Source organism: Chiloscyllium plagiosum, unplaced genomic scaffold (assembly GCF_037043375.1).
Source record: "Chiloscyllium plagiosum isolate Xiang-an unplaced genomic scaffold, Cpla_swu_hap1 HiC_scaffold_5, whole genome shotgun sequence".
Lineage (NCBI taxonomy): Eukaryota > Metazoa > Chordata > Chondrichthyes > Orectolobiformes > Hemiscylliidae > Chiloscyllium > Chiloscyllium plagiosum.
In genome coordinates this window covers 78,789,879-78,998,295 of record NW_028270143.1, presented here as the reverse complement: position 1 = coordinate 78,998,295, position 208,417 = coordinate 78,789,879, and the positions used below count along the sequence as shown (strand labels likewise).

The 208,417-nt window shown below is 42.0% G+C and overlaps 1 protein-coding gene and 1 long non-coding RNA gene across 4 annotated transcripts; one reads left to right on the top strand and one right to left on the bottom strand.

Moving 5' to 3' along the window:
* Nucleotides 1-54,486: 54,486 nt before the first annotated feature.
* LOC122549992 (uncharacterized) lies at nt 54,487-69,492 on the bottom strand. 2 transcript variants are annotated; one of them, XR_006311719.2, is made up of 3 exons: nt 69,269-69,492; nt 56,104-56,172; nt 54,487-55,429 (listed from the first exon to the last, which is right to left on the bottom strand). It is a non-coding gene; the product is annotated as an uncharacterized LOC122549992 (long non-coding RNA). The 2 variants fall into 2 exon arrangements; XR_015757117.1 differs by lacking the exon at nt 69,269-69,492 and adding an exon at nt 58,489-58,743.
* A 457-nt stretch (nt 69,493-69,949) lies between these two features.
* abcb4 (ATP binding cassette subfamily B member 4) lies at nt 69,950-199,654 on the top strand. 2 transcript variants are annotated; one of them, XM_087987334.1, is made up of 28 exons: nt 69,950-70,137; nt 74,637-74,733; nt 75,403-75,454; nt 88,237-88,387; nt 99,931-99,997; nt 103,295-103,486; nt 118,058-118,229; nt 127,944-128,068; nt 130,544-130,715; nt 133,348-133,461; nt 136,273-136,383; nt 141,026-141,151; nt 144,764-144,967; nt 145,617-145,787; nt 151,498-151,659; nt 151,942-152,097; nt 154,339-154,485; nt 167,520-167,624; nt 168,581-168,658; nt 172,909-172,992; nt 174,227-174,343; nt 179,473-179,573; nt 180,325-180,465; nt 184,758-184,914; nt 185,803-186,000; nt 189,331-189,537; nt 193,091-193,237; nt 198,153-199,654. In XM_087987334.1, the coding sequence occupies exons 2-28, from the start codon at nt 74,645-74,647 to the stop codon at nt 198,351-198,353; spliced, it is 3,747 nt and encodes a 1,248-aa protein (XP_087843460.1). In that variant the 5' UTR covers nt 69,950-70,137; nt 74,637-74,644; the 3' UTR covers nt 198,354-199,654. The 2 variants fall into 2 exon arrangements, with proteins under 2 accessions (XP_087843460.1, XP_043546264.2); XM_043690329.2 differs by having other exon boundaries at nt 174,140-174,343.
* The last annotated feature ends 8,763 nt before the right edge of the window (nt 199,655-208,417 follow it).

Below are 208,417 nucleotides of genomic sequence, written 5' to 3'. Positions count from 1 at the left end.
TCTGCAGAGAACAATAACCGAACCTGTTCAGTACTGCTTTTTTTTAGCTGTTTATTTATAAATCACTGTCGGCCTATATCTTGTGAATAGGCTGCATCTCACGTCTTCTGACGTGAATTAGTTGTCTGGTGTCAAACTGATTAGGTTGCACTTAGCACTCAACACCTCGTAAGTCGTGTCCTATCGGGACTCCATCTGCTTACCATGAGCATCTGCTCCAGCTTGTCCTGATTTCATCTGAAAGTGATGATTGAGTGCTGAATGCTCTTTGTTTTGACTTGAAGATTATTTCCTTACACCTAAGTGTAATGCAAGGAATTAGCCCGAAAGCATCGGTCCTCATTTTCACCTCGAAGTTAGATTATTAACCAAAGCAGAGTTCGAGAAAAGCTCAGAATTGTAGGGCTGAGCGAGTTTGTAGGAATGAGCAAAACAAAACCCTCAGATACCAAAAAAAATCAGACACGAAATCAGCTGACATTCAAGCATTTCTTAAGGCTTTGATTCAGCTAACTCACAATTTTTCAATGAAAAAAAAGAAAACGCACCACATTGTCATTCCTGGTCGTGAAACAGAAACTGCTGGAAATGCTCAGCAGATCTGGCAGCATCCGAGGAGAGAGAGAAGATTTCTATCTAGTATGACTTTTCAGACAGGGATAACTATGCTGCCAGACCTGCTGATCCAGCAGTTCAGATTCACCATAAGAAAAAAAAATACAGGCATAGATTGTTGGAGCCCTTGAGCCTGCTCCACCATTCAATAGGATCAGGGCTGATCCGATATTCCACACGTCCACTTTCTTGCCTTTTCCCTGTTAACCCTCGATTCCCCTACCTGTAAATAATCTATCTATCTCAGCCTTAAATATGCACAAGGACTCTGCGAGGGGCTCCAAAGGCTCAAACCGTTGGAGAATATATAGGACTCTGCCACTCATCTCATTCTGAAGTTGCACCCCTTTATTCAGAGACTGTGTTCCCTGATGAGGGGAAACAACCTCTCAGCATTTACACTGTCAAGTCCCTTTATAATCCTACATGTTTTAATGAGATCACCTCTCATTCTTGTAAACTCCTGTGAGTAGAATCTCAACCTGTTTAACTTTTACTCATAAGACAATCCCTCCATTCCAGGGATCATCCGAGCAAACTTCTCTGAAATGCTTCAAATGAAATGATATCTTTGCTGAAGTAAGGGGACCAAAACTGCTCACAGTACTCCAGCTGTGGTCACACCAGCATTTTGTACATTTGCCGTAAGGATTCCATACTCTTATACTTACATAGAGTCATAGAGATGTACAGCATGGAAACAGACCCTTCGGTCCAACCCGTCCATGCCGACCAGATATCCCAACCCAATCTAGTCCCACCTGCCAGCACCTGGCCCATATCCTTCCAAACCCTTCCAATTCATATACACATCCAAATGCCTCTTAAATGTTGCAATTGTACCAGCCTCCACCACATCATCTGGCAGCTCATTCCATACACGTACTACCCTCTGCGTGAAAAAGTTGTCCCTAAGGTCTCTTTTATATCTTTCCCCTCTCACCCTAAACCTATGCCCTCTAGTTCTGGACTCCCCGACCCCAGGGAAAAGACTTTGCCTATTTACCCTATCCATGCCCCTCATAATTTTGTAAACCACTATAAGCTCACCCCTCAGCCTCCGACGCTCCAGGGAAAACAGCCCCAGCCTGTTCAGCCTCTCCCTGTAGCTCAGATTGTCCAACTCTGACAACATCCTTGAAAATCTTTTCTGAGCCCTTTCAAGTTTCACAACGTCTTTCCGATAGGAAGGAGACCAGAATTGCACACAATATTCCAACAGTGGCCTAACCAATGTCCTGTACAGCCGCAACATGACCTCCCAGCTCCTGTACTCAATACTCTGACCAATAAAGGAAAGCATACCAAACGCCTTCTTCACTATCCTATCTACCTGCAACTCCACTTTCAAGGATCTATGAAGCTGCACTCCAAGGTCTCTTTGTTCAGCAGCAATCCCTAGGACCTTACCATTCATCTGCAAACTTGCTAACTGTACCTCTTATGCTCGCATCCAAATCATTTATGTAAACAACAAAAAGTAAAGGGCCCAGCACCAATCCTTGAGGCACTCCACTGGTCACAGGTCCCCAGTCTGAAAAACAACCCTCCACCACCAACCTCTGTCTTCTACCTTTGAGCCAGTTCTGTATCCAAATGGCTAGTTCTCCCTGTATTCCATGAGATCTAACCTTGTTAATCAGTCTCCCATGGGGAACCTTGTCGAACTCCTTACTGAAGTCCATATAGATCACATCTACTGCTCTGCCCTCATCAATCTTCTTTGTTACTTCTTCAAAAAACTCAATCAAGTTTGTGGGACATGATTTCCCATGCACAAAACCATGTTGACTATCCCGAATCAGTCCTTGCCTTTCCAAATACATGTACATCCTAACCCTCAGGATTCCCTCCAACAACTTGCCCAGCACCAAGGTCAGGCTTACCAGGGTCTATAGTTCCCTGGCCTGTCTTTACCGCCCTTCTTAAACAGTGGTACCACGTTTGCCAACCTCCAGTCTTCCTGCACCTCACATGTGACTATCGATGATACAAATATCTCAGCAAGAGGCCCAGCAATCACTTCCAACAGAGTTCTCAGGTACATCTGATCAGGTCCTGGGGATTTAGCCACTTTTAACTGTTTCAAGATATCCAGCAATCCCTCCTCTGTAATCTGGACATTTTGCAAGATGTCACCATTTATTTCCCTACATTCTATATCTTCCATATCCGTTTCCGCAGTAAAACCTGATGCAAAATATTCATTTAGTACCTCCGCTATTTTCTGTGGCTCCTATTTTCTGTGCTGATCTTTGAAGGGCCCTATTCTCTCCCTAGTTACCTTTTGTCATTAATATATTTGTAAAAACTCTTTGGATTCTCCTTAATTCTATTTGCCAAAGCTATCTCATGTCCCCATTTTGCCCTCCTGATTTCTCTCTTAAGTATACTCCTACTTCCTTTATACTCTTCTAAGGATTCACTCGATCTATCCTGCCTATACCTGACATATGCTTCCTTCTTCTTAACCAAACCCTCAATTTCTTTAGTCATCCAGCATTCCCTATACCTACCAGCCTTCCCTTTCACCCTGACAGGAATATACTTTCTCTGGATTCTTATTATCTCATTTCTGAAGGCTTCCCATTTTCCAGCCATCCCTTTACCTGCGTATGTCTGCCTCCAATCAGGTTTCGAAAGTTCTTGTCTAATACCATCAAAATTGGCCTTTCTCCAATTTAGAACTTCAACTTTTAGATCTGGTCAGTCCTTTTCCATTACTATTTTAAAACAAATAGAATTATGGTCACTGGCCCCAAAGTGCTCCCTCACTGACACCTCAGTCACCTGTCCTGCCTTATTTCCCAAGAGTAGGTCACGTTTTGCACCTTCTGTAGTAGGTACATCCACTTACTGAATCAGAAAATTGTCTTGTACACATTTAAGAAATTCCTCTCCATCTAAACCTTTAACACTATGGCAGTCCCAGTCGATGTTTGGAAAGTTAAAATCCCCTACCATAACGACCCTATTATTCTTACAGATAGCTGAGATCTCCTTACAAATTTGTTTCTCAATTTCCCTCTAACTATTGGGGGGTCTTTAATACAATCCCAATAAGGCGATCATCCCCTTCTTATTTCTCAGATACACCAAATAACTTCCCTGGATGTATTTATGGGAATATCTTCCCTCAGCACAGCTGTAATGCTATCCCTTATCAAAAATGCCACTCCCCTTCCTCTCTTGCCTCCCTTCCTATCCTTCCTGTAGCATTTGTATCCTGGAACATTAAGCTGCCAGTCCTGCCCATCCCTGAGCCAAGTTTCCGTAATTGCTATGATATCCCAGTCCCATATTCCTGACCATGCCCTGCGTTCATCTGCCTTCCTTGTTAGGCCCCTTGCATTGAAATAAATGCAGTTTAATTTATTAGTCCTACCTTGTCCCTGCCTGCCCTGACTGTTTGACTCACTTCTGTTCTCAGCTGTACCCGTCTCAGATCGATCTCTTTCCTCACTATCTCCCTGGGTCCCATCCCCCCACCTTACTAGTTTAAATCCTCCCAAGCACTGCTAGCAAATCTCCCTGCCAGTATATTAGTCCCCTTCCAATTTAGGTGCAATCCGTCCTTCTTGTACAGGTCACTTCTACCCCAAAAGAGATTCCAATGATCCAAAAATGTGAATCCTTCTCCCATACACCAGCTCCTCAGCCATGCATTCATCTTCTGTATCCTCCTATTCCTGCCCTCACTAGCTCGTAGCACTGGAAGTAATCCAGATATTACTGCCTTTGAGGACCTCCTTTTTAAATTTCTGCCTAACTCTCTGTAATCTCCCTTCAGAATCTCAACCTTTTCCCTTCCTTCAATCCCTTTAAATAAGGGTCAACATTTCATTAGCTTCCTAGTTTGCCTGATGCACCCAGATGCTAGCTTTCTGTCCTTCATTTACAAGTACCCCTAAATTCCTTTGTGTTGCAGCTTTCTGCATCTACGCTTTTAAGCTTCTAGAATATTTCACTTTTATAATTTCTGGTGTTGTCTACTCCATCAATTCTCTCTAGAGCCCATGGGCGTTGAGGGGGAGGGGTAACGCCAGAAAGGGAAGATGCTAAATTTGAATGGAGGGGGTCGAGAAGGTTAGCAGAATGTGTGAATGAACATTGGTAGGATAGAATCCAGGTTGTAGGGTTTTGGATGAGCTTAGGTTTATGATGGATGAAAGCTCAACTTGAAGTTAAGGTTCATTGTTCAGTCCCCTCAATCTTATCCTTGATATTGAATTAAGAGCAGGACTGGAGAGTTGAAGTATTTGCTTTTGGTGTCTTTTTTTTGCATTATTACCAAAAAAGTATTTTAATTTGTTCACGGGGCATGGGCATCAGCATCTGTTGTTCATCTGCATTGGCCCTTGAGAAGAAGATGGGCTGCCTCATAAATGATTGCAGTCCATGTGATGTAGGAACTCCCATAATGCTGTTAGGAAGGAAGTTCCAAGATTTCCATCCAGTGACACTGAAGGAACAGTAATTTATTGTGAAGTCAGGATGGTGTATGACTTGGAGGCTAACCTGTTGTCATAGATCTGTTGCTCTTGTACTCTCATATGGTAGTGGTTGTGGGTTTAGAAGGTGCTGTCTGAGGAATCTTGGTGAGATGCTACAGTATGTCTTGGAAATGGAACACACTGCTACTACTGGGTATCACTGATGAAACCAGTGCATACTGAGGGTGGTGTCAAACAGGCTGCTTTGTCCTGGATGGGTCAAGCTTCTTGAGTGTTGTTGATGATGGAAGGAAAGTCATTCATGAAACAATTGAAGATGGTTGGTCCTAAGACCCTACCTTCATGGAGGTCTTAGGATTGAAATGATTGACCTTCATGACCTTCCTTCATTAGCTATGACTCCAAGTGGTTGAGTGTTGCCCAAGATTTCCATTGACTCCAGTTTTGTTTGTGCTCCTTGATGTGAGGACAGTTACTCTCAACTCACCTCTGGAGTTCACCTCTTTTCCTGACATTGAAGTTGTATAGTATATACAAAAGACTTGTACGTGTTATAAACAAAATTTTGTCTTGTTTATGAGTTTCAGAGTTTTATAGTAAAAGGTACACTTTAGTATACTTCAAACAAAATGTTAAAAATGGATAATCTGCACCATAATAGTAAGAAACAGATCACATAAATATTGCCTTACACAAGAAACTATCATCAGGCACCAATAATTTGGAGAAGCTTTTGTCTGCAACTCCTTTTTCAATACAGCATAATCTTCTCCTAATCAATCAATAATGGTAGGATAGAACATCAAAGAGATTGAAAGAGCAAAGAAATTATCATCACCAGTCACAGTTTCTGTTAGTGAATGTACTTGCATTCATTATAGAAAAGAATTACTTAGCAATTGTTATCAACTTGACAATTTCCCAGAGAACGGCTGCTGGATGACTGCATGTTATGAGAGATTAGGCAAGGTGTAGGACGGACGAATGAGATTGAGAAATAAAGAAGCTAGACGAAGAAGTGAGTGAAAAAAAGAGTAAGGCAGAGTACTAAAGTGGAAGGAACTAAAATAAGCTGATTTAAATTAAGAAGCCAGAGAAAATGAGAAGAGATAAAGCATGAAAACTGAGCTTTAAAGGTACACTATGTAATAAATATGTCTAAAAACTCGCTATAGGAAATAACGGGAGGCCTGGAAAAAACGCATGACAAGTCATTCAGACTCTATCATCTATTGTACAGATCAGGGTCACTCTCAAGGAAGGAAAATGCAGCCTGATTTTTTTTAAACCACCATTTAGATAGGCTGTCAGATCAGATACAATTTATGTTTACTTATTCCATCAATTTAATTGAGAAGACATGTTTTCACTGTGTCAGCATTTATCTCATCATCATCTATTATAGAAGCATCATTTTAAGATGCTGGTAAATGTATATAGAGCAGGAACAGGCCAATAAAAGCCACAAAAGAGAATGGGCATATTGTTTCTTTCCCATCTTCAGGGGTTTATGAGCCTAAAGAGAGAGCTAAGAAGAGCCAGGAGGGGACATAAGAAGTCTTTGGCCGGTAGGATCAAAGAAACCCTTAAGGCCTTCTATAGTTTTGTCAGGAATAAAAGAATAATGAGAGTAAGATTAGGGCCAATCAAGGGCAGTAGTGGGAAGTTATACATGAAGTCCGAGGAGATAGGAGAGGCGTTAAATGAATATTTTTTTGTCAGTATTCATACTAGAAAATGACAATGTTGTCGAAGAGAATACTGAGGTACAGGCTATTAGATTAGATGGGACTGAAGTCCATAAGGAGGAAGTGTTAGCAATCCTGGAACGTGTGAAAATAAGTAAGTCCCCTGGGCTAGATGGGATTTACCTTAGGATTCTCCTGAAAACTGGGGAGGAGATTGCAGAGTCTTTGGCTTTGATCTTTATGTCATCATTATCTACACGAATAGTGCTAGAAGACGAGACGATAGCAAATGTTGTACCCTTTTCAAGAAGGGGAGTAGAGACAACCCTGGTAATTATAAACCAGTGAGCCTTACTTCACTATTGAAAAGGATTATAAGAGATAGGATTTGTAATCATCTAGAAAGGAATAATTTGATTAGGGATAATCAACACGGTTTTGTGAAGGGTAGGTCAAGCTCACAAACCTTATTGACTTCTTTGAGAACGTGACCAAAAAGGTGGATGAGGGTAAAGTGCATGATGTTGTGTATATGAATTTCAGTAAGGCGTTTGATAAGATTACCCACAAAATGCAGAGGCATGGGATTGAGGGTGATATACCGGTTAAGGTCAGAAATTGGCTAGTTGTAAGAAGACAGAGTTGGTGGTTGATGGGAAATGTTCATCCTGGAGTTCAGTTACTAGTGGTGTACTGCAAGGATCTGTTTTGAGGCCACTGCTGTTTGTCATTTTTATACATGACCTGGATGAGGGCATAGAAGAATGGGTTAGTAAATTTGCAGACGGTACTAAGGTCGGTGGAAGGATGTTGCAGAGTACAAAGGGACATAGATAAGCCGCAGACCTGGGCTGAGAGGTGGCAAACGGAGTTTAATGTGGAAAAGTGTGAGGTGATTCACTTTGGAAGGAGTAACAGGAATACAGAGTATTGGGTTAATGGTATGTGGGCGGTAGTGTGGAGGAGCAGAGAGATCTCAGTGTCCATGTGCATAGATCCCTGACAGTTACCAACCCTGACAGGGTTGTTAAGCAGGTTTTACAGTGTGTTAGCTTTTATTGGTAGATGGATTGAGTTTTGGAGCCATAAGGTCATGTTGCAGCTATACAAAACTCTGGTGCCATCACATTTGGAGTACTGCATACAGTTCTGGTCACCGCATTATCAGAAGGATATGGAAGCATTGGAAAGGACGCAGAGAATGTTGCCTGGTGTGGAGGGAAGATCTGATGAGGAAAGGCTGAGGGACTTGAGGTTGTTTTTGTTAGAGAGAAGAAGGTTAAGAGGTGACTTAATAGATTAGATTACATTACAGTGTGGAAACAGGCCCTTCGGCCCAACAAGTCCACACCGACCCGCCGAAGCGTAACCCACCCATACCCCTACATTTACCCCTTACCTAACACTACGGTCAATTTAGCATGGCCAATTCACCTGACCTGCACATCTTTGGACTGTGGGAGGAAACCGGAGCACCCGGAGGAAACCCACGCAGACACGGGGAGAACGTGCAAACTCCACACAGTCAGTCGCCTGAGGCGGGAATTGAACCCGGGTCTCTGGTGCTGTGAGGCAGTAGTGCTAACCACTGTGCCACCGTGGTACATAGAAGCATACAAGATGATCAGAGGATTAGATAGGATGGACAGTGACAGCCTTTTTTCCTCGGACGGTGATGGCTAGCATGAGAGGACATAGCTTTAAATTGAGGGGTAATAGATATAGGACTGATGTCAGAGGCAGGTTCTTTACTCAGAGAGTAATAAGGGTGTGGAACATCCTGCCTGCAACAATAGTGGACTCGCCAACTTTAAGGGCATTTAATTGGTCATTAGATTACCATACGGATTTTAATGGAATAGTGTAGGTTAGATGGGCTTCAGATTGGTTTCACAGGTCAGTACAACATCAAGGGCAGAAGGGCCTGTACTGTGCTGTAATGCTGTCTGTTCTATATTGCCAGCTAAGGTAATCATTAGTAATCATGGGTAGCACGAACATAAGAAATAGGAGCAAGACTGGCCTTTCAGGCTCTCAAGCCTGCCCTACTACTCAGCAAGATCATGGCTATTCTGTCATGGGCTTTAACTCCTCATTAATGCCAGCTCAACTCAGTTGTTAACTCTCTGATATTTCAAAAATCTTCCTGGCTCCTCTTTAAATACTTGCAGTGATCGTGTCTCCACAATTCTCTGGGATAAAGAAATCCAAACATTACTACCCTCCAGGAGAAGAAGTTCCTTTAAACGAGTGTCTCTTATTATGTAATCATGGCCCCCAGTCTGAGAATTCCCCAGTAATAGAAACATCTTTTCAACATTTACCTTGTCAAGCCCCTTCAGGATCTGGTATATTTCAATCAGATTTCCCCTTATTCTTCTAAACTCCAATGAAGAAAATCTCAACCTGTTTAGCTATTTACGACCAATAAGTCTGTTCATTATAGGAATCAGCCTAGATAATCTCTTCTGAATTGCTTAAATACCAGCTCATCCTTTCTTATATACAGGGACTGTATTTAAAAATTGTACACAGTACTCCAGTGTGGCCTCACCAACACCGTGCACAGTTACAGCAAGACTTCCCTCTTTTTAAAACTCCAAATGACAAGCAATAAAGGCCAGATCACAGCTTGATACAGCAACGGCTCTGCCCAGGACTGGAAGAAACTCCAGAAAGTTGTGTGCAGAACCCAGACCATCACGAAAACTAACACCCCCATCCATGGGCTTCATCTACACTTCTTGTTGCCAACACCATCACAGACCTCTCCCACTCTGACAATACTCTCTTCCAACCTCTTCCGTCAGGCAGAAGATATAGAAGCTTGAACACATGTAACAAAGGTTTAAGAACAGCTTCTTCACCATTTTTAATAGAGTGCTGAATGGACCTCTCTAATTTCAGATCTACTGTTGATCTTGCTTTTGTGCACTTCATGTGCAGCCTTAACCTTGCATGCCTCACTCTATCTAAACACCCTATGATCCATATGTCTTTGTATGGTCATGATCTGCCTGTATTGGTTGCAAAACAAAACTTTTCACTGGACTCAGGTACATGTGAAAACAATAAATCAAATCAAATGAAATTATCTTCTTAATCACTGCTATACCTACATGCTAACGTATTGTGTATATGAAACCCAAAACCACTCAGATTCTTTTGTGCTGTACTTTTTTGGAGCCTTTCTCCATTTAAATAATACTCTACCTTTTGAATTCTCCTACCAAAGTGCATGAACTCTCACTTTTCTATATCAAACTCCATCTGCCAAAGTTTTGTCCATTCACTCAAACTATCCCTTGCAGATTCCTTCTGACCTCATCACAACATGCCCTCCCAACTATTTTTGTACCATCAGCAAATCTGGATACATTATACTTTGTCCACTGATCCAGAACATCAATATAGACATTAACTAAAAGAGGCCCTAGACCCATTAAGTCTGACTCTTGTTCCTCTGTGTGGTGAATTTTTTGCTAATATATTAACTGCCCAACTGTAAGCTCCTAAACTGTGCAATAACCTTTTATGTGGCACCTTATTGAATACCTTCTAAATCTAAAAGCCCCAATCTACTGATTCTCCTTTATCAACTCGACTTGTTACATCCTCGAAGATACTAACAAATTTGAGAAACATGATCTCCCTTTCCCAAATCCACATTCACTGTTTGATTGCATTCATCTTTCCTAAATGTCCTGCTCTTTCTTCATTAATAATGAAGATCAGCATTTTCCCAGCAAGATATTAGGCTAACTGATCTATAGTTTCCTGATTTATGTCCCTCTTTCTTCTCATTTGCAGTTTACCAATATATTATAACACACCCTGAATCCACCAAGTTCTGCAATATTTTGACCGATGCCTCCATTATCAATGCAACCACTTTGTTTTAGCACCTTCATCTATCACTGGATGCAGGCCATCACATCCTGGTGATTTCTTAACCTTGAGTCCCATTAGTTTGCCAATTATTTAATCCCTCATGATACAGGCTGTTACAAAATCTTACCGCACATTAGTTTCTTGTTTATCTTTTTATCTTTGGGATGTTTATGGTGTCCTACACTATGAAGATTGATGTAAAATATTAGTTTAAATTATCAGCCATTTCCACGTTCCCAGTTATCAGTTCTAAAGTTGTATCCAAAGTTTCATTGGTACAGGAAAATAGGCAAGAATATATGAGGTGGGGTAGTTTTGTTAATGAAGAGAATGCAGTGGTGAGGTATGATATAGATTCAATTGATCCTGGCATGGGATCGCACAGTAATAGAAATTGCTGGCAAAACAGAAGAGATTATCTGAACCACGGCAGCAGGTACAATGCAGTCTTTTGGGAATTTCTGTCTTTGCTGAGGAGAACAGTATCTATTTCCCGAACTAAATTATCCCCTATTACCACGACATTTCTCTTTGCTTGTTCTACTTGAATGGCACTGAGTGATGAAATGCCAGTGTTGGACTGAGGTGTACAAAGTTAAAAAAAATCACACAACACCAGGTTATAGTCCAACAGGTTTATTTGGAAGCACTAACTATCAGAGTGCTGCTCCTTCATCAGGTGGTTGTGGAGAATAAGATTGTAAGCCACAGAATTTATAGCAAACGTTTACAGTGTGATGTAAAACTGAAATTATATATTGAGAAAGAGCTGGATTGTTTGTTAAATCTCTCATCTTTTAGAATGACCACATTGGTTTCAATTCTCTCATATGTAAATCGCAAAATTTTACAAGTGGATTTTAACAATTGGTATCAGAACGGACACTTGGAAGTGCTCAGGCATGCCCTCATAATAACGGGGTATGATGCTCAACTCATCGACCGCCACACTCCTCCCAGTCTGCTTCACTGTAATGCTGACTCACTGCACACTCATAGATAGAACATAGAACAATACAGCACAGAACAGGTCCTTCGGCCCACGATGTTGTGCCGAACATTTGTCCTAGCTTAAGCACCTATCCATGTACCTATCCAATTGCCGCTTAAAGGTCACCAATGATTCTGACTCTGCCACTCCCACAGGCAGCGCATTCCATGCCCCCACCACTCTCTGGGTAAAGAACCGACCCCTGACATCCCCCCTATACCTTCCACCCTTCACCTTAAATTTATGTCCCCTTGTAACACTCTGTTGTACCCGGGGAAAAAGTCTCTGACTGTCTACTCTATCTATTCTCCTGATCATCTTATAAACCTCTATCAAGTCACCCCTTATCCTTCGCCGTTCCAATGAGAAAAAGCCTATCACTCTCAACCTATCCTCGTACGACCTATTCTCCATTCCAGGCAACATCCTGGTAAATCTCCTGTGCACCCTCTCCAAAGCTTCCACATCTTTCATAAAGTGAGGCGACCAGAACTGCTCACAGTACTCCAAATGTGGCCTTACCAAGGTCCTGTACAGCTGCAACATCACCTCACGACTCTTGAATTCAATCCCTCTGCTAATGAATGCTAATACACCATAGGCCTTCTTACAAGCTCTATCCACCTGAGTAGCAACTTTCAAAGAGCTATGAACATAGACCCCAAGATCCCTCTGCTCCTCCACCTTACTAAGAACCCTACCGTTAACCCTGTATTCCGCATTCTTATTTGTCCTTCCAAAATGCACAACCTCACACTTGACAGGGTTGAACTCCATCTGCCACTCCTCAGCCCAGCTCTGCATTATATCGAAGTCCCTTTGCAGCCGACAACAGCCCTCCTCACTATTCACAACTCCACCAATCTTCGTATCATCTGCAAATTTACTGACCCACCCTTCGACTCCCTCTCCCAAGTCATTAATAAAAATTACAAACAGCAGAGGACCCAGAACTGATCCCTGCGGAACTCCACTTGTAACTGGGCTCCAGGCTGAATATTAACCATCTACCACCACTCTCTGACTTCGACCGGTTAGCCAGTTCTCTATCCAACTGGCCAAATTTCCCACTATCCCATGCCTCCTGACTTTCTGCATCGGCCTACCATGGGGAACCTTATCAAATGCCTTACTAAAATCCATGTACACTACATCCACTGCTCTACCCTCATCCACATACTTAGTCACCTCCTCAAAGAATTCAATAAGACTTATAAGGCACGACCTACCCCTCACAATTCCGTGCTGGCTGTCCCTAATCATGCAGTGTCTTTCCAGATACTCATAAATCCTATCCCTCAGTACCCTTTCCATTACTTTGCCTAACACCGAAGTAAGACTAACTGGCCTGTAATTCCCAGGTTTATCCCTATTCCCTTTTTTGAACAGGGGCACAACATTCGCCACTCTCCAGTCCCCTGGTACCACCTCCGTTGACAGTGAAGATGAAAAGATCATTGCCAACAGCTCTGCAATTTCCTCTCTTGCTTCCCACATAATCCTAGGATATATCCCCTCAGGCCTCGTCCGCTTCACTGTAATGCTCACTCACTGTACACTCCTCCCAGTCCCCTTCACAGCGATGCTGACTCACTGCACACTCCTCCCAGTCCACTTCACTGTAATATTGACTCACTGCACACTCCTCCCAGTCCACATCACAGCGATGCTGACTCACTGCACACTCCTCCCAGTCCCCTTCACAGCGATGTTGACCTACTGCACACTCCTCCCATTCCACTTCACTGTAATGCTGACTCACTGCACACTCCTCCCAGTCCACATCACAGCGATGCTGACTCACTGCACACTCCTCCCAGTCCACTTCACAGCAATGCTGGCTCACTGCACACTCCTCCCAGTCCATTTCACTGCGATGCTGACTCACTGCACACTCCTCCTCATCCGCCTCACAGTGATGCTGATTCACTGCACACTGCTCCCAGTCCACATCACAGCGATGCTGACTCACTGCATGCTCCTCCCAGGCGACATCACTGTATTGCTGACTCACTGTACACTCCTCCCAGTCCACTTCACAGCGATGCTGGCTCACTGCACACTCCTCCCAGTCCATTTCACTGCGATGCTGACTCACTGCACACTCCTCCTCGTCCGCTTCACAGTGATGCTGATTCACTGCACACTCCTCCCAGTCCATATCACAGCGATGCTGACTCACTGCATGCTCCTCCCAGGCCACATCACTATATTGCTGACTCACTGCACACTCCTCCCAGTCTGCTTCACAGCGATGATGTCTCACTGTACCCTCGTCCCGTTCTTTTTTTTATTATTTCAAAAATATACTTTATTCTTAAAATTATTTTGATATCAATACAATTGGTGATACTATACATACATATACATTCCATTTCTTATATACAGAGATCGGAATGAATCATTTGTACATACATGTCTGTACTTTGACTATCCAAGTAATTTGCTGAGACTTCAGCGGAGCCCACGTACTGCATGGGCCCCCTGTTCTTAGGCAGGCAGATGTTACATGGTGATCTTTCCCCACCGCGCCTTGGCGGCAGCTGTGCAAGCTTCAGCGTGGCCCTCAACACGTAGTCCTGGACCTTGGAATGTGCCAGTCTGCAACACTCAGTCGGGGTCAGCTCCTTCAGCCGGAAGATCAACAGGTTTGGGACCGCCCAGAGAGCGTCCTTCACCGAGTTGATGGTCCTCCACTCACAGTTGATGTTTGTCTCGGTGTGCATCCCGGGGAACAGGCCGTAGAGCACAGAGTCCCGCGTCACAGCGCTGCTCGGGACGAACCTCGACAAACACCACTGCATTCCTCTCCAGACGTCTTCTCCATAGGCACATTCCAGAAGGAGGTTTGTGACGGTCTTGTCCCTCCACAGCTGCTTCGAGGGCAGCGCACGGTGCGGGAGAGAGTCTGGGTGTACATAAAGGATCTCACAGGCAGAGCCCTTCTCACCACCAGCCAAGCCATGTCTTGGTGCTTGTTGGAAAGTTCTGGCAATGAGGCATTCTGCTTTGACAGTCTGCTCAGGGAACAGCTCGATAGGATCCGCCCTCTCCTTTTCCCGAAGGGTCTCAAGGACACTGTGTGCTGACCACTTCCTGATGGACTTGTGGTCAAAGATGTTTTTCTTCATAAATTTCTCTACGAAGGACAGGTGATACGGAACGGTCCAACTACTCGGAGCGTTCCGTAGCAGCGAGGCCATGCCCATGCTTCGCACACCGGGGACAGTTAGAGCCTCAATATGTAGTGACACTTTGTGTTTGCGTACCGGGGATCCACATACAGGTTGATGCAGCCACACACAAAGGTCGCCATCAGGGTGAGAGAGGCATTGGGTGTATTTTTTCCCCCATTGCCCAGAGCTTTGTACATCGTGTCCCTTCGGACCCTGGCCATCTTTGATCTCCATATAAAATGGAAGATGGCCCGGGTGACTGCAGCGGCACAGGTTCTGGGAATAGACAAGACCTGTGCCACATATAACAGCAATGTCAGTGCCTCACACCTGATGACCAGATTTTTACCCGCGACGGAGAGTGACCGTAGCTTCCATCTGCCCAGTTTCTGCCTCACTTTCTTGATACGCTCCCCCCAAGACTTGACGCATGTCCTAGCCTCTTCAAACCAAATACCCAATACCTTCAGGTGGTCGGTCCTGACGGTGAAAGGCATCGAGGATTGGTCGGCCTAGTTCCCGAAGAGCATGGCCTCGCTCTTGCCTCGGTTTACCTTGGCCCCCAAGGCCCGTTCGAACTGGTCACATCTGCACATGAGTCTGTGCACGGAAAGCGGATCAGAGCAGAAAACAGCGACATCATCCATGTACAGGGAGGCCATAACCTGCAGGCCCCCGCTGCCAGGAATAGTCACCCCTCTCCGACTCACATCCTTCCTGATGGACTCGTCAAATGGCTCTATGTAGCACACACACAAGGCAGGAGAGAGAGGGCAGCCCTGCCTGACTCCAGATCTGACTGGGAAGCTATCTGATTCCCACCCATTGATTGATACTGCACTGACAATGTTGGTGTAGATCAGTCTGATCCAATTACAGATTCCCTCCCCAAAGCCTATTTTGGAGAGAACATCTCTCATATACCTGTGTGATATCCTGTCAAAGGCTGTCCTCTGGTCCATGCTGATCAGGCAGGTGTCCAACCCTCTGTCCTGCACGTAGGTGATCGTATCCCTGAGGAGTGCGAGACTCTCAGTGATCTTCCTGCACAGGTTTGGTCAGGGTGGATCGTCGATCCCAGAGCAGACCTGACCCAGTTGGCGATGACCTTTGAGAAGATTTTGTAATCCGCATTCAATAGTGAAATTGGTCTCCAATATCTGATTTCCTCCCTCTTCCCCCTACCGCTTGTAGATGAGGGTGATGATGCCTTTCCTCATGGATTCACTCATGGTACCTGCCTGAAGCATACTGACATACACCTCCAGCAGGTCCCGGCCAATCAAGTCCCACAGAGCAGAATAGAGCTCGACTGGTAAGCCGTCGCTTCCGGGAGTTTTATTCTTTACGAAGGACTCGAGGGCCTTGGTCAGCTCGCCCAGAGATAGCGGCTGGTCCAGCCTCTCCCATGTTCTGTCGTCTAAGACCTCCGTGATAGAGGAGAGGAACGACTGGGAGGCCGTGCTGTCGGTTGGCTTCGCACCATACAGACTGGCATAGAAGGATTTACTGATCCTCATGATGTCAGCCTGAGATGACGTTATCGAGCCATCTTCTTCCTTCAGGCTGCTGAGCACGGAGCTCTCTTTGTGCACCTTCTGGAAGAAGAAACGTGATCATGTCTTGTCCTGCTCCACCGAGCGGACCCTGGACTGGAAGATTATCTTGGAGGCAAAGAGCGAGGCTTGCTGGCCCTTCACCTCCTTGAGGTCCTCCGTGACATCGACCCCCATCGTCTGCAGCAGGAGCAGGTTCTGCATACTTTCCTGGAGCTGGGACAGTTTTCCCCGCCTCTCTCTCGCCTCCTGAACACCTTTGAGGATGAAGAACCTCTTGATGTTCCCTTTTACTGTTTCCCACCAGTCCGCTGGGGACTCAAAGAGGAGCTTCACGGTTCTCCAACCTGCGTAGTTCCTCTTGAGCTCCTCAATGTTTCCCGGGGTCAACAGCTTTGTGTTCAGCTTCCACGTTCTCTTACCAGCTCACTGCTCGTCCTGTAGGTGACAGTCGGCCAGCAGGAGGCAGTGGTCAGAGAAGAACACCGGCTTGATGTTGGTGGATCTGACCGAGAGCGTTCGGGACACAAACAGGTAATCTATCCTTGAGCGTATAGACCCATCTGCTTGTGACCAGGTGTATCTACACTGTGCTCTGTCTGCAGGTGTGCTGAAGACGTCGTGCAGCTTGGCATCTTTGACCGTTTCCATCAGGACTCTGGACGTGGCATCCAGTTTACTGTGCCCCCCCGCCAGATCGTCCACCTGCATCAATGATACAGTTGAAGTCTCCGGCCAGAATGACCAGCCTGGACGTAGCCAGCAACAGTTAAAGCTGCTTTAGGATGTCCAACCATTCACTCTTACCCACTGGGGCGTACACATTAATCAGTCTCAGGGGAGCATTCCTGTACATGACGTCAGTGATGAGGAGGCGCCCACCCACCACCTCCTTAACCTCGGAGATGGTGAAGTTGCCTCCTCGCAACAGGATACCCAGGTGGGGGGGCGCGGCTATCATTGCCCCCCAAACAAACTGACGGCCCATGGGCCCACGAGCTCAACCATCTCCTGTAACTGCTGAGGTGCGGTATCCCACACTCCTGCAGAAACAGGACGTCGGCTTTAACATTGCCCAGGAAGGCCATCATAGAAACACATCGCGTAGCCGATTTGATGCTACGCACATTGATGCTGGCAATTCTCATCCCCATTTTAACAGTTAACGAGGTTACAAGTGTCCATTTGCTGCTGGTCTTGCCTCTCTGGGGTAGCTGTGTGCATCCCTGTGGTGACGGCAAACTGCTGGACCTTCCCAGGGCTGAGGTAGCTGTCCGGCTCCACGCCTGGGCTAGTTCCCTGCTCTGGTGTCTTCGGGTTAGGCCCAGGGTCCACACAGTCCAGTTCTCTGTCTGACAGCGGGGCTGTCACAGGCCCGCTGCTCCCAGTTACCTGGAACTGTGGGCCAGTGGGTACCTCTTGGTTCTCACCGGGTGGGGGGTGATCTTTACCCGTCCCCTCAAAGGGATTGTCTTTTCCTGTTTGGGTGGTGCTGCCCCCCTTTTTCCCCACGGCGCTCTGTCTCTTCCTCTGGTGATGACCCTCCTTACGCCCGTCCTCACCATCCGAAGAGCTGCCTGTGTCCTCCTCGTGCAGGTGTCATTTCCCCCTTTGCTGGGTGGCTTTGGGGGCCTGCTGAGGTTTCCTCTTCCTGCTTTTGACAGTAATTCATTCCTCTGCCTCCTTTGTTCCCTCCTCTTCCATTTCCTCCCTCTGACTTGAAGGAGCTTGGATCGGCTGCTGCACCTCCCCGCTGTCTGCCGTCTGCTCCGCTCCAGCCTGCCCTTCCTTCCGGCTGCCTCCAGACACCATTCCCATGCTGGTTTGAGGTACCCTGCTGGTCTTAAGCGGTCCACGGCTCGTGTTGCCACCTCCGGCCATCTGCAAAAGTGGCGGCCCCTCATCTTGGGCAGGCCTTGTACATGTGGCCCACCTCTCCGCACAGATTACAGTTCTTGGCCTCTTTAGATTCCTTGCTCGGGTGGCCTTCCTGCTTGCAGTTTTGACAGACGGTCACCTTACAATCCACTGCCATGTGGCCTGACATCCCGCAGGTTCGGCACACTCTCGGCTGCCCTGCGTATGTCAGGTAACCTCTGCTTCCTCCAATTGCAAAGCTGGACGGTGGGTGAGGATGTTCACACTGGCATCAACCCTCAGGGTTACCCTGACCTGCCACTTGCTGGTCCAGATCCCGAAAGGATCAACCACATCAGTGCTTTCTCCCTCGACCTGGACGTATCTTCTCAGGAAGGTCAGGACATTCGCTGCTGGGACGTGGGGGTTGTACATATGGATTGTTACAACCCGACTCCTCTGCGTGGAAAGCACATGCAATGGGACCGCCGACAAGATGGAGAACAGAGGCTCCCCTTCCTTCTCCTTGAAGACCTTCAGGAGCTGCTCGCAATTCTTCACGCTCCTGAAGGTCACGTCAAAATAGCCTGCCGCAGGGAAATCCTGCAGGCAGTACACATCTGCTGCGTCAAACCTGCAGCACTCCATCAAAATCTTCTTGACAAATACTGTCCAATCGACTGGTGTATGCTCCTCCACCTTCTTCACAGTCACCCTGACTGTGTTGCGAATGCCCTGGCCTGGGATGCGAGCGGCTGCTGAGGCCATAGCTCTAGGTTAGCTGGTCCCTGAATTGGCGTTAGGCCGAAGCCAGCATAAAGATCCACCAAGAGCAGGTCAGCACAACCAAACGATCCTCCAACGTTCAGTCACGATCCAGCGATGATCTCCACTAGCTCTGATGACTCGAAGCTCCACTCTTGATCCTGGTATCTCCCTTGCACACATCTGAACAGGCTCTTCCTTAGAGAATCACCTGATAAACTCATCCCATTCTGCTTCATTGTGATGCTGACTCACTGCACACTTCTCCCAGTTCACTTCACAGCAATACTGACTCACTGCACACTCCTCCCAGACTGCTTCACAATAATGAAGGTTCCTCCTTACCCATTAAATACTAACCACCTCATTAAATGAAATAAAAAGTCAGTAATAACTTAAAATTCAGGTAAAAATTGTCAGAAAACTGCAGTTTTCAGCACAGGGAAACTGTACATCTGGGAATACATTTTCATTTGTAGCTCTGTACCACAATGAAAACAAAGGCTTTCTGATTTCATACAAGATGAACAGAATATCAACGCCTAATCTCTGCTTCATTTTCACATAAAATACATTTCAAACAGTGGCTGATGATTGAGCATAGGAAACCCTCAACTGGTGAAGGAGAGTGTATCTTTTAACTGTGAAGCTGAAAGAAGAGTGTACCTCTAACTGTGCCCTTGAGTTCACTGAAGTTTAGTCACATTAAATTCTGGAAAATGAAATGCCAACAAAATGGATAGTGGATGCATATACAGCAAACTATCAAGTTCACAATGCAGTGACACTGTTAGGACAGTACTTTGTTACTCTGTCACTTAGATTTGTCACTTTGCATCTGTATTTGTGTATTTTCTTTCTTTAAGATTACGAGATGATAATCAAAATGTACTTGCTGCATGAAACATCTTTCTTACCTAATCTTAACCTGAAGCTGTCACAATTTTGTACATGACTGTTCAAGATGATTGACAGATTAAAGTTTGGATACCAGTCATGCATACATGACTCATTGGTTAATTAAACAAAAATTAGTTGAATTAGAAGTTAACATTCTCAGGCTGTGTCATATTGTCGGTGATCTCAATATCATTGTAAAGTCTGTGTAAAAGAGGTGGGTAATGCATTTCTGCACAAAAAAGTAGAAGAGATTACAGAATTTAAAAAAAATCTTTACAATTTAATATCAACAGAAAACAACTAAGTATGTCACTTAGTTCTGAGACATTTCTCAGAAGTTTAAGCCAGCTAGTCCAGATGCAGCTACCTTCACAATGTGCCTGGAAACAGAGATTTTGGAATGTATACCACATGATTAGGTGAGATACATTCATCTGATATCCTAAACAGCTGACATTATCATCCCAGAAAAATAAAACAACGCACAACTGAGCCCATGATGCCAAATCCATGGAATCAATTGGAATCACAACTAGCCGTAAGCCTATCCGGAACAGGCGAACATGTAATGATATATAGCTGGAGTAGATGGAATTTGAATTCAGGCCTTCCAGCCTCCACACTCTATTCATATATTCAATAAAGTCACTATTGTGTCACTAACTTGTGTAATCATCAATTAATCTTACCAAGTTATATAAATATCAGAATCAAACCTTCACCTATCAATAATAATCAGCAATCTTATCACCACTGAATTACTGTAGAAAACTGTACAGCTTTTATAATTTTATTATCCTTTTCAACAGTTAAGTCTATCCAATAAATAATCAAACATTTAACATTTAAATGCTGGAAATTATGACCACAGGTTGATAATGATATGTCATATCCAATTTCATGGTCTGGCTTCTTTGATCATTTTGTTGGAAAGGATTAATTCATTTATCTAATTTCTTTGCCTATATTTTAAATAATACTGACCAATGCTAGTAACATACTGATCTAAGACAGCACAATTACAACAGCGTTGAATCAATGTATTCATATCTTGCATATCATTTTCTAGGCCTCACACATACCACTTCCTATTCCTATGCACAAATAGTGGTGCTTTTATGATTATATTTGATAATGTTACTTATGAGCTATCTGAAATTATACAAAATAAGACTTTTAAATTAGCCTGGTCACCATAATGTATTTCCACTGTTTTGACTATGTAATTAAAATATTATATTTTTGAAACAGGACTAATCTATCTGTAAAAATGGACACAGAATCCTCTACAGCAGTTTACAGAATGTGACTGTCGTGACAGTTGAAAAGACAACAGAATAATGTGTTATCTCAACATTAACAGACTTTAGGATTTGATAAACACTTGGACAGCATAACGGGTACTTCTGAAAATATAAAAATTCAAAGATTCAGAGAAAATACAGGAGAGTGAAATTCCAGCAGAATGGATTTTGATTTGTGGAACAATGATTCATGACAATTAACATAGCAGCCAGGGGGAAGGAGAAAAGTAACCAAAAGAGAAAATGCTGGAAAATCTCAGCAGGTCTGGCAGCATCTGTAAGGAGAGAAAAGAGCTGATGTTTCGAGTCTAACTGACCCTTTGTCAGCTTTGACAGAGGGTCAGTTAGACTCGAAATATCAGCTCTTTTCTCTCCTTACAGATGCTGCCAGACGTGCTGAGATTTTCCAGCATTTTCTCTTTTGGTTTCAGATTTCAGCATTCGCAGTAATTTGCTTTTATTTAGGAAGGAGAAAAGTAACCCATCTGCAAGATCACTGTACTGAACCAGGCTAATGAGAGTCACATCCTGCTGTGCTGCCTCCAAGAAACTGTCCTGTTCATTCCACCTGTGGAAGAAAATTCCAACTATTCAACCACAGGAACCATCTGCTACAAACAAGTGAGGAGGTGGTGAGATGGCTCCCCTCAGTTCAGCCCTCTCAACTGGACACAACAAGGCGTTAGGTTTTCTTGTTTAAGGCTGTACCCTTCCTGTATTAGAAGTAGAATTAGCTATTTGTATTGTGAGCAATTGTTCTGTGTGGTTTTGATACGGTTACTTGGCCCTCACATACACATATAAATTTAAAGGGGATTGTGTCCTGTACTTAGGAGGATAAACAATATAGATTTTGGCACCCTTTGGTTTTAACCTGAGGCTGAAATTGGTTGACTGGTTTCTGAGATGCACTCAGATGTAGTAAATATTGCAGAAAGTTATTGACTGCCTGATGTTTCCTCTGTGGAAACTGGGTGCCAGTTTCTATGAGATCTTGAATTGGAAACAGCAGCTTCCCTTTCAGCAATCTGCCAAAAGTCTCACCACCTTCTTTGAAATACTGGTTTCCACCTTCATTTGGAGAAGATTCATTTTTGACACTGTGGTTGTCGCAAACAGACCCAACATCTAGAAAGTCTTCCAGTGATAATGGTAAGTTAAAATGGACTATTTTGTAGAGAGCTGCCTTTTGTACCACCCCTCCCCCAATAAGTGAAATGTTGTTCTCTCATCTCCAGTTTGAGGTGGCTTTGCTTTTTAAGCATCCTCAGTGCAACTTGCAACAATTCCATCCCCTAGCATGATTTAAAAAAGTCATACTGTCAAAAATGAGGATTAAAGCCTCAAGACACATACAGTTGCTGAACTCTGACTTAGATGTTTCATCCTTTCACCTTTGAAAAAGAATCGTTAAGCAAGTAACAGGCCTGAAATTATAACAGCCTGATCTTATGCTTTTCTTATTATTTTTGTCTATATGCAATCATAATCTTTGTACTATTATTTTAATCAAGAACTATTATTTTCCCTCAGTAAACTTCTTTGCAATAATTATGTAATGAACTAACGTTGGTCTTGTTTAAGATCAAACATTTGCTGCTGATTAATTTTAAATTAGAATCCTCAAATGTAAATGAGCTTTCCAGTTCACAGACCACTCTCTGGACATGTATCAGGGTATGTGATACAAGTAAAGAATAGTTAAGAAAATGTAAACTACAATTTGCACTTAGCAAAGCAGACCAGCAAGAGTACAACAATCCTAAGATCTGAGGTGTACCAAATTTGAACAGCAGCCTGGCCTAATAGCACTGGAATTTTAGAACCAAAATACAAAGTAGCTCACAAAGGCGTCAAATGTTTAAAGAAATTAATCAATTTGGAAAAGACCTGTAACAATAGCTGAGAACATAGAGGCTAAACAATAGCTATAAAAAATGTAACTGGAAAAATTTTCAAAAGTCCAAGACTCAAAGGTCAAGACCAAGTTTGTTTTTTAAACATCTCGTAAAATGTAACAGGATGTTCAAAAATGTGAAAATAACTTCCTGTCAAATTATACCTGAGATAAAATGACGGGTTTTCTGTCTTAATTGTTGCATCTAAATTACACTTATTTCTGGAGGGATAAAACTGAAAAATAGGCAAGATTTGCTATAGCTGAATTAACTCTTAGTTCGACTACCCTTTTGCCATGTTTCACAAAATAAGTTTATAGAGGCACCAGAGAGCCATGGAAACTAATGTTTGTAGCTAGTATCTTCATTTACATATTGCTCCTTGGAGAGATCAATAGCAATGGGCTTCACTGAGTGCACACTGCAAGGTTAAGCAATGACATTGCTGGGACATTAGGAATATGGTGCAATTGGAGTCGAAGCAAATTGGGAGTAGTACTTTAGAGATGTCAAGGAGAGACAGTGGAGAACGATGGGTTGGTTATGTTAAATGTTAAAGTGAGATCAAGAAAGGATAAGTGGTGCAGTTACAGGACATGGGTTTTAATCAGTAACTTTGACAAGGGTCAATACTTGTGGGAAATGTAAAAACTAGGTCAAAATAAATTGATTATTAGCTATTCAAGCTGATGCAGTAAAGGATCACATGGCTAATCCTAACAATTTAATGGAAAGGCACATTAGAAAAGATTGAATAACATGGGCCATAGAGATGTATGCCTCTTAAATGTTGCAATTGTACCAGCCTCCACCAAATCCTCCGGCCTTTATCTTTTCTGAGACAAAAAGGGATGTCTAAGAGTCTGTGGTGGAATTTAAGTGGAGAGATAACTGGGGCCAGAACCTGGTACCAATGGGCTCCTGTAATACTGATACAGCATCATGATATTAAGAGAGAAGCAAACATTTCTTCTGCATACCTCTATCCTATAATCCAAATGAAATCTAGGGGAGGGGAGCATATATCTGCGTTAACCTGGGAATTTCACCAGAAATGCTAAAGTTGGCCCTCTAGTACATGACTTGTTTTGTTTTAAATGTCAAAGATGATGTTCTTGGTTGCACCAATTAATTCTGGCATAGTTTGTACCCATCTCTTACATTTGAATACACATGATGTCAGCTACCATGATTGGAACAGCCCAACTTAGCTACATTACTTAAGCTTAATAACCAAGAGATATCTTGGTACTGCATTTGGGAGATATTTGGCAATAACGTGCAAGCTATGAGATAAGTGCTTTCATTTCTCTGCATCACTTGCAGTAACACCTGATGCAGTATTACATTAAAAACAAATAAACCAATGCACAAATCTCCTAGCAACTATCAAACACTTTATCATCATATTTATGTTTATACATGCTGTAGAAGCACAACATTATAGCCACAAATTTTCTCTAAGTGATTGGATGTATTGTGAGCCAAAGGCATCCTGTTCAGTAAATCCTGCACAATGATCTCATAGATGAAGTCAATAAATAACATGCTAAAATTTGCAGACCTATTTCAGTGATGCTGTGAATGCTACTGAACATTGAAAGCTGGTGCAATGTATACACTGTCTGCGTGCTTTCAAAAGGAAGCAAAAGCACTTCTTGGTTGGGGATGAGATTATATCTGGAAGGATGTGAGAGGAGATATTCCTGGCTTTGTGGCTCATTTGTTTGTTGGTGCCCAAGGGAGCAGCAACCATTATAAGGTGGCAAATGAACCTGCTGCACCAATTACCTCTGGTTTGATGCATGGCACAGCTGGGTTGCAAAATGTTAGTTGCGGTTCCCTAGCAACACTTCAGTAGACATCTTGCACTGCTCTTGTTAGACACATGCTGGATGCTCTCAGAGAAAGTTGTCCCCTCAATTTGATAAATTTTGTCATTTGCCTAAAGATTATCTGTGATGAAATTGGGAGAATCTTTCCAGTCCTGCAGGATGTGTTTCAAGACAGGACTGGGATGAATTTTGGAGGCAGGCCCAACAGGTTCCTTCCAAAAGTGGGCCATCCCAGACATTGACTACAGTGAACTTTTTATTAACTGGTACTGATGGGAGCAGAAGTGTGCCAACTAATCAAATATTCCAGATAATCAAGAAGTCCACATAATCAATGTGAAATTACACACTAAGTAATAGATACATAATGCAGGGAGCATATACATCACTGTTAAACTTCATTTACAACATAAATCATTGAAATAATAACGTAACTTTGCTTTAAATAAAACTTAGCAGTAGAGAACCTTCTCACTCAGAACTTCAACTGACTATTTGGACATCATAGAGAACACAGTATTCAGAGTCAAAGAGATGTACAGCACAGAAACAGAATTTTCAACAATCCAACTCATCCATGCCAACCAGATATTCCAACCCAATCCAGTCCCACCTGCCAGCACCCAGTCCATATCCCTCTTAAGCCCATTCTATTCATATACTCATCCAAATGCATTTTAAATGTTGCAATTGTACTAGCCTCCACCATACGTGTACCACCCTCTGGGTGAAAACATTGCCCCTTAGGTCTCTTTTATATCTTTCCCCTCTCACCCAAAACCTATGCCCTCTAGTTCTGGACTCCCCAACCCCAGGGAAAAGACTTGTCTATTTGTTGTGGTTCTGTTCGCTGAGCTGGGAATTTGTGTTGTAGACATTTCATCCCCTGTCTAGGTGACATCCTCAGTACTTGGGAACCTCCTGTGAAGCGCTTCTGTGATGTTTCCTCTGGCATTTATAGTGGTTTGTCTCTGCTGCTTCCGGTTGTCAGTTCCAGCTGTGCGCTGCAGTGGCTGGTATATTGGGTCCAGGTCGATGTGTTTGTTGATAGAATCTGCTAGCCACGAAATGACACGACCAGATATCCTTAGTGGCCACATACGCAGATGACAAGCAACATGAGTTCGACTGGGCCAACACTACTATTATAGGACAAGCCAAACAGAGAACAGCCAGGGAATTCCTAGAGGCATGGCACTCATCCACAGATTCAATCAATAAGCACATTGACCTGGACCCAGTATACCGACCACTGCAATGGACAGCTGGAACTGACAACCGGAAGCGACAGAGACAAACCACTATAAATGCCGGAGGAAACATCACAGAAGCGCTTCACAGGAGGCTCCCAAGCACTGAGGATGTCACCTAGATAGGGGATGAAACGTCTGCAACACAAATTCCCAGCTCAGCGAACAGAACCACAACAACGAGCACCCGAGCTACAAATCTTCTCACAAACTTTGAACCTTGTCTATTTATCCTAACCATGCCCCTCATGATTTTATACACCTCTATAAAGTCACCCGTCAGCCTCCGACACGCTGAGAAAACAGCCCTAGCCTATTCAGCCTCTCCCGATAGCTCAAATCCTCCAACTCTGACAACATCCTTGTAAATATTTTTTGAACCCTTTCAAGTTTCACAACATCTTTCCGATAGGAAGGAGACCAGAATTGCATGCAATATTACAAAAGTGACCTAACCAATGTCCTGTACACAGCAACAAGACCTCCCAACTCCTGTACTCAATACTCTGACCAATAAAAGAAAGAATACCAAATGCCTTCTTCACTATCCTATCTACCTGTGACTCTACTTTCAAGGAGCTATGAACCTGCACTCCAAGGTCTCTTTGTTCTGCAACACTCCCTAGGACCTTACCATTAAGTGTATAAGTCCTGCTGAGATTTGCTTTCCCAAAATGCAGCACCTTGCATTTATCTGAATTAAACTCCATCTGCCACTCCTCAGCCCATTAGTCCATCTGATCAAGATCCCATTGTAAACTGAGGTAACCTTCTTTGCTGTTTTCGACACCTCCAATTTTGGTGTCGTCTGCAAACTTACTAACTGTACCTCTTATGCTCACATCCAAATCATTTATGTAAATGACAAAAAGCAGTGGAAGCAGCATGGGTCCTTGTGGCACTCTACTGGTCACGGGCCTCCAGTCTGAAAAACAACCCTCCACCGCTACTCCCTGTCTTCTACCTTTGAGCCAGATCTGTATCCAAACAGCTAGTTCTCCCTGTATTCCATGAGATCTAAACTTGCTAACCAGTCTCCTATGGGGAATTTGTTAAGCCTTACTGAAGTCCATATAGATTACATCCACCACTCTGTCCTCATCAATCCTCTTTGTTACTTCTTCAAAGATCTCAATCAAGTTTGTGAGACATAATTTCCCACACACAAAGCCATGTTGACTATCCCTGATCAATCCTTGCCTTTCCAAATACCTTTTCATGTCACCGTGGGCGGCACGGTGGCAGAGTGGTTAGCACTGCTGCCTCACAGCGCTGGAGACCTGGGTTCAATTACCGCCTCAGGCGACTGACTGTGTGGAGTTTGCACGTTCTCCCTGTGTCTGCATGGGTTTCCTCCAGGTACTCCCATTTCCTCCCACAGTCCAAAAGATGTGCAGGTCAGGTGAATTGGCCATGCTAAATTGCCCGTAGTGTTAGGTAAGGGGTAAATGTAGGTGTATGGGTGGGTTGCGCTTTGGCGGGTCGGTGTGGACTTGTTGGGCCGAAGGGCCTGTTTCCACACTGTAATGTAATCTAATCAAATACATGTACACCCTGTCCCTCAGGATTCCCTCCATCAACTTGCCCAACACCGACGTCAGGCTCACTGGTCTATAGTTCCCTGGCTTGTCCTTACCACCTTTCTTAAACAGTGGCACCATGTTAGCCAACCTTCAGTCTTCCGACACCTCACCTGTGACTATTAATGATACAAATATCTCAGTAAGAGGCCCAGCAATCACTTCCCTAGCTTCCCACAGAGTTCTCGGGTACAACTGATCAGGTTCTGGGGATTTATCCACCTTTATGCGTTTCAAGACATCCAACACTTCCTCCTCTGTGTTATGGACATTTTTCAAGATGTCACCATCTATTTCCTTTCATTCTATATCTTCTACGTCCTTTTCCATAGTAAACACTGAAGCAAAATATTCATTTAGTATCTCCCCCATCTCCTGCGGCTCCACACAAAGGCTGCCTTGCTGATCTTTAAGGGGCCCTATTATCTCCCTAGTTACCCTTTTGTCCTTAATATATTTGTAAAAACCCTTTGGATTCTCCTTAACTCTATTTGCTAAAGCTACCTCATGTCCCCTTTTTGCCCTCCTGATTTCCCTTTTAAGTATATTCCTACTGCCTTTATACTCTTCTAAGGATTCACTTGATCTATCCTGTCTATAGCTGACGTATGCTTCCTTCTATTTCTTAACCAACCCCTCAATTTCTTTAGTCATCCAGCATTTCCTATACCTACCAGCTTTTCCTTTCACCCTAACGGGAATATACTATCACTGGATTCTCATTATCTCATTTCTCAAGGCTTCCCATTTTCCAGCCATCCCTTTACATCTGCTCCCAATCAGCTTGAAAGTTCTTGCCTGTTTAGCCTTCCTCCAATTTAGAACTTCAACTTTTAGATCTGATCTGTCCTTTTCCATAACTATTTTTGAACTAACAATATTTTGGTCGCTGGCCTCAAAGTGCTACCCCACTGACCCCTCAATCACCTGCCCTGCCTTATTTCCCAAGAGTAGGTCAAGTTTAGCACCTTCTCTAGTAGGTACATCCACATACTGAATCAGAAAATTGTCTTGTACACATTTAACAAACTCCTCTCCATCTAAACCCTTAACACTATGGCAGTCTCAGTCTATGTTTGGAAAGTTAAAATTCCCTTCCATAACCACCCTATTATTCTTACAGATAGCTGAGATCTCCTTACAAATTTGTTTCTCAATTTCCTATTAGGGGGTCTATAATACAATCCCAAAAAGGTGATTATCCCCTTCTTATTTCTCAGTTCCACCCAAAAAATTGATTCAAAAGTGATTCAACTGTTGATGTTTTGTATGGCCATTTGTTTGAACAACAAACATTGAGGTAAATAAATTTTGAAGAAAGTTATAATAATTGAACAGAATAATACAGCAAACTTTGCAGTATTTGAGGTGTATAATGTTTGCCAGTTTATCAAGAGTGCCAGTTTAGAAGGTGCCAGTTAAAACAAAGTTTGCTGTACCTGTTGCTGCTAGGTGAGTTGACTATTTGCATTATTAACTGCCCAAATCTGAGCTGACTGGATATGCTGCCAGGCTCTTTCCAGCATTTTCAACTAACTGTGGGCCATACCCTACAACTTGCTACTGTCTGCTGTGAGAGCCATGCATCTTCCAATGATCCTCCCCTCTTCGCTAGCTCATAGCTGTGTTTGTCAACTATCCAGAGGAGGAGACTGCCTGCAATTCTGGTGACCTTGCAGCAATTTGTTTTGTTAGTATTCTGGCTCTTATGAAGGTACCTCAAAATGGGGGTGGCCTCATTTATTTCCCCTCCGATTGATTGGGATTGCAGTCTCATGGACTCATCCGACATCCTTCACTGGATGGCAGACTGTGAAGTGATTTCTTAATTGGTCACCTCTGAGGCGATCTCCCAGGTGGATACCCTGATACAGTAGGAGTCGGGACCCAGAAATGATCCCCATTCACTCTTAAATATCACGAGCAGACCATTCTGCCCTTGAAAGCTGACTGAATGAATTGTACTGATCAGTTGAATCTTTCAAACTTCTAGTAATTCCCATCCCTTTGTTTCTGAGAAAGAAGAATTACCTCCTCATTTTCCAAGAAGTTGATTGTTGGTTGCCTCCTTGAACATTCCTTATAGTAATCTTGTTTTGAAGATGGTATTAGACAAGAATTTCCAGGAATTTGATTCACAATGAACAAAGGAGAAGTTTCTAAGTCAAGATAGTGTGTGACTTAAAGGGGAATTTGGAGGTTTCAGAGTGGCTTCGGTCCAAGACAGATGCCAGTGCTGGATTCAAGGTCAGTGCCTAAAGCACTGAACACATACATCAATTATGGGCAATTGCCACATATAAGCTAACATCCAACCGTTTCCTAAGAAATAGTTGGGCTTCTTCCATAAAATGGAGATCAAGGTCTGCTGAAGGAAACAAATATGCAAGGAAATGCTTCCTGATACTTTTTAACTCATTGTTCAGACCAACTGAAATTATATTGATTGAGATGTTTTATTTGATGATAATGGCAGAAGTGCAACATGGTGAGTCCCCCACTCAGTTACCCCAAATGTAACCATTCACACTGTCCCATTCCTATTTACTTAAATAGGAATGGGACACTGGTGATGGAGACTGGAGCTACTTTGTTGTTTCCTCAGGGCATTGATGCATTTATATAGCACCTTTAATATAGTAATACATTCCAATATATTTTACAGAAAAATGATCAGATAAAAATTGATATCAATTGTTGCCAAAGAAGGAAATATTAAGATAGGTGACTGAAAGTTTGATCATCTTGGTGGATTTTGCAGAGTTTTAAAGGGGAAGAGGGAGGCAGAAAGGCAAAGGTGCATATAGAGGGAATGCCAGAGCTTTGGGTCTAGATTAAAACAGTGACTATATTTCCAAAAGTAGTTAATTATCTGTATAATACTTTGGGAAATTTGGAGATCCTGAAAGGCATCATATCAATGCAAGCTCCTTTTTCTTTACAGACAGATGAAGACATAGCCATCAATGATAGATGAAGGAATTGTGGGATACATGAGAAATCAGAATTGAAGGAACACAAAGTTCTCAAAGGGGTGTGTGGTGCAGTATGTTGTAGAAATTGGAGAGATTTAAAGAACATAGAATAAAGATTACACTCTTGTAATATGCTGATCAGAGTGTCATCACTGTAATTGAAGCAACATCTCATGATTTTGCTGTCTTTTGCACAGCCTTGTGATAAGATGTAGCCACTGTAGGATATGTTCCAATGAAGTGTGTGCTTTCTTTACTTTAGCAGACTCCAAATAAATATTCTGTATTAGACAATAATATCAAGAATATGTATGAAAATGAGGTGTGGTTGGGGATTGGGAGTCAATGTTGATTCAGCAAACACAAGGTTGATTTGGACTTGGTGCAAGTCAAGAGACAATAGTGACAGTTTGCATGAGATTAAGTTTGTGATGGTGGAAGTTGAAAGGCCAGCTAAGAGAGCAATTGGAATAAGCCATGTTAGAGGTAGCAAATAGCAGCTCAGAAGCCGATGAGCTGAGGGAACCTCCACACATGTTCCATGGATAACACATCTGCAGAGTTCCAGAAGCAGCTTAGAGAGCAGTCCTCTGGTCCTCTGGTACTAGGGTGACTTTTTCTAATGGATAAGTCACAGTTAAATCAATCTCTCCTCCCTGGAGAGGTTTATAAAATCATGAAGGGCATGGATACAGTGAATAGACAAGGTCTTTTCCCTGGGTTGGGGTAGTCCAGAGGGCATAGGTTTAGGGTGAGAGGGGAATGATTTAAATGGGACTTAAATGGCAACTTCTTTACACAGAGGGTGGTGCGTCTATGGAATGAGCTGCCAGAGGAAGTGGTGGAGGTTGGTACAATTACAGCATTTAAAAGGCAACAGGATGGGGATATGAATAGGAAGGGATATGGGCCAAATGCTTGCAAATGGGACTAGATTAATTTAGGATATGTGATTGGCCTAGACGAGTTGCAGCAAAGGGTCTTTTTCTGTGCTGTACATCTCTATGACTCTAAGACAGTCCTGCCCTCCTGGTATCAGCCAGTTGGATCTCCACTGCACTGCATCTGTGGAAAATATATCCTGTCTTAGATAGGGAGACTAAAATGCCACTCAATACTCCAGGTGTAGTCTCACCAAGGCCCTGTATAACTACAGAACGACATCCCTACTTCTGAACTAAATCCTCTTGAATGAAAGCCATTAAACCGTTTATGAACAATTATGCTGTCTGTTTACTTTCATTTTCTGGTGTGCAAGGACACCAAAGGCCCTTTGCAAATCTTCATTTCCCAACATATTACTAATAAAATAAAACTCTTCTGTTTTTCACACTGAAGTATATTTTACATTTCACCACATCGTATTGTGTCTGCATACACTCAACTCGTCAAAATCACCCTGAAGCCTCCTTGCTTCCTCATTCCCTGCAACTCACAATCCATCTGATTTTGTGTTGTCAGCAAATTTTGAAATATTGCACTTGGTTCCACCATCCACATTATTTATATTCATTGTGAAAAGCTGGGGCTCCAGCACTGATCTTTGCAATGCATCACTAGACACCACCTGCCACCCAGAAAAAGACCTAGTGAGAATCAGACTCTATTATCACGTGTTCTCAGAAATGCATGAGTGCAGTGAAAAGCTCCTGGCACCATCTTAGGTACAAAGATAGCTGGGTTCAAAATGTTAGATACAAAGTAGAAAAGTAAAGAAACAAATTTAAAGGTTAAACATTACAGTCCTTTTTAGTACAAAGTAGAAAAATAAACAAACAAACTTAAAATTTCAACAGTTTTTCTTAAATGCTAAGCCCTGCTGGTTTCGCACTCCCTACTCGATTTCATCTGCTTTGGCCTACTCTCTGGGAGACCGCGAGCTGCCCACTCTCACTGCCTGTTCTCACTGCCACAGATGCCGGGGAGCTCCCCTACCACCATATTGGGCTCACTCTTCCCACATTGGGTTTAATTTCTGACTATCAAAGTTGTGATATTAGCCCCTAGCCTCACTGTTGCCTCCACCACCAAGCTCTCTCCAGAAGGTAAGTAGAAAAAAAACAAACTTAAAAAAAAGAAAAACGTGAAAAGAAGAAGGAATAGAAAAAAAGAAAAGCAATTGGAGAGGACCAGCCTGTTCTGCAGCCAACTTTCTTACAATTTTCATTTTCTAGTCTGCCAATGACTTCTGACTCCATGCCAGTGTGTTACATCCAATCTTGAAACTTTATTGCTGGAACAGCACAGCAGGTCAGGCAGCATCCAGGGAACAGGAGATTCGACGTTTCGGGCACAGGCCCTTCTTCAGGAATGAGCAGAGAGTGTTCAGCAGGAGAAGATAAAAGGTAGGGAGGAGGGACTTGGAGGAGGGGCGTTGGAAATGTGATAGGTGGAAAGAGGTCAAGGTGAGGGTGATAGGTCGGAGTAGGATGGAGGCAGAGAGGTCAAGAAGAAGACTGCAGGTCAGGAAGGCGGTGCCGGGCTGGAGGGATCCGGCTGAGACAAGGTGGGGGGAGGGGGGATGAAGAAACTGGTGAAGTCCAAGTTCATCCCTTGCGGTTGGAGGGTTCCCAGTCGGAAGATAAGACGCTCCTCCTCCGACCGTCGGGTTGTTGTGGTTTGGCGGTGGATGAGTCCAATGACCTGCATATCCTCGGTGGAGTGGGAGGGGGAGTTGAAATGCTGTGCTACAGGTTGGTTGGGTTGGTTCGTCCGGGTGGCCCAGAGGTGCTCTCTGAATCGCTCCGCAAGTAGGCGGCCTGTTTCCCCAATATAGAGGAGGCCACACCGGCTGCAGCGGATGCAGTAGATGATGTGGGTGGAGGTGCAGGTGAATCTGTGGCGGATATGGAAGTTTCCTTTGGGGCCTTGGAGAGAAGTGAGGGGGGAGGTGTGGGCGCAAGTGTTGCACCTCCTGCGGTTGCAAGGGAAGGTGCCGGGAGTGGAGGTTGTGGATCTGACAAGGGAGTCGCGGAGGGAGTGGTCTCTACGGAAAGCTGATAGGGGAGGGGAGGGAAATATATCCTTGGTGCTGGGGTCTGTTTGGAGGTGGCGGAAGTGACGGCGGATGATGCGCTGTACATGGAGATTGGTGGGGTGGTAGGTGAGGACCAGTGGGGTTCTGTCCTGGTGGCGGTTGGAGGGGCGGGGCTCAAGGGCGGAGGAGCGGGAAGTGGAGGAGATGCGGTGGAGGGCACCGTCGACCACGTCGGGGGGGAAATTGCGGTCCTTGAAGAAGGAGGCCATCTGTGTTGTACGTATTTTGAACTGGTCCTCCTGGGAGCAGATGCGGCAGAGACGAAGGAATTGGGAGAATGGGATGGCGTTTTTACAGGGGGCAGGATGGGAGGAGGTGTAGTCCAGGTAGCTGTGGGAGTCGGTTGGTTTGTAGTAGATGTCCGTGTTGATTCGGTCGCCTGAGATAGAAACAGAAAGGTCTAGGAAGGGGAGGGAGGAGTCCGAGACTGTCCAGGTGAATTTGAGGTCGGGGTGGAAGGTGTTAGTGTAGTGGATGAACTGTTCAACCTCCTCGTGGGAGCACGAGGTAGCGCCGATACAGTCATCAATGTAGCGAAGGAAAAGATGGGGGGTGGGGCCAGTGTAGTTGCGGAAGATGGATTGTTCCACATACCCTACGAAGAGGCAGGCATAGCTGGGGCCCATGCGGGTGCCCATGGCTACTCCTTTTGTTTGGAGAAAGTGGGAGGATTGGAAAGAAAAGTTGTTCAGGGTGAGGACCAGTTCGGTCAGTCGAAGGAGGGTGTCGGTGGAAGGGTACTGGGTGGTACGGCAGGAAAGGAAGAAGCGGAGTGCTTTGAGTCCTTCGTGATGGGGGATGGAGGTGTACAGGGACTGGATGTCCATGGTGAAGATGAGGCGTCCTACCACCAAAAGCAGGATGCAATCACAGGCTATAACCTTGCCTGTCTTATATTTCAGTTTTCATAAGTGGATGTAAAATTCAGCATTTTTGTTGCTAAAAGTTCTCTCAAAAGACCAAATAAATTGTTTGCCTGCATCAATTTCAATGTGTAAATCTGTGAATCTACTGGAGAAGGTTGTGTTTAATCTCCATGTACAGCGCATCATCCGCCGTCACTTCCGCCACCTCCAAACAGACCCCAGCACCAAGGATATATTTCCCTCCCCTCCCCTATCAGCTTTCCGTAGAGACCACTCCCTCCGCGACTCCCTTGTCAGATCCACACCCCCCACCGACCCAACCTCCACTCCCGGCACCTTCCCTTGCAACCGCAGGAGGTGCAACACTTGCGCCCACACCTCCCCCCTCACTTCTCTCCAAGGCCCCAAAGGAAACTTCCATATCCGCCACAGATTCACCTGCACCTCCACCCACATCATCTACTGCATCCGCTGCAGCCGGTGTGGCCTCCTCTATATTGGGGAAACAGGCCGCCTACTTGCGGAGCGATTCAGAGAGCACCTCTGGGCCACCCGGACGAACCAACCCAACCAACCTGTAGCACAGCATTTCAACTCCCCCTCCCACTCCACCGAGGATATGCAGGTCATTGGACTCATCCACCGCCAAACCACAACAACCCGACGGTCGGAGGAGGAGCGTCTTATCTTCCGACTGGGAACCCTCCAACCGCAAGGGATGAACTTGGACTTCACCAGTTTCTTCATCCCCCCTCCCCCCACCTTGTCTCAGCCGGATCCCTCCAGCCCGGCACCGCCTTCCTGACCTGCAGTCTTCTTCTTGACCTCTCCGCCTCCATCCTACTCCGACCTATCACCCTCACCTTGACCTCTTTCCACCTATCACATTTCCAACGCCCCTCCTCCAAGTCCCTCCTCCCTCCCTTTTATCTTCTCCTGCTGAACACTCTCTGCTCATTCCTGAAGAAGGGCCTGTGCCCGAAACGTCGAATCTCCTGTTCCCTGGATGCTGCCTGACCTGCTGTGCTGTTCCAGCAATAAAGTTTCAACTTTGATCTCCAGCATCTGCAGACCTCACTTTCTCCTCGAAGGTTACATCCAATCCCATATGCTTGGATTTTATCCACTTGCCTCTTTATCTGGGAGGTTATTAAAAGAGGTCTGGATCTAAGTACACAAACTCCACTGGTTCTCTTTTATTTATTAGATATCCTGAAGAAAGGTCAGTGGTTTAGTTAACCATAATTTCCCTTTTAATTATGCAGACTCTGTCTAATCCAGTAAATGCCATTCCAAGTGTTCCATTATCAATTTTTTATAATAAACTCAAGCGTTTCCCCCCTTTAACGACATTAGGCTGACTGGTCTGTTAGTCCCTGTTTTATTCTCTCTCTCCATTTTTAAATAGTGGGTTTACATTAACCACTTTCGAATCGGTGGAAACTGCTCAGAAGGCAGAAACCCAGTAGGTCTATCAGTGTCTGCAGAGAGGGAAACAGAGTTAATGTTTCAAGTTCAGTAGGACTCTTTGTCAGAACTTGACTGACTTGATTGATACTCAGTTGCAGCAGATGAGAGCTGGATGCTGCAGACTACCACAGAATATAAAATAGGTCACAATGTCAGCCTTTCATTTAAATCATGGGAGTGAACTGCAGCCTCTCTTTGTTTTATTTGTGTTTGTTTTTGCTGACTGTAAATAAAAGCTCATCTTTGGAAGGTCTGAATACTTGCTTGTGTGTGATACTCCCCTAACTGCATAGTGATAAGGTACTGGTCTGCAGTGGGTATTGGGCACAGAGTAGTGGTCACTTAGAGAGGATGGCAGAATGGGATGCAAGCAGCTAAATTGTGTGGCCTGATGCTTAGGCATTGAATGGGGCAAGAAAGTGGAGTTGCATGTGCCAGGAAGTGCCAACCATGTGCCATGAGCAATACGTGTCAGGGGCTGCTGAGCCATTTCATTGGCAGTGAAGGGCACCTCCTGTATACCAATGCTTGTCAGGGTATTAGGATGGAGTTTAAAGATGGCACTGTTGCTTGGGATACTCATCTATTCTGGGATATCCAGTGAGCGGCAAGTTCCTCCGGGCAAGGTAAGATAATAGAATCAGGCTATCATCTAATATAACATGGGGGTATGATAGGTAGTTAATGAGGAGAGTTCAGGATGATACAGCAAAAAATCTTACTGATCTTCATGGAGGGGAAGCCTCCTTGAAACTCAATGAAATTGACATGGCCAAAACACTGTGCGATTCAACTGTACTTTCCGGATTTAAAAGTTACCTGCGTCGTGTTCATGACTGAAAATAACAGCACTCCAAGTTCAAAACACTCTTAAATACACATCTTCTAGTAGATAACTGAGGGATTATGGAAAATTTGGCCTACCAATTGAAATTGAAGACAGTCAACTCTATTGCTGTGGATCTGGGGTCATACATACCTCACTAGGTTTCCATCTCTCACAGTAACTATTATAACTGAGACTACAGTTCAATTTCATTAATTGAACTCAAATTTATGAGCTGTTCTGGTTGGATTTGAACACGTGACCCAAAGATTCTAGTCGAGCCTTCCAGAATTACAGACTCAGTGACATTGCCACTTTACCACTATTGCCCCCTTGTGGCTCATTCCTTGAATGGTTAGACTAGCTGTTCAGAGCAGCAAAAGCAACTCTTCAATGAGTATTTTCTCATGGAAGTTAAATTATCCTTACTACTTCTCCTGTCCATAACAGAGGTGGTGCTTTTTAAGTTCTTCCTTTTTTAAATAGTGGTATGGGACTGTACTTCCCCAAACTCTGTGTGTGATGTCCGACTTAAAACGATCCACAGCAAATTGGGTTAACTCCAGGAAGGGTAAGAGAGTTAGGCAGCTAGTGCAGGAGTCTTTGGTGGATATACCCATTTCACACAGGTATGTTGTTTTGGAAAATGTAGAGGGTGATGGATTCTCAGGGGAACGTAACATGAACAGCCAAGAGAAAAAGCAGAATGGTGTGTTGTTTCCCTGGTGCCAGGATCAAGGATGTCTCAGAGAGGGTGCTGGGGGAGAGGGGCCAGCAGGAGGTCATTGTCAACATTGAAACCAACGACATTGGAAGGGAAAAGGTTGAGATTCTGAAGGGAGATTACAGAGAGTTAGGCAGGAATTTAAAAAGGAGGTCCTCAAGGGTAGTAATATCTGGATTACTCCCAGTGCTATGAGCTAGTGAGGGCAGGAATAGGAGGATACAGAAGATGAATGCATGGCTGAGGAGCTGGTATATGGGAGAAGGATTCACATTTTTGGATCATTGGAATCTCTTTTGGGGTAGAAGTACAAAAGGGATGGATTGCACCTAAATTGGAAGGGGACTAATATACTGGCAGGGAGATTTGCTAGAACTGCTTGGGAGGATTTAAACTAGTAAGGTGGGGGGGTGGGACCCAGGGAGATAGTGAGGAAAGATATCGATCTGAGATGGATGCAGCTGAGAACAGAAGTGAGGCAAACAGTCAGGGCAGGCAGGGACAAGGTAGGACTAATAAATTAAACTGCATTTATTTCAATGCAAGGGGCCTAACAGGGAAGGCAGATGAACTCAAGGAATGGTTAGGGACATGGGACCGGGATAACAGCAATTACAGAAACATGGCTCAGGGATGGGCAGGACTGGCAGCTTAATGTTCCAGGATACAAATGCTACAGGAAGGAGAGAAAGGGAGGCAAGAGAGGAGGGGGAGTGGCATTTTTGATAAGGGATAGGATTACAGCCGTGCTGAGGGAGGATATTCCCAGAAATACATCCAGGGAAGTTATTTGGGTGGAACTGAGAAATAAGAAGGGGATAATCACCTTATTGGGATTGTATTATAGACCCCCCCAATAGTCAGAGGGAAATTGAGAAACAAACTTGTAAGGAGATCTCAGCTATCTGGAAGAATAATAGGGTAGTTATGGTAGGGGATTTTAATTTTCCAAACATGGACTGGGACTGCCATAGTGTTAAAGGTTTAGATGGAGGGGAATTTCTTAAGTGTGTACAAGACAATTTTCTGATTCAGTATGTGGATGTACCTACTAGAGAAGGTGCAAAATGTGACCTACTCTTGGGAAATAAGGCAGGGCAGGTGACTGAGGTGTCAGTGGGGGAGCACTTTGGGGCCAGTGACCATAATTCTATTCGCTTTAAAATGGTGATGGAAAAGGACAGAACAGATCTAAAAGTTGAAGTTCTAAATTAGAGGAAGGCCAATTTTGACGGTATTAGGCAAGAACTTTCAAAAGCTGATTGGAGGCAGATGTTTGCATGTAAAGGGACGTCAGAAATGAGATAACAAGAATCCAGAGAAAGTATATTCCTGTCAGGGTGACAGGGAAGGATGGCAGATAAAGGGAATGCTGGATGACTAAAGAAATTGAGGGTTTGGTTAAGAAAAAGAAGGAAGCGTATGTCAGGTATAGACAGGATAGATCGAGTGAATCCTTAGAAGAGTATAAAGAAAGTAGGAGTATACTTAAGAGGGAAATCAGGAGGGCAAAATGGGGACATGAGATAGCTTTGGCAAATAGAATTAAGGAGAATCCAAAGGGTTTTTACAAATATATTAAGGGCAAAAGGGTAACTAGGGAGAGAATAGGGCCCCTCAAAGATCAGCAACGCGGCCTTTGTGTGGAGCCACAAAAAATAGGGGATGTACTCAATTAATATTTTGCATCAGTATTTACTGTGGAAAAGGATATGGAAGATACAGACTGTAGGGAAACAGATGGTGACATCTTGCAAAATGTCCAGATTACAGAGGAGGAAGTGCTGGATGTCTTGAAACGGTTAAAGGCGGATAATCCCCAGGACCTGATCAGGTGTACCCGAGAACTCTGGGAAGCTAGAGAAGTGATTGCTGGGCCTCTTGCTGAGATATTTGTATCATCGATAGTCACAGGTGAGGTGCCGGAAGACTGGAGGTTGGCTAACGTGTTGCCATTGTTTAAGAAGGGCGGTAAAGACAAGCCAGAGAACTATAGACCAGTGAGCCTGACCTCGATGGTGGGCACGTTGTTGGAGGGAATCCTGAGGGACAGGATGTACATGTATTTGGAAAGGCAAGGACTGATTAGGGATAGTCAACATGGCTTTGTGTGTGGGAAATCATGTCTTGCAAACTTGATTGAGTTGTTTGAAGAAGTAACAACAAGGATTGATGAGGGCAGAGCAGTAGATGTGATCTATATGGACTTCAGTAAGGCATTCAACATTGTTCCCCACGGGAGACTGATTAGCAAGGTTAGAGCTCATGGAATACAGGGAGAACTAGCCATTTGGATACAGAACTGGCTCAAAGGTAGAAGACAGAGGGTGATGGTACTGGGTTGTTTTTCAGACTGGAGGCCTGTGACCAGTGGAGTGTCACAAGGATCGGTGCTGGGTCCTCTACTTTTTGTCATTTACATAAATGATTTGGATGCGAGCATAAGAGGTACAGTTAGTAAGTTTGCAGATGACACCAAAATTGGAGGTGTAGTGGACAGCGAAGAAAATTACCTCAGATTACAACAGGATCTTGACCAGATGGGCCAATGGACCAAGAAGTGGCAGATGGAGTTTAATTCAAATAAATGCGAGGTGCTGCATTTTGGGAAAGCAAATCTTAGCAGGCCTTATACACTTAATTGTAAGGTCCTAGGGAGTGTTGCTGAACAAAGAGACCTTGGAGTGTAGGTTCATAGCTCCTTGAAAGTGGAGTTGCAGGTAGATAGGATAGTGAAGAAGCTGTTTGGTATGCTTTCCTTTATTGGTCAGAGCATTGAGTACAGGGGTTGGGAGGTCATGTTGTGGCTGTACAGGACATTGGTTAGGCCACTGTTGAAATATTGTGTGCAATTCTGGTCTCCTTCCTATCGGAAAGATGTTGTGAAACTTGAAAGGGTTCAGTAAAGATTTCCAAGGATGTTGCCAGGGTTGGTGGATTTGAGCTACAGGGAGAGACTGAACATGCTGGGGCTATTTTCCCTGGATGTTCAAGGCTGAGGAGTGACCTTATAGAGGTTTACAAAATTATGAGGGACATGGATAGGATAAATAGACAAAGTCTTTTCCCTGGGGTCAGGGAGTCCAGAACTAGAGGCCATAAGTTTAGGGTGAGAGGTGAAGATATAAAAGAGACCTAAGGGGCAACATTTTCATGCAGAGGGTGGTACGTGTATGGAATGAGCTGCCAGAGGATGTGGTGGAGGCTGGTACAATTGCAACATTTAAGAGGCATTTGGATGGGTATATGAATTGGAAGGGTTTGGAGAGATATGGGAAGGGTGCTGGCAGGTGGGACTAGATTGGGTTGGGATATCTGGTTGGCATGGACAGGTTGGACCGAAGGGTCTGCTTCCATGCTGTACATCTCTATTACTCTAAATTCTTTAGGGTTAAAACAAAGCAGGGCTTCTTAAAATTTATTCACAGGATGTGGATTTTGCCTGCCAGGCTAGTATTTATTGCTCATCTGAAACCACCCCAGAGCACAGCTGAAACAACACCCTGGGGGGTGGGGGTAACGTTGACCAGAAACTCAACTGGAGTTATTAATTCGTGGGATATGGGTGTTGCTAGCTGGTCAGCATTTATTGCCCATTCCTATTTGCCTTTGAAGTGATAGTGCGCTGCCTTCCTGAACCTCTGCAGTCCACCTGCTGTGGGTTGACCCACATTGCCAATTAGGAGGAAATTCCAGGATTATGACCCAGTGACAGTGAAGGAACGGTGCTATATTCCCAAGTCGGGATGGGGAGTGGTGGTGAAGAAACTTGAATGTGGCTGTATTCCCACATATCTGCTCCCCTTGTCCTTCTAGATGGAAGTAGTCATGGGTTTGGAAGGTGCTGTCTGAGCATCTTTGGTGAACTTCTGCAAGTGCATCTTGTAGATAGTACACATTGCTGCTACTGAGCTTCAGTGATGGAGGGAGTGGGTGTGGTACGAATCAAGCGTTTAGTCCTGGATGGTATCAAGCTTTTTGAGTGTTGTTGGGCCTGCATTCATCCAGGCAAGTGGGGAGTATTCCATCACATTCCTGACGTGTGCCTTGTAGATGGTGGAGAGTCAAGAAGTGAGTTACTTGCAACAGCATTCCTAGCCTTTGAACTGCTCTTGTCACCACTATGTTTACGTGGTGAGTCCAGTTGAGTTTCTGGTCAATGTTACCGCCCCCCCACCCAGCGGGATTCAGTTATAGTAATACCTTTAATGTCAAGGGTATTAGATTAGATTGTCTTTTATCGGTAATGGTCATAGCCTGATATTTGTGTGGCACAAATCTTACTTGCCACTTGTCAACCCAAGCCTGAATGTTTTCCAGATTTTGTTCAATTTGAGCATGGACTGCTTCAGTATCTGAGGATTTGTGAATGGTGCTGAACATTCTGCAATCAATCACTGCAGAACATCCTCACTTCTGACCTTATGATGGAGGGAAGGTCATTGATGAAACTGCTAAACATGTTTGGGCCAAGGACACTACCCTGAGGAACTCTTGCAGTGACATCCTGGAGCTCAGACGACTGACCTCCAACAACCATGACCATCTTCCTATGTGTCAGGTATGACTCCAACCACTGAAGAATTTGTCCTGATACTCATTGATTCCAGCTGAAAATGTGTTGCTGGAAAAGCGCAGCAGGTCAGGCAGCATCCAAGGAACAGGAGAATCGACGTTTTGGGCATAAGCCCTTCCCTACCTTTTATCTTAGCCTGCTGGGCACACTTTCCTCAAATCCGACCAACTCATTGATTCCAGTTTTGCTCGGGCTTCTTGATGCCACACTCAGTTGAATGCAGCCTTGATGTCAAGTCACTCTTACCTCACCTCTGGAATTCAGCTCTTTTGTCCATTTTTGAACCACGGCCGTAATGAGGTAAGGAGTTGAGTGGCCCAGGCTCGGAGTTGATGATTGAGATTAGACTGATGGGATGGTAATTGGCTGGGTTGGATTTGTCCTGCTTTTTATATACAGGACACACCTGGGCAATCTTCCACATTGTTGGGTAGATGCCAGTGTTGAAATGGTACTGGAACAGCTAGGCTAGAGGAGCGGCAAGTTCTGGAGCACAAGTCTTCAGCACAATTGCCGGAATGTTGTCAGGGCTAGAGCCTTTGCAGTATCCAGTGTCTCCAACTGTTTATTGATATCACATGATATTGCTTCAGCCTTATCTTTGCCTTTACCCACATGGAGTCACGTTATAGGCAAGCACAGGTAAGGATGGCAGATTTCCTTCCCTAAAGGACATTAGTGAACCAGATGGATGTTTCCTATGATTAACAAGAGTTTCATGATCATCATTAGATTTTTAATCCCAGACTTTTATTGAATTCAAATTCCACCACCTGCCACGATAGGATTTGAACTCTAGTTCCCAGAACATTACCTGGGTGTCTGTATTAAAAGCTAGTGATGATAATAATAATGATAATCAATAACATATTATTACATTCAAAAGCTCTAAGGGTATAATGGTTTGCAACAAACATTCATACATGTGCTTTCAAGAAAGAGAGGACAAGAGAAATTACACATGTAAATTATTGTGTCAAATTTCTCAGCATTGGAGAGGAAGACTTTGAATTGTTTTTAGTATCAGAGATTGGGTAATTCCCATGTCACTAAATAAATGTAGGTCTGCATTTTGGGAAGGCAAACCAGGGCAGGACTTAGACAGTTAAATTGTAAGCTCCTGGGGAGTGTTGCCAAACAAAGCAACCTTGGAGTACAGGTCCATAGCTCCTTGAAAGTGGAGTCCCACGTAGACAGGGTGATGAAGCAGGCATTTGGCAGAACATTGAGTATAGGAGTTGGGATGACATATTGCAACTGTACAGGATATTGCTGAGTCCACTTTTAGAATACTGCATATAATTCTGGCCGTCCTGCTATAGGAAGAATGTTGTTAAACCTGAGAGAGGGTGCAGAAAAGATTTACAAGGATGTTCCCAGGGTTAGAGAGTTTGAGCTATAGGGAGAGGCAGAATAAGCTGGGGCATTTTTCCCTGGACCGTCAAAGGCTGGAGGGGGGGATCTTATAGAAGTTTATAAAAGCAGATGGGGCATTGATAAGATTTATAACCATGGTCTTTCTCCTAGGATGGGGAAGCCAAAACTGGAGGGAAATGGTTTAAGGTGAGAGGGGAAAGAATTAAAAGGGACCTGAGGGGTACCTTTTTCACACAGAGGGTGGTGCTTGTATGGAATGAGCTGCCGGAGGCTGGTGCAATTGCAGCATTTAAAAGGCATCTGGATGGGTGTGTGAATAGGAAGGGTTTAGAGGGATATGGGCCAAATGCTGGAAAATGGGACTAGTTCAGATTGGGATGTCTGGTCAGCATGGACAAATTGGACCAAAGGGTTTAGATTACTTACAATGTGGAAACAGGCACTTCGGCCCAACAAGTCCATACCAACCTGCCAAAGCGCGGCCCACACAGACCCATTCCCCTACATTTATCCCTTCACCCAACACTACGGGCAATTTAGCATGGCCAATTCACCTAACCTGCACATTTTTGGAGTGTGGGAGGAAACCGGAGCACCCGGAGGAAACTCACACAGACACGGGGAGAATGTGCAAACTCCACACAGAGAGTCGCCTGAGACAGGAATTGAACCCGAGTCTCTGACACTGTGAGGCAGCAGTGCTAACCACTGTGCCACCATGCTGCCCACTGTTTCTATGACTCTAAAGCACTAGGTCTGCTTGATTTCAGGAAGAGGCATGGGGTCCTGGAAGGACAATTCTTCTGCAGCTTACTACAGGTTTGCCTTGTGGTTTACACATAGGGCAAACTCCCTTTCAAGTGGCTCAGTTTGTCCTATGATGTCTGAAGGGTGCCAGCTGGGATATCTCTGAGACCTGTTCAAGGAGATGTGCACCATTCTTCCTGGCCTGTAGTGGCCTCTTAATTTCAGCGAGAATCCACTGGACTCCAGGCATTCTGTTTACAGGCTTGGGGGAGACGTTATTCAATCTCATTTCTACCTATTCAGCTCTCCCTTCTTTATGAACCCACTCATTTTGGGAGTCAGCCCAAGCTCATGGGTGATTGGGATGAATTCTTGTCCATCAGCAGCGACTACAGCTTCTCTAGCTGGGAGGATTCCCTGTCCCTCATTCTCTTTTTGGGCAGGGAGCATGGTTAGGTTATTGCTACATTTTTCCAGCTACACACTTTCTGGGACTGTAGATTGAAAGAAGCAAAAATGACCCTTAGTAGAGTGATACACTCTTCTTGTCAGATGTGGGAGTTTAGGGAGAGTTTACGGGTTACTGAGGATTATATCTGCAATAAATGCTGTTGGTTGCGAAACCTATCAGATCGAATGGATCAGTTGGAGAGGCAGTTAGAGGCAATGAGGAATTTACAAGAGCAAGAGGATGTGATGGTTGGCAGTTATAGGAAAGGGGAATGTCTTGGGTACAGTCACAGAGATGGGTTAACTCCAAGAAAGGTAAGAAAGGTAGGCAGCTAGTGCAGGAGTCTTCTGTGGCTATTCCCATTTCAAACAAGTATGCTGTTTCGGAAAATGTAGGGGGTGATGGACATTCAGGGGTATGTAGCACGAACAGCAAAGTTTCTGGTATTGAGACTGGCTCTAATGTAATGAGAGGTATGTTGGGTTCCAAGCGATCGATTGTGTCAGGGCCTCTCTAGTCTGAGGTACAGACAGATGTTTCTGTGGCCAGCAGCGAAAAATCAGAATGGTGTGTTGTTTCCCTGGTGCCAGGATCAAGGATGTCTCAGAGAGGGTGCAGAATGTTCTCAAGGGGGAGAGGGGCCAGCAGGAGGTCATTGTCCACATTGGAACCAACGACATTGGAAGGGAAAAGGTTGAGATTCTGAAGGGAGGTTACAGACAGTTAGGCAGAAATTTAAAAAGGAGGTCTTTGAGATTAGTAATATCTGGATTACTCCCGGTGCTACGAGCTAGTGAGAGCAGATGAATGCATGGCTGAGGAGCTGGTGTAGGGGAGAAGGATTCACATTTTTGGATCATTGGAAGCTGTTTTGGGGTAGAAGTGACCTGTACAAGAAGGACAGATTGCACCTAAATTGGAAGGGAACTAATATACTGGCAGGGAAATTTGCTAGAGCTGCTCGGGAGGATTTAAACTAGTAAGGTAGGGGGGGTGGGACCCAGGGAGATAGGAAAGATTTCAATCTGAGACTGGTACAGTTGAGAACAAAGGCGAGTCAAACAGTCAGGGCAGGCAGGGACAAAGCAGAGAACAAAGTAGGACTAATAAATTAAACTGCATTTATTTCAATGCAAGAGGCCTAACAGGGAAGGCAGATGAACTCAGGGAATGGTTAGGAACATCGAACTGGGATAACATAGCAATTACAGAAGCGTAGCTCAGGGATGGGCGGGACTGACAGCTTAATGCTCCAGGGTACAAATGCTACAGGAAGGATAGAAAGGGAGGCAAGAGAGGAGGAGGGGGAGTGGTGTTTTTGATAAGGGATAGCATTACAGCTGTGCTGAGGGAGGATATTCCCAGAAATACATCCAGGGAAGTTATTTGGGTGGAACTGAAAAATAAGAAAGGGATGATCACCTAATTGGGATTGTATTATAGACCCCCCAATAGTCAGAGGGAAATTGAGAAACAAACTTGTAAGGGGATCTCAGCTGTCTGTAAGAATAATAGGGTGGTTATGGTAGGGGATTTTAATTTTTCAAACATAGACTGGGACTGCCATAGTGTTAAAGGTTTAGATGGAGAGGAATTTGTTAAGTGTGTACAAGACAATTTCTGATTCAGTATGTGGATGTACCTCCCAGAGAAGGTGCAAATCTTGACCTACTCTTGGGAAATGTTGGAGGATAGGTGACTGAGGTGTAAGTTGGAGAGCTCTTTGGGGCCAGCGACCATAATTCTATTTGTTTTAAAATAGTGATGGAAAAGGAAAGACCAGATCGAAAAGTTGAAGTTCTAAATTGGAGGAAGGCCAATTTTGACAGTATTAGGCAAGAATTTTCAAAAGCTGATTGGGCACAGATGTTCGCAGGTAAAGGGATGTCAGAAATGAGATAACAAGAATCCAGAGAAAGTATATTCCTGTTAGGGTGACAGGGGAGGTTGGTAGATAAAGGGAATGCTGGATGACTAAAGAAATTGAGGGTTTGGTTAAGAAAAAGAAGGAAGCATATGTAAGGTGTAGACAGGATAGATCGAGTGAATCCTTAGAAGAATATAAAGAAAGTAGGAGTATACTTAAGAGAGAAATCAGGAGGGCAAAACGGGGACATGAGATAGCTTTGGCAAATAGAGTTAAGCAGAATTCAAAGGGTTTTTACAAATATATTAAAGACAAAAGGGTAACTAGGGAGAGAATAGGGCCCCTCAAAAACCAGCAAGGAGGCCTTTGTGTGGAGCCACAGGAGATGAGGCAGATACTAAATGAGTATTTTGCATCAGTATTTACTGTGGAAAAAGACATGGAAGATACAGAATGTAGGGAAATAGATGGTGACAGCTTGAAAAATGTCTATATTACAGAGGAGGAAGTGCTGGATTTTTGAAATGCATAAACATGGATAAATCCCCAGGACCTGATCAGGTTTACCCTAGAACTCTGTGGAAAGCTTGGGAAGTAATTGCTGGGCCTCAATATCTTATTGAGATATTTGTATCATTGATAGTCACAGGTGAGGTGCCACAAGACTGGAGATTGGCTAACATGGTGCCACTGTTTAAGAAGAGTGGTAAGGACAAGCCAGGGAACTATAGACCAGTGAGCCTGACATTGGTGGCTGGCAAGTTGTTGGAGGGAATCCTGAGGGACAGGATGTACATGTATTTGGAAAGGCAAGGACTGATTAGGAATAGTCAACATGGCTTTGTACGTGGGAAATCATGTCTTGCAAACTTGATTGCATTTTTTGAAGAAGTAATGAAGAGGATTGATGAAGGCAGAGCAGTCGACGTGATCTATATGGACTTCAGTAAGGCATTCGACAAACTCCCCCTAGGAGACTGGTGAGCAAGGTTAGATCTCATGGAATACAGAGAGAACTAGCCATTTAGATACAGAACTGGCTCAAAGGTAGAAGACGGAGGGTGGTAGTGGAGAGTTGTTTTTCAGACTGGAGGCCCGTGACCAGTGGAGTGTCACAAGGATCGGTGGTGGGTCCTCTACTTTTTGTCATTACATAAATGATTTGGATGCGAGCATAAGAGGTACAGTTAATAATTTTGCATATGACACTAAAATTGGAGGTGTAGTGGACAGCGAAGAAAGTCACCTTAGATTACAATGGGAACTTGGTCAAATGGGCCAATGGGCTGAGAAGTGGCAGATGGAGTTTAATTCAGATAAATGTGAGCTGCTGCATTTTGGGAAAGCAAATTTTCACAGGACGTATACATTTAATGGTAAGGTCCTAGGGAGAGTTGCTGAACAAAGAGACCTTGGAGTGCAGGTTCATAGCTCCTTGAAAGTGGAATCACAGGTAGATAGGATAGTGAAGAAGGTGTTTGGTATGCTTTCCTGTATTGGTCAGAGTATTGAGTACAGGAGTTGGGGGGTCATGTTGCAACTGTACAGGACATTGGTTAGGCCACTGTTGGAATATTGTGTGCAATTCTGGTCTCCTTCCTTTCGGAAGGATGTTGTGAAACTTGAAAGGGTTCAGAAAATATTTACAAGCATGTTGCCAGAGTTGGAGGATTTGAGCTATAGGGAGAGGCTGAACAGGCTGGGGCTGTTTTCCCTGGAGCGTCGGAAGCTGAGGGGTGACCTTATAGAGGTTTACAAAATCACGAGGGGCATGGATAAGATAAATAGACAAAGTCTTTTCCCTGGGGTGGGGGAGTCCAGAACGAGAGGGCATAGGTTTAGGGTGAGAGAGGAAAGATATAAAAGAGCCCTAAGAGTAACCTTTTCACTCAGAGGGTGGTATGTGTATGGAATGAGTTGTCAGAGGAAGTGGTGGAGGCTGGTATAGTTGCAACATTTAAAAGGCATTTAGATGGGTATATGAATAGGAAGCGTCTGGAGGGATATGAGCCGGGTGCAGGCAGGTGGGACTAGATTGGGTTGGGATATCTGGTCGGCATGGACGAGTTGGACTGAAGGGTCTGTTTCTGTGCTGTACATCTATATGACTCTGTGACATGCTCATGTACTTTGTCAGAAGTGCACCATCATGTTACAGAGCGGGCACACCAGTCAAAATCAATTTGCCTTCACTTTTGTAGCTTTACTTGGCTCTGCATAGATTTTCTGTTGAGCATTCCTGAATTGTTGGTGATATGAATTGGTCCCTGAGCCATATGTACTAAGGATGGCAGCTTCTATCTGTTCACAATGATACTGTGGCTTTAAGAGGTATATTTTGTCCTGTTTTTTATGAAGTAAGGTTCAGATAGGGGTTCTGAGCAGTATGCTCAAAGCCAATAAAGTAAACAGCATTGACACCTTGTGGCTCTTTTTAAAGGTTGGAACAATAGAAGCAGCCTGCATGGGTGAGGTCAAGCTCCCACAGAACCAGGATTTTCATTTTAGCTTTCTGTAGTTGCTGGAGTCTTGAAGCTGGATGTGAAAACTCTCTTTCCTCTCTCAGTTACAACTAAAAGCTGGAGTTCTGTTCCTGCTGCTAGAATTGCCTGTGATAAAGGTGTATTTATGGGATATTACTATAGTGGAACAATTAATTAGAATTAGTTAATATATCTATTATTTTGTTAAGCAACTCCATAGTTACAGTTAAGTCACTTATTTTCTTTTTGTTTCAGCTGCATTTTAATTTTAATAGAAAAGTAAGGCGTGTTTTGCTTAACATAGCATAGTTTCACCAATTGAGTGAATGCAATACCTTACACTTCACTTTAACATAAGAATACATTAGGGTCCAGATGATCTTCCTAATATATTTTGAAAGGTTTTAGTCTGGTCCATAACAATCCATGGATATTTCTGAGACCAGCATAAAATAGACCTCATGGGTTCTCCCTGTCAGGTGCCCTTGTAATGTAAGGATCCACATTGCCTGTGGCTGTGTGACTGTCCTCCTACTTCCTGCAAAGTACCGAATGCGGATTCTATATCACCCTCTTCAAAATTAAACAAAGTGATTATTCTTTAGAACTTCGATTTTTTGTTCAGGTATTAGGTGTTGTTTTTGTACTAACTTCCACCTGTCAAGTTTATGTCTGAGCTTGTAACTCCAGTTACAATTTTCAGAGAGCTTTTTCACTCTCTCTCCATCCGTTTCTTTCTCTCGCTAAACTCTGACTGCATCCAGAGTCTTGCCAATTCTATGCTGGTTACATAGGGATGAATCAACTTTAAGAGTTAATTCCTCATCGACCTGATCCAAAAATTGGATTACGTTCAAGCTGTTCAGCCTGCAGTTTAATGAGATAAAAACGAGGACTGCAGATTCTGTTTTAACTTGCTGAGCAGTTTCTTGGTAATTCCTAAGTACTGCTCAGGGTGGCTAACATTTCAGTCGTTAAACTATCCCATATAAATGCCTTTGAATCAAAGTGCTATAACCTTAGAATAAGTGAATTTGCTGTAGTACTTTTGTCTTAGAAGATCATTTCAGTTACTGAATTTTTGCCTCTTTTCTTCCGAGCAGTTTCTTGCAGTATCTGATTCAGCCTTTTGTTTTTAATTTGGATTCTGCTCAGATTCTTGTGCACCCAGATCAAAATTTTGCCTGATTGACAATGTTAAGCCCTGGGTGTGGGGCCCCAATTTCTGTACCAAACAAGAGAGAGATGTGGATACTGTCTGCGATATGTAGAACCTCAAAGTGTTTGCAAACACTGGATGCCACCTAAGCAGAATGAGTGCCCCACTCACCCACAGCAGAGTATTCTCCAACACAGCAGTAAGGGAAGCACAACTGGACCATGGAAGAGATCATTTTAAAGGGTGACCTGAGAACTCCATTTTAAGCACTTCCCACTTCCTAACCACAGTCTGCTCTTGCCCTGTTGGCTGAATCTGTCATTAGCAGTCTTTGGCTTGGGTCTTCGTTTGCTAAATGTCTTGGAGAATATTGGCCAAGAGTATCTCAACAATAAAGCAGTCTGAGCTGACTGTCCTCCCTTTGCTGAGGGCAGAGGGCCACATCCTCAGCTTTAGACTTGCAAATACAATGTTGCCAATGCTACTCTTGTCTAGAAGCTCTCCTCTTGGCCATTGTGACATATATCAGCCTCTGCAATACCCCTACCATTGTCTATCTAAAACCACACATCCTCAACCAGCACTTCTTCAAACAGCCTGACCCACCCTGCACCTTTGTCCTACTTGCCTCAGAACTCATTGTTTGAAATGAACAAGGTGCAATGAACAAATTATATTGGGCCTTGGCAGCTCAACAGATATTAAATGAAGTTTAATGTCATGGAGTCCCGGGTGGGATACCTGTTGTCTATACATCACTTTTATCTGGCTCTGAAAACGACTGAAACTTTCAGTCTTTGATGAAAACGACGCTGCTGGGCTCACACAATCCAAATAGATCGCACTAGCACCACCTTGTGGTTAAAGACAAAGTGACACCACAATCCAGTCTTCATTCAAATGACCTTATCATCCTAATTTTATTAATTAATTTCCTGAAGAAGGGCTTATGCCCGAAACGTCGATTCTCCTGTTCCCTGGATGCTGCCTGACCTGCTGCGCTTTTCCAGCAACACATTTCCAGCTCTAATCTCCAGCATCTGCAGACCTCACTTTCTCCTCTAATTTTATTAACACTTTACTTCCACTTTGTTACATTATTTAAATTATTGGATTATTTCAGGGTGAAAGGTATACTATTGTAAAACATCATTTTTTTTGGATTATTCCTGAACACTGAAAAATGAATTCTTCAAAAGAAACAATTAGAAGCATATACATTACAAGAAGTGAAATGGATGTACCTGCACAGGTGCTCTGTCTACGTTGGCCTTTCCTACTCTGCATTACCCAACAGCTCCCCTCCATGCATTGGAATCATGTTCAGCCTTGGAACTGACATCTCACAGGAAGAACTTTTCTTTAACGTCTTCATTGGACTGAAATATTAGACATCAGTGCTGAAGACAGCAGAGAAGATATGAACCCCGGGGCGGGGGGAGACGAGTAAATGACTCTTTGTCAATCACATCACACAGTTAATCGTTTATTCTTTGATATGGCCTGGTCGGTAGACTCTGATCAGCCCAGAAGTATGACTACTCCTTGACCACCAAAAGAATCCGACCGCTTACAGAGTTTGCATAGGGTTCATATATATTGCTCATAGTCAGGCATGGAGCATGATTGCTCGGTAACAGCCAATCAAATTGCATAATGGCTTCAAGCATTCTGTTTTTGCCTATCACGATTTCTTGTAAACAACTGGTCTTAAGAATCGTATTTGTCCTGCCTTGTGGGGTTAACCTGTTACTGCTGTGTTTTATCAGATCTCCATCAGTCTGCGGTTTCTTGTTTCTGTCTGGTTCAGTGCAATCTAATTTATCAATGCAGAAGCCATTTTGTGCAGCTCCTTCAGTCATTTTGTCCTACCTCCCAGATGCCCACATCCTCATTCCTCCAATTTGATCGCATTGTGATCACTAAAAGGGAAGGCTAATCCAAATGAATGCCCTTCAAGGCATTCCACCCATCCACATCCTCTAGAGCGGCACCACCATCTTTGCCGCTCACCTGGTCACATTTATCATCGCCATCAACACATGCGGGTGAGCCATCAGATCGCAAAAAGAGCATCTTCTGGGGTGAGTCTATATCACTAAGGGAGCTCATAAGGTTAGCAATTAATCACTTAACAATAGCAATACCAACAAACAGACAGAGGAGAATGATTCCAACTTACATAGCTAAATTAATAAGCCAATTGTACCAAGAGCCTGATCCCCAGTTTCCCCAACTGGTCCCTTCAGTCATTCCATCAAGGAACACCTGGATCTCATCTTGTATCTTAGTAATATTGCCAATGCGATCAGGAATGGCCATAATGCATTTACCTTGGACAATTGTACAGATCTCACCTTCCCAAGCTAGTATATAGCCTAAGATGTACCAATTCTGCACAGAGGAAAGACTCGGATCTGACAATCCCAATTTAATCTGTTCCAGAGCCTCCTTGGTCTAATTTCCTAGAATGGTCAGGCCGCAGATGAGGTAATTGCAGTTCTTTTGACTTATTATCCCTGTCAATCCTCCCAAACTCAGGATTCCCCAGCCTATTAAGTGTCCTGTATTATCCCCCAGTCCCTTGGGATCCTTCCAGTTAGAGCAAAAGTCAGCTGAGACCGACCGCTGCGTCCTCTTCCAATGAAGGTTCCATCGACTTGTCCACTGGCCAGGACAAGTAATGCTTTGGGAACAAGGGCTCCAATAGCAACCTTATGGGGAATATCTTTGCCATCCAGAACAAGGAAGTTAGTAGCTTTACCTTGGCTGAAGAAATAATAGCTTTGTTTCGTGTATATGAGGGAGGGGTTTGTTAAAATAGATCACTGAAATGTTACAGCAGGGGTTCTGGTCAGGTCTACAGGAGTAAAGGACTGACATTTTGCAAGAGGTGTCGTTTGAGCACCTTAAGAAATGTGCAAAGTGGCTGTTGAGTGCTCAATGGTGGTCAATGGTCCTCAGCATTCTGTTCCCATTAGGCTCTCCCTTAGCTCTATTGCACGTGGTCTTGGCAACAGTACCAGATTTTGAAAAGAGAAAAGACCTATAAATGCAGTAGGGAAGCTGTGGTTCTGTTCGCCGAGCTGGACGTTTTTGTTGCAAACGTTTCGTCCCCTGTCTAGGTGACATCCTCAGTGCTTGGGAGCCTCCTGTGAAGCGCTTCTGTGGTGTTTCCTCTGGCATTTATAGTGGCCTGTCCCTGCTGCTTCTGGTTGTCAGTTTCAGCTGTCCGCTGTAGTGGCCGGTATATTGGGTCCAGGTCGATGTGTTTGTTGATGGAGTTTGTGGATGAGTGCCATGTTTCCAGGAATTCCCTGGCTGTTCTTTGTTTCGCTTGCCCTATAATGGTAGTGTTGTCCCAGTCAAATTCATGTTGCTTGTCATCTGCGTGTGTGGCTACTAAGGATAGCTGGTCATGTCGTTTCGTGGCTTTCGAGGAAGAGGAACACCTATACAAGGTATTTGCAAAAAACGGATATCCGCGCAATTTCATCAACAGATGCCTAAGGGAAAGACAACAGAACAAGGACATGCCGCAACCCAAAGGTCTAGCCACACTACCATACATCAAGAACATCTCTGAAATGACAGCCAGACTACTGCGACCACTAGGACTTATAACAGCACACAAACCAACAGCCACTCTCAGACAACAACTCACCAAAACGAAGGACCCGATACCCAGCATGAGCAAAACTAATGTAGTGTACAAAATCCCATGCAAGGACTGCACAAAACACTATATAGGACAAACAGGAAGACAGCTAACGAATCCACATCCACGAACATCAACTAGCCACGAAACGACACGACCAGCTATCCTTAGTAGCCACACATGCAGACGACAAGCAACATGAATTTGACTGGGACAACACTACCATTATAGGGCAAACAAAACAAAGAACAGTCAGGGAATTCCTAGAAGCATGGCACTCATCCACAAACTCCATCAACAAACACATAGACCTGGACCCAATATACCGGCCACTACAGCGGACAGCTGAAACTGACAACCGGAAGCGGCAGGGACAAGCCACTATAAATGCCGGAGGAAACACCACAGAAGCACTTCACAGGAGGCTCCCAAGCACTGAGGATGTCACCTAGACAGGGGACGAAACGTTTGCAACAAAAACTTCCAGCTCGGCGAACAGAACCACAGCAACGAGCACCTGAGCTACAAATCTTCTCACAAACTTTGAACGCAATAGGGAAGAGTTCCATTCCGGGTCTGTACGTGGAGATGGGTATACCTGTAGTTACTTATGCTGCATAGGGCCTGTTGTCTTCCAGCCAGTGGAATGCAAGCTGTTTGTACACCCGGGCAGGAGGTATAAGGCCCCATTGTCTTACACGATAAGTCTCAAGTAGGCAGGAGATATTATGTGGAAAATGAACAATTGCACACCCATAGCCAGTTCCATTAAGAAAAATTCTCATACAATCCTGCAGTTGAGTTAAAAGAAGTCCGCAAACAGGTGGCAGGAGGACTAATACGGTATTGGAAAGTGATATTGCTCTTCGGAGGATCGGCAGTAGAGCGTCTGCTGAACAGATTGGGGATGGGGTAAGTAAGTAATCTACTGATAGAGAGGAGCAACATAATACTGACTCTGGGGTGAAGAGAGTCCAGTGGGCCGATATAAATAAGTTGTTTGTGGATTGAGGAGTTTCCCCATCAGGCTTCTCTTTTCTCGAGTAGGCCCCTCCTGCAAAAAGGGATAGTGCTCCCAGCCTCCTTAAAACATTTACCATAGTAACGGGGTTGATCATTTCTATCCTCACTAGGCTTACGTCTGCAGGTAAAATCAAAAAGACAGGTTTGGTACGACATGGTAATTTCCACAGATTTTTACTGTCCAGATGGACCATACAGTCTTTCAGATGTAAAAGTCCATTGCAATAATCACTCTTTGTCATGCCCTACACGTCGAAGCAGTCTGGTCCGGTGCACTGGATGACATCTCCTTGGCATAGGTGGTGAATAGTCTTGAACTGTTCCAGATCACATTAATACTTAATGGCTTTCTCCATCAGGATGTCATATATGATCAAACAGGTCAGTAAGTAGGCGATCCCCCACACGTCTCTCCTTTTAGTTCAAGTATCTGTAATAAGAATAGCATTAAAACAGCAGCAAGATTCAACAACCCAAATGGACAGGATCCCCTCGGTTTCTTAAGATTCCAGTATTCTCTCCTGCTCTCCCCCCTTTTGATTGGTGTGGCCAATCAATTTACAATGGTGTAGGTGGACCCAAGCTGAGCAATCAGCGACTTTGATCACCTTAGGGGTGATAAGTAAAACCTGGAAGGGGCCATCCCAATGAGGTTGGAGACCCTTGCCAGTCCAGTTCTTGACGAGCACAAAAGAACCAGGCTGAAAGGGAGGGAACATCGCTGTAGGCCGCGTGCACCTGGGAGTGAAAAGCAGGCATAACTTTAGTTAGAGCAAGAACACAACTAATCATTTCTCCGGTCATGTGGTGGAAATGGACTGAGGAGGGAGCCGAATCCTTCTAAGGCATAGGGAGCAGGTGACCTTACAGAATCTCAGCTGGAGACAGTTGTGTCTTACCCGCAGGCATGGATCACATCTGGAATGAGGCCACAGGGAGCAGCATAATCCAGGAGAGGACAGTCTCAGCCATTACTTTGGCAAGTTTAGTCTTAAGAGTCTGGTTAAAATGTTTAACAAGGTCGGCAGCCTGAGGACGATAAGCACAATGCAGTTACCAATGAATAGAAAGCTGGGAACAGAGTTCTTCATTAATATAACTCACCTTTCCTTAAGCAAAATCTTCACCACAGCCTCAGCAGTAGTGTTAGTAGTAGGGTAGGCTTCAATCCACCTAGAAAAGACATCAACAATAACCAAAACGTATTCATAACATTGAGTTGCATAAATGCCAATGTAGCCCAGTTGGAGTATTTCAAAAAGGGCTGCCAGGTAAAGGGTTATCTTCCCCTGATCACAGGGAACGCCCTTGCTGGGGTTATGCTTCTGACAGATCAAGCAACGGTTACTAACCCTCTGAGCCAACAAACTGCAGACGGGGATGCCACCAGGTGGTCAGAAGTAAGTCACTAACCACTCTGGCACCACAATCAGTTGCGCAAAGAACATATTCAATAACCCATAGAACAAGATCATCAGACACTTAAATTTGACCCGCGGGAGTCATCCAGACTGTCCTCTCCTGCAGTGTCAGGGTCATATAAACAGCCCAACTTGGACCATAACAGCTTTTCAGTGTCAGGGGCATCCCCCTGAAAGTTTAATAATGTCTTGGATGGTTGGCATTAATTCATCCAAAGTTGACTGGTTCTTGTTGGAATTTGTAGGCTGCCTCATCATTCTGGACACAACATAAGATCCCCTTTAGATGCTGCTTTTGCTGCCGCATCTGCCAAATGGTTGCCAATGTCAACTGAACCTTTACCATTACTATGGGCAGTACATTTTAATAAATTTATCAGCTGTGGAATTTGCTCATGAGAACCTCTTGATGTGTCTTCGTTTTCCCTTTTTATTTTGTAACATTCTATTTTGCTCCTCCTCAATGTGAATTCCAATTTGCATCCTTCCACAATTCTGCTATTGAATGTTCTTTTGTCATGTGTTTACTCATTTGATTTGTAATGTCATCAAATCTATTACTATTATCTTCACTTTACTCATCCATTGGGTTCACCCTGTGCTCCTTGAACCCTGCTCCAACTTCACAGACAATTCCCTAATGTCTTCCATGTCAACTCATGTGCAACTCGGTCTCCTCCCAAAACCTCCTAACTCATCCACTCTCTCTATACTGCAAGACTACTATTCCAAAATCCAGTGTTGAGTGACTCAGAATTTCTTCAAATTAAACTTTGGAAATTTTAAGCCATCATCCACTGTCAGGCTGCAGTTTTTTATCTTGGTACTTGTTGGAGCTTAAACTGAAGTCCCAGCCTCACATCCTTTCTATCAGACTTGTTGCATCTTTCTCAGTAACTTGTCACAGAAACTGCTACGCATTACACCTTTGTCACTTGCAGACTTGACTGTTTTGATGCTTTCTATGATATGGTGTCACCTCAGTAGTGAGTCCTAGTTAACTATCAACAGTATCCCCACTGAGCTACACTGTCTATTAACTTAAATGGAATGATGGGACCTTCCATGTGGATTCATTTCCTCCTTTTTGAATTATTGATGTCCAATAATTAAGATCCACATATTCAAAGTCTCCCTCGTTAATTTAAGGCCAACCATTGAACTGCACAGTTCTTTAGTACTGTCATTACATTTACATTGAAATCTCTCAGAATGTAATCTTTTCTCATGTGCACATTCCTTTTGAGAATACCCCTTTCGGTCAATTTGATGCCCAATTTAGTAGCATTTTCATACCAAGAGACTAGTAAAGAATTATCTTTAAGTTCCTGACAATATTGATGCCAAAGTCCAATTAATTCTTTAGTTTTTGAGCCCATATCTTTTCTGCAAATTTACTGTTGGGCTGACTTTACCATATCTATATTCTTTTCATCTCCCAATGGCCAGTGTTCATCACCCAATTTGTTTTTTGGGTCACCAGACAACTGTCTAAAATTATGGACCTTTTCTGGATATGTATCACATAACGCCTGCAAAGGACAATCTTTCTCAAAGGTTGAAACTATATAATTTCCCATTATTTCTTATTTTCAAAACAACGTAAAAAAGAATATTTCAACATATACAACAAACACAATACAAAACACTCTTTAAAGCAAATTTAAATCTTTAAAATACAATTTTCAAATCCAATTTAAATGTCTAAATCACAATTTCTTTAATCAAGACAATTATTTTACATTTGGATCTCCAGAGAACAGGACACAAACATTCAAACACGAATAAACAAATGTGCATTCAAACCAGACTACAATGAGTTAAATTTTCTACAGGCTGAAAGGAAACAAACTGCTCTCTCACACAGACATACGATTTCTAGCTTTTTCCTCTTTCACTTTTTAATTCAGTGCAAGTTTTTAAATGTTGTTCCAATAGTCTGTAATGCAGGAAAATATACAACTGGAATTTAACTCTATCCCCAAACACAAGATTTTCTTCCCAAATTTACATTGATTCCCTTTTACTTCAGTTACGTACACATATCCTCGGGACCTCCAACTATTACCTTATATTTCTATTAGTCCAAGTAACTCAGTCCCTGCAAAGTTTTCTCTCGGTAATCTGCCTTTAATGGACAAAATTCACAACTTCTCAATCATTTCCTTTTTGACCAATTGATCATAGAGTCAGTGTCCCGTCAGCATCCCATTTCGGAATCTAAACCAGCGACCGGTGTCCCATCGGACTTCCGTTACCGAACCCGAACCACCTATTTTATATCGATATATCTTCAAACCAAACCTTCTGTCGCACAGATCAAAATCTCTTCTCATCTTTTAACAACTACAACTTTTTTTTTCTCCAAATGATACACTTGACTGTCCCTTTTGGACGTGTAAGGAAAGTCCCCCCAACTGCTTTTAAAAATCTTTTTACAACCAACTCTTTACCAAGACCAATCCTTTCCGGGCTGGGATGTGACGATGAACAGCGAGCGGTCAAGTCAGCCGCATCATGACTGAGAGGAAAACCACACAGAGAAAATACTCACCAAAAGGGAAAATGCTGGAAAATCTCAGCAGGTCTGGCAGCGTCTGTAAGGAGAGAACAGAGCTGACGTTTCGAGTCTAACTGACCCTTTGACAAAGCTGTAGTCAGGCATGGAGCTTTGACAAAGGGTCAGTTAGTCTCGAAAAGTCAGCTCTTTTCTCTCCTTGCAGACGCTGCCAGACCTGCTGAGATTTTCCAACATTTTTCTCTTTTGGTTTCAAATTCCAGCATCTGCAGTAATTTGCTTTAATCCAGAGAAAATACTCACGTCTGGCCAGCTGATCCCTCTACACTCAATAAATGGAGGACTCAAGGCTCTTACCCTGCTGTCCACAATCCGTCGTACCAAATCGAGTCATGCCACTACATGAAAATTTGAACCCCGGGAGGGGTGTCTCAGTTCAGCGATCGGTCAATAAACACACCTGTAAATGACTCTTTGTCAATCACACAAGCCATTTTGTCCTATCTTCCAGATGCCTACAGCGTCAGCAGCATACTGATTAGCGAGTTTTGAGAAGATTTATAGCTCGTGTTGAGGATCTGGATGTAGGTTTGCTCGCTGAGCTGGAAGGTTTGTTTTCAGACATTGGTGTGACGTATGGTGACGAAACGTCTGAAAATGAACATTCCAGCTCATCAAGCAAATCTACATCCAGCATATTGATTTTTTTTACAGCATGGAAACAGGCCCTTTGGCCCAACAAGTCCACACCAACCTTCGAAGAGCAACCCACCCAGACCTATTTTCCTCTAGCTAATGCAGCTAACACTACGGCCAATTCACCTGACCTGCACATCTTTCGACTGTGGGAGGAAACTAGAGCACCCAGAGAAAACCCACGCAGACACGGGGAGAATGTGCAAACACCACACAGACAGTCGCCCAAGGCTGGAATTGAGCCTGGGACCCTAGTGCTGTGAGGCAGCAATGCTAACCAGTGAGCCACTGAGCTAGAAGTGAAGTTTCATGATCCTTTCATTGTTATAGTTGAAGAGCTCTGGCAATGCATCCAAAATTTAATTTGAATAGTGAAATGAACTCTGTGCACAATGTAAGTATTTCCTTTCTTTAAAAAGGAGACTAAATCTGTACACAAAATCTTTGGTGAGGCCTTACCAATGCTGTGTAACTGAGACAGATTCAGAAAAATCTAGCAGCTCAAAACTATGTCATACTGTAGGCCACTAATAGCAGCAGAATTGAACTCAACCACAACCTGTAACCTCATGGCCCAGCATATTCTTCACACAAGTTGTAGCAAGACCTTAACGTAGATATGAGCATGCAGATTAGGTGCAAGCATAGGCAAATCAGTTGATAAGTTTCTAACCGATATGATTGTGGTCTCAAACCTACTTTCCTGACTAGGTGAAGTTTCCACTGTCTTACCAGACCATAGTGCTGCACTCTCAAAGCCGAGAGATGACTGGTGGTGGTTTAACCTGAAGGTCACCGTGCCTCAGGCTAAAGGGAGATATTGAGAAAGAGAATCCTTCATGAGAATGATGGCTGGTGTGGGTAATCAATCCACCATTGTCAGTGTCCTACATCACAAATTAGCCATCCAGCCAGCTGAGATAACACAACCTCTGTAAAAGTGAAACAAGATGCAATAATGGATCATGTAGTGGGTTTTATAACATTTTGGTGGTGGAGTTGCCGGTGTAGTTTGCCCTATTGACAAAATTCTATGCCCCTATTTATGGAGCCTAGAACACTAGAAGAAAGTGAAGACTGCAGATGCTGGAGATCAGAGTTGAGAGTGTGATGCTGGAAAAGCCCAGCCAGTCAGGCAGCATCCGAGAAGCAGGAGAATCGATGTTTCGGGCATAAGCCCTTCATCAGGAATGAGGCTTGTGGGTCGGGGCTGAGAGATAAATGGGGGGCTGGAGTTGGGGGAGGTAGCTGGGAATCTGGCAGTGCGAGGTTCACACTGAGGTTGGAGGTTGTGGATGGGAGACCTGGAGTGGGGCTGGAGTTCAAGGTGGGGCGGAGACAGTTGCTTGAGTGGGCATGGTTGTTGGGTCAGGAGTGATGTCACCAAAGGAAATGACACTCACAAAGGCGGTGGAAGTAGTGTTTATGGCTATGTTCATGGGGGCGGAAGTGAAGTCACGAGTGGCGAGGGCAATGTTACTATTGGTTGTGGGTGGCACGGTGGCACAGTGGTTAGCACTGCTGCCTCACAGCGCCAGAGACCCAGGTTCAATTCCCACCTCAGGTGACTCTCTGTGTGGAGTTTGCACATTCTCCCCGTCTCTGCGTGGGTTTCCTCCGGGTACTCCGGTTTCCTCCCACAATCCAAAAATGTGCAGGTTAGGTGAATTGGCCATGCTAAATTGCCCGTAGTGTTAGGTGAAGGGGTAAATGTAGGGGAATGGGTCTGGGTGGGTTGCACTTCAGCGGGTCAATGTGGATTTGTTGGGCCAAAGAGCCTGTTTCCACACTGTAAGTAATCTAATCTAATCTAAAAGGTACATGGCTGGTGATGTCACGAGCGACGGAAGTGATGTCAACGACAGAGCCTTCCAGTGAGATGGAATTGGCAGCCACGATGGCAACTGCGGGGGAAGTGACGTTCAAGGTAGGTATTATCTGTGTGCTGGTGATTTCAGCACCACCTGTGGATCCTGCGATGTTAGTCATCTCTGCAGTCGCAGAGGTGGTTCGGTGAATGGCAATCCATCCACAGCCTCCAATCTCATTGTCCGTGAACCCCGCACTGCCCAATTCTACCTCCTTCCTTAGATTCACAAACATGACTGCCCCGGTTGATCCATTGTCTCAGCCTGTGCCTGTCCCACCAAAGTCATCTCTTCCTATGTCAACTCCGTCCTCCCCCTTAGTCCAGGAACTGTCCACCTACGTTTGTGACACCACCCATGCTCTTCACCTCCTCCAAGATTTTCGTCTCCCTGGCCTCCAATGCCTCATCTTCACCATGGACACCCAGTCCCTGTACACATCCACCTGCCACGATAAAGGTCTCCAAGCCCTCTGTTTCTTCCTGTCATGCCGTCCCAACCAGTACCCTTCCACCGACATCCTCATCCGCCTGACTGAACTGGTCATCACCCTCAACAACTTCTCCTTCCAATCTTCCCACTTCCTCCAAACCAAAGGGGTAGCTATGGGCACCCACATGGGACCCAGTTATGCTTGCCTGTTTGTCAGATATGCAGAACAGTCCATCTTCTGCAGTTACACCGGCACTATCACCCACTTGCTCCTCCACTACATCGATAACTGTATCGGGGCAGCCTCATGCTCCCACAAGGAGGTTGAACTGTTCATCAACTTCACGAATACCTTCCACCCTGACCTCAAATTCACCTGGACCATCTCGGCAACCTCCCTCCCCTTTCCGGACCTCTACACCACCGTCTCTGGTGACCGACTAACGACAGACATATACTACAAGCCCACCAACTCCCACAGCTACCTAAAATATACCTCCTCCCACCCTACCTCCTGTAAAAATGCCATCTCTAATTCCCAATCCCTCCACCTCTGCCACACCTGTTCCCAGGATGACCAATTCCACCTCAGAAAGTTGCAGATGGCCTCCTTCTTCCACGATTGTGACTTCCCCTCCCACATGGTTGACAATGCCCTCCAACGTGTCTCCTCCACTTCACATACCACCGCCCTTGAATCCCACCAAGCAACAAGGACAGAACCCCCCGGTCTTCACCTTCCACCCCACCAACCTTCACATAGATCATCCTCCACCAACTCCAAATGGACCCCACCACCAAAAATATATTTCCCTCTCCACCCCTATGAGCATTATGAAAAGACCATTCCCTCTGCGACTCGCTCGTTAGGTCCACACTCCCCACCAGCCAACACCCTACTCATGGCACCTTTCCCTGCCACCGCAGGAAGTGCAAAACTTGTGCCCACATCTCTCCCCTCACCTCTGTCCAAGGCCCCGAGGGATCCTTCCACATCTGTCAGAAATTTACCTGTACCTCTCCAAATGTCATCTACTGCAACCGTTTCACCCGGTGTGGTCTCCTCTACATTGGGGAGACAGGACGCCTTCTTGCGGATCGTTTCAGAGAAAATCTCTGGGATACCTACACCCACCAACCCTACTGCCCTGTGGCTAAACACTTCAACTCCCTCTCCCACTCTGTCAAGGACATGAAGGTCCTGGGCCTCCTTCACCACCCAAACCATTACACCCTGGAAGAGGAACGCCTCAAATTCTGCCTTGGGACCGTGCAACCACACGGGATAAATGTGGATTTCAACAGCTTCCTCATTTCCCCTCCCCACATTATGCCAGTCCCAAGCCTCCAATCGGCACTCCTCCGCACCCATCCATCATTTCCCCCGCTGACCTATCACCTCCTCCCTCACCTTCATCCACCTATCACTTTCCCAGCTACCTCTCACCAACCCCACCCCAGCCCTTCCATTTACCTCTGAGCCTCGACCCACAAGCCTCATTCCGGATGAGGGGCTTATGCCCGATAAGTCAATTCTGCTGCTCCTCAGATGCTGCCTGATTGGCTGTGCTTTTATAGTACCACATTCTCGAGCCTAGAATACCATATGCTTCGTTGAAAGCTCACTCTACGTATCCTGCCTGCCACCCTTAATGACTTATGTACAAACACGGTCAGGTCTCTCTGCACCAGCATACTCTTTCAAAAAGTACCTTTTATTTTATATAGTCTTTCCATGTTCTTTTGAATGAAGTTCATCACCTCACAATCCCCACAATTAACTTCATCTGCCATCTATTCACCTATTTCTCCATGTCCTTTCAAAGTTTTGTATTGTTCTCCTTACAATTTCCTATTTCCCCAAGTTTGCACCAAGATCTAGATTATTTATGTCATGATCATGGAAAGCAAGGGTCCCAATACTGACCACTGGGGCACTCCGCAACAAACCAGTCAACAATAGACAATAAACAATAGGTGCAGGAGTAGGCCATTCTGCCCTTTGAGCCAGCACCACCATTCATTATGATCATGGCTGATCATCCTCAATCAGTATCCTGTTCCTGCCTTATCCCCATAACCCTTGACTCCACTATCCTTAAGAGCTCTATCCAACTCTTTCTTGAAAGTATCCAGAGACTTGGCCTCCACAGTCTTCTGGGGCACAGCATTCCAGACACCCACCACTCTCTGGGTGAAGAAGTGTCTCCTCAACTCTGTTCTAAATGACCTACCCCTTATTTTTAAACTGTGTCCTCTGGTTCGGGACTCACCCATCAGCGGAAACACGCTTCCTGCCTCCAGAGTGTCCAATCCTTTAATAATCTTATACGTCTCAATCAGATCCCCTCTCAGCCTTCTAAACTCAAGGGTAAACTCTCAGCCTTCTAAACTCAACAAAATGATCATTAACTATTAGTGACTGTTTCATATCCTTCAGTCAGCTTTGTATCCATGTTACAACTATTTATTTCCTTCTATGACCTATAACCTTCCTAAGTCTGTTGTGTGGTACAATATTGAACACCTTTTGGAAATCCATGTATACCATATCTTCGGTGTTGCCCACATCAACCCTCTGTTACATCTTCAAAACATTCAAACAAACTAGTTAGACACAATTTTCCATTAACCAATCCATGCAGCCTCTTTAGAATGAATCCACATTTTCCATGTAACTATCATCTTTCCTAAATAAAATGTTTCTAGACATTTTGTCACCTCCCAAGGAAAACTGACTGGTCTCTAATTACTGGACTGATCTTTCCAACCTTTTTTTGAATGAGGGTATAATGTTGACAAGTTTTTTTAAATAAATTTTTATTGATAACCTTTTAAAATCTTTTACAAAGCATTTATATACAAAGAAAAATACAACACCATCAAAACAGAAAAAAAGGCAGCAAAAGAAAGGCCATAACATAATGCCATTGTTAATAAACGACCTACTATTCTACCAGAACAAAATATCTACTTTACTTAAACTAAATTACAAACATTTTAAATAAATACTAACTTAAACTAAATTCAAATAACTTAAATTAAATAATATCTCACTACTTTATTCTATCTCACTCATCACATCTCCATTGATGCTCCCATCCCTGGGAGTATCACCTACAATACACGTATTCTTTATCCCCCTGTCTCCTCCTCCGGGGGCCGCACAGGCACCCATACTGATTCCCACGGTTATACCACGGCCCTGATTAATATTGCTGGTAAGTCAGCATCCATATAATTTAAAGAGGGCCGCCATGTCTTGTAAACCTGTTGTTTTGTGAGTCGTCTTGGGGGAGATGCTCCCTCACCAGCCTACGCCACCCCATAAGACCTGGTGGTTTTTCTGACGTCCAGTTCAACTGAATGTTCTTCCTTGCACAGTGGGTAAGAATATTACACAATCTCTTCCTGTGTTCCCCCAGAGAGGGCAAATTTGGCAACCCCTAAAGAAGAAATACCGGGATCCACGTTAATTTCAATCCCCGGGATGACCTTTAGCTCTTACTATAGCACTCCAGTATTCATGACCAGTAACAGTGTGTAAGAGTGCCTGTACTAATTTTACATTTGGGACAGGCTGATGATACTCCTCTCTTGAACTTAGCTAGCCTCACTGGCGCCATATGAGCCCTGAGCAGGATCTTCAATCGCATGGCCTGCGCTCTGTTACACACTGAGACTTTCCTTACATTCCCCCATATGTCTTCCCATACCTCCGATGAAATATCCTCTCCTAACTCTTGATTCCACATTTTACAGAGTCCTTCCATGTCCCCCAGGGCGCGATCTTTCTGTAAGTGATATAAAGTACTGAATGAAAGAGCACCCATATGTTCACAAGTCTATTCAGTATATAAGAAGTGTAAACACAATCTTATTGATAAAATATCAACATATCACAGGTAAAGAAAAAAAAGCTCAAATCTGACCATACCGTGTTGATTTTAGCCAAAAATACCTTTGATACAAAGAAAATCAGTACAATGGTATCACAGCCTGTCTCCCATCTGCTCTGTATACTGGCAGTGCTTTCTGTACCTTAAGCTCAGAACAGCACTTTAAGAGACAAAGGGGACCATGCATTCTTTTCAACTCACTATTATTCTATCCAGTTTCACAATAATTATCTTTATTCATCTATACGAAGTTGCCATAGTGGTAAAAGGAAAATCAAACTTCACATTAAAAACAATATTTATGACAGAAGAATATCTGTTGACACTGATAAAACACACTCAGTCTGCATATGCAAAATGTGCATGCACAGTACCCCTGCCAGTACTGCTGGTAATGCCACTCCATGCCCACCTACCCCTGCCAGTACTGCTGGTAATGCCACTCCATGCCCACCTACCCCTGCCAGTATTGCTGGTAATGCCACTCCATGCCCACCTACCCCTGCCAGTACTGCTGGTAATGCCACTCAATGCCAATTGCTCATATATACTGTGTTTAATTGAGTGATTGCTTTTTTTAAAACCGCCTGGGTGTTTCATAAAATGTTTATGCACAGACCTTTCCACATGTACAACATAAGCCTTTCGGGAGTCAGGTCACATAGCCTTATATACACACAGCAGAAACATCAACAGCTTGGGTCTCACAAACTTGGAGTCTTTTGAGCAAGTAACCAAAAAGATTGATGAGAGCAGAATGGTAGACGTTGTTTACATGGTCTTTAGTAAAACCTTTGACAAGGTTCCGTTTGGTAGACTAATTAGTAAAGTTGAAACTTTATTGCTAGAACAGCACAGCAGGTCAGGCAGCATCCAGGGAACAGGAGATTCGACGTTTCGGGCACAGGCCCTTCAATTAGTAAAGTTAGGTCACATGGGATTCAAGGTCAGTTTGGCAATTGGATACCAAATTGGCTTTACCATAAGAGACGGTGGTAGTGAAGGGTTGTTTTTTGGACTGTAGTACTGTGATCAGTGGTGTTCCTCAGTGATTGGCACTGGGCCCATTTTGTCATTTATATAAATGATTTAGTTAAGAATGTAGGAGGCACGGTTAGAAAGTTTGCAGATGACACCAAAACTGGTGGTATAATGAGCACTGAAGAAAGTCATAAAAGAAAACAATGAGATCTAGACTAATTGGGTCAATGGGCTCAGGAGTAGTAGGATGAAGATAAATTTGGATGAATGCAAAGTATTGCAATTTGGTAAGCCGGGCTGAGAATTAATGGTAAAGCCTGGGTGGGGATGTTATAGAACAGAGAGACCTAGGGGTTCAGCTACATCTTTGAAATTCATGTCACAGCTAGACAAGGTGGTTAAGAAGGTGTTTAGAATGCTTTTGGCATTGCTCAGATCTTTGAGGCTAGGAGTTGCAATGTCATGGTGAAGTTGTACAGGATGTTGGGGAGGCCTCTTCTGGAGTACCGTGGGTTCAGAAAAGATTACCAGAATGTTACCAGGAAATGGAAGGTTTGAGTTATAAAAATAGGTTGGGACGTTTTTAACCTGGAGAGGAGGTGATCGTTGGGTGACCTTATAGAGGTTTATAAAATCATATGGGGCATAGATAAGTTGAATAGCAAGAGTCTTCACCCTAGGATGTGAGATTTCAAAACCATGGGGCATATTTTTAATGTGAGAGCAGAGAGTTTTAAAAGAGCACACAAGGAGCATTTTTTTTTTACAGAGAGTATATGTGGAATGAACTGCCAGAGAAAGTGGTGGATGAAGTTCCAGTTACAACATTTAAATGACATTTGATAAGCACATGAATAGGAAAGGTTTGGTGGGATCTTGGTCAAACACAGGCAAGTAGGACTAGTTTAGTTTGAGAACATGGTCAGTGTGGACTGGTTGGACTGAAGAGTCTGTTTCCATACTGTATGACTGACTTCTGTTTATTTATCTAACCAATCTATTCAGGCATATTATTACATAAAATCATCAGGGGCGTGGATAGGATGAATAGACAAGGTTTATTCCACAGGGTGCGGGAGTCCAAAACTAGAGGGCATAGGTTTAAGATTTAAAAGGGATCGAAGGGCAACTTTTTCAAGCAAAGGGTGCTGCATTATATGGATTGAGCTGCCAGAGGAAGTGCTAGAGGCTGATACAATTACAACATTGAAAAGGAAAGGCTAAAGAGGGATATGGGAAATATGCTGGCAAACAGAATTAGATTTATTTAGAATAGCTGATTGGCACGGATGAGTTGGACGAGAGGGGCTGTTTCCATGCTATACATCTCTATGACTCTATATGGGAAGAACATTAGATCATGTGCTATGTTATCAATAGATCAATGAGAAACAGATTAGATGTGACAACCTCCTACCAGCTTTTGATCAATATTTCATAAGATAGATAAGTTGGGCACTGGCATGAACACACTTCAATAGCAGATACCAACTCCCAGAATAATATACACAGCTTGTTAGTGAAACTATCTGAAAAATATAGCTGTGGAAATTTACATCACAAGCTCATTTGCAAAAGAATTGTCATTAGAATCATGGATAAATCAGTCACTAAAGTTTTTCAAAACAGTTTTAGCTTTGGAACAAGCAGTGCAAATAACAATGGAAATAGCAGAGGCTATAGAGTTCAAGCATTGTACAGCAACACTTTGATGCAGTACGTACGACAGAGAAAATGGTTAACAACATACCTTAATTCTAAATTGAAGGAGGTGAAGGCTTAGTAGTATTATTACTGGAATATTAATCCAGAAACCCAAACAACGCTCTGTCGACTCAGGTTTGAACCCTGCCATGGCAGATGGTGGAATTTAAATTTAACAGTCTGGAAATAAGAGGCTAATAATAATCACTAATCCATTGTCGATTGTTGGAAAAACCCATTGGGTTCACTAACGTCCTTTAGGGAAGGAAACTGCCATCCTTAGCGGGTCTAGTCTACATATACCTCCAGACCAACAGGAATGTGGTTGACTATTAACTGCTCTCTGAGCAATTAGGAATCAGCAATAAATGTTGGCCTAGCCAGTGATGTCCTCATCCCATGAATGATTTTGAAAATCCTATAACATCTTCTACTATCTACAAACCCTTTACCTGTCCACCTCATCTTCTCTCTCTCTGGACTCCCTTCCCACCCCCATCATCAGCACAAATACCTCCCTTTCTTTGATACTATCAATTCCAAAGAAGGATTTGAAACATCAATACTGCTTTCTTCCATGGACACTGCCACACCTGCTGAGTTTCTCCAGCAATTTGTTTTGGTTCGTTTCCAATCTCCAGCATTTGCAGTTCCTTGTTTTCTATTATAGCATCCTTACCTACTGAACAACAAATCTAGCAGAAATAAATCGATGCATCTTAACTTTGCAATTTTCAATTGAAGACCTACCTGAACAGCTTTTTAGGGAGAGACAGAAAGAGCCATACATTTTTGCTCAAGCTTGGCAGTATCCGTGGAGAGAGAAGTTGAGTTAATATTTCTTGGAAACAGACCTCCAGCACTTAATTTGCTTCTAAATTTCAGATTTTCAGCAGCTGCAGTACTTTATGTTCAATCAACCTATTCGGAAGTGTTACTTTACACCTTTGGAACAGGTGAGCCTTGAAACCAGACCTGCAGAGTTTCCAGCCCTCGATTTCCCCTTTGTTTGGAAAGCCGCTTCCTCACAGATCACATTAATGTGTTCAATTAGCCATGGGTCCCCGTACTGGCCTATAGCCAGAAGCATCCATCCCCCAAGAGAAATGTCCTTATGTTTTTTAACCTGTGACACTACTCACCTGAAATTGTTTGTGTCCTGCACTTCTCAATAGTACAAGGTCCAATGTAAAATTCAGTGCCATATATGGTCGTAGACAGTTATCTATTAATAGGCAAACTGGTGGAATAAATGTTACAACAAACTAACAGCGCAGCTGCCAGACATTCACAGGACTGGTTACACTAATGCCAATAAGAGTCACTGGGGACGCTGTAACTCTGCCTCCAGGTTTTGCACAGAGAGGTGATTCGTGGAAGTGTTCTGTCAATCAGCACCACTCATCTGCAACAGGCAATATTGTAGGGATGTACCGCCAGTCATTCTTTGATTTTATCATCGCATAGTGGATCGGCAAAACCAATCAAAGTCCATTGTGCTTGAGGAACTCACCCATTTTGACTCTTGCAGTCATTGAGGACACTTTGGAGGGGATTTTTCCTTTAACCCCGTGGTAACGTTCCTCTACTCTGAGGCATCCCTCACCAGGAAAACGAGCGTAAGTTTCATTTCAATATTTCACAGGGTAAGCTAAAGGATATCATCTGTCTAATTGTTGTTGACTCATTATGCACAAGTTGCTGCATTTAAACACATTTTTTAAAAAAAGAAATCGGGGAGTTTGGTTGGAAATTGCAGCCTATTGGAGAATTATTGGGAATGGTTAACTAGGAATCTGGTTGGGAACGGTTGTTGCTCGCACAATAGACTTTATTTTTAAACACGATCTTGCTCTGGTAGACATTGAGTAGGATTGAAACATATGCTGGCTGTGCCTATGGCACTGCTCACCTGAAATTATTTCCCGTCTGCTCCGGGAAACTGCTCCAATCTCCTGGAGTACATGGTGCAGTGTAACATTGAGTGTGACACGGTGAAGTGGTGGGGGTGGGATGGAGCACACTGCGTTTGCTTGGAAGACTGCAGCTTCAGCAACATTCAAGTGCATTGTACACCATCATCCAGCCTCCTTTATCATCAGAACTTCCCAAAAAGCATTAAAACATTGCTTGGCTGGTGTGAGAGCCTTCAACCTCTGAGCAGCTACTAGGGACCTATCACACAGCTCCTTCTGGGATGTGCCTTTGCAGAGGAAGAGAAATGCAGTGGTTTTTATTGAGGTCTGTCTTGAGCAGCTCCATGCCGCTGTTCTCCATGATCTGCTTCTTGGGACACACGCTGAGACTAACATCAATTACACCAGGAGGATCAAGTTAAAAACCACACAACACCAGGTTATAGTCCAACAGGTTTATTTGGAAGCACGAGCTTTCGGAGCGCTGCTCCTTCAAGTGATTGTGGATGACCAGGAGGACCATCAACTTGGTGAATGACGCCCTTTGGTCTGCCTGAAACTTGTTGGTATTCTAGAACAAGGAGTTGACTCAGACCGAGTGTTGCAGACTGACACATTCCAATATCCAGGACTACTTGCTGAGAGACGTGCTAAAACTTGGGGCAGTGATCACCAAGGCACAGTGGGGACAGAACACAGTCAGAATATAGTCTTGTACATGTAAGAGATGCCTTTGAGCTCAGCTGATCTGGCAGCGTCTGTGGAGAGAAATCGGAGTTAATGTGAACTCTGAGGAAGGGTCACTGGACCCGAAACATTAACTCTGATTTCTCTTCACAGAGGCTGCCAGACCTGCTGAGTCATAGAGTCATAGAGATGTACAGCATGGAAACAGACCCTTCAGTCCAACTCGTCCATGCCGACCAGATATTCCAACCCAATCTAGTCCCATTTGCCAGCACTTAACCCGTATCCCTCTAAACCCTTCCTATTCACATATCCATCCAGATGCCTTTAAATTGTAATTGTACCAGCTTCCACCACTTCCTATGGCAGCTCATTTCATGCACAAACCACACTCTACATGAAAACGTTGCTCCTTAGTTCCGTTTTATATCTTTTCCCCCTTACCCTAAACCTATGCCCTCTAGTTCTGAACTCCACTTCCCCCCCACCTCCCCAACATTACATTTATAAATCCTGATTTGATTTGCTTTCTCAAAATGCAGTACCTTGATTTGTACAAATTAAACTCCATCTGCCACTCCTCAGCCCATTAGCCCATCTAATCAAGATCCTGTTGTCCTCTGAGGTAACCTTCTTCGCCGTCCACTACACCTCCAATTTTAGTGTCAGATGCAAACTTACTAACTGTACCTTCTACGCTCACAAGCAAATCATTTATATAAATGACAAAAAGTAATGACAATGCCAGCACCAATCATTGTGGCATACCACTGGTCATAGGCCTCCAGTCTAAAAAACAACCCTCCACAACCACCAAAGGTCTTCCACCTTTGAGCCAGTTCTGTAACCAAATGGCTAATTTTCCCTGTATTCCAGGAGATCTAACCTTGCTAATCAGTCTCCCATGAGGAACCTTGTAAAAACGTGTTACTGAAGTCCATATAAATCACGTCTGCTGCTTTGCCATGAATCCTCTTTGTTATTTCTTCAAAAAACTCAGTCAAGTTCATGAGACATGATTTCCCACGCATAAAGTTATGCTGACTATCCCTAATATGTCCTTGCCTTTCCAAATATATGTAAATCCTGTCTCTCACCAATGTCAGGCTCACCAGACTATAGTGACCTTGCTTTTCCTTACCACCTTTCTTAAATAATGGCACCATGGTAGCTAGTCTTCTGGCACCTCAGCTGTGACTATCAATGATACAAATATCTCAGCAAGGGGCCCAGCAATCACTTCTCTAGCTTCCCACAGAGTTCTAGGTACACCTGATGAAGTCCTGGGGATTTATCTACTTTTATGCACTTCAAGACATCCAGCACCTCTTCCTCTGTGATATGGACATTTTTCAAGATGGAGAAAGTGAGGACTGCAACTGCTGGAGATCAGAGTCGAGAGTGTGATGCTGGAAAAGCACAGCAGGAAAGGCAGCATTTGAGAAGCAGGAGATCGACGTTCTGGGTAAAAGCCCTTTATCAGGACTTTTTCAAGATATCCTGCTGAGCTTTTGCAGCAACTTCTGTTTTTATTTCTGATTTCCACAGTTCTTTTGGATTGTTTTTAAATGACTCCTTCATTTTGTTTGTTGGATAGAGTTAAACTTCAATATTCCTGATGAAGGGCTTATGCCCGAAACTTCGATTCTGCTGCTCCTCGGATGCTGCCTGACCTGCTGTGCTTTGCCAGTACCACACACTCGACTCTGATATTTGCTTGTTTCTTCATATGCTGTTGTGTAGAACCAAACTGCTTTAGGGACTATGAAGATAAATATATTTTATAAATTAAAGTATATTTTTAAAATAAAAATAATCATCCGTCCTGCTGGATCTGAACCCTGTCTGTCACCTTAAACAGTCACTCACTCCATCTCTGGGGCATCTGTGTTTACCTTCACAAGATACAAGGCCACAGCTTGCCAAGGCTTCACAATCTCTACCATTTAGTGGTTATTATGATCATCCTCCCCCGCCCCCCCACTTCCCCAAGCAGGCTGAAGAATTTCCTTGGAGAAGTAAAATAGAGAATCAACACAAGCCAATTCTAGTGAAACAAACGGGGATAATTACTTCTCAACATTTCACTAAAATGGCGGTGGAGTAGGGCTCCTGAGCCGGAGCTTGTCGCTCTGATTGTTTTTCTTTATTCTTGTCACGCGTTTATTCTTTCCTTTCTTCGGTTTTTCTCTCTACTTAACCTACTGGAGGCAGCTGCAGTGACAGCATGGGCTGGGGGCCCAGAGCGGGGACTTTGGCGATTGGCCATGGTTGGCGTGTCCGGGCAGAACTCTTGTCAGTCAGCGCCATCTTGGAAGTGGCTGGGAACCCGGAGCAGCAGCAGAGCGGGACTCTGGTGGCCTGTGATAATGTGGCTAGTGAACTCAGATACTGGTCAGAGGCGAGACGGCAGCACAGAGGCTTGGGGATCAAGAGATCAAACTTAGCAGGGGTCAAGATCAAACCAAGCATGGGAGAGAGATCGAGCCCTCGTGGGGCAATCCCAGCATGGAGCGACTGTAGGCCCATGGCTAAAGAAGGGCTGTAATTTGTAACTTTTAATTTTACTTCATATTTACTACTTTATACTGACAAGAACTGTAATGTTGAATGTTCAACTTAGTTTCCTACTCTTTACCTAAAGTTGTCCACCTTGGTACCCTGTACCTAAGATGGCGATGTTATAAACCTTTCACTGTACTCCTGTATCCCCATACTTGAGTAAATATGACAAAAAAACCCTAATTCTCATTCTAAATCAATGTGCAACTAGTTCTTTGTATGTTAAAATGCATTGTAAATGATATACAAATAAAAATGTGAGTTTTAGGCAGGGAGCCTCTCCCAAACTAATTGGCAAAGCCGGGCAATACAAGAGAACTTTTAGATATTGATTTTTTTTTTGTATTGTAAGTTTACATTTTAAATTTAGTTGTTGAATTCCTGCTTGTTCTGGTTATGTATGGTGTATGGGCCAAAATTTGTAAGATGAATACCTTTGATTAAAAAAAAGGGGCAGCACGGTGGCTCAGTGGTTAGTACTGCTGCCTCACAGCACCAGGGTCCCAGGTTCGATTCCAGCTTCAGGTGACTGTCTGTGTGGAGTTTGCACATTCTCCCTGTGTCTGCGTGGGTTTCCTCTGGGTGCTCCAGTTTCCTCCCACAGTCCAAAGATGTGCAGGTCAGGTGAATTGGCCATGCTAAATTTCCCCATAGTGTTAGGTACACTAGTCAGAAGGAAATGAGTCTGGGTGGGTTACTCGTCGGAGGGTTGGTGTGGACTGGTTGGGCCTAAGGGCCTGTTTTCCACACTGTAGAGAATCTAAAAAAAATAGTTAAATCCATTGTGGCTAGAAAGTAGAGGTGCACTCCAGATTTGCTAAGGAATAAGTGGATCTTATATATTGTTTTCCAAAGCCGTCTTCCAGTTTGCTTTTTAATTCTTTAATTGTACAGTAACATGTTTTAAGTTGTTTGAACCTCAAAGTCATGAGGAGGTTCCATTTCTACAACAGGTGAAGAGATGCCAAACCAATATCTAAAAGGAAGCACAGATGAGACTGACAAAAGTGAAGATGATGTTCCTACTGATGGAAAAGTTGAGAAAGACAGGTGAGGAACTCCACGTGAAAGATTAGGGCGATCTAATTCAAGCAATTATACTGTTATATCAATCCATGAATTATGCATTTTTATTTAATAAGGTTATTGCATGACAAAGTATTCAATTAACCAAATCACTATTGCATTGAATTTCTATCACAACATCTTTTCCATGAAAATTGTATTTGAGTCAAGCTGGACTTTGTAAATGTTCAGCTTACTTAAGTAGTGGCATGATAAGAATGATAGGCATGAATTCTGGTCTATGATTTAGTGATTCCATATGATCAGAACTCTCAATGTTTTTTGGTGTAAAATGACCTCAGTTATTTGTCCAATGTAACTTGTACTTTTACAAAATACTTTAGATGGATCTTTTGAAATAAGAAGCCAGCTTTATACATTGTCTGAAGCTTTTGATTGACTAATAAAATGAAATCTAATCTTATTTGTCATCAGTGTTGGAAATAATGGGAAAAAGTAAATAATTTAGAATAATGATGCCAATTTATAGTTATGAATTAAAAAGTGCTTTGATTTTTGTATTAAGTTGGTCTTCCTTTAATGCAAAACACGTGGTTGCTGCTAATTGTATAACAATTATACTAATATTTTTAGAAACAAAAAGCAGTAAAAGTTTTTCTCAAAATCTAATAATTGTAATTTGTTAATTTATAGTAAAACAAAAGAGAAGGAGAAAAAGCCTAAAATGGTCAGCCCACTGGCTTTGGTAAGAGACATTTCCATGATTTTCCAAACGCACTGTATTTTTAGGACCCAATGAAGTGCTAAATATTACTAAAAGGGCCAAAATGCAGTCTTCATGAAGTGTAAAACAGAATTGTACTTGAAAGAGTATGTACATGAAAATATTATCTCTTATGTGACCTTTTGAACAAGTATTATGTGGACAGTTACTTCACATCAGGTGGCTCTTCCATATTTGGGAAACCAAACCAATTGGGTAATTTATTCAGTTGTGATTCATATTTTGTCAACAACCATGACTTTTGAACTTCCTGTGAATTGTTCCTTCAACCCTTGCCTCTTTTTTTCACTGTAATCATCGCATTATTGTTTCTCTGTTATCAAAAGAAACTGCTATCAGGAACCTTCATCTATATGAGATGATAGATGTGCTGTAAATCCCTGGGCACTGGGATTTGAAAAAGAATCATTTTTATAGGATGAAGTCATCCCTGCAAGGCCAACATTTATTGCTCATCCCAGAGAACAGTTAAGCGTCAACCACATGACTGTGGGTGTGGAGTCACATGTAGGCCAGACCAGGTAAAGACAGCAGTTTCCTTCCCTAAAGGACATTAGTGAACCAGATGAGTTTTTTTTTCCTGGCAGTCAACAAACATGAGACTCTTTAATTTCAGATTTTTATTGAATTTAGGTTCCACAGTCTGCTATAGTGGGATTCCAACCTGGGTCCCTGGATTAATAGCCCAGTGATAATATCACTAGACCACTGCCACCCCCAATTTTTTATATGATGTACTTGGGCTGATGGCTGAAGAAACTAATCTGTTAGGGGCAGGTTCCACTGTAAGTGTGGTATTAAAAGTGAATATCAGTTGTTACTGTAGTTTATTGTTGCATGTTGCCAGGCTGCTGTAAACATTGATGGTAACTAATGGTCATGGTGACATTGCTGGCCTACAAGTGATGCTGCCATTTGTCTTGTTGACTAACGTCTCCCACATATGAAAATCAATGGGGGTTTGTTTGGCCTTTGTATTAGGCCTGTAAGCATGTTTGAAGTAAGAGCTGAGCAGCCTACCTGGCTTCTGGCTCTGGTTACCTTGAGTTATAATATGTCCTTGGAAGTGCACCTTCCTTTCATCCCGCCAACATTCCCAAGCCAATGAAGCTGCCTCCTCGTGATGAATGCTAGCATACTTGGGAGATCTGCCTTTGAGAAGACTGATCCGCATTCTTGGTTTTATCCTTCCTTGCAATGCCCCAAACATTGAAGATGAACATTCTTTTCTTGTTAGCTGTAAGTTGTCTATGCTTCACAGCCATACAAGAAGGTGCTGAGTACACAGGCCTTTTAAACCAAGGTATTGGACCTTGGTGCCTGACATAGTATGCACATTACCTCCTTCTTTAACAGCAGAAAAGATAGTACCAAAGAAAGTGAAGGAGATAAAGGGTATAAAGTGAAGGAGCTAAAGGGTATAAAGGGTATAAAGATGAAGGAGCGTCGCTCCGAAAGCTAGTGTGCTTCCAATTAAACCTGTTGGACTATAACCTGGTGTTGTGTGATTTTTAACTTTGTACACCCCAATCCAACACCGGCATCTCCGAATCATGACTAAAGGATATAGCTCTGTTTTACTCCATTCATCATCCTGAAATTGTCAGAAGTGGTGTCATCACAATGTACATTACAGTGTACTGTTTCCATGCAAGGAATGGATGTGACCACAGAGCATTACTGGGCAGTCAATTTACTCCTTTATCACCCCTTTCTCACTGCAATCATCCCAGTGTTGTTTCTTCATTAACATGTGAAACTGCAATAAAAATTCTTCAGCTCTTTAGATTGAGCACAGATTTCAAAAACATTTGTACTTAACTCTCTGTCTAATTCAGGTTTCAGAGCCTCGGTGGTAAGTTACATTTGACTGTTTTTCAAAGTTATTCAGAGTAATCTTTATTGTCGTCTTTCAGTCACTGGAACATTTCTTTCCAATAGTTTTGGCTGTGCTTTATTTTGTTGTATACTTTGCCTTCACTCTTTTGTAATTTAAAAATATATATAATTATCTCTTAGTAGATCCAACTACCAACATTCCTAATTGAGTTTTAAGATTAATTAATTAAAAGTTTCCTTCACAGAATAAAGTCTCCATCTTGTTTCCTGCAATTTGGACCACAGTCCTGTGTTTGACGTGGTAATACAGGATGCAGCATACATGCAGAATTTACTCCAAGTTTTAAAGTCCTTTGCAAATTAATACATCATCTATTTTGGCTTTTGAATTGTACTTTCATATATATGAATACTTTGACATAAGTTGCATTTTTCTATGGCATGGAATGATCTTTATACTTATTTGTTCAATAGCTTGCTTTCTATTGTTTTTGAATGTCATTCCCAAGAGACTTCACTTCTTCTTTTGGTAAACATGAACAATAAGTGTTAAGAGCCCCGAAGCATTTTATCCCTTGAATACTCCGGTGTAGCACTAATTGTACCACCAAAACTTTCTGTTTAAGCCAATTTCAAATGCTCAAGAATGTTTTAGTTTTTAAAATGTTTTGGAAATAGTATAATGTTGCAAAATCACCAAGTGTTATTTGCTTCAGTTCACATTGCAGTCAAACAAATTAGTCCACTGTTTTCATCTTTATTTATTCCCTTTCAACTTCACAAAATCCATTGGCTTTACTCATTTTTGGTATTAAATTTTAATTGCAAACCACAGAACAATTTACTTAAGTGAAAGCACTTAAGTGTCCAATATTTTCATATAAACAACAATCAGCTTTCAACAAGATAGTATTAAAGAGCTTCCCATTAAATTCTCAGATGTACTTCACTTACAAAAAGTGTATTGATGGGAAAAAAATTTCTAACCCTAGACATTTATGTATTACCACACTTATCACATTGAAAGGCACGTGACTTGAATATTTATACAAGACCAAAATCAAGGACGGTACGACTGAATGAATTCATGGGATCACCATTGACTTTGGCAAACTCAGGCAGAGATTCTGCCATGCCTCTGGTAGTCAACTTTTGCTATCTCATAATCACAAGCTCATTGAAACCAATGTGGAATTCATGCTGTCAATTTGGTTTGCCAGTGGCTGTCATTTTCCAGGTGTTGGATATTGTAAGATATCAAGATAACATTCAAGATGTCCGTTTAGCATTTTGTCGTACACAGTGTAGAAGACAGTCCAATTAGGGACATGACCACCATGTCTAGACCAAGACAATTAGATGTTTGATAGCCTAAGTTCCTGTTAAACGGAGGATATGGTTTTTGACAATTTTTCTAATGACATTGTATTGGAAAGGTATTTCTGCACTGAAATGCAGAACCTCCATGACAATAATCTCAGAATTACTATCTGAGCAATGGGAAGATTGGCATGGGGGAAATAAGAATTTAAAAAATTGTGCTGGACAAGCACAGCAGGTCAGGCAGCACCACTGAAGGGCTTATGCCCAAAATGTCAATTCTCCTGCTCCTCGGATGCTGCCTACATGTTATGCTTATCCAGCACCACACTTTTCAACTCTGATCTCTAGAATCTGCAATCCTCATTTTGTCAGAGGGGAAATAAGTAAAGGATTGATGTGGGAAGAATGAGTTTCAGCTCATGGGGCACAGCATCATTGCTTGGATAGAAAGGAGCTATTCTGGTTGGACAACCTTCACATAAACAAACAATGCTGGACTGAATCAAATAACTAGGGCTGTAACAAGCACTTTAAATTAATTGATGGGGTCAGGGAGAAGGCTCAGGTGGGAAAAGCAAAGCAAAAGGAATACGATGGCATTTCAGGACAAATGTTTTGATAATGGTATACAGAGTGAGATAAGAAGGGACAGTGATGTCAAGCATTAAAAAAAAGCAGCAAATGAATTAACCCAACAGATAGAGATGAATGGGTATGTTCTTATAGCCAATGTGGAGACATCGTAATAAGGAGATCTATGCTGGGAATAAAATATGTATGCGTAGGTGCCCTTTTGAAAGAACAGTTAGAGTTAATATATTAGCAAGAAATTATCGTGGATCTGGTGATATAGAATCAGAATGAGGGGAGGGAAGAAGACACTAGTACTAGAGTCTGTAGGTCCCTAACAGTAACTGTAGGATAAAGAATAAATCAGGAGATAATGAGGACAAAAAAAGAAGGCAGGTTGTTAATTGTTCATGATTTTAATCTTCATATAGATTGGGAAAATCAAATCCATGAGGAAGAATTCATTCATTGTCTGTATTCAGAAAAATTTCCTGGAACAGTATGTTGTGGATCCAAACAGAGATCTTGCCATTTTAGTGATTGACAATGAAGCAGGTTTAATAAATGATCTTGATCAAATTTCCATTTGGCTTCCTCTGTTTGGAGGAGAGCAAACCCAGTCTATCTAATCTTTCTTCACACTACATTTTTTCCTGGCAACATCCCCTGTAGTACAATTACATGTTTTCTATAATGAGGTGACCAGAATTGCCTGCAAATCTCAAGCTGTGACCTATCTAATGCCTTGCCCAGTTCCAACATAATATCACTGCTATTATATTCTAAACCTTGGTTAATGAAGGATACAATTCCTTATGCAGAACAAAAGATCCTGGAGGGAACAGTGTCCATAACATGGTAGCATTTAACATTCAGTTTATGTGAGTTGGAACCAACTGTGCTAAATTTAAATAAAGGTAATTATGGAAAGGATGAGGACAGAGTTGACTGGAGTGGACTGGGAAAAGAGCTGAGTGAACAATGACAGATATCAAAAAAAAATGTGATGGCTCACATCAAAGGTCTATCCCATTGCGAAGGAAGGATTTTAGTAGAGGATAAACCAACCATTTTAACTAAGGACTTTTAAAGACTGTATCAAAAATTGAGAAATATCATACAACGTGGAAATGATTAGTGGAAAATCTATGATTGGAAAGTTTTAAAAGCCAATTAAAGATGACTGAGAAAAAAGGGAGAAAGTAACCTGAGGACAATTTAGCAAGTAACATCAAAATGGATAGTCAGAGCTTCTATAATTATGTATAAAGAAAGAGCGAGTTAATAAGTCAACATAGGTGCGTAAGAGAACAAGTTTAGTAAAATAATAACAGGAAGCCAGGAAATAGTAGAAGAGTTGAACATATACTTTGCATCAGTCTCCATAGTCAAGGATACTAATGGCATTCTGAAAATAATAAATAATCAAGGGACTAAAATGATGAGGTGATGGAAGTAAACACAAAAAGTGCTAGAAAAATCAATGATGCTAAAGACCAATTAGTTCCCTAGACTTACTGGGTTGGATTCTAAGTGTTTAAAGGAAATAATTGTGAAGAGATAGTGGATACACTAGTAGTAATCTTCCAAAAATCCTCGAGTCTAGAAAAGTCACAGAGGATTGAAAAACTGCCAATCTTGCACTATTATTCAAAAAAAAGGAGGTAAACCAAAACCGCTAACTGTAGGACAGTTAGATTAATGTCTGTGGAGAGAAATCAGAGTCAAAGTTTCATGTCAAGTGACCCTTACTCAAATGCTGCCAGACTTGCCGAGATTTTCCAGCAATTTCAGTTTTTGTTTCTGACTTACAGCGTCTTCAGTTCTTTCGGTTTTTATTTAGGTTAACATCTGTCATTGGGAAGATGTTTGAGTCCATTATAAAAAATGTATAACCTCATAATACATTCAAGCAGCATCAGCATGGCTTCATGAAGGGGCAAATCATTCCTGACCAAATTTTTAGACTTCTATGAGGAGGTAACAAACAAGGTAAATAAGGAGGAACCAGGGATTCATGTATTTGGATTTCCAAAGGCATTTATGAAGGTACTACACATGAGGCTGCTTAATATGATAAGAGCCCATGGTATTGGGGTGGTTATACTAATATGGATTGAGGATTGGCTAACCAACAGAAAACAGAGACTTGGGAAAATAGAGGTATTTTCAGGATTTCAACCTGTCAGTAGAGGAGTGCCATGGGGTCAGTGCTGGGACCACAATTATGTGCTACTACCAAGTTTGCAGATGACTCAGATATAAGCAGGAATACAAGTAGTGAGAAAGATGCAAGGTATCTACAGAGTAATATAGAAAGATGAAGTGAGTTGGCAAAGACTTGACCGATAGAAAATGTAGAAAACTGCAAGATTTTGCACTTTAGCAAGAACAGTAGAGGTGCAGAGTATTATTTAAATGGAAAAAGAATGAAGAAAGCTGCATAACAACAGAGATTTGAAGGTCTTAGATGAATCACAAAAAAATTTGCATCCAAATTTGTCAGAAAAGAGGGATGGCATATGGAATGTTGGCCTATATTTCAAAGGGAATGTAGTATAACTTAAGGAGTCAAAGTGTGGTGCTGGAAAAGCACAACAGGTTAGGCAGCATCTGAGGAACAGGAGAGTCCTCATTTCGGGCATAAGCCTTTCATCGGGACTTGGAGTGGGGAGAGGGGGCTGAGAGATAAATGGGAGGGAGTGACACTGGGGCAAAGGTAGCTTGGAAGGTGATAGGTAGATACAGGTGGGGGGTGATGGTGATAGGTCGGAGGGGAAGGTGGAGCGGATAATGAAGATGAATAGGTAGGACAGTTCAAGAGGGCGGTGCAGAGTTGGAGGGTAGGATGTGGGATAAGGTGGGGGAGGGGAAATAAGGAAACTGATGAAATCAACATTGATGCCATGTGGTTTGTGGGTCCCAAGGCGGAAGATGAGGCGTGCTTCCTCCTGGCATCAGGTAGCTAGGACTTTGCAGTGGAGGAGGCCCAGGACTTGGCAGAATGGGAGATGGAGTTGAAATGGTCAGCCATAGGGTGGTGGGATTGTTTGGTGTGTGTATCCCCCAAGTCCCACCCTCACCCTCACCCTCCTATTTATCTCTTAGCCCCCTTACACTCCCCACCCACCCACATTCCTGATGAAGGACTTGTACTCAGATTGGCAACTCTCCTCCTCAGATGCTGCCTAACCTGCTGTGCTTTTCCAGCACCACACCTTTCGACTCTGATCTCCAGCACCTGCAGTCCTCACTTTCTCCTATAACTTGGGGAGGCCTTGCTAAAACTATGCAAGGCACCAATCAGACTACAGCTGCAATACCATGGACAGTTTTGTTTCTGTTATGTAAAGAAAGCCATTTGGAGACAGGCCAGAGAAGGTTTGTAGGTTGATTTCAGGCATGGAGAGACTTTCTTATGAGGAGAGGTTGAGTAGGTTGGTCTTGTACTCATTTGAGTTTGGAAGAATGAGAGGTGACCTTATTAAAATGTATAGAATTCTTTGCTGGCATGACAAGTGGAAAGGTTGTTTCCCGTTTTGGGAGAAACCAGAAAGCATAATCTCAGACTAAGGGCTCATTCATTTAAGACAGATGAGGAGGAATTTCTTATATGAGAGGGTAATGAATCTGTGGAATTCTTCACAGCAGATGTTTTCCGAGGCTGGGTTAGTAAGTATAATTAAGGCTGAGACAGATTTTTGATCAGTAGGGGGTATCAAAGATTATGGGGAAAAGGCAGCAGTGTGGAGTTGAGGGTTATCAGATCAGCCATGATTTCATTGAGTGCTGGAGTAGATATGATGGGATAAATTGAAATATTTCTTCTCCTGCATCATGTGGTCTCTGCTGTTTATGTCAGCAATCATTGGTGGTGTCAGTGAAATTGGTCAAGTTGCTGATTGTGATAAACATAGCATATCCATATGGAGGACTACAGCTAATTATACTAACTTTTGTTAGCAGACTAAGCCCTCATTCCTGCCACAATCTCAGCTTGAATTTGCCAAAAGCAGAGGTGATCTTGCCAATCTGGAGTTGCATTGCATAGATTATGATATTTGTCGAAAGAATAATCATGGATGAACATACTTTTATCATATCCTTGAGTAAAACATAATTTTTCATAGGCATGAGGAGTGACTTGATGATTGGACCACGATTTTAAGTTGATAATAAGGCTAAAAGACTCTGCCACCCAAGCAAAGTACTTGAATGTGCATGAGTAATGGATCACCATATGGCAAGACAGAAAGTGAACTGGACAATCCTAAAATTACTGTATTTACAGCTAATATTGCACTATTCCTATAGGGAGGTGCAATGGATTGGAAAACTGCAGGTGACTGTTGTTACTTCTAACCATCCTATGCATTTTCAGATCAGCCATGGTCTAATTGAATCACAGAACACACTTGTTGGACTGAACGGCCTATCTCTGTTCCTACATCTATGCTACAACATCAGCCAGAGTTTGTAGAATTGGTTACTTCTTGTAATGTGTGAAAATCAAACCAATTCTTAATCACTCTACATCATGCAAACTGTGACTTGCTATGATTGGCTGGTGGCACAGTGGTTAGCACTGCTGCCATACAGTGCCAGCGACCCGGGTTCAATTCCCCCCTCGGGCAAAATTCTCCCTGTGTCTGTGCGGGTTTCCTCTGGGTGCTCCAGTTTCCTCCCATAGTCCAACAATGTGCAGGGTAGGTGAATTGGCTATGCTAAATTACCCATAGTGTTAGGTGTAGGGGAATGGGTCTGGGTAGGTTGCTCTTCAGAGGGTCAGGTGCGGACTTGTTGGGCCTGTTTCTACACTGTAAGTAATCTAATCTAAACATTGAGGCATCATATAGCACTGCCAATTAGTGACTGATGCAACTCCCAGTGGAGAAATGAGCTATGTCTGCCAAAGCTTGATTATTTTGCCATGGAAATATTTGTGTTAGTGAAATAGGATGGCAAAGCTCTTTGACATCCTAGCTTTCTGCAGTTATTTTCATTTTCTTAAAATGTCAGTTTTGACAATTTGTCGGAATGCCTACTAGTGTATTTTTTTAAATCTGGAGTTAAAGAGATCGCTGCTATCAGCACAATTGTTAATTAAAGTCCAAATGCCAGCAAAAGCACATGTTATCGTGGCATCCAAAAAGGGCTGCATCTGTGAGCCTTTTAAAGTCAGTTCCAATTGAATGTCTGCTGTCATGAATCATTTCATTGATGTCTCCTGGGTCATTAACAACATTTTAGCAAAATGGCACCACATTTCCGCCTTTGCAGATATGTTTTGAATGGTGCTTCACATTTGCCCTCCAGCATCTGTTGACTATGTACCAAAACTTTTTATGACTGAATAATCTGTAAAATCTGCAAGTGTGGTGACAAGAAAAAGTAAACAGTAATGTGATGCATCAGTTTTGGCTATTTCTGAGCAAGACAAATAGTGGAACCTTACCCTTAAGTCATTTACTCTGATGATTTGTATGATTTTTAGCAAGCTAACCTTCAGCATTGCTCCAACAATTGGGAGACCTTAAGCTTTGGAGGTGGTATAGGCAATTTTCATTAGATTGATCCCAGGAATAAGAATGTTGTCCTATGATGGGAAGCTGAGTACAGTTGGTCTGTATCCTTGAGGGTTTAGGATAGTGAGAGGTTATCTCACTGAAACACAGATGATTCTGAAGAGGCTTGACAGAGTAGAAGTTGAGAAGTTATTTCCCAAGGTGGGGAATATATACCATGATGTGTACAGTATTAGGGGTTCAGGGCGATTTAAATTGGGTTGAGACAATGAAAAATCTCTTATTTAAAAGGAATCTTTGGAATTCTGTAACCTAGAAGGCTATGATACTACTTTATTAAATATAGCTAAGGCTGAGATAGATTCTTAGGTTCAGGGTGAATCAAGGAATAAGTGAATGGTTGGGAAAGTGGATTTGAGGCTGAAGATCAGCCATGTGTCACAAATATGTGCTTTATGTCAAATAAACATTGTGTTAAAAATCATCAGCTGGAAATCCAAATTAAATCTTTTAAAAATTGAGATTAAAGGTGTCATAGAGTCATAGAGATGTACAGCACAGAAACAGACCCTTCGGTCCAACCTGTCCATGCCGACCAGATATCCCAACCCAATCTAGTCCCACCTGCCAGCATCTGGCCCATATCCCTCCAAACCCTTCCAATTCATATACCCATCCAAATGCCTCTTAAATGTTGCAATTGTACCAGCCTCCACCACATTCTCTGGCAGCTTATTCCATACATGTACCACCCTCTGTGTGGAAAAAGTTGCCCCTCTCACCCTAAACCTATGCCCTCTAGTTCTGGACTCCCTGATCCCAGGGAAAAGACTTTGTCTATTTATCCTATCCATGCCCCTGATAATTTTGTAAACCTCTATAAGGTCACCCCTCAGCCCGATGCCCCAGCCTGTTCAACCTCTCCCTATAGATCAACTCCTCCAACTCTGGCAACATCCTTGTAAATCTTTTCTGAACCCTTTCAAGTTTCACAACATCCTTCCGATAGGAAGGAGACCAGAATTCCAACAGTGGCCTAATCAATGTCCTGTACAGCCACAACATGGCCTCCCAACTCCTGTACTCAATACTCTGACCAATAAAGGAAAGCATACCAAACACCTTCTTCATTATCCTATCTACCTGCAACTCCACTTTCAAGGAGCTATGAACCTGCACTCCAAGGTCTCTTTGTTCAACAACACTCCCTAGGACCTTACAATTAAGTGTCTAAGTCCTGCTAAGATTTGCTTTCCCAAAATGCAGCACTTCTCATTTATCTGAATTAAACTTCATCTGCTACTTCTCAGCCCCTTGGCCCATCTGGTCGAGATCCTGTTGTAATCTGAGGTAACCCTCTTCGCTGTCCACTACACCTCCAATTTTGGTGTCATCTGCAAACTTACTAACTGTACCTCTTACGCTCGCATCCAAATCATTTATGTAAATGACAAAAAGTAGAGGACCCAGCACTGATCCTTGTGGCACTCCACTGGTCACAGGCCTCCAATCTGAAAAACAACCCCCTACCACCATCTCTGTCTTCTACCTTTGAGCCAGTTCTGTATCCAAATGGCTAGTTCTCCCTGTATTCCATGAGATCTCACCTTGGTAATCAGTCTCCCATGGAGAACCTTGTTGAACGCCTTACTGAAGTCCATATAGATCACATCTACTGCTCTGCCCTCATCAATCTTCTTGTTATTTCTTCAAAAAACTCAATCAAGTTTGTGAGACATGATTTCCCACTCACAAAGCCATGTTTACTATTCCTAAATCATCCTTGCCTTTCCAAATACAGTCCTGTGCTTATAGGAAAGATGGTTACCCGATATTCATGACTGTAAGTTCCACATTCTGTTCCGTTGAGTTGGAGAAACCAAAGATCCATCAAAGACAATGATCAGAGGAAATGTGACTAAATCACTTGTCCTGGGTGCATTACCAAGCCATCAAGGCAGCTCACCACCTCTTTCTCCAGGGCAGTAAGCAATGGCAATAAATATTGGCCAGACCAATGAAATCTTCATCTTATGAATGAATAAAAACAAAGAATATCAGAGGTATTCAATTAGTGCAAAAGTAAAAACCAACCTAATTAATTAGGTATCCAAGAAGGGGTTACCTCAACATTAACTCTGTCATAGTTCACTGGGGCAATGTGCTAGAAATCAAGTCCCGCTATTCCCGGAGTTTTTACAAATATGAAAATTTGATTAAACCACTGAATTACTCAATTTTACCTAATTTCTAGTTCAGATTAAAAAATACGCGCACCAGATTTTTCATTAATAAGAAATTAAAAGCAGTTTGATTACAGTAAATTGTTAACCAAAGGCAAGAAAAAGAGATGAATGGCTTACGTATAACTGTGCAATGTAAACTTGCCCCTGTTTAAAATATTCTTGTACCCAGACAGACAAAGAGGTAAAAAAAAAACGTATAAGAGGTGGGGAAGAAAAACAAACTGTCAGAAGCACTAGTCTGGATCACTGAAAAGGAGCTTTTTTTCAGCTTTCTTTTGACTTATTCCAATTCTGAGCGAGGAGGAGAGCGACAGAGTATTGTGGGAGGCAGGCACAGTAGTAGAGATATAGTGAGTGTCAGGAATCAGAGAGAAGATAGTGATACTTGGGCAGAGAGGAGAAAGGTATTGACCTTCTTCCTACAGTACTGTGCATTCCTCGAGCTGGCTGAGACTACATTGACCTGGATGGCAACCTCAGACTCAGCTGGCTTGATCTGACACTGTGGCCTCTGGTCCGGGGGTCTAGTTTGTGCATTACCCCTTCAGCTGGACTTCCAAGTTCCTGCCTTTCAAACAGGGCAATAATTTCTCCCTGGATGCCATGTTGATGCCAAATGTTAGGAACTATTGGACTGGCAGTGCATCTGGAAAGGCACTATGATCTTTCACAGATGCCACGGTTGAATGGGAAGGCAGTGGCCCTTTGGATATCTGGTGACTGAGAAGTTGTTTAAGGAATTAAGTGTTGTGAGATGGAGATAGTGTCAGAGCTGAGGAACAGTAAGTAGTTACTGAGGTGTGGTTGGTAAGATTCCTGAAGAAGGGCTTATGCCTGAAACGTCGATTCTCCTGTTCCCTGGATGCTGCCTGACCTGCTGCGCTTTTCCAGCAACACATTTTCAGCCAAGATACAAATCTTACTGGGCAAGAATCCCTCCAAAAAACATGATGCAATTGCACCATCCAATAAAACACAAGATTCATCCCTACATTTCAGTAAAAAACTATAACATGGTTAGTAATCATTGAACATAGAACATAGAACATCGAAAGGTACAGCACAGAACAGGACCTTTGGACCACAATGATTTAAGCAAAAACATTCAAATAGTGAGAGGTGAAATTTGAGAAGCAGATTGCCTTAAACTTTGAATATGTACCTATTCAATAAGTAAAACAACAATGTAAATGTGCTACTGTAACTTTGCTTTGAAAAATAATAGCAACTTTTTTTTTAGTTTCGCTTTGCAAGTTGTGCAGACAAACTTCTAATGGTGCTTGGTAGTGTTGCTGCTTTAATTCACGGAGCTGGCATGCCTCTCATGGTCATCGTATTTGGACAAATGACGGACAGCTTTGTCAACCATGAAATTGCACAAAACCTGTCAGGTAAATGCTCAACTTTACTAAGAGTGATTACTTTTCCTGTTCACATGATGTAACTAGACAGCAACCTTTTTCTGTGCTCTACATGGAAGAGAAAATGACTGAGGTTTTACTGTAGTCCTAACAATGTACTGCTGCTGATGAGAGAGGTGCTGCTCGTCTCATTGAGATTTAATACATTATAATTTAACGTCAGTGTATACCTAGGACAAGTTTATTTCTCTAGATGTTCTATTATTCTGTGCAACTGGTAATTTATTTAAAATGTATTGGTGCAACTCCTTATTTTGACATGTACCAGAAGACATATAAATTTACATTATTTCATTTTTTACAGGATTTAAAGTCACTTGAGTTTTATTTTGCGGTTCTTTATACAACATAAATTTGTAAAATAGTTTTAGCTTTTTTTTAGATGACTGCAGGTTTTTTTTATACTAAGATTTCTAGTTACTATTGTTTTTGATGGTGCTAAAAATGCTCTGCCAAGTCTGGCATCACACTTAAGATTTTTCAAGTTCTTAAATTTAGTACTCTATGGTTTTGGCCAGCATGTATGCACAGTCAGCCCAATGCATTAATGAAACACTCATCCCACTGAGTGAAGTCCTACAAAATTCTGCCATGTAACTCAAAGTGGGGACAGCAGCTTGCTGACTGCTTTACCCACTTGTTGTGCAACTTCTTCGGAACAATATTCCTGCATGATCCATGATCACCATTCCTACTCAACACTTGGTCCACACAAGTTGGCATTGGCAAACCAGTGACCTCAACATGTCATCAAGCCTACTTTTGGATCAACTGTCACCCCTCCACTTCAGCCTTTTAACACTTTACTTTGGAGCTTGTGGATATCTTGGATTGATATGCTGCAGCCAAGTCACAGGGACACACTCACACCTCATACATCTGCACAGGCTACATTCTGTGGTTCTTAGCTTGCTTGCAGTGCTCGCTTGTTTCGCCATTACATAGAGGTTGCCAGCCTCTGCATATTACATGTTGCTTTTTTAGTGTGCACTCACTGACTTTTCATTTTCAAATATTTACAGATTTAAGGAGAAAGAAGCCATTAGTGAGACAGCACACCAACATTGCATGGTGCTACAGAGTGTTTTGTAGTGAAGCCTCTCAAGATATTCAGTAGGAATCCTGAGGAATCTCCTTTTGAACCTTCAGTTGTTGAGAAATATTTCAGTGTGTGTGTAGACTGCTAAGTCATAGTCCTGATTTCTGAGCCTGCTCCATGGCTGGCCTTATTAGCTTGAAAGACTCGGGCATCATTCCCCAGGGCCTTTGGGCCTAGGGGGTGTGGTGGTCGTGATCATGGTGGTCATGATCATGTCTTTGGAGGTTCCTTTGTGACACATCCAGCATGGCATTGATAACATTGGTGCACTTCTCCATCCTTCAGTCCAGCTTACCAAGTGCCTTTGTCAAAACTGCCGGCTGCTCCGATGGCAGTCTGTGCACATTGATGAAGTCATTAATGATCAAGAAAAGGGATTTTCTTGTGTCTGGTCTCTGGCAATCCTCTGAGTATCAGAGTCAACAGTGTGATGCTGGAAAAGCGCAGCAGGTCAGGTAGCACCTGAGGAGCAGGAGAAGCAATGACTCAGGCATAAGCCCCTCATCAGGAATGAGGCGTGTGGACCTGGGAGCTGAGAGATAAAAGGGAGGAGGATGGGGTTGAGGGGAAGGTAGCTGAGAATGCAATAGGAGAAGGTGATAGGTCGGAGAGGAGGGTGGCGGGGATAGATGGAAAGGACAATGGATAGGTCAAGAGGATGGTGCTGAGTTGGAGGCTTGGGACTGGGATAAGGTGGGGGGGGGGAGGAGAAATGAGGAAGCTGGTGAAACCTATGTTAATCCTGCATTGTTGCAGGCTCCCAAGGCAGAAGATGAGGCATTCTTCCTTCAGGCATTGGGTGATTAGGGTTTGGCAATGGAGAAGGCCCAGGACCTGCAGATCCTTGGTGGAGTGGGAGGGGGAGTTCAAGTGTTCAGCCACAGGGTGGTGGGGTTGGTTGGTACGGATGTCCCAGGGATGTATTCCGAAACTATCCACAAATTGGCATCCTATCTCCTCAATGTAGAAGAGATCGAAACGTCGATTCTCCTGCTCCTTGGATGCTGCCTGACCTGTTGTGCTTTTCCAGCAGCACACGCTCGACTCTGATCTCCAGCATCTGGAGTCCTCACTTTCTCCTAGTTGATTCCACTCTGAGTATCAGAGACGCAGGTATTTTATTTCCTCTCCCGGCTGCAGAGGCATACCAATGATGTGCTGACCAGATTGTGTACCAGAGTCTAATCTAGATAGAGGACCCAGCAAGGTGAAAGTCACTGAGTTGGTGGAGGGTGCAGGTGAAAGTCTTACTGGCGCATACTCTGGGGATGGGGTTGGGGTTTCACTGACTTCCTCCTCAGGTGAATTAACAGCATTATGACACAAAAGGTAGATTAGGAAAATATTGGTCAAGTTACAGTTAGTTGCTAACAGCCAGCAGAGTGCTTTTAAACTGTGGTGGAGCTGTCAGGGAACTATGTTCCATTGTTTCTGTATTCATAAATAGGTCTTTTCCATTCCACAAAATGGAAATTAAAGACATTTGCAAGGCAGCAGCTTCCAAACCAGAAGTCAACACATCCACAAGCTGATTGGAGTGCGTGGACCATCTGAGTGGCCACACAGCTGAGAGTGAACTGTGACAGTGTTCTCATCCACCAACATTGGCAACTCATTCCCCTGCTCCCAGGACTTAATTTGGGTTACATCAAGGAAGATAAATAACCTGTCATTTATCTTCCTAAATTATTAAGTTGCCTATAGAAGCATGTTAGGTACTATCTGCTTGTCCCAACAATATTAATAAGACTCAGTATTTAAATGTGTCTTAGACCACTCGGTTAAAGTGAAAACATCATGCATTTCACATTTAAAAACAGGTCTAAAGCAACGAAACTAAGTGTCATGAGTCTTTCTTTGTTCCTAGAATATGGGTATTATGGGAAGGCCAACATTTGTTGCCCATCCTAATTGCCTTGGGGAATATGTTTATGAATTTCTTGAACCATTGTTATCCATAAGGTGTAGCTACACCCACTGTACTGTTGGAGATTGGGGGATTGATTGGGAGGTGGGGACTAGATTCATTTAGCTCAGTTGGCTGGACAGTTGACTTGCCAAGCAGTGGGGGTTCAATCCTCACACTGTTTGAGGTTACCCTGAAGGACTCTCCTTCTGAACCTCTCCCCTTGTCAGAGGTATGGTGGCCCTCAGGTTAAATTACCACGAGTTGTCTTTCTAATCGTAGAGTAGCCCTGAGGAAGTGGTGGATGTGGGTTCAGTTACAATGTTTAAAAGACCTTTGGATGGATACATGAATAGGAAAGATTTGAAGGGGTATGGGCCAGGAGCAGGCAGGTGGGACTAGTTTAGTTTGGAATTATGTTTGGCATTGATTGGTTGGACTGAAGGATCTGTTTTTATGCTGCATGACTATGACTGTGATGACTTGACTTGATTGGGATAGAGATTTGGCCCAGCCATGATGGAAAAATTATAATATACTTCCAAATTGGGAATGACTTGCTGGTGGAGAAGGTTACTTGTCCCTACTGGCCTTGTACTTCATGTTGCCTGGGACTTAGTGCATATGTAGATAGGTGCTTCATTATCTGTGCTGAACATTACAGTCACCAGTGCATTTCTGCAGATCTAACCTTCTGCTGTTGGGAAGATCATTAATGAATCTGCTAAAGATGACTGCAAGCTGATTACTGTCCTGAAGAACTGCTATGACAGCCTAGCGTTAGGATGATTGACAGCTAGAGTTGAGAATCACCTTTTTTATGATAATAACCAACATCGTGTGCACACTGCAACCTTGTTAATTCCTTTCAATATTTTTACAATATCACATACAGTGGAGAGGAAGGCAACCGTTGTATCAGGTGATTCAACTTAGATGTGACCATAACCAACATAGCTGTCATTACGTGACCTGTATTGTGTGCAGACGTGACAGGAAATAATGTGGTTTGATTTTTGAGTCAAGTTCTGCTCGTAAAATTACACAATACACTCACCAAAATAGGTGCTTTTGGCCTGTCTAACAAAAGTTAAACAGTAAAGGTTCCCCATTCAGTCCCTAATCTGTACTATGTTCATTAACTTCAGACAGAATGAAGATAAAGGAACCAGAATAAACTCTAGCTATCTGGGTTAGAAAGAAGAAAATTATGAAACCTACTCCTCCAGCAGCCAGTCAGCCACCACTTCTCCAATAAGAAGTTCCCAGCTCGGGTCTCAGCTCAGCTTAAACGTTTCAACCACATTAAGTCAGAAATTTACAGAGTCAGCACTATTTCATAGCACTGAATTGCTGCTCTGTCATATCTCTAGAATGAGAAAAATGTGGCTAGGATGTGGGAGCTGTGAGAAAAGTATCTGGATTTATAGGGATGACATCAGGGGATGAAGAATAATCGAATTTAATGAATCCTCTCTCCTATCTAAGGATACAACTGATGTTCATTCCAATGATTTCAGTGAAACTAAATTTAGCAGATTCGATAAAAGGTGCATCATTTGCTACGCCAAATTACTGCTCAGTCATTAAAGGTGTACATTTAGCCCAACACAAAGTGGGAAAGTGGGAACCCAATCGAGATTTTCAACATTACTGATGTATGTGAAACAGTAAAACAAAACTACATTTCTTTCACTAGTCAGTAAGAACTGGCCATAAATTTAGAATTATTAAAGTAAGTAAGAGACAGGTAGTCAAACAGTTTTGTTTTTACACCCAGCTTTATTGGAAAATGGAATGTTACAGCAGTTCTTACAGCTGATTTAGTTATGATAATGAAAAGAAAATCTTACACTTGAAATTTTCTTGGCGTTCTCCAGTCAGGTGATGTAACTTTGAGCATGAGTCCAAACTCCATTGAAATACCTCACTGAGGTTCCAGTGACCTACCATCAAAGTTACTGTAATAAATAGGAAAGTCACTGAGAAATATTGTGGAAGATGACAGTGAAATAGAATCTCAGCTGGGTGTCTGCGTGCTTGGAAGATTCATTCATCCATGTGTCAAAGAGACAGCATATTATGCAAGTATGAGAGAGAAGGACTGAGTTTGCTCATAGTTTCAAGACAGATGACATTTTTTTGAGAATAAGGGTGCAACCTGATGTTATACAAGTTAGAGTAGGATGTCCTAATCCACTGATTTTATACCACATATACTTTCAGTGTTCGGTGTGAAGCAAAGTTGTTTTTGATAATGATACTGCTGTGTATAAATGCACCCAGAGATTGATCTCATTTAATTTTGAAGATCTTCAAAAATCGAACTTTTTCAAACACTGATATTAGTTCTGTGGCCTCATTTTTAATCGAGTTAGTAATCTATAGAGATTAGTAGCAGGTTAATGAGTGAAACATAATTAAATTTAGGTCATCTGTTTCTGTTACAAATTAATGAGAAGTGTTGGAAAAAACTGGTGATCTTGGAGGTCAATCTGGATAGAAGCGGTGATTCTGGAAGGGGACATGTCATTGACCGTAACCTACATTCTGTCAGTGTAGTGTTGCAGTATGCCCAACTAGGACCCTTTTAAGGCTGCTATGTTCTTGGCAGTACTTGCTGCCAAAGGGTAAAACAGCCTTGAAGTCAAGGACCTTAAATAATCATTTGGCCCCTTGCTGTTTCTGGTCCCTGATGTATTGTATTTTTATAAATAGGTGTTCAGGTCAAAGAGTGTGAACTTCTTTCTCCCCAGATCAAATCGATCAATGCCTGACAAATAGAAACCATGCGGATGTATTTCAAAGCTGCAAGGGAGATGTTTAATGATCATAAATATAGTGAATGATCTCAAAGTATCTCTTGATCTCAGAGCCAGTTACCTTTTGTTTGCTACACTCTATGAAACTGACTTCAAGTCAGGTTTATGGGCTTCTCCATAATATAACTAGCCTGAGCATTGCTCCAAGGGCTGCTTAAATCTCCAGAGGAAAAAGAAGAGTAAGAAGAAAGGCAATAACCCTTCACAGATTAATGATAACTGACATTTTAAAACTGTAGGAACAGGAGTGGGTCATTTTGCCCTACAGGTCTGTACTTTCGTGTAGGCCGATCATGGCTGACCTGTGAACCAACTCCAAATAATTATAGACAAAAACAGAAATTGTTGGATTAGTTCAGCCAGTCTGGTGCCACCTGTGGAAAGAAATCAGAGTTAATATTTTGGATTGAGTGACCCTTTCTCAGAATTCCTTACCTTTGTCCCATACCCCTTAATATAATTCACTAACAAAAATCTATCTTGAGCATTGCTGATAAAAGACACATTTTGTTGTAGCTTTTTGGCTTGCACTCATTAAGGCAACTTACAAAATACCAATTTACAGGGAAAAACCAAAATTTACGCTGTATAAGGGGAAAGCACTGATTGGTTGGCAAGTCGACTCATGTTGGTAGAAGCATGGCCAGTTAATGGTGATTGACCGTTAACTGCCAGGCTTTATTTAAATTTTATACTAGAATTATCAAGTTTTGAGAAGATTTTTGTTCACATTTGAGGTTCTGGACGTAGCTTTGCTTGCTGTTCATGGAAATGAGCATTCCAGTTCAGTGAGCAAGCCTACATTTAAACTAGAATGTTTGACGCTGATTTCTCAGGACACCACCTTGACCAATGAACCAGCAAATGTGTTGATGGGCTGAATGCCCTATTCCTGCTTCTGTTTTCTATGTTTCTATGTTTAAATCATCAGCTGCCTCCATTCCTGTGTCATTTTGGCGAAACAGCTCTCTGAAACCCTAGTTGTACAGATTTGATCACGTATGAGCAGGTAATCCAGTGGATTAATTTAGAAAACCAGAAATGCTCTTGTAGAGGTAAGGGATCTCTTTCTGAGAAATGTTTGAGGGAGGCAGGTTGCTCTTTGATTGAGATTTTTAAAAAACCCTTTTGAAGAGATTAGGCAGCTCTTTGGAAGAGGCCAGCTGTTTTTAGGATTGTTAAGAGTAGACTTTGTGTATGTTTTAAAAATGTATTATGGAATATCAAGCTGTCAAAGGGACCTGTCAGTACTGTCAAGGCATCAAGATCTTTCAATCTTTTAAGTAAAAACGTCTCCTTTAAGAAAATCAGTTGTTTTCTATGTAACTCTCTGTGAACATAAGCCTGCAGATGTCATCACCCAGTTTGTTATGGATTATTGAGTTCAAAAAAGATCCAATACTACCTTGCATTTCTGAATTTGATTGACAGTGGTTTTGAATGTTTTGATGTGGGACTATGAATTCACATGGTTCTTGAATGAAAGAAGTATTTTTATAAACCTTTATTAAGCTGAAGATTATTTTAAAGATTGTGTTTTTGTAGCCAACACCATTGCTAGATGAAATACTGAGTATGCATGTACAAAACTGGAGTGTTGATTTTAAGCTCACATCTTGCAGCAAAACTCCATGTATTGCAAATAAATATAAATAAGGTCACCGGCGCCAAATCAGCTGCAATATGTTTGGAAGGAATTCTTTTGAGTAGCCTTCAATGTGCTGACTGTGTTTGCAATTTTGTATGGACTAATTTTACTGCATTTTAATAGACCCTATAAATTTTATGGCCATTCACCTCCATTCAGTGATTGTGATTCTTGTTCTGCTATTTTTAATTCTGCTGTAATCAGTCTGGCTCATTGAAATTAAATGAGTGAATCATTGACATTAAAGTCCATTAAACTTTTATTTAACATGTTACTTTTGGCTTCTAACTTCTTGAAAGTGCATCAAACGTTTTTACATTTGTTGGCTGCCAAAACAATTCCTGTTCCTGTCACTTGTTGCTGCTACTGTGTTGCAAGTGCACCTGATCACGCACAGAGGCTATTTTTTAATGGTTGCATCACATCTTTTGCATTGGGATCATACACTTTTTAAGCCTTTAATGGGACATGTGTTGCTGGCAAGGCCAGCATTTGTTGCTGATCCCTAATTTCTCTCAATCCGAGGGGCTTGCTGGGCCATTTCAGAGTACAGTTGAGACGCAATCCCATTGTTGTGGATTTGGAGTCACATGTAGGGTAGAACAGGTAAGAATAGTTGAATTTCCTTCCCTAAAGAAGATGAATGAACCAGACGATTTTTCATAACAATTAGGAATAGTTTCATGAACACAGAGGCTAGTTTTGTATTCCACATTTTAGTTCATTTGAATGTAAATTTCACTAGCTGCAATTTTAAATTTTGAAACATATCTCCAAGTCTGGGGTTCTGGATAACTAGTCCAGTTACCATTACATGACCATGTCCACTCATTAAATGTAGTAAATGCATTTTAATGAACGAGTGCATTTCAGTGAAGTCTGCAATGCCTTTACTTTATTTAATTGATTTTATTTTAATCATCTGTACATGGGTCTAAAGTCTGCCCAAGATAGGCACTGATTGGATACTAGGTAAGTTGGCATCATAGATGACAGAAACATCAGATCAGTTTCTCTTTCAATTACATCTTCTTGCAGTTCTTGTATAATTTGCTCCTTTCGGGGTGCAGACAAAGAATGCTGCTGCTTATGCAGTGAGCAAGTCAATCTGCTGCAAGTGTTTTTTTGCAACATTATGGACATGCTGAACTGCATTGTCAGGGACAGGCCCTTCCCTAAGATGTTTTCCTTTTGCATCTCCTCATTTTTCCATAATGGTTTCACAAGTTGCATTTCTTTCCTTGAGCTGGACATTATTTTAGATTAGGTTAGATTAGATTATTTACAATGTGTGTAAAAGGAGCATTTCCACGATGTGGGCATACTGTTTGAAGGTCTCTGATGTTGTTGAGATTGCTGAGATTATCTTAGTGAGAATAAAAAAGCTCATAAAACCCAACATGTTCTCTTGCGTTGCTCTTGAAAAGAAAAATATTTTGTGCACTGCTTCGGACCACCAATGTATTTTTGCTTTTCACTATTATATAAGTACACCTTGACCCTTTTCTGATTTATTATTTTCAGGGCTAAATTAGGTGGCCTCATATTTGCCTACATTCAATCTATTTGCCAGAATTTTATTCATTCACTTACTCTACAGTATCATTACTCTACAGTAATTTTGTGTTTCTGCTTAAAATGTGAACACTCTTTGAATCATTCACAAATGTGTATATAAGCTTTCCTTCCCATCATTTAAGTTATTTAATAAATGCAATGAACAACTCCGATCCCAACACAGGACACAACGTATCACATCCTGCCATATGGAGCACCAGCCCTTTCTTCCTGTTCGCTGTCTCTATTTTAAAACAAATTTGTTCATGGAATTTGGGTATCATGGACTCAGCTTGCATTTACTGCCCATCCCTAGTTGCACATTGCGCAGTTAGAAGTCAGCCATCCTATTGTGGGTCTGGAGTCACAAGTAGGCCAGACCAGGTAAGAATGGCAGATTTCCTTCCCTGAAGAGCTTCAGTGAACCAGAAAGGTTTCTATGACAATTATCAGGGGTTGCATAGTTGTCATTGAACTTGATTTTAATTCCAGATTTCCAAATTCAATTCCTAACCAGGTCAACAATTTGCTCTCCAATCCATAAGTCCTGTTTAGTTCACATTATGAGAGACTGAGCAGACAGTGAATCCCACACTCTTACCATCATCAGCTAAATTGTCTTTTTTTCTGGATTATTCATGAATGATTTTTCTGATTATCTGAATTTGAATTTGTCTTGTTTGTTGTCATCTCATGATCATTTGGAGGTAATCTATTTGTTTTTTCATAACTTTCCCCTTCAGTATACAAAATGTCTGCATAGAGTTCCATCAAATTTCAGTTTATAATTAGCCGAACTGTCACGGCATCTTTTGATATTGCAGAGCTTGGGAAGAATCATTAATGCTTGTTGGTATCTTGGTTAAATCAGATCAGTCAGACACTGCAAGTCTTGGGTGGCCCTCCCAGGCCTTCATTCATGCAACAATACAAAAAGTCTACCTTTACAGTGACTACTCCAGCATTATGTCTGGCAGTGAGAGGTCATTTTGTCTATCTTTACAGAGGTGATGATGCAGCACAGCACAAACTAAATTCTCGGACAGCCTGAGTTACCCACATGACAGTTCTGTGTAGTTTCCCCTTTCTTCTGAAAATGTTAGTTTGGTAGATTCACCTCTGGTGTCAAAGAAAAATGACAATAATTGACAACATCCACACTGATTCATGAAGGCCTCAGTGACCTCAGGGCATAAAGAAGGATTCAAAACAGGCTATGAATAGCCTAAGAACATTTGGGAATATTGTTGTTTTTACATTCAGGTGGCCGATCTGAAAAGGTTGCACCTAGCAAACCAGAATGCCAGATCTCATATGTGTCCATGTGTGTGAGCACACAAGACAACAAAGACTATTGATGATTAGGCTGCTGTTGTACTTATGTTCTAAAGCTTTAGAAAGCATTCAGAAAAGCAAAAGACTCTAAAATTCTTTGCAAGTGACACCAATGAGAATTTCTATTAAATTGTGCCTGTATTGTTTGTGACATCTTCCAAACAGCCATGAGAGGATAAAAAGCTGCTTTGGTGTTTCGATGCGTTCCAGGCCTCCATCCTGGCAAAACTGAGAAACCAAATCAAGATTAACCTTTTGATGGAGGAGCTCCCAAGGTTTCTGTGGTGCGGTTGATAGCAGACTGGACATCCTCATGTTAACCCCTCCACCCAGCAGATATCGTGTTATTGGATTGGGTGGGTGGTGGGGAGCAAGTACCAGACTTTGCCTGTGATTGCACAATTAATAAGTTGATGTTTGCTCATTGACTCCTCAAACCGTGGCAAGTGCAAAATATTAGACAGTGTGAACATGGTCATCATGGACTGTGGATTTTGGACTTGAAATTTCTTGTGAGAATTGAGTGAGTTTAACAACTCTAAAAATTTATTTAACAAATTAACCAATAACTGCAAATGATCCCTTCAGTCAGAGCACCTTATAATTATTGATCCTGTTGACAGAACAGCTCCAACTAAATTGTGATTTACCTCCTGTATTATGTTGATGATAACAGCTCTAGCGAGGTCATCTGACTATATATCAGACTATAATTGACTTTATTCTGTACAATTTCACTTCTGCTTGTGACTTTCTTGTCACAATTTGTTGCTAACCTTTTCCCACTGTAAAGATCACTGCTGCAAAAGGAGACTACTGGAAGTTATGGCTATGATTAAATATAAACAGTGTCACTCTTTCTTTCACTCCAAGTCCCTCTCATCTCTCCTCTCTGCTGTCTTCTTGCATCATTAATGGTTTGATTAACTCTGGCTCAACCTAAAGATGCTGCTCAACCTAACAATGTATGTGTTTAAATCCAAAGAAGATTAACCAGTTATTTCAAAAATGGAAACGCTGTTGCTTGCCTTATAGTTATCTCTCAGGGAATTGGCTCCCTGGCTAACATTTGAGAAAACTGATTTGTATTTTGTTTCAAAGAATTGTATGCTTGATATTTAATGATTAATGTACTTACATTGACAGCTTTTGGAGAACAGTATGTTCAAGTGAGTAGTAATGCTTCCGAGACATTAGAGGAACAGATGACAAGGTATGAAGTCTTAAAGCATACACAGTTGTATTACTTGCTACGGTGATCTGTATGTAGCTGCTGGTAACTTGATCCAGTTGTAATTACTTAAAAACTAGGTGTAGGTTTGCTCGCTGAGCTAGAAATTTCATTTCCAGACGTTTTGTCACCCGACTAGGTAACATCTTCAGTGAGCCTCTGGGTGAAGCACTGCTGATAATTCCTGCTTTCTATTTATATGTTTGGGTTTCTTTGGGTTGGTGATGTCATTTCCCATTCTTTTTCTCAGGGGGTGGTAGATGGGGTCTAACTCGATGTTTGTTGATAGAGTTCCAGTTGGAATGCCATGCTTCTAGGAATTCTCGTGAGTGTCTCTCTTTGGCTTGTCCTCATTTGGATGGGTTGTCCCAGTTGAAGTGTGTCCTTCCTTATCTGTATGTAAGTTTACTCGTGAGAGAGGGTCATGTCGGTTTGTGGCTGGTTGATGTTCATGTATTCTGGTGGCTAGTTTTGTGCCTGTTTGTCCAACGTAGTGTTTGTTACAGTTCTTGCACGGTATTTTGTAAATAACATTAGTTTTGCTTGTTGTCTGTATAAGGTCTTTCAAGTTCATTACCGGCTGTTTTAGTGTGTTGGTTGGTTTGTGAGCCACCATGATGCCAAGGGGTCTGAGTAGTCTGGCAGTCATTACCATGATGTCTTTGATGTAGGGGAGAGTGGCTAGGGTTTCTGGACGTATTTCGTCTACTTGTTTGGGTTTTTTGCTGAGAAATCTGGACTGTAATCATTAGGTACCCATTCCTTTTGAATACCCTGTATAGGTGATTTTCCTCTGCTCTGCGTAGTTCCTCCATGCTGCAGTGTGTGGTGGCTCATTGAAATAATGTTCTGATGCACATAAATGAAGCTGCATCAGAACATTATTTCAATGAGCCACCACACACTACAGCACAAAGGAACTATGCAGAACAGAGGAAAATCACCTATACAGGGTATTCAAAAAGAATGGGTACCTAATGATTACAGTCCACAGATTTCTCAGCAATAAACCCAAACAAGCAGACAAAATACATCCAGAAACCCTAGCCACTCTCCCCTACATCAAAGACATCATGGAAATGACTGCCAGCCTACTCAGACCCCTTGGCATCATGGTAGTCCACAAACCCACCGATACACTAAAACAGCCGATAATGAACTTGAAAGACCTTATACAGAGAACAAGCAAAACTAATGTTATTTACAAAGTACCATGCAAGGACTGTAACAAACACTACGTTGGAAAACAGGCACAAAACTAGCCACTAGGATACATGAACATCAACTCGCTACAAACCGACATGTCCCTGTCTCATTAGTATCCTCACATACCGATAAGGAAGGACACCACTTCGACTGGGACAACACATCCATCCTAGGACAAGCCAAACAGAGACACGCACAAGAATTCCTAGAAGCATGGCATTCCAACTGGAACTCTATCAACAAACATATCGAGTTAACCCTATCTAGTACCACCTGAGAAAAAAAACAGGAAATGACGTCATCACAGGATATGACATCACCGACCCAAAGAAACCCAAACATATAAATAGAAAGCAGGAATTATCAACAGTGTTCGCCCGGAGGCCCACTGAGGATGTTACCTAGTAAGGGTGACAAAACGTCTGGAAATGAACCTTCCAGCTCAGCAAGCAAACCTACATCCAGAACCTCAACCTAAGCTACAAATCTTTTCAAAGCTCACTTAAAAACTGAAAGGAATTGAAATAAAATATTTTGTTATGCACAGTTATGCACAAAAGTTAATGTGTGAACATATTATACAAACAATGTCGTATTTACAAGGAAAGTTTTTGGACTAAAATTAAATTTAAAAGACTCACTTTAAAAGATTTTGGCATTGTTGACTAGAATAATGATCACAAATACAGAGTTTAAAAGGCAGGTATACAGGTAAATGTAGTATCTAGTTCTTTGGTGCAATGCATAGTACATTAGACTTTTAGTCACTGACACCCAAGGTATGTAGACATCATATAGGATTTATGTGATGCAGTGGTAATATTGTACCACTAGGGCAGGAGATCATTATTCAAGTTCCATCTGCTCTGGAGGTGTGTTAAAACATATAGTTTGATGAAATAGTTGGATAATTCAAACCAAACCACCCAGAGAGGACTACCTCACCTCATAAATCTGTTAAAAGACATATGACAAGGGGTATAACTTACCTTTCATCATCCAATCCCTTATAAAGGAGTGGTTAAATGAAATGGAATCCTTTTGTCCACTCTATGATTAACAAGTAGCAATTTGTTTATCAACAGTGAACAAATTAACACAATTCCTAAGAAACTTAACAGGTACTCTCTAACTAGTACCTATGCCCTAACTGAATTAAATTCTAATGGTATGCTGCTTCAATAACACAAGTTCCACTTGTATAAATCCAAGTAATAAGAATAATAAATTAAAACTTAGTCACTCAAAGTTCAAACAGAATGGAGCCTCCTGAAATTTCTGTGTCTTCTTCTGTCCAAAATACCTTCTCAATAATCTTTTGATCTCAAGAATATTTGCTAGATGTGCCATATACCTTAATAGAAAGCTGCTGTTTTTTCTTTCTGAGAGCTGCAAAGTTCTTATCCCTTCAGATGGCAGTTGGCTCTCCCCTATCTGTCCAGTTTCCTCCAACTTTATACCTGTGGAGACATACTAATTTCTTTACAATCTGATTGGTCAAGCTGATTGGTCAACACCATCGGATTTAAATTTAATTGGTCCTTGGTTTCCAAGTTTTTTTTGGCTGAATTTAAACTGTTGTCTGATGTTTCAGTTCATGCACCTGCACTTTAACTCCTGTTCAAAATTCCATTTTAACTCTAAATCCTGAAAAGAACATCATCTTTTAAAGTGACAACGCAATGCTTTACAATTTTACCATTTTTACCACAATAATAGCCTTAGCAAAAGATACAGGTCAAGGATTTTTTACCATTGCTACCTGAGTGGTAACTTAGCCATTTCTCTGACCCTTTGGATAAGCTTCCCAATTTCCATTCATGAATTTACAGGCAAATTCTACAAAAGGGTGGTCAGTTATTCTGTGCCAATCAAGGTCCCACCCAGGCAACAAAGTTGAAAATTTCCACAGGGGTGAGGTTGGTAATAATGATTGCAAAGTTATTGGTAATGCAAGTTAAAGAGGAATGAAATTACTAGCAATTACTCGACTATTTGAAGTGCTATTTATTGACTACGTACTGAAAACATGCTTCACTTTCAACAGAATATTTATCTTTTCCTGACTTGCAGATTTTCCTATTACTACGTGGGCTTAGGGGCAGCTGTTCTGGTTGCAGCCTATATCCAAGTTTCCTTCTGGTCATTAACTGCAGCAAGACAGACACAAAAGATAAGAAAGACTTTTTTTCATTCATTGTTACGGCAGGAAATAGGATGGTTTGATGTAATTCAGATTGGCGAACTCAACACCCGTCTAACAGAGTAAGTGATCACAAATGCAGTCTTTAATTCTCTGGTACCTAACTAAATATGTATGTGCTTTCATTTGACTCACTCTGCCATTAATATACAAACAGAACTTTAATTTCTCTTGTAGATTAATTTCAATCATTATTCTAATTAATCAAATTTTTTTATTTACTATGATGCTTTAGTGCTGATGAGTGGAATTCTCTATTTTAAAGTAAAAAATAGGATTACACTACGGTCGCTTGTAAATGTAGCATTTTGATTCAGATTAAGGCCTTCCTCTTTTCGTCCAACAATACCTTTTGGTCAAAAGTCAAAAAGGCACACTTCCCCCCGATCCATTTGTGTTAGATTTCTCATTGTGACTGAGGCTTATTCTGGGATACCAAATAAACAAGGACAGTTCTGGTCACCACACTACCAAAAGGATGTGGATGCTTTGGAGAGGGTACAGAAAACGTTTACCAGGATATCGCTTGGTCATGGGGGATTTTAACTATGAAGAAAGGTTGGATAGTCTGGGTTTGTTTTCACTGGATTGCAGGTGGTTGAGGGTGACCTGATAGAAGTTTTTAAAAATTTTGAATGGCATGGATTGAGTGGAAAGTATGAGGCTTTTTTCCCAGGGTGGAGGGGTCAGTTACTAGTGGACAAGGTTCAATGTGAAGAGGGGAGGATGTTTAAAAGAGATGTGCGATGCAAGAATTTCACATGGGGTGATGAGTGCATGGTACACCCTGCTAGAAGAGGTGGTGGAAGCAGACACAAAAGCAGCATTCAAGAAACACCTGGATGAATAGGAAGGGAATAAAGGGATACAGATCCTGGAAGTGAAGACAGATCTTTTAGTGTGGGTGGGCAAAATGTGTCGGCACAGGTTTGGAGGGCTGAAAGGCCTGTTCCGGTGCTGTCTTGTTCTTTGTTCTAACTGGATTGAGATAAAATTTTGGTTTTACCAGCTAGTATGTAAAAGAATCTTCATTCATTCTGCTAGACTGAATGAAGATTTTATTGGTTCATGTAATTCTGTAATTGTGACGCTTTTCTTAATTTCTTTCCTCCTTCTGATCTCCCGCCTTGCCAAGTTAAATATTTTGATTTCTAATATTTTAAAAGATTATTGAAAATGACCCTGTACTCCAGTTGCCTGCCATCTCAACACACCACTGTGTTCCCTGCCAACATCTCTGCCTCGGGTTTGCCACAGTGCTCCACTCCCAGTCCCCACACACTAGGCCTTATCATCACAGTCTGCAGTCACAAACAACCCATTGTCAGCCACTAATAGTCCCCATTAGCAACTATTCATTCCACCAGGCTGACCTTTACCCATTGTATTGTCTGCCCAACTGTTTCTCTCTCTCTCTCTCTCTCTCTCTCTGGGCTCCATCTCCACCTGTCGTTTACTCCTTCCACCTTTTCCCCACCCCATCTTCAGCATATATACGAACCTTTTCCTGACTACAATCAGTTCTGAAGAAAGGTAACTGAAACATTAACTCTGCTTTCTCTTCACAGGTGAAGCCAGATCTGCTGAGTTTACCCAGCAATTTCTGTGTTTTTTTTGTATAAATACAGTATATCTGCTGTACTATTGCTCTTTTTTTTCTGAATAACTGTGTATTCCAGTCAGGTCTGTTTCCTATATCAGTGCTGTTTCTCAGTTAAAAATGTTTGGGGAACATAAACGTGAAAAGGTCATTACACCCATCAAGCACATTTCTTCTACAGTTCAAGAATATTTGGTTTTGTTTGGGCTTCTTCTCAAATAAATTAAACCTCAAGGAATTATGGTCAAGTTTCCCCACATTCCGAAATGTTTACCACATTTTTATAATTTAATCTTGTTCTGTTGTACCTGAAGATCTGCTTTAGCAGATTAATCTCAGCAATATTCTTGTATACATTTGAGGGTCCTTAAGATTTGACTTTCTCAAACTATTAATTATTAGAAATTGGTCTTTGTTTTGACCATGGGAAACTGTGCACATGTACTGAACAAGCAGCATCCTTAAGGGTCTGTATAGATTTCTCTGTTTTAGAATTTTTAATATGATGGTGAAACACCTCTTCCTGCTTGAGTCCCATTAACATGTTAACATTGTGTCTCAAAGGCTATTTTATCAACCAGGTCTATATTTAAGTGGAAACTTCATTTTCATCATAAATATTTATCCAACATTTAAAGACCGTAAACAACTGTGCATCTTCTAACCTCAAGACTCAGTTGAGGTTTGTTGACTTGAATGTGTCTTCTAGCTCTGCACTCAAATGCAAAACATGCAAAAACAAACAGGAAAATACCAGCTGATCTATCACACCTCTCCATTACAATCAAGTTTCAACTTGTGCACATCTTAAACCCCATTGCTCTTCACCACCCACTCATTAGCCCTGAAAGCACCTGAGACAGTCAAGAAAATGTAAGCTAATAGTCTGGGACAGTATTCTTTGATCCAAAGGTGATCAAATGACTGGGGGAGACTAAGATGATTGGGGGCATAGATGCAATACTTAAGTCCCTTCTAAGTGTAAGCATGCATCAAGTAGGGACCATTTTGAACATGTCCATTGAATTTATGCTCACTGCACAAACAAGCAACTGGTTTCATAATCCCGACTCTCTATAAAAACAAGTGACTCCTAGTTCTATGCTTACATACTACTATTTACAAAAGTATTGAATGATTATTTTGCTTTAGTATACACCAAAGCTATATTAGAAGAAAAGACCAGAATTTGGGCAACATATTTCACATCTCCAGGAGAAAGAAAATTAAATCTACTAGATTTTAATGCCTTTTAGTTTTATACATGCTAAAAGAGGTACTAGAGGCACTATGGTGTAAATGAAACAATCATTGATAATTGATTTAGTCTCAGAAGACTGGAGAAAAATAAATAAATAAACACAGCTAATAATATTCCTATACAAAGAAAAGGAGATAAAACAAGTTCGGGGAAGTACAAATGATAGAATCATATTCAAGGATGTAATAAACTCAAAACTCACAGCTAAAAATATAGTAAAGAACAGTCACATGGATTTGTGAGGAGAAGGTCACGGTTAAAGTTTACTGAATTCTTTGAAGAAGCAATAGAAAGAGTAGACCACAGTAATGTAGTTGACCAATAAAATACATCACAGCACATTCATGACCAGGATGGCCAGGGGAAATGTGACAGCATGGTTAGCTAGCTGACTTAAACGAGAAAATAAAGAGCAAGGGTAAAGGTAACTGCTCAGACTGTAAAGAAGTGAAAAATATCATTCTACAGGGAACTATGCAGGGATTGGTGCAGTTCATAATTTACATGGACTAAAGAGGTGAACTTCATTGGTGAGGTGAAGGTGGCTGTCCTTGTCATCAAAGCAGCATTTGATCAGATATTGCATTAAGAACCACATTTGCCATTTGTTCTACAAGACATCTAATCTCCTTTACTCTCTCGTCTGTCTCTAGCCAACTAATCAACCTTATTCTTCCACTACCCGCTGATCCCTTTTGTAACAGAATAAAACCAATCGTGTTTCCAGTTTCATCTAAGACTCAGTCTCTGATAGCCCTTTGTGAGTTCATGGATAGTGGTTTGGAGCTTGGCCTCTGAGCATAAACGAGCATTATCTTCTAATGGCAGCTCTGTGACAGAAGTTGAGGTGGTTTTTATCCTGGACTGTAGGTGATACAGGTTAAATAGTTTCTGAAATAACTCCACAGAGGCCGATATCCCGTCACCAAGTCCTTCTTTATTTACATGTGGAGAGTCCTTGACAATGATCCAGCTCCCTCAGAGCCAGCTCTGAGTGTCAGGATGTCTGACACTGCTGTTTCTAACTGTTAGCCAAGGCTCCCTGATGGGACCAGATTAACAGCCCCAATCAGGGAACTCATCTTCTATGAGGTCCACTTGACTAGCCTTGTTACAATCACAACAGTTTCCTGCTTGTCCTGTAATGTAGCTCAAATTCGAAGGGAATCTTTGTGGATGTGAAATGGAATGTTGCAGCGAAGAAGATGAAGAAGGGCATTGGTGCAATGACATAGGTCTTTGTTGTTGTACAGCAGATGGAAGATGGTGAAGGATTTCTGTGAGTAGCCAGATTTGAGAAGGGCGCTTCATAATTCCTCCTGGTTGCTCCTGTCCTTGGCCTTTCTGAGGTCAGAGAACGGCATTTATATTTGTCTTGCTGTGAGGATCATGTCTATTTTTATTGAGTGTAGCTCAGGTTGATCCACTTTTTGCAGGGAGCTAGCAAAAGTCCAAGCATTTTCAAACAATGTGCCCATTAAGATTGCACCCAGTGGCTGGGGGTTATAGTAGTGGCTGCTGACAGTCTCCTGGAGGGATGGTCCTCAAGGATCACAGCTAGTTAACTGTTGATTTAGAAAAAGTGAAAACAAACTTACCAGGCCTTCCCTCTCACTGTCTCCAAGTCAGACGGGCAGCTCCCACACCTTGTCCCGTGTGGGCGTTCTGATTGCTGAGTACTACAATACCTCCCACTGGCCCTTTTGCACTGAGGGCCTAGTTACTGTCCCTGATTGGGCTGTGAGAGTCAGCTTTGGCCTTCAATTGACTATAGAATTGAAGATAGTGGTGGGCATGATTAAAGGACTAGGTCCCATCACCTTGATTTAAAAACTCAGTTCAAATGTATCCCACTCTGACGTTTCATCAGAATGAGGAGAAATGCAGGACTAGAAAAGCAAGAGATTGTTTCCTGCAGTTTTCTCATTTTCTTCACTTTACATTGAGATGGAAGCTATCCTGTCATTCACACACCCAAAGAGATTTTTTTGTTTATCCTTTTGTGAAATTGGGATGTTTATTGTTAGCATTTAGTGCTCATCCTGGATTACCCCTGAACAGAGTGGCTTTTTAGGCCATTTCAGAGGGAAGTGAATAGCAAATGATTATGAATCTGGAGTCACATGGCCAAACCAGGTCAGCACATTTTTTCCCTAAATGATGTCAGGGAACCACATAAGTGGTTTGAATAACTCATCATTATTTCAAGGTCACCATTACCTTCAACATTTGCAATTCCAGGTTTATTAATTGAATTTAATTTTAGCTAGCTGCTGTGGTAAGATATGAATCCGGGGCCTCTGAGATTCACATTTAAGGACGTTAGCACTGTCCTTGTCTTTCTTCGTCTGACTCATCACTTCTCCTTTCTGGCTTTACAAGATAAAACCTTTTATCATTTGATCCATCCTGCCCTCTCTGGGATTTTGCAGATTTTCTGTTTGTTTTTCCCTGCTCAAATGTAAATCCAAAAGTATCTCCTGGAACAGTTTCAGTCACCTAAAGAGGTCATTGAAAGGAATTTTCCAGGTTTCTGTCCCATGATTGGCCGAGATTTTTTAGCTGCTCTCTCCCAGGAGAAAGCTTTAAGGTGAAGTGAGTATTTGATGACAAGGTTAATGGTTGATGCTCAGATTTTGAATGAGTGTCAGAGTTCAACTTAGATGTTACGATCTGAGGATATCATCATCTTCCTCTGCCTTTGTGCGTATTTCTTTAGACAAGAAGCCTCTCCCTGTCCCACAGATCCCTTCGTCCACCTCCCAGACGCTCTCTCCACCTGGATCCCTCCCTCTGGCTTATGACCTGTTAATAACCCATTAAGAACTGGAAACTTGACTGTGGTCACCTTAATTTCTCTGCCCCTTCCCCACATACATACATACACCACCACCACCAACCAACAACCCATTTGAACCTATCTTCTGCTGAACTCAATGCACTCCATACTCTCTGATCCAGTCCTGACTTAGTCATCAAACCTGTGAACAAGGGTGGTGCTATTGTTGTCTGGGGATTGCTGACCTCTATATTGTGGGGGCTGAGCACCAGCTCTTGGCCATCTCCTTCAGTTTCTCCCTGCATCATACCAAAACAATGTTCTGGGGAAGAGCCTCTGTAGCTGAAAGATTGACTCTGCTTTATCTCCTCAGATGCTGCCAGATCTGCTGAGTTTCTCCAGCACTTTGATTTTATTTGACCTTTAGGCAAGTTTAATTTAAAGTAGGAATTTACTTTTGACCTAGCCAGAGAAACAATAGCCAACCTGCTGGACATACAAAACAGATGAGGTAAAAACAATGACTGCAGATGCTGGAAACCAGATTCTGGATTAGTGGTGCTGGAAGAGCACAGCAGTTCAGGCAGCATCCAAGGATCTTCAAAATCGACGTTTCGGGCAAAAGCCCTTCATCAGGAATAAAAGCAGTGAGCCTGAAGCGTGGAGAGATAAGCTAGAGGAGGGTGGGAGTGGGGAGAAAGTAGCATAAAGTACAATGGATGAGTGGGGGAGGGGATGAAGATGATAGGTCAGGGAGGAGAGGGTGGAGTGGATAGGTGGAAAAGGAGATAGGCAGGTAGGACAAGTCCGGACAAGTCATGGAGACAGTGCTGAGCTGGAAGTTTGGAACTAGGGTGAGGTGGGGGAAGGGGAAATGAGGAAACTGTTGAAGTCCACATTGATGTCCTGGGGTTGAAGTGTTCCGAGGCGGAAGATGAGGCGTTCTTCCTCCAGGCAACAAGACGGGGAACCTATCAACAAAGACTGCATACTCAAACTACTGGACCTGTGCCTCACAACACACTTCACATTCAACAACCAAATATATGAACAAATCAACGGCACACCCATGGGCTCACCCATCTCCGGACTCATAGCAGAAGTGGTAATGCAAAGGTTAGAACAAACAGTCTTACTGCAAATTCAACCCAAATTCTGGGTCAGACGTGTAGATGATACCTTTGTAATCATTAAAAACACAGAAATAGAAAACATACACCGGATCATCAACGCCACACTCACAGAAATCCGATTCACTAGAGAGGAAGAAAAGGACAACCAACTCCCATTCCTAGACGTGATGGTACAGAGAATACCTAACGGGGAATTCACCACAAAGGTATACAGGAAAGCCACACACACAGACCAAGTCCTAAACTATGAAAGCAACCACCCCAACACACACAAAAGAAGTTGCATCAAGACACTATTCAAAAGGGCCACAACACACTGCAGTACACTAGAACTGCAAAAAGAGGAAGAAGAACACCTATACAATGTATTCGCCAAAAACGGATACCCCCGCAATTTCATCGATAGATGTCTAAGGGAAAGACAATGGAATGAGGACATGCCACAACCCAAAAGACTAGCCACACCACCATACATCAAAAACATTTCCGAACTGGCAGCCAGACTACTGTGACCACTAGGACTCATAACAGCACACAAACCAACAGCCACTCTCAGGCAGCAACTCACCAGAACGAAGGACCCGATACCCAGCATGAGCAAAACCAACGTAGTGTACAAAATCCCATGCAAGGACTGCACAAAACACTACATAGGACAAACAGGAAGACAGCTAACGGTCCGCATCCATGAACACCAACTAGCCACGAAACGACATGACCAGCAATCCTTAGTAGCCACACACTCAGGTGACAAGCAAACATGAGTTTGACTGGGACAACACTACTATTATAGGACAAGCCAAACAGAGAACAGCCAGGGAATTCCTAGAGGCATGACACTCATTCACAGATTCAATCAATAAGCACATCGACCTGGACCCAATATACCGGCCACTGCAACGGACAACTGGAACTGACAACCAGAAGCGGCAGGTACAAATCACTATAAATGCCGGAGGAAACATCACAGAAGCGCTTCACAGGAGGCACTGAGGATGTCACCTAGACAGGGGACGAAATGTCTGCAACACAAATTCCCAGCTCGGCGAACAGAACCACAACATTTCCTTTTAACAGTACTAGTGTTGACAAGCGGCACTCTGGATTAGAACAAAATTACCTAGCATTGCTGACATGTGACACCAGACTCACAGGGATGAGGATGGCTCTTTGAAATGACTGTGAAATGGCTGGGTGAGCTACACATGTTTGAGACCTGCTTATTTCCAATGGCGATTCACAAACTAATATGCAATCGGGTGCATCTTGCTTTTAAGTCGGACTTCATTGTTTTTGCGTGGGATTCTGGCAGCAGTACTGGGCTGAATGTAAGCTGTTCTGGTGGGATGGACTTTACTTGAAACATGGAATATCAAACAAACTTGGGCTGTAGAGAAGGCTTTAAACTAATTAGAGGTTCCTTTAGGAGAGGGGAAATGAAGACTCACAAAACAAATGGATATGACAGCATTACAGGGCAGCTACAATGATACCCAGAGTATGACAGGAGTACACAAAAACAGATAAAATTGCAGTAAGTAGGATCAGAAAAGAGGGTAAAAGTGCAAAATTGATCTCTTATTTGAATGCTAATAGTATTTATAACAAAAAAATTAATGGTACGATACTGGTTAACTGGTATGATCTTATAGTCTATACGGCTACATAATTACAAGGAAATCACAGTTGGGAATTAAATATTCAGGGGGGGTGTGTCTCTTCAAAAGAACCTGCAAGAAGTGAAGGGTAATGGTGTAGCATTGTTGGTATGGGATGGAAGAGCTGCTCCTTTTTTTTGAGGTATTTTGGGTTTTGGAGGTGATTTACCCGAATTCCAGGAGCAGCAATTACTGTTTTCTATGCTGTTGCATTGTTTTGGAACTTTGGAAAAAAAAAGTCAAAACAACAGCAGTTTAAAAGGGAGAAGAGCAGACAAAGGAAGCACATGGTGAGGACAGTGCAGGAAAGAGAGAGAGAGAACCTGCACAGTTACTGCCTTTGCTGTTTGAATTCGTGTATCGCTGGACATCGGAGTGCATCTGGGAAAATTAACAAACAGTGAAATTCACAACTAATCTTGGAGGAACTTGGGTGAAGTTCACAGCACAGAATCAGATAAGTTAATTGTTGTTTTAAGTCTGTCCAATAGAAAGGCTGCAGTAGTGGCTACAGTGGATTATTTCCTCATTATATGTTTTTGGAGATAAGTCTCTTGATTAAACTTAAAATATAAGCCATAGCTATTAATTTAACCTGGGACAGTGTTTGTCAAGGAATAAGACAGTGTCATTTTCTGGGTCTGTAGATTGTGAAGGAGCAAAAATGGCCTTTGAAGTGATATGTACTTCTTGTCAGATGTGGGAGTTTAAGGGTTACTGTGGATTATATCTGCCATAAATGCTGTTGGATGCAAATCTTATCAGATCAAGTGGATCGGTTGGAGAGACAAATAGAAGCGATGAGGAATTTGCAACAGCTACAGTACATGATGGATGGCAGTTATAGAAAGGGAGGAAAGTCTCAGATACAGTCACATAGATGGGTTAACTCCAGGAAGGGTAAGAGAGGTAGGCAGCTAGAGCAGGAGTCTTTTGTGGATATGCTGTTTTGGAAAATGTAGGGGGTGATGGATTCTCAGGGGAACGTAGCACGAACAGCCAAGTTTCTGGTATTGAGACTGGCTGTAATGCAACAAGGGATACGTTGGCTTCCAAGAGATCAATTGTGTTAGGGGATTCTCTAGTCTGAGGTACAGACAGACGTTTCTGTGGCCAGCAGGGAAAAAACAGAATGATGTGTTGTTTCCCTGGTGCCAGGATCAAGGATGTCTTAGAGAGGGTGCAGAATGTTCTCATGGGGGAGAGGGACCAGCAGGAGGTCATTGTCCACATTAGAACCAACGACATGGGAAAGGAAAAGGTTGAGAGTCTGAAGGGAGATTACAGAGAGTTAGGCAGGAATTTAAAAAGGAGGTCCTCAAGGGCAGTAATATCTGGATTACTCCCGGTGCTACGAGCTAGTGAGTGCCAGAATAGGAGGATAGAGCAGATGAATGCATGGCTGAGGAGCTGGTGTATGGGAGAAGGATTCACATTTTTGGATCATTGGAATCTCTACTGGGGTAGAAGTGAACTGTACAAGAAGGATGGATTGCACCTAAATTGGAAGGGGACTAATATACTGGCAGGGAGATTTGCTAGAACTGTGCTTGGGAGGATTTAAACTAGTAAGGGGAGGGGGGGGGGGGAACCTAGGGAGGTAGTGAGGAAAGAGATCGATCTGAGACAGGTACAGCTGAGAACAGAAGTGAGTCAAACAGTCAGGGCAGGCAGGGACAAGGTAGAACTAATAAATTAAACTGCATTTATTTCAATGCAAGGGGCATATTAGGGAAGGCAGATGAACTCAGGGCATGGTTAGGAACATGGGACTGGGATATCATAGCAATTATGGAAACTTGGCTCAGGGATGGGCAGGACTGGCAGATTAATGTTCCAGGATGCAAATGCTACAAGAAGGATAGAAAGGGAGGCAAGAGAGAAGGGGGAGTGGCATTTTTGATAAGGGATAGCATTACAGCTGTGCTGAGGGAGGATATTCCTGGAAATACATCCAGGGAAGTTATTTGGGTGGAACTGAGAAATAAGAAAGGGATGATCACCTTATTGGGATTGTATTATAGTCCCCCCAATAGTCAGAGGGAAATTGAGAAACAAATTTGTATGGAGATCTCAGCTATCTGTAAGAATAATAGGGTGGTTATGGTAGGGGATTTTAACTTTCCAAACATCAACTGGGACTGCCATAGTGTGAAAGGTTCAGGTGGAGAGGAATTTCTTAAGTGTGTACAAGACAATTTTCTGATTCAGTATGTAGATGTACCGACTAGAGAAGATGCAAAACCTGACCTACTCTTGGGAAATAAGGCAGGGCAGGTGACTGAAGTGTCAATGGGGGAGCACTTTGGGGCCAGCGACCATAATTCTATTTGTTTTAAAATAGTAATGGAAAAGGACAGACCAAATCTAAAAGTTGAAGTTCTAAATTGGAGAAAGGCCAATTTTGACGGTATTAGGCAAGAACTTTCAAAAGCCGATTGGAAGCAAATGTTCGCAGGTAAATGGATGGCTGGAAAATGGGAAGCCTTCAGAAATGAGATAACAAGAATCAGGAGGAAGTATATTCCTGTTAGGGTGACAGGGAAGGCTGGTAGGTATCGGGAATGCTGGATGACTAAAGAAATTGAGTGTTTGGTTAAGAAAAAGAAGGAAGTATGTGTCACGTATAGACAGGATAGATCGAGTGAATCCTCAGAAGAGTAAAAAAGAAAGTAGGAATATAATTAAGAGGGAAATCAGGAGGGCAAAACGGGGACATGAGATAGCTTTGGCAAATAGAATTAAGAAGAATCCAAAGGGGTTTTACAAATATATTAAGGACAAAAGAGTAACTAGGGAGAGAATATGGCCCCTCAAAGATCATCAAGGCAGCCATTGTGTGGAGCCAAAGAAAATGGGGGAGATACTAAATGAATATTTTGCATCAGTTTTTACTGTGGAAAAGGATATGCAAGATATAAAATGTAAGGAACTAGATGGTGACATCTTGCAAAATGTCCAGATTACAGAGGAGGAAGTGCTGGATGTCTTGAAACGGTTAAAGGTGGATAAATCCCCAGGACCTGATCAGGTGTACCCAAGAACGCTGTGGGAAGTTAGACAAGTGATTGCTGGGCCTCTTGCTGAGATATTTGTATCATCGATAGTCACAGGTGAGGTGCCGGAAGACTGGAAATTGGCAAACATGGTGCCACTGTTTAAGAAGGGTGGTAAGAACAAGCCAGGGAACTATAGACCAGTCAGCCTGATCTCAGTGGTGGGCAAGTTGTTGGAGGGAATTCTGAGGGACAGGATGTACATGTATTTGGAAAGGCAAGGATAGTCAACATGGCTGTGTGCGTGGGAAATCATGTCTCACAAACTTGATTGAATTTTTTGATGAAGTAACAAAGAAGATTGATGAGGGCAGAGCAGTAGATGTGATCTATATGGACTTCAGTAAGGCGTTCGACAAGGTTCCCCACGGGAGACTGATTAGCAAGGTTAGATCTCATGGAATACAGGGAGAACTAGCCATTTGGATACAGAATTGGCTCAAAGGTAGAAGACAGAGGGTGGTGGTGGTGGGTTGTTTTTCAGACTGGAAGCCTGTGACCAGTGGAGTGCCACAAGTTTCGGTGCTGGCCCCTCTACTTTTTGGCATTCACATAAATGATTTGGATGCGAGCATAAGAGGTACAGTTAGTAAGTTTGCAGATGACACCAAAATTGGAGGTGTAGTGGACAGCGAAGAGGGTTACCTCAGATTACAACAGGATCTTGACCAGATGGGCCAATAGGCTGAGAAGTGGCAGATGGAGTTTAATTCAGATAAATGCGAGGTGCTGCTTTGGGAAAGCAAACCTTAGCAGGACTAATTCACTTAATGGTAAGGTCCTAGGGAGTGTTGCTGAACAAAGAGACCTTGGAGTGCAGGTTCATAGCTCTTTGAAAGTGAAGTTGCAGGTAGATAGGATAGTGAAGAAGGCGTTTGGTATGCTTTCCTTTATTGGTCAGAGTATTGAGTACAGGAGTTGGGAGGTCATGTTGTGACTGTACAGGACATTGGTTCGGCCACTGTTGGAATATTGCGTGCAATTCTGGTCTCCTTCCTATCGGAAAGATGTTGTGAAACTTGAAATGGTTCAGAAAAGATTTACAAGGATGTTGCCAGGATTTGAGGATCTGAGCTACAGGGAGAGGCTGAACAGGCATGGGGCTGTTTTCCCTGGAGCGTCGGAGGCTGAGGGGTGACCTTATAGAGGTTTACAAAATTATGAGGGGCATGGATAGGATAAATAGGCAAAGTCTTTTCCCTGGGGTTGGGGAGTCCAGAACTAGAGGGCATAGGTTTAGGGTGAGAGGGGAAAGATATAAAAGAGACCTAAGGGGCAACGTTTTCACGCAGAGGGTGGTATGTGTATGGAATGAACTGCCAGAGTATGTGGTGGAGTCTGGTACAATTGCAACATTTAAGAGGCATTTGGATGGATATATGAATAGGAAGGGTTTGGAGGGATATGGGCCAGGTGCTGGCAGGTGGGCCTAGATTGGGTTGGGATATCTGGTCGGCATGGACGGGTTGGACCGAAGGGTCTGTTTCCATGCTGTACATCTCTATGACTCTAAATGGTCTTGAATTGGTAGATGTAGAATTCATAAAGGTGAATTAAGAAATAAAAAGGGAAAGTAGACATTAATAGGAGTACTTTCCAGGCCCCCTAAAGTAGCTACACAATGGGATAGAGACTAAGTCAGGAAATAATTGAGGATGTATAATAAAGGCAGTACGTTAATCACGGGTGCCTTTTAATCTTCTTGTAGATTAGGATAGTCAGTTTGCCAGAGGATGCCATGAGGAAGAAACCATAGAATGCATTTGGGCCAAAACAATATGTTATCGATTCAACCAGAGATTGATTAAACCCAGATCATTAAACATCATCAGATTTTTGACTGGAAGAATAAAGGAGCTGAATATTATTTGAACAAAGAAAGACTGTAGAAAACTACGGAACAGATGGATTTGGAATTCCTAGTCCATGAAGCACAAAAAGCTAGTATCCAAGTTCAGTGAGTAATTAAGAAGGTAAATGAAATTTTGTCCATTCTTTTGAATGGAATGGAATATAAAAGGAGGAAGATTTTGGCAAAACTTTACAAGGCATAAGTCAGTGCACGACTGAATGCTGTGAACAGTTTTGGGTCCCTTATCTACTGACATTTTGAGTCCTGGGTCGGGAGGAACTGTGTTTTGAAAGGTGGTTGAGTAGATTGGGCCTGTATTCTTTGGAATTTAGAAGAATGAGAGGCAAACGTATTGAAAAATACAAGATTCTTAGGGGGTTTGACAAGGTAGATGTGGAAAGGTTGCTTCCTTTAGTGGGAGAGTCTTTTGTGGAACAGAGGGCATCATCTCAGAATGAGAGATTGGATACATTTCAGACAGATGAGGAATGCCATCTCTGAGGGTAGTGAATCCATTGAATTCTTTATTGCAGAAAGTTGTTGAGGCTACATCTATTCAAGGCTGAGATATATTTTTAGTCAGTAGGGAAATGAGGGTTATAGGGAAAACACAGAAAAGGGGAATTGAGGATTATCAGAGGAGCCATGACTTCATTAAATGGTGGAGCAAGCTTAATGGACTGAATGGCTTTCTACTGCTCCTATGGCTTATGAACTTATATTGTACCCAGCGTAAACTTCATTGTTTCATGTGAAAACCTTTGTTAGTAATATCTATTAAATTAAAAGGAAGGCTTACGTTTATGTGGTACCTTTCAGAACTTCAGGATATTTCACATCACTTTGCAGCCAATTAAGTTCCTTTTGAAGTTTGGCAAGGAACAAAACAACATGTCCAGCTTCTACAAACAGCAAATTGATTATGCCTGGATAATCTGTTTTTAAGTTGTTGGAAGATTTTTGTGGTACAGTGTCTGTGTCCTTGTGAACTAGGAGACCCGAGTTCACAACCAACCTGTTTCAGATGTGTGTAATTGCATCTCTGAACAGGTGGATTCGGGAAAATATCTCAATACATTTGTGGGAAGAGGGAGTATGCCATCATCCATTTTGAATGGGAAGCCTCTGATTTTGATGATCTGAAGGCACCAGAACTGCATTCATGCCAGAAGTCAGACGTGGGATAGGTTTAACAGAGCCTGTTGTATAAAACGTTTTTGTATTGAACATGACTCACAGTGAACTGACATTTTAGCAGATGATGATCTTATGTTACAATCTCTTTCTTTTGCAGTGATATTGCAAAGATAAGTGAAGGAATTGGTGATAAAATAGGCTTGCTGATACAATCACTAGCCTCCTTTATAGGGGGTTTTGTGGTTGGCTTTATCAAAGGATGGAAACTAGCACTGGTGATTCTGGCTGTGAGTCCGGTTCTAGGAATTTGTGCAGCAATCTGGTCCAAGGTTAGTGTGTTTGACTGCATTTTTAATTAATCCATAAATATAGTTACCTAAAACAATTTGAATGATATCTTACATTTCATCTGAGATATGAATATTATGCCCTAATATCTACCTTGCGTTTCCTTCTGCAGCTTTTCTCAGCTGCTGTAGGATGAAAGGAAGCTCATTCCCTGGTTGATTATGCTTTGAACCAGTCAATAATAACTTTTCTTGTGGGTCAGAAGCCTTATTATTGTCTTGATTAATGCAAAGATCCAATAATTATGACTACCATCTAATGGAACATGTGCTACTCCTGCAGGATCGGAAACTGTGATGTTGCTCGAGGCAGCTATGTTGAATTTTGTTTTAATGTGGACAGCTAAACATGGTCTTAGTGATGAAGGTGCTTGTTATTGCAGGCAAATTAGGCTTCCTTTTCAATCGTGGATCGTCTCCTGGAATAAATGATGCATGTTTCATGGGTGCAATTCTAAATACATGCTGAAACCACTGGACCATGGATTATCATTGTTAAGATACACATCTAAATCTGTCAGGCGCGATATCATACAGAAAAGGAGCAATAACTTTATAAATTACTGGAAAAAAAACATTCAGAGCTTTCCTCATCTAATAAATCCTTGACAATGATGTTAATTAAGATGGCTGTCTGAGCCTCACTCCTCTTTCCTTGCAGTGAATCTCCTGGCTAAGTTAACTTGGCCATTCAACCTGATATGTAGATCCCACCTAAAATCTGTTGATTGACTGTATATTCCTATTGTTTTTATCCTTTTCATGTGGAATATGAGGTCTTAAGTTCTCTTGCATAATGAGGCCCTATTTGTAATCTGTTCAGCAAACACTAACAAATCTAGCTGTTTCCCATGTTGAGGTTGGGGAATGTTACATAAAAATCATTGCCACTTTCTCTTGCAGTAATAATAATTGGAATTTGGTTCTGGCTATGGGGTCCTAGTCACTGTTTGGAGAACCATGGGAACCCTGTGTAATCTTCTACCAAGAATCTTGATAAAATTATGAGGTAAAGCATCTACTTACCGACAATACTGTCAAGCCTCCTGTACGACCAAGTTCCAAGGTGGGGCAGAGCTCTTGGCCATGAACTGTCAGTCGAACAGAAGTTGTGGGCTCAGGATTTCAGAAGAGCAAGGGCAGGTCACAGAGAGAGGGTCACCAGTGAAGGAGAAAATTGGGTGTTGGATGTAATGCCCAGGGATGGCTTTCAGTAGTTCCTTGACCATGCACCAAACACCAGTGAATAAAAGACCGCTTTATTTGGATGCCGGACAACGTTCTGGAGATGGTGGACACCTGAATGAGTTTCATGTAATCTTTGAGCCACCATTAAAATACAATGGGCTCCGGGGCAGTTTGTTGACATCCTGGCTAGTCAGCCTGTCTTCCTCAGCACTTTTAATGCAGACAATTTTCAAGCTGCTCGGAGTCACAGACACTGCAGCAGGCTCCACTAAATTCTGCCAATATCTTTGTTTTCCAATTAGCTCCTTGCTTTTACATTTTAGGGTTCAAGAAGAATTAAGCAAGCAAAACCAGATTGTAACTCAAAACAATTTTTTTTATTTGTTCATGGGATGCAGGCATTGTTGTATTGCCAACAATCTCCACTAATAATAACTTGTATTATTATAAAATCTTCTACATTCAACATTTTATACCAAGTGAAGTATGCAATAAGTTGCAGTTTTTACTATGCAGTATATGTTTTTGAAAAAGGGACTGAAGCATGAATCAGAGCTGAAACCCAGATTATAATATAAAATCTTAATGTCTGTTTGCAACTACCATTGCAATTTCTCTGTTAAAGAAAAGAGGCACTTTCCAATCATTACCTTATGTTCTTCACGAATGGATTTTAATGTGGAGTTCAGTGGCAGTCCAGGGTGAACTTAATATGGAACTCAAGAGAAGTGGGAAGAGAAGCTCTCATACTTGGTTATGGGTGAGATGTGTGGTTTGAAGCCAAGATTAGAGAGAACTCAGTACTTGTCAAGTAAGCAAAATATGAATGAGACCAAACAGGAACCAGGAGAGAAGTCAGGGGAGGTTGCTGAAGACAATGTCAAACAGTATGATATGAGCCGGTACTAAAATAAACCAAAGAACTGCAGATGCCAGAAATCTGAACTATAAACAGAAATTGCTGGGAAAACTCCACAGGTCTGACAGTAACGATGGAGAGAAAGCAAAGTTAACAATTCAGGTCCGGTAACCCTTAATGAGATTTAAGTAAACTATTGTAAGTAAAGATATAGGGCACAAGAAAAGCAGGTTTCTCGAGTGTGTATGAAAATAAATATATTTTATTAAGCATAATTTGAAATACTTGCCAAGTTTTAAAATGTTAGGCGACGTGTTGACTCTGAAGTTGCCTATTGTCATTATGTGACATTTTCAGCAGGTTTCCAAATATTTCTGTACTGGGTTGTTTTGTATTCACAGCTTTGTGGCCATGAGGTCAATGATTTCATATCCTACACATCCTGTCAGATCTTTGTTCATATTACATATACAAAGAGAGACAAATAAACATAAAACCGTGTTAAGTAAATTCCTTCTTGATGACCTTAAATGGTACTGTTGATAAGTTAAAATATCTTTGTCTAGGGCTTGGTTGAACTTTAAAACTGGTTGAGAGGGGAAATGCTTGTGTCAATATAGTTATCTCACGCTATGGTGAAGGTTCAAGTCACTATAAAACTTTCAAGCTGCGTAACTAATCCTATAATGCAAATATAATTCTGAAATATGACCAAGAATCGGATAAATGAACAATGCGCAGGATAGTTCTAAGTTCCTGATATTTTCTCTGTTTCCTGAAATGTTTGAACACGACATTTATATCCAGAAACTGCAGTTCTTAATAGGTATTTATAGGTTGCCTTCTCACGCTGTTTATTGTGACTGACAAGGAACAACTTGATTACACTGTCTATTCTATAATATTTTTAGGAATAAAGTAACAGATCGTTTTCAAAACCAATTAACTGAATGTATACAATCTGTTAAAATTTTGTCTGCTTCAGGACTGGATAAGAAAGATGAGAAAACTTGGGCCAGTACATTACATTAGTCTGTGGGAACTATCACAAACATATAGTAGCTAGACTGGACACTGATGAGAAAGCTGCACTTTCTAAAGATGTATTTCAACCACTCTTAGTTGTGTTCACAGAAATTGAATTACTGAGTAGGTGAAGTTTAATAGAAGGAAACTGGTCTGCGTAAAGCACAGATTTTTTTTTTGTTCATTACTGATCTTTACAGGCTGGCAGAGAAAGGTTGGACCCAGAGTTAATTTGTGACGAGATCATGGTTGAAGTAGCAAATGAAGCCTTGAAAGACCGTTTTACAAGCTAAAGAGGAATTAATCCTAGTGAAAGTGGCACAGATTGCTCGGAAATCTGAACCGGGGAAATGCTTGAGGGGAAATTTAAAGCAGTTTATACACCATGATGCAGCACAAACAAGCCAAACAATAAGGAAGACCTCCCAGTGGGGGACCACAATGCCACAACTTGCAAAAAATGGGTAATTATTAAGGAGTTTCTCATCAGCTAACTGCCATGCAAAAGGAAAAACTCTTTGAAGTATTGGCACAATCAAGATTTCGAAACACCACAAGACCACTATGAAACCTTTGTTGGGAGAAACCTATAAACTGAAAACAAATACTGGAGTGTCAGAATGGAGATAAATTGATGCCGCCCCACAGAATTTAAAATGAATACATGAGTTAGTGTTTTTGTATTATCAGATTAACTAAATTGTTTAAACAAATAAAAGTACAAGCTTCCTCTATGAATTAAAAGCCCTTAATGTAAACACCCAATTCACAGCAAGGTTCAGAAGTGAGGAAAGTGAAATTGTTGAACTTCTCTGACATTTAAAATAAATATTCTCTCCCAAGCAGGAGAATTAAATTAATCTGTAAGGTTGATTGGATTGCCATAACTGACCAAACATGTGAATTTTGAAATGTGTTCCATAATTGTCCTAGGGTCTGGGGCAATTGAGTTGAATTATATCATTGTATGAGGAGAAAAGAGCAAAGTTTCACAACCGTTTATGGCTAGGGATGTACAGGAAATAGAGTGTAAGCCAAGGCAACGAGTGATTTCATCAATCACTATGTCAACAGGGGAAGATGATATTCAGGTATGAATGTAATGTCAGAGTGAAATGATTTGATAAGAATCATAGAATTCACACAATGTGGAAACAGGCCCTTCGACCCAACAAGTCCACACTGACCCTCCAAAGAATAACCCACCCAGACCCATTCCCCTACTACTCTACATTTTACCCCCGACTAATGCACCTAACCCACACATCTCTGAACACAATGAGCAATTTAGCATAGCCAATTCACCTAACCTGCACGTCTTTATTATGGGAGGAAACCAGAGCACCTGGAGGAAACCCACGCAGACACTGGGAGAATGTGCAAACTTCACACAGACAGTCGTCTGAGGCTGGGATTGAACCTGAGTCCCTGGCACTGTGAGACAGCAGTGCTAATCACTGAGCCAGTGTGCAGCTCCAAACAGAATCTGTTTGGATTTAACTCAGTTGAATAAAGCAGTATCTTCTTCTATCTGGATGTAATTGGCAATTACCTCTGAATGATCTCTCCAGAAACTTAACAACATTAATTCTTTCCGCCCATCCATCCATCCATCCATATTGCCCACCCATCCATCCATCCACCCATCTATCATATCACCTGCCCAACGATCCATCCATCTAACTGTATTGTCTGCCCATTCATCCATCTATCCATTTATCCATATTGCCCGCCATCCATCAATCTATATTGTCCATCCCTAGTTACCTGAGAGAAATGTCTTCCTCAACCAATGCTGTCCTTGGAGTGAAGGAACTCCCACAATGCTGTTAGGAAGGCTGTTTCAGGATTTTGACTAAACTACAGTGAAGGAATTGTGATATAGTTCCATGTTAAGATAATACGTGGCTTCAAGGGAAATTTGCCAGTGGTAGTTATCCCATTCATCTATGTCCTTGTCCTTCTAGGTGTAGAGGTTGAGAGTTTGGAAGGTACAAGCCAGAAAGGCCTTAGTGAGTTACTATTCTACACACAATGATAGTGTGCACTGTTGCCACTGATGGTGAAAGAGTGAATGTTGAAGGTGATGGATTTAGTCCCACTGAAGCCAGCTGCATTATCCCAGTTAGTGTTGTGCTTCTTGAGTGTTGTTGGAGCTGCGCATATGCAGGCAAGTGGAGACCATTTCAACACACTCCTGCTTTGTGCCTTCTTGATGTTGGACAGGCTTTGCGGAGTCAAGAGGCGAGTTACTTGCTGTAGAATTCCTAGCTTCTGGTCTTCACTATAGGCACAGTATCTATGTGGCTAATCCAGTTCGATTTCTGGTCAAAAGCAACTTCCGGATAATGGGGGATTCAGTGATGGTAATGCCATTGAATGTGTAGGGGTGATTAGATTTTCTTTTGTTGGAGGTAGTCTGACACTCAAATGGCACAATTGTTACTTGCTACGTTTTAGCCCAAGCCTGGATATTGTCCAGGTCTTGCTATATTTGAACACAGACTGCTTCAGTATCTGAGGAGTCATGAATGGAGCTAAACAGTGCGTAATCATCAAAGACCATCCTCAATTTTGACCTTATGATGGAGGGATGGTTGTTGATAAAGCAGTTTTAGGGGTTGGATCTCGGACAAATTTTTTACACTTTTTAGTTTGCTGTGCCTTTAACAGATTACCATTTGTAATTGATCACATGCCAGTAATATTTGAAAATTATTAAAAATGCATTAAAAGGTATTGATGGAATACTATATGACATGGGCAATATACTAATCAATGGATCCAAGAACATGACCAGAGAACTGAAACAGTCAGGCGTGTCCTACTGAATGTAAGGCTAATACTGAGGGAGAAATGAAAAGTCGCAGGATTGGAGATATAACTTGATGAGTACATCACCAAGACTACAGAAGTTAAGCTAGAACAGCAAAAACTAAAGGCATTAGAGAATGCCCCTATCTCAGAATATCACAAAATTTCTTATGAGGTGAATCGGTGGATAAGATTTTGCTAAATGTAGCAGAGGTTAACAAGCCTTTGAGATAGCTTCTACACCAGGGTCAACAATAGCTTTTGACAAAATCAAGGCACTCCTCATCACTTCAAAACATAAGGCACACAGTGATCCACGTCTGCCATCCATAGTGATAGATGATGCATCTTTAACAGGATTAGAGGCAATACACTTTCAGTTGCACAAAGATAGAAATTGGAAATTAGTCTTTGTACCTCTAAATCAGTAAGAGAGACAGAACAATGCTATGATTTAATTGACAAAGAACCTTTAGCAGTAATGTGGGCATTGGAAAAATGTTCAGGTTATGTAATAAAGTTACAGCTCAAGATGGAAGCAAACTAAAAGCCATTGATCACTCTTCTGAATAAAAAGGAAGTAGCTCAGATATCACCCAGAATTCGAAGGTTCAGATTGAGTCACATGAGGTGTGACAGGCCTGAGAGTGCACAATTGAAAATATAAAGCAGATGTCCCAAATGATAGCAAATACAGTAGACCAAGCTGATTTTGATTTAATTGAAGAGATTGAAGTGTATACTTCAGGAGTGACTCAACACTTGGCAGCTATAGAATAAAAGCTGAGGAGATGTGAGGTGAAGAATGGATTACAATTGTGTTATGGACCAGGCCAAATCCCCTCAAAATATTTTAAGAAGGTAGCCTAGATCCTAACCTTTTCTTATTTTGGAGGTAAATGTAAGGTGTTGTGTTCCAGATGCATTTTGAATGGTCAAGTTACTTTATGTTAAGCAAAACACAATTTATTCATTAACGATAAGTAATGTAACAACTAAAGAAAGAATAAAGAAAAGAATTGACTTAGTTGTAACTCTGTTGAGAAGCGTAACAGAATAATACATTCAGTAAGTATTACTAATTTACTGTTCCAAAATAGTAACATCCAATAGCCACATGCCTGGCAAAGGTTAAATTCAGAAAACAGATTGTCTCACATGCAACTCCAGCAGCCCGAGAGGGAAAACATCAAAAGAATCTGAGAGTGTGTAGCAGGGAGAGATGTACTGCAACACCAGATCCAAACACAACTGCTACTCCTGAAAAACTAAAACCAAAAGTCCTAGTTCTGTGAGAGTTTGACCACACCCATTCAGGCTGCTTTTATTGTTACAACTTAAAAAAGAAACAAACCTCAAAGCTGTTTACTTTTTAAGTTTTCAATAGTTTTCAGCACCTCTACCCTAAAACCTTTCTTTTAGAAATTAGTTATACTGAAAGATATTTAACTTGAGATTTTTTTGGAGAATTAATTGAGGTAATTTGTGCATTGCAAAGTGCTTTACAAGAGCATTACAGTCAGTATGTCAGACAGGTATTACTCATTTAATACATGAATTGGGTACTAATCGCATTCTCTAGGTGGAGAACAAGCCAAGAGAAGAAAGACCACAATTATCTTCACCTTTCTCAATAAGGCTGGAGGAGTGTCAAGTATTAATTCATTTGTGTTCAAAGGCAAGATCTTCATCATTATCATAGATGTTATCCAAGATGGATTGAAGTAAACTGTCTGCGCAAAATAGTGGCAATGGCATTGATAAATTCACTGAAGCGAATCTATTCAAATGTGGGACTCTGGAACATTGTAATTTCAGAGGAGAAAGTGAGGTCTGCAGATGCTGGAGATCAAAGTTGAAACTTTATTGCTGGAACAGCACAGCAGGTCAGGCAGCATCCAGGGAACAGGAGATTCGACGTTTCGGGCACAAGCCCTTCTTCAGGAATGAAGAAGGGCTTGTGCCCGAAACGTCGAATCTCCTGTTCCCTGGATGCTGCCTGACCTGCTGTGCTGTTCCAGCAATAAAATTGTAATTTCAGATAATGGTCCACAGTTTGCAAAGAAGTAGTTTAAAAGATACACATCCAAATACAATGTCATTAATATTACAGCTTCACTTCACGATCCTCGAGTGAATATGGATGTTGAGTGAGGAGTGTCAACAAAGAATTAAAACTGGCACCATTAAATTTGAGTTCCTCACCACTAAAGAATGGGTTTTCACCATCAGAGTCATGGAGGAGCTGAGGATTGAGAACACAATTTTCATAGAATCCCTAGAGTGTAGAAATAGGCCCTTCGGCCCAACAAGTCCACACCGACCCTTCGAAGAGTAATCCACCCAGACCCATTCCCGTACATTAAACCTGACTACTGCACCTAACCTATGCATTCCTGAACACTATCAGCAATTTATCATGGTCAGTCCATCTAACCTGCATATCTTTGGATTGTGGGAGGAAACCGGAGCACTCAGAGGAAACCCACACAGACAGTCACCCAGTTGAACCCGGGTCCCTAGCACTGTGAGCCAACAGTGCTAACTACTGAGCCACTGTGCCTCACCTGTCTCAGAAGTTACAGACTGGCAAAATTAAATGACCACAACAGAGTGAAATAACAGAATGAGGAGCAAAGGGGCAGCAAGCTCAAATCCTCAATAAACTGCACAGATCACAAGATTTACCAGAGCTGCACTCTGAGTGAGTATGAATAAACCTTCAACAGAAGGAAGAAATGATCTTAGTAAAACACTACAGCCAAAATCATATTGAGTTGCAACAGCTCATTAGATAGATAAAAAGGAGAAATTGTAATGCATTAATATCATTGAACAACAAGGGAATAGAAACATAGAACTATTTCTCAGAAAAGGAAGAAAACTCACCAACCAGTCAAGAGTCAAAAAGTGTGGCGCTGGAAAAGCACATCATGTCAGGCAGCATGCGAGGAGCAGGAGTATTGATGTTTCAGGCATAAGCCGTTCATCAGAAATGTGACTGATCTCCAGTATCTGCAGTCCTCACTTTAGCCAGTCAGGAGTCAAAAGTTTGTAATAAGATATGAAACTGTTAAGAGAGACGAATCAAAGCACGACTGAGACTACCACTGTGAGGTATAAAACTATTGCACAAAAAGGTTTAAAAAATATAGAAGATGGATAAATACTTGTATGGGAAATGTAGAGCAATGGGATTAACATCAGAAGTATGGATTATGATGATGTCAAGTGGTGTATTTATCATGTCAGTGTCATCATCCAGGATAGAGGAATCTATGTTTTTCAGATTTCCAGCATTGGTAGTAAATTTATTTTTAGCCATATAAGTACTGTGGCTTTAAGAGTAGGTCAGTGACTAGGAAATTTGCAGTGAAGAGCTCATTTCCTCTCTTCGCAAAGCCTGTCCACTATCTGTGGAGAGAAATCAGAGTTAACATTTGGGGTTCCGTGACCCTTCCACAGAACTCTCACCTGATGTGTATTTTAGTTCTGCACAATTTAGAGGCTTCTCCAATACATGAAGTTAGAGCCTTGAGCCAGGGATTTTGACAAGAGATATTGGATGGTTTGACCTTACAGGGGTTGAATCATACAGAATCCTGTTTGGTGTGAAAACTTCTCTCCTTGCCCTCCTGTACCCGCCTGTGGTTAAACAGCTGTCAAACTCGAATGTAACATTAATTGTCACTGTTGAGATGAACTACAGTCAAACAAATAACATTTTTTTATATTTTTATGATGTTTGCTATAATATTTATAGTTCCTCAAAGGATATGACTTAATTTTCCTTTCTTTGAATGATTTAGTTGTTGACTTCGTTCACAAAACAAGAGCAAAATGCATATGCAAAAGCTGGAGCTGTGGCTGAGGAGGCGTTGTCAGGTTTCAGGACTGTTGTAGCTTTTGGAGGACAAAAGAAAGAAGTTGCAAGGTTAGCCTTGTTGTTTACCTTCCTGAGAGATGACAGTACCCAACACCACTAAAGTTGTGATTTATAAGAGTTGTACACTTATGCTCCTGCTGTGTATCATAGCCAAATGCAGGCATTTATTATATAGACTAAAACCTCAGAACATGGAACAGTCTTTCCATTTTAGCTATCTTTATGGAAACTTTTCGCTGCTTTTTCCTTCTGTGCACATGAATACCTTTTAGTGAGAGGCAACTGATAATCCATATTCCAAAACCTGAATGGAGAGTTTTACTTATCACAAAAAATTCCACTGCCAAAATGCTCCGATCGATCTGTTCAGTGATGGTATCTCTCACCTCTGAAACAGATGAGACTTGACCCTGGGCTCCTGTTCCCAGAGGTAGTGAAACTACCATCACATCACAAGTGCCCTAAGAACCCCATTGAATCTGTGTTTGTTTTCACCTGTTATAGAGTCATAGAGATGTACAGCATGGAAACAGACCCTTCGGTCCAACCCGTCCATGCTGACCAGATATCCCAACCCAATCTAGTCCCACCTGCCAGCACCAGGCCCATATCCCTCCAAACTCTTCCTATTCATATACCCATCCAAATGCCTCTTAAATGTTGGAATTGTACCAGACTCCACCACATCCTCTGGCAGCTCATTCCATATACGTACCACCCTCTGCATGAAAAAGTTGCCCCTTAGGTTTCTTTTATATCTTTCCCCTCTAGTTCTGAACTCCCCCACCCCATGGAAAAGACTTTGCCTATTTATCCACCTTTAACCTAGGCTACAGTGTTTTCCTGGATATAATTCAAAAATATATTGGTTGGAAATTACAGTCTTAATTTTATGTGTGAATTTAAAAGCACATTTGGTTGGCAACAACAGAATAGGTTCTGAACAATTTGCATAAGACTATAAGGAATAGAAGTAGGCCATTTGGCCCCTCAAGCCTGCCTCATCATTCAATCGGATCATGGAAGACCGACATTCAAGTCCATTTTCCCTTTAACCCTCTACTGATAAAGAATCTATTTATCTCTGTCCTAAGTATACACAAACACTGTGCCCACACAGATCTTTATTGCAAGAAGCTCCAAAGGCATTGAGAGAAGAAATTCCTCCCCATCTCAGTCAAAAAATTGGTGCCCTTTTATTTTGATATTGTGGCCTCGGGCCCCATGAGAGGAAACATCCTCTCAGCATTTACCATGTGAAGCTCCTTATGAATCCTATATGTTTCATTGAGATCACTTTTTTTCATTCTTCTAAACCCCTATGAGAAGAGTTCCAACCTATTTAGCCTTTGCTCATAAGCCAATCCCTCCATACCAGGGATCAACCTAGTGAAAGTTCTCTGGACTGCCTCCAATGAAATGATGTCTTCCCATAAGTAAAGAGAACAAAACTGTTCATTGCACACCAGATGTGATCTCACCAGCACCTTGCACAATTGCAGCCTGACTTCCCTATGCTTATACTCCAAATGCCTTGAAATGAGGGTTGACATTCCATTAGCCTTCCTAATTCCCTGCTTCACCTGTGTGCTAGCTTTCTATGTTTCATGTACAAGTACCCCCAAGTCCCTTTGTGTTGCAGCTTTCTGCAGTTTCTTTTAAGCAATATTCTGTAGTTGTGTTCTCCCTTCAAAATGAGTAACTTCATGTTTTCCCACATTATGCTCCATTTGTCATGTGGACATTTATAATGGACATTTATCACCCAGCTAAGTGATGTTTCAGTGGAGCAACAGCTAGCTGAGAATCAGCATCTGTTGGTACTTATCGTCAAGCTATACTCCAAAAATAGGCAAAATTTATTTTTAGCTTGCCATACTTTGGGCTGAATTTATTCTTTGGGCTGAATTTTAACCCTGACATTTGGGTGGATCAGGGTGAGGTAAGGTGCTAAATTTTAAGAAGAAATCCCAAATCCAACCCAGTTCATGTTCAACATGCCCACTTCCGGGTTTAAAGGTTATGGAATAAGGGGTGGACTCCTGGGATTTGGGGAGTTGACAATTAAAATGCATTACTGCGGTTGATTTCATCTGATTTAATTCCCATCCATTCAAAGACACAGGATATCAGGTATCAGTCACCATCGCTCTCCAATCCCTTCCCAACCCAGAATAGGGATTGGATCCCACTCATCCCAATCCCTCATATTCCTGTAAAATCATTGTTGCAATTGAGCTTTTCTTTCCTGCCTCAGGTTCTTTGCTGCCTGACTGGAAGCTAAATCTGTTCATCAAAATAACATGCAGAATAATTTTTACCTTGGCTTTTGTGTTCTCTATCTGAAACACCTCTCTGACATATCTCAGAATATAATTTTTCTAACTCAGATTCTCATTCCGACCAGAACAAAAGTAGATGGTTGAAAAAGTTTCTCATTTACTCTGTTATAAAGATGACCCAGAGTGGTGTAATGGTTGGATTATTGTTCCCGTTACAAATTATATTCACTTTTTTATAAAGGTATGAGAAGAATTTGATTGAAGCTAAGAACGTTGGAATCAAAAAGTCAATTAGCAGCAATATAGCGGTGGGTTTCACCTTCTTAATGATCTATGCGTCGTATGCCCTGGCATTCTGGTATGGAAGTACCCTGATATTGGATGATAATTATACAATTGGAAAAGTGCTAACAGTAAGTGATATTTCACACTATGTTGAACACTAAGATAATGCTTATAAGGATTATGATTCTAAAAATTGTTTTCTGTTCTCCTTATTCTAATTTTTATTTTATTCATTTCTTTTTCCCATTTCAACCACATGGGGTAGAAATGAATCTAGAGCCAATTGAGGATCACTACTACTTATTGCTTTAAAGCATGTCCTAAACTGGAGTCTCAAAGAATAACTTTATTTGAATCTCAGGACTGCTCCTGATGTTGGTCATGTCTCCACAGTCAAATCAAGTTAGAAAGGCGCAATTTTGAGCTGTGTGTTAGCAGTCCTCAGCTAAGTCGGAAGCAGTGAGGTTTTGGTGGGCTGCAGGGTTGTGATGGGTAATCATGGTGCTTGTGAACTCAGTGATCATTCCTGCTCCTCTTGCCTCTTTTTAAAATGTTCACAGCTTTCTTCACATTAGCACTTATAAGAGGCTGTTGAAGGATTTTGAGCAGGACAGACCAGAGCCTCCCCTTCCATCGAGAATTAATTCTGAAGCAAGGTTTTGTCAGCTGACATTAAGCACCTAATTTACGTATTGATGTCTGACTGGAATGTTCATCGGTAAACATCCATCTGGCAAAGAAGAAACAGAAGTCAGTCTGTCCATATAGGCTTATTCACAAAACTCCATACAATAGGCTGCTTTTCTCTTCCACGGACGATACCCTTCCAAATGGAGACTGGACCCTTTATAAGAAAATGTACAAAATAGCTGCAGGAGTAGGCCATTTGACCCATTGAACCCATCCACTATTCAACATGATCATGACTAATCCTCTATCTTGACACCACATTTCTCTCTCCACTAACTTCTTCTAACGTAAGGCCTCTAGAAATCCATCTAATTCTTTCTTAAGTAAATTCTGCGACTTTCCTGCCGCAGCCTTTTATGGTAGAGAATTCCACCGGTTCATTGTACTCTGAGTGGATGATGAACTACATAGCCTTGGACAACGACTCTTTGTTTTACCTTCTTGGCTGTTCTCCCCACTGAATTGCTTGTCAGGATCCTATCTCCATGCCAGTCTAGTTTAAATTTACTCCAACAGCATTAGAAAAACTCCCTTTGACGATGTTGGTTGATATTTGTCGGTGCTCTTGTTCAGATGTACTTGTCTAGCATGTACAGGTGTCCCCTCTAACAGAAATAATCACAATGCATCAGGAATCTAAAGTCCTCCTCCTGCACCATCTCACCAGCCATGCTCTATCCTTCTATAACTGTACTCACTACTGCGTGATACTGGGAGTAATCCAGAGATTACAACTTTTGAAGTCTTGCTTTCCCATTTCCTATTTAATGCCCTAAGTTCTGCTTGCAGGATCTTCTTCCTTTGTCATTGGTTCCAACATGACATTTGAGAACGAATAGAGTATCTTGCAGTCACATCTATGATTGCGGAAATGCCTGTTTACTCCCCTCACTAACATACCCCTTATCATTATTCCTGCCCATACCTCTTCCTCAGCACCTACCAAAATTAAGGAAAATCCAAAAATGTTTTATCAGGACTTCGAGAACAAAGGGTTTACAAAGGAAAGAAGGGCAGAAAATGTGGGCAAATTTTTAAATGAACACTTCTGTCCTTCCAAGGCAGCAGGATAATGGAGTTAAAAAGGGGGAGGGGATAAGCATAATAAGCAGAATGGCTGCCTTCCTTGAACATGGATAAACTGCCAGGCCCAAATTTTATTTTATTATTCATTCATAGGATGAGGGTGTTGCTGACCAGGCCCGCAATTATTACCAAGAGGGCAGCTAAAAGTCAGCCACATTCCTGTGGGCCTGGAGTCACATGTAAACAAGACCAGGAAAGAATGGCAGATTTCCTTCCCTAAACAGCATTAGTGAACCAGATCAGCAATGGATTCATGGTCACCATTGGACTCTTAATTACAGATTTTTATTGAATTCAAATTCTGCCATCAACCTTGGCAGGATTTGAACCTGGGACCCCTGAGCATTACCTGGGTTGCTGGATTAGCAGCCGAGTGACATTACCATGAGACCTTCACCTCGCCCTGTCCTTTAGTCTATTAAAGGAAGCCAGTGATGAAATACCTCACTAGAATAGAAAATATAGGCAATGTACTGGAGGATTGGAGGTCTGTGGAAATTGTGCCATTATTCAAAAAAGATGTGAAGGATAGACCAAATATGAAAGTCCTGACCCCAGAGGAAGGTAAGTTACTAATGTGCCATTCAGAGATTGCAGTGGGATGAGGCTTTATAATATAGTCCTCCTAGCACTGTAGTCTATGCAAATTGAGAATTGGATATCACAAACACAATCATCGTTGCCAGTGAGGCAATTGGCTCAAAGTTTGATACCTCTGAGGCATGCCCTGCCCGGTGAGGCTTTGTAGGTGCCCAGAATATTTGGATGAGCCCTAAGGTCCATATTCATCCTTGTCCCATTCTTTCTTCAGGTGGGTGTTGCTAATCCAAAAGCAAGTCTAGATTAATTTTTACCCTAAGGTTTTTAGAGGTTCAACAAATGAACTATGACAGTTAGTTAAAAAACAGACAATTAGCAATTCTAGCATTCTTTTGCCAGTATCCCCCCCCCTTTTAACACTTCAATTGTTTTTTAAATCTTTAGGTGTTCTTTTCGGTGCTGATTGGAGCATTTTCTATTGGCCAGACTTCACCAAATATTGAGGCACTTGGCAGTGCAAGGGGAGCAGCCTACATAGTCTTCAACATCATTGATCAGGTGACCATATATTCCATTGGAGTTGGGAATGGGAAAAGCTTGTAAACAAAATCATATTCAAACATCAAAGTTGCTGCAGAATGTATTTTGTGAGACCGGGAATCCAGAGTGTGAAGATTTATTTATGACTTGGAGATGCCGGTGTTGGACTAGGGTGGACAAAGTTTAAAAATCACACAACACCAGGTTATAGTCCCAACAGGTTTATTTGGAAGCACTAGCTTTCGGAGCGCTGCTCCTTCAGGTGGTTTTTATCTAGTACGTTTTAAGCCCCAGGATCCCTGGATGCCTGAAACTAAACTAAGGTTAAAATTGTCCTACTGGCCTCCATTTCACCTGTTAGATTCTCTTCCCACCCTGCACTTCATTTTAAGCTGGAGTTTTGTGAAAAGTAAGTGCTCAGTTTCTTCCAGGCAGCCTGTCCATGAAGGATGGTTGAAGTCAGTAGAGCAACCAGTTGAGATCTTAATTGTAGTGCTCTCTTCGACCAGTACTGTTCACAGTTACAACTTGGCTTCATGCCTGGATTACAGTGCGGCTGGTGTGTAATTTGGTGCTGCTAGTCTCTGTGCTGGATTGCTGCTGCAAACCTGACTCTGAGCTGTTGTGACTGAGAATTACTCAGGGACAGATACAATGCCCACCACTAATTGACTGGCTGTCAATGAAGGCTTTGTTATGCTACTCACTGGCATTTACAGTCAGCAATGTAGGCCAATCCCATTGGTCTGGTAAGGAGGAGAGGACTCTCAGGTAAGGAATGCACCCCCTTTTCTGGACTTCTGGAGAGAAAGCACAAGACTTCTTATCTTTTAAAAGCCTAAAAATCAAATACACAAGAAAAAGATGAGACAGAGATGTAAAGTTAGTTAATAATTATACAATTAATAATCAATTCCTCCTTATCTTAAAAAAGTTTAAGAAACCTTAGACTTTAAACTGAATTTTATGAACTATTTAACTTTGTGATTCTCCTCAGAAACATTTCATTCGGATGTTTAGCAACAAACCGTGAATGTGAATCGGGTAATTTTCTGCTATCCTTGGAGATGGGTTGTAAAACAGGAAGGATGGCAAAATAATGCTGAAAATTCATAGTCATAGAAACCTACAGCAGAGAAGAAAGCCATTCGGCCCATCAAATCTGCAGTGATCAAAAATGAGCACTCAACTATTCTGACCCCATTTTCTAGCATTTGGCCCATAGCCTTATACATCCTGGCATTTGAACAAAGAACAAAGAGAGCAAAGAAAATTTACAGCCCAGGAACAGGCCCTTCAGCCCTCCAAGCCTGAGATGATCCAAATCTACTGTCTAAAGCTGTCGACCAATTCCTAAGCATCTGTATCCCTCTGCTCCCCACTTACTCATGCATCTGTCCAGATGCATCTTAAATGAATCTAACATGCCTGCCTCTACCACCTCTGCTGGCAACGCATTCTAGATATCCACCACCCTCTGTGTGAAGTACTTGCCGCGTGTATCCCCCTTAAACTTTTCATCTCTCGTCTTGAAAGCATGACCTCTCGTTATTGAATCCTTCGCCCTGGGAAAAAGCTTATCCCTATCCACCCTGTCTATACCCTTCATGATTTTGTAAACCTCAATCAGGTCCTTCCTCAATCTCCTTTTTTCTAATGAAAACAAACCTAACCTACTCAACCTCTCTTCATAGCTAGCACCTTCCATACCAGGCAACATCTTCGTAAACCTTCTCTGTACCTCTCCAAAGCATCCACATCCTTTTGGTAATGTGACAACCAGAACTGTACACAGTATTCTAAATGCGGCCGAAACAATGTCTTGTACAATTTTACCATGACTTGCCAGCTGTTATACTCAATACCTGTCCAGTGAAGGCAAGCATACTATATGCCTTCTTGACCACTCCATCCACCTGTGCAGCAGCCTTCAGGGTACAATGGACCTGCACTCCCAGATCTCTCTGCCCATCAACTTTTCCCAGGCTCTTCCGTTCATTGTATAATTCGCTCTAGAATTAGACTTGCCTAAATGCATCACCTCGCATTTGTCTGGATTGAACTTCATCTGCCACTTTTCCGCCCAACTCTCCAGTCTATCTATATCCTCCTGTATTGTCTGACAGTCCCTTATGCTTTCTGCTACTCCACCAGTCTTCGTGTCATCTACAAACTTGCTGATCATACCAACAGTGCCCTCTTCTAGATCATTTATGTATATCACAAACAACAATGGCCCCTGATCCCTATGGAACACCACTGGTCACCTTTCTCCATTTTGAGAAACTCCCTTCAACCACTACTCTCTGTTTCCTGTTGCTCAACCAATTCTTTATCCACCTAGCTAGAACACCCTGCACACCATGTGACCTTTCTATTAGTTTACCATGGGGAACCTTATCAAACTCCTTACTAAAGTCCATGTATGTGACATCAACAGCCCTTCCTTCATCTATCAACTTGGTCACTTGCTTGGTGTTGGAGCTCCCAGGCAAGCTTCTTACTACCTTGCCTTTTTGGCAGCAGCATGAAAATTGGAAGGTTGGCCACCCACCCAGAAGGAATCTGTGCCGTTAAGAGCTACATTCTGTTTCTGCAGGCAATTTGGGTGATGGGGAGACTGTCCAAAGAAAGGTGGTGACCTCACGGCAGGCTTTCATGGTAGAGCCAGCCAACTGTGGGTTTTGGATTTTCGTTATGGCTTGTACAACTCCTGGGGCAAAGTTTTCCATATTTGTACTGCATGCAACTTGACAAATGCCTTTTTTTTATCAAGAATAAATCTGAGATCTTACGTAATTAATATACTTTTTCTTCTTCATTATGCAGGAACCATCAATTGACAGTTTTTCAGAAAGTGGACATAAACCTGATCAAGTTAAAGGAGATGTTGAATTTATAAATGTGCACTTCAAATACCCTTCCCGGTCTGATGTTCAGGTAGGACACATTCTAATGCTTTGGGAACAGAAATTGCAACACTTTGTTTTCTTTTATTAAGATAAAGAGTTCTTACCTAACTTAAACTATTAAAAGTAGACTTGCTGCTTTAATAAATGTCAAGGCTGATGTGACCATGTTTTATTTCTGTTCTGAAAATATTTGCTTAGTTAGACAGGACTGTGCGAATTCAGTACTAATACACCAATGATATTTCACCTTTGTGTAATGTTCTGATGAAAGCCCTTTGCAGACGGACTGGGAATGGGAAGGTTTGCAAAGTGTCACGGGAAGGTTCTGATGTTAGGGTGATGGTGAGAAAGGTGGGGGTGAATGTCTTCCTGACACCTTCTCACTGCCATGCCATTTTGGAAGCTCTGATAATTGCCAGGATCCCATCTGAGCCACATGGGAAGAGATTGTTTAAGAACAGCTTCCTGCCGATTGGTATCTTACACCAGCTCAGAAGACTAGCAAGCTTTGGGAATGGGTCGAGGGACCATGGAGGCAGGCTCCAATATCAGTGGTTGCTCTGGGGACCAGCTCTCCAGGGCGCCACTCAATCAGCAGGGCAACCTTGCCTGGCCCCAGCTTTCCTCAACAATGTTTAGACCATTTCAAGGGTGTCTGACCATCAAAGTGCTTTTGACTGCAGCCTCAGCCTCAGCAATAGCCAATGTTAGTGCTGGCACTAATGGCTGGCAGTCCCTGAGTGAGGTCAGCATTCTTAATTGAGTAGGAGCCATTTAATGAACCACCGGCACCAAAGTGTGTCCCTTTGTTTTGCCATCAAAGAACAAAGAAAATTACAACATAGGAAGAGGCCCTTCGGCCCTCCAAGCCTGTGCCAATCCAGATCCTCTACCTAAACCTGCCACCTATTTTCTAGAGATCTGTATCTTAGAGTCATGGAGTCATAGAGATGTACAGCATGGAAACAGACCCTTCGGTCCAACCCGTCCATGCCGACCAGATATCCCAACCCAAACTAGTCCCACCTGCCAGCACCAGGCTCATATCCCTCCAAACCCTTCCTATTCATATACCCATCCAAATGCCTCTTAAATGTTGCAATTGTACCAGCCTCCACCACTTCCTCTGGCAGCTCATTCCATACACGTACCACCCTCTGCGTGAAAAAGTTGCCCCTTAGGTCTCTTTTATATCTTTCCCTTCTCACCCTAAAACTATGCCCTCTAGTTCTGGACTCCCCCACCCCATGGAAAAGACTTTGTTTATTTACCCTATCCATGCCCCTCATGATTTTGTAAACCTTTGCAAGGTCACCCCTCAGCCTCCAATGTTCCAGGGAAAACAGCCCCAGCCTGTTCAGCCTCTCCCTGTAGCTCAAATCCTCCAACACAGGCAGCATCCTTGTAAATCTTTTCTGAACCCTTTCAGGTTTCACAACATCTTTCCGATAGGAAGGAGACGAGAATTGCAGGCAATATTCCAACAGTGGCCTAACCAATGTCCTGTACAGCCGCAACATGACCTCCCAACTCCTGCACTCAGTACTCTGATTGATAAAGGAAAGCATACCAAATGCCTTCTTCACTATCCTATCTACCTGCGACTCCACTTTCTCCCTGCCCATTCATGTATCTGTCTAGATACATCTTAAATGACGCTATCATGGCTGCTTCTACCACCTCCGCTGGCAACGTGTTTCAGGCACCACCATCCTCTGCGTAAAGAACTTGTCACGCATATCTCCCCTAAACCTTTCCCCTCTCACTTTGAATTTGTGTCTCTTTGTAATTGAGTCCCCTGCTCTGGGAAAAACACTTCTTGCTGTCCACCCTGCTTGTACCTCTTTTGATTTTGTAGACCTCAATCAGGACCCCCTCAACCTCCATCTTTCCAATGAAAACAATCCTAACCTACTCATCCTCTCTTCATAGCTAGTGCCCCCCATACTAGGCAACATCCTGGTGAACCTCCTCTGCACCCTCTCCAAAGAATCTACATCCATTTGGTAATGTGACAACCAGAACTGTATGCAGTATTCCAAATGTGGCTGAACCAATTTTATACAACTGTAACATGACCTGCCAACTCTTGTACTCAACACCCCGTCCGATGAAGGAAAGCATGCCATGTGCCTTCTTGACCAGCATTGCCACTTTCATGGAACAATGGACCTGAGCATCCAGATCTCTCTGCACATCAATTTTCCCCAGTATTTTTCCATTTGCTTTTGAAGTTTGCTTTTGAATTGGATCTTCCATAATGCATCACCTTGCATTTGCCCGGATTGAACTCGATCTGCCATTTCTCTGCCCAACTCTCTAATATCATTATATTCTGCTGCATTCTCTGACAGTCCCCTTCACTGTCACTCCACTAATCTTAGTGTCATTTGCAAACTTGCTAATCGGACCACTTATACCTTCCTCCAAATCATATATGTATATCACAAACAACAGTGGACCCAGCATGGATCCCTGTGAACTGGTCACAGTTCTCCATTTTGAGAAATTTCCTTCCATTACTACTCTGTCTCCTGTTGCCCAGCCAGTTCTTTATCCATCTAGCTAGTGCACCCTGGACCCCATGCGACTTCACTTCCTCCATCAGCCTACCATGGGGAACCTTGTCAAATGCCTTTCTGAAGTCCATGGACAGAACAACTTCAGTTATCTAAACATCCATTATCCGAATTTCAAATTATCTGACCAAGATCTCAAGGTCCCATAAAAATGTTATCCATTATCCGAACAATCAGTTATCCAAATAATCAGTTATCTGAACAAAATACTCCCTGCCCACCTCATTCAGATAAGTGAGGTTATTCTGTATATGACATCTACAACTCTTCTCTCATCGATCAACTTTGTCACTTCCTCAAAGAACTCTACTAAGTTGGTAAGACATGACTTACTCTGTACAAAACCATGTTGCCTATAACTGATAACCCCTTTTCTTCCAAATGAGAATAGATCCTATCCCTCAGTATCTTCTCCAGCAGCTTCCCTACCACTGACGTCAGGCTCACTAGTCTATAATCAGCTAGATCATTCCTGTCACCCTTCTTAAACAAGGGGACAACGTTAGCAATTCTCGAGTTCTCCGGGACCTCACCCATGTTCAAGGATGATGCAAAGATGTCTGTTAAGGGCCCAACTGTTACCTCTGTCACTTCCCTGAGTAACCTGGGATAGATCCCAACTGGACCTGGGGACTTGTCCACCTTAATGCCTTTTAGAATACCCAAAATTTCCTCACTCCTTATGCCGACTTGCCGTAGAGTAATCAAACATCTATCCCTAACCTCAACATCCATCATGTCCCTCGCCTCAGTGAATACCGATGCAAAGTACACATTAAGAATCTCACCCATTTTCTCTGACTCCACCCATAACTTTCCTTCTTTGTCCTTGAGTGGGCCACCCCTTTCTCTAGTGACCCTCTTGCTCCTTATATATGAATAAAAGGCTTTGTGATTTTCCTCAACCCTGTTTGCTAAAGATATCTCATGACCCCTTTTAGCCCTCTTAACTCCTTGTTTCAGACTGGCCCTACATTCCTGATATTCTTCCAAAGCTATGTCTGTCTTCAGTCACCTAGACTTTATGAATGCTTCCTTTTTCCTCTTAGCTGGTCTTACAATTTCATCTGTTTTTAGATTAGAGTGATGTTACAAAAGCACAGCTGGTCAGGCAGCATCCAAGGAGCAGGAAAATCGACGTTTCGGGCAAAAGCCCTTCATCAGTTTCATCTGCCATCCACGGTTCCATAATCTTGCCATTTCTATCCGTGGGTGGCACGGTGACATGGTGGTTAGCACTGCTGCCTCAGAATGCCAGAGACCCAGATTCAATTCCCGCCTCAGGCAACTGTCTGTGTGGAGTTTGCACATTCTCCCCGTGTCTGCGTGGGTTTCCTCCCACAGTCCAAAGATGTGCAGGTTAGGTGAATTGGCCATGCTAAATTACCTGTAGTGTTAGGTGAAGGGGTAAACGTAGGGGAATGGGTCTGGGTGGGTGGCTCTTCGGAGGGTCAGTGTGGACTTGTTGGGCCGAAGGGCTGTTTCCACACTGTAAGTAATCTAATCTATCCCTCATTTTCATAAGAATGTGTCTCTCCTGTACTCTAATCAATCTCTCTTTGAAAACCTCTCACATACAAATGTGGATTTACTGTCAAACAGCTGCTCCCAATCTACATTCCCCAGCTCCCACCGAATTTTGGTATCGTTGCCCTTCCCCCAATTTAGCACTCTTCCTTTAGGACCACTCTCATCTTTGTTCATGGGTACTCTAAAACTTACAGAATCAGCTAGAGCTGAGTCATCCCTCCTTCCAGTACCAGCAATGGGATGCCTGCCTCCTCAGCAAAATTTAGACTATTAACTTATTTCTTTATTTTCTGATGCTGTCTGGGTTGATGGATAGTTCCAGTATTTCTGTTCTTATTTCTGGTTAAATCACATGGGCATTTTGCTGTCAACCTCAAGTTTGTGACCAATTGGTCTATACTCATGTCGAGGGTAGATTGAATGAATGCAAACTTCTCACAGTCCTGCCTAACTGAGCCAAAATTTTCAGAACAGAAATGAAAAATGGTTGAAAAGGCCTTGACATGTATTGAAGCCTAATAGCGCAATATTAACTTACCTTTCCTTTTTGTTTTGTGGTAGATATTAAAAGGTCTCAACTTGAAGTTGAAATGCGGGCAAACAGTTGCTCTGGTTGGCAGCAGTGGCTGTGGTAAAAGCACCACCATCCAACTTCTGCAGAGATTCTATGACCCTGAAGAAGGAATGGTAAAGCGTTTAACAACATTTGTCATGTTGTGAAAATAAAGTCACTAAACACCAAGTGGGTTCAGCAGTTGGGAGCTCCAAATCCAACATTGGGTGGGATGTGATCCCTACAGGGGTAGATTTTTAACACAGGGAATTTTCAACAGGAAAGCTGGTGGGTAACTTTTCCAACTGCGCACAAGAGAATGTGGACACGGCAATTTGAACTGCTGGGCAGGACAGAGCATGAACCAGCGTTCTTTAGTCTGGTGTTTGAAATAAGAACAGCAGCCATATGGTAAACCTATGTACAGAAAATAGTGTTCAGTTCCCGTGCAGATGTAAATTGCAGAAATAATGTATATGATTCATGTTATAGCCCAGTACCTGAATTTAGTACTTCTTGTCTGGAGGAAACAAAACACAACCCAAAACAGGAGAGTGAAGGTGAGGGCATGATTCAAAGCAAATGAACACAGAAGAATGACAGAAATGATACATAAAGTATCTGTAGATATGAATTGGAAGATTAACATCACAATTTGTTCATGACAGCAGATTGTAGGTAGAATAGGTTGGTTTGGTGGCTCAGTGGTTAGCACTGCTACCTCACAGCGCCAGGGACCCTGGTTTGATTCCAGCCTTGGGTGATTGTCTGTGTGGAGTTTGCACATTTTTCTTTTTTCTGCTTGGATTTCTCCTGGTGCTCTGGTTTCCTTTCACAGTCCAAAGATGTGCAGATTAGATGGATTGACCAGGAATCTCCTGTTCCTTGGATGCTGCCTGACCTGCTGTGCTGTTCCAGCAATAAAGTTTCAACTTTGATCTCCAGCATCTGCAGACCTCACTTTCTCCAGGCTAAATTACCCATAGTGTCCAAGGATGTGCAGGCTTGGTGGATTTACCATGGGAAATACAGCGTTACAGGGATTGGGGATGGGGAGAGGCGGGAGCGTGGTGGGTTCTGGATGAACGCTCTTTGGAGGATCAGTATGGACTCAATAGGTCAAATGGCTTGTTTCCACATTGTAGGAATTCTATGATTCGAATAAATTATGATAAGTGTTGATAGGGACTACGGGAGGATATCTTGGCAGGATAAGTTCTTGCGGCTCTTAGTAGCAAACATAAAGTAAACTTTGGAATCGAAATACAAAGTGTCCCTGGGTTGTGAAGTGTTCCGTTCGTCAATCTGACGTAAGTTGGAACACCACGCATAACAATAGAATGCAGTCGTTTGCAAGTACAGGAAATGTCCAAATGTCAGTACTTTAAAATTAAATGGATCGCATTCTTCAGTACTAGTGTTTGTAAGTTGGACATTCTTAAATTGGGAGCCCTTTATACGTGTTAAAGGGTGATATTTTAAAAGGAGTAAAGCCTTTGTTTGCAATCTCACAAGCTAATACAGCTGCCATTACAAGCAACTAAAAAGCTACACGATTTATTGTGCCTTCTTTTTATCTCCAGGGTCCTCAGATATTTCCACCTTCTCCCTCACACGATTCCCTACCACCATGGTTGACAGGACCCTCAGCCATGTCCAACTCTTTCCCTGCATTTCTGCCTCCCCTTTTTCTATTCTTCCCCACAATCCAATAAGGTTCCCTGGTGTTTCCAATTCACCACCGCCTGCATCCAAAGTGTCAGAAGCTGCCATTTCTGCCAGTTCCAGTAGGTGGAACTACCAGACACCCATTCGCAGTTTTCTTCCCTTCCCCAACAAGCCCCTTTTCCTTGTCAGTATTTTGCTGAGACTGTTTCTTCCAGAGCACCCTGGTCGTCTCCCAACACCTCCCCACACCCCCATGGCACCTTCCCATTCAGCCACAGGCAGTGTTACAATTGTCTGTTTACCTCCTCCCTCCTCAATATCCAAGGCCCGAGCCACACCTTCCAGGTGAAGCAGCGATTTACCTGCACTTTACTCAACTTAGTCTGCTGTACTCATTGCTCACAATGTGGTCTCCTCTACACTGGGGAGATGAAGCAAAGACTAGGCAACTGCTTTGCAGATCACCTACACTCTGAACACAAATATGACCTTGAGCTTCCAGTTCAACGCAGCACCATGTTCCTTGGCCAACACCTGTGTATCAGGCTTTCTGCAGTGCTCCAGTGAAGTTAGAAGAACAGCATCTCATTTTCTACCTGGGTACCCCGCATCCTTCAGGTCTGAATATCAATTTCAATAATTTTAGAACCTGGACACCTGCTTCTGTTTTCTTTACACCTCCCCCTCCCCCCACCCTCCAGGCTGCTTTTCTCTCCGCCTTTGTCCCTTTGATAAGCTCTTTTTCTTCCCTGACATCCCTTTGTCTGCCTAACTTTCTTTCTCTCTTTCTGGGCTCTGTCTCCACTGATCCACTCTCTCCCTTCCCTCCCCATTGCCCATCATCCACATAAATACCACCTTATTCCTAGCTATTATCAATTCTGAAGAAGGGTCAGTAGACCCAAAACATTAACTCTGCAGTTTTTCCATAGTTAGTGCCAGACCTGCTGCATTTCTTCAGCATTTCGTGTTTTCTGTTTCAGATCTTCAGCGTCTGTAGTTCTTAGATAATACAATGAACTACAATGTAGTTTGGGTCAGATTGATTTTGGGTATATAAGGCACTGTTTGTTGCTGCCTAATACATAACCAGGGATTCTGATTATTTTTAGTTTTAATCGCTTCATGTATTTTGAGATGTTATGAGTCTTTTTTTCTGCTCTCCTGTGAAGTTCACACAGTTTGCATATTGTAAAGCGTGTGTCTTTTGATTTTTTTGTATTTTTGATTTTGGGACTAAAATAGGAAAAGACTATTTAAAAGCCAAGGATTTTGGAAAGGTTGCTGCATTTTTAAAAACAGGCTACTGACATTCATTGTAAGTACTGTTTATACTCTTGCTTGTTCAAGCAGTGTGGAGGTTGGAGGTTATTCTAGGCTGGATAGTGCCAAGAGGCATATGCATAGAGAGTTTGGCTGATAACAAGTCACTGATTGGTCTGTGCAATGGTGACTAAGTTGTCAATGACAGGCTTTTCTGCCGACTGACAACTATTTCATTGGCTCCCAGCTAGCTGCATAGCTTGTGAGAGTAAATGTGATAACCAAAGGTTTTCAGGCATCCAGAAGGAGAGCGTTATGTCCTTTGCAATTAAAAAAAACCCTCAAGTGAGTTTATTTTCCCTCACTCGTTACTGTAAGTTGTTGCTTTTAATCAGAAACTCCATTGAAATGCCTTCCTAGTTTTTCCATCCATTCCTAACACCAATGTTTCTTCATGTCTGTCGTATATTTTTGTAGGGCGATTTTAGAAGCAGAGTTAGAGTTTTAACTAGTGGAATTATATGTGCATTGTTCACAATTGCTTACCTGCAGCTAGAATCTATTTGTAATAGTTGGTCTTTCTTTTAAGTACAGAAACCTGGCCTGTCTTTCTGACAATCTGGGTCTAAATAGATGGATAAAATTGGGAATTTTCTGTACTTTGATTACAACCTTTCTCTTGGAAATAACAGTGCTTGATTTCAGGTGCATTTGATGCAGTGAAGCCTGACATTATAGTAATAGCTTTCACATGCAGTACTTTAAAATCTGTGACAACATAATTATTGATGTAAGTGTATAATTATTTTCAACAGATTATGCTTGATGGACAGGATATCCGAACTTTGAATGTTAGGCATCTCAGGGAAATGATTGGAGTGGTGAGCCAGGAACCTATACTCTTTGCAACCACGATAGCTGAAAACATTCGTTACGGTCGTCAAAATGTCAGTATGACTGAGATAGAAGAAGCTACCAAGGAAGCTAATGCATATGATTTTATTATGAAACTGCCAGATGTAAGTATTGACTACCTTTGTTATTAATTTAATACATTTTACATTGTGAAAACCTGTTTTCTTTTGAGTTTGATTTCTGTTCTTATAAGCTCATCTCTGTCCCTCAGAATTCTTTCTAATAACTTCTGCATTACTGAGATTAGACTGATTTACCTGATCTCACTTTTGGAGAAACTGAGGACTGCAGATGCTGGAGATCAGAGCCGACGTTTTGGGCATAAGCCATTCATCAGGAATGAGGCTTGTAGGCTGGGGCTGAGAAATAAAATCATGGTTGATCTGGTTGGGTTTTGAATTCCAAATTTGATCTACCCCACTAATCTTTGATCATCTTTTCTAACAACAACCTATCTACTTCCATCATGAAAATATTCAATGACCCAGTCACCACTGCTTTCTAGGCCAGAGAATTCCAAAGCTGCACAACCCTCTGAGAGAAAAAAACATTCTTCTCATTTTCTGTCCAAACAGAGAGACCCCTCATTTTTACACAGTGCCCTCTAGTTCTGGACTCACTCAAAAGAGAAAATTACCTTTGATAGTTTGAGACGTCCAGTCATCATTAAATGAGGCTTATTTATTTGAACTTTCTCTTAATAAATAGACATCTATAATGTGTTGCTAACTCTGATTTTGACATCTTCTGTAGAAATTTGAAACGTTAGTTGGCGAAAGAGGCACACAGCTAAGCGGAGGCCAGAAGCAAAGAATTGCCATTGCCCGTGCTCTGGTACGCAATCCAAAGATTCTGCTGCTGGATGAAGCTACATCAGCTTTAGATGCTGAGAGTGAAGCTACTGTTCAAGCTGCTCTTGATAAGGTAATGATTGTTCTCTCTTTAATTTAGCCAATGCTGAGTTAATTATGTTACTGCAATTGAGATAACTTTTTTTAAAATTAGAAGGATTGCCCCACTTTCAGTTTGTCTTGAAATGCTCTTCGGGTACTGGTTCAACAATGATAAGAATTGAGACTAACCGAATTCCTTTTTTGTAAAGGGAAAGTCACCATAGTCTCAGAAGGCTGCTCTCTCATTACAGAGGGACAACCAATGGTGGCTTTAACCTGAAGGTCACCACACTTTAGGTTGGGAAGGTGGATCCTTCATAATGACCTCTGCCAATGTGGGAATTGAACCCACACTTATTGATGTTACACTTCATTACAAGTCAGCGTCCAGTGAATGGAGTTAACTGACCCCTTGGTTCATTATTTGTAATAAGATAGATAGGGAGTTGTGTTTTCACTGAAAACAGCAGTCTGGAGTATTTCGACCAATGTTTCCACTATCTCTGCAGTCACTTTCTTTAAAAGCCTTCGATACAGGCCATCAAGTCTTAGCTTGTGTTCAGTTTGTTAAGTACTTTGTCTCTCATGATGTAGGGCATTAACAGATCTGTCGCCCCATTAATACCTTGTTTATCTGAATCCTTTTGGGGTGTTTATAGTTACCTCCACCATGAAGACTGAAGCAAATTATTAGTTTAAATCATCTCGCATTTCCCTGTTTCCTGTTATCAATTTCCCAGTCACATCCTTCAAAGGTTACACACACGCTTTAGCTACTTTCATTCTTCTTGTGTCACTTTATTTGCTATATATTTTTATATTTCTTGCCAATTTATTTTCATCATGAGTTTTCTCCCTTTTAGTTTAGTCAGCTTAAAACCTTCGCAATCCACTTTCTATCACTAGAGTCAGAGAGTCATAGAGATGTACAGCATGGAAACAGACCCTTCGGTTCAACCCGTCCATGCTGACCAGATATCCCAACCCAATCTAGTCCCACCTGCCAGCACCCGGCCCATACCTCTCCAAACCCTTCCTATTCATATACCCATCCAAATGCCTCTTAAATGTTGCAATTGTACCAGCCTCCACCACTTCCTCTGGCAGCTCATTCCATACACATACCACCCTTTGCGTGAAAATGTTGCCCCTTGGATCTCTTTTATATCTTTCCCCTCTCACCCTAAACCTATGCCCTCTAGTTCTGAACTCCCCGATGCCAGGGAAAAGACTGCCTATTTACCCTATCCATGCCCCTTATAATTTTGTAAACCTTTATAAGGTCACCCCTCAGCCTCCGACGCTCCAGGGAAAACAGCCCCAGCTTGTTCAGCCTGTCCCTATAACTCAAATCCTCAAATCCTGGCAACATCCTCGTAAATCTTTTCTGAACCCTTTTAAGTTTCACAACATCTTTCCGATAGGAAGGAGACCAGAATTGCATGCAATATTCCAACAGTGGCCTAATTAATGTCCTGTACAGTCACAACATGACCTCCCAACTCCTGTACTCAATACTCTGACCAATAAAGGAAAGCATACCAAACGCCTTCTTCACTATCCTATCTACCTGTGACTCCACTTTCAAGGAGCTATGAACCTGCACTCCAAGGTCTCTTTGTTCAGCAACACTCCCTAGGACCTTACCATTAAGTTTATAAGTCCTGCTAAGATTTACTTTCCCAAAATGTAGCACCTCACATTTATCTGAATTAAACTCCATCTGTCACTTCTCAGTCCATTGGCCCATCTGGTCAATAACCCTCTTCGCTGTCCACTACACCTCCAATTTTGGTGTCTTCTGCAAACTTACTAACTGTACCTCTTATGCTCGCATCCAAATCATTTATATAAATGACAAAAAGTAGAGGACCCAGCACTGATCCTTGTGGCACTCCACTGGTCACAGGCCTCCAGTCTGAAAAACAACCCTCCACCACTACCCTCTGTCTTCTACCTTTGAGCCAGTTCTTTATCCAAATGGTTAGTTCTCCCTGTATTCGTGAGATCTAACCTTGCTAATCCGTCTCTCATGGAGAAGCTTGTCGAACGTATAACTGAAATCCACATAGATCACATCTACTGCTCTGCCCTCATTAATCGTCTTTGTTACTTTTTCAAAAAACTCAATCAAGTTTGTGAGACATGATTTCCCACGCACAAAGCCATGTTACTATCCCTAATAAGTCCTTGCCTTTCCAAATACAGGTACATCCTGTCCCTCAGGATTCCCTCCTACAACTTGCCCACCACCGAGGTCAGGATCACTGGTCTGTAGTTCCCTGGCTTGTCTTTACCGCCCTCCTTAAACAGTGGCACCACGTTTGCCAACCTCCAGTCTTCCGAGCACCTCACCTGTGACTATCGATGATACAAATATTTCAGCAAGAGGCCCAGCAATCACTTCTCTAGCTTCCCACAGAGTTCTCGGGTACACCTGATCAGGTCCTGGGGATTTATCCACCTTTCCCCATTTCAAGACATCCAGCACCACCTCCTCTGTAATCTGGACATTTCGCAAGATGTCACCATCTAGTTCCCTACAGTCTATGTCTTCCATATGCTTTTCCAAAGTAAATACTAATGCAAAATACTGCTTTAGTATCTCCCCCATTTTCTGTGGCTCCACACAAAGGCCGCCTTGCTGATCTTTGAGGGGCCATATTCTCACCCTTTTGTCCTTAATGTATTTGTAAAAACCCTTTGGATTCTCCTTATTTCTATTTGCCAAAGCTATCTCATGTCCCCTTTTTGCCCTCCTGATTTCCCTCTTAAGTATACTCCTACTTTCTTTATACTCTTCTAAGGATTCACTCGATCTATCCTGTCTGTACCTGACATATGCTTCCTTCTTTTTCTTAACCAAACCCTCAATTTCTTTAGTAATTCAGCATTTCCTATATCTACCAGCCTTTCCTTTCACCCTGACAGGAATATACTTTTTCTGGATTCTCGTTATCTCATTTCTGAAAGTTTTCATTGCTTTGATAACCTTAAGAGGATGACTCAACACAAGAGTCTAAAGGACAGTTGGTGATTTCCAACGAGCTCTGGTCTTACGGTAACAGTCATATCCCATGAAAGAACTAAGAAGATACTATTTTGATGGACAGTGATTTGTATGTGGGCAAATATCAGATTGTATAACATAGGAGTAGAAATTAGCTATTTTTGTCCCCTCCCTTTTTGCATAATGGTGTTCCATTGACAGTTTTCTAACCCTTCTTCAGAATCTAAGAATTTTTGGAAGATTTCTACCAATGCATCCGTTCTCTCTAGCTACTACCTTTGTTACCATAGGATGCAGTCCATTAGGCTCAGCAAACCAATTGGTCTTTAGTCACACTGATGTCCCTAGTTCTTTGTCTGTAGTGACAGTTTATTTTGGTTTGTTTTGTTTTGGTTCCTTTGCCACACAACCCACATTTTCAGCCGTGATTATTTAGTATTTTTAGAATGTTAGTAGCAACTTCTACTATGACAAGTGATGCAAAGTATTTATTCAGCTCCTTTGCCTTTTCCTGATTCCCATTAATATTTCTCAAGCCTCATTCTCTTAAGAGGCCTATGTTCAATTTGGCTTCTCTCATTTTGTCATATTTAAAGATGTTCTTCAGTCCATTTTATATTTCTTTCTAGTTCACCCTGAAAGATTTTTTTCCCTGTTATTTGGTTTTGATCATCTTTTGATGGATTTTATCACCTTTTTTTCAATATTCTGATGTATCATTAATCTTTGCCACACTGAATAGTTTGTTTTTCAGTTTGGTTTATCCTTAACCTCTTTGGTTAGCATGGTTGGTTTATTCCCCTCGCAGAATCCCTCTTCCTCACTGGCATATATGTCTGTTTGAAATCATGAACTATTTTCTTAAATGTCAGCTATTGTTCATCAACTGTCTGTCCTGCTAAACCCCTTTCCAAGTTCACTCCAGTCAACTCAGCTATCATTACTTTGTTGTTACCCTCATTTAATTTTATCGTAATTGTTTCTGACCTGAGTTCCTCACTCTCAAAATGAATGCTAAATCCTCCCTCAATATGGTCATTGTAACATTGAGAGTCTTTCACTGTGATATTATTTATTAAACTTACCAGATCCAAAATATTGTGAATCCTGGTTGGATCCACAGCACATTGTTCTGGGAAACTGTTCCAAATACACTTTCTGAATTATGTTTTGTAGCTACCTCTGCCAAATGTTTTCCTAGTCTACACGAAAATTAAATTCACCCATGATTCATGTACTGTACGTTTTATGCATCCTCACTACCTGCTGATTTATTCTCAGCCCTACAGTATAACAACAATTATGAGGCCTGTGGGAGGCCTACTCCCACCTTCCCCTCATTATTTCTTGCCTCCATCAATACCAATTCTACTTCTTCTGACCAAGATCCTGCTTTTGGACTTATTCCATCCCATATTCATAAAGCTATTTCTGTTGACTTTCCTTCCTGCTTGTTCTTCTGAAAAGTCAAGTATCCCAGAATATTTAGTTCCCAGCTTTAATCTCCTTGTCACCATGTTTTCCTAATGGCTATAAGATCATTGCCAATAACTTCTATTTGAGCCATTAATTCGTTTATTATTCTGAATACTCCATGCATTCAAGGGACGAGATATTAATTTTGCCTTTTTACTATTTTCCTCCTTCTTGCTACTTTTTTTTTAATGTTTCCACCTCTGCTCCATCCTATCCCACTCTGGGCATCTTCACTTTAAATCTCCTCTGCAGTTCTGTTATCTCCTTTTTGCTTTTATACCTACGTATTTCCACCAAGCTCTGCCCTGACCCTACCAATTAAGTTTAAATCCCACTCTCTACAGGATAAGTTACTTGATACCAGAACGTTGGTCACAGCACAATTCAAGTGAGTCCCATCCACTACCGGAACTTCTACTCCATCTTGTACACATTTGTATCTCACAAGTAACAAAGAAGTTGAGTTAAATCATTTTTGGTAGTAGTGATTGAGGGTGCAAACATAAACATGTATTTCAAAAGGAAAGGTTTGCAGGGTTAAGGAAAACGAATGGGAGCATGAGACTAATTGGATACCAATTTAACAGAATCCCTATGAAAAGGTGAATGTGCTCATTTTGTGTTGGCTGATTTTATAATTCTGGGAATGCTGTGAGGGCATTTTAGTGTGACTGTACAGTCAGATCTCCTCTTGCTTTGGGGCTCAAACATACCATTTTCAGACCTAGAGGTGAGAGTGCTATTAAATGTGGTAAGGACTTGCAAAGATTTTTGGGTTGTTTTCCCTGAAGTCAGGAGATGTTCTGAATCCACTGTTTATGTTTTTATTTCTCTGAGTGCTCATTTTTCCCCATATTACCTGTGGTTGTATGAGCAGTGACTCAGTAAAGGCATCATTATGCAAAACCCTTTATTCGACATCTTCACTACCAGAAAAACACCAATATGTCCAGCGAATCAGTAACAAGCAAAGGCTGATAAGCGCAATGCTTACGTGAAGGGGGAGAGTAGGGATTACATCAAAATAGAGTTGGAGGGAGAAATAGAGCACTCAACCACCCTGCCCCCCCCAACGCCCGCCCCCACCCACGCACTGGGCCCAGCTCTCCCTACAGGCATGGAGAGCATTGGTGTGGAAAGAGTTTTAAGGAACACATACATATTTCTTTCTGTAAGGAAGCTACACAAGCACTGGGTTGGAAGCATGAATATTGATACTTGTCACAATCTAAACATACTGTGTATTTTCTGAAAGGTACGCCAAGGCCGCACTACTATAGTTATTGCTCACCGTCTGTCAACAGTCCAAAATGCAGACCTCATTGCGGGATTACAGGATGGTGTCATTTCAGAGATGGGAACCCATAAAGAGCTGATGGCGGCAAAAGGAATTTATCATGCGTTGGTGACGACACAGGTACTCATGGAAGTCAGTTACCTCTTTAAATGCATGGACGACTTTAACTATTGATTTAGAGCATGGCTGATTATAGAAGGGGTTCTTGTGATAGTGTCCCTACGTCTGAACCAGGAGACCTGAGTTCATTTACCACTTGCTGCAGAAGAGTAACAACATCTCTGAAAAGGTTGATTAACAATATTTATAAGATTGCAAAATTAAGTTTCACTAAGTGTGTGCACATACTTTGAATTTGCTTAAATAAAATGAAATATTCAATATGTAATTAATCTTTTTTAGACGTTTAAGGATGAAGATGATGAGACAGATGAATTGGCTAATGAAGCTGAACCTAAGACTGTTGCCACAAAGCCACTGCGAAGGCGGTCAACACGTGCCAGCATGAAAAAGCCAGGAACAGCTACAGAAAACAAGGATGCTGATGTTGTTCCACAGGTATAAGTCTGTATAGTTCAGTTAAGAATTTGTTTAATGTGGTTCTGGTGAGGAACTGGTGAACGAACTCACCAGAACGAAGGACCCGATACCCAACATGAGCAAGACGAATGTAGTGTACAAAATACAATGCAAGGACTGCACTAAACACTATATAGGACAAACAGGAAGACAGCTAACAATCCGCATACATGAACATCAACTAGCCACAAAACGACACGACCAGCTATCCTTAGTAGCCACACACACAGACAACAAGCAACATGAATTCGACTGGGACAACACTACTATCATAGGGCAAGCCAGACAGAGAACAGCCAGGGAATTCCTATAGGCATGGCATTCATCCACAAACTCCATCAACAAACACATCGACCTGGACCCAATATACCAACCACTACAGCGGACAGCTGAAACTGACAACCGGAAGCGGCAGGGACAGACCACTATAAACACCGGAGGAAACATCAAAGAAGCGCTTCGCAGGAGGCTCCCAAGCACTGATGATGTCGCCTAGCCAGGGGATGAAACGTTTGCAACAAAAACTTCCAGCTCGGCGAACAGAACCACAGCAATTTTATTACTATTTCTAGTCAGCCTATATGTGATTCATAAATGTTTGTCTTGTATTGTCTTTCTATGCTACTGTAGTTGAAAGTTAATAATTCAAAGCAGTGAGATAAATTAGTTTAATGTTTCCTTGTTAGTTCAGTTCAGCGGTATTTGGACTTTTTTGAAATTAATTTTGTGGGATGTTGGCGTCGCTGACTGGCCAGCATTTATTGCACATCCCTAGTTGCACTTGAGAGGATGGTGTTGAGCTGCCTTCTTGAACTGCTGCAGTTTACCTGCTGTAGGTAGACCCACAATACCCTTAGGAGGGAATTCCTGGATTTCGATCCAGTGGCAGTGAAGGAAGTGTTTCCAAGTCAGGATGGTGAGTGGCTTGGTGGGAAATTTGCAGGTGGTGGTGTTCCTATGTATCTGCTGCTCTTGTCCTTCTAGATGAAAGTGGCTGTGGAAAGTTTGGAAGGTGCTGTCTGAGGATTGTGGGTGAACTGCAGGGCATCTTGTCGATAGCTAACTATACAATATGATTTTCAAATGTTCAAATTAATGTAAAACATTAATTATCCACAGAATGTTGTGATTTATTGGTATTAGGGTTGAGAACATTGAATTCTCAGTGGGACTTGGGTTCAACATTGGTGTTTCATTGGCTTAATCACCTGAAGGGTCACAATGGTGGGTAGTGTGGGAAATGGAGATTTGTGATCCTGTTTCTGATTTACCTTTACATTTCCAAAATGTCCACCAAGAATGAACTTATTGTGATAATTCATGCAAGTTATTTCCATTGTATCCAATGTCAGTCTACAGTCTGAAAGCAGAATTTGTATGTACTGTTGCTGAAAACTGCAGAAGTAAATACGGCAATATGCTGGAAATCTGAATTGAAAACAGGAAATGTCAAAAACACTCAAAGTCTGACAGCATTTGTTTGGAGGAAAAAGAGTTAATAAGCAGAATGTTAACATGCAAGGGATGAGTATGTGGAATCAGCTTCTGGTGCAGGCTTCAGGGGTCCAATCAGGAAAAGTAGCAGTGTGTCAGAAATCTGGTATGATGCTGCTCAATTCACCCTTTAACCAGAGGTTGCTTGGAGGCACATGATAAATCCTGGAGTAAATGTCAGGTCTGTTATTTTCATATATTAAGTGGCAATTAAAACAAAATTTAACTCAGCATTTTTGGTTTCCCAGCCAGTGAATGGTATTCCAGAGCCATCTGAAACTTGAAGGATTAACAAGTGCAAGCATATTGATTGATGGTTCTGTAAAGTTGACAGACTAAGAAAACTTCAAAGACTGAAACAACACAACTGCTGCCTTGCCTGGAAGGCTTTGCTTGCGGGACCTATATTGCTTTCAAATTAGTTTCCAAAAAATTGTCGTTTCCACTACCTCAGGCTGTACTGTCAGACTGTAATGCAACATGAGAGCAGCTTAGACATTTGAGGTAGAACAACACCTGCAACAGGAGCAAACAAATGCATCTGCCTCTGCTCAGTATTACCATCATTTTCTATTTTTATTAAATATCAATACATTTATTTAGCTATTTCAGGTTTAAAAATGAATAGGTTTTTTTTAAAGATTCTGGAATTCAATCATTTGCAGGTTACAGATTCGAAAATCATATTCCATTTACAACTGTATATGAAATCATTGTATTTTTCAGGATGAAAATCTTCCCAACATGTCCTTTCTGCATATTCTTAAGATGAATAAGACCGAATGGCCGTATATACTTGTGGGAACATTCTGTTCTATTCTAAATGGTGTCCTGCAGCCAGCATTTGCCTTAATATTTTCCGAAATTATTGCTGTAAGTTTAAAATATTCAAATATATTATGGTTACATTGTACAAGTGCAAGTAAGTTTTGTAGAAGACCTAATTGAAATTTTATAAACTCGAATAAGTCAGTAGGTAATGATTCAGAGACCAGGGATTATTAAACAGCCTAGTGAAAGTAGAGGCTATAGGCTGAACTTTATCATCTCAATGTCAATTTGGGTGAATTTCATGCAGGGTTTCTCTTCTCTGTGGCAGGTTTTCTTATGCTATCTTCCCAAACTCACCCATTACCTATGCACCAAATGCTATAGCGCCACACTTGTCACATTCTCCGACTCTCAAGAGATGGAAGTACTCGCCATTGGAGCCCGAACCACACTTAAAAGTTGGTGGTGCACGAGGTGTCCCAAGCTGCTCTTGCACTTTTCATGTCATTTCCCTGAGAGTTGTCAGACAAGGGAAAATTGGCGCCCCACTTTGCGGATAGAGACCTGTGATCCTCATGAATAGCTGTATCGAGGCGAGTTCTTCCCCTCCCCCAGCATCAGGCGAGGAGACCCTGACACCAGACCCAGCCAACCTGGACTGAGGTTGCTATCTGGGTCAGTACAATCATAAACTAATTCGAAATAGGAAAAGAAGTAGGTCATTTGGCCCATCAAACCTGCTCTGCTATTCACTGGGATCATGGATGATCTGACATTCCTTGTATTCACTCTTCTGTAAGCCTTGATTCTCCTTTTGATCACAAATCTATCTAGCCCCATCTTATGTAGGACCAAGGGACTTATCTGCCTTTAGCCCCCATTAGTTTGTCTAATACTACATCTCTAGTGATGGTGACAGTACTTAATTCTTGCCCGGTATTCTTGCCCTGTAAGGACTGATGCAAAATACTGTATGTGTTTAACTGTCTGCCATCTCCTTGTTGCCCAAAACCATCTCTCTAGCTTCATTTTCTAAGGGACCTGTGTCCACTTTGATCTCCCTCTTCCTTTTTATATATTAAAAGAAGCTCTTATTGTCAGTGTTTATATTCATCGCTAGTTTATCCTCATAGTTTATTTTCTCTGTCTAAAATGAATTTTAGTCTTCGTTGCTGGATTCTAAAATTATCTCAGCAACAGTTGAGTGAAATTTATCCCAGTTTTACTGACTATGACCATGTGATGAATAAATATGCTATTTCTTTCAATTTAATACTCTCTTTAACTTCCTTGATTAGCTATGGTTAGTTTATCTCTCTGTCAGAATCTTTCCTCCTCCCTTTTGCTGAGAGTCCTGAACTACCTCCTTGAATATTGCTTGCTGTCTCTCCTGTTAATCTATCTGCTCAGTTCATTTAAACAAATTCTATTCTCACTTCATTGTAATTTCCTTTATTTGGGATAAACACAATTATTTCTGGGTGAAGATGGGTACTGCAGATGCTGGAGATTAGAGTCAAGATGAGAGTGGTGCTGGAAAAACACAGCAGGTCAGGCAGCATCCGAGGAGCAGGAAAATCGATGTTACGGACAAAAGTACTTCATCAGGAATGGGAGCCTCTGTGTGGAGAGATAAATGGGTGTGGGAGGGGCTGGAGAGAAGGTAGCTGAGAGTGCAATAGGTGGATGGAGGTGGGGGTAAAGGGTGATAGATCGGAGAGGAGTGTGGAGCGGATAGACGGGAAGGAAGATAGATGATAGGAACAGGTCATGAGAATGGTGCTGAGCTGGAAGGTTGGAACTGGGGTAAAGTGGGGGGAGGGGAAATTTGGAAACTGGTGAAGTCCACATTGATGTCATGGGTTTGGAGAGTCCCGAGGTGGAACATTAGGCATTCTTCCTACAGGCGTCGGGTGGTGAGGGAGTGGCAAAGGAGGCGGCCGAGGACCTGCATGTCCTCGGCAGAGTGGGAGGGGGTGTTGAAATGTTTGGCCACAGGACAGTGGAGTTGATTGGTTTCTGACCCATTTCTCAATCTCGAACTGTAAAATTCAATTGTGTCAAGTTATGATCACTACTTCCAAGGGAACCTTTTACTCTGAGGTCATTTATTAAACCTGCCTCTTTGCCAGATTCGAAAAGTGTGGCACTGGAAAAGCACAGCCAGTCAGGCAGCATCCGAGGAGTAGAAGAATCGACGTTTCAACATAAGCCCATCATCAGGAATGTCATTCCTGATGAAGGGCTTATGCCCAAAACATTGATCCTCCTGCTCCTCAGATGCTGCCTGACCTGCTGTGCTTTTCTAGCGCCACACATCCTGACTCTGATCTCCAGCATCAGCAGTCCTCACTTTCTCCTACTCATTGCCAGATCCAAGGTAGCCTGCTCCTGATTGGTTCTATGACACATTGCTCTTGGAAACTATCCATAATGCCCTTTTGGATTATATTGTCAGAGTTACCCTTTCAAATGTGACTAACCCAATCATCATGAAGATTGAAGTCACCCATAATTATTTCCCTATTCTCTCCTATTATTTGTTGATTTATAGCCTTTCCCACAGAGTCGCTCCAGTTTCTCCCTCTGTGCACTACTCCCACCCTTGCTGTTTTTTTTACCTCAAACCAAATGGACTGTACATCATTAAGCCGAGATCATCTCTCACAACTGCATTCATTTCATCTCCTATTAACAGTGCTATCACACCACATTTTACATCCCTCCTGTCTCTCCAAAAGGTCAAATATCTCTGAATATTAAGTACCAAGTTTTGATCTCCTTGTAGCCATGATTCATTTACCTCGATTTGCACCATCAGTTTGTCTACCTTACTGTGAATGCATCACACATTAAGGCACAAATCCTATAAGTTTGTTCTATTATTGAGTTTCCCTGCACTTTTATGGTTCCTCGGTACAATATGACATTCACATATTCTGTCCCTTCCTTTGCAACCCCATCACTAACCAGCTTCCTTAGCTTTGACTTTATAATATTCAATACAGCTGAATCGTGGTCAGAGAGTCATAGAGATGTACAGCATGAAAACAGACCCTTTGGTCCAACCCGTCCATGCCGACCAGACATCCTAACCCAATCTAGTCCCACCTGCCAGCACCCGGCACATATCCCTCCAAACCCTTCCTATTCATATACCCATCCAAATGCCTCTTAAATGTTGCAATTGTAACAGCCTCCACCACTTCCTCTGGCAGCTCATTCCATACATGTACCACTCTCTGTGTGAAAAAGTTGCCCCTTAGGTCTCTTTTATATCTTTCCCCTCTCACCTTAAACCTATGCCCTCTAGTTCTGAAGTCCCCCACCCCAGGGAGAAGACTTTGTCTATTTATCCTATCCATGCCCATCAAAATTTTGTAAACCTCTATAAGGTCACCCCTCAGCCTCCGACGCTCCAGGGAAAACAGCCCCAGCCTGTTCCGCCTCTCCCTATAGCTCAAATCCTCCAACCCTGGCAACATCCTTGTAATTTTTTTCTGAGCTCTTTCAAGTTTCACAACATCTTTCCAATAGGAAGGAGACCAGAATTGCTCGCAATATCCCAACAGTGGCCTAACCAATGTCCTGTACAGCTGCAACATGACCTCCCAACTCCTGTACACATTACTCTGACTAATAAAGGAAAGCATACCAAACACCTTCTTCGCTATCCTATCTACCTGTGACTCCACTTTCAAGGAGTTTGAACCTGCACTCCAAGGTCTCTTTGTTTAGCAACATTCCCCAGGACCTTACCATTAAGTGTGTAAGTCCTGCTAAGATTTGCTTCCCCAAAATGCAGCACCTCACATTTATCTGAATTAAACTCCATCTGCCACTTCTCAGCCCATTGACCCATCTGGTCCAGATCCTGTTGTAATCTGAGGTAACCCTCTTTGCTGTCCACTACACCTCCAATTTTGGTGTCATCTGCAAACTGACTAACTGTACCTCTTATGCTCACATCCATATCATTTTTTTAAATGACAAAAAGTAGAGGACCCAGCACCAATCCTTGTGGCATTCCACTGGTCACAGGCCTCCAATCTGGAAAAACAACCCTCCTCCACCACCCTCTGTCTTCTACCTTTGAGCCAGTTCTGTATCCAAATGGCTAGTTCTCCCTGTATTCCATGAGATCTAACCTTGCTAATCAGTCTCCCGTGGGGAACCTTGTCGAACGCCTTACTGAAGTCCATATAGATCACATCTACTGCTCTGCCCTCATCAATCGTCCTTGTTACTTCTTCAAAAAACTCAATCAAGTTTGCAAGACATGATTTCCCACACACAAAGCCATGTTGACTGTCCCTAAATCGTCCTTGCCTTTCCAAATACATGTACATCCTGTCCCTCAGAATTCCCTCCAACAACTTGCCCACCACGGAGGTCAGGCTCACCGGTCTATAGTTCTCTGGCTTGTCTTTACCACCCTTCTTAAACAGTGGCACCATGTTAGCCAACCTCCAGTCTTCCGGCACCTCACCTGTGACTATCGATGATATAAATATCTCAGCAAGAGGCCCAGCAATCACTTCTCTAGCTTCCCACAGAGTTCTCAGGTACACCTGATCAAGTCCTGGGGATTTATCCACCTTTACCTGTTTCAAGACATCCAGCACCACCTCCTCTGTAATCTGGACATTTTGCAAGATGTCACCATCTATTTCCCTACAGTCTGTATTGTCCATGTTCTTTTCCACAATAAACACCGATGCAAAATACTCCTTTAGTATCTCCCCCATTTTCTGCGGCTCGACATAAAAGCTGCCATGCTGATCTTTGAGGGGCCCTATTCTCTCCCTAGTTACTCTTTTGTCCTTAATGTATTTGTAAAAACTCTTTGGATTCTCATTAATTCTATTTGCCAAAGCTATCTCATGTCCCCTTTTTGCCCTCCTGATTTCCCTCTTAAGAATACTCCTACTTCCTTTATACTCTTCTAAGGATTCACTCGATCTATCCTGTCTATACTGACATATGCTTCCTTCTTTTTCTCAACCAAACCCTCAATTTCTTTAGTCATCCAGCATTTCCTATACCTACCAGCCTTTCCTTTCACCCTGACAGGAATATACTTTCTCTGGATTCTCGTTATCTCATTTCTCAAGGCTTCCCATTTTCCAGCCATCCGTTTACCTGCGAACATCTGCCCCCAATCCGCTTTCAAAAGTTCTTGCCTAATACCATCAAAATTGGCCTTTCTCCAGTTTAGAACTTTAGCTTTTAGATCTGGTCTATCCTTTTCCATCACTATTTTAAAACAAATAGAATTATGGTTGCTGGCCCCAAAGTGCTCCCCCACTGTCACCTCAGTCACCTACCCTGCCTTATTTCCCAAGAGTAGGTCAAGTTTTGCACCTTCTCTAGTAGGTACATCCACATACTGAATCAGAAAATTGTCTTGTACACGCTTGACAAATTCCTCTCCATCTAAACCCTTTACACTATGGCAGTCCCAGTCTGTTTGGAAAGTTAAAATCCCCTACCATAACCACCCTATTATTCTTACAAATAACTGAGATCTCCTTACAAGTTTGTTTCTCAATTTCCTTCTGACTATTAGGGGGACTATAATACAATCCCAATACGGTGATCATCCCTTTCTTATTTCTCAGTTCCACCCAAATAACATCCCTGGATGTATTTCTGGGAATATCCTCCCTCAGCATGGCTGTAATGCTATGCCTTATCAAAAATGCCACTCCCACTCCTCTCTTGCTTCCCTTCCTATCCTTCCTGTAGCATTTGTGTCCTAGAACATTAAGCTGCTAGTCCTGCCCATTCCCTGAGACATGTTTCTGTAATTGCTATGATATCCCAGTCCCATGTTCCTAACCATGCCCTGAATTCATCTGCCTTCCCTGTTAGGCTCCTTGCATTGAAATAAATGCAGTTTAATTTATTAGTCCTATCTTGTCCCTGACTATTTGACTCGCTTCTGTTCTCAGCTGTACCAGTCTCAGATTGATCTCTTTCCTCACTATCTCCCTGGGTCCCATCCCCCCCACCTTACTAGTTTAAATCCTCCCAAGCAGTTCTAGCAAATTTCCCTGCCAGTATATTAGTCCCCTTCCAATTTAGGTGCAATCTGTCCTTCTCGTACAGGTCACTTCTACCCCAAACGAGATTCCAAAAATGTGAATCCTTGTCCCGTATACCGGCTCCTCAGCCATGCATTCATCTGCTCCATCCTCCTATTCCTGCTCTCACTAGCTCGTAGCACCTGGAGTAATCCAGATATTACTACTCTCGATGACCTCCTTTTTAAATTTCTGCCTAACTCTCTGTAATCTCCCTTCAGAATCTCAACCTTTTCCCTTCCCATGTCGTTGGTTCCAATGTGGACAATGACCTCCTGCTGGCCCCTCTCCCCCGTGAGAACATTCTGCACCCTCTCTGAGACATCCTTGATCCTGGCACCAGGGAAGCAACACACTATTCTGCTTTTTCACTGCTGGCCACAGAAACATCTGTCTGTACCTTGGACTAGAGAATCCCCTAACACAATTGATCTCTTGGAACCCAACGTACCCCTCGATGCATTAGAGCCAGTCTCAATACCAGATACTTGGCTATTTGTGTTCATTCCCCTGAGAATCCATCACCCCTTACATTTTCCCAAACAGCATACCTGTTTGAAATGGGTGTATCCACAAAAGACCCTGCACTAACTGCCTACCTCTCTTACTTTTCCTGGAGTTAACCCATCTATATGACTGTATCTGAGACTTCCCCCCTTTCTATAACTGCCATCCATCATATACTGTTGCTTTTGCAAATTCCTCATTGCTTCTAACTGTCTCCTGCAGTGCAGGTGTCCCCTGCAGTCATCTCCCTCCAAAACAGGTATACCGTTTTGGATACTGTTGGGGGAGGGCTCACCAGGGGAGGGAAGCAGTTGTCAAGATCATGGCACTGTGGTGGGCATTGCTGTACAGAAGGGCAGGGAAAAGACTCATAGGGCCATAGTCATAGGGGATTCTATTGTGAGGAGAGTAGATAGGCGGTTCTGTGGCTGAAAACGGAACTCCCGGATGGTATTTTGCCTCCCAGATGCTCGGGTCAGAGATGTCACCAATCGACTGCAGAGCATGCTAAAAGGGGTGGGTGAACAGCCAGTTGTCTTGGAGGCACCAATGATAGAAGTAGAAAGCGAGATGAGGTCCTTAAAAAATAATTCAGAGAGCTAGGAGAGAAGTTAAAGGGGAGGACCTCGGGATTACTACCAGTGCCATGTGCCAGCCAGCGTAGAAATGAAAAAATAGGCAGGATGAACACGTGGCTTGAGAGATGGTGTAGGAGGGAGGTGTTCAGATTTGTTGGACATTGGGACCAGTTCTGGGGAAGGTGGAACTATTATAAAAGGGACGGTCTACATCTGAACCAGACCGGAACCAATGTCTTTGGAGGAGTTTTTGATACTGCTGTTGGGGAGGTTTTAAACTAATGTGGCAGGGGACTGGGAACCAGAAGAGAAAACAAGTAGGCAGCGAGGTGGAGACTGGAGACTGTAAGAATTATGAAGGTAACATTAATAAAGGGAAGAGTAGGCAGAGAGCAGGTGAACACAAAAGAACTGGTGGCCTGAAATGCATCTACTTTACTGCAAGGAGTATAGTGTGTAAGGCTGATGAACTTAGGGCTTGGATTGGTGCCTGGGAGTATGCCATGATTGGTTGAAGGAAGGGCATGATGATTGGCAAATCAATGTTCCAGGATATAGACACTTCAGACAGGACAGGGAGGGAAGTAAAAGAGGGGGTGGAGTTGCATTGCTGGTCAGCGACGATATCACTGCTGTGCTAAAGGAGGACACTATGGTGGTCTTGGGTAGTGAGGCATTATGGGTGGAGCTGCGAAATAAGAAGGGTGCAGTTACATTGTTGGGGATGTATTACAGACCTCCTAACAGTGAGCATGACGTAGAAGAACAAATAGGTAAACAGATTATGAATAGATGTAGAGGCAATAGGGCAGTGGTGATGGGAGATTATAATTTTCCCAACATTGACTGGGATACACTTAGTATAAGAGGTCTGGATGGAGTAGAATTTGTATGAAGCATCCAGCAGAGTTTTCTAGAGCAGTATGTCAATAGTCCGACGAGGGAAGGGGCCATATTGGACCTGGTACTGGGGAACGAGCCAGGACAAGAGGTAGAAGTTGCGGTGGGGGATTTCTTTGGGAACAGTGACCACAATTCTGTAAGTTTTAGAATACTCATAGATAAAGAAGAGAGTGGTCCTCAGGGAAGAGTATTAAACTGGGCCAAAGCCAATTATATCAAAATTAGGCAGGAGCTGGGAAATGTGAATTGGATACAGCTATTTGAAGGGAAGTCCACATTTGAGAAGTGGGAGACTTTCAACGATAGGTCAACGTAGTGCAGGACAGGCATGTCCCGTTGGAGGCAAAGAATAGGAAGGGCAAGATTTGTGAACCACGGATGACAGCAGAAATTGTACGACTAGCCTAGAGGAAAAGGGAAGCATACATAAGGTCTAGGCAGCTAAGAACAGAACGGGCCCTGGAGGAATATCGGAAGAATCGGACAAGTCTTAAACAAGGAATCAAGTGGGTGAAAAGGGTCATGAAATAGCTTTTGCAAGCAGAATTAAGGAAAATCCCAAAGTATTTTATTCTTATATAAGAAGCAAGTGGGTCCACTATATGATAATGAAGGAAGGCTGTGTGACGAACCTGAGAGAATGGGTGAGATTCTGAATGATTACTTTGCATCAGTGTTCACTGAGGAGAGGAACATGACGAATCTTGAGATTAGAGATAGAAGTTTGATTAGTCTGGATCACGTTGGCATAAATAGGGAAGATGTGTTGGGTAGGCTAGAGGTTATTAAGGTGGACAAATCCCCAGGAACGGATGAGATCTATCCCAGGATGCTGAGGGAGGCGGGAGAGGAAATAGCTGGGGCCCTGACAGATATCTTTGTGACATCCTTAAATACAGGTGAGGTGCCAGAGGACTGGAGGGTAGCTTATGTTGTCCCCCTGTACAAGAAGGGTAGTAGGGATATTCTGGGTAACTACAGACCAGTGAGCCTGACATCAGTGGTGGGGAAGTTGCTGGAGAAGGTACTGAGGGATAGGATCTATTTATATTTAGAAAAGAATGAGCTGATCAGTGATAGGCAACATGGTTTTGTGCGGGGGAGATCATGCTTTATCAACTTAATAGAGTTCTTCAAGGAAGTAACCAAGTTATTAGATGAAGGAAGGGTGGTTGATGTCATATACATGGACTTTAGGAAGGTGTTCAATAAGTTTCCCCATTGTAGACTAATGGAGAAAGTGAAATCACATGATGTGCAGTTTGTGTTAGCTAGGTGGATAAAGAACTGGTTGAGCAACAGGAGACAGAGAGTAGTAGTTGAAGGGAGTTTCTCGATATGGAGAAAGGTGACCAGTGGTGTTCCACAGGGGTCAGTATTGGGTCCACTGTTGTTTGTGATATACATAAATGATCTAGAAGAGGGCACTGTTGGTATGATCAGCAAGTTTGCAAATGACACGAAGATTGGTGGAGTAGCAGAAAGCACAAGGGACTGTCAGACAATATAGGAGGATATAGATAGACTGGAGAGTTGGGTGGAAAAGTGGCAGATGGCTTTCAATCCAGACAAATATGAGGTGATGCTTTTGGGCAAGTCTAATTCTAGAGCGAATTATACAATGAATGGAAGAGCCTTGGGAAAAGTTGATGAGCAGAGAGATTTGATGGATGTGGAGGCCATCTGGTGTGTTCTGTGGTGGAACTGGTCCTCCTGGGAGCAGATACGGCAGAGGCGGAGGAATTGGGAATACGAGATAGCATTTTTGCAGGAGGTAGGGTGGGAAGAGGTGTAATCCAGGTAGCTGTGGGAGTCGTGGATTTGTAAAAAGTGTCGGTGTCAAGTCCCCACCACCAGGGATATATTTACCTCCCCACCCCTTTCCGCCTTCCGCAAAGACCGTTTTCTCCGTGACTACCTGGTCAGGTCCACACCCCCCAACAACCCACCCTCCCGTCCTGGCACCTTCCCCTGCCACCGCAGGAATTGCAAAACCTGTGCCCACACCTCCTCCCTCACCTCCATCCAAGGCCCCAAAGGAGCCTTCCACATCCATCAAAGTCCATTGTACCCTGAAGGTTGCTGCACAGGTGGATAGAGTGGTCAAGAAGGCATTTGGTATGCTTGCCTTCATTGGATGGGGTATTGAGTATAAAAGCTGGCAAGTCATGTTAAAATTGTACAATTGTACAATTGTACAAGACATTGGTTCAGACACATTTAGAATACTGTGTACAGTTCTGGTCGCCACATTACCAAAAGGATGTGGACGCTTTGGAGAGGGTGCAGAGAAGGTTTACGAGGGTATTCTGGAATAGAGTGGTGCTGGAAAAGCACAGCAGTTCAGGCAGCATCCGAGGAGCAGGAAAATCAACATTTCGGGCAAAAGCCCTTCATCAGGAATACAGGCAGAGAGCCTGAAGGGTGGAGAGATAAATGAGAGGAGGGTGGGGGTAGGGAGAAAGTAGCATAGAGTACAATAGGTGAGTGAGGTTGGGGATGAAGATGATAGGTCAGGGAGGAGGATGGAGTGGATAGGTGGAAAGGAAGATAGGCAGGTAGGACAAGTCATGGGGACAGTGCTGAGCTGGAAGTTTGGAACTGGGGTGAGGTGGAGGAAGGGGAAATGAGGAAACTGGTGAAGTCCACATTGATGCCCTGGGGTTGAAGTGTTCCGAGGTAGAAGATGAGGCGTTCTTCCTCCAGGCGTTGGGTGGTGAGGGAGCGGGGGTGAAGGAGGCCCAGGACCTCCATGTCCTTGGCTGAGTGGGAGGGGGAGTTGAAATGTTGGGCCACAGGGTGGTGTGGTTGATTGGTGCAGGTGTCCCGGAGATGTTCCTTAAAGCGCTCTGCTAGGAGGCGTCCAGTCTCCCCAATGTAGAGGAGACCGCATCGGGAGCAATGGATACAATAAATGACTTTGGATGTGGAAGGCTCCTTTGGGGCCTTGGATGGAGGTGAGGGAGTAAGTGTGGGCGCAGGTTTTGGCAATTCTTGCGGTGGCAGGGGAAAGTGCCAGGACAGGAGGATGGGTTGTTGGGGGGCGTGGACCTGACCAGGTAGTCACAGAGGGAACGGTCTTTGCGGAAGGCGGGAAGGGGTGGGGAGGGAAATATATCCCTGGTGGTGGGGTCTGTTTGGAAGTGGCGTAAATGTCGGCGAATGATTTGGTTTATACGAAGGTTGGTCGGGTGGAAGGTGAGCACCGGGGCGTTCTGTCCTTGTTATGGTTGGAGGGGTGGGGTCTGAGGGCGGAGGTGCGGGATGTGGACGAGATGCATTGGAGGGCATCTTTAACCACATGGGAAGGGAAATTGCGGTCTCTAAAGAAGGAGGCCATCTGGTGTGTTCTGTGGTGGAACTGGTCCTCCTGGGAGCAGATACGGCGGAGGTGGAGGAATTGGGAATAAGAGATAGCATTTTTGCAGGAGGTAGGGTGGGAAGAGGTGTAATCCAGGTAGCTGTGGGAGTCGTGGGTTTGTAAAAAGTGTCGGTGTCAAGTCCCCACCACCAGGGATATATTTACCTCCCCACCCCTTTCCGCCTTCCGCAAAGACCGTTTCCTCCGTGACTACCTGGTCAGGTCTACGCCTCCCAACAACCCACCCTCCCATCCTGGCACCTTCCCCTGCCACCGCAGGAATTGCAAAACCTGTACCCACACCTCCTCCCTCACCTCCATCCAAGGCCCCAAAGGAGCCTTCCACATCCATCAAAGTTTTACCTGCACATTCACAAATATCATTTATTGTATCCGTTGCTCCCGATGCGGTCTCCTCTATATTGGGGAGACTGGACACCTCCTAGCAGAGCGCTTTAGGGAACATCTCTGGGACACCCGCACCAATCAACCACACTGCCCCGTGGCCTAACATTTCAACTCCCCCTCCCACTCAGCCAAGGACATGGAGGTCCTGGACCTCCTTCACCGCCGCTCCCTCACCACCCGATGCCTGGAGGAAGAACGCCTCATCTTCCGCCTCGGAACACTTCAACTCCAGGGCATCAATGTGGACTTCACCAGTTTCCTCGTTTCCCCTTCCCCCACCTCACCCCTGCTCCAAACTTCCAGCTCAGCACTGTCCCCATGACTTGTCCCACCTGCCTATCTTCCTTTCCACCTATCCACTCCACCTTCCTCTCTGACCTATCACCTCCATCTCCACCCCCATTCACCCATTGTACTCTTTGCTACCTTCCCCCACCCTCCTCCCTGACCTATCACCTTCATCCCCACCCCCCTCACCTATTGTACTCTATGCTACTTTCTCCCCACCCACACCCTTGTCTCATTTATCTCTCCACTCTTCAGGCACTCTGCCTCTATTCCTGATGAAAGGCTTTTGCCCGAAACGTTGATTTTCCTGCTCCTCGGATGCTGCCTGAACTGCTGTGCTTTTCCAGCACCACTCTATTCCAGAATCTGGTTTCCAGCATCAGCAGTTATTGCTTTTACCTTTTACGAGGATGTTGCCTGGTATGGAAGGTGCTAGCTGTGAAGAGAGGTTGAGTAGGTTGGGTTTATTTTCACTAGAAAAAAGAAGATTGAGGGGGGACCTGATTGAGGTTTACAAAATCATGAAGGGTATAGGCAGGGTGGATAGGGACAAGCTTTTTCCCAGGGTGAAGGATTGGGTCTGTGGGACACAGCATACCCAGCGGTGTTGATGATTTAGTTATGCTCATGCAATTATAGCTTACATACAATGTCAGGCTGTTGCTGAATTGATCCTTGGGATAACAGTCCCAAAAAGAAAGAATTCTTAGTCCAGTGAATGAGGGGACTTGCTACCTGGACAGACATTTAGTTCCATCAGCTTTTACAGAAACAAATCGGGTTGTACCTCAATTGAAGTCAGTGCACTTTGTTTCTACAAAGTGTGTAACCCATATTGGATTTGCAAGCAGCCTGCTGAAGAATTATTCTGTTATCTAAAACCAAAATGCAACTTCATACAAAGTTAAGAGTTGTTTATTTTCACAACAGTAGTGAATGTCTACATTTACTGAATTTGTTGTTATGCAATAATCCCATTTACATTATTTATTTTACCTGCTACAGGTTTTCGCTAATACAGACAAAAACCATATTCGCCAGCAGAGTACACTTTTTTCGCTGTTATTCCTAGCACTTGGAGGTATCTCCTTCATCACATTTTTTCTACAGGTAGGGTTTAATGAAATCTGTGAATAAATAGAATACTGGATGGAACTGGATTATAGGATTCAAACCAAGGTGCAAATAGAATTCTACACTTCAGAAGCAAAATTCATGTCTTATCCATTTGCTATCAAGAAAAAACACACACAGGCAAGAAGCACCGAGTGAACCGCTGCTTTTGCTTTTGCTTGGGTTCCTGAAGCAGTAGGGTCCTGAAAATGGGCCCAATATGAGGAGTTGATGGCATAGTGATGTTATTGGCTTGTACTCGTCTATGTTTCTGCTTGCCAAGGTTCTGTTGTGCTTTGCTGTATGAAAAACCTATATTGATTATTTTCAATCAAATTTGTGATGGGCGCCTCATCGTTCACTCTGTCATTGAGCAAAGAAAGGAATCAAAGCAGACCTGAATAGCTTCATTCCTGATGTACTTCTAAATAAACCTGTTCGACACGAACCTGGTGTTGTGCGATTTTTAACTTTGTCCACCCCAATCCAAAACCGGCACCTCCACAACACTGCCCAGTAACACCTACTTAGTAAAGGTTTGGTGTTTACAGAGGGACTCAGGCCACTTCTGGGTAATTTCTTGGAGTTTTGTTCAATTGAATTCAGGAATCAATTCAACATTTCCAGGCATGGTTAACATGGTTATGATAGGTTCCTTTCCTTACTACATTTATTGTTTGTAGTTCAAACTTATTTAGGACAATGCCTCTGCCTCTGTAAAAATAGCACAAGGAGAAAGCACAAGGCGTGTGTTCCTGAACTTTAACAAAGGGAAGTTCTATGTTATTCAATCCAAATTTCTAAAACGACGATACACAGTCCGCTAATTTTGTATGGAATGTTTATTCAATAAAATCTGCGTTAACTCATTTGCAAAAATGACTTGGATGGCTGTGATATTCCTTTGAAATATAGTTCCATTTCTTCATACCACTCTTTATGCCTTTTTTTAGGGTTTCACATTTGGCAAATCTGGAGAGATACTGACACTGAGACTCCGATACTTGGCCTTTAAGGCAATGATGCGACAGGTAGGAATTGTATATTAATGTTGGGTTTCATTCCTTTGTTATTTTGCAATTGATAGCCAGTATTTCATTCGGTGAATCAGTTGTTTTTACTTTGGACTCAGTAATCCCTGTCATTACTATATTTAGCCAAATCAGTCGTAGTATGCTTGCAACTGTTTTGCAACAGAACTTCCCTCCGTTGTGAGGTTAGACGTAGAGATGATCACCGATAATTGCAGTATTCAGCATGATTCACAATTCCCAGATGCTGAAGCAGTCCATATCCAAGTGCAGTGAGACACAACAATATCCAGGTTTAGGCAGACAAGTGGCAAATAATATTTGCAGCGGTGGTGCTAGGCAATGACTATCTCCAATAGGTGAGAACTTTACCATCTCCCCTTCGCATTCAATGGTGTTATTATCTGTGAATCCCCATTATCAACTGCCTGGGGGCTACCATTGACCAGAAACTGAGCTGAACTAGCCATATAAAAATTGTGGCTACAACAGTAGCTTGGAGGCTAGGGGTCTGGCAGTGAAGAACACTGACTCTTCCCAAAGTTTGTCCATTATCTGCAAGCCACAAGTCAGGAGTGTGGAATTAACGTTTGATAAATAACTGTAGGATTTACAAGGATGTTGCCAGGGTTGGAGGATTTTGAGCTATAGAGAGAGTTTGAATAGGTTAGGTTTTCCCTGGAGTGTTGGGGCTGAGGGTTGACCTAATAGAGGTTTATACAATCATGAGGGGCATGGATAGGATAAATAGACAAGGTCTTTTCTCTGGGATGGGCGAGCTCCAAACTTGAGGGCATAGGCTTAGGGTAAGAGGGGAAAGATATAAAATAGACCTAAGGGGCAACGTTTTCACGTATAGAGTGGTATGTGTATGGAATGAGCTGCCAGAGGAAGTGGTGGAGGCTAGTACAATTGTAACATTTAAAAGGCATCTGGATGGGCATATGAATAGGAAGGGTTTGGAGGGATATGGGTCAGGTGCTGGCAGGTGGGACTAGATTGGGTTGGAATATCTGGTCGGCATGGACAGGTTGGACCGAAGGGTCTGTTTCCATGCTGTACGTCTCTGACTCTATGACTCTAATCAGATCAACCATGATTCCAATGAATGTCAGAGCAGACTTGAGGGATTGACCTACTCTTGTTCCTTTTTTTTATAGTCTTTTAATCTACTGATAACAATTTGTCTTTTATATTATTTTTATGTGTACATAGTTTTGTTTTTACTTTGTATCTAATGTTCCTTCATTTACCTTACGATTAAAAAAAAAACCTTTCATACCTTTGGTATCACCTTAACTCTAGAATGGAGCTCAGATTACCTGAACTAGTTCTTTGATAGTTTGAAGCTGCTTCCAAAAGCCAGTTTTAAGGTAGTCCATAAGATAAAGGAGCAGAATTCAGCCATTTGGCCTTCTCAATAATTGAATCAAATTGAATATTGAGACTTAATTTGATAATTGAAAGAACTGAGATCAATTTTGCACTTTTTACAAGCTTAAGGTACTGCACTAGCTCATTAACCATTGCCCAGAAGAGCACATACCAAATGACATATTGTTAAATGAAATAAATCTTAAAAATAGAGATCTGTGCATAAAAGTAACACAATTTAGTATTCCAGAATTTTCTGAAAGTGTATGCTATGGTAGCAATTATCTATATCCTATGGAGACATTTCAGAAAATAATGGCATTAAAAATTGCGAATGTAACTCAAAACCAGTTTTTCCTATGAGCCAGTACTTTGGCCCAAACGATGAAAAGTTAATTGTCATGTCTCTGTGCCCACTGACACCAATGATAATTGTGAACATTTTGAATTAAATTTACATTTTGCTATTGAAACTTGTACTCCAAAAGAATGAAGCTGGACATTTGCTTTGTATAAATAGCGAACTATATTGCCAGCACAGAGGACTCACAAGAAAGAGTTGGAGGAATAGGGTCTTATTGAGAGTTAAAGGCTCAGAGATTTTACAAGTCGGGCATAAATTGAGCTCATTTAGGAATTTAGAATGTTTTCAATTAAATCAATAAAGGTCAGGAAGCACAGAAGTAGTTTGTGAATAGGAGTTTGTGTTGGATAGGATACATACAGCAAAATTGGATGTTAGAAGGTTGTCTAGGAGAGCAATGAAATAGTTAAAACTTAAAGATATGTGAGCCTTTGAGCAGTAGACGAGTTGAAGCAAGATGGAGGTAACCTCCGGTATGGAGTAAAATTAAGTAACTTCTGGACGGACAAGGTGTAGGTCAGAAGTTAGGCTTGTTATAGTCTGGTTCAACGTGAGACAATGGCTGAGTTGGGGGTTGGAATTGGTGATAGTTATTTGTGATGGGGTTCAAAGTTGATGCCTTAATTCTTCCTCATAATTAACTCAAAATTGCACCTTGTTCATGACTAAATGTCAAACAAACAGCAAAAACAGTAGAGCATTTTATAGAGGGGTTAATGACTTAGAGCTGGGTGTTATCTACATACCTGTGGAAGCATTTTCTCTTTTTTTAATTCTTCCATGGGATGTGGATGCTGTTGAATTTGTTGTCCATCTATCATTTCCCTTGAGCTGAAGGAGACATGTCTTGGACTGATGCTGATGGGTGTACAGTGTAAAGGGTTTGGAGATGAGAAAGGTGGCAGTGTGATTCTCTGACAGAGTCCTGATGGCAAGGTTGATGCCCTTCTCCTAAATGTCTCTGGCAAGATGATCTTCAGCATGAACATGAACATCCATTTCCATGAACCCCACAAACATCGCATTTTCTAGGTTCCCATCCAACTTGTCTGTATCAGCTTGCACCTACCCACATCTCAATCCCCCTGCAATGCCTATTCCCACCCCCTCCAAAGCCCCAAGCATGTGGAGTGACCATGCCAACTGCCATACACTATCCCCTGCACCTTCCAAAAGCCAGGGTGCTCCTGACTATGATGAAACACCATACCACATTACTCCATTCTCAGCCAGTTGCCTCCTTCACAGTTGTTATCCCCTTTCTACCCAGCTGCAGCCCCCAATGCTGGTGAACACATTTCCAAGTCTTCTTTCCATCCTCCCTTTCCCAAACCCCTTTTGCTTTAGTTTCTCTGGACAGACCTCATGGACTGACTGTGGCCTTCTCCTTGTGTGACTGACCTGTACAGCCATGGATGAGAACAGCTCAGACCCCAAGTGATGTCCAAACACCTTCCCAGATGCTTTGGGCCTACTCCCTGGGCTGGCCACTATGGAGTTTCATAGCTGACCATGACCCACTATTTGGCCTAACCCTCTGAGGCACAGACCTCTGACTGAAAACACTCTGACCGGATACCTGATTGGGGACTAACTGTGTTGGGAACCTCTCACTGACTACTTTCTTAAGACTCTGAGCTGAAGCTGCCAGGTACCCACTCTAGTTTCCATGTTGAGAACTCTCAAAGTCTGGCTTGTTTAATGTGCTTGGTAAGGTAAGAACCTGAATATTAATGAGTTGAGTTTTGCCACTAATATAGTGTTCAATAAGCTATAACACAATTGAATTGGCAACTTGCTGGTGCCTAGTGAAAAACCCACCTCACCACTCAGCAGTCATATAAAAGCTACAGTGAGGTGCTCCCAGTGTTGAGGATAGGCCTTGTGATTCTGCCACAAATCCCACCATAGCCCACGCCATTCAGGCGCTTCTAAGATTCTGCCCAAAGACTCACCTAGCTCTTGCAAAAGAGCTCCAGAGTTGAGCGGGCATGGGAACAGGGGAGGTAGAGGGAGGTCTCAAAATAGTATGATCAACAATTCTCAGGCGTTTTGTTGTACCAACAATGCCATAAAATAGGTGTGAATTATTGAAATAGGTATGAATTTTCTAGGCTATCAGAAAAGGCTTGATGTCTTTCTCAAAGTAGACTGTGTTAGGAATCTGATTCAGCCCTAATTGCAAATATAGGCGGTAATGCCTGGCAGAAGAATTTATAAAAATAGTTAATTGACATTTTTGTGAGGCACACTCATCCCAGTTTCGCTGAAGTGACTCTAGCAAACTTTCAGTTGGATTTCAGAAATCAGCAAAATTCAATATCCATCCAGCAATTCATAAACTCCTTTTTCATTACACATTTTAACAAATACTATTCCAAAATAATTGCATACTAATTTAGCCAAGTCAAAAGGACAGGTAATTGTATACCAGTCTCATGGCATTTTCTCACACTAAGTGCATAATATAACATGTTAATCCATTTGTGTGTGTGTGTATATATATTCTTAGGATGTTAGCTGGTTTGATGATTCTAAGAACGGCACCGGAGCATTGACTACCAGACTTGCTACTGATGCATCTCAAGTTAAAGGGGTATGTATCCATAGTGCCATTAGGCTTTGACCATCCCTACCTATCACAGGAGTCAAAATTGCAATGAAATCTAATTGAATTATAGTAGATATACTGTCAGAATCATAGCCTAGTACAAAACAGAGGGAGGCCTTGTACCATCAAATCTGCACCACTTCTTTCAGAGGGCAATCCCGTTAGTTCCTTTCTATTACCCCATATTCCAAATATGTCTTTTGACTTAATTCTTAAACCTAATGAATATTGAATATTTCAGTACTTTAAGAGAGAAAGGATTCCTGTTTGTAATCAGAAAACATATTTGGAAATAGCAAACTTTATTTTAACCAGCCCGTTATGAACCGACATTCTTGAGAACCCAGCAAAACTTATGTACCTCAAATACCGGGAGCTTACTCTATTATCGTGATCTCCACGATTGTCTGAGTGGTCAGTTGAGAGTCAGTGAGAAGCTTGTCCACCAGTACATTTTATTTAAGGCAAAGTTGCATTATTATTTAAGTGATTCATGCTGTAAATAAGGTATAACAGCGATGTGAATACACCAGAATTATGTTTCTATTACTTAGTATGTATTTTGACATATTATATGGACATCTTAATCAACCAGAACATCTGATCAACCACTACACTCCTGGTCCCATGGAGGGTGCCAGGTAATAAAACGTTTATTGTATCAAATATTGTATAGTTAGATTCTCAAATTAGATATGGTCATTTAGAAAATAGTTAAATATTTATTTAAAATCTCTTAACTATTTGAAATATCTTATTTTGTAAATCATACCTCCTTCACAAATGCTCCAGATTGACTCCAGGCTTGTTGATGGCATCATTATGGAAAAAGATTAATTTTTGAGACAATATTGTGAATGTACTTTGTGCTATTTCTCCCTAAGGTGTTTCATATACATGTTTTATACAATATAGCTGTAATTTTTTAAACTTATTTCAACTGAGCCAAAGCATTCTGCAAACAATATGCTTCAAGCCTCTAATAAATTATAAAACTAATTCCCAAAATGCTATTAGAGCTTTATTAAATGTTTGGCAATTAACTTAAGTGCAAATTTTGAAGAGAATATGTAAGTTATTTTCTAAAACTATTTTTAATAAACCATGTTCTCTCTTCATGTCTTTACTGTAGGCTACGGGTGTCAGACTTGGTTTGATTTCACAGAATACAGCTAATCTAGGATGTTCAATTATTATTTCCTTCGTCTATGGCTGGCAGCTGACACTGTTGATCTTGGCTATTGTGCCAATCTTGGCACTAGCAGGACTGATACAAATGAGAATGCTCACGGGACATGCCAACAAAGACAAGTCTGAACTTGAGAAAGCAGGAAAGGTGAGTAATTTTCAAGGGGAAAAAGCAATACCTGTGGGCAGGTGACTTGCATGCCACCTTCCTGCCTGCCCTTACCCTCCACTGCAATTATAACAACAGTGGGGTTGGTATCAGTTGGCATGCCCCCCAATGAGCCAGTTGAAGGCTTTAAAGGGCAAGTGATGCCAACCTCACCACCTTATTTAACCCGTAGCTGGAGAGACCCACACCATGCAGTTTGTGTGGTTGGTTTCGCTGTGCAGACTTAGGCAAGATGTACCTTCCTTAACTGATCCCTGGGGCCCATTGGAGTTCTTCCTCAAAGTATGGATTGCTTTCCCACAAGGCATCTCAAACCCTGACCGAGATCTCCTGTGACCAATACATCAAGAACTCTTTAGCTGAGGGACCTATCCTTCTCTTGGCCAAGCTTTATGGGCTTCATATAATTCACTGTTTCCTTGAAATAATTCAAGACTTTGACTCCTACAAAGAGAAGTGACTTTCTGAATGTGGGTTTGCTTGCTGAGCTGGAAGGTTCATTTCCAGACCTTTCGCCACCCTACTAGGTAACATCTTCAGTGGGCCTCTGGGCAAAGCACTGCTGATGATTCCTGCTTTCTATTTATACATTTGGAAAGCCAGACACCTGATAATTGCTATTACAGCAAGACTGGTAAATAATATGTTGTTTCCAGATGAAGTGTTAATCACAGGATGTAGTTGCAATCATTTTTACAACAGTGTGTGCGCACAGAAACACAGAAAGGGAAATATTAGCCACAAAGAAAAGGTTTGAATTGGGTAGGAGGGAACAGAATTGAAGGGTTTAAAAAAAAAGTCCTGACTGCCAAGACTCCCACTCCTGGTCATATGTGAGGCAGGACCAAGTTTTGCTTGATGATCAACACATTCCCAGGGGACAGATTAGCATTTTTTAAAATTATAATAAGACAGGGTGAGTTATTTGTGTTTAATCCTGTCTGATGGAGTTTTCTCAGCCTCGGGAAACATGCCAGCTAAAACATCAGTCCAGCTGAGCTCCCTCAGCCACTGTGGTTACCACTCTACAGTCTTGCATTCTCCCTGAGGTTGTATGTTATTGAAACGAGCATTTGAGAAAGGAGCAGAAGTAAAGATGGTGTGCTAAAAATACGGTTTTAAATTAGGAAAAGACAGATTTTAACAAAATAAGGCAGTATCTGGCCAAAGTAGGCTGGGTAAATCTACAGCAGAACAGTAAAGGGCACTCAAAAAGGAATTGGTGAGAGCACAGACCCAATGTGCTCCAATGTAGGAGCAACAAGCCCAGAGAAACATGGATGTCCGGGAATATTCATGACTGGATAAGAAGGAAAGGAGAGGTTTTTAACAGATACAACAGGAGCAAGTCAACAGAGGCTTTAGTGGAGTACAGAAAGTGTAGGAGGGATCTTGAGAAAGCCCAAATCATTATTATGCACTACAAACAGTTTGGGCCTCAGCACCAGAAACCTGCAAGGGAAAAAAAACGTGCTTCTCGCCTCACAATCAGTAATGGATCCAACCTGCCACTTTGATTTGGATGCCACGGACTCTCACCTTCTTGGCCAGACTGCCGTGAGAAACTTTATCAGAAGTCTTGTTAAAGTCTCTGTAGACCAAATCAAATCATTTCCCTCCTCAGTGTTCTTGGTTATCTTCAAAAAAATGCTGATCAGTTTGTCAAACGTGATCTTCACTTAACAGTCCATGCTGATTATCCTTGATTAATCTGTGTCTGTCCAAATGCAGATCTATCTCTCTAATATCTTCCCCACCACTGAGGTTAGACAGACTGACCTATAATTTCCTGGTCCATTCCTTCCTCCCTTAAATATTAACAGTTCTCCAGTCCACTGTCACCTCACCCACGGCCAGAGAGATATTGAAAACCACTGCCAGAACATCTGATATCTCCTCCCTTTCCACCTTCAACAGCCTGGATAAATCTGATACAGGTTGCAGACTCATCCACTTTTAAGACTGCTAAATCTGCTAGTACCTCCACTCTCTCAATATTAGTTTATTTTAATATTTCACAGTCCTCCCCCTGATGTTTATAGCTGTGACATCCTTTGCCTCTGTAAAGACCAACATAAAATATTCATTGAGAATTGTGCCCATGTTATCCGTACACAGATTATTTCCATGGTCTCTAATAGGCCATACTCTTTCTTAATTATTCTCTTGATCTTCGTATATTTAAAAAGAAATTCTAGGTTTCCTTTATTCAAACTGCAAATGCTTTCTCATTTATTGTATTTGCTTTCCTAATTTCCTTTTTAAGGTCCCCCCACCCCACACTTTTTGTACTTCCGTAGAGAGTCTGTATATTAAGCCCTTGTTATCTTTCATAAACTTCTCTATTTTTTTAACCGTAACCTTACAACCCTTGAAATCCAGGGGTCTCTACGTTTGGCCCTATACTTATCTTGACAGAAACACATTTGCCATGCACTCTCACTATTTCCTCCTTGAACAGCTTCAATGTCTCTAACACTGTAAGTCACTGTTTCCAATCCATTTGAGCCAAATCATAGTGTAGTGAGATTGCCCTCTTTTCAGATTAGAACTTTGATTTCCAGCCCATCCTTATCCTTTTCCATAACAATGTTAAATATAACTGAGTTATAGTCACTATCTCCAAAATGCTCCCCTACTGTTACTGCTTCCACCTGCATATGCTCATTTCTGAATATTAGGTTGTTCAGAACTAGACCCTCCACTGTTGGGCTTTTTATGTACCAACTAAATAAGTTCTTCTGGATGCTATTTAAGAATTCTGTTTTCTCCTTACTTTGCACACTTGAAGCATCCCAATTAATATTTGTATAATTAAAATTTATGATTACTGCCTTACCTATCTTATACTTCTCTGAAATTTTATCACATATTTAATGCTTTACCTCTTCCTGATGTTTTGGGACACATTGCACATACTAACAGCATGCTTGCCCCTTTTGTGTTTTTTATTTATTCTCATGTGGCCTCATTTGATGATTCTTCTATGATATCATTGCTCTTCACGACAAAAAATTCGATTCCATTATCAAGGTATTGCACCTTCTACTCTCTTCAACACTCCTCTTTACTTTATTATTGCACCTTATATATTGCAAGCCCTCATCCTCTTCTATCCCTCTCTTTATTGCATCTAATATCCTTTAGCCAGGAATGGTGAACTGCTCATCTTTCAGCTAAGTCGCGGTCATTGCTATAATATCATACTCCTGTTTGCCTATCAGTACCCTCAACTCATCTATCTTATTCTTCAGGTTCCTTGCATTAAAATAGATTTGCTAAAATCACTTATTTCATATCTAGCCTATATTTTTCCTCCCTTCTTCACTCACTCACTTGCATTTTAACTTCTGATTCTATCTCAACATTTTCCCCCCGAACTACCTGTAAGGATCCGTAGTAGGGACGTGGAATGGCCTACCTGCAACCGTAGTAGACTTGCCGACGTTAAGGGCATTTAAATGGGCATTGGACATACATATGGATGATAATGGAATGGTATAGGTTAGTTGGGGGTCAGATTAATTTCACAGGTCAGCGCAACATCGAGGACCGAAAGGCCTGTACTGCGCTGTAACATTCTATGTTCTATGTTCTATGTTGATCCCACCTCCCTGCCTTTCTGGTTTAAATTCATCCCAGCAGCTTTAGCAAAATTCCGCGTAAGGATGATCTCACCTAACATTCAGGTGTCACCTGCCAAATTTGTTATAGGTTCTACCTCTCCCAGAAATGGTCCCAATGCCTCAGGAAATAAAGCTCTTCCTCCTGCACTATCTCTCCAGCCATGCATTCAGCTATTATCCATCTATTCCTGTACTCACTCCAGTGTGGTATCAGGTGTAATCAGGAAATTATTACTTGTGTAGACCTGCTTTTCAATTTCCTGTCTTATTTTCTAAATAGTTCTTGGTCCGGGCATTAGGAAGGCAACATACCCTTGGTTCATGTCTACAGTTGCAGAAGCATCTGGCTACTCCCCTCACTAAGGCATCCAGTAGCAATATTACCCTACACCCTTCTTCCAACTCACCCTCCATATGCTGAAATATCCTTGCATAAACCTCTTGGCTTCATGAATGCACCCATAGTGCCCCCATTGCTGTTCAAGCTCCAAAAGTTGGAAATCAAGTTGCTTCAGTCAGATGGGATGGCCTAGTGGTATTGTTGCTAGACTATTAACCCAGAGATCTAGATAATGTGTTTTGGGGTCCCAGGTTCAAATCCTGCCATGGCAGGTAATGAAGTTTATTTCAATAAAACAAAATCTAATTCAAGATTTTACAAAATAGTCCAATTAAGAGCCTAATGATAACCATGACATCATTGTTAATTGTTGGGGAAAAGACCCATTTGGTTCACTAATGACCTTTAGGGAAGGAAACTGCCATCCTTGCCTGGTCTGGACTATATGTAACTCCAGATGCTCAGCAATGTGTGGTTGAGTTTGAGTAATTAGGGATGGGTAATAAATGTTGGTGTAGTCAGCAATGCCACCACAACCTCCCTGCCATGAACATTTTTTAAAAAGACACTTCCTGCAGACGAGGTATTGCAGATGGCCAGAAGTGTCCAGGGTTTTCCATAATGTGGAGCAAAGCCTGAGCTCCCCAGACATACCTTTATTAATTAGAATATGGACCATTTGCTTTTATTTTATCCTTGCTTCTACTTAAGTATAGACTAGAAAATTGTATTCTCATTTATGTCCCAAGTCCAATTCCTGTCCTGTCTTTGAGTATCTCACTTCACTCAATTATCTCAATGTTGCTGACTGCCTGTCAGTTTACCTGGTCCCCTTTACTTCCAAGCTGTATATGTTTACTGAACTATTATTAAAATCAAGCTATTTAAATTGAACAGTGCTACTTTGGAATACTTTATTCCAAAGTCTTCATGGGTGTTACTGCTTTTTTGTTCTGCCAGAAAACAATACTAGTATAATTAAGTAGACAACCAGGTCAAGGTTAACACACAGAGTTGATGGGAGAAGTTGAGTTTCAAGACTGGCATTTTGACACCCATGCATTAAGCATTCTCATTGTGTTGTAAACAGCTCTCTTAATTCTGCTCTGCTTAACACTGTTGTTTTCTCCATTTTTAAACAGATTGCTACAGAGGCAGTCGAAAACATTCGAACTGTTGTAGCTCTAACAAGGGAACGAAAGTTTGAAGAAATGTATGAAGAAAACATGAAAGTTCCTTCCAGGTAAAAACAGTCAGACTTCCTTAGTTAGCAGTGTCTTCTGGTTAGTAGTGAAAAGGTCATGGTTAGGGCTGAAAAAAGCAAATTTGATTTATACTAGAAAGAATTCAGGTGTAATACTTTTAGAAAGCCTGGGCGGCACGGTGGTACAGCGGTTAGCACTGCTGCCTCACAACGCCAGAGACCCGGGTTCAATTCCCACCTCAGGCGACTGACTGTGTTGAGCTTGCACGTTCTCCCCGTGTCTGTGTGGGTGCTCCGGTTTCCTTCCACAGTCCAAAGATGTGCAGGTAAGGTGAATTGGCCATGCTAAATTGCCCGTAGTGTTAGGTTAGGGGTATGGGTGGGTTGCGCTTCGGTGGGGCGGTGTGGACTTGTTGGCCCGAAGGGCCTGTTTCCACACTGTAAGTAATCTAATCTAATCTAATTCTCTCAGGCTCATTTAAGGCTTAGACAGGTGGACTTTGGTCATTCAGGGAATAAAGGGATATGGAGGGCAGTTGATCAGCCTTGATTGTATTGAATGATGGAGCAGGCTTGAGGGACCTTGTGGTCATCTTCTGCTATTTCACATATGTTCCTAAAAAAATTGCAGAGTTAAATTGTGACTGATGGGGCCTCAGTCAGAATGGCACTCTATCATCCCAGCTGTCTTCACCTCACTCTCATGGTTGTATTGATTTAATATTCTTTTTATAATCTTTTTGTGCTAGGCAGTAGAATTGGCATTAAACATGCTTCATATTTTCTAAAGGAATTCAATAAAGAAGGCTCACGTTTACGGAATCACCAGTGCAATTTCACAAGCAATTGTCTACTTTGCCTATGCAGCATGTTTTCGATTTGGGGCCTGGCTAGTGACAAATAATTACATGGCTTTCCGGGATGTTTTCCTGTAAGTATTAATGATTGTTGCAATCACTCAGTGTGCAGAGAGACAATAGGAAGAAACTTACTGTACCTTGTGAGGTAGGATCAAGGTGGTGGTAGGGAATGTTTATATTGGAGGGGGACGGAGCCATGAATGACAGACTCCCAGTCTATGTCCTGACATCAGTGACTTAGACACTTCACCAGGCCGTTGGCACTTTGCGTGCAGGCTGCCTCTTCTCAGTAGCATGGGTTTTGTGGAGGAGGTGGAAGGAGTGCTTTTTCATTCAAAAAGGGATCTGTGCAAAGGGGAGGCATTTGCTTTTTGGAGGTGGGGGGGGGGGGGGGTTGGTCTCCTTCCTATCAGTATTATCTTTAAAATGTTTCTTTGCCAATTGGTGTAGACGCATGCCTTAGCAATGGCAGCCATTGCTGCTGGCACTGCTGAGCTGCTAGCTCTCTCATTGGGCCAGCAGCTGTACAGTCAGGTGACCATTCTGTACAGGTCAGTAACCCCGGTGGCAGCTTATTCATGAGCTATCGCTTGTAGGATCATTTCTAGCTGCTGTTAAGATTTTGACCTTTTTCTTGGAAGATTTCATCCAATAATATGAAAATTGGAGCAAATCATTGCAAAGGTTTATGCTTTAAATGCATAAAACATCTTTAATATGACCAGTACAATCATAAATCTGTATGCCCTTGAACAGTGTGCAACAACTCGATGCTTCATTTGACTTCCTTCGGTTTCATCCCAGGCTGTTTCCTTGAAGCATGTTTGAATGATTCTCTGTGAATTAAAGCAAATAATGTCAGAAACACTCACCAACTCAGACTTCAACTGTGCAGAGAAAAAAATGTTACAGCTATTAATCCATTACTAAGATTAAGGTATAAATTGAGCCTATATAAAACTTTACCAAGACCACAGTTGGAGTGTAGTGTGCAGGTTGAAATTTCATTTTATAGGAATAGTGTTGAGTGGAAAGGGTACTGCATAGTTTCAGAAGCTTGCTGCTTGAAATGATGGAAAGCAAACTAAAACACGTTTTTAAAAATTGACATTATTCTTATTGTACTAGCGGAGAATAAGGGGATTTGATAGGGATCTTTAATACATCACAGAATGGAACACGGTACATTGAAGTAGACCACTTGTTGTAATTGAGGGCTTGAGAGTGTGAGAAGCAAGTTTCAAACTTAAAAGTAGATGATCTAGAACAGAGAGAGGGAGAAATGGTTTTGAGGCTGTGACATGCATTACCAGAGTTAATAGTTGAAGCAGAGATATAATCAAAATTTAAGAATAGCTTATATAGTTGGTCAGATGAAAGGATATGTAAAGGGATATGAAAACAGGGTAAGAAAATGGGACTGCAACTATTCCTTACATGGAGGATAAAACTAATGTGCACTGGTTGGACTGAATGGCTTTTTTTCCATCTTGTAATTTCAATCTAATATTCCATCAATGTGTCTCGTATTATCTCATTCTGTTTCTGTATTTTCCTCAAAGTGTCTACCTATCACTGTTCTAAATATTTTTTCCTTATGTGTTTTTGTGCTTTCTCCTTCTCTATCTTCTATTAGTTTCTCTCCCTCTTGCTATTTGTTGTGGGGAGCACCACCAAGAAGGAAGACTTGGGTTCTCTGTTCAGGGCAAGATGTCCCCAAGTAACTGTCATGTTCTTCCTGGTGACTGCAGAAGATCACTGGTGAGGATGTGAAAAAAGACATCCTGAATGTTGCCTGCGGTTACTGTACACTGGTATAATTAACAACTTTCTTGAAATAACTGCAGAGAGGCCCAATCCCATCACTTTACTTACACATGAATATTACACAGGCTATGGCCTGAAGTGAGGAGATTTTGAATCCCCTGTTTATCTCTTTTTTTTTTTTACTGATGCACTCCACTCCCTGCGGCGCCCACCTCTCCACTCCTGTTCTTTTTTTTTCCCCGCACTACCACCTCAGTGCGGTAGAGACACGTGTGAGACACAGTGAAAGACACAAAGTGCACGAATCTTTATTCAATTTCCACCACCAGGAAGATAAATCCCCTGTTTATTTTTTTTCTTTTTTTTTCAGGGTAGGGACCACACCTGTTTTTTTTTCTTTTTAACCCCCACACTACCACCTAAGTGCGGTAGTGCTTATTTTTTTCCCCAGCACCCATGGTGTGTGTGTGTGCAGGTGTGAGACACAGTGAAAGACACAAAGTGCACGAATCTTTATTCAATTTCCACCACCAGGAAGATAGGAAAACACCCGGGTGACCAGTGACAAGCACTGCCCTTCACATCAAGGGACAGTGCTATGTGATCAAAACAGTGAAGGGGAGGTTAGGGACTAAATCCCCTGTTTATTTTTTTTTCCCTCTTTCTTTTTTCGTTTTTTTTTATATAATTTAACCCCCACACTACCACCTAAATGCGGTAGTGCTTATTTTATCCCCAGCACCCATGGTGTGTGTGTGCAGGTGTGAGACACAGTGAAAGACACAAAGTGCACCAATCTTTATTCAAATTCCACCACCAGGAAGATAGGAAAACACCTGGGTGGCCAGTGACAAACACTGCCCTTCACATCAAGGGACAGTGCTATGTGATCAAAACAGTGAAGGGGAGGGTAGGGACTAAATCCCCTGTTTATTATTATTTTTTTACTGCCCTTAACACTCCTTTTTTTTTTTTAACCCCCACACTACCACCTAAGTGCGGTAGTGCTTTATTTCCCCTCTTTATTCTTTTTTTTTATCTCCTGTTTATTTTTTTTTATTTTCTTTCTTTTTATCTTTTTTTTTTCCTTTAACCCCCACACTACCACCTAAGTGCGGTAGTGCTTATTTTATCTCCAGCACCCATGGTGTGTGTGTGCAGGTGTGAGACACAGTGAAAGACACAAAGTGCACCAATCTTTATTCAAATTCCACCACCAGGAAGATAGGAAAACACCCGGGTGGCCAGTGACAAACACTGCCCTTCACATCAAGGGACAGTGCTATGTGATCAAAACAGTAAAGGGGAGGGTAGGGACTAAATCCCCTGTTTATATATATATATATATTTTTCTTTTTTCCTCCCACACTACTGCCTAACTGCGGTAGTGACACCATTTTTTTTTATTGGAGAAATAATGCACTCCACTCCCTGCGGAATCTCCTGTTTATATTTTTTTAATTTTTTTTATTTTTGTGCGGTAGTGCTTATTTTATCCCCAGCACCCATGGTGTGTGTGTGCAGGTGTGAGACACCGTGAAAGACACAAAGTGCACCAATCTTTATTCAAATTCCACCACCAGGAAGATAGGAAAACACCCGGGTGGCCAGTGACAAACACTGCCCTTCACATCAAGGGACAGTGCTATGTGATCAAAACAGTGAAGGGGAGGGTAGGGACTAAATCCCCTGTTTATTTTTTTTTCTTTTTTTTTAACACCCGGGTGGCCAGTGACAAACACTGCCCTTCACATCAAGGGACAGTGCTATGTGATCAAAACAGTGAAGGGGAGGGTAGGGACTAAATCCCCTGTTTATTTTTTTTAATTTAATTTTATTTTTTTTTCTTGGAAAGAACATGTTGACTTTATTGTACAATACAACCATTCTAATAATCCCCTGTTTATTTTATTTATTTATTTATTTATTTATTTATTTATTTATTTATTTATTTTCCTTTAACCCCCACACTACCACCTAAGTGCGGTAGTGCTTATTTTATCCCCAGCACCCATGGTGTGTGTGTGCAGGTGTGAGACACAGTGGAAGACACAAAGTGCACCAATCTTTATTCAATTTCCACCACCAGGAAGATAGGAAAACACCCGGGTGGCCAGTGACAAACACTGCCCTTCACATCAAGGGACAGTGCTATGTGATCAAAACAGTGAAGGGGAGGGTAGGACTAAATCCCCTGTTTATTTTTTTTTATTTTATTTTATTTTTTTTTCTTGGAAAGAACATGTTGACTTTATTGTACAATGCAACCATTCTAATAATCCCCTGTTTATATCGGTCGGCCAGGGCTCCCTGATTGGCCCAGGTTATCAATCCCAATCAAGGAACTTGTAGTCAACAAGATCTGCCTGGTTCTAATCATTCAATTTCTGCTTATAAATAAAATTATAACAAGTACCCCATTGTTGCCAATGCCCCATCTATTAAATGCATTTTGTAAAAGTTATCTGATACATAGTCCAAATATTGCGATGAAATGTTTATGTCGTGTATGAGAATTTGTAAGTACTTTTTAAAACGTTGACATTTTACTAAATTAAGACTGCACTTTGCTTAATTTAATTTGTCACCATTTCAGTGTATTCTCAGCAATTGTATTTGGAGCTATGGCTTTGGGACAGACCAGCTCATTTGCACCAGACTACGCAAAGGCCAAGATCTCAGCAGCCCACATCAAAATGCTGCTTGATCAAACACCATCTATAGACAGCTACAGTGAAAGTGGGGATGTTCCTGTAAGTATTTCACTGTAAGAATTAGGAAATGTAAGTCTCTTAAAGTGCTTCAATTTTGGGTTATTCAGGAGCAACTTCCCACAAAACAAGTTGCACAAAACTATGCAGCCACAATTTTGTCTGTTTGGATTATGAGGGCAGAAATGTTTGTAAGATTCCAAGAATTTAAACAAATATATAACATTTAACAATGGATATGTTTACAAATGCACAATACTTTGGTGCTGGAAACCTGGCAATTAAACAGAAACAGCTGGATACTTTTAATAGTTCACAGAGCAGTTTTAAAGAAATAGAAACAGTTTTAACATTACAGGTTGATGACCTAACATGCTTAAAACCTGTTAACATTATTAATGTTTTCACATTCTGACAAAAGGTTAACAACTTGAAATATTAACTCAAAAAGTTAATTTCTCTCTCCACTGATATTGTCAGACCTGCAAAGTATTTCCAGCATTTTCAATTTATGTTATGGAAATGCGGAGAGACATGAAGGGAGGTTAATGCGCTGCATGTGTAACCTGCACCCATTATTTTTGTGAAGTTGACTTTCCTCTGATAACTTAACAGAGTTGAACATTCCTTTCATTGGGATCAATTCTATTTTATTGGATTTTGGCCAGTAACACTTGAACTCAAAAAGTTCATCACAGTTGAAACTTTGCAGGCTAAAAATAGGTTCTGACATTTTATCACAAAAATGTGAGCACAAACATTCTGGTAAAATGTTTGTGTGATAGAATGTAAACTTCTGTCTTTCTGTATATTCTTGTTATCCAATAGCGTAAATAACCATCTCAGCATCTGAAAGAGAAGCCTTTACAAATGTAATTCAGGATTTGTGTGTATCGTGAAATGGTATTAATTGTTTTTTTTTTGTAAAAGGCATCTTTTGAAGGAATAGTGAAGTTCGAGGATGTTGGCTTTAACTATCCTACTCGACCTGATGTGATGGTGTTGCAAAATTTGACACTTTCAGTTGGGAAGGGGCAAACCTTGGCTCTAGTGGGAAGCAGTGGCTGTGGGAAAAGTACCACTGTACAGCTGCTGGAGAGGTACTATGATCCACTACGTGGAAGAGTGGTAAGTGATCAAGATCAATAGAATTATTTTCCATATGTTTCACAAACTGCAGGAAAGCTTGGATTATGGAAACTTTGGTCTGGATTTTTATTAAAATTTACACTTTTTTTTTAATGGGCAGTTTTGGTCCTCTGCACTGAGCAACATGACTCATGAACCAGACTATCACTTCAAATACAGTCCAAAGAGGTTTAATTGGAACTTTCCTTCCCAGAAGCCTGTCATTGTCACCAAATACATGCTCAGAAATGTTGTGACACATGTCTGGAGTGTATGGAATTTGAACCCTGGCCTCCTGGCATAGAGCTAGGGACACTACCACTGTCACAAGAACCCTTCGCACCTGAATCTGTCCCACCATAGTTTATTGGACTTGGTTGGGTCCAGTTTTACCACTGAACCTACAAACCACCTGATATAATCTCAGCTAATGTTAATGTTGAGCAAGTCAGACTTCAGAGTTGAAACTGCCTTTTCACCATGGATATCAGTTCTGAACACACTGTAGGAATCGATCACTAATTTTAATACAAAGAATAAAACGAAGTATAGCCCTGAGCAAGAACATGTGCATGGAGTCTTTTAACATGGGGAGGCTGTTGTACTGCAACTACCATATGGCTCTGGCTGAACAAGAAATATTTGCATTTTTATGGTCTATCATTGATGTGTTGGGAGGATTTACAGCTTGTTAATCGACATATTTGACCATATTATAAATGTACCTTCCGTGGCCATCAAATTCCAATGCAGGATTTAAACTGAAGCAACAAAAGTCACCACAGTTTTGAACTAATGTGAAACTGAATCTCCTAGGTAACACTTGATGACTTGTGTGTTCGTCAGGCATCACCTTGTCATTGCAAAGAGAAACTTACTGATGCTGACTTTAATGGGACATGCAGTTTTCCTCTTAATGGAGGTAAAAACAATGACTGCAGATGCTGGAAACCAGATTCTGGATCAGTGGTGCTGGAAGAGCACAGCAATTCAGGCAGCATCCGAGGACAGGCTGCCTGAATTGCTGTGCTCTTCCAGCACCACTGATCCATTCCTCTTAATGGAGCCAGATTACCAAAGAGAAAACAGCCACTTGGGTTTTATGACCAAGAAGGTTTTTCCAAGAGGTGATGGGAAACACATATAATAGTCAAAATTGAATAGGAGAATTTCCTCAATTGGTGACCTTTCCAACAGTGCTGATTTCATTTCAATGGAAATATTCAAATGAGGCCTGAGCAAGACAATTTACTGAATCTTCCTCCAGTTGACATAACTAGCCTAAAGAATTTCGGACACTAAGACAGTCTTCAGTGTCTCGACAGATTGATCATTCCAGTGAGGTCATTAAATCCATTTTGTATTGTGTACAAGTATTGGGATGGCAGACATTATAGAAACTGCTTCAGGTTCTACCATCCTTAGTAACTCCTCTCAATCCCCAGAATTCTTTCCATTCTACACTCTATTTAAGTCAGTTGAACTTCTTTTGGGATTGCTGTGTTCTATAGCAAAGGTCCCTGTAATTTCTCAGACTCTCTTCGATCACTCTATTTATCTTCCACTGAGCAAAAAATGGTATCACCTTTCCTAGTCCGTGTCCAGGTGGAAAAACTGACATAGACATTTGGGCATGAGGGAGTCCTGCCAAGAAACTGACTCTTCAATCTAAAGAAAATCTTAAAGTTTATCAGTTCTGTCAGGTAACTTTACAAGTGAACTCTGTTTTAAACCCTTTGTGAAATGCGGACATCACTGGCCAGGCCAGCATTTATTGCCCATCTCTTGACAAAAGTGCTATCCTGTTAAAGTGCTAACGTTCTTCTGGAACAGCTACTCACACAGTGGTGTAAGGGAGGGCAATCCAAGACCTATGCCCTAGCAACACTTACTTCCAAATCAGAATGATGGGTAAGCTTGTGGAGAGCTTACCATTGTCTGTATCTGTTCTGAATGGATCACCTTTAGAGTAGGGGCAGTACCACACTGTACAACCGAAGGTGTCCTCACTATGAAGACTGAACTTTGTTTCCTTAAAGGTTGCTCCTCCCAGTACTGTCATATACCGATACATGTGGGATAGGTAGACTGACAAAAGGCAGATCAAGAAGGTTTTTTTTATCATGTTAACTTACCAATTAACACCCAGCTTGATAAATATATCCTTCAGGATTCAGCCAGTTCAGTCAGAATCGGTGCTACCAAGCCACTCTTCATGACGGACATTTAAAGTCCCCATCCAGAGTGCATGCTGAACAGTGATTAAATCAATACATTTGAAGTTTTAATTTTAAAGCAGTTTCTGTCTTTTCATATTATTCAGAATACCCATCTTGGAAAGCACAGGGAAAGCATTAAAGTTTTAATGGTGATGCTTTCAAGTGGGGTAGTGATAGACGAAATTCTGATCGTTGCACTAAACATGTGAGACGTGTTTGAGAATTTATACTCATGTTTGTGAAAAACTGAGAGCAGATGCTTATTCATTTTAACACAACCAACTGTTTGAAGCTGTTAAACAATACAGCTCAGGAAGTCAGCAGGGGTGGGGAGTGTTTATATCTTACACAAAGAGAAAGTAGTGATGTTCTTCCTCATTTTCCTCTGGCATTTGAAAATATTTGTTCTCATGTAGAAAAACATGAATTTTCAAAATTGAGAACCTTGTAAGATAGCAACATATTGCAGCGCAAGAAGCACACATTTCTAAAGCATCTGTATATGATCACAATTTTAAACGGTTTCTATTGCCAATTATTCCTTAAAATTCTTTTATTTGAGGAAATGTCGATAGATGTGCAGATTAATTACAGAATTGAGAAAACTATGGATTGTATTTTTATAGATAAATTCACTGAAATGCAGTTACTGAAACTCACTGGACCCAATGCTGGTCGTTGAATACTCATAGATTGTATACTAACAGCTCCCTCATTGTTAGCCGAATTGTTGGTTATTTTGTTCTGGTTTCTCAATGGGGATAATATGAAGATATTCATTTGCAACAAGTGAAAAATATGCAATAACATAGCCATTTTATTTAAGTACGATCAGTCAGTATTTGTCACGGTATTATTCAACACCTGTACCTGGAGGAAAAGTCTGCTAATATTGTTGTAGAGTTTAGAGTTACCTTGTTGCCATCATATGTATGTGATAGCCATTAATAATCACATTGTCATATGTACCCATGATCTTATTTTGCTCTGGAATTACTATTGATCCTTAGCTTGAATATCTTTCCATACGCCTGTGTTCAGTCTACAATGTACATCAACTTCAGTGTCACAATACAACACAGTACTGATTATTGAAATAATTCTTGTTCAGTTTTTAGATGGGCACAACATGAAGGATCTCAATATTCAGTGGGCCCGGGCACAGATGGGTATTGTGTCCCAGGAACCTGTTTTGTTTGACTGCAGTATTGCTGACAACATTGCTTATGGAGACAACAGCAGAGTTGTGTCCCAGGAGGAAATAGAGGTTGCAGCCAAAGCAGCAAACATACATATGTTTATTGAAACTCTGCCTCAGGTAAATTTCTGCATGATTGCATTTCATATCATCTTGCAGGAATGAAACATGAAAAGAACAGCCTATTTACGCGAAGTGAGGGAGAGGGGCACATGCTGACCTGAAGACCAGCTTCCTATTCTCGATGTTGGTAGTTCCCACCCTGAGATTAGGGAGCAAGCAAAAAAAAAGTATTTTTAAGTGAGATAAATGGTATTAACCAGCTAAAGAATAATATGCATTCCTTACTTTATTCTTTTCCAGTTGTTTTGCACATCTCTAAGGCTGAGTCTGATCCAACTAGAAAAGAAAAATCACTAAATCAGCATCACTTTTAGGTTGGGAACCCAGAAGTAATTGTGGGAAGATGTTTAAAAATTCATTCACAGAATGAGAGTGTCGCTGGCTAGGCCAGCATTTATTGCCCATCCCTAATTGCCCACAGGCAACCCCATTCTGTCACGTGTCGGCCAAACCAGGTAAGGATGGCAGTTTCCTGCCTTAAAGCATATTAATAGGTTTTTCCCAACAACTAACAATGGATTCATAGTCATCATTAGACTCTTAATTCCAGATTTTTATTGAATTTAAATGCTGCCATCTGCCATAGTGGGAATTCAAACCCAGGTCCCCAGGATATTTTGTGGGTCTGTGGCTTAACAGTCCAGTGGTTTACTAGGCCATCACCTCCCCAGTTAACAGTCCAGTGGTTTACTAGGCCATCACCTCCCCAGTTAACAGTCCAGTGGTTTACTAGGCCATCACCTCCCCAGTTAACAGTCCAGTGGTTTACTAGGCCATCACCTCCCCAGTTAACAGTCCAGTGGTTTACTAGGCCATCACCTCCCCAGTTAGTTGTCATTTTCTCAAATGCAACCAATTGAGAAGCTGCCTCTGGCAGCCCTGACCAATTCAGGACAGTGGACAGACCAGGGAACCAACACTGGGAGGATATGCAGTGGTGTCCAAACTGCAGCCTCATCAGGAGAGAATTGGACACTGCTGAGACAGGACTGAGATCATGAGAACAACTCAACATGAAAGTCCTTTCTGCAAAATAATGAGAACTTTAAAAATTCATGCATTGCCACAGTTGTCATGCCATCAATATGGAGGCAGAACCCCTCCAATGGATGGCTATGATCACTGTTATAAACATCACACCCCAGTGAGTCTGTGCTGCGGTGATTGAGAGAAGATTTTGATGTTCCGAAGCAGCCTGGTTTATTGCCAGGAAGCCACTGTAGTTTGCCTCTAATGAGGTGGTGAGAGGGGGAAAATTATTTACCCTCAGAAAGATCCGAGTAACACTGAAATGTTTGCCCAAACCCCAAATTGATATGTATAATTGGGTGTTCCCCACTATCCGGTAGACCCTGTCATGTTGACCCTATCTCTAGAAGATTGCTGTTTAGGTAGGAATATGTCACACTGTTTTGCAACTTTACTATCCAATCCTGTCTCCCAACGTATCTTTATAGGGACTGGGAAAATGCAGCCCTATGAGTGGACAGTTAAGGAACTTTATTTCTTTCTTCTATTACATTGTATTACACCTGCTACCTTAAGGGATTAGTTAGCTCAGTTGGCTGGCTGGCTGGCTGTTTGGTGATGCAGTATGATGCCAACAGCATGGATTCATTCTGACACCAGTTGAGATTCCCATGAAGGATTCTCATTGTCAGCCTCCCTTCGCGCCTGAGGCATGATAGCCCTTGGGTTAAACCACCACCAGTCACCTCTCTCTCATGAAAGAGAGGACTATGGTGACTTTACCTCCTCCTGCTACAACAAGCTTGGTGTTGTGAGTCAGGTCATCTCTCTCTGCAGTGCCACAGCATTTAGCAGATGAGGATATTCTGAACAAGTATCACTTCATGTGTGCAAATATGAAGTTATTAATAATTTTGTACGTCAGAACTATTTGTGGGCGGCACAGTGGCACAGTGGTTAGCACTGCTGCCTCACAGCGCCAGAGACCCAGGTTCAATTCCCGCCTCAGGCGACTGTGCAAACTCCACACAGTCATTCTCCCCATGTCTGCGTGGGTTTCCTCCGGGTGCTCCGGTTTCCTCCCACAGTCCAAAAATGTGCAGGTTAGGTGAATTGGCCATGCTAAATTGCCTGTAGTGTTAGGTGAAGGGGTAAATGTAGGGGAATGCGTCTGGGTGGTTTGCACTTCGGTGGGTCGGTGTGGACTTGTTGGGCCGAAGGGCCTGTTTCCACACTGTAACTAATCTATTCAACTAATGTCAAAAAATAGTAGATTGCAGTTAATCATGGCCTAGGTTATTTATAATGACTTGGATGAGAGTGAATGTAGGAGAAAGTGAGGACTGCAGATGCTGGAGACCAGAGTTGAAAAATGTTATGCTGGAAAAACACAGCAGGCCAGGCAGCATCAGAGGAGCAGGAGAATCGACATTTTGGGCATAAGCCCATCTTCAGGAAGAAGGCCTTCCTGAAGAAGGGCTTATGCCCGAAACGTCGAATCTTCTGCACCTCGGATGCTGCCTGGCCTGCTGTGTTTTTCCAGCACCACATTTTTCAACTGAGAGTGAATGTACTATTGCTAAGTTCATGATTGACATAAAAATAAGTAGGAAGGCAAGTGATGAAGCTGATAGAATCTGCAGAGAGATATAGACAGGTTAACCGAGTGGGCAAAAACTTGGCAGATGGAATATATGTGGGAAAAATATGAGGTTTTGCACTGGCAGGAAGAATAGATGAGCTGAATGTTATATAAATGGAGAAAGACTTCAGAAAGCGAGAGAACAGAGGGATTTGGGAGTAGCTATGCATAAGTGACAAAAAGCACCCAAGTGCAACAGATAATGGGGAGACAAATAAAATCTTGGTCTTTGTTTCAAAGGAAAATTAAAACAGGCAAGTCTTGCAAAAACTGTACAAGCCACAAGGTAGGCCACACCTGGAAATACTGTGAGTAGTTTTGATCCCCTTATCGAAGGAAGTATATACTGGCATTGGAGGCAGGTCGGGGAAGGTACGCAAGATTGATCATGGGTATGAAGGAATTGTATTGTGAGGACAGGTTTTGTAGGTTAGTTTGTACTCATGGAAGTTTTGAAGAATGAGAAGTATTGAAACATATAAAATTCTTTATAGGATTCTTGTGGGGGAGGGGGAGAGGTGCGGGGAATGAACAGGTGAATGCTGAGAGTCTAGGCGCAGAGAGTATAATATCAGATTAAGTGGTCTCCTGGTCAGGATAGAGATGAGGAGGAATTCTTCTGAGGATGAATCTGTGGAACTGCGGAGGAGTTTTGAGGCTGGGTCATTGAGTATATTCAAACTGAGATGACAGATTTTTAATGACTAAGGGAATCAAAGGTTGTGGGGAAAGCATGGGAAAGTGAGTTAAGGATTATCAGATCAGTAATGATCTCGTTGAATGGCTGAGCAGACTGGATGGGCTGAATGGCCTACTTCTGTTTCTGCATTTTATGATAGTGCAAGTAAAACAAAAATAATCTGTACAAGCATCATACATTGGTAGTACTTTCTAAAATTGCTGGTCACTAATTTTAGTTATTCTATTCAACTTATTTAGAAATACAATACGTGTGTTGGAGACAAGGGTGCCCAGCTCTCTGGAGGTCAGAAACAGCGTGTTGCCATTGCTCGAGCCTTAGTCCGAAACCCCAAGATCCTCCTCTTGGATGAAGCTACTTCAGCACTGGATACAGAAAGTGAAATGGTGAGGCTTCACTTGTTGGTCATGTGCAAAGTGTTTGAAAACAATTTGATTATAACAGTAAGATGCACAAGAGGAAGTAAATAGTGGAAATAAAGTGTGGTACCTGAATATGTCCATATTCCTCACTGTGTTTGTAAAACATCCAAATGTGTCAGAAGTACTATGATGAATATTACTCCCAGATTTGTTTCAACAGAAGAAAATGATCGGTTTTGTGTAAAATTACATTAGCAAAGTTGCCTATGAAAAAATGGCTGGCTATAGAATAAGAGATAACACTGGGTTGATTTAATGATGAACAGTACAGAGGAATAGTCCTACCACTCAAAGGTTTCAAGATTATTGCCAGTTTCTCGTCACAAATATTATCCGTGTTTATTTTTACTCAGAAGTTTACTGAGCAACCCAGTTGATATTATTAATATATTTCATGCACATTCCTTGATTACAGCAAACAAAAATGATTGTTCATAGCAAAAAAAACTGGGTGTCCAGGAAATAAACCTCACTTCTCAATGGATGGTTTTAAATTGTGGGTCATAGAAACACAGAAAGTAGAAGAAGGAGTAGCTTATTGAGCCTGATCTGCTATTAAAGTTAATAATGGGTGATTCTTCATCCCAATATCATTGTCCTCCTCCCTCCGTATCTCCTTTTGACTCCCTTATATATCCGTCCCTCCATTCCTCCCCTTCCCTTTCCTTCTTTCCTCCATCATATTCAGTGACTTCGCCTGTCTTGATAGAGATTGCCACAGGTCTAAGTTAAGACAGTTCTACTCATCACAGTCAAAAATGGCTGACCCCATATCCTGAGACTGTGACCACTTGTTCTATCAGCTCCACGCACAAGAATCATCATGCCTGCATCCAAATTGTCCAGTCCTGTCTCATTTCAGTGAGATCCCCTCTCATTCTTTTCCATTCCACTGAATACAAGTCCAGTAAACCATTATCTCCTGTTGGGAGCTTTTCCCAAACTGTTTGCACCTGTATATCTTCTGTGCCAATATCTTTTCTCACTATTTCACTGATGTCACCTTTCACTACCAATGTCACCCGATCTCTTTTTTTCTCTTTTTGCCTGTCTTCCTAAAGACTGAATATTCTTGAATGTTGAGTTTCCAACTTTGTTAACCCTGAGCCATGTTTTTGTGATTATCATATCATGCCCGTTTACAGTATTTGTGTCATTGATTCATCTCCCTTATTGCGAATGTTCCATTAGAGTTGACATTTTGACATTTTACACTCTTGTTCCACAACACTAGTTGCTGCTAGCCCTTGTTTCCCCTACCTTCCACTTATACTTTTCTATCTTCCATTTCTCCTTTATTTTCTCATTCTTGTTCCCCTTTCTGGTTCTTAAAGCCACATCACTGACAAATGCCCCTGTAGGGATATTGGTCCCAGTCCTACTGCATGTGACCCATGTAGTTTGTACAGATCCCAACTTTCCCAGAATCAATCTTAATGCCATAAGAATCCAAAACCTTCCCTCCTTCTGGACATTGGAAATTTGTCATCAAGTCTAAGAGCTGTGGATGTCTAAAAGAATAAAGTCCTGAAAGGAATAGCATCAACTGTGGGAAGTGTTGGGTAAACAAGGAGATGGGGAGATACGTAGCAGAGTTCAGGATTAGGAAAGTTACTGCTTTCCAGATTCTTAAAAGGATCAATGCTTTTCTAATTCTATTCTTACACTGGTCACATCAAACTTTAAAATGTATGGATGTTAGTCTGCATCTGTTCTAGAAATTCAGGCAGGTTTATTTAGTGAACAAAGAATAATTAGTTTATTACAAATAAAACTGAAGTAAACATGCAAACATTATTGACACAAAATGCTTAGGTTATAGAAAGGTGGATATGATTTTTACTTTAACATCCCAAAATTAACATGAGAGAAATATGGGTAACAGACAAACTGAGTGAATACACTACAGAACACATTAAACAGCAATTGAGATCGAGAGAGATCCCATGGATTTATCCACATTCCCTCTCCGCTCCACCAGCACAGAAGTTGGTGGCATTGTGGGTCACCAAATTTCATGAAAAGTTCAAAAGAGCTTACAGTTCTCCCACTTTTGTTGGCTCATCCTTGAAATTCCCTCAAGAGCTGCTTCAGCATGGACTGTCTCACCAATGGGGACAACACTCCCTGGATGCTGGAAGCTATACTCCGTCACATACTTACAAACACCAGCTTTTTCATAACAGCTAGGTTCACCAAGCTGGTACTGCCCTGGATTGTTTCCTGAGTTCTAATCTTGCTCAGTTGCCAAAGTAAATGCTGTTTTTGTGTACCACCTTCAGCCTTGCTGAAAGTCGCACTGAACTGTTAATGGCACAAAGCTTAATCTGAGCTGCCGCAGCTCCCAGCATTTCTCTGAAGCTCTAACTCTGACACTTCATTACATCTAACTCCTAGGCTTCTGTCTGTGTTGTGACTCGGCAGAGCTCTTGACCTTTCACCGATTTCCAATTGTACTATTAATTATGAATCTACTGATTCCCAGAACTTCTGAGTTCTGACAGGTCAGTGCTGTTGGCTCTAAACTGCCACCTCAAAAGAACAGTTTGAAAGTTCTTTTCTGCATGGAGCCTACCTCTCTATATATATCTGTCACTTTCTCCAATTGACTGTGAAATCGATTACTTCATAGAATCACAGAATCCCTACAGTGTGGATTGTTCGTCAAATCACACCCACTCTCCAAATAGCATCCCACCCAGACCTACACCCCCACCCTGTCACTATAACCCTGCATTTCCCATGGCTAAGCCATTGAGCCTGAACATCCCTAAACAATATCGGCAAATTCCCATGGCCAGTCCACCTAACCTGGACATCTTTCGACTGTGGGAGGAAACCACCCACCCAGAGGAAACCCACACAGACACAGGAAGAATATGCAATCTCCACACAGACAGTGGCTCGAGGCTGGTATCAGATTCCCAGTGCTGTGAGGCAGCAGTGCTAACCACTGAGCCATCGTGTCACTCCTTCTGAAATATTTTACTTATCTATTTAAAACTTTGCAAAAACCTTGTTCCTAGGTAGTATTCATTATAGCAAATATTTTAGAACTGTCAAATATCGCAACTTCTTAGATGTGCCTATTTCCTGAATGTTACAATATTCACTTAGTGCTAGCTCCTGCAGTTGGAAGGACACATGGAATTTTTCATGTTTGGTATCTCGAGACTTGTAGCATACCTTTAGTTAGTTGCCAACTGAATCATGTAGTTGAACGTCTGTCAGCTTTAAGCAGTGTTATATCAGCCATGGCTCACTATCTGCCAATATTGTGACACTTGTTCCTGGGTCCAACTTGAAATTCATGAGATTTCTGTTAACTAAAATGTCTGCCCGCCAAAATGTTTGGTCTGAGTGATGGATTTGGAGTTCTTCTTCAAAATATTCTTCAGTATTGAGGGTTGCCACTAGGTTGTTTCGAGTTTGTGGTCCTCAGCAATCAGCAGTATCTGCTTCCTTTGAAATCTTCTGGGTTTCCCAGTCTGTTTGGCTCATTGGGACTAGTGCTACTAAATTAGATTTTCACACCCCAAGCTGACCACTGTGTTGTGGGAGGTGCCATCTGTACTTATAAGTATGTGGGTTCTTTAGGGGCCTACATGGTCTACTGTGCATAGGGTAGTCACCTTCTAATCTAATCCGAATAATCTTGTGGAAGGATCAAGTTATAAATTATTGCAGAAATGCAACAAATTACATGTGATTAGCATAGCTCTACAATATTATAAAGACTACAGGGAGACCACAGTCTATGGTCTGTCTCCCATGAATTCTCACTTCACTGTCTCACCAAGTCCTCACAACATCAGCAGAATGGATGGTGTTTATTGCACTCAATCAAGTAGTAACCCTTTTCAGATCTTTATTCAGCAGGGTTTATTATTGTTCTTTGCCATATTAAAAAAAAACTCATTTTAATCTTTAACCCTTTGGATGGACCTCTGGAATTTTATTTTTTCAGATTAATTGAGAATTATGAAGTATTCCTTTAAATATTCACCACCAGTCATCTAATATACTATATTTTAATCTAATTCCCCTTCTATCTTCAACAGTTCTTCTTTAAAACTCATGGCTATATTTAAGTTCAGTAGGAAGAAAGGTTCCAGAGGGTAAGGTCAAGTTGGCTGATGCTTGATGTCTGAATGGAAAGATGGAGGAAGCAGAAGAAACTGGTCTGAGTAAGCTAGCCATAGCCCGACAGGACAACAGGATTGATCTCTCATTAGAAAGAGCCACCTAGTGGTGAATTCAACCTGAGGGTCACCACACCCAAGTGTGGTTGAGAAGGCGGGACCTTCTGAGCTGAGATGGTTTGGGAGGTAAATTTGTCCTGTTGTCGTCACTCTGCATCGTAAAATAGCAGTGCAGATAACTGAGCTAAGAGTCTAATAGAATCAGTAGATGGGAAGATTTGAATTAGAGTTGGAGGTGGTTGTATAAGTGGTTCAAGATCACAGTGAGGCTTCTAAACAGCAATGAGGTTTTATTTAATTCTGCTTGATAAGCAGTTAATGTGGTTTAATGAAGAAAGAGGTGAAAGGGAAGAAGAATTTACTGCAGATTATGATACAAGAAGTAGGGTGTTCGGAATTGAGATTTGGATGAAGTGAACACGAGCCAGTGAAAAAGACTATTGGGCAAAATTCTTTCCCTGCTTCAGATGGTTTCAGTTTTTCATTATACTGCAGAATATAGTTATTTTTCTCAAAGTGGCTTATATGCATTCCACATCAGTCATAGATTTAGAACTGCAAAACCATCAATTTCTATGAGCATTAGTCAGATTTATTTTAAAAAATCTGTCATCAGAATTATCTAGCAAACTTGACCTGTCATGGATTTCATTTTGTCATTTTATCCATTTGAATAGATCGTCCAAGAAGCGCTGGATAAAGCAAGAGAGGGACGTACCTGCATTGTTATAGCTCATCGCCTGTCTACCATCCAGAATGCTAATAAAATAGCAGTGTTTAGCAATGGCCGGATTGCAGAGGAAGGAACACATCATCAGCTTCTTGCTAACCAGGCTCTATACCACAGTCTAGTGACAGCACAAATGGGAAAAAACTGAGTGACTTAAGGAAAGAAAAAGAAAATGAAATTACTGCAATGCAGTCATTGAAAAATTGTAAATTAGTAGTTCAGTTGTAATTTCTGTTAAATACCAATGAAAAAGTAAACCCATGGAACAACACTTTTCTTTTAATTTCTGAAGCTCCCTTAACATCAAAAGAATGGCCAAAGATGATTTAAGCTAACTTTATCTTCACCTTGACAATACAAATTATTATCGCAATTTACATTTATACTAAAGTGTTGGAGTGAAATCAGCCACCTGAATGTTAATCAAATCTCAAACAAAAGCAAAGTAGTGCAGAGACAGGATATCTGAAGTAAAAACAGAAAATGCTGGAGGACCTCAGCAGAGGTGAGAGAAACAGAATTGATATTTTGAGTCCAATATAACTCTTCTTGGAACACCAAGTCTCTGCATTTCTGATTTTTTTGTTAAACTCGTTTTGTAATCTGTTTAGAAAATGTTAGATATGTAAGGTTAAAATCAAATGTGCTCCCAGGTTTCTTGGACTAATATTAATGCATATGATGGTTGGCCTGAAAGGGTTAACCCAACAGTGTATCTTCTGCCGCTGCATTGGCACAGGAATTCAGCGCCATTGGCATTATCAATTTGCGCCTTGAACTAGAAGCCAGTGCTGACTTAACCCATATCCATTTGTTTGGTGTTGCTAATGCCCAAGAAATCCTTGCCACTGTCACTGCAGTAGCAGGTTTTGTCAGCCACTGTCACTTTATTGTCCTATTTTTTGATGCAAGCACCTTGCTGCTTTGTTACTGGCAGTGACCTTAAAGGCACCACAACTGCTTGGGTAGTGAGTGTAGCCCCAGCAGTTGGAGTGGTATAAAGTCCATGCTTAACACAAAGCTTTGCATAGCTACACCCACTGAGATATATAACAGTCTTCAGGAGGAGCTAGTCAGTGGTGTTTGTGTGTTATTCTGAAGTCCTCTTTAGTCTCTTTTTAAAGTTAGCAATGACATACCTTAAGCCTTGTCCTGTATCTCCTTAGAAGACACCAGAGTGTTGGAACCTTCACAATTTAAAATGAGCAGTTTGATTTCAACACAGAAATGCAGAGCGTTATTGCATGTTGATGCAGATTCAAGATTATGGATACTTTAGACAGCAAGTTAAATTGGTCAGCATGGAAGAAATCCTTCCTGAGACAGATTTGCTTCAGATCAGCAGAGCAAATGACATGCCAAATATGTTCAAGCACTGCTTTAGTCTGTGGGACCATGAGCAGACCATGTTATTAACAGACAAATAAATAAAGAAAATGCTGATGCCTTTGATGTCTTAAAAACGTGACAACTATTTTACTTAGAGAATCAGTTAAGGAACAAGCAAAATTCAATAAAAATAACAATTTCTGGGGGAACCTTTATCGATGATCTTTCTACTTTACCTGAAGCTCATGAATGTGGAGCATGACAACCAGAACTAATCAGAGACAGAATTGTCATTTGAAGTTTTGGTTAGTCTCTTCTACCTCTTTTACAGTTTAATGAAAATCTCACACTTGAAAGTGCTAATCAGATTGTGTTCGAAGCTGAGATTTCAAAAAGACAAATTTTGTGGAATAGAAGGACAAATTTATTCCAGAAGTAAAACCTTTGAACATTATAAGATACAAACACACCAAGCAGTCACAAGACAAATCAACACAAATGGTCTTTAATTTCTTTGATGCTGCTGGGAGGCATAGACCAAGGAATAGAGCAAAGAAAAACTCACAAAAGCAATGTCCAGCTCTATCTCAAGAGTGTCGTCATTGCAAAAAAGTGAGACAATCTCAAAAATGTGCAAAGAATAGAAACAATGCTGGTGCCATAAGTCAATGCATTATTGCAAACACTATTAGAAAAGTTGGATTCCCTAAATAATATTAGGAGGAAGTGAGGACTGCAGATGCTGGAGATCAGAGCTGAAAATGTGTTGCTGTAAAAGCGCAGCAGGTCAGGCAGCATCCAAGGAGCAGGAGAATCGACGTTTCGGGCATGAGCCTGAAGAAGGGCTCATGCCCGAAACGTCGATTCTCCTGCTCCTTGGATGCTGCCTGACCTGCTGCGCTTTTCCAGCAACACATTTTCAGCTCCCTAGATATATACCATTAGAACATGTATCAGTAGATAGTGACACACCACCTTTAGAAGAAATACTACAGCTATTGTGATGGGAAGTAATTGACCCATCTGAACCAGACATGAGAGAGCTCAGCTACAGTTATGGACATTCAACACAATTCAAGCTTGATGTAGCAGTTGAGGGAAGATCTGAAAGTAAACTTTAAACAAGGGAAGAGCTTAATGTATCCAGATCTTTCTTTCAGATCAAAGGACAAGTTTTAGAATTGAAGATAGTTAATTAAAACAGTATGGCACAAGAACAGGTTCTTCTGACCACAATATCTGTGCCAATCACGATGCCATTTTAAACTACTCCCACCTGTCTGCACCTGGTCCATATCCCTCTATTCCCGGCCTGCTCATGTATCTGTCTAAATGCCTCTTTGTAAACATATTTGTTTCTACCACCTCCTCTGGCAGCAGTTTCCAGGCACCCACTACCTTCTGTTTCAATAACCTTGCCTGACGCATCTCCCTTAAGCTTTTTCCCTTTCACCTCCTACCTATATCCCCAATTTTTGACATTTCCACCCTGGGAACGTGACTCAGACTATATCCGGGACATCCCAAAAGTGCAAAATTGCTATAAAGTAGATTGCAGGGAGGCAGTCTTCTGTTTCAGATTGAGCAATGTGTTTTTCTCACTGAAACAGTTAACTTGGAAAAACATGACACATCAGTATGTATCTGCCAGCAGCTTGGAATCAGGAAGATAAGAAGCCATTAGGAACCAGGGATGTTGCTGTTTTGGAATCATTATCCAGGAATTCTAAGTGGAACCCATGAACAGAAAGAAAAGTTCAAATTCATGAAGAGTTAAAATTATCAGGTCTGCATGGTAAAGCTAGTGGAAGAGATTAATAGTGGACTCCTTGCAGAGAGAGAGAACTCTAGGAAGCTAATTAAAAGGCTTGAAAACTGAGATGAGTCAAAGTGAATTCCTGAGAGCTGTGGTACACTTTGGGTCAGTTCCAGGAGAAGTTAGAGAATCCACTGGATCTAGAAAAGTATAGCTCTTGAGTGTAATTAAAATCAGAGCAGGAAATGGTCCATTCAAATTTTCAGGTTTAAAGAATAAAAGATTGTAAAACGTTGTTAGTAGAACCTACTTTAACTCTTGTGCTGTAATTTATTTTCACCTGAAATCATCTATTAAAAATTGGAAGATCAAGGTTCTTTGAAAGAAATTGTCTCAGTGAAACTCAAAAAAATTAAATGGGACAAAACATATCAAATATTCAAAGCAAACTCAACAACCATTTGCATTCATGTAGTACCTTTAATGCAATTGAAACACCCCTTTCACAGAGGTGTCTTAAGGCCAAATGTGTCACCAAGTCAAATAGAAATATACTGAGGTGGATGATGCTTAGTGAAAGAGGAAGGATGCAAGGTTGTATTAAAGGAGGAATGTGAAATAGGATTAAAGTCTATGCAGCTGAAGGCATGTTCACACAGATGAGCAATTAAAATAGGGGATGCTCAAGAGGCCAGATTGAGAGAAGTGCACATATCTCAGATGCTCGGGGGACTGAGCAGATTACAAAGGTAGGGAGGAGCTAGGCCTTGCTAGGATGAGAATGTTAAGACCGAGCATCGCTTAACTGGGAAACTGTATGTTCAGCAAGCAAGTAAAGGTGACTTAGTGGGATTTGTAGCCATTTAGGGGATGGGCAGCAGAGTTTTGGATAACCTCAAGTCAAAAAGGGTAGATGCAATGAGTCAGCCAGGGATACATGGGAATAGTCTTGCCCGGTTGTAACAAAGGCATTGAGAGTTTCAGCAGTAGATATCTACCTTTATCTGATATCTACCTTTAACTACCACTCCTGTTAACTTAGTGGCCTGTGGACATGTGATGTTCGGTACTTCCCAGTGTCCTACTATTCATCATGCTTTCCCTAACCTTATTTGTCCTGGGTGGTGGCAAACTTTTTGAGTGTAGTTGACCTATCCAGTTAAATGGAGAATGTTCCATCACACTCCTGACCTGTACCTTGCAGTGGACAGATTTTGGAGAGTCAGGAGGTGATTTGGTCACTGCAGAATTCCTAACTGTAACCTGTTCTTGTAGCCATAGTGTTTATATGGCTGGACTAGTTCATTTTCTGCTCAATGGTAACTCCGGAATGTTGATAATGGGAATTTCAATCATGGTAATGCAATCAAACATTTAGAGATTAGATACAATTTTTTTGGCACTCGTCATTGCCTGGTGCTTGTGTGATGCAAATGTTACCCGCCACATATCAGTTAAATCCTAGATGTTGTCCAAGTCTTACTGCCTATGGACACAACTTCTTCAGTTTCTGAGAGGTCCTTGATAATGCTGAACATTTTGCAATTATCTAGAACATCCCACTTCTGACATTATGGTGGAGGGATGGTGCTGAAGCAGCTGAAAATGGTTGGGCCTTGGGCATTACCCTGAGGAACTCATGCAGAGAAGCCATCAGAACTTCTGACAAGTATCACTAACCAGTGAAGAGTTTTCTCTTGATTCCCAAGAGAATTTTTGCTAAGGGTCCTTACTGCTACTGAAGCAGCAAACTTGAGTCATGTAATTTGTTTTAAATCAACTAGATTTATCACTTAGGTTTGAGTTCAACAAATCTGATAATGCAGGCTATCGTTGAAGATTTAGTGTGCTCTACATTTGTTGTACCTGTATGCTCAGTCTGTATGAACAAGCCTTGATTTGGAAATGCTGGTGTTGGACTGGGGTGTACAAAGTTAAATATCACGCAACACCAGGTTATAGTCCAACAGGTTTAATTGGAAGCACTAGCTTTCGGAGCGATGGTCCTTCATCAAGTGATTGTGGAGGGCTTGATCGTAACACAGAATTTATAGCAAAGATTTGCAGTGTGATGTAACTGAAATTATACATTGAAAAATTGATTGTCTGTTAAGCCTTTCATCTGTTAGAATACAGTGATAGTTTCACTTCTTTCATGTGTAAAGACACACACACAGACAAAGACCCACATGCACACATATATTTTGTGTGGTGAATTTGTACATTGCACTTTGCTCAAAAACTGCACATATTCATGTCGAACTCTGAGCTCAAAAACTGCATGAATTTATGTAAAACTCTGTTATCTCACTTTTTAGATTAGAATCAATCTAAACATCAGGTCATAGACAGAGAACACAGGGGGCTAACACCTTCAACATATTGTCTAGCTATCGCCATTGTTAACAGCTAACCCGAGAATGCAACTTTAAAACAAAGAGTTTTGTAATTTACACATGAAAGAAGTGAAACTATCACTGTATTCTAACAGATGAAAGGCTTAACAGACAATCAATTTTTCAATGTATAATTTCAGTTACATCACACTACAAATTTTTGCTATAAATTCTGTGTTACGATCGAGCCCTCCACAATCACCTGATGAAGGAGCGTCGCTCCAAAAGCTAGTGTGCTTCCAATTAAACCTGTTGGACTATAACCTGGTGTTGTGTGATTTTTAACTTTGAACAAGCCTTGACATTTAGTTCAAAAATCTTTGTTGATTGTATACTATACATAGCCATAACCCAGGGTATGTTCTCAGTTGTAGGTAATAGTAGCTAGTGGTATCTTGGTCTTTACCTTAGCTTAAAAAAAAATCCAGGGCTCGCAGTAGTAATGAATGATGAACCCGGCTCATCCATAACAAGACCAAAAATGTACAACTTGCAAAAGATAAGATTGGTTGCTTTTTATGTCATTGAAGTATATCAATATGTAAAAAGGGGAATTTAGAACACCCCACAATGATGAAAAATCAATTCAACAACTGTTTTCCCTTGAACAGCATGCTTGAACAAAGAAAGTTAATGAACTGAAGATCATTTTTTTCTAAGCTAAGGGCAGCACGGAAGCATCATGTCATGTTTGCCATTTTTAGGCAAAAGATGAAAAATCACAGTAGCTCAGTGGTTAGCCCTGCTGCCTCACAGCACCAGGGTTCCAGGTTCGATTCCAACCTCAGATGACTGTGTGGAGTTTGCACATTCTCCCCGTGTCTGTGTGGGTTTCCTCTAGGTGCACCGGTTTCCTCCCACAGTCCAAAGATCTGCAGGTTAGGTGAATTGGCCATGCTAAATTGCCCATAGTGTTGGGTGCACTGGTCAGAGGGGAGGTGGGTCTGTTTGGTTACTCTTCGGAGGGTCAGTGTGGACTGGTTGGGCCGAAGGGCCTGTTTCCACACTATAGGGAATCTAATGGCGAACTAACTAAACGAAGCAATGATTGTGACCCCTGACTCTTTATGCAAAGACTTTAAAATCAAAGAAGACATAATTATGGCAATCCAAAGTATATAACTTGGTGCTGTATGAGTAGCAGACTAAAAGGCAGTAGCAGATAATGTGCTGTCACAGATATCACACTGAGACTTAGTACTGATCTGCATATCAGTTTCATTTTAGACTTGCAGTTTTTTTGGACTCACATCTTAGACCTAATCAGTGCATATTTTGTGGTGTATTAATATTTTTTCTTGTGTGTAGTAATGAATGAACTCATTCTTCTTGTTAACTCAACAAACACCTGGCTTAAATGGCTCCTTTTTTAAAGCATAGGTTCAATTGGTTTGGGAGAACAACATCCACAGGGAATGTGTCCATTTTATATTAACCTTGTTGCAACCAAGGAGGTGGGTGAATAAAACAGGGAAGCTAGCTCATCCCTTCTGGGATCTTAACAGTGTGGGGTATCCCATCCGGAGCTGTAAGGAATTGGTGAACCTTATCTAGGGTCTGGTAGTAACAGTCTGGAAAATTTTCAGAGTCCCTATAGTGTGGAAGCAGGCCATTTGGTCCATCAAGCCCACATCACTCCAAAGTCCCTGGTACTGTGAGCCACCATGTTATGCTTCAAACATTTGCTGATGAAACAAAGTAAGAGCGTTTGGCTTACTGCACCCTAAACGCTACCACTATCCCAGTCTACATTTCGGTAGTTAAAGTTTCCTATTATAGCTACTCTATAATGTTGAAATTTCTCTAATTAACCTGCAGATTTGAACCTCTACATCATTCCCATAGATGGCATGTTACAGATAACATTGGGCAATGTTTTGGTACCCTTTTTATTCCATAGTTCTAGTCAAATCGATTCTATCATCGATCCCTCTGGGACATCCTCTTTCTCCAGCACCGTGAAGCTCGTCTTAACCAATACTGCCACTCTTCCTCCTTCCCTTCATTTCCTATCTTTCCTGAAGATCTTGTGTTCAAAACAAATTAAAATAGCCAGTCCTGCATGGCCTTTAGTCACCTCATTTCATCACCACATCTTATTTTCAAATGGTAATCTGTGCCTGTAACTCCCCAAACTTATTTATTATTTTCTATGCATGCACACACCTTGTATAGTAACCTTAATTTAAACTTCCTCATTTCCTCCCTTTTTCCAATTTCATCTATTGACCTGTTATTCTCTGTCCTAGTACTATCTGTCCCTCAATATTTTGGGCACCTTGGTATTCTTCTCTAATATTCTTTGCTGATTCCCATACCCCTGCCATGATAGCTTAGAACCCTTCAAACCACAGTGACAAAGTGTCACTGAAGGAACTCAGTACCCAATCTCTGTTACTTTTATCTAAACAGATACTATTCCACCCCCCCAGCCCCCAGAACTAGCCCCAATGTCCCAGAAATCTAAAGCCCTCCCTGTTGTACCTTCTTTCCAGCCACACATTCATCTGCCTCATCCTGCTATTTCTGTACTCCCTATCATATGGCCCTGGCAGTAATCCAGAAATTACTATATCTAAAGTTTGTTAATATTTATAAAGATCCCTGAATTCTGGCTGAAGGGCCACATTATCCTTCCTCTCTAAGTAAATCTTACTAATGTAGACCACAACCTCTTACTGTTCAGCCTCCCCCCAGAAGAATATCCTGCAATTACTCTGCGATGTCCTTGACTATGGCACCAGGGAAACAACAATACCATCCTAGATGTTATGTCAACACCTTGCAGAAATGTAAATGATCGTTCTCCAAAAAACACAACCATGTTCAATTCAGGTATTCAAGAGGTCATTGGATGATCATTTTGACTGGAAATAGTGTGCAAGGTTATGTGGAAAAGGCAAGAGATTGGCACTATAAATGAGTGCAACCAAGGTGCCTTCTATGCAATAACAATTCTCTGATTCTTTCTGACTTTAACAGTAAAGAGCTTTCCCCCAATCTGATTTACTCCAGTTGTCCTAGGGTTGCTTGATGACACACGCAGTCAAATGCTACCTTGGTGTCAAGGGCAGTCATTCTAAAGTCACCTCTAGAGTTCAGATCTTTTGTCCATATTTAGATCAAGTCTGTAATAAGGTTAGGATCTGATTGGCCCTGACAGAACCCAAACTATGAGATAGCATATTATTCATTTTCCAATACCACTTGATGGCACTGTTGAAGATGGTTTACATCAATGTGCTGATGGTTAAGCCAAGTAAGAGTTCACCTGCTTTTGTCACAAAGGACATACAGGGCAGTTTTTCACATTATATGCAGATCAATGTTATAGTTATACTGGAACAGGTTGACTAGGCATGCAACAAGTCTTCAGTATTCTTGCCAGAATGTGGTCAGGGTCTGTGGCCTGAACAGGTCCAATTTTCTTTGGGTATTTGTTGATATCACATGAAATGAATCAAATTGATTGAAGAAGGTATTCCTGATGTTGGGGCAGACATGAACCATCCAGTTAGCACTTTTGTCTGAAGTAGCTAGGTAATGCCTCAGCCTCATCTTTTGCACTGCGACGCTGAGCTCCCCTTTTCTTGAAGATGGTAATGTTTAAGGAAACTTTTCCTTAGTTGTTTAAATGTCAAGTAATATGCTGGACTAGATATGGCAGGAGTGCAGACATTAGATCTGATCCATTAATTGTGGGATCACTTGGCCCTGTCTATTGCATGCTTCCACTATCTGACATACAAATAGCATTATGGTGTAGCATCATCAGGTTGACACCCTGTTTAATGTACATCGTGTTGCTCCTGGCTTGCCTTCTTGCACTGTTCATTGAAACAGGGTAGGTCTCTCTGCATGATGGTGATGGTAGAGTGGGAAATACTGGGTCATGTGATTGCAGACTGCAATTAAATACAATTTTGCTGCTGATGGCTTAATGGATTCCCAATTGCAAATAGCTATGTTTGAAGTCTGTCCCATACAACACTTCTTAAGTCCACACACATGGAAAGCATCCTTAATATAATGATGGAACTTAGAAATCTATGTGGTGGCCATTTTTACCAACATTGTCATGGATTGAAGCATGTATGACAGATTAATGAGGACGAAGTCAAGAATATATTTTCTTGTTCCCTCACCACCTGCCACAGACCCAGTCTAGCAGCCCTGAACATGGCCAGCTTGACCTGTAATCATGTTACTAAGCCATTCTTAGTGATAGACATTGAAGTTCTCCACCCAAAGTACATTCTGTGACCTTGCCACTCAGCGATATTTAACATGGATGTGGTAATACAGACAATCCACCATGGTCAGTTGTCAGAAAAACCTTTCTGATTTGCTGATGACCTTTAAGGATGGAAACTGCTTTTACCATGGCCTACATTTGACTCCAGACCCACAACAGGCGGGAGAGGACACGCCCAGGGATGGTGATATCTGGAATGCCGATATCTGGAATGCCGATATCTGGAATACCACCCACAAGATACTATTCTGTGAGTATGACTATGTCAGGCTGTTGCTTGATTAGATAGCTCTCCTATTTATGTGATAATCCTCATCGATTGGTGGAGAAAGCTTTGCAGAATCAACAGGGCTGTTTTCTTTGTAGTTTCCAATAGCTGGACTGATGCCAGGTGGTGTAATTTGTAATGGTGTGTTGTAACTGAATGGCTTGCGAGCAGGCAGTGAAGAGTGAACCACATTTTTGTATTATTGACT

Bases quoted from the DNA above. Each gene is read 5' to 3' on its own strand.
- abcb4 (XM_043690329.2), top strand. From the start codon at position 74,645: ATGCCAAACCAATATCTAAAAGGAAGCACAGATGAGACTGACAAAAGT. The intron at 145,788-151,497 runs GTAATGATTGTT...ATTTTCTGAAAG, and splicing joins TTCAAGCTGCTCTTGATAAG to GTACGCCAAGGCCGCACTAC. The intron at 152,098-154,338 runs GTATAAGTCTGT...TGTATTTTTCAG, and splicing joins ATGCTGATGTTGTTCCACAG to GATGAAAATCTTCCCAACAT.